Raw genomic sequence first — 237,802 nt, forward strand, 5'->3', positions numbered from 1 at the left:
TGTCCTTATAATCAATATTGAAGTTCATTTTCCCATATTTACATTAAATGTCTGTGCCTTAAAAACATGGAGTAGATTTATTGCAGTTTTTCTGCAAATGAAACTACCAAAAGAATTTGAGAAAAAAGACAAAGAACTGAAGCCGATGCTAAGTGCAATACCAAGTGACAAGTGCCTTAATAAGTGTTAGATTCTTCATACAGAAAGCACATATAATGGTATTATCCACTTTATATTGAAAACAAGAGAGAAAAAATATGAGGAAGTATTTTTTTAAATGTGAAAGCTAGGGCATCAAATAGGATACAGAGTTCAGTAAGTAAGCTCCGAACTGAGCACTATTATTTTACCAAGATGAAATATAAGAGTATATTTGCACTGTATTGCCATTATTATAATATTGACATTTTGTTGTTTGTATTTTTAAAAGAGAAGTAAAGACTGTAATGTAGTCCACAGTTAAATGTGTTATTATGAAATAAAAAACACAGTACTTCCAACAACAATGTCTCTGGTCATGCTATCTTAAATGCTTTATATAGCTAGCTCCTGACAATATCTTGTGTGAATTCCTTGCACTCTCTTGTACTACAAGATATAATAGAATTTGTTCACTTTCCCCCTTGATGGACCAAGCTGCTTACAAGAGTGTGCCTGATTGGTTACCCATTCCAAATACTTTTGTTGGACCAATCAGAGCAGCTTATTAAAGGGTTTGCGAAAGCACATACCAATCTATAGAATTCAATATTAGATTTGTATAGCTGGCATAAAAGTACAAATGTGTATGATATAACCACCACCACCACGATGTTGAACTAGACTATACTATGAAATTGTGCCATTATAGTTTGAAAAGTTCACTCTTCATATGATTTATACAACTCTCTGCTGATCTGTTTAAATCTTTTATAAATGGAGCATTCAAAAACGTGTTTTTTACTGACATTTAGAACCATGCACACATTATCAAAGTACTGGTTAGTTTCCCTAATAAAGTATGAAATGAGTATATCTGAGAGGACCCATTCCAGGATGCCTGCATCATGTATATAGAAACAATGAATACCGGTAGCTCTGTCAAGTTTGACAATAGCAGAGCTAAAACTCCATACAATTTGATAATGATTCATTATCAAAAGATTCAGAATCCATTCTTTATGTGATTTTAAATGTTGAATTGCATTTCATTGCAAAACACAAGTACCAACAACAAAAAATAAGTTTCTTGTTGCCAGGTGCATCAGTCCAAGTTTTTTTTTTTTTAATTTTCATAAAATTTAATGCTACAGTAATTTCAGAATAAAAATAAGTCTTGTCATGACACAGTCTCCATCTTTAATGAAGTTAAATTTGAGTGCATTGTACGCCTTGTGATATGTATATGCAGTCTCTCAAAATGCGTTACATTTTAACAGCTCAGGCAAACCTTTTTGTTATGCAACAGATTTGAACCAAATTCATCAATGAACACATGAAATATGGTTCCACAAAGGCTTAATATTGTTGCATTATTTACTCTGACACTTGTATGACAGGCATGATACCAACTGGAGTCTGTACATGATATTTATGTCTTCATCATTTATCTGACTGCTACAGACAGGATAAAAAAAACTGAAGTCAGTTGCGGCTATGGGTTTTATAAATATGAAAATTCATGACACATTATGCTTATGTATATGCATGACATAATGTCTGATAAAAATGTTGATTTTGATGCATTTTTAGTCTTAAATGGCTGCCATTCGACAATCAAGATATGTCATGTGTACATATTAAGTATAAATGAAATCTGTTCACACATGACTGAGATCAGGTCCTGGAATTATGAAAGTGTGCGATTTTGATGCATTTTTAGCCCTAAGATGGCTGCCATTCGGCCATCTTTAATCGGTTCATGACAAAAATGCTCATGTATATGCATAGCATGATATCTGATCTGCATGTGTGGAGTTTGAACTTTATTGGTCCAGGCATATCATTCTTTAATACAAAATGGTCGCCAGTATCATTTTGAACCCAGTCTGAAAAATTAAATGATGTGAATCAAGGTCAATACATGTTTTCAGACGACTGTATTCAATGGGTTTTAAATTCACTGTTTTATCATTTAGATAATGTGTTCTATGCTCAATTTTACATATTCACTGGGTTTTAAATTAACACATTTTCCAGACAGCAAAATTAAACCCAGTATGTCCGAACATGTCAATTCTTGAAAACAAACTGACCAAGCCATTTTGTTTGGACCTTAAAGTTTACTTTGTTTCTTTCATAGATTGGAAAATTATTAAAACCCAACATTGACCTCTGTATTGTCCAGCAATATATTTGAAAAATGGAAAAAAAAGTTAAAACTGTATAATCAATGACACCAGAATGTTTGGCAAAATTGAGAACTTTCTAAAATGCAACACAATTCTAAAATGAATCCGAACACTTTAAACAATCACTTCAAAAAATAATATATTCAAGATTCATACTTTTATAATATACATACTGCACAGACTGTAGACATCAATGTCATTACAATTCATTACTGGTATAAATTGTCACCCGTGAAACTATGGTAACATCAAAAATTAATTATTCCAATTGTGTCTTTGGAAGCATGCTACTGTATTGTCTCTATTAAAAGTGCATCTAAATAGTTGCATATATTGTATATACTGGGTAATAAAAATATTACTTATTTTGATTAGAGACATGCCTCCTGTCATTTATGTAAACACATGTGTTTCTAACAGAGCAAATACAGTAGTGTAACAAATGTTCTCCAAAGTTGCTAACTGGGTTCTCCACATAAATTGATGTACAGACTGCCACACTTGATAGTTACTCACTGTGTAGTAAACATATGCATCCTGTTTTCACTGGCGTTTAAATTCACTAGTTTAATGCTTTGAGCAATTTCTCTGGGTTTAATAATTATAAATAATTAATGTGTTTACAATATTACCAGTTGATACACAGTTGTTGAAAATTACAATACAGGTAATGAAAGGTGCAACCTTGGTTGTCTTGGCTGTTGTTAGGTCAACTGTTGCATTGTAGGTCAGGGACTTGATGCACCTGTATCACACTGATGTCCACAAGCACTGTGTATTTAGCAATATGCAATGTTAACATGTTTAATATGGAGATTATACAAGCACTTGTTTTATTTCGGAAGTAAATGTGTTTGTTTGTTTTTTGTGCCAATTCAAATTAGTAAAAAGAGTAGTTTAAAGTAATTTATAATACACATTGATATTTGTAATTAACATGCACATGGATATACAATATTATCATATTTCACCTACGGATTTTCTGAAACCAACCTGGACTGTTTTCATAATAATTGTAGGCTTGACCCCCAAAATACAGAAACTTGACAAAATACCTACATAACACAATTCAGCTGTATAGCTCTATAAAATCTGATACAGTTTTGAAATCTTTAATGAACCTTTTATTGAGGAAAAATCATTCAACTCATAAGTGAGCAACACTATCTGGTATATTTATAAATTATAAGCTTCTAACAATTTAGAGACCACCATGTGATCGAGTTGCGTTTATTTTCGTATTTGCTGATCCACATAACACTGAGCCGAAATTACTTTCATGACACCAAATGAATAGCGGGTCAAATAGAGCAATCGTTTTGTTTGTATTCTATGAATTGAGAGAACAAACAAAAAAATGACTGAATGAGAAAGAACATCATGTAAAACATTAATTTAAGATCAAACTACACAAGTATAAGCTTGTAGTTAAAAAAACAAACAAAATAAGTTATTTAAAGCTCTTTTAGCTGCCAAGACGAAAGGCTACTTATAAAGTCACCTCAATGCTCAATAGAATTATGCGTAACACTCTATGACAGTGGTGATAGAAGAGTTTTGCCGGAGGTTATATCGGCTTAGTAATGTGAATGACCTTTATACCTTCGGCCTTTATAACAATTCACTTCTGAGTGGGCAGTGAAATCTACATACAAATACCTATCTCCATAGTAATGCACACATTTTTTCTGTTAATTAGATTTGAATAGACATATAATGATGTTGTGCATAGTTAAATAATAGCCAATGGCTGCACTGGTACTTTGTACTTTAAATGTAGACAGTGTCTAAGTATGTCACTTGGATCACAGCCAACTTAACACCTATAGACTGGGGATCGACAGAAGCAGTTGTTGCTATACCATCACACTGTGGTGGCTTGAAAAACCCGCCCCTTCTAAACAAATTAATAGCATGATAATGAAGCTTTTATTATGTCTGGACAAGCAGAGTTTGTGGTGAAAGAAGTTGAAATGGTTTCAGGGACTCTGATAAATTGCTATCATTCAAGGTTAAAATCGTATTTAAAATGCAGGTACAAACTTCAGTAATAAACCAAGTCAGGGTTAAAGTAATTCAGTGGTTTATTATGAATACGTCAGTCATGTTTGACCCACTGGGGGATAAACAGAGAGCTAATTTAAAGCTGCTCAGTGCATTGATAAAAATCCATCAGTTTGCTCCCCCAATTTTATCATGATCAAACAGGTAAACAAACCATAGTAACCTCAAGTGAGAGTGACAGCCACACGTTTACAAAGTGAAAGAGGCTGGCCATACGCCAATTAACACTTAAGGTTCATGGTCCATATAATATTGCCCAATATGAAGACAACTTACAACAGTTTTATGGTTGAATGCAGGCAGGCCTGGGTTGCATGTATGTACATGCAAGTTGCCTATATCACTTACAAATGAGAGCCAAAGGGTAGGAGTGCTACAGGCCATTACAAAATACAATATACACAATATATTATCTGGAAACAAAATACATTACCAGATAATATAAATTGAAAAGCTTTAATGATCAAACTTTAAAGTAAACAGACCTCAGTAAAACCCTGGACTCCAACCTCTATAAGCCTGTGTGTTATAAAGCCATTTTTTGTTGAAGGTGTGTTTATTTATCATAGCATTCAAACTGAATTGCTCAATTATACAATAATTGAGTCAATGGAAATCATAGAAACATATATCCCCCTAACAAAGCATCATTTGTTACATACAAATGTTTTTTATTATTCTTAAAATGTGTTCCATTTGTTCAAAAATCAATTAAAAAACAAGTTACTTGCAAGTATACATATGTCTAACATACCAGTACTATTGTAGTAGTTATGACCCTTCATTAAAATCCAAATGAGTCTTAATAAGTAGGTTTTCTTCAATCCTTGGTCGATGTATGCAGAAAATATCATATATGAGTAACATGTATGCGCTATGGCATTGTAATTACAACCATCATTCAAAATTTATAAAACATTTTTAAATAAACAATTATCATGCTTTCATGAAATTCACTGTACATGACTTTTCATATCTCACTAAGTAAAATGTTGAGATATGAAGAAATAATGTTACTACTACAGAAACCAGAGTAAAAATGCAAACTTTTACCATTTCCCACGATATTTTTGACTCTTGTTTCTCAGACATCAACTGTCTGGTGGACCGAATATTTTTTTTAAGTTCCAGTATTTTAATAACCCTTAATAACAAAAGCATAATTAAGGAAGATGACATATAATCTGCAATTTGGTTTAACATTCTCAAAGAAATAATAATCAGCTGAAGACACATCAATATCAAAGAAAGCAATTGATTTGCGTTGCATTGATAAATTCAAAAATGAAATGTATTATCTCACCATTTAATAAAAATGAAATTAGCATGGTAATAACAATCGGCTATGAAAAATCAATTCTCTGATTTTAACTCTATTATTGCTACATAAAAAACTTCAGCAATATATATCGACTGAACTGCAAATGTACTGACTTCGTTATCAGTAGTGCAAATGACAAGTGTGTCTATGGTCAAATTAAGTAATATCTTAATGATTTTGGTTTACATTGTGCTTCTAATAGACAAAATACAGTACTTGATTTTATTTAATATCCAGCTTAAATCTGGGTTTGTTAAGGAGGGCGGGCAGCACAATAGAACACACAGAGACGGTGTTTGGGTACAGTAGGGGGTATTATTATATATTGCTATATATAGCCGTATGCTTAATAATAAATGGTAAAATAACCTTATTTTGAACCCTGGTCCAATTAATTTATGCAAAGTCGGACAAACAGGTGTGCAGCTTGAAAAAAACAAAATGGCAGCTCACATTTTATCTGTCACCAGACACTTGATGGATGGCCGTTTATATTATTCTCATGTTGTACTTTAACCTATACAGCAACGTAATTGAGTCACATTATCATTCTACGAGTAAGTATGTGCCCTAAATCATAGAACGTTGTCACAGTGGTTGATACCACGTAAACGATGACGCAACTACTCTCAGCCAACCCACGGCCGATATACATGGGTTAAAGGTCAATGTATGCGAGTGTTACAGAGTGAACAGCCTGGCAAACAAACATGAATCGAACATTAAACCGAATAAAACAACACTGACATATCGGTGAAGATAACAAAGCTGCATGACGATTGTAGATAGTTTGTTATTATATCGCCAAACTGACCTCGAAGGATTCCATCTATTTACATCCCTTGACCTGCAAACATGCTGGTAGTCAAGCAGCCATGACACCCACGAGCTTGGAGAAAAAGAGCATAAAATAAACAGCGCCCCCATAGTTTTAATTTATACATATCCGTGTTCGCTTCTATGCAACGTTCGTCTATTCACTGTGGAAACTATTTTCACATTCAAGATAGTGTGATTGCTTTTCAGAATCCGAAATACATTATAATTGTTTTTATCATACATCTATTATCAGTTGACATCAGTAAGCTGTTAAAATACTATTCACGAATACAGCTTAGTGAAACAAGCATTTCATTTCAAATTTATTGTGAATTTTATATCTGCAAAACATATTGAAAGAAGAAAATCTACAAGAAAAAGATATTTTATCTTCACTAAAGCTGCCAACTGCCATTGAAATTTATAAATATTGATAAATCAACTTGAAGAGAATCGATTGTTGTGTTGATAGTAATATATTATTTTTAAATATTTCGTAGTCCTTTTATTCAACAAAAAACTAGTATGAATGAAATTTTGTATATTTAATGAATTATGTTAATACATTTTTTTCTAATTTCATTAAATACGAATTATGAATGAAAATTCAAATATTAGTTCACCTTACAGGTATGTAGCGAAAGACACAAATGAGTTGGTTACATTATCTCTATATCGCATTTAGTTTTGTAATATGCACAGAAATATGGTTTGAAACACAATCAACAGCTGTTTTATGCACAGTGACTATCTCATGTCTCTTTGTATTTATGAGGTGTCAAATGGAATATAACATCGCCGCGTGCACGGAGAGCGGCGCGCGTATAATCCAAGCACTAATGGCATTGGGACACCGTCACATGTTCATTTCACTTTATATCTATACTTCTGTAGTGCAGAAGCCCCCTAGTTTCAGCTTGAATTGTGAACTTTATAGTTATTCATAGAAATGAACTAAATGAGTTTTGTATGTCGATGGTAATATTGAAATAGCGAACGAAGGTTGACACAAAACACAGTAATCCTAAACACACATTCATTGACATGTGCTTTCAGGAACACTAAGAAATTGAAATAACAAATATATAGAAAGTCTGTAAAAATAACGACAGGATATCACAACAAGTACAGGTTTAAATAAAAACAATCTCCATATTTACACTGTAAACGTGGCAACATTTCATAAATTGGTCGTTATCATACCGTACAGCGACATGGGTAAATCAAACATGGATTAGTTGATTTATAATTCATTTAAAAATAATTTACTATAATATTTATAGAAAATCTGACAAATATATAATTATTTAATATTAAAACACGAAAATAAAATCACATTGATTGAAATATATAGACAATTTGTTTTAAAATGTGGCAAATACGTAATATATTTGACGTGGAGTTTGGGTTGACTATATAATCATCACACATGTATACTAGTTGCCTATACATTAACCTATGTTCTATTAACTACATTTACTACTTGCCATATTCACACTGTTACAATTACTCTGACCTTCTGAATGGACGTACTCAAACATCAATATCTCAATGAAACAATGTCTCTCAATAGTCTCTTCGTGCAATTAAGACTGAGTGGGGGACAACAAATCCTAGAATGTTGAGATGCCGAATTGTTCGAGTTACGGACATCGAGTTACGAATTTTTGTTTTGATTAACTTTGAATATTTCCCGTAATTCGAAGTTCGGTTAACTGACAATTACAGTTCGAGTTAAGTTCAACAAAAACAAAAATAAATGTTGCCCGTAACCTGAAGTTCTGTTGAACATCGAATTATAATTTGGGCGTGGTTTCTGGAATATGGGCGTGGTCATTTTTGTAACTCGACGTTTGTAACTCCCGTAACTCGAACAATTCATCATCTCACAATGTGTTTCTTTCCCGTTCAGGCACAGCTATTGCCGTTAGTTGTTAACAGGTCGACGTTGTGTGATATTTTTTTGAATTTGTTAGATCTTTGTACGTAATGCTGTCCTCAAAGGCAGGTGAAATGAAGCTGCCCTCTATGGCAAAGATGATAATGAACTTTGTTTTTGTCCAAATACTATCGAAAACATAACGTTTACTTCTCCACAAATCTACATGTCTCCCGAATCACGTCAAACTTGATAAGTCTTGACACACCAAAATAGCTACTGGTATACCTATAATGCAACCTGCCCAGCCTTGACCACCTATCTTCCATTGTTTGCCAGTAACAAAGCCTGCTTCCTGGGTGTAAATATTTCCCAAAACTGAAATAATAATAATAATAGAAAAGATTTATATTCTTTAATTTAGTTGTCAAACCAAATGTTAATTGTAAATATTTTATTGACGTGAATATCAAGTTGAAACGCGCTCATTTTTAACAGATACACTTGATGATCTGAAACACGAGTATATTTATTGTGAGCATTTAAAATCTTACCCGGTGGATCGACTCGGTTCCATGTGAAATTCATAATGGTAGACGCCCACAGTGAATACCCGGACCGAACGGCAATCCAGCCATGTGGAAACGCGGTGAGCAGGATAGCCAAGAAATGGACACATACCGTTGTCATGGCGTCATGTGTACGTACTCGTTTACACATTAATATCATGAAAGGTAAGTGGCATAAAGACCATACAACACCACTAATAGAAATACAAAATAAAGAAGATTGTCAGTGGCATTGTAACGGCAGTAGCAGCACTAGTAATGTAATGTAAAATTACATGCATCGGAAACAACGTAATATTTTTATGGTAGTGGGGAAATGAAATGGTGGTTGTCACGTGGCAAAGCAATGGTAGTTATGAAAAACAAGTGGTAGAAGTGGCAACGTAACAGAAATTGTAACAACGTAATTGTAGCAATGGTAATGTAACCCGGCGTGTAACGGAATTTGTAATAATAGTGATAGCAAAGTAATAGCAGTTACAAATATATTATATTAGTAACAGTTTAACAGTAATGATGGCACAGTTATTATTGTACCAGTGGCAATATATCAGTATCGGTGACGAAGCGATAGTATTGGTAACAATGGAACTATATCAATGTAAGTAATAGTATTTGGTAAACATGTAACGACATGTCTGTAATGTAAAATAACCTGACATACCTAATGACAAGTGCTGTAAGAGGTTGATATTGTGACATTAAACACGGTAAGAGAAAACACCTTAATCCAACCTCCTGAGCAGCCACTCGACAGAAACCCATTACAGCACCATCTCGATGACGAACATGATTATTTGTATAAGTATTAGTAGGTATTTTGTAATTTCCTTCTATCTCGCCCCATCCCATAATAATATCCAAGCCAGCACATAAACAAATCTCCAATAGTGCTAATATTGTAGCCAACATGCATGCAGGGACAAGTGGATAATCCTGTAATGAAATATACACCAAATGTTCTTATCCCAGAACGCAACAGCTGTTATAATTGATGAGGGGCACACCCGCTACACAAATGCATCAAATTACTGTGGGGTTTTAACAATTCGGTGTGTATATTGTGCATATATCGTTTCGTTATTTTTTACAAAATAGAAAACAAAACAATTAAATACATAAGAGGCAGGGCGTGGAGGTAAGAAAGTTTTGTTGACCTGTTTTTGGAGTGCTGAACTATATATGAGTACTTTAGCATATATGAGTACTGTAGTATATATGAGTACTGTAGTATATATTAGTACTGTAGCATATATGAGTACTGCATCATAAATGAGTACTGTAGTATATCTGAGTACTGTAGTATATCTGAGTACTGTAGTATATAAGATTACTGTAGCATATGTGAGTACTGTAGCATATCTGAGTACTGTAGTATATATGAGTACTGTAGTATATAAGAGTACTGTAGCATATATGAGTACTGTAGCATATATGAGGACTGTAGTATATATGAGTACTGTAGTATATCTGAGTACTTTAGTATATCTGAGTACTGTAGTATATATGAGTACTGTAGTATATCTGAGTACTGTAGTATATATGAGTACTTTAGCATATATTAGTACTGTAGCATATCTGAGTACTGTAGCATATATGAGTACTTTAGCATATATGAGTACTGTAGTATATATGAATACTTTAGCATATATGAGTACTGTAGTATATCTGAGTACTTTAGCATATATGAGTACTATAGTATATATGAGTACTTTAGCATTTATGAGTACTGTAGTATATCTGAGTACTGTAGTATATAAGAGTACTGTAGCATATGTGTGTACTGTAGCATACCTGAGTACTGTAGTATATCTGAGTACTGTAGTATATAAGAGTACTGTAGCATATATGAGTACTGTAGCATATATGAGTACTGTAGTATATCTGAGTACTTTAGTATATCTGAGTACTGTAGTATATATGAGTACTGTAGTATATCTGAGTACTGTAGTATATATGAGTACTTTAGCATATATTAGTATTGTAGCATATCTGAGTACTGTAGTATATATGAGTACTTTAGCATATATTAGTATTGTAGCATATCTGAGTACTGTAGCATATATGAGTACTTTAGCATATATGAGTACTGTAGTATATATGAATACTTTAGCATATATGAGTACTGTAGTATATATGAGTACTGTAGTATATATTAGTACTGTAGCATATATGAGTACTGTATCATAAATGAGTACTGTAGTATATCTGAGTACTGTAGTATATAAGATTACTGTAGCATATGTGAGTACTGTAGCATTTCTGAGTACTGTAGTATATATGAGTACTGTAGTATATATGAGTACTGTAGTATATCTGAGTACTTTAGTATATCTGAGTACTGTAGTATATATGAGTACTGTAGTATATCTGAGTACTGTAGTATATATGAGTACTTTAGCATATATTAGTACTGTATCATATCTGAGTACTGTAGCATATATGAGTACTTTAGCATATATGAGTACTGTAGTATATATGAATACTTTAGCATATATGAGTACTGTAGTATATCTGAGTACTTTAGCATATATGAGTACTATAGTATATATGAGTACTTTAGCATTTATGAGTACTGTAGTATATCTGAGTACTATAGTATATAAGAGTACTGTAGCATATGTGTGTACTGTAGCATATCTGAGTACATTAGTATATCTGAGTACTGTAGTATATCTGAGTACTGTAGTATATAAGAGTACTGAAGCATATATGAGTACTGTAGTATATCTGAGTACTTAGTATATCTGAGTACTGTAGTATATATTAGTACTGTAGCATATCTGAGTACTGTAGCATATATGAGTACTTTAGCATATATGAGTACTGTAGCATATATGAGTATTGTAGTATATCTGAGTACTGTAGCATATCTGAGTACAGTAGCATATATGAGTACTTTAGCATATATGAGTACTTTAGCATATATGAGTACTGTAGCATATATGAGGACTGTAGTATATATGAGTACTGTAGTATATCTGAGTACTGTAGTATATCTGAGTACTTTAGTATATCTGAGTACTGTAGTATATATGAGTACTGTAGTATATCTGAGTACTGTAGTATATATGAGTACTTTAGCATATATTAGTACTGTAGCATATCTGAGTACTGTAGTATATATGAGTACTGTAGTATATAAGAGTACTGTAGCATATATGAGTACTGTAGCATATATGAGGACTGTAGTATATATGAGTACTGTAGTATATCTGAGTACTTTAGTATATCTGAGTACTGTAGTATATATGAGTACTGTAGTATATCTGAATACTGTAGTATATATGAGTACTTTAGCATATATTAGTACTGTAGCATATCTGAGTACCGTAGCATATATGAGTACTTTAGCATATATGAGTACTGTAGTATATATGAATACTTTAGCATATATGAGTACTGTAGTATATCTGAGTACTTTAGCATATATGAGTACTATAGTATATACGAGTACTTTAGCATTTATGAGTACTGTAGTATATCTGAGTACTGTAGTATATAAGAGTACTGTAGCATATATGAGTACTGTAGTATATCTGAGTACTTAGTATATCTGAGTACTGTAGTATATATGAGTACTGTAGTATATCTGAGTACTGTAGTATATATGAGTACTTTAGCATATATTAGTATTGTAGCATATCTGAGTACTGTAGCATATATGAGTACTTTAGCATATATGAGTACTGTAGTATATATGAATACTTTAGCATATATGAGTACTGTAGTATATCTGAGTACTTTAGCATATATGAGTACTATAGTATATATGAGTACTTTAGCATATATGAGTACTGTAGTATATCTGAGTACTGTAGTATATAAGAGTACTGTAGCATATGTGAGTACTGTAGCATATATGAGTACTGTAGTATATATGAGTACTGTAGTATATCTGAGTACTTTAGTATATCTGAGTACTGTAGTATATATGAGTACTGTAGTATATCTGAGTACTGTAGTATATATGAGTACTTTAGCATATATTAGTACTGTAGCATATCTGAGTACTGTAGCATATATGAGTACTTTAGCATATATGAGTACTGTAGCATATATGAGTATTGTAGTATATCTGAGTACTGTAGCATATCTGAGTACAGTAGCATATATGAGTACTTTAGCATATATGAGTACTTTAGCATATATGAGTACTGTAGCATATATGAGGACTGTAGTATATATGAGTACTGTAGTATATCTGAGTACTTTAGTATATCTGAGTACTGTAGTATATATGAGTACTGTAGTATATCTGAGTACTGTAGTATATATGAGTACTTTAGCATATATTAGTACTGTAGCATATCTGAGTACTGTAGCATATATGAGTACTTTAGCATATATGAGTACTGTAGTATATATGAATACTTTAGCATATATGAGTACTGTAGTATATCTGAGTACTTTAGCATATATGAGTACTATAGTATATATGAGTACTTTAGCATTTATGAGTACTGTAGTATATATGAGTACTGTAGTATATCTGAGTACTGTAGTATATATGAGTACTTTAGCATATATTAGTACTGTAGCATATCTGAGTACCGTAGCATATATGAGTACTTTAGCATATATGAGTACTGTAGTATATATGAATACTTTAGCATATATGAGTACTGTAGTATATCTGAGTACTTTAGCATATATGAGTACTATAGTATATACGAGTACTTTAGCATTTATGAGTACTGTAGTATATCTGAGTACTGTAGTATATAAGAGTACTGTAGCATATATGAGTACTGTAGTATATCTGAGTACTTAGTATATCTGAGTACTGTAGTATATATGAGTACTGTAGTATATCTGAGTACTGTAGTATATATGAGTACTTTAGCATATATTAGTATTGTAGCATATCTGAGTACTGTAGCATATATGAGTACTTTAGCATATATGAGTACTGTAGTATATATGAATACTTTAGCATATATGAGTACTGTAGTATATCTGAGTACTTTAGCATATATGAGTACTATAGTATATATGAGTACTTTAGTATATATGAGTACTGTAGTATATCTGAGTACTGTAGTATATAAGAGTACTGTAGCATATGTGAGTACTGTAGCATATATGAGTACTGTAGTATATATGAGTACTGTAGTATATCTGAGTACTTTAGTATATCTGAGTACTGTAGTATATATGAGTACTGTAGTATATCTGAGTACTGTAGTATATATGAGTACTTTAGCATATATTAGTACTGTAGCATATCTGAGTACTGTAGCATATATGAGTACTTTAGCATATATGAGTACTGTAGCATATATGAGTATTGTAGTATATCTGAGTACTGTAGCATATCTGAGTACAGTAGCATATATGAGTACTTTAGCATATATGAGTACTTTAGCATATATGAGTACTGTAGCATATATGAGGACTGTAGTATATATGAGTACTGTAGTATATCTGAGTACTTTAGTATATCTGAGTACTGTAGTATATATGAGTACTGTAGTATATCTGAGTACTGTAGTATATATGAGTACTTTAGCATATATTAGTACTGTAGCATATCTGAGTACTGTAGCATATATGAGTACTTTAGCATATATGAGTACTGTAGTATATATGAATACTTTAGCATATATGAGTACTGTAGTATATCTGAGTACTTTAGCATATATGAGTACTATAGTATATATGAGTACTTTAGCATTCATGAGTACTGTAGTATATCTGAGTACTGTAGTATATAAGAGTACTGTAGCATATGTGTGTACTGTAGCATATCTGAGTACATTAGTATATCTGAGTACTGTAGTATATGTGAGTACTGTAGTATATAAGAGTACTGAAGCATATATGAGTACTGTAGTATATCTGAGTACTTAGTATATCTGAGTACTGTAGTATATATGAGTACTGTAGTATATCTGAGTACTGTAGTATATATGAGTACTTTAGCATATATTAGTATTGTAGCATATCTGAGTACTGTAGCATATATGAGTACTTTAGCATATATGAGTACTGTAGTATATATGAATACTTTAGCATATATGAGTACTGTAGTATATCTGAGTACTTTAGCATATATGAGTACTATAGTATATATGAGTACTTTAGCATATATGAGTACTGTAGTATATCTGAGTACTGTAGTATATAAGAGTACTGTAGCATATGTGAGTACTGTAGCATATATGAGTACTGTAGTATATCTGAGTACTTTAGTATATCTGAGTACTGTAGTATATATGAGTACTGTAGTATATCTGAGTACTGTAGTATATATGAGTACTTTAGCATATATTAGTACTGTAGCATATCTGAGTACTGTAGCATATATGAGTACTTTAGCATATATGAGTACTGTAGCATATATGAGTACTGTAGCATATGTGAGTACTGTAGTATATATGAGTACTGTAGCATATATATGAGTACTTTAGCATTTATGAGTACTGTAGTATATCTGAGTACTGTAGTATATAAGAGTACTGTAGCATATGTGTGTACTGTAGCATATCTGAGTACTGTAGTATATCTGAGTACTGTAGTATATAAGAGTACTGTAGCATATATGAGTACTGTAGCATATATGAGTACATTAGTATATCTGAGTACTTTAGTATATCTGAGTACTGTAGTATATATGAGTACTGTAGTATATCTGAGTACTGTAGTATATATGAGTACTTTAGCATATATTAGTATTGTAGCATATCTGAGTACTGTAGTATATATGAGTACTTTAGCATATATTAGTATTGTAGCATATCTGAGTACTGTAGCATATATGAGTACTTTAGCATATATGAGTACTGTAGTATATATGAATACTTTAGCATATATGAGTACTGTAGTATATATGAGTACTGTAGTATATATTAGTACTGTAGCATATATGAGTACTGTATCATAAATGAGTACTGTAGTATATCTGAGTACTGTAGTATATAAGATTACTGTAGCATATGTGAGTACTGTAGAATATCTGAGTACTGTAGTATATATGAGTACTGTAGTATATAAGAGTACTGTAGCATATATGAGTACTGTAGCATATATGAGGACTGTAGTATATATGAGTACTGTAGTATATCTGAGTACTTTAGTATATCTGAGTACTGTAGTATATATGGGTACTGTAGTATATCTGAGTACTGTAGTATATATGAGTACTTTAGCATATATTAGTACTGTAGCATATCTGAGTACTGTAGCATATATGAGTACTTTAGCATATATGAGTACTGTAGTATATATGAATACTTTAGCATATATGAGTACTGTAGTATATCTGAGTACTTTAGCATATATGAATACTATAGTATATATGAGTACTTTAGCATTTATGAGTACTGTAGTATATCTGAGTACTGTAGTATATATGAATACTTTAGCATATATGAGTACTGTAGTATATCTGAGTACTTTAGCATATATGAGTACTATAGTATATATGAGTACTTTAGCATATATGAGTACTGTAGTATATCTGAGTACTGTAGTATATAAGAGTACTGTAGCATATGTGAGTACTGTAGCATATATGTGTACTGTAGTATATATGAGTACTGTAGTATATCTGAGTACTTTAGTATATCTGAGTACTGTAGTATATATGAGTACTGTAGTATATCTGAGTACTGTAGTATATCTGAGTACTGTAGCATATCTGAGTACAGTAGCATATATGAGTACTTTAGCATATATGAGTACTTTAGCATATATGAGTACTGTAGCATATATGAGGACTGTAGTATATATGAGTACTGTAGTATATCTGAGTACTTTAGTATATCTGAGTACTGTAGTATATATGAGTACTGTAGTATATCTGAGTACTGTAGTATATATGAGTACTTTAGCATATATTAGTACTGTAGCATATCTGAGTACTGTAGCATATATGAGTACTTTAGCATATATGAGTACTGTAGTATATATGAATACTTTAGCATATATGAGTACTGTAGTATATCTGAGTATTTTAGCATATATGAGTACTATAGTATATATGAGTACTTTAGCATTTATGAGTACTGTAGTATATCTGAGTACTGTAGTATATAAGAGTACTGTAGCATATGTGTGTACTGTAGCATATCTGAGTACTGTAGTATATCTGAGTACTGTAGTATATAAGAGTACTGTAGCATATATGAGTACTGTAGCATATATGAGTACTGTAGTATATCTGAGTACTTTAGTATATCTGAGAACTGTAGTATATATGAGTACTGTAGTATATCTGAGTACTGTAGTATATATGAGTACTTTAGCATATATTAGTATTGTAGCATATCTGAGTACTGTAGCATATATGAGTACTTTAGCATATATGAGTACTGTAGTATATATGAATACTTTAGCATATATGAGTACTGTAGTATATCTGAGTACTTTAGCATATATGAGTACTATAGTATATATGAGTACTGTAGGATATATGAGTATGTAGTATATCTGAGTACTGTAGCATATATGAGTACTGTAGTATATCTGAGTACTGTAGCATATATGAGTACTGTAGAATATATGAGTACTTTAGCATATATTACTACTTTAGTATATCTGAGTACTGTAGTATATATTAGTACTGTAGCATATATGAGTACTGTAGTATATATGAGTACTGTAGTATATATTAGTACTGTAGCATATATGAGTACTGCATCATAAATGAGTACTGTAGTATATCTGAGTACTGTAGTATATATGAGTACTGTAGCATATATATGAGTACTGTAGCATATATGAGTACTGTAGCATATATATGAGTACTGTAGCATATATGAGTACTGTAGCATATATGAGTACTGTAGTATATATGAGTACTGTAGCATATATATGAGTACTTTAGTATATATGAGTACTGTAGCATATATGAGTACTGTAGCATATGTGAGTACTGTAGTATATACGAGTACTGTAGCATATATATGAGTACTGTTGTATATATGAGTACTGTAGCATATATGAGTACTGTAGTATATCTGAGTACTGTAGCATATATGAGTACTGTAGTAAATATGAGTACTGTAGCATATATGAGTACTGTAGTATATATGAGTACTGTAGCATATATATGAGTACTGTAGTATATACGAGTACTGTAGCATATACGAGTACTGTAGCATATATGAGTACTGTAGTATATCTGAGTACTGTAGCATATATGAGTACTGTAGTAAATATGAGTAATGTAGCATATATGAGTACTGTAGTATATATGAGTACTGTAGCATATATATGAGTACTGTAGTATATATGAGTACTGTAGCATATATGAGTACTGTAGCATATGTGAGTACTGTAGCATATATGAGTACTGTAGCATATATGAGTACTGTAGTATATATTAGTACTGTAGCATATATGAGTACTGTAGAATATATGAGTACTGTAGCATATATGAGTACTGTAGTATATCTGAGTACTGTAGCATATATGAGTACTGTAGCATATATGAGTACTGTTAGCATATATGAGTACTGTAGCATATATGAGTACTGTAGGATATATGAGTATGTAGTATATCTGAGTACTGTAGTATATATGAGTTCTGTAGCATATATGAGTACTGTAGTATATATGAGTTCTGTAGCATATATGAGTACTGTTAGCATATATGAGTACTGTAGCATATATGAGTACTGTAGGATATATGAGTATGTAGTATATCTGAGTACTGTAGTATATATGAGTTCTGTAGCATATATGAGTACTGTAGTATATCTGAGTACTGTAGTATATATGAGTACTGTAGCATATATGAGTACTGTAGCATATATGAGTACTGTAGTATATATGAGTACTGTAGTATATCTGAGTACTGTAGTATATATGAGTACTGTAGCATATATGAGTACTGTAGCATATATGAGTACTGTAGTATATCTGAGTACTGTATTATATATGAGTACTGTAGCATATATGAGTACTGTAGTATATATGAGTACTGTAGTATATATTAGTACTGTAGCATATATATGAGTACTTTAGTATATATGAGTACTGTAGCATATATGAGTACTGTAGCATATGTGAGTACTGTAGTATATATGAGTACTGTAGCATATATATGAGTACTGTTGTATATATGAGTACTGTAGCATATATGAGTACTGTAGTATATCTGAGTACTGTAGCATATATGAGTACTGTAGTAAATATGAGTACTGTAGCATATATGAGTACTGTAGTATATATGAGTACTGTAGCATATATATGAGTACTGTAGTATATACGAGTACTGTAGCATATATGAGTACTGTAGCATATATGAGTACTGTAGTATATCTGAGTAATGTAGCATATATGAGTACTGTAGTAAATATGAGTACTGTAGCATATATGAGTACTGTAGTATATATGAGTACTGTAGCATATATATGAGTACTGTAGTATATATGAGTACTGTAGCATATATGAGTACTGTAGCATATGTGAGTACTGTAGCATATATGAGTACTGTAGCATATATGAGTACTGTAGCATATATTAGTATTGTAGCATATCTGAGTACTGTAGCATATATGAGTACTGTAGCATATATGAGTACTGTAGTATATATGAGTACTGTAGTATATCTGAGTACTTTAGTATATCTGAGTACTGTAGTATATATGAGTACTGTAGTATATCTGAGTACTGTAGTATATATGAGTACTTTAGCATATATTAGTACTGTAGCATATCTGAGTACTGTAGCATATATGAGTACTTTAGCATATATGAGTACTGTAGCATATATGAGTATTGTAGTATATCTGAGTACTGTAGCATATCTGAGTACAGTAGCATATATGAGTACTTTAGCATATATGAGTACTTTAGCATATATGAGTACTGTAGCATATATGAGGACTGTAGTATATATGAGTACTGTAGTATATCTGAGTACTGTAGTATATCTGAGTACTTTAGTATATCTGAGTACTGTAGTATATATGAGTACTGTAGTATATCTGAGTACTGTAGTATATATGAGTACTTTAGCATATATTAGTACTGTAGCATATCTGAGTACTGTAGTATATATGAGTACTGTAGTATATAAGAGTACTGTAGCATATATGAGTACTGTAGCATATATGAGGACTGTAGTATATATGAGTACTGTAGTATATCTGAGTACTTTAGTATATCTGAGTACTGTAGTATATATGAGTACTGTAGTATATCTGAATACTGTAGTATATATGAGTACTTTAGCATATATTAGTACTGTAGCATATCTGAGTACCGTAGCATATATGAGTACTTTAGCATATATGAGTACTGTAGTATATATGAATACTTTAGCATATATGAGTACTGTAGTATATCTGAGTACTTTAGCATATATGAGTACTATAGTATATACGAGTACCTTAGCATTTATGAGTACTGTAGTATATCTGAGTACTGTAGTATATAAGAGTACTGTAGCATATATGAGTACTGTAGTATATCTGAGTACTTAGTATATCTGAGTACTGTAGTATATATGAGTACTGTAGTATATCTGAGTACTGTAGTATATATGAGTACTTTAGCATATATTAGTATTGTAGCATATCTGAGTACTGTAGCATATATGAGTACTTTAGCATATATGAGTACTGTAGTATATATGAATACTTTAGCATATATGAGTACTGTAGTATAGCTGAGTACTTTAGCATATATGAGTACTATAGTATATATGAGTACTTTAGCATATATGAGTACTGTAGTATATCTGAGTACTGTAGTATATAAGAGTACTGTAGCATATGTGAGTACTGTAGCATATATGAGTACTGTAGTATATATGAGTACTGTAGTATATCTGAGTACTTTAGTATATCTGAGTACTGTAGTATATATGAGTACTGTAGTATATCTGAGTACTGTAGTATATATGAGTACTTTAGCATATATTAGTACTGTAGCATATCTGAGTACTGTAGCATATATGAGTACTTTAGCATATATGAGTACTGTAGCATATATGAGTATTGTAGTATATCTGAGTACTGTAGCATATCTGAGTACAGTAGCATATATGAGTACTTTAGCATATATGAGTACTTTAGCATATATGAGTACTGTAGCATATATGAGGACTGTAGTATATATGAGTACTGTAGTATATCTGAGTACTTTAGTATATCTGAGTACTGTAGTATATATGAGTACTGTAGTATATCTGAGTACTGTAGTATATATGAGTACTTTAGCATATATTAGTACTGTAGCATATCTGAGTACTGTAGCATATATGAGTACTTTAGCATATATGAGTACTGTAGTATATATGAATACTTTAGCATATATGAGTACTGTAGTATATCTGAGTACTTTAGCATATATGAGTACTATAGTATATATGAGTACTTTAGCATTTATGAGTACTGTAGTATATATGAGTACTGTAGTATATCTGAGTACTGTAGTATATATGAGTACTTTAGCATATATTAGTACTGTAGCATATCTGAGTACCGTAGCATATATGAGTACTTTAGCATATATGAGTACTGTAGTATATATGAATACTTTAGCATATATGAGTACTGTAGTATATCTGAGTACTTTAGCATATATGAGTACTATAGTATATACGAGTACTTTAGCATTTATGAGTACTGTAGTATATCTGAGTACTGTAGTATATAAGAGTACTGTAGCATATATGAGTACTGTAGTATATCTGAGTACTTAGTATATCTGAGTACTGTAGTATATATGAGTACTGTAGTATATCTGAGTACTGTAGTATATATGAGTACTTTAGCATATATTAGTATTGTAGCATATCTGAGTACTGTAGCATATATGAGTACTTTAGCATATATGAGTACTGTAGTATATATGAATACTTTAGCATATATGAGTACTGTAGTATATCTGAGTACTTTAGCATATATGAGTACTATAGTATATATGAGTACTTTAGCATATATGAGTACTGTAGTATATCTGAGTACTGTAGTATATAAGAGTACTGTAGCATATGTGAGTACTGTAGCATATATGAGTACTGTAGTATATATGAGTACTGTAGTATATCTGAGTACTTTAGTATATCTGAGTACTGTAGTATATATGAGTACTGTAGTATATCTGAGTACTGTAGTATATATGAGTACTTTAGCATATATTAGTACTGTAGCATATCTGAGTACTGTAGCATATATGAGTACTTTAGCATATATGAGTACTGTAGCATATATGAGTATTGTAGTATATCTGAGTACTGTAGCATATCTGAGTACAGTAGCATATATGAGTACTTTAGCATATATGAGTACTTTAGCATATATGAGTACTGTAGCATATATGAGGACTGTAGTATATATGAGTACTGTAGTATATCTGAGTACTTTAGTATATCTGAGTACTGTAGTATATATGAGTACTGTAGTATATCTGAGTACTGTAGTATATATGAGTACTTTAGCATATATTAGTACTGTAGCATATCTGAGTACTGTAGCATATATGAGTACTTTAGCATATATGAGTACTGTAGTATATATGAATACTTTAGCATATATGAGTACTGTAGTATATCTGAGTACTTTAGCATATATGAGTACTATAGTATATATGAGTACTTTAGCATTCATGAGTACTGTAGTATATCTGAGTACTGTAGTATATAAGAGTACTGTAGCATATGTGTGTACTGTAGCATATCTGAGTACATTAGTATATCTGAGTACTGTAGTATATGTGAGTACTGTAGTATATAAGAGTACTGAAGCATATATGAGTACTGTAGTATATCTGAGTACTTAGTATATCTGAGTACTGTAGTATATATGAGTACTGTAGTATATCTGAGTACTGTAGTATATATGAGTACTTTAGCATATATTAGTATTGTAGCATATCTGAGTACTGTAGCATATATGAGTACTTTAGCATATATGAGTACTGTAGTATATATGAATACTTTAGCATATATGAGTACTGTAGTATATCTGAGTACTTTAGCATATATGAGTACTATAGTATATATGAGTACTTTAGCATATATGAGTACTGTAGTATATCTGAGTACTGTAGTATATAAGAGTACTGTAGCATATGTGAGTACTGTAGCATATATGAGTACTGTAGTATATCTGAGTACTTTAGTATATCTGAGTACTGTAGTATATATGAGTACTGTAGTATATCTGAGTACTGTAGTATATATGAGTACTTTAGCATATATTAGTACTGTAGCATATCTGAGTACTGTAGCATATATGAGTACTTTAGCATATATGAGTACTGTAGCATATATGAGTACTGTAGCATATGTGAGTACTGTAGTATATATGAGTACTGTAGCATATATATGAGTACTTTAGCATTTATGAGTACTGTAGTATATCTGAGTACTGTAGTATATAAGAGTACTGTAGCATATGTGTGTATGGTAGCATATCTGAGTACTGTAGTATATCTGAGTACTGTAGTATATAAGAGTACTGTAGCATATATGAGTACTGTAGCATATATGAGTACATTAGTATATCTGAGTACTTTAGTATATCTGAGTACTGTAGTATATATGAGTACTGTAGTATATCTGAGTACTGTAGTATATATGAGTACTTTAGCATATATTAGTATTGTAGCATATCTGAGTACTGTAGTATATATGAGTACTTTAGCATATATTAGTATTGTAGCATATCTGAGTACTGTAGCATATATGAGTACTTTAGCATATATGAGTACTGTAGTATATATGAATACTTTAGCATATATGAGTACTGTAGTATATATGAGTACTGTAGTATATATTAGTACTGTAGCATATATGAGTACTGTATCATAAATGAGTACTGTAGTATATCTGAGTACTGTAGTATATAAGATTACTGTAGCATATGTGAGTACTGTAGAATATCTGAGTACTGTAGTATATATGAGTACTGTAGTATATAAGAGTACTGTAGCATATATGAGTACTGTAGCATATATGAGGACTGTAGTATATATGAGTACTGTAGTATATCTGAGTACTTTAGTATATCTGAGTACTGTAGTATATATGGGTACTGTAGTATATCTGAGTACTGTAGTATATATGAGTACTTTAGCATATATTAGTACTGTAGCATATCTGAGTACTGTAGCATATATGAGTACTTTAGCATATATGAGTACTGTAGTATATATGAATACTTTAGCATATATGAGTACTGTAGTATATCTGAGTACTTTAGCATATATGAGTACTATAGTATATATGAGTACTTTAGCATTTATGAGTACTGTAGTATATCTGAGTACTGTAGTATATATGAATACTTTAGCATATATGAGTACTGTAGTATATCTGAGTACTTTAGCATATATGAGTACTATAGTATATATGAGTACTTTAGCATATATGAGTACTGTAGTATATCTGAGTACTGTAGTATATAAGAGTACTGTAGCATATGTGAGTACTGTAGCATATATGAGTACTGTAGTATATATGAGTACTGTAGTATATCTGAGTACTTTAGTATATCTGAGTACTGTAGTATATATGAGTACTGTAGTATATCTGAGTACTGTAGTATATCTGAGTACTGTAGCATATCTGAGTACAGTAGCATATATGAGTACTTTAGCATATATGAGTACTTTAGCATATATGAGTACTGTAGCATATATGAGGACTGTAGTATATATGAGTACTGTAGTATATCTGAGTACTTTAGTATATCTGAGTACTGTAGTATATATGAGTACTGTAGTATATCTGAGTACTGTAGTATATATGAGTACTTTAGCATATATTAGTACTGTAGCATATCTGAGTACTGTAGCATATATGAGTACTTTAGCATATATGAGTACTGTAGTATATATGAATACTTTAGCATATATGAGTACTGTAGTATATCTGAGTATTTTAGCATATATGAGTACTATAGTATATATGAGTACTTTAGCATTTATGAGTACTGTAGTATATCTGAGTACTGTAGTATATAAGAGTACTGTAGCATATGTGTGTACTGTAGCATATCTGAGTACTGTAGTATATCTGAGTACTGTAGTATATAAGAGTACTGTAGCATATATGAGTACTGTAGCATATATGAGTACTGTAGTATATCTGAGTACTTTAGTATATCTGAGAACTGTAGTATATATGAGTACTGTAGTATATCTGAGTACTGTAGTATATATGAGTACTTTAGCATATATTAGTATTGTAGCATATCTGAGTACTGTAGCATATATGAGTACTTTAGCATATATGAGTACTGTAGTATATATGAATACTTTAGCATATATGAGTACTGTAGTATATCTGAGTACTTTAGCATATATGAGTACTATAGTATATATGAGTACTGTAGGATATATGAGTATGTAGTATATCTGAGTACTGTAGCATATATGAGTACTGTAGTATATCTGAGTACTGTAGCATATATGAGTACTGTAGAATATATGAGTACTTTAGCATATATTACTACTGTAGTATATCTGAGTACTGTAGTATATATTAGTACTGTAGCATATATGAGTACTGTAGTATATATGAGTACTGTAGTATATATTAGTACTGTAGCATATATGAGTACTGCATCATAAATGAGTACTGTAGTATATCTGAGTACTGTAGTATATATGAGTACTGTAGCATATATATGAGTACTGTAGCATATATGAGTACTGTAGCATATATATGAGTACTGTAGCATATATGAGTACTGTAGCATATATGAGTACTGTAGTATATATGAGTACTGTAGCATATATATGAGTACTTTAGTATATATGAGTACTGTAGCATATATGAGTACTGTAGCATATGTGAGTACTGTAGTATATACGAGTACTGTAGCATATATATGAGTACTGTTGTATATATGAGTACTGTAGCATATATGAGTACTGTAGTATATCTGAGTACTGTAGCATATATGAGTACTGTAGTAAATATGAGTACTGTAGCATATATGAGTACTGTAGTATATATGAGTACTGTAGCATATATATGAGTACTGTAGTATATACGAGTACTGTAGCATATACGAGTACTGTAGCATATATGAGTACTGTAGTATATCTGAGTACTGTAGCATATATGAGTACTGTAGTAAATATGAGTAATGTAGCATATATGAGTACTGTAGTATATATGAGTACTGTAGCATATATATGAGTACTGTAGTATATATGAGTACTGTAGCATATATGAGTACTGTAGCATATGTGAGTACTGTAGCATATATGAGTACTGTAGCATATATGAGTACTGTAGTATATATTAGTACTGTAGCATATATGAGTACTGTAGAATATATGAGTACTGTAGCATATATGAGTACTGTAGTATATCTGAGTACTGTAGCATATATGAGTACTGTAGCATATATGAGTACTGTTAGCATATATGAGTACTGTAGCATATATGAGTACTGTAGGATATATTAGTATGTAGTATATCTGAGTACTGTAGTATATATGAGTTCTGTAGCATATATGAGTACTGTAGTATATATGAGTTCTGTAGCATATATGAGTACTGTTAGCATATATGAGTACTGTAGCATATATGAGTACTGTAGGATATATGAGTATGTAGTATATCTGAGTACTGTAGTATATATGAGTTCTGTAGCATATATGAGTACTGTAGTATATCTGAGTACTGTAGTATATATGAGTACTGTAGCATATATGAGTACTGTAGCATATATGAGTACTGTAGTATATATGAGTACTGTAGTATATCTGAGTACTGTAGTATATATGAGTACTGTAGCATATATGAGTACTGTAGCATATATGAGTACTGTAGTATATCTGAGTACTGTATTATATATGAGTACTGTAGCATATATGAGTACTGTAGTATATATGAGTACTGTAGTATATATTAGTACTGTAGCATATATATGAGTACTTTAGTATATATGAGTACTGTAGCATATATGAGTACTGTAGCATATGTGAGTACTGTAGTATATATGAGTACTGTAGCATATATATGAGTACTGTTGTATATATGAGTACTGTAGCATATATGAGTACTGTAGTATATCTGAGTACTGTAGCATATATGAGTACTGTAGTAAATATGAGTACTGTAGCATATATGAGTACTGTAGTATATATGAGTACTGTAGCATATATATGAGTACTGTAGTATATACGAGTACTGTAGCATATATGAGTACTGTAGCATATATGAGTACTGTAGTATATCTGAGTAATGTAGCATATATGAGTACTGTAGTAAATATGAGTACTGTAGCATATATGAGTACTGTAGTATATATGAGTACTGTAGCATATATATGAGTACTGTAGTATATATGAGTACTGTAGCATATATGAGTACTGTAGCATATGTGAGTACTGTAGCATATATGAGTACTGTAGCATATATGAGTACTGTAGCATATATTAGTACTGTAGCATATATGAGTACTGTAGAATATATGAGTACTGTAGCATATATGAGTACTGTAGTATATCTGAGTACTGTAGCATATATGAGTACTGTAGCATATATGAGTACTGTAGCATATATGAGTACTGTTAGCATATATGAGTACTGTAGCATATATGAGTACTGTAGGATATATGAGTATGTAGTATATCTGAGTACTGTAGTATATATGAGTTCTGTAGCATATATGAGTACTGTAGTATATATGAGTTCTGTAGCATATATGAGTACTGTTAGCATATATGAGTACTGTAGCATATATGAGTACTGTAGGATATATGAGTATGTAGTATATCTGAGTACTGTAGTATATATGAGTTCTGTAGCATATATGAGTACTGTAGTATATCTGAGTACTGTAGCATATATGAGTACTGTAGCATATATGAGTACTGTAGTATATATGAGTACTGTAGTATATCTGAGTACTGTAGTATATATGAGTACTGTAGCATATATGAGTACTGTAGCATATCTGAGTACTGTAGCATATATATGAGTACTTTAGTATATATGAGTACTGTAGTATATATGAGTACTGTAGTATATCTGAGTACTGTAGTATATATGAGTACTTTAGCATGTATTAGTACTGTAGCATATCTGAGTACTGTAGCATATATGAGTACTTTAGCATATATGAGTACTGTAGTATATCTGAGTACTTTAGCATATATGAGTACTATAGTATATATGAGTACTTTAGCATTTATGAGTACTGTAATATATCTGAGTATTGTAGTATATAAGAGTACTGTAGCATATGTGTGTACTGTAGCATATCTGAGTACTGTAGTATATCTGAGTACTGTAGTATATAAGAGTACTGTAGCATATATGAGTACTGTACCATATATGAGTACTGTAGTATATCTGAGTACTTTAGTATATCTGAGTACTGTAGTATATATGAGTACTGTAGTATATCTGAGTACTGTAGTATATATGAGTACTTTAGCATATATTAGTATTGTAGCATATCTGAGTACTGTTAGCATATATGAGTACTGTAGCATATATGAGTACTGTAGCATATATGAGTATGTAGTATATCTGAGTACTGTAGCATATATGAATACTGTAGTATATCTGAGTACTGTAGCATATATGAGTACTGTAGAATATGTGAGTACTTTAGCATATATTACTACTGTAGTATATCTGAGTACTGTAGTATATATTAGTAATGTAGCATATATGAGTACTGTAGTATATATGAGTACTGTAGCATATATATGAGTACTGTAGCATATATGAGTACTGTAGCATATATGAGTACTGTAGTATATATGAGTACTGTAGCATATATATGAGTACTTTAGTATATATGAGTACTGTAGCATATATGAGTACTGTAGCATATGTGAGTACTGTAGTATATATGAGTACTGTAGCATATATATGAGTACTGTTGTATATATGAGTACTGTAGCATATATGAGTACTGTAGTATATCTGAGTACTGTAGCATATATGAGTACTGTAGTAAATATGAGTACTGTAGCATATATGAGTACTGTAGTATATATGAGTACTGTAGCATATATATGAGTACTGTAGTATATACGAGTACTGTAGCATATATGAGTACTGTAGCATATATGAGTACTGTAGTATATCTGAGTAATGTAGCATATATGAGTACTGTAGTAAATATGAGTACTGTAGCATATATGAGTACTGTAGTATATATGAGTACTGTAGCATATATATGAGTACTGTAGTATATATGAGTACTGTAGTATATATGAGTTCTGTAGCATATATGAGTACTGTTAGCATATATGAGTACTGTAGCATATATGAGTACTGTAGGATATATGAGTATGTAGTATATCTGAGTACTGTAGTATATATGAGTTCTGTAGCATATATGAGTACTGTAGTATATCTGAGTACTGTAGCATATATGAGTACTGTAGCATATATGAGTACTGTAGTATATATGAGTACTGTAGTATATCTGAGTACTGTAGTGTATATGAGTACTGTAGCATATATGAGTACTGTAGCATATCTGAGTACTGTAGCATATATATGAGTACTTTAGTATATATGAGTACTGTAGTATATATGAGTACTGTAGTATATCTGAGTACTGTAGTATATATGAGTACTTTAGCATATATTAGTACTGTAGCATATCTGAGTACTGTAGCATATATGAGTACTTTAGCATATATGAGTACTGTAGTATATCTGAGTACTTTAGCATATATGAGTACTATAGTATATATGAGTACTTTAGCATTTATGAGTACTGTAATATATCTGAGTACTGTAGTATATAAGAGTACTGTAGCATATGTGTGTACTGTAGCATATCTGAGTACTGTAGTATATCTGAGTACTGTAGTATATAAGAGTACTGTAGCATATATGAGTACTGTAGCATATATGAGTACTGTAGTATATCTGAGTACTTTAGTATATCTGAGTACTGTAGTATATATGAGTACTGTAGTATATCTGAGTACTGTAGTATATATGAGTACTTTAGCATATATTAGTATTGTAGCATATCTGAGTACTGTAGCATATATGAGTACTTTAGCATATATGAGTACTGTAGTATATATGAATACTTTAGCATATATGAGTACTGTAGTATATCTGAGTACTTTAGCATATATGAGTACTATAGTATATATGAGTACTGTAGGATATATGAGTATGTAGTATATCTGAGTACTGTAGCATATATGAGTACTGTAGTATATCTGAGTACTGTAGCATATATGAGTACTGTAGAATATATGAGTACTTTAGCATATATTACTACTGTAGTATATATGAGTACTGTAGCATATATATGAGTACTGTAGCATATATGAGTACTGTAGCATATATGAGTACTGTAGTATATATGAGTACTGTAGCATATATATGAGTACTTTAGTATATATGAGTACTGTAGCATATATGAGTACTGTAGCATATGTGAGTACTGTAGTATATATGAGTACTGTAGCATATATATGAGTACTGTTGTATATATGAGTACTGTAGCATATATGAGTAAGGTAGTATATCTGAGTACTGTAGTATATATGAGTACTGTAGCATATATGAGTACTGTAGCATATATGAGTACTGTAGTATATATGAGTACTGTAGCATATATATGAGTACTGTAGTATATACGAGTACTGTAGCATATATGAGTACTGTAGCATATATGAGTACTGTAGTATATCTGAGTACTGTAGCATATATGAGTACTGTAGTAAATATGAGTACTGTAGCATATATGAGTACTGTAGTATATATGAGTACTGTAGCATATATATGAGTACTGTAGTATATATGAGTACTGTAGCATATATGAGTACTGTAGCATATATATGAGTACTGTAGCATATATGAGTACTGTAGCATATATGAGTACTGTAGTATATATTAGTACTGTAGCATATGTGAGTACTGTAGAATATATGAGTACTGTAGCATATATGAGTACTGTAGTATATCTGAGTACTGTAGCATATATGAGTACTGTAGCATATATGAGTACTGTTAGCATATATGAGTACTGTAGCATATATGAGTACTGTAGGATATATGAGTATGTAGTATATCTGAGTACTGTAGTATATATGAGTTCTGTAGCATATATGAGTACTGTAGTATATATGAGTTCTGTAGCATATATGAGTACTGTTAGCATATATGAGTACTGTAGCATATATGAGTACTGTAGGATATATGAGTATGTAGTATATCTGAGTACTGTAGTATATATGAGTTCTGTAGCATATATGAGTACTGTAGTATATCTGAGTACTGTAGTATATATGAGTACTGTAGCATATATGAGTACTGTAGCATATATGAGTACTGTAGTATATATGAGTACTGTAGTATATCTGAGTACTGTAGTATATATGAGTACTGTAGCATATATGAGTACTGTAGCATATATGAGTACTGTAGTATATCTGAGTACTGTATTATATATGAGTACTGTAGCATATATGAGTACTGTAGTATATATGAGTACTGTAGTATATATTAGTACTGTAGCATATATATGAGTACTTTAGTATATATGAGTACTGTAGCATATATGAGTACTGTAGTATATCTGAGTACTGTATTATATATGAGTACTGTAGCATATATGAGTACTGTAGTATATTTGAGTACTTTGGCATATATGAGTACTGTAGTATATCTGAGTACTGTCGTATATCTGAGTACTGTATTATATATGAGTACTGTAGCATATATGAGTACTGTAGTATATCTGAGTACTGTTGTATATATGAGTACTGTAGTATAAGTGAGTATGGTGAGTATTTTACTGCAATCACTTTTGCGCAAAATTGCCATTGCGTAAGATAGTGTCTGTGATAGATAACATACTATACTTGGTTCGTAATTGAATCTCAAGATTGCTTTTTCTGAATACCATCTATACATAATACTGAAATATAATACATAATAATATAACATAACATAATACATAATTTGAAACACATTTACATTGCAATATGACCACAGAGAGCAACTGTAATTGTGGCGTGTATCACCGTTCAAATATACCTCCAGAGGGCGCCGTTGATAACCAAGCGTGTTCATCATAACTCACAACATTGACAACGAATGTTTATAGGACAGATACTAAAAATAAGATTGCTAAAAGACTAAACTACGCGGTAAAAATAGAATTGTATTTCAATTTTACATTGTATCATGTTTATGAATATTTCTAATGATGTAAATATCTAACCTCAATAAAATTAAACCGTTTTATAAATTGCAATCATAAGGCTTTAACAATGTAATAAATGGGCAAATCACAGTGATTGAGAGAAAGCCGAACAGACTCATGGGTAATGGGCGTTACCTAATGGCTTCTATTGCTAACGATTCTTTGAATTCTATTATTTTTTATAAAAACTTTCAGCCTTCATAAAACGGAAAACACACAATTACAACTTGAATATCATAAAGGGCTACTACATAAGTACAACAGAAAATGCAAGTTCAAGATATGTTTCTAGAATAACTGTTTCCAAGTAATTGCATTTCGAACGTATTCTGGAGGTGCGCGCAGCGAATACAACAGCGTCTGGGAATAGCGGATTTCCTGCGTGGTACCACATTACGTACAGCACCGAATAACGACTTAACATGACCTTTGACCAGCAAATGACACATTTCAATAACAACAATCTGCTGAGCTGTCTGCTGTCATACTTTTTATGGTGTATACTTTATAATAAATGTGATATGGCCATAAAATATTGTACCGTGCTATCATATCAATAATTTGGTCCAGAAAGCCATAATACGGCTAAGGTATTTCAGTATTGTCCCCGTAGCAAATCGGCGAGCTCTGTGGGCAATCTAATTATGATCGTAAAAACTATTCAGTCCTTTTTATATAACCTGATTTATAATATTGGTGAATTATTAAAAGTCTGACAAACCAATCAAACATCAACATTTCACGCACAATGCTGTTTATACGTAGTGTTTTTTCCCAACTAAACTAGACATATTCGTGAAGTATTAATAACTAAATTTAGTTTTCAATTGAGAGGGGTAGAACAGAGGCACGAAATGATGAATTTTATACGGACCGGGCGCGTTGTCACAACGCTCGGATACTTATCCCTGACTGAGATGTAGACTTTACGGAGCTGTAACTGATTTGCTGTACTGATATGCTGTACTACGATGGATGTCCACAGCCTCACCCGTAAAATGGCTCCTTCCCCTCACCCGAGTGCTCCGCCTTATTACCTGATCATTTAGGTGAACGGATTGGAATAAAGGTTGTCCCGTTCCACAAATAAGCTTGAAGAATCTTGGCAAATTCCCAACGTTGTATATCACTGCGTAGGCACCAGGAAAGAACATCGCACACGTCAGTTTGTTTATGCTTCTGGACCGTGTGACGATCACCCATAATGTAGTGGTGACGAGAACTAACGCTAAATACGTAAAGCATGTAAGTTCTGTGCCGTCGACCCCCACACCATCCATGTTGTTTGTAAACAGCGCCAAATCGAGGTCGGTCGTATTTGAACCTGTCGGTCGTATTTGAACCAGTCGGTCGTATTTGAACCAGTCCCGTACTACGATAGTATTACTGTGGATTGATATCTACAACGGTTGACCTCGGGAATGCACACCGATTGCTACAGTCAATACAACTAAGTCAACAAACTGAGTATAGTTCGTGCACAGTTCCTAACACGGGCTAGGGTCACAAACGTTAGCTAAGAACGCGTGGGCGAATGTTTAGTGGATCTAAGAAACCATTGGCGGATCTAGGAGGGTCCTGGGGGTCCGGACCCCCCATAAACAAAATCATGTATCCGCCCCTGGAAACGTTAGTACGAGCTAGGTTTGATGCGTATTTAAGACTAGGTCAGGACCCCCGGGTACGAACGAGTGTGCGAACTCATCCACCCATCGTCGATCTAGAAATTTTTGGTCAGAATCCAAGGTGTTGCTGCTCAAAAAATTCCATGAAGGCGCGACATTGTCATATAAATCATTATCGGATAATTATCGTTATTAATGTTGGCATAAGTGTCTAACTAAGACATTTTAAGACATTATTAGACGATAATATCGGAGAAAAATGAACTGTCCCAATAGTTGCCCAGACAGACTTGTCTAACTTAGACATTTTTAGACACTGTTAGACGATAATATCGATAATATTATCAGGGGGAAAATCTTCTTCTCTGGGGTTCTCCACACGTGCCAGGGGGAAATCTCGTCTGGGTTCTATATCTCTTCCCCTTGAGGTATGGGATCGGAAAATTCACTTAAGCTTTTCAGTCAAATAGACGCACGCAATGAAATACGTTTCAACTCTCGTCTTAGTGATCAGTCGAGCTCTCTATAAGACACAGCGCCCTGGGGAAAAGTCCCCAAGACTATCGCAAGGCTGACCCAAGACTAGCCCAAGACTGGACTGCCTCAAGGCTCGCCCCAAGACTAGCCCAAGACTGGACTGCCTCAAGGCTCGCCCCAAGACTCTCCAGGACTGGACTGCGTCTGTCCTCGTGTACTCGCCAAGACCAACTAAAGCAACTTTATTCATTTTCAAAACTCTAACCAATTACAAAACAGTATTAAGACTCTAAGGCGTGGCCTTCACATGTTCAACTAATCACACTAAGTACTGAACACGTCATATATTTTCATTAATCGTTCACTACATTAATAACTACGAATACCAACTGTCAGAAATAGTAGTCCGAATAGCGACGGTTATCTCGTAATTAGTTCCAAATCACTGAGCCAAGTTCCGTCCAAAACTTCACATGGCCTAACCGGTGCCAGACATAACACAGCCATTCAGCTAATTAAGTCGATTAACAGATACGCAAAAACAATTTCATCATAATATGGGAGAAAAACGAACTGTCCCAATAGTTGCCCAGACAGACCACTCTAACTTAGACAGTTTTAGACATTGTTAGACAATATTATCGATAATATGGGAGAAAAACGAACTGTCCCAATAGTTGCCCAGACAGACCTGTCTAACTTAGACATTTTTAGACATTGTTAGACGATAATATCGGAGAAAAACGAACTGTCCCAATAGTTGCCCAGACAAACCTCTCTAACTTAGACATTTCAAGACATTGTTGACGTCTAATAAAGTCTAAGTTAGGCACCCATGTCTAGGCAACTACTGAAAAGATCGTTTTCTCCGATGTTATGGGATAATTATCGTCTAATAAAATCTAATGAAATGTTGGCATCACTAACTCGTGTTATTCACTCGGAAAAATATATCCAGTTAGTAGTGTTTAACTTGTCATCATCATTGTTTCGAGCAATGGATATTTGAATCAGAAATCATAGTTAGGATTTATAGAGTAAAAATTAACGGAAAGCACGTGTGAGCGCGAACACATGTTCACGTACCAGAAACACACATCGAACAGCATATTCCTGGTAAAATCTGCCTAACATGTTTATCATCTTCTTTGGCAACTCAGGTCATACCGCTGATCGATATCTCCAATATCAAGGAACTTGTGCTGCATAGAATCCTTAAGGTAGAGATGCAGGTTCGTGGGCACTTTGGAGTCAAATTTTTTTTTTTTGCTTTTTATTATCCAAAACGTCTTGGCTATAGACTGTTGAAATTTTGTAGAATTGTGAATAGTGGAACATACTCAAAAAACGATTTTAAAATATAGATAACAGGTGCAAAATTATCTCTTTTGAATGCTGTACATAAATAATTAAAAAAAACATGGTAAAAAGAAAGAAATGATTGGATCTCCATATTATGCACTGTATTTAACTTTTTACAAAACGATAATACATTTAAATTTGAAACTGTAACAGCCATTTTAATTATGAGCATTAGCAAACTTCTTACTGAGTGAATTGTTATGCAAATTAGCAATTATCTCAGCTTCTTTTTAGTGCACATTCCAGAACTTTAAAAATAAATAGCTCCTAGACGCTTTGACCTTTTGTTTTGAAATTTTCACAAATGATTGACAATGTGTTTATCTTCAAAACGCCGTCGGGGCATTGTTTTTAGTTGAATAGTGTTACAGCAATCGTTCAGACAACTAGCCTGGGTGTTAATTTATGCATAAACTTGAAGTAGTGAAATTTGAGCTGCTGCCCTACAAAATTGACAACTGGTAGACAGTTTTCAAGACGACACTTTCTTCATAGTAAACAGATGTACCATAAACCAATTTTGACAGGAAACAGAAGCATGGTTTAGAAGCTAACTTTTTTTAAATCACTTTTGACCAAAAAAGCACATTTTTTTGCATATTTCAAACTACAGTGTCCATAAAAATAAAATACTAACAAAACTTTAAAATTCATACAATAAGCTTTCCGAAAATATAGAGTTTTGTGGACAAGGGAGGTCATCTTGGTTTCCTATTAATCAACTAATTGAAATACCTGTCAGGTAAACTGCATCTCTACCTTAAACCGCCGACAGTCCCTCCGGCCTAACTAATGTTTGATTTGTTTCACTGAAATGATTTAATAAAATGACGCAATGCGTTCGCGAATCGCCGAAGGCACTTATGTCAAGACTTTGGAAAGTTCCGGAATTCTCTGATTCTGTAAATGCATGAATTTGCGTTCAATGATTTATGTTACAAGCTACTTGAAAACGCAATGTATAATAGTATTCATTCTAAACCGTCGTTTAGGAAAGGTATCCCACTAACAGATAAAATAAATATTAATGTAGCGAATACATACGAATACAGCGAATACAGCTGTAATGATTTAAGGCTATGACGTTTTATTTAGTTATTTGCATAATGATATTGATACATTGTATGGAACATCTCGTGAGTATTTAGACTCAGTTCCAGGCCTAGCAGTTGAGCAATAAACACATTGGCTACAAGTGCTCCTCTTCAGTATGTTATTCTCCTCCCGGATTTGGTGACCAATACTCACTTGGTTCACTCTACCTTGAGAAGTCTGTTCTCAGTTTACACTAGCGTACAACTCCAAAATCAAAAATCTGCTTTGCACATTTTTACAAATCTTCAAATCGTCTTCTCTTTAATTAAAATTACTGTCCCAACATGTGATAGGAGTACTCCACGTGTGTTTGAATTTCGGCCTTGTCGTTTTAAGTTGTTCTCTTATACCACAAATATTAAGTGGCGCGCTTTTGGCCCTTGCCCTGACACAAAAAATGCAGAATCGTGTTAATAACAAAAACGTGGCAAAGAAGAAAAAAGAAAACATGCATGTAAAGCGATATACTAGTAGTTTTGAATAACACAGACGAATGAATACCTAACAGCAGGTGTTTCGCTTCCAACAGAACGTTGTTGGTATGGCACCGAAGAAATGTTTAACTGCTAGGTCATTCAAAGTTGCCGACCCGGGCCCCACGTTGTTGAGGTAGAGCACTACTGTCGTGTTGTCGCAACATAGTAACACGGATTGTCGTTCGAGTAGGTGACTGTACGTTTACAGTTACAAAATGGCCGCCAGTCGGCCGAAATGTGAAACAAAGTGAACCGCCGAACCGTCGATACATAATTACTATAATTATTATTTATTTTAATTATGTGTTGACGTTACAGTTATTTTGCTGCAAGATTGGTTTTGTTCGTGAAAGCCACTTGCAGCAAAATAATTGTAATGTCAAAAAATAATTAGAATAAATAATAATTATAGTAATTATATAAAAAAAATAAGCTAACAAGGATCTTATTTTAATCAGAATGGGTCACCTGGTAAGATAATCGCTTCTGTTGTATTTCCCCAAGTGTCGTTGGAAGAAACAGGAAACCTGTAATTAGATCTATTCCGATCTCCATTGCTCTGTCATAGAAAAAAAACACTAATATAAAGAATCCATATCCCTGGCATATTATTTGCATATACGTTGTTATTTCGTCACTTGTTTGTTCCTCGATCATTTACTTCACATATCTATGCACCGTCACATCGGATTCGCTGAGCCTCCAAACTGTTTCTCATCATGTACCGTTAGGAAGTAGAATGTCAACTTAGATGTCATATTTTTTACTGTCCCAAATTTCAGACGTGTATGGCACATGCTGGGTTTATGACTGGTCTGTTTGTGTCGGGACAACATTAGATCGCTTAAATATAAATGGCAGTGGGGCATATAGTATGTATAGTAATATTTTGAAGTAAGACTCATGAGATCTTGTCTGAACCAATAGCCTTTTTTTGCGATCATTTTCAAATTCAGGTAAATTGTCAAAACTGAGGCAAAACAATTAATAAATTGACCAGCAATATAATTTGAGGCACACGCTTTCTGGTCAGTGTAATAGCATTCGGAATATAGATGCCCTATCACTGGTTTAGACTATTTTGTATCGTCTCTTCAATATTGATCTCGTATTCCCGATATTTATTTCTATTTTGTAGTATAAAATCACGTCTTGCCACTGGAAAATCTGGATACCGCATAATTTGTACTCCACAAGGAAATGATACACCAAATAAACGCAGTCTCATTTCGCAGTTTTAAACATGTTCAATGACTAATCATATATGTGTAAAGCGACAAGTTAATATATGAGGGATTGTTTCAAGACGATCGCTGTGTATCAACAAAATCCATCTTCTCTTCCTAAAGCTACACTTGTTTTTCTGTATAACTTACTAATACTATCACATATTTCATATAGTTTGTAGACCTGAGGGTTCACCTCTTACAACTTTTCGATTGAAAATGAACTTCACAACTTGTTACCACATTACTTGGAGGGATAGACAACCGAGACTGATAATCTTGTGGGAATAATTATGGTTAGGTAAAGAAAAAGAGTAATAATGTAACTTACATGGGGTTTTACTAAGCGTTAGTAACTAGCTTTGTTTGTTGTATATACAGGGGATTTAGAGTGTTGTAAGAGGTGCAATAACTAATGCTATGCATTCAATTAAAAGTGTCATATTGCATAGTTGGATAGTGTACCAAGAACTAATGCTATACATTCAGTCAATTAAAAGTGTCATATTGCATAGTTGGATAGTGTACTAAGAACTAATGCTATACATTCAATTAAAAGTGTCATATTGCATAGTTGGATAGTGTACCAAGAACTAATGCTATACATTCAGTCAATTAAAAGTGTCATATTGCATAGTTGGACAGTGTACCAAGAACTAACGCTATACATTCATTCAATTAAAAGTGTCATATTGCATAGTTGGATAGTGTACCAAGAACTAATGCTATACATTCAATTAAAAGTGTCATATTGCATAGTTGGACAGTGTACCAAGAACTAACGCTATACATTCAGTCAATTAAAAGTGTTATATTGCATAGTTGGACAGTGTACCAAGAACTAACGCTATACATTCTATCAATTAAAAGTGTCATATTGCATAGTTGGACAGTGTACCAAGAACTAACGCTATACATTCAGTCAATTAAAAGTGTTATATTGCATAGTTGGACAGTGTACCAAGAACTAACGCTATACATTCAGTCAATTAAAAGTGTCATATTGCATAGTTGGACAGTGTACCAAGAACTAATGATATACATTCAGTCAATTAAAAGTGTTATATTGCATAGTTGGACAGTGTACCAAGAACTAATGCTATACATTCAGTCAATTAAAAGTGTCATATTGCATAGTTGGATAGTGTACTAAGAACTAATGCTATACATTAAATCAATTAAAAGTGTTATATTCCATAGTTGGACAGTGTACAAGAACTAACGCTATACATTCAGTCAATTAAAAGTGTCATATTGCATAGCTGGACAGTGTACCAAGAACGAATGCTATACATTCAGTCAATTAAAAGTGTTATATTGCATAGTTGGACAGTGTACAAGAACTAACGCTATACATTCAGTCAATTAAAAGTGTCATATTGCATAGTTGGACAGTGTACTAAGAACTAACGCTATACATTCAATCAATTAAAAGTGTCATATTGCATAGCTGGACAGTGTACCAAGAACTAATGCTATACATTCAGTCAATTAAAAGTGTCATATTGCATAGTTGGACAGTGTACTAAGAACTAACGCTATACATTCAGTCAATTAAAAGTGTCATATTGCATAGTTGGACAGTGTACTAAGAACTAATGCTATACATTCAGTCAATTAAAAGTGTTATATTGCATAGTTGGACAGTGTACTAAGAACTAACGCTATACATTCAATCAATTAAAAGTGTCATATTGCATAGCTGGACAGTGTACCAAGAACTAATGCTATACATTAAATCAATTAAAAGTGTTATATTGCATAGTTGGACAGTGTACCAAGAACGAATGTGTTCGGACAATTGTTCGTGAATTAAATGTATTCAGATTCAGTAGACCACGTCACAATGTGTATATATCATACAAACAAGACTATTCTATTTATAGAGTCGAATTATTTACTAGTATTTTATTCAAAACTGTTCCAACAAACAAAAACAACCGTGACAAAAAAACTACTATACGTGACAAAAACCCATAAAAATGATAAAATATTTGCATTTGAAATTGTAGCATAAATATTTGATTTGTTTAATTTTAAACACTTATTCTGTATGTGTTATAATGCAAGTTAAAATTGTAGATGTTATAGTAGTTGGTTGTACTTTATATTGTTTACTTTTTATATCATGAACCCAATTTTCTGGTTATATTTTGGTTTGTACGGAGAAGGTCCAATGATACAAGAATCGCAACTGGAATACCGATGATAATACCTGTCAAACCCTCACCATTTATTAGCCACTGTTTGCCAACTATAAAGCCTTCTTTTTGGGTGTATATACTACCAAACACTGCAAAAGAATACATGTGTAATGTTTATTAGCCACTGTTTGCATACTAAAATGAGTTCATCTTGGGTGTATATACAAACGAATTCAAAATAATACAGGTATAATACTGCATTTGCTCTATAAAAAGTATTTTTCATTTGAACACCCGCAGCACAATTATTTGATAGTTGCTTACAAAAGTGGAAATACGGTATGTACTTAGGAGCTTACCCATTGGATTTATCACATTCATAGTGAAATGCATAACAGTTGCAGGCCACATGGAGTATCCAGAACGAATTGTTATCCACCCAATAGGAAATGCATACATCGCCACGGCAATACACTGCACAAGCACTGTAACCACATCATCGTCGATTTGCAGTCTTTGAACAAGGAGTATCATGACTGGAACATGGAACAAACCCCAAACAAGACCACTATATTTCCGATGAGATATATAATCATGTATTCAGTTGATACAGGCAAAATAATAAATATATATTAGACAGTTATTATTTTTAACAATCAAAAGTTATCAATTTAGTATTAAGCAATCATATATAAACTTTCTCTACATAAACAAACCGTTTTTTTAAACAAACCAATTTTTACAGTCTTTCCGCAAACTTTTGAGAAAATATTCCGAGATAAAAAAACAACAAAACGACAAATTAAAATTAGTGATGTTGTACTTCAAAACGTAAAATTAAAAAGCTGGTCAGAAAATGATTTTTTATTTGGCGATCTTTATGAAAATATCTACAAATATTACTGTGACATCCCACAAAAGCCATCCTTATTGCGAATAAGTTTTAAATTAAACATGGTTACCTGATACCCAATGCAGTAGTTGGTCTATATGCTGACATCAACAGTGGGAGAAGATAACAGCGCCATCCTATTTCTTCCCCAGCAGCCCGTACAAACCCTATCAGTACACTTTTACTGTGAACATGGATGCTGTCAGAATTCAATAGATTACTTGATGTGGCAATAGATCCCCAGCCAACTAGGAGACTCCACACTGCGCATAGTAACGTTATTAGCATATTGATGACAACTGCCAGTAAAGTTGCCATTATTATAATAGAACTATTCTGTACAGGAAAAGTTATAATTAGAAATATTACATATACTATTATGCAATAGTATGCTAGGTATATTCATATATTTGTGAGGTCTACAAACAATGTCATATTATTTCTATTTCGTTCAGCAATGTGCAGAAAACAATGACGCCACCATTTTGGTTACAAGTTCCGGCGGTTGACATCAGTGGACAAAAGAGTGAGACAACGGTACCGACATCGGTGTGACTGCAGTTGACTTTAGGTGTCGCTATTTCCATTTTCCTATTCGTTTATTTTATTTTATCGAAGAATCACTGAACACATCTCCTGCATTTCACATGTAACTGGAAGGCGCCATCATAATATAGGGGTATGTATCTGCAATCAAGTTGCGAAACTATTCACCAATTGTCGATTTAATTACGAGTGGATTTAAATATTTCAACTTACATGGCATTTAAATCCATGTCAGGCTGTCAGTGATTTTTCTCAAAATAAGTGGATATATCAGTTTTGAATCCCTTTGAATTTAAATCGTCAATATTTAAATCGTCAATGATTTAAATCCAAAACGAAGTCAGAAAGAAGGATCATAATTAAATGGTAAGTAATTTTACGCACGCGGCATAGACACAATTGGAATATTATTATTATTAATTTATGGGAGTTGTCTGATTATTAATTTGCCCACGAGGATTTAAATCGTCAATATTGACGATTTAAATTGGACATGTTTACCTATTTTTAAAAACTGCACGGTCAGACCGACGAAGATTTAAATCGAATATATTCGTATATTAAAAAAAAGGTTACGGCCAGCCAAGCGTGAAATCAAATCATCAATAACAGTTTCCTGGTTGTGGTGAAATGAGAATATATCCAACAAATCCTATATCCCATGTGTTTCTATACAAATATATACGCACGATTTAAAGTGGAATTAAATCGGATATATTTTGTACCATAAAGCGTACCATTAGAATCTCCAAGGTCGCGGATTGAAAACAAAATGCACCGGAAAAATCATGCCTATTTCTCAGGAAAAATATTACACAAAAGAAATGAAAAAATATTACAGCGAATTCAGCATTGACAAAATAGCACAAAACTAAGTGAAGGAACAAAATATTTCTGCAATCGCCCCTAACCCCTAATATTATTGGTATTTTGATATTTTTTAGAGATATAAAAAAAATGATAATCAATTAAAAAAGCATTGTTTAGCAATAAAACTACCGGTATATGCATTAGATAGTTTCATTATTTTGCGAAATAAATACATAACAGACCTTTTTAAAAGACTGTTGCCGTTCAGTTCCAACCAAAAGATTCTCGACAAACGAAACAATGTCAGTTACGTTAAAAATCAATGCAACTGTTGACGGGAGGAACATTGTTAGCGCTAACTTCGTAAAACTACATTCCCGACAACTGTAAACATAAACAGCTGTTAGTGATATTATAATGAATGCGTACGTCCATGCTACGTTGCGAGCCGACATGATGTTTGCCGATTAAAGCTCTGGGTCATTCAAAACGAGACGTTGACCCAAGATATACTTCGCCTAGCTTCATATGCAGCTGTCTTCTTCATCGTTTTGCTATAAATGCAACTGTTAACACTGCATACAACAATCACATGAAGCAAACAATATACCGAACACAGGAATTCGTTTAAACGTGGAGGCGTTTTATTGACCCGGAAGTAGTTCAACCAGGCATGGGCTCTACAGGAGACAACGTGTTTTTTCGTTGCTGAACTTCGCTCTGCTTTTTTACCTGAATGAGTACTACCCATTTGCTATTTTGGGGGTTATGCATATATTTTACTGGAATGCTGAAGTATTATCATGGGTAAGAATAAAAATAAAAAGTTTAAGTCGAAGAAACCTCAACCTACTGGACTTTCCAGCGTGAAAGATGCCGAGGAAGAGGCAGCCGAGTTGACCCCTCCTCCGTCATTTCTACAAACTCAAATATCATCGTTGTTAGACAAGGTAAGCATATATTCACTGTATACGAACATTAGTTTGCATCAACTAGCTTTATTGAAAATGTGTAACTGAAAACGTGAATCATGCTGAGCTGCACGAAAATACTATCATCCAAATCCATGCACATTTCACAATGCGAAAACTGAAATGTGTAACCGTAACTAAAAACCTCATTGTGATAAAAGCGCCCAAATAACCCTTTTGATTTAGATCATATCTCCCATAAACACATGTACGCTAAACAAGACTGGTATAAAACCCGGACATTATACACCCGTCATGTTCACACTGGACATAGACAAGTTAGAAAATGATGCGCCGTATTTTAACTGGGTACCTGGCCACTTTAAACAGTGTTTGAAAAAAAAAAAATCAGCAAACATGACCATGAATCGAGGGACAACTTTTACCTCACCTGTACATCAAATTCAAATATATGAGGCATGGTGTCAGATTGTTGAATCATCTGTTTGCATGATATAAAAGGTAAGGTGATAGTTGTCCCGCTGCAGTTTACATTCCTGATTCACCCCCCACCCCTTGAATTTAATGGAACCTCCATAATTTAATTCATATTGAATTTGGTTTTACTCCTATATAAAGTCAAATGCATGAATAGATATGTTAAGAACTGACCAGTGTTTTCTTTCCCACCTAAATGAAAGTATACTCACACATGAAATTAGAAATTGGCCAAGTTTTATTGTCTCACAACCAAATGAAATCAAGCATTTACTGGATAACTGTTGGCTATGGTATATGGCAAATGAATATATTAAAATGTGCATATTGGGTAACTCTCCCATGTAATGTAATGTCTTCCCATCTACCAAATGATTTCAAAACCCACATGCTAGATATGTCATATGGGAAACTATGTAAACTGACAAGTGTTTGCCTCTTATGTTCCAAATACTAGTTGAATATCGCAATAGCATAAACAAAAATCTATGTTACAGGGTAAGACAATAACAATTGGGGGGGGGGGTGTCTAGAATTTTTGGTCTCAGAGGCAGTAAGAACTAAGTACAATGGATTAGGGGGATATGTCCTATATAAACTACTTCACTAATTTTTTTGTTCTGAAGATACTAAGTTCTGAAGAAGAAGACAGAGCTTGTGGCTGTTCCAGTTTGGCCATTTTGGTATTCAATGTTGATGCCATACCATTATTACTGAAAAATGACATTGTTAAATGTGTGGGACCGTTACTGATTGACAAAAGTCTGGCAGTGAGAGAAGGTGCTGCAGGAGCACTCAGGTTAGTAAGGTTTGATATTTTGTTATGTCCCTTTTATATATGGTGTAGATAATTTGATGAGTAAATGAAGACAATCTTCAACCCATTCATCATTTTCAACCCATTCACCATCTTCATCCCATTCACCATCTTCAACCCATTCACCATCTTCAACCCATTCACCATCTTCAACCCATTCACCATCTTCAACCCATTCACCATCTTCAACCCATTCACCATCTTCAACCCATTCACCATCTTCAACCCATTCACCATCTTCAACCCATTCACCATCTTCAACCCATTCACCATCTTCAACCCATTCACCATCTTCAACCCATTCACAATCTTCAACCCATTCTCTATCAAAAGCCTACTCACCATTGTCAATCCATTCACCATCATAATCGTCAAACCATTCAAACCATTCATCATTGGCAACCTAATTTACCATCATCGTTAACAAACCATGTAATATGTTCAACCAGAGGTACATTACTTGGGGTTTGCAACTACGGTGACATGATACCAAGATCCTGTTTCAATCTCGCTCTCTTGCATAAGCTTTCCAACTCAGAAAAATGTGAATGCGCATGCCTGAGGTAACTAGGATACTGGGATGTCCCAGTGGATCAAAATAGCTGCTCACTATATGACGGATTACGATAACTATATTTTTTGTACATATCTGATGTATTACATTTTTTCACTATGAATGTGGTAATACATGTTTTATTGTTTTATTCCAAACCGCCTATGTCATGTCAGAAGGTCGTAGCATCAGTCTCGCTATCTACGAGATGAGACTTGAATGGGATCTTGACATGTCACTATACGGTACTATGCGCGTTGCAAACCCCAAGTAATGTACCTCTGGTTCAACCCAGTCACCATCAAAAGCTATAAGTCTTAAATCTTACCAAACATTTGATTGAGACAAATATGTAATGCACTTTAACTGCTTAAATTTATCATTCAACTTGTAGAAATGAAAATACATAAAACAAACAAAAATTTTTTTTTTAAGGAATTTAAGTGTAAGTGGAGGTTATGAAGTATGTGACAAAATGATAGAAGATGACGTTCTGACATCACTAGTGGTTTTACTTAAACAGGTTAGTCTGGTTGTAACTCGTGTGAATACTTATCAAGCCTGAAATTATCACCTGAAAAGAGCACTTTGCATTGACAATGACTTGTTGCCTAGGTTACTCATGAATATTTCTAATGTTTTTCATGTTAGTGTCTTGAAGATGTCCAAACAATATCAAATAAAAAAAACAAGAAAGATGATGCTCTTATTGGAATAATGGTTCAAGGAATGCATTTACTTTGGAATCTTTGGTAAGACCCCTGAATATATAGTTTTGTTTCGTTTCCAATTGCACGAGTCTGTCTGGATTTTTTGTGAATTTCTCATCGTTTCTTCCATGCATAAAAATTTGTATGATAAAGGTTTGCAACTAGTGTAATATGCCATTCGAATTGCATAAATTGGTAGACCGTCACAAAAATACAAGAAAAATGTACAATTCTAGAAATATTAATAAAAATGAGTTAGTAAAAGGTTTAATTGTGTTCATGTTTTTTCTAATGTCCTTTCTTATTTGCGGAGGATGTGTTTATGTTCTTGATTATTTTCTTATTATTTATTGCAGTGAAAGCTCCTCTGTAGCTGTGAATATATTCAATAAAGAGAACCTATTGCCTACATTAATGCAGTGCCTTTGTAATCGTGAACTTTATGGCACTGAGCTGACTATCCCGACAGGTATGGACTATCCCATGATTTATTATTGGCGTATGAAGTAGTATGTGTCATACACCCAATGCAACAATTACAGTATTTGCATGATATCTGGGTCAGAAAGTGTTCCCAACAGCCGAACATTGCCAAGCATTTATGTAGATTTGGCTGTGATCAAATTTGTCAGCAGCTTAGAGCATCAATTCCATTGAATTGCGAAAATGATTTCTTTCCAATGTGGCCTACCTAATTATTCGAAGAACCAAGTCAGAGGATTTATTTGATGAACACCCACTTCTCAAGCTGTCCCGTCACTTTTTTCACTGCATCCAAGCAACATGGACAATTTCACACTTCGTAGGCTAGTTGTGTTGGGCATGTTCTAAAGCAGGATTTGATACCCCATTGCATGTTGGGATTTTAGGTATTCCAGATGAAAAAATAAATCACTCAACATGCATAACTCGTGTACACCATAACTGATAATTTCAATTCATGGTTCATTTCACAACACAAGTTCATGAATTATTAAGTTCAACAGATAATTATCTTTAAGTTTGCATTGATATGATATGATATGAAATGATATGATGGTTTATTACTGAAATAGGAAAAAAAATATATATTTACAGGTAAAAGGAATTTGAAATAGCTTTAGGAAGCTAATCTTGTCAAATTCCTTTAAACATAAATAAATATACAATAATTTAAATATTTGGCGCTAAACTGAATGAATAAATAAATAGAAAAAATGCAGCCATAGCCATTGTGATAAAACTCTTCATTTTGTTCTAGTAAGTGGTGGAGTAGTAAAATTATGTACCTAGTATTTTTGTACTGTGAGAATTCACTCGAGTACCAAAAATGAATTAACGGTAGTGTTGAAAAAAGTATTTTTTGGTTATGGGATTCACACCACAAACTCACAAAGACACACTTCAGAATTAGAAACCCTACAAAGGCTATGTTTTTTCAATCTTGCAAGTAGTATCTACCTATCCAGGGGCACTTTGAAACAAATCACGCTGTCATTTTAGGCATTCCTAATATTTAATTTGTTCACAATGACCCAGGAATGATTGGCTGATTTTGAAATCATGTTTTGATTATTTCATCCATTTCAGCTCAGTGTCTTCATGTAGTGACAGAGAATAACATGCCAGCATCCCAGCAACTAACCACTACGGATATGTTGTCTTTATTGGAGTCTACCCTGATGTCACCAGGAATTACTTACCAAAATACCTTATTGAAAACACTTATTGCAGGTAAAGTGTGAAAAACTATGCTAAATATTGGAGTAACCTGTGTGCTATGTTTTGTCCCATTGCGAACCAAATTCCTACAGTTATGCACATTTATTTTCTTTTGTTCATTTGCAGGAACAATATTTAATATAAAAAATAATCTTCCCGCTGGAAGCCAGAGTCAGACAATGCAGGCCATTGTAAAAATATTATCAGACACATTAGATTTGAATAGTATAGAAATAGTTCATACAGTTATTATGAATCTTGGTTCTGCAAATGTAAGTAGTTCATACAGTTGTTATGAAACTTGGTACTGCTAATGTACTGTAAAATATTTTTTTTTGCTCTAAATGGATGATTCAGTAAAAATAAAATCCAGTGAATATACCTTTTTTTCTTATATTTTACATTCAACTTATCAAAAATCAGTAAAAATAAATTCCATACAAAAGGCTAACAATTAACTGATTGTAACTGATGACTTCACCATCGTGGCATCACTTCATTAATCAGTTAACAGTTTTTTTATTTGGTATAGTAGCCAGATGCTAAAAACTCCACTATAACCAAATCTGCTTGATGTTCAGTTATTGGCGAATATCTTGCGAACACCATAGCCATTACATTCATTACAGCACACATAATGCAAAATTTTGAAGACAACTTATAATCCTACCTGACAGTACAATATTTCACTATCGTATACAAATTTACTTGATATCAGCCATGACACCTATTTATGACTCAGAAAATAACATGCATTTCATAGGGAGTAAGTTGCTCTGAATCACAAGGAGAAGAAACGGCACATGCTGCCATGGCAGCTAATGATGAGGATGCTGATATAAAAGTAAGTTTATTATGTTTCTTTCATTCTTTCACACATATTAATGCTTAACTTTTGTGTAGTGTTAGACACCAAAAACAATAGAAATTACCTGTTCGAAAAATACTATACTGTCGTGATCAAAAGTAATATGGACATGTTCGAATGTCTTTCAAATTTGGTAACTGGGTGCCATCTTTATGTCTCATTCAACAAATTTACTTTGTTTACTGAAGAAGCACCATCAGCACATGATGGAAATAGAATCCCGTCACAGATCGCAAAACATTCTTCATTACTATTATGGGCCGTTATCGCTCATCAAATTACTACAAACAGGAATAAGTATAATAATGTTATCATAAGATTACCTCAATGTATGTACGGGAATGCATGAACCTTTGTTTCGATAACCATACTGACTGTGGTATTCTTGTAATAACCTCATAATATCTTGAAATATACTACAGATATTATGGTCTCAGTGAAATGTACATAAATGTTCAATATAGTGTCCTACGTAGTGAACTACAAGAAGAAAATGAGTGTGGTGAGAAAGGAAATACTTGTATTAATTTGTACTTTAGAGAAACAATTGAAACATGTGCACTCAAATTATTTGTGGATTTTAATAATTCAAGTTAAAATTTAGGTAAATTCTTGAATCTCAAGGTAATCTTGTAGTATACTTATTTTTGTAGATTGTAACTAAATCTGTATGACTATACGATTATTTTTATCTCTATATGTGTGAATTCATAAAATTGTATGGAAAAGTGAGCAAAATAAAAAATTTAATGACGATTTTTGTATGAATTAATATAATGCTATTACCAATAACATCAAATATCAACATTCTACCAATCAACAGAATTTACAATACATGTACCGTAATTGTTATTGCTTGTTAATAATATCCATTCTCACTTCTGTGTTCCTATTACATTTCTTCCAAGTGTCACAGCAATGTTTTATGTACCTACAATAGCAATGGAATAGTCTAATTACACCTTCCCATGTGACCACACATCAAAGGTATACCACCTCAAGGAAATAGTTCCCAGGAATGTGTCTTAGGGTGTTGCAATCAGTAGCCGCCTACCAGGCACAGGGGTTGGATGTATGCAATTGTTTTGTGTCAGCTGTAATATTGTCAACAATTGTTAGTGTTGAATTATTTACCTCAGATGTTAATTCAGCAAAATACATTATCAATGACTTTTTTTTTCAGGAAAGCAAGACTGAAGACAGTATTAATGATGTGAAATGTCTACTGACTGCCCAGCAAGTAGCGTTAGAGATCACCTCTAATGTGTGCGTTTCTGATGGTAAGACCTTGCCTTACAATTGTTCCCTAAGTAACAAAACATTCTTTATTGCCATTTTGGGCTGTTCTAAATTAAGAGTACAAGCAGGAAAAAGATGTATAATAATAAGGTCATCATGAGAATACTGCAGAGTATGCATTCAGGCAGTACATGGTCACATCAACCTTTGTTAAGTGACAGTCGATACGCTGTACTGCCTTCATGTATACTTTGTTGTATTCTCGCAATGACCTCATATAATGTTTACATAATGCATTTAGTACCACAGTCAGGTCATTCTTGCTTGAATTCTATAATATCACAGTTCAGGGCCCTTTAAGTTTTTAAATATGAATATGGATATTTCTCTGTAGATGAGGAAGATGAAGAATGGGAGGATATGAATGCAACTAGTAGTAGTAGTAGTAGTAGCGATGATCAAACTGAACATGTGATGGACAATGATAACATTGCTATTGTGGTGAGAATTTACTTTATATGTAAGGGTGTACTTCCAAATAATTATTAGCCGAATGAGGATGTATGGGATTGGTGGAGGGAATCTGTGATATATCCAATCGTTTTTGTGAGCGGTTATTGATGTCAACTACATTATCACATACAGAACAGCTGTCGAATATGCTTTTGTAGTTTTTGACTTCACCTTAACTGCAAGTTAAGATAAACTAAAGACCATCTTCGCTACAATGTGTACTTCAAAAATGAGGTGAAGCTCATTTAAAGCTGATGCAAAGCTATGCGGAAGTAAATGCGATGACTCATAGTAGCGAAGCTACCTTTTGTTTATGCAATGATGTAGCAAAAAAAATCCAAAGCAATATGCCACCACTGTACTTTACATTCAAGAGTTATTTGATTCCTCTCCATGTTTTATAATTTTAAGATTCTTTACCTTCCAGTCACCGTTATGTTTATCTGCTGAAATTCACTCTGCTTTGATAGCACAAAATATACCTAAGAAGGTAGGAGGAATCTTTCATATTGCCCTCAATGATGTGATACGTTGAGTCAATGTATGGAAGTTTTTCCAACAACATTACTATCCTACATTTGTTTGTGGATTATAATTAAAATGTACACATTGCCCCTCAAAATGCATGTATTACTCTGTTAACATAGGTATTAGAGAAGACATCCCCTGGTGATAGGAGTACATTACAAACCATTGCAAGTCATCCAAAAGGACAACTACTAATGAAAGGGTAAGGTGGCAATCACATTTATGAATGGAGTTATATATGGGAATGGACCTTCATGTTAGTGTCATACTGTGTGAGGCTAGTTGACTTGTAATCTATGTCAATGAGATAGACAACTCAATAGTTGACTTGTATTCTATACCTGGTGAGATAGACAACTCAATAGTTGACTTGTATTCTATACCTGGTGAGATAGACAACTCAATAGTTGACTTGTATTCTATACCTGGTGAGATAGACAACTCAATACATGTAGTTGACTTGTATTCTATACTTGATGAGATAGACAACTCAATAGTTGACTTGTATTCTATACCTGGTGAGATAGACAACTCAATAGTTGACTTGTATTCTATACCTGGTGAGATAGACAACTCAATAGTTGACTTGTATTCTATACCTGGTGAGATAGACAACTCAATAGTTGACTTGTATTCTATACCTGGTGAGATAGACAACTCAATAGTTGACTTGTATTCTATACCTGGTGAGATTGACAACTCAATAGTTGACTTGTATTCTATACCTGATGAGATAGACAACTCAATAGTTGACTTGTATTCTATACCTGGTGAGATAGACAACTCAATAGTTGACTTGTATTCTATACCTGGTGAGATAGACAACTCAATAGTTGACTTGTATTCTATACCTGGTGAGATTGACAACTCAATAGTTGACTTGTATTCTATACCTGGTGAGATAGACAACTCAATAGTTGACTTGTATTCTATACCTGGTGAGATAGACAACTCAATAGTTGACTTGTATTTTATACCTGATGAGATAGACAACTCAATAGTTGACTTGTATTCTATACCTGATGAGATAGACAACTCAATAGTTGACTTGTATTCTATACCTGGTGAGATAGACAACTCAATAGTTGACTTGTATTCTATACCTGGTGAGATAGACAACTCAATAGTTGACTTGTATTCTATACCTGATGAGATAGACAACTCAATAGTTGACTTGTATTCTATACCTGATGAGATAGACAACTCAATAGTTGACTTGTATTCTATACCTGATGAGATAGACAACTCAATAGTTGACTTGTATTCTATACCTGGTGAGATAGACAACTCAATAGTTGACTTGTATTCTATACCTGGTGAGATAGACAACTCAATAGTTGACTTGTATTTTATACCTGATGAGATAGACAACTCAATAGTTGACTTGTATTCTATACCTGATGAGATAGACAACTCAATAGTTGACTTGTATTCTATACCTGGTGAGATAGACAACTCAATAGTTGACTTGTATTTTATACCTGATGAGATAGACAACTCAATAGTTGACTTGTATTCTATACCTGGTGAGATAGACAACTCAATAGTTGACTTGTATTCTATACCTGGTGAGATAGACAACTCAATAGTTGACTTGTATTTTATACCTGATGAGATAGACAACTCAATAGTTGACTTGTATTTTATACCTGGTGAGATAGACAACTCAATAGTTGACTTGTATTCTATACCTGGTGAGATGGACTTCTTTATAGTACGCTCAGGATATTGTGTATGATTTGTTATACATTGTTAATCTCTTCACAGACTTCAGACTATACAAAATAGAGCCTTGACATGCCTTCAGAATATGATATCAGTTATGGACACACAAGCATTAGGTGGTGGAGAAGCATTGTCCAAATTATGGACTATGTTATTACCATTAGCATTTGATAAAACAGGTGAGGAGATTACTGAACTGGCTGTATAGAGCAATAGCTTGGGGTTTCCTTGTCTCATAATCAGCATCGTTCTTTAATTTATTTACTCTTGGTTTTACTAATACATCCCTCACATGAGTTGATACCAGTGCTTAAAAATTGTTGTTGCCGCAAAAACTAGCCAATACCTGCCCCCAAATTTAACCATTGTTGTATATTGATTCCTATTTTAGGTCCAACTTCCAATGAATATGTAGAAGCTTTCACTAGTGCTATGAGATCACTTTTACAGAAAATGGCCGCCAATAATCAGCTTCCAGAGGTAAATTTGTTATGTTTTAAATTATTCATTTTCACTACTGAGCTTGGAACTGAACATATATGTAATGAATTATAGGAAATGTCCTCCTACTCTATATAATGGAAAATAATAATAATACATATAATACACGACTAATGATACATGCTTTCATTCCATGTCACAGATCATGAATTTTTGAGATATGAAGAAATAATCTTGGAACCAACAAAAATACTAATTTTCATGAAACTTCAGACTCTTGTATCTTGAAAAATTTTCGGTGTCCTGATCTCATGAACCAATAAAAATAAAAGTATTACAAACATGACATATAATCTCAAATTTGGCTCAAACCTCCTTAAATTGTTCACGAGTTTATTAACTTATTGAATGTCTTGACTATTGATAGGATTTGTGTGACTCGCATCTCATCAGACTTTGTGAGTTATCCCATACATCTACATGTGGTAATGTCAGAGCAAATGTAGTGGGAATGCTGGGAAGTATTGGTAATTTGTTGTCACAGCAACCAGACACTGAAGTTCTACTTACTGTGAGTTCATCTTTGTTATTTTAGATTATTTTATTGGTGTGTTAGAGTTATTTCTGCGTTAATATTCAAATTGATAATAATATGATAAAAACTGAACATGATCCCAAACTGACCTATGAATTTTGGTAATGAACATGATTTTGAACCAAGACCCACCTGTATCAGTAACAGTTTCAATCATTTATACGTTCTAGTATTTTTGTTTTTATAACAAAAACTTTGTTCCCTGTTGAAAGGTGATTGGTAACCATTTATTGGATGTAGCATCTAAAGACGCAGTGTTATGGGTCATTGCCGAGGCATTAGATGCAGTATTTGATACATTTGGTGATGGCAAATCAGCTGACACTGTAGCTGTGCAGATTAGTTTGGTAAACAAATTAAAACAAATGGTTCCATCATTGAAGACAAAGGTAATAATGTTTATCAAAGCACTGATTTGTATACTTCAATATGCAATTTATTTCAATCGTAGGTGGCCTACCCAGCATCCATTTTACTTAGAAAATTACATGTTCAGGATATATTGCAATAATATTTCTATTGTTTAATTTCAGATAAGACAGAGTAAACCACTTCTCGGGGATCGTCTTCCAACCATTTTGAATGCCAGGACTAATCTCATGAGATTCATTAAATATAAAGAATCCCAAGCACTTGTTGAGGCAGCTGACGTTGTCATGGCGGTTTGATGATTACCGTAGATTTTATTTTTAATGCCACAATTGTTCTCTGAACAATCTATTTCTTCCAGCATTAACTATTAAGTATACATATTGAGAAACGTTACTTCAATGTGAAACATTTACTTTATATTTGAGTGATGTCATGATACAAGGTAGAAGTCAGTGTAATTTGTGTCGCTGTTCCCTTTTTCATGAAAAAGATAAGTTTGGGATTTCCTATATCTAGAAAATTACTACTCCTGTGACATGGGGTGTACAAATCGTATAGTGTGTCTTACAGGGTAAATATTTTGTTTTAAATTATTAAAATAATTTCTTGTCATTGTGGTTAGTTTTGCCTCCTAGTACTATTACTCATTTTTCCTAAAAACAAAAAATAATTACATTTGAGGTACACTAAAGCAATTATTTATAAAATGCTTTTGATGATAAGTAGTAATGTTGAGTAACATGCCTCCTTAATGAGTATTTACTACCCTGTTTTATTATTCAAATTTATTATCATTTTTAATCTCATTACAATTTTATTTTTTTTTCCTTTTCATTTTTTTTAAGTGAAATATCATGGAATTTTTTTTTTAATTCATAAAGTATGTTTATAATAACATACATAGGCACATTTTTGCAAATCATTTTGTTGTGCTATTTATCTTGTAAATTATGCTTGTTAGAGCCAGGTTTTGGGAACTGTAAAAACTGCAGAGATTTGGGACCGTAGGAAAACTGGAGAAAAGGAGCAAATAGTATAGTCACTACTGATCATACGACTAATATTAAATTACATAATAAACAAAGGGGTATTTTATCTACAATTATCATGTGACATTTGGTACTTTGATGATTACCTATCTGTATTACAGTTTATCCTGCCAGCCTGGGTTGTTTTTTACCTTGACTTGTCTAGGTAAGGGTTAATACAGTTTGGTGTGACTGGTGGGCAGAGGTATACAATGTTTGTACACCGTAATAGACGTTTCGTGTGAACCAAATTTCTTTTCTCTCTTCTTAATTTTGTTTTTCTCGTAATTTTGTAATGTTTGAAATGTCTAACTGGTCTCATTGATGACAATTCTTGATTTTGTAGAAGAGTTGATAAATACATAATAAAGAAAGATGAAAATCATTATGACATGTTTTCTTTACATATAGATGCATTAGTTAAACTGAGATCTTGTGAATCAGTCACCAAATTTTAGTGAATTTGACCTTGCCTGTTTTACATATGCATATTTAGTCTGAAATCAAGGTATTATAATTTCACATCTGCTAGTCTGTCTGCATCATGTTCAAACGTATCTCATACACTCTCTTCATACATGTCGCATACGTACATATCCACATTTATTTGTCTTGTGATTTAAGATGATCAAGTGGTAGACATTTTAATGTTATAATTGCATCAAATGTTTCTGGCATTCCAGAACTGAATTTAGGCCAATGGCAAATGTATTTCAAACTTGGTACACACCAGACCGAGACGTACATCATTGTCACATTCTAATTCAAAATGACTACTGGAGGCCATTGCATTTTAAAGAATACAGTTTCGCATACGTATACATTCCTTGACTGATTACAATCAAATTGTCTAGTTTCGCGATATTGACATGTATTTATTTCAAGTTGGAATTCAAATTGGAAGCTGGGGACCTAAAGTAAAAAAAAATTAATTGCTCAAATTATATTTCTGATTCTCTGTCAACAAGTAAGCTTTTCCAAATAATTAAATAGATCAATTTTTTCATGCCTGAATCGCCCATAATAAAGGAATGACTCGGAGGTAATGGGCAAAAACTTCAACACAAAGACCTCCAAATGTAAATTATTTATCAGTCGTGTTTTTCTTTTAATGACAAAATACATTTTATAGGTCTAGAAAGTTGGCAAGTACAGGTAGACAAATCTAAACTAAAGATGAGAAATTGAAAACTGTTCATAACCCTCCTTAAATGCAGAAACGTACACTGCACAAATGTGTCTAATTAATGGAAAAAATGTTTGCTCGAAATGCATGTGTAAAAAAAAATGTATGAGATAAATCTAAGTTCAAGTTTCAACTCCTGCATTCAAGAAATTACAATATCTCGAGTCATTAGAAAATTACAAAATGTAATATGTATGTACCGGTAGTTATAACATTTAACCTTTGCACAAGAGGGTGTATGTCGAGCACATGCAAATTTGACAGCGCATTCTGTGATGAAAATATTTTGCTTATACTCACAGCAACCTCAAGTGACATTTGCTTCTGAAATTTTTGAGTAATCTACATCTTCAGAATAAGTTCACGCCATTTTTTTAAAGCTGTGAAGAAGGTGAAATCATAGGGGTGTTCCAGATTACATTACCAATGTAGTCAAAATGAGTACATATCGTCTTGTTTACACCATCTTTCTGCAACAAACTGTTGATTGAAATTATGACCAGGGTTACTTGCAGTACAATTCACCGTTATACTTCATCTTATCGCAAGGTTTCGTGTCTGTTCATCATGTGTTCATCCAGTATGCAGTTAGTGGTCTAAAACGTTATACCTTGCAAATTCAAAATTCTGCAACAGGGAATTACTGTTTGAACTTGTTAAGCTTTCCTCTATCTTTATAATTAGGGGTTGACTATTTGGGAAATCTGGGAAGAGTTACATTTGACAGAATTAGAAAAACTCGCCCCCCCCCCCATATCAAATGAGGCCGCCTAGTACCTCATCAAACAGGGCTCTCGTCAACGATTTTTGAAAACCCCAGAAATAGTTAAATGCAGTGAGAAGGAAGTCATATTTATGTTTTCTGCTTCTGGAAAGATTAAATAATTTTACAGGAAGACTGAAGAAAAACTATATTTTAAACAAAAAATCTTAAGAAAACTAGGTAAAAAGCAAAAAAACACTATAATTTACACATTGTTTCGACCTACCTACTCCAGAGTTTCAACCATCACTTTAAAGCTCGACTATTAGAAACTCTGGGTCAGACAGAATTGGACCCCCCCCCCATATCGAGTGAGGCCCCCCCGAGTTCCTCGTCAAACAGCGCCCTCGTTGATGATTTTTGGAAACCCCGGAAATAGTCAACGCAGTGAGAAGGAAGCCATATTTATGTTTTCTGCTTCTGCGTTTCATGTTGTACTGCTAAAGTCCTACCACTAGACAATGCTGCACAACAACTAACAGAATCAACATCAATATCAGAATGTTTGATAATTTCAAAGAACGTCTACAAAATGTGCAGCATGATTTAACAACAGGGTGAGTGACTGTCCGTTTACACTTTGTGACCGGGACTTTGTCGGACTCTTTGAGTGCTTATAAAGCAACACTCGCTATTACACTCTGACAAACTCAAGATTCGTTTATCCGTGTCAGTTACTTGCCCCATCTAGTTTAGCGGTTTGTCGTGCATGTGTGGTGGAGCATTTCGAAAATATTATTTTGTTTCTAAACGTCTGGTTGCACTGCCCCTTCTACAATATGTTGATATTAACATTACAATTATATTTAAATGTGTTTTCTTAAGTTTGAAGAATCTAACAACAAAAGCTAAAGAAGTTGGCAAGACAGGTAGGCGATCAGAAGTACCAGTTGGCAGGTATGTAATGTAGTAAACAGCCAATTGATGATATAAATAATAAATGGGATTACAACATACCACGTACAGATTCTGTGACAATATACTAGTATGTTAAGTCATGCAATTTTACACTTACAAATGAGAATGACAAAAACATCAACAGCATTCAAACTGTTCCCAGTATACTAGCACTATATAAGTGCACATTTACCTACACAATGTATAAGCACAGTCCCTCGATCATAGAGGGATAGAGGGACTGTGGTATAAGGTAACTATGACAACAAAATGCATCCAACTCAGATTCAGATGACATAAAATTGAAAAAGTCTACGAGTTGTAAAAAATGAGGAATTCTTACATTTTGTTTTTTGCAAGGATTCGCGACAATTCATGACAATTTATATTCTTGGCCAATGGCTTAAGATTATAGGAAACAGGGTAATGCTGTCAGCATTGCCAATAATTGGGTATCTGGTTGGCTGAGGGTCATGCATGAGCATTTTAAATTTTTTGGGAACAAGGGGTATTTTTTTGTAAGGTTTTCTTATTGGTCTGTTTCACGTGAATTTATGGATGTAATACATATAATATTGTATAGTGATTGCATGTTTTTCTTTTCAGTCCTGAATTCATCGCTAAACCTCCACTGGATGCAGGTGCTGAGTTACTTAACAAGTTAGTACATATTGTTTCGTAAACATACCCATGAGATGTTTTTCCCTGCTTGTGTTATATTTTTACATTTCTGTAAAATGTTATACATACACTCATTTTGGAATACTCTTATAATCGAATGAGATGTTGTCATTCGTTAGTGGGACACTCTGTTTTTTCCCCTTTTTGCTTGAGGCTTATATACTGATTGGACAATGCTCAAATCATTTTGAATTAATATACCTATATAAACCCATAATATATATAAACCCATAAACAATTAAAAAGCACTAATGGTATGTCAAATGAGCTGTTGCTGTGTTGGGTTTCTAAATGTTCTTTAAACACATACATGGGTAACCTGAATCGAAGTACAATGTTCTCTTCCATATGATGATTATAGATTTTGGGAAAGTAGATATTAAAAGTTGCACTAACAGAGCTGAGCTTGTCACTTTTATCTTGTAGATATCAACTGGAATGGATAGATTTACATAGAGACATTGAAGACAGTGCAAAGAAAGCAATAGTGAGTAATGATACATTCAAAACCATTCAGCCTTCAACAAGTCAATTCTTACCACAATGGATTTATATTATGACTGATAAAATTGTAGAAGTTAATTTTTACCTGTCGATGAGTGATGGCAGATGATCGCAGTTGTTGATTATTTATACTGAATTTTGTACACAAAACAAAGAACCGGTAGGCACAAACCTGTATTCAATGTTTGAGATTCTGTGACTGGGCTGCATGCCAGTTTATAGATTTGTTAACACATTGGTTACTGAAAGCCTCCACAGTTTGCTGTAATGAATGTATTATGTATTAATGCATCAACCTCAGTCATGCCGTGCCATTCAACCTTTAAATTCATTACATGAAATTGTTTTCCAAAAACCGAGTAATACTACATGTATCAACCAGGTTCTGTTGAACCCAATCACCCCCAACCAATTAAGACAACCTCATGTATTACAATTTACACTCAACTGTTTTTTAGCTCCGCTGTCGACTTTGTCGAGCGGAGCTTATCATATGAGTGATTGTTCGTCGTCGTCGTCGTCCGTCGTCGTCGTCCGTGTCAATGTTTTACTTTTTCGACTTCTTCTTGAAAACTACAAGCCTGAATGCTTTGATACTTGGTGTATATGTACCTTGGGTAGACCTCTCTCAGATTTGTTCATTTCATGATGATATCTTCAATTCTCTAATTTTGGTGAATATTTTTGTCATTTTTAGTAAAAAGTGATATTTTCGACTTCTTGTTGAAAACCGCAAGTGCAATTGCTTTGATATTACATATATAGGTACTACATGTGGACCTCTCTCAGATTTGTTCATTTTCTAATGATATCTTTAATTCTCTAATTTTGGTGAATATTTTTGTCATTTTTGGTAAAAAGTGATATTTTCGACTTCTTGTTGAAAACCGCAAGTCCAATTGCTTTGATATTACATATTTAGGTACTACATGTCGACCTCTCTCAGATTTGTTCATTTTGTAATGATATCTTCAATTCTCTAATTTTGGTGAATATTTTTGTAATTTTTGGTAAAAAGTGATATTTTCGACTTCTTGTTGAAAACCGCAAGTCCAATTGCTTTGATATTACATATATAGGTACTACATGTGGACCTCTCTCAGATTTGTTCATTTTGTAATGATATCTTTAATTCTCTAATTTTGGTGAATATTTTTGTAATTTTTGGTAAAAAGTGATATTTTCGACTTCTTGTTGAAAACCGCAAGTCCAATTGCTTTGATATTACATATATAGGTACTACATGTGGACCTCTCTCAGATTTGTTCATTTTGTAATGATATCTTTAATTCTCTAATTTTGGTGAATATTTTTGTAATTTTTGGTAAAAAGTGATATTTTCGACTTGTTGAAAACCGCAAGTCCAATTGCTTTGATATTACATATATAGGTACTACATGTGGACCTCTCTCAGATTTGTTCATTTCATAATGATATCTTTAATTCTCTAATTTTGATGAATATTTTTGTAATTTTTGGTAAAAAGTGATATTTTCGTTCGACTTCTTGTTGAAAACCGCAAGTCCAATTGCTTTGATATATTATACATATAGGTACTACATGTGGACCTCTCTCAGATTTGTTCATTTCATAATGATATCTTTAATTTTCTAATTTTGATGAATATTTTTGTAATTTTTGGTAAAAAGTGATATTTTCGTTCGACTTCTTGTTGAAAACCGCAAGTCCAATTGCTTTGATATATTATACATATAGGTACTACATGTGGACCTCTCTCAGATTTGTTCGTTTTCTAATGATATCTTCTGTTCTTTAATTGCCATGTGCATTGCTAACAGCGGAGCTATCTCAGCCGACAGGCTGCTTGTTTAGGATTTCTTTTGACAGTAATCTGATTTATTTTAATAGGAGAGGTGGGAAGGTTAATGTACCAAAAATCTAGTTTGTCCCTTTCACCCTCACAATTTGCTTTTTGTGAATTATTTTGGTTTTAAGTGCATGCTAAGACATTTTTTCAAAAATGTTTTTGTGTCAGGCAACAGTTCTGGACATCACTGAACGTCACTGTTGTCTCTCCCGACTTTTTTCTTTTCATGTGAAAATTGCAAGTGATATTGCTGCCACACAGTGCATTTTTACCACAGAAGCCATATTCATGTTTGGGACTACATGACAGGGCTGTATGGCCGTCTCCTTATCAAATGGTTATTCAATGCACTATCCTGGAGTCAACAAACCCAGTTGAACACAAGCACCTGTGGACCTAAACCAAGGTTCCTCCAAAGTCACATTCGTTATTGAATGAATCTCAATCAGTGGAATTGGCCTTCCCATTGAGTCTGTGGCACACTCACCCAGGGTAGGGGTTGACCTCTTTTTTTCTGTTCAGCCTAAGGTAGGATTTGAACTTGGGTCTACTGGTCATGAGTCTGAACCGACTTGAGTCTAAAACATTATGCAGAATCCGTATAATTTTTTTTGTTTTTCTTTTGTTTATCCAACCATAAAAACAACTTCTTTGTTTTTTCGTGTTGAATAAAATTACTATTATTATACGACATCAGAAATGGACAATGGTTTTAATACACACCACAATAACACGTTCCATATAATATATTTCTGTTGATAATATTAATGAAGAATAACACCTTCCATGTTTTCCAGATAGTTGATAATGAAATACTGAAACAACTTTCAAAGTTTGAGAAGCAGGTGGATGCGTTATCACAGTTCAATAACCAGTTAACGAGTTTACCAAAACTATCAGAAGATTTACAGAATGTTGCCATATCCATAGGTGAGATATTGTATTTCAAATGACAAGTATGTCTGTGTAATACAAGTTACATGATACAACTAACACTCATGTCTCGTGTACAGGCTCACTAGAAGGTCAGTTTGAGGAGGTAGAAGGAATGATGACATATTTAGAAGATCTTTGTGATGAGGAAGAGCATATACGAAATGTGCAGGGTCATAAGAATCAAATGTTGGCTTATAAAGAAATTAAAAGGTAGTTAAAGAATCTCAGCTAGAAATAATTTTCACATTTTGTAAAAATTACTATAATTGTTAGTTTTTCTTTCTTAAATAAATGTGCGGCATCACAGTTTAATCATTTTTTTTCTTTATCCTTATAACCATGGTTAGACAAGAAGAAGAAGTTTTAAAAGGTGTGTATAATTAATACCCCGATAATAATTATTTTATTGGTTGCCAATTTCCAATTTTTGTTATCATTGTTACCAGGACTATATTTAAAGTTTAATAGTATTTAGAGTGGAAAAAAAACTCCACATGACTGCTGAAAGGTTAGAAAAGCAACAGTTCGCTCAAATTTTTTAAAAAAATGTTTGTATTGTGTTTATAATACACAGCTCAGCTTCAGTCAGAATATGAACAGAAAGTGAGAGAAATAGAAAGAAATGAGAATGCCAAAATGGAAGAAAGGCAGAAGACATTTCAAGATGTATTTAATCGAGATATGCAGCATTATAAAGAACATGGAGAAATGAACTGTAAGAATTAAACTATTTAGATCTAAATTCAAACACTTTTTTAGCTCCGCTGTCGACAAAGTCAACACAGCGGAGCTGTTCATATTACTGATTGTCCGTCGTCGTCGGTGTTAACTTTACAATTTCAACTTCTTCTTCGAAACCGCAAGTCAGAATGTTTTCAAATTTGATATGCAAGTACCTTGGATGTTTTTTTCTCAGATTTGCTCATTTCATGTCAAAATCTTGAATTCTCTATTTTTGGTGAATATTTTTGTCATTTTTGGTAAAAAGTGATATTTTCGACTTTGTGTTATAACCTCAAGTCCGATTGCTTTGATATCACATATATAGGTACTACATGTGGACCTCTCTCAGATTTGTTCATTTCGTACTGATATCTTTAATTCTCTAATTTTGATGAATATTTTTGACATTTTCGGTAAAAAGTGATATTTACGACTTCTTGTTAAAAACCACAAGTTCGATTACATATATAGGTACAACATGTGGACCTCTTTCAGATTTGTTCATTTCGTGCTGATATCTTTAATTCTCTAATTTTGATGAATATTTTTGACATTTTTGGTAAAAAGTGATATTTTCGACTTCTTGTTAAAAACAGCAAGTCTGATTGCTTCGATACTATACATATTGTTCATTTTCTAATGATATCTTCAGTTTTTAAGGTAGCGGGACTATTATTTGCATACTTGTTTTCATCTTCTAATTGTGACTAAATGACTACAAATAAACCCAGGAAAGTATATATTTTTAGAATCGCCAGACTTCAAGCTATTCACAAGTGTATTTTGCATGCCTGTATCTGCATTCTACGACGCGTTACTCAATCAAAGGTGAAAAATTACTTTTTCTGTAAAAAAAATAATTACGCATTTCTGCTGGCGATAAGAAGTATTTTTTTCACTTTTCCTAGTTGTTCAATAGTCGGGTAAATTGAATGTGTCTGGTCAGTTTTATTTAAGCAACGCGTTTTAAAAAATAGTGTGCTGAATTTCAATTACTGTTTTAGTCGCATTGCCCCCGACTCAAACCACAACTCTTTGGTAAATAATCGATGAAATAGTTTGTCTGGACACATTCAAGTTCCTCTCACTGTCACCTTAAAGCTGTGAAAATTTGGTGTTAATCCGACGAAAATAAGTATACGTTATTTTTTGTTAAAGACCTTGTATTTTGAAAAACATAAACTCCTAGAAAACGTCCATGAAGTAACAGCAAAGATTTTCAAGCTTGTTTATCTGCACAATCAATTTGTTTTCCCATCAAGGTCTGTTTTAACAAGTGTAAGGACATCCAAATGTGTAAGGCTATTGGAAACCAAAAAAATAAAGGAATGGGATAGCTACAATTGGATAAATTCGGCATATGAAAACACCAAAATCAATGATTTTTTTTCAGTGGCTGTGTGACCTTGTGTCTGACACATTCACATGCAAATGACTAATCTGTGAAACAAACAGGGGCAGAGACAAACCACTCAAATGTTTGGAAACACTTATTGTGTGTCAGATAGCTACTGATAACACATCCTAACATTGCTTTGTCTTGAGTTTATCTTTGAAACTTATAGGCACACAGATTAAACCTGTGTTGTTGATTTTGGAAAACACTACTGAGGCTGTTTTGCTTCCCTTCAGAAAATCTACATTTTAACCAACTTGCATGACATTCTATGTTATGTTGACTTTATCACATGAAAGTTTATAGTGCATTTCATCAAATAATAAATAAATGTGAAAATCGTAATTTTCAACACATATAATAGTCTCGCTACCTTAATTGAAATGTGCATTGCTAACAGCGGAGCTATCTCAGCCGATAGGCTGCTTGTTATTTTTCAGCAAGTACTTTAAATAAAACAAAATCATTCAGGCTAATAAATAATTTTAATTTTGTCGAATATTACTCACTTTTATTTCTCGTAGTAGAAATGCAGTATCTTGAGTAAATTGGCAGTTGATACATATCTATACTAAAATGATTAAAGGGTGGTAGTCGTCACGCCACGCATGCGCAAGTTATATGGGTCTCATATAAACAAAGATGGCGACTTTGACTGTTGCGCAGATCAACAAGTACAAACTGAGACATTTCCAAGCTAAAATTAGGTAATTTTTAGGTGATTGGAAGGTATCGAAGGAGTCATCGGCGGTATTCAGTGCAAGTTGTGTCCAGATCAACACTCATACTTCCAAATTATTTCCATTTGAAGAGCGCATTGGATTATTAGAAAATCAATGTTTATCAACACAAATGTCGCACATGCGCAACGAGACAAACCACTGTGCTTCAAATTTAGAATATTTTGTCTTCGGGAAAAACAGAATGTCAACTCTAAAGGTCAGCATTCCACAAAATTTGAGACTAGAAAAGCTAAATCAAAATCCTAAATCATTCTTGGTGATTTTATTTTCAGTTCCAATTCGTAAAAGTGAAAGATCATCTGTGGGGTCAGTGGAGGAGGTTGACCTTGGTGATGTCATGGACTCTGATGAATTAGATGCATTCTTGGGACCTGAGGTATCAGCAAAAAATCAACCAAGATCAGATGATAAGAAAACAAAAGATGGTAAAGTTGATTATTTGTATATGCATGAGCATTATGCGGATAATTGTATGTCGCATATTGAATACAAGTTTTGTGTTTTGCGTACTGATAATTGTTTGTTTTAGGTTTGTACATATCAATTTATTTTTATTTGTTATTGCTTTGATTTTTTTCAATTAAGATGATATTTGTGAAGCCTATCATATTTGTTTCAAGTGAATATATTGTCACTTGTTATATAGGTCTCATGCTGACTCCAGCCACTTGCCATATTTTGTCATTGAAAACAGAATATACATCAGTACATGCTCATCAGCACTCAAGAATGGTCTGGTGAACTGCTATGTAAATACGTAGATGGCACAGAATTCTTTGTCATTTCTGATTGAATGTTTCCATGACTTCAGTACATTATCATGGGTATCTGCATGCTCAGACTGACTCGTATGTAAGGCCCACACTCAAGACCAATTCACTGGTATATTATTCATAGATTTTTCAAAAAATATTATGATCATAGACTACTTCTGGTCTACTATTTAGTGTGAATCCTTAAAATGTGAGATATTTCTCTCTTCTATTTCAGAGGATGATATAACCGGTGCTATTGTTGTACAAGAAGATAATACAGAGCTAGATGATGACTCATTTAAAGAAAGCCCACCACCATCTGTAAATGAGTGTGATGATACTGTAGATGATCAAAAAGACTGCCCTGCAAAAGAGACACCAACCAGTTAAATAGTCCATGTATTACGGAGTACTGAATATGGAGTAGAAATCTCAGATGCTGATGCAACTGAGCACCAGTCATAATCATGTCCATTAAGAATATCTATATAATTCAGATTTGATATAGAAGCAGTCCAATTAAACCCTAGTAAAGTTGTGGTGTCCCCTATAATTTGTTGAGATCCATCAACTTAAAAAGTAGCTGCTGTACAAATAAACAGCAATCTGCGAGAAACTTGAATAACTGTCACAAAGTAGAATTCGGTAGACGACACATAATATGTCAAAGGCATCCAACAATATACTGTAAATGTATTAATTATTCACTTGGTTTTAATTTCGCCGCTAAGTAAAATCCACCAAATTAAATCTATATAAATATGTGAAATAATAATAAAACTCATTGTTTTTTTGACAAATTTGTGGAATTAAAACGCAGTGAATATACACAAACATCAAAATAGTGAAATTGAATGTCAATGAAAATAAATGGTTTTACAGTATGAGACAATACAACTTTAGCAAATAAGTAAAGAGATTCAAAAAGATACTCTGCATAAAGACTGATCCAAGGCTTGGTTTGTTGCTATAGCGATATCCACAATCCCAAATAACTGTACCGGGTATATGTGTGACAAATAACTAAGAATTGCAGCATTATACCGGTACTTTCATAATTTATTATATTTGGGATTTCGTGCATCTGAGATATTACCGTTTCGTCCATGTCTTCGGTACTCTCAGATTATAATTTTAACTAATGTATCAGTAATGTAATACAGTGACCCCTTGCTAAGTGACCGTGACTTAATGTGGTCACGACTTACTCAGGGGTTTATTTATAGTATGTTTCCTTCATTGAAAAACATCACAGCTTCATTGATGTCATTATCCGATAACTTAGCACATTTTCTGTTCAGTTCGCCTCTTGGTCACCTTCGATAAAAAACAAATTTTCTCAGCTTTTCAATCTTTACCACCCACAAATTAGTGGACTCGCCAACTGCTAGATCATGTGCAACCCTTGACTTAGTTTTACCTCTCTTGACACCATACCCAAATACCCACAACTTACCGAGATGTGACGGGTCACTGTACATGCAAGAGACTACTCTGTACCATTGTATTATCCCACCAATTTTAATGATCATCCACGTGTTAGAATGTCAGATGCAATACTCATCACGTGTAATGGCTACTACCTATGAAAAGTATAACGGTAAGCCGAATCTCACAGTTCAATCCTCTCATATAAAGAAAACTGGATTTGGACATTTCTTTTTGCATCCAGTTAAAATACAAAATTTCACATATGCTTGTTTTCTGTTATCAATGGCCAATCAGAAAAATTACAAATTATTCTGAGAAAATGTTTTATTATTGAAGAAAAACAGAACCTGGGTTTCTGAGTGCAGACGGAATGAACAAAGTAACTTGTGCTGATGATGTGTCAATATCAATAGTATGTTGGTGTAAAACAGCTCTACAATATACTGGGACATTTATAGTATTGCTTTTCTGTATAAAAATGTAATATACCGGGTACACTAGAAAGTATTCACAAATATGTAACTGCAATCATCTATTCAATTGTTAGAATATTATGCATATGCTCGTCATTGAATTAGGACTATATTTGGTCATATGGTTCCCCAAGAATGCATTGTGGTTGTCATTAGACATGCATGCTCATTTAATGAGAAAGTGAGAAAAAGAATTTTGCAAATCACATGCCTAGTGGTATTTTGAACTAAAAATTGTAATGTATAGGCCATTGCACTTGTTTCACGTTGTTTGTGTGTGCAGTGACTCGTAAAACAGGTTTTGCAGTTATGCTGCTGCTGTGGAATTTAAATTTGCATACACGTGTTATCAGTGTGCAATATTTGCATGCTGGTTGGTATCAACACGACATTGGTGTTGCTACCTAATGTTCTGATCATTTTAAGAAATAAATTTGGTTAATATGTAGAACATGTTCACTTTACTAATGTGGGAAACTATTTTACCTTTACAGAAGGTAAGATTATACAAACCTGTAGCTCGACAGTAACCAATACTTCGTTGCACGATTCATCAGCATGTGACCAATAAAATCCCTCAAAGCTTTGTTGTAATGACTATTCAAGTTATAGTCTTATTAGTAGGACATTTGTTAATTGCAGAGATTTTTTTGTGTAGGATATTTTACCAAAAATATTCACAGAATTGAAGGTATTGTCACAAAATGAACTAAGACTCATTTGAGGTTTCTAAATATAAAATTGTCGAAGCTGTTTTTAAGAAGTTGAAAATAGAACTTTTTAGCAACTAATATTTAGTCCCTATTCGGACGAAGTCCGAAAACAGGGACTTATAATTCGGTCTCTGTCCGTCCATTCGTTCGTCCGTGCGTGCGTCTGTGCGTCCGTCCGGAGTCATATCTCAGAATCCCTTGGACCGATTCCGTTCATTCTTTGCATGTGCCTAGTACTTTATGTGGGACATATGCACATGCAGTGGTTTAGCGATTTGATTCAAAATGGCCGACTGGCAGCCATCTTGTTTTTTGAAAATGTTGTATTTTGGACATGCTTTGTCAGTTGTCATTCAAACTTGGTACATAGATTATACATGTTAGGATACATGTTCATGACGATTTATTTCGCAATTGGATCAAAGATGGTCGACTGGCAGGCATTTTTATTTTTTTTTTTCATGCAGTATCTTAGACGTGCTCTGTCAGTTTTCATTCAAGTTTGGTACATGCATGTACTTTATACATGTTAGGATGCATGTCCATGACAATTTGTTTCAAAATCTGGTTAAGGATGGCCGATTGACAGCCATCTGACTTTTTGGCCTTACTACTATATTTCCACAATTTATGTACCATTTTCATTTGTATTTGGCACATACATCATATATATCAGTGTGTTTCATAATCAGATCAAAGATGGCCGAATAATGGCTGTTTTTATTTTTGGCCATATTACTACGACACAGAACACGTGTTTTGATGTAAATAAACAATCTGTTGTATACGCCACTTGGAACTTATGTTTCAACTTTAATATGACGAGTATAAAGAGAACTTAATTTAACGGGGACTGTGTCATTTTCAATGACTTGTTGTCTGCTATTTGTAATGCACAACATGAAAACAATGATTTACATTATCAAAATTTATAATACAAAAAGAAAATGCATTTGATTTTTCATCCATGGTTTTTAGTCTATTAAATTAGAGTACCTCTGATGAATTCAATTTAAATCTGATTTTTTTTTAAGAAATCAGGAACAGGCATGTTTATCAACATTAAACTAATCACGTCTGTGGACTACCTCAGTAAACCATTTTACAAATTAAGCAATTATGCATAGATTTAGGTCTGTATATTGTTTCAGGGAGCACATGTACAAAGTTTCATTACAATGTGATGATCAATCCCAACTAAATTATGCAAATTAGGTAATTATTATAGATGTATATAAACCTAAAACTAATTAGATCATGACATGTTACAATATATATGTAGTTGAAAATTGGCTAATTATGCAAATTAGTTAATTAATATGCACCAATTTTAACCCAAAACTAATCAAGTCTGTGCATTGTCCTGTAACATCTATGTACCAGGATTTATTGAAATGGGATAATTAGTACCGGTACTTGCGATATCAGTCTAAGAGCTGCAAATTAGTTGATTAATATGCACACATTTTTACCCAAAATTAATCAGGTCTCTGCATTGTTCTAGAAAATCTATGTACCAAGTTTCATTGAAAATACATGTAATGAAGTGATAGGACTTGAAATATCAAAAGCTGAAAATTGATTAATTAATATTTCACATATGTCTGTTCATTGAAATGTTATCAGTACCTGAGATATCAGTTGAAAAGCCGAAAATTGATAATCCTTATGCAAATTAGGTTTATGATATGATTGAATTTGTGCATTAGTCCAGGGCATCTGTGTACAAATTCTCAAAATCCAATGAATGGCTCTATAGATATCGGAACAACTAGCTAATTAATATGCATGGATTTCAACCAAAACCTAATCAAATCTGCGCAAGTTTCATTAAAAACCAACATGCGGTTTTTGAGATATCAGTGGGACGGACATACACACAGGGTAACTGCAAAGATTCCTCTGTGTGCTTTGTATTGACCATCACGTGCAACTAGGGTTATATCCGATTGCCATTCAGTATTATTATACCTCATGACCATGACAGCCAATCAGATTACCGTATTAGAGGTTAACATTTTTGTATGTGTACTTGTTGAAAGAGAACGGTGTTGACATAAACCTATACTCGAGCAGTATGCAGCTCCGTTTCAGTGTTCTACATGTAATGCAAACTGGAACGCAATGTAGCGTATAGCTACGCACAGGACTGCGCAGGATGTTGTTGCAAAAATCAATTCTTCGTCAGGCGTCCATGATAGAACTTAATAGAATTCAATCACTGCTCTTGAACTCTTTCAACTTGTATATTTGTGTTCATACATGCATTCTACGAGCGTAAACTTAAGTTTGCCACAATTTCGGTATGATAGCTGTAGACATACAGTTTTAGAGACCTTCAGAGCCGATTGTCAACCTTGGCTATTTAATATATACCACAATTCAAGTATACAAACAGTTTTGTTTATTAACGATTGCATACAAGATAACAACTAGGTATGTATTTCAGTTCAATCAGGGAAAAAACACTGTCCAGAGAGTGTGTCAAAAGAAATAAATACTGCTCTGGGAAAAAACAAAAACATTTCAATGATTTCAGTTACATCCTGATCAAAAATTATTTAATAACGTAACAACTGAACACAAACAAAACTGTTCAGTTCTTGTTAGGAAATAAACAAGTCTTGGATAAGATTCTCTTAAAAGTACCACATGGAAAGCATGATTGCTGACGTGCATGCAAGTTTGACAATATCACTATCGCAAGATGTTTACTAGTTGAACAGTTTTCATAACTAGATGTGAAAAACAATTACAAACTAATAATGTACTCCAAGTAGCATTTACATTCATGGTTCTCATGAGGGGAAACAGTGCTTGCTTTTCTCATGGTACCAAAGCATGTGATATCATCTACTTGTATAGGTAGGATTGGAAAGGAGCGTATATCATTGATCTTTTCCTAAACGATCAGCTCTAATATTTCAGATTCTATGAAGGGTGGATCATATAATATGAGAACCTCTTCATTCAGAACATACAATGCCATTTTAGCGAACTTGTCTCCATGCATGAATTAATTGAATCTTAATTTAGCTAAAGTGCCAACAATCACATTGTGAGAATATACCTTCTATTAAATTAGTGACATCTTGAATTAGCTTAATAACATGCTAGCTAACAAGACGGCAGTCTTTCTTTTCCACATACAAAATTGATATGTTCTGTCACAACTTTCTTTAAGCAGTGCACTTAGGAATCAATAAGTTGTTGCTAACAGGCCAAAAAAAGTTTCTGGTCAGTTTGATTTTGCAATGGTAGATTTTTATTTTAAAACTATTAAATTTGTGCATTTATTGTGTTTTTTCATAAACGTTGAATTTTTCTTTCATTTTGTCTAAAATTATCCATTATTATAAAAATCCAAAACAGCTGAGACGTGCATGATCAAACTGACATTTAAGACGACCAGAAAACCTGAATATTTTTGGCCTCTGGTTGCATGCTGTAAATTCCCCAAATCTCATGCACGTGTATCTTATTAAACATAAAGTAGTTGTACATCATGTACTTTCTAGCAAATGATAGCAAACATTGGCTATACAAATGAGCTTAACGTTACTGCCAGTACTGGAAATAATATGGGGCTCGACGAGCCAAAACACTAATTAAGTGTATAATAAAGTAACAAATGTAGTACTAATGAGAACACAAATCCGGACCACTTAACGAACAGCCTCCAATGTAATATAATCAGAAGATGCTGCAGTCTGTACTTCAAAACAAGTGTCTGGGACTGCAGGGGTGGTCACGTTGACATGCATGTTAAATATCTCCACATGTAAATGTGTTATTGATGCATGGTTCCTATAGTTATAGGTAAATCTTGCACTTGTGCAAAAAACAAATCACTGCTAACAAACCATAAAACTGTAAATAACAACAAGCTGATATTTCTGTCTATTTCCAAACTTAACAGAAATATAATGTATTGATACAAGTGTATGGATTTAGTTATCAAGTGTCACAACTGATCTAATTTTAGTATAAATCTTAAAATGGCCAAATTATAATAAGAATCCCCAACAATCATTGTTGTACTAACTCTGCTGGTAAGAGATGTGATGTTAGATGACCACACTGAAACAGGAACTAATAATTTATCAAACTAGGGGCCTGAAATGACTTACATGTATAATGTGTATGGGTTTAAGTAAAAAGGTTTTTCTGAGGGCACAGCAAACTATACAATATGTCAAAGTCTATATATAAACAACAGTTCTCTGAATGTCATCCTGATTATCACCCCCACCAGTCACCAGGAAATTTAAAATATACAAAACCTTTTCCCCCATAGAATAAAACATGAATATACTATACATCTTCTACTAATTTCCCTCATATCAAACAATTTCTATCATATTACAGAAAACATACAAATATTGTTACAAATATACAATAAACAGTTAAAAAAAAACAAAAAACACTCAAGTCATAAAATGAACAAAATCAATACCTGATGGTGATCTTTAAAAAAACAAAAACACAATATAAAAGCGTTGATAATGTCCAATGTCATTGCTATATGTTATTTGTATATATATGATACACATACAAGATATCATTGATTATGAAAGAATATTGCCTCACTGTACTACCGCATTTCAACTAAATCTCTGGTATTCAGATAATATGAAAACTGGTGGGCTCTGATACGAGATGGAAGATGATAGCACCCTTAGTTTACTTTGCATAGTCAAGAATGACTCACCTGATACTGCCAGTGCAGAAACTAGGCACTGTAGGCTGAATAATGTATTAAGTCTTTTGGGGGGGGGGATGGGGGGGGGGGGGGCTGTACATTCAACTAAAACTCCTCAGCTAAGTTAAATATTACCATACTGGGCTATCCGATTAGCACATCTCAATTAGTGACGGTCCCCCTCAATGGAATATCCCTGACATCAATGTGTTTATATTAAACTTTCTGCTTGTTTTTTTATATATATATAAAAATAGTCTGCCAGTATATTGTTTATATAAGCCACCACGGTTGTACAGCAAACAAATGGTTGGTGAAATAGTTCGCTAAATTACCTGAGATAGTTGATGATATGATGGATTGGCTGCATATATTGTGACCCGTAATATGAGTAGAGGAATAGTGGTATGCAAATCAATGTATAGGGGTTCAGCATAAGTCATACTATGAGAATACTCCAAAGTATGAATGAAGGCAGCATGATTGTTTCTTAGTATTAGTTGATATTATACTGCACTGTCCGAGTGCATACTTTTGTGGTATTCTCATGATAACCTTATAATTCATCTTTTCATACATGTAGTCATAACTGAGTGACATACAACAGCCCAAAATTCCAGGAAGAGGCAGAAAATAACTTTCAAGTGTGCCCTGAATATGACACACATTTTTAAAATAAAGAAGATGTCCAAAACACATTCAAATATGTCTGTAAGGGGTTTTTACATCCAAATTTTATTGTTTTCACTGGCAGATGTATTGCCATGATGGGGTCTTCCTACGATGTTAAAAACCAGTATTAATCCACATTTTCACCACAACATGTTTGGTGTTTTGAGACTAACACAGTGAGTGGCACCCATGTTATATTCCATAAAAGTTGCATACCTCTATTTACCTACACTAAGTACACACAATAGGTGGATCAATAACCAAATAGAAGTGGTTGCATAGACATTATAGCATGGTGTTATTTATTGACAATGGTTTGGTTTCACAAAAAAAGGGATTTCTTTTTGGGGTCAGACAAATCATAGCAGTTACCATCAGTATAAATTTAGAACCTGGAATGATTCAGATTTAGAAGTAAAGGCAGTGTCAAATAGACCACAAATCCCAATAATTGTATGGCCATTGACTTATTTTGATCATAGTGCTTCTTCACACAACATGCTGGGGCTTTAAGCCTAACTTGAAAACAAAATATCTATTCCTTGAATGGTACTGAAGTCAATCATAACATACATGTAGGGCTGCATTGTGTTAATTCTACCAATTTACATAGATACAGGTTGGTCTAATCCACTCAGTCTCACAACTACACTAACATGACTTTTCAGTTATGATAATAGTTCCACTACAGACTCTGTACATTTTCTTTTATTGCTGGTTCTTCCTCTTCCTGGTGATATCTTACTCTTGTCATTGAGACAATCTTCAAGTTGCTCCACCAATTTATTAAGCTGCTCCTAAAGTGAAATGAAAGGATTTACAACATCTTTAAACTGAACATATCAATTGTGAATGTTTGATTAAATGCAGTGATGAGATTATATGCCTTGATGTAAGAGTGGAATACCTTTTCATATCTGTACATCAACTTAAGACCATTACACGCTTTACTGCCTCCTTTCTTTATATAATTTAATGCATGCTGTAAACAGTATGTATCCTCTTCTTTATCATTTACAACCTACAAGAACAACAACTATTAGATGACAGATGATAGGATACACCAAGTACTCAGCATAGAACATAATAACATTATGGTTTATAATTCAGTTTTGTCCAGTTCAAATTCTATAGAAGCCAAAGTGTGATGGCCATTGGTCTATTTTATTTTCACTTAGTATGTGTTCAAAACTTTACCTGTGAGAGGTGACACAATTGTTGACATGTATCACATCTTTTATCTTCCGGGTCCACCTGTATCTTCAAAATTTTCTTTCTTCTTAAATCTTGATTCATAACAACATTTGTCACAGCCATCTTAGCCATAGATTTAACACCTGTCAACATTAGTTGCTCACGTAACTGCAATTCAAGATCCCTAAACAGAATACAATATATTTATCACACGACATACATGTATACATGTCTGTTATCAGCAAACTTTGGTTTCAACATTATTATCATTGAATAAGAATACAATGATTTAATACTACAATGATAAATAATAAGTAATAACACAGCACACCCATTCCTCCACCAATGGTTATGATGAGGCCAATTCTTCCACCAATGGTTATGCTGAGACCAGGCCCTGTACCAATGGTTATGCTGAGACCAGGCCCTGTACCAATGGTTATGCTGAGACCAGGCCTTGCACCAATGGTTTGCTGAGGCCAGCCTTTCCACCAATGGTTATGCTGAGGCCAGCCCCTCTACTTATGGTTATGCTGACACCAGTTCCTTGATCAATGGTTATGCTGAGGCCAGTTCTTCCACCAATGGTTAAGCTGAGGCTAGCTCCTACACCAATGGTTATTGCACAAATGGTTATGCTGAGACCAGCCCCTCAGCTAATGAATATGCAAAGGCCTCTCTCCTTTGCCAAGGCCATCTCCCCCACCAATGGTTTGCTGAGGCCAACCTTTCCACCAATGGTTTGCTGGGGCCAGCCACTCTACTAATGATTATGCAGTTCCTTGATCAATGGTTATGCTGAGGCCAGTTTTTCCACCAATGGTTAAGCTGAGGCTAGCCCCTGCACCAATGGTTATGCTGAGACCAGCCCCTCAGCTCACTCCTCACTCCTTCGCCAAGGCCATTTCCCCACCAATGGTCAAGCTGAGGTCAGCTCCTGTACCAATGGTTATGGTGAGACCAGCCCCTCAGCTAATGAATATGCAGAGGCCTCACTCCTTCGCCAAGGCCATCTCCCCACCAATGGTCAAGCTGAGGTCAGCTCCTGTACCAATGGTTATGGTGAGACCAGCTGCTGCACCAATGGTCAAGCTGAGGCTAGCTGTTGCACCAATGGTCAAGCTGAGGCTAGCTCCTGCACCAATGGTCAAGCTGAGGCTAGCTCCTGCACAATGATTATTCTGAGATCAACCCCTCCACCAAAGGTTATGCTGAGGCTAGCCCTTCTACCATGCTTATGCTGAGGCCAGTCCCTGCACCAATGGTTATGCTGGGGCCAGTTCTTCCACCAATGGTCAAGCTGAGGCTAGCCCCTCTACCAATGGTTATGGTGTGATCAGCCACTCCAATGGCTATGCTGAGGCCATTATTGTAGTTAACATCCTAGTACGTTTTTGTTATACAAACATTTGTTGATGCATGTCTCTTCTTATTTCTCACCTGATAAGTTTCAATTCATGTAGCAAACACTCAATTATTTCTGTATTGCCTTTAGTTACTTCTATTGTAGATGCTAGACATATTAATCTCTCAAATGAAAACATAGGAGGAAGACGTAGTTCTTTAGTTACCTGAGAAAAATAATCATTTTGAGAATTGTAGTTTGTCTGTAGGATTGAACTCAATCAGATTGCAGGTCTCAAGCATTGTACTCATACATAAACTATGTGAACAACTGAAGCTATATTTAGACCATGTGTTAATGTGTCTGGCCAAGATTTATAAACAGAAACTGCAAAGTGTTTTTACTGATCTTCAACTTTGTGACCAGGTATTTCAGTGATGGCTCTTAATAATGTAAATCAATTTTTACAGTTTAAAGATATAATATACAACAACATTTCTGACCACTTTTTTTCAAGATTTTGTTTTCATATAAAACCAAATAAAAACCAGACTGTGGTCCATTTCTGCCACTGATTCAGATCAAGGTCGTGATGTCACTTAAAACCCTAGCATTACCATCTAACCTAATTATATATTCTGAGCATGCTCAGATGCTCTGTCAGTGCAATAGGAAGAGGTAATTTTGGATGAATATCTTGGAAAAAAAATTGCCTAGTTTCATTGATATCTGCTGCAGAATTTCTGAAAACATAAAGGAGACATAAAGGGGGATGGACAGAAGGAAACCAGAAATTAGAATTAATAGTCGCCTTTCAGGCTACGTCTGAACGAGGACTAAATACGAGGCAGGTAAGGGTTGGAAATATTCTGGGAGTACTATAATTTCAAGAAGCAAGTGAAAAAGTATTCTTAGAGGATTTTATAGAGATAATCACTATAGACTTACTTTATTGGCTTGTGTTGCAAACTGGACCCATGATGGCAAGGCATAGTATATACACTCAGATACATTGTATCCACAGCATATACTGGATGTATAACAACCAGGGAATGTTACTAAGTATTCTCCATTCTCAATCACTACACGTGTTATTGGCACACCCTCTTTGGCTAAATTGGTTGGAGACACCTGAAAGGAAAGTCAAGTATAGATAATTTCAATAACTAAGAATGTCTGAACATGGCAATAAAGTTAAATAATTATGAGCAACTAAGGAGGTCATTATTATAATCAAAACATCAAGTCGATGCCTGCCATAGTTAATTATAACTGAGATTTTCTCACCATGACAGATGATTTAGCAAGATAATTACGGTTGGAATTATTGATACACATCTCGGGAACAACTGATTTCATGACAGTTTCAAACTTCTCTTTATGACTATGCGGCACACAATACCTGAAATAAATACAGTGACATAACAGGTATAACTAATGAGTAAAACCACAGCATGGTTTAGTCTCGGCCAATATTCCCACAATGCATCTCATCAGATCGGAAGATATAGAATAGTGGAGCAGCCAAATGGACAAATGGACACTCACAATGATGGTAAATATAGAATAACTCAAGATAGAGCAAGGTGAGCTCTTTAATGTCTATGAAAAAAAAAAATCAAGATTACCATATTTTATCAGCACCAGTATGTTGATATTCCACAAATGGCAGAGCATATGGGTCATACTTCCAGAATTCTGTGCTGTATACCATTCCCACTTTCAACCAAGGAATAGTCACATCAGGTTCGCTTCCAAGATGACTTAACAGATTACCTTGGTTACGTGCTAGGTTATTTAAATTCCAATTGTGCCTAGGATTCATAAGATAAGAGTATGCAACTTTCAGAACATTATACAGTGAGTGATAGTTAATGAAAGTCTCACGAGAATCTAACACGTACTAATGTTGAACTTGATTACATTCTATGAATGTCAATCATGTAGCATCACATAATGCAGTGTGTGCTTAGAAAGTTTCAATTGAGCAAAAAATCAGCAAGATATATGCAAAACACACGCATTAAACACTTTTTGTATCATGTTCAAAAATAATCTGAGATGAATACTAATCAGATTTTTCACATACGCAATAATTTACATCAGTATTTTTAGAAATGTAGGTTTGTCTTACAATTTTGTGATCATGATCACATTTCACGCAACTTTTCAAATTCCAGTGAGATCTTCATTGCTTACCACACACTAACATACCCCCAAAATTCTTGATATCATATATAAACAATAAAATTATAATAAATAAAATATTGTATTAATTGTTGAGTAGGATAATACGATGTACCAAGTATGATTTGTTGATGAAGGTTAACATCACAGTTTTGTAAAGCATAAAACAGTAGCAATAGATGACACTGTTGAATACATACAAGGATTTAATAATCATGGTTAAGCATTAGGTGGTTAATGATATCCATGCAATGCACTCAAGCAAAACAAAACAATTTATTAATTATCAGACTTACTTTGCATAGGGATGTGATTTGCCTGTGGGAAACCCACTGCAAAAAGTGAAAAACAATGATCAGTCCCTTGCAAAAAAACACAGCCAGCCACATAGATGGTATGAAACATGAAGTATGTGTCTTTCTATAACTCCTATTAGAAAGCTTAGCATTAAGCTTATTCAACTGAACAATTCTGGCAAACTTTAGAAAGTCAAACATCAAAATGAGTTTACATTTCTAACCAGCATGGCCACAAAATGTGTAAATTGCCAAAACATTATTTTTTTTTTTCATTTCCAGAACACAGATCAATCAATATAAATAATTCATTCTGCATATGGGCAGGACATTCTTGTGCTGTACACATTCGCAGTGTATTTGATTTGAAGTTAATTTTTTATACTTTAAGAAAGGTCAATTGTGTTTGTATACAATCTTCAGTGACAAATATTAAATGTACATTTGAGTGATCAAATTGAAACTAAATGACAGAATATATGAAGTAATCGAAATTAACACAGACAACACTATTAAAGATAAAATTTACAAGAAGTTGGAGGTTCATAACAAAGAGCACATTGCATCATGTATAAAGGCAACTGATGATTATATGGTGCTAGTTGAGGGGTACTGAATCATGCGATGCTATAAAGTGTGATAAATGTGAAATGTTTATACCTGCCAGCTACTGATGTATCCACTCTTGCCCACTGTACTGCAATGTGCTGAGATTTCTCACTCACTAACTTCCAGTATTCTTCCTGCAGGAAAAATTATAATATTAAATTACACGTACAGCACATGTATTGACATCTAAATATTGATTTCAATGAACAAGAACCACCTGTAAAAGAAGGCAGCAGCCTAATGTCATCCAGTGGTAGGGTAATATTAATTTGAACATGTGAAATGTACAAAAAGAAAAACGTAGGCAAACTACACATGCACATGTAATGGTGGGCAGATCATTGCATAGGATGGATATATCATTACATAGGATCAGAGCATAAAATGGGAATATGACTACATAGGGTAGTAAAGATTACTGCATATGGTGGCAAGATCCCTGTATAGGGTGGACAAGGTCATCATATACATGTATATAATTTTGGTAGTTATCATCTAATTAGAATGTTGGAACAAAACTATGACAATTACTCAAACTGACCTTTTAAAGAAACAATTTAAAGGAATTCAAAAGCAGGTAAGTGGCGATTGGCGAAATATTATTGGAGATATCAAGTGCACAAGAAAAGTTCACCACAATGACAACAGAGGACAGACATTTTGCCACCACTTTGACATTCCCTTCACTCATTACGGGCAAGCCAACAAAGAAGAGAACAGTTACAGTCGAGAAATTTGAGGGGAAAAAAAACAACTTTATTGCCATGTTCAGACATTCTTAGTTTATTGAGATTATCTATACCATCTACAGGATTACAGGGATAATGTGTACAAGATTACATTCTTACCTCAACATCTGTCACAGTTGGATCATTTTTGAAACATAAATTCATCATATTCCTTGCTACTCTGAAGAACTGAGTTAAAACAACTGATTTACCCTTCGCCACACAACTATTTCTGTCATTTTCTGCAACAACTGAAGGATGATTAAAAAATCACAGTTGTCATGTGATCAAATTGTGTGTAAACAAACATTGTATTTTCCATCTGCATTCTATACCAATAGCAAATATTGATTTTTTTCAAAGTACAAGAAAAAACAAAAGATATATTTCCAGCTACGAGCAGAACATATGAATAATAGCATTCTAACCTCTTGGCTTACGTTGTCTTTCCAAAATCACTTGTCTCTCAAGCTTCTCTTTTTCATCCTATTGAATAATATGTGAGAAGATTCAGCTGTAGGGTGAGTAAAATGTAATCGAGAAACTCTTAAAAGAGTTTCATATCAAAATTGTCATTAGTAGATTGGGCACAGAGCGAAAAAATAACGCCTCTAAAAAAGTTGCAATTAATGAAGAAGTGAAGAATAAACCAGTATTGAACATCATATGACTAGAAAGGTCTGTTAAGTAGGTAATTAAGTCAGAATGCACAACAAGCCTCAAGTTAACTCCTTAAATCAACCACTTCTGTCTGGTTATCTAAATCAAGTGACTTTTGAACAATTTTCACAATTGACAATTTTGAATTTTCAAACACAAGACTATACAGTGATACTGAAGTAAGTTTGGCACAAGTTCATAGATGGACATTCTAAACTTATGTATTCTCACAGAAAAAACCTAAACTGATATACCTGATCACCACAGGAGAGTATTCCTTCCATCAAAACAGACTTCTGAACAGTTCAAATATGATTTTTAGATCGACTACAATTTTCTTAATGCCATTAGAAAAGTCAGAATTTCAGGATTAATCTTTAGAACTAGTTTGGACTGCGTTTGATGACGCAATACAACACCTCAGATGACCAGTTTCCAGAAATGTGTTGTATTTTCAAATTGGTAATGCACAAAAGTTTTATTCAATATCTTACTATTGATTGATATGAGGTAAGTATGGCTAAACATTTGAAAATTACTTACCTTGCTCAGCATATCATATGATAATAAATATTTACAATAAACATCATCCAACCTGGAAATTTGTGACTGCAGAAAATAGAGAAATTGAGATATCCTTGAAATATACAGCATTACCATGACTACCAGTACAACAGTACACAATTTACAGGTGACTGGTACATTTATTACACCACTAGTGTTGAATGAAGGCATGGAATATAACCAACTTCTTACCATATCAAGCAATGCAGATACTAAAGTCAGCAATCAAGGAGTTCGATTGGCTCAAAGTATCAGTAGCTCAACCTCTCCTGCTTGAAAACACACAGAGAAATGTCTTCTAATAATGGATGCAAAATGACAACTATACAGTTTTGCCATTCTTACTATACTATTAAAGGCATTGTCTGTACCAGCTGTACCACAGCTATCTAGTGTAATGGTCCAAGTCTTGTAGGAGTATTTAGTGATACAATGTTACATGCTGTGACAATGGTCCAAGTCTTGTAGAAGTATTTAGTGATACAATGTTACATACTGTGACAATGGTTTAAGTCTAGTAGAAGTATCTAGTGATACAATGTTACATGCTGTGACAATGGTCCAAGTCTTGTAGGAGTATTTAGTGATACAATGTTACATACTGTGACAATGGTCCAAGTCTTGTAGGAGTATTTAGTGATACAATGTTACATACTGTGACAATGGTTCAAGTCTTGTAGGAGTATTTAGTGATGCAATGTTACATACTGTGACAATGGTTCAAGTCTTGTAGGAGTATTTAGTGATACAATGTTACATACTGTGACAATGGTTCAAGTCTTGTAGGAGTATTTAGTGATACAATGTTACATACTGTGACAATGGTCCAAGTCTTGTGGAAACATTTAGTGATGCAATGTTACATACTGTGACAATGGTTTAAGTCTTGTAGGAGTATTTAGTGATACAATGTTACATACTGTGACAATGGTTCAAGTCTTGTAGGAGTATTTAGTGATGCAATGTTACATACTGTGACAACGGTTCAAGTCTTGTAGGAGTATTTAGTGATACAATGTTACATACTGTGACAATGGTTCAAGTCTTGTAGGAGTATTTAGTGATACAATGTTACATACTGTGACAATGGTCCAAGTCTTGTGGAAACATTTAGTGATGCAATGTTACATACTGTAACAATGGTTCAAGTCTTGTAGAAGTATTTAGTGATACAATGTTACATGCTGTGACAATGGTCCAAGTCTTGTAGAAGTATTTAGTGATGCAATGTTACATACTGTGACAATGGTTTAAGTCCAGTAGAAGTATTTAGTGATACAATGTTACATGCTGTAACAATGGTTCAAGTCTTGTAGAAGTATTTAGTGATACAGTGTTACATACTGTAACAATGATTCAAGTCTTGTAGAAGTATTTAGTGATACAATGTTACATACTGTAACAATGGTTCAAGTCTTGTAGAAGTATTTAGTGATACAATGTTACATACTGTAACAATGGTTCAAGTCTTGTAGAAGTATTTAGTGATACAATGTTACATGCTGTGACAATGGTCCAAGTCTTGAAGAAGTATTTAGTGATACAATGTTACATACTGTGACAATGGTTCAACTCTTGTAGAAGTATTTAGTGATACAATATTACATACTGTGACAATGGTTTAAGTCTAGTAGAAGTATCTAGTGATACAATGTTACATGCTGTGACAATGGTCCAAGTCTTGTAGAAGTATTTAGTGATACAATGTTACATACTGTAACAATGGTTCAAGTCTTGTAGAAGTATTTAGTGATACAATGTTACATAGTGTAACAATGGTTCAAGTCTTGTAGGAGTATTTAGTGATACAATGTTACATACTGTGACAATGGTCCAAGTCTTGTGGAAACATTTAGTGATGCAATGTTACATACTGTAACAATGGTTCAAGTCTTGTAGAAGTATTTAGTGATACAATGTTACATGCTGTGACAATGGTCCAAGTCTTGTAGAAGTATTTAGTGATGCAATGTTACATACTGTGACAATGGTTCAAGTCTTGTAGAAGTATTTAGTGATACAATGTTACATACTGTAACAATGGTTCAAGTCTTGTGGAAGTATTTAGTGATACAATGTTACATACTGTGACAATGGCCCAAGTCTTGTGGAAACATTTAGTGATACAATGTTACATACTGTAACAATGGTTCAACTCTTGTAGAAGTATTTAGTGATACAATGTTACGTGCTGTGACAATGGTCCAAGTCTTGTAGAAGTATTTAGTGATACAATGTAACATACTGTAACAATGGTTAAACTCTTGTAGAAGTATTTAGTGATACAATGTTACATACTGTAACAATGTTTCAAGTCTTGAAGAAGTATTTAGTGATACAATGTTACATACTGTAACAATGGTTCAAGTCTTGTGGAAACATTTAGTGATGCAATGTTACATACTGTAACAATGGTTCAAGTCTTGTAGAAGTATTTAGTGATACAATGTTACATACTGTAACAATGGTTCAAGTCTTGTAGAAGTATTTAGTGATACAATGTTACATACTGTGACAATGGCCCAAGTCTTGTGGAAACATTTAGTGATACAATGTTACATACTGTAAACAATGGTTCAACTCTTGTAGAAGTATTTAGTGATACAATGTTATGTGCTATGACAATGGTCCAAGTCTTGTAGAAGTATTTAGTGATACAATGTAACATACTGTAACAATGGTTCAAGTCTTGTAGAAGTATTTAGTGATACAATGTTACATACTGTAACAATGGTTCAAGTCTTGTAGAAGTATTTAGTGATACAATGTTATGTGCTATGACAATGGTCCAAGTCTTGTAGAAGTATTTAGTGATACAATGTAACATACTGTAACAATGGTTCAAGTCTTGTAGAAGTATTTAGTGATACAATGTTACATACTGTAACAATGGTTCAAGTCTTGTAGAAGTATTTAGTGATACAATGTTACATACTGTGACAATGGTCCAAGTCTTGTGGAATCAATGAGTCATACAATGTTACATGCTGTGACAATGGTTCAAGTCTATGTCTATGTGATAGGAAACAACTGTTTCCATGAATTTTGCAAGCCAGAGTGGCTATTTTACTGGAGTCCAGAAGACGCAGAATCAAAGCAAATGTTGCCCTCACAAATGCCATTAAATCATCAAATTATGAAAATTCCTACCTTATATGGTTTGAAGAAAGCAACAGTTTTGGTTAACTTAGGCTTCTAGTGTAGATGATACTTTTTAGAATTATGTTAACTGCTCAAAGTGACTAAGTGTTCAAAAGGTCGTTAACGGTGCGAATACATTTTTTACTAGATGTTAAACAACTTGACAATTCAAAATATTTACATGCCAAAGTGGCTGACGTGTGGGAAAAAACCCACATCGCATTGCTTTTAGTGATATCCGATTTTCAAATACGAGAAATATACAATATATAGCTACTACCATTAACTGCCAGTCACACAATATTAACGACAGGGTCAAAAACAACATAAGAGGTAGAAAATATGATTGTTTACACGTGCAACATGCATTGATGTGTTTACTAGTAATCCACAAAACACAGCATAACTAATACAACCTAAATTACAGCAATTCCAGGCATTGATTTGACGCCGAAGTAGTGCTAGATGTTGATAACTTACTACAATAGGTTACACACTATGTTTTCCAATTTACAGAAGTTGTTACAAATAAGGCAGACGGCATGTCTCCGATTTGAAGCGCACCAGAAGGAAGCTCGCCCATAAAAGTGGCGGTACATTAGTTTTGAACTTCTCCTTCAATAAACGATCGAGGCTCTCAACTTAGTTTCCTACTTCAATTTGCGTCACATGTTATTTCAGTGAGCGCATAAAGTGGTGGCACTGTAAAGAACGTTAGTTAGAGTTATTTTACAGAACCAGCTGACCGACTGATTATGGCAGAAATGTTGATCAAAGTGCATTATTTCTACTATGGAAATATCCGTATCACGCCAATCTATATAACCACTAAACCGGGATATATTAAACTGAAAGCTGCCTGCAAAAATGTCCTATGAAGACTTTGTCCAGTATATCAATAATGAAATTGAATACATAAGTAGAATGGATGTTATTCGATTATTAGTTCTCGACGATGAGAACCTTTTGGTTGCCACTAAATAATGCTGATGCTGCAGCTGTTTTTACACAAAACTCATTTTTATTCAAAATAACACCTCCATGTTTACTCAGTAATCACCTGACTAATTCGTGGTACATATCGCAGACCTTTTTTTTTCAAAAAGCCAGAAACAAGGGCTTCAAGAAAATATATATTTTGCCATGCTTCAAAACACTTTTCCACTTGAAAAACGCTTTTACTTTTTAGAGCATGATAACTCCACCGTATCCGCAAACAGCTTATCACTAGCAACACACGATCACACGTCCGGGAGGGTTGCCGCCATACATACACCATCTTCGAGTAGTTTTGTTGAATTTACCCTTCGTAAATGCTCGGTCTCAACGTTTTATAATATTCGACATAGTCTATAACGTTGTCAGTTTTTTAGTCGCGGATTGGTCGCTCTTACGCTTTCCTGGCAGAATACTCTCGCCATGGTAACAAACCTTTTGACGATATTATAAGCTGTCTGCTTTGAAACATCACTTCAATTTCCAATCTTCAATTGGTTTTTCGACTCCTTGCTTCTCCATTGTGGTGTTTAAACAACTTGGACAAATTCCGCAATCAACACGATGACTGACCAAAAAGTCTGGGTGCATCAGACTTTGTAGCAAAAATAGAAAACATTGTGGGCAATATCTGTTAATCATTCCTCTGATTTGCAGTCGATGTTTATATTTCTAGTTGCAACTTAGGTAAATGTGAAAACAAAGTGTGTAACCTATTGTAGAATATTATCTATATCTAGCACACTACATCAGAGACAAATCAGTGCCTGGAATTGCTGTAAATAAGACATGAATGTCTATGTTTGAAATAGAAAGCTTAGAACGAACCTAAGTGTATTGAAGAAATAGAGAATATTTAAAATAATTTATAAATAGTTTAAAGACTAATAATTTAAGTCTGCTATTTGAGATGCACAATGTGATCCACAGTATTGAAGTTTATAATAAGCACAGAAAATTTTTATTAAAACAAAAAAACACATCATTGCACATCTCTGGTTTATTCCATACAACAATCTATCACAGCAAATTTGAGTGATACATACTGCAGAATTTATGAGAAAATGTTGCAAATGTACAGACTGACATGTCGAATGACCTTAAATTGTACCTGAACAGGGAGCTATAATGCTTGAAAACTCAGGATACTCACTGCCTGGTATGTTCCAGGTACAACCAAGGTCTCTATATAAAACATCAAAGCAACCCCGACTGACCATTTTCAATAAGATGTTTTTGGACAGTTTGGGCACACTGTCAGTGGTGTCTTTCGTTATGCTATTTTGAATACTTGGTCAATTTGAGCAGTATCACCTGACTTACAGATTTAGGCATCCTCATTGCTTCCGCTATTTTCGTCCAACTCTTTTTGTCATTGATATTCTGTAAGCCACCAAACTGAGCCATCGTCTGTGAAAATTTCACCAAATCCACCTCACACCCAGCGACCTAAATATAGGGATAAATAATAAGTAACAAGAGTTGACAATGCGCAGTTCCTGTTTGGAATTCCCAAAAGTCAATCTCAATTTTCAGTACAAGTCATATGTCTACACCAAGGACTCATCATCAAGGTGCATTATCTGTGTGCCAGATTCAGTTATTGTACTCAAAAGAAACTACCATGGATATCATAAAACACAGCATGATTATTACAACCTTGCCTATTGTGAATCTAGATTAAATAACAAATAAAAATTCAGTATGGATACAAACTAACAATACACTCGCTGCCTGGTACAATCTAGGTCCACTCAAGGTCTCTATGGATAAAATATTGAAGCAATTGAGCTAAACATTTCCGATAAGTCTTCGAAAATAGCATTTTTTACTAAAAATTATACAAATAATTACTAAAATTAGAGAATTGAAGGAGTTGTCACAGAATGAACAAGTCATTGACAATAACATATTTATATTATAGGCATGACTATCCAGGTCATATCCATAATATCGACATACATGTATTAGACACGACTCTGTGGACGTGCAATCATTTAATTTAAAGAAGATGGTCACTAGTCAGCTACATGTATTTTGGATTTTATGGTGGCAAAAATGCACATGCACATGTTTGATATGATTCTTATGTACTGTAGAATACTTTATTTTCGCTTGGAATTTATTTTTGCTATTTTCGCTGAAGGGATGATTCCGTGAAAATAAAATCCAGTGAATATACTTTTTTTCCTATATTTCACATTAAACTCATGAAAAAATCAGTGAAAATAAATTCCAAGCAAAACGCCCAAAAAGCCTTTTCAGCGAAAATTAATTCCAGCGAAAATAAAGTATTCCACAGTATGTGTAGAGTTTGAACTTGATTGGTCCAGGCATGACAAAGGTGCATTATTGGCCGCCAGTTAAGTATTTGGAACTGAATCCTAAAAATGAAATAAAGTGTGTCATGGTTCCATAATGTTCAAAGTTTTAAACAAAATCCATATATGCATGACTGAGATCCGGATCGTGAATGGTGAACATGTGTGATTTTGATACATTTTCAGCTGTAAAATCAGATCACAAAACAATTGCATGGGCATACGTCTGATAGAATGTATGTTTGATGTTTACACTTGATTGGTCTTGGCATGTTGGATATGAAACAGAATGGCATTCTACCAAACAAAATGGCCACCGATCAAGTTTTATAAATGACATTTTCCCCCTTCATTAATAACAATGATATAAGCAGAGGAAAAAACCAAATAGCTGCAAGTCAGCCATTTTTGTTTGATTCTCAAAAAAAATCACCAAGTCCTTCTTCGAGAAATGGTTTTGAAGATGTTTACATGATTTTAGACAAAATGACAGTCAATTTGACAAATTTCATTATTAAAATCACAGAACAACACAACGTATCATCTATGAGTAAAGTTTCTATATCCAAACTTTCAAGTGAATCAGGTGATATATTAGGAAGGAATCAGCATGGGCACAAAAAAAAAAAATAACCACCAGTCGTCAGCCTTTTTTTTGAAAAAAATTGAATAGACAACTCGGAGGAACAGTTCTGAACAATTTGTGTCAAAAATGGCTGGCAGTTGACCATTTTGAGTAACTTGACCTGCATATATACACCCAAACATACTGTCTTTGTCTAAAATTTGTAAAAGATTGACTGACGTGTATTGCCCTGGATGGACGGGACTTGAATTAATAGTTCCCGACTGAGCTTCTTCCAAACAGAAAGTAATTAATATTTGATATCACCAACTGTCCTTGCCACTGTCAAGTGCAATTTATAACATCCAGCATTTTATAAAGTCTGACTCTTATGAATTCAACATTTTAAAGTAAGTACATAACCTATTGCCCAAATAAAAATAACACTGGAGAGTAAAATCCTATACATACCAATGGCGATGTGGATAATTTCACTCCCTGATCGGATAAATGTTTTTTTATACACTGTAACTGCTGAACATTAGGTCCCCATCTGAAATACAATAATGACATCATTATAAAAATAAATGACTGCTTAAAGGCTATGTGGTTCTAGTGGAAAAAAACTTTGTACTTTTTACACAACTATTATGTGTACTTGCCTTTTATTCATCATTTGGACATACTGTATTTGTGTACTGAACCTCATGTCTTCATTAAGTTTACACTCAGGCTGAGAAAGAAACAATTATCAACTTACACAGTTATTTATCAAGAGGTATAAACACAACAGCATTCAGTCAAATCAGTGTTCTCTCAAACCACCAAATGTTTGAATATATTACCCCTTTTTAGTGGTTGAGGCGCCACTGTACTCTTTTAAACGGTTGTAGCACCCCCTATTCCTGAGTTGTGGCATCCCTGTTTCCTTATAAGCACACCTGACAATTCTTTGCTTTGTTCAGGGAAACATTACTATCGTAAAATCTGTATTAGTAGCCACACACATTGAGAACCAACAAATACATCATTTCTCATATGTGTACCATATTGTACCATTTTAATAGAAGCTTCTAATATAGATTTTACAGTACTAGATTAATACTGTAAAGGGTTATTGATTATAGGGTATTTATAGGTTATTATATGGTACACTACCACTTGGTACAAACTAGAAGACTTACCCTCCATCCTTTAGGTGGTATTACTTTACACATGCCATAAGGTTGTGCTGTGGCAGAAATTTGTTTTATATATACCAGTGGATCTTGCCATTCTTCAGCAGTGGGATGAAAAACAGGAGCATCATGAACTTTAGCCTCTAGAGGGCAAGCACTTACTCCAGAAGTTGAGCTGGTTGATGCAACATGAATTAATGCTGGAGGATTACGTAAAATGTTATTGCTACTAATTGAAACAGTACTTGAAACAGAAGTGCTAATAGCATTATTGGTTGTAGTAGTAGTAGCGGTTGCAGCTGCAGTCGTAGTAATAATAGTATTAATGTTTGCCTTACATGAAACAGTAGCAGGAAGAGTTGTTATTATATTATTGTTTGAGAACACAGTAGTTGTACTAGCATGTTTCAGTCTTTTATTTGAGGTAGATACTGTTGATGATGCAGCTTCAGCAATTTGGCGCAATGTACTTTTATTTTTCGATCCTGGAGGTCGTCCTCGTTTACGTTTTACTGGGTTTAGCATATCCTGAATTTCCATTGTTTTTCTCTTACAAGTCACACTTATCTGATTGTTGCAAATTGAATTATTATTGGTTTTATACACTAAGCCAGCCTCACTCTTGTAAACTAAAGTACTTTCACGTTTGTAAGTTTTCTCTTGACTTGCAGAATTTGATTTCTGTGTGTGTGTTTCAGTTCTAGTCCTTTCTTTGGCAGTAGCATTGCGAGTCCCTCTTGATACACTTCTATCCATGTTGGAGTCTGCAATTATTGGACATGCTGTAAGTAGGTGATTTTTGAAAGTCCTTGTAGATTTCCTTTCTTTGAGTCCCTTTTCTTCCTTAACTTTGATAATTTCCACATTCAACTGCTTTTTAAACACACTTTCACCAGTCACTTTTGTTTCTTCTCTTCTCATTTTACTTACTTTGGGTGATATTTCAGCGTTTTTGGAATGATCAATTGAAGTCACTGTATTCTTAGTTTTAGATTTGGAGGGAATATAGAGTAACTTAGGTGGTTTGGATCTTTTTGTTTTGTTGGATTGTCCCTGGTCATGTCTGGCATCAGTCAATTTAACATAACTCACACGTAAATCTTCCATATTGATGTTATTTATACCTTGCTTAGTACACTGTGCATGCTCTGATTCCTTCTCCTTGTCTGTGACATCTTCTCTGACCACTGTACAGTTAGGTTTGGGTTTTGACAAGGTGTGGTTTGTTAGTATTTTTGGTGACATTCCAGTACACATGATAGGTGGTGGGACAGTCAATGAAGCACTTGTGGCAGTAGAATTACGGTGTGAAAACATAGGTATCAATGGTGGTGGAGCTCTCTTAGACACTATACAAAGAAGTGGAGGCACCGGCTTCAGATTTGGTGGTGATCCTTGTTTAAAAACTATTCCAGGTGGTGGTGAATGGCAGGTAATGTGAGTGTTCACAGGTGTTATCACTTTTCCAACCTAACATACAACAAGAGAATATTTCAAACATGATATAGACAAGATTATAAAAAGTTTACAAAACATATTTCATAAAACCAGGGTGTAAAGATTACTGAGGTAACGCAGCATTTCTGTGACTTGGGGCCAAACTTCGATCAATGAACCCTAGATGTCAGCATCGCCAAGCAGTAAGTTTCGCAAAGAAGTACTTGAAATTCAATTGTTGCTGATCACTCAGTTGTCGCAGCGTAAGTTGTACCAAGTCCATGATACAACCTGTTTCGACTTTGGCTTGCTTTCCCTTCTTAGTGCATGTTCCCGTTCACATAAAATTTTACCTCCCGCGAATGTATTAAAACACTTTGAATTTATAGTTCGAGTGATTATATTTGGTCTACACAAAGCATTAATCTTTCTAAACATTTTGACCTACAAATGCCGACCTCCATAGTGCACCTCCGGTTTGATTTCCTAATCACCCCTAACCAGTACAAAAGTCATAAAAGACAAAAACAATTTAATGTTTGAATGTCAAAACAACAAGTCATGTATGGGACAGTCCCAGTTAGTTATCAAATTTAAAATATATAGTTTTGTTTATAGTAATATAGTTGGAACATTAACATGTCAGAGATATGGATCCAGAAGATGATGCTTGATTATGATGATTTTTTAACATTAAAATGATTGACATCTTGTATCTAATTGTCAAACGAGTACTAGTCCATATTGAGAAATATTGCTCTGGAACAGCATTAATTAAAACAAATATAACATGATGTATAACAAATATATAAAATTTGAACAGTCAAAACATATCAGAGATATGGCTCTAGGAGCGTATTCATTAAAACAAAATGGCTGCCAGTCAAATCTGAAAAGTAACATGAAAAGTAATCCATAATCTCATAAACATTATGATCCAGTTCTGGAATGCCAGAAATGCTTGATTTTTGTTGATTTTTTAGCACAAAAATGGCTGCCATTTGGCCATTTTGAATCAGATAGTCAAACTAATACATCTATGTCATGATGTATAATGAATATATAAAATTTGAACATAATCAGTGAAAGCATGGCAGAGATATGGAACTAGAACTGTATTCATTAAAACAAAATGGCCGTCAGTCGGCCATTTTAAATGACATGCATCAAGGTCCCATAATGTACAGTGTTTGAACAAAATCCACTCATGAATGCTTGCTTTTGATGATTTTTTAGCAAAAAATTGGCAGCCATTCGACCATCTTGAATTAGATCATGAAACAAATTGATGTGCATATGTATAATATTATGTATGTGTTAAGTTTGATTGTGATTGGTCCAGGCATGTCTAAGATACAGAGGCAGAAGCACAAACGAACACATACACCAAGGTCAATCCATAAAGTCAATCCATAAGGTCAATCCATAAGGTCAATCCATAAGTTTTCGGACTGCATCCAAGCGGGGACTAAAAAGTCTTAATATATGTTAAAATTAAAGTAGTGGACCAAAATCCTTACCTTTGCATTGGTAGTGGCATTTGCATCTTGTAGACTTTCATTTGTACTTTCATCTGTTATTAATTCTGTGATACTACTAACTGGTGAATTAGCACCATCATGTGATACTGTACTACTTCTATCCATGGAAACTCCTGAGTCTTCATTATCTACTGCAGTGACTGAAGCAGTACTAGTATTGGCAGTAGCACTATCATGACTAATGTGTTTGTGCTCTTTTTCATCACGCAGCTTTTCGGGAGATGGTGGAGCACCAAATATTTCCATAGTTGTCGGAAGCACTGGTGTGCCTGATAGGATAGATGTAGACATTTTATTGATAGACCCCAACTACAACAAGGCCTTTTTAGACTTACGTTAAAACACTAACTTGTCCCACTGTTGTATAGAATAACAGTGTCATTTTAAGATCATCTCTGGGTCTGACTATTTTTCAAGTTTAGAAGAATTTAAACAAGCCATACATGGCACAGTCCCCGTTAGTTATCAAATTTAAGACATAAAGTTTTGTTTATAGTAATATAGCTGGAATATAAACATGTCAGGAATATGATGATTGTTTAACATTTAAATGATTGACATTTGTATCTGATCGTCAAATGAGTATTGAGAGATGTTGCTCTAGAACAGCATTAATTAAAACAAAATCAGCCATTATGAATATATGTATAATGAATATATGAAATTTGAACATAGACAGTCAAAGCATGTCAGAGATATGGCTCTAAAAGCACAAAAATAGCCACCATTAGGCCACTTTGAAAAGAATCGTCAAACCAATATATCCGTATATCTGTGACATGATGTATAATGAATATTAAAAATTTGAACATAATCAGTCAAAACAAGTCAGACATATGGGTCTGGAAACCCATTCATTAAAATAAAATGGCCACTGGACAGCCATTTTGAGCCTGATCTGAAAAATAAAATGACGTGCATCAGGAACCCGTAATGTCTAATGTATGTACCAAGTTTGAACGAAATCCATTCATAAATGCCAGAAATGCTTGATATTTGATGATTTTTTAGCACAAAAATGACAACCATTCGGCCATTTTGAATAGGATCGTCAAACCAGTCAATCTATGACATGATGTATAATGAATATTTAAAATTTGAACATAATCAGTCAAAACAAGTTGGAAATATGGGTCTAGAAGCCCATTCATTAAAACAAAATGGCCGCCAGTCGGCCATTTTGAATGTTATCTGAAAAACAAAATTATTTGCATCAAGGTCGCACAATGTCTAATGTATATATCAAGTTTGAACAAAATCCATCTGTAAACAGCCGAGAAATACTTGATTTTTATGATTTTTTAGCACAAAAATGGCCGCCATTCGGCCATCTTGAATCAGATCGTAAAACAAATGGACATGCATATGTATGATATTATGTATAATGTATGTGTGAAGTTTGATTGTGATTGGTCCAGGCATTTCTAAGATACAGGTCCGGACGCACGCACAGACCCACGCACGGACACACAGAGGTCAAAACATAAGTCCCCGTTTACGGACTTCGTCCGAACGGGGACTAATAAAGCAAGGCTTACCTCTTAAGCAAAGGAATGTTAAGAAGTCTTCAGTTTTAGGACACTTTTTGGTCAGTAAGCTGCTGCTACCTCTTCGGCATTTTACAGGAGTGGTATTAGGTGTACCCGGCAAAGACGACGGAAACTTACGTTGGGCATGCACCCGAGGTCTGTGAAATAGATATACGAGTCAGTGATTGAGCCAGTCAATGAGAAAGGGAGCAATTGAGGGAGAAGTCAGTAAGAAGTAACGAGGCATGTACAAACATTCAGTATCATCAATTGCTTTTATACACAGCGCATTAAGCCAGTTTATTTGTGTATTTGTGTTGAATGAGTATGATCAAGACATGTAAGAGAGACAGCCCTGGAACAGAATTTGCTATAACAAAATTACTACATGTTTGATAATACCATTCAACCATCTAATGGAATGAGCTCATGTGACATAATGCACAGTGTACATGTAAAGTTTGAATGTCATCAGTCAAGGCGTGTCAGATATGAACTAAACATGTTAAAACAAAGTGGCCACCAGTTGGCCATTTTGGAGCTGATCTGCAAATAAAAAAAAATGATATGCATCAAGATTCATTATGCTCAATGAACATAGCAAGTTTGAATGAATTATGTCCATGTATAAATGGTAGCCAGTTCCATAGGGGCATAAATGTTTATTTTGATAATTTTAGCACTAAAACAGCAGCCAATCTGCCATCCTTGATCAATCATAAAGCAAAATTTATGCATTTGCCCAGGCACGTCTGAGATACAGGTGCATATGGATGTAAGGGACTAATAAAATATGTCATTAATGACAAGTATTTATTTAATTTCTGAAAATATGTGGTTAGTTGATACATGATATTAGTGGAACAGTAGCATAATGACATTTAAAAAGAGTGAAAACACCTATCATGCAAATAGTGCAATCAACGGAAAAGAATGGCTTTCAGTTATAACAAAGGCACAATAACAAACCCTATAACATCAAACTACAACTCAATATTTTTTTTTAAAACTAGCATATGGATCAACATATTGCCTACCGAAAGCCTTCACAGACAGCCAAATGAATGGGAAAAAAAGAACTTCAGCAAGCTAAGTGTTAAGTCATTAAACCAAAAATAATAATTTACATAAACTTTGATACATAATTTACATAAACCTTCTAAAGTTGAGTTTTCCTGGCATTTTTTGCATAACTAGAAGAATCATTTTGACACTTTTTTTCAATTTTATGATTGTACAAATAATAAGACACCCAACAGAGTACAGGTGTACATGTAGTATCAAGAGCGTTCAAATAAACTACACAAATTAGTCATGTGTCAATGCAATAAATTATTTACGTATGCAAATAAGTCATCTTCAGTCTGTCATAGTATAATTTTCTAGATTGTACACTGTGGAAAGTATAATCTAACACAGACTTACTTTTTAGGCTTTGGGAGCTCTTCAACTTCAGTTTCAGAGTTAGAATTAACTGAACTGCTGGAAATGCTTTCTTTTCTCTTCTTTCGAATCCTGGTTTTATGCTGAGAATTAAAAGTAGTATCTGAACTGTACCCTTTATCCCTTTCTTCTTCCTTTTTTTCTTTGCACTTCTTTGGGAGACGTCTTTCTTTGTACCGTCTGAAAGTGGGCGGAGTAGAGCATGAGCTTCCTGGTAGGCTGCCGGTAGTCGAATCACCTTTCCTATGAGGTTTCAGGGATTGTAAGGATGCATACAACGCTTTACGTAGCTCCTTTTCTTCTCTCCATAAGATGCCTCCATTGTAATCCTACACGAATAAAATACAATATAGACATGGTAAAAATATGAGCAATTCAGTTCATCAAGACAGATATGCTTAGAGATATTTCAGGGAATAAACAATTATTGACCATCAACAGTTGGCTAGAACAGACAGGACTCGAGACAGGACATGAGATAATGAACAGTCAAAATTAATGAAGTATATTTTAGAAACAATGAATATAATACAGAATTAAGTACAATCCACAAAACTACATTTACTGCTTGTCAATACACATGTCTGCCAACTGACTTTTATGCATATAATATATGTGCTACTATATCTTCTGCTCTACATTCGCATACACATTAAGCCCACCACACCACAATGCCGTGTGACCCAACTGTTGTGTCGTATTAGGTGGTCAGTGTCTGCTCTGATGATTGTTTTTTTCCCTTGTATCATTCTGAGCATGTTCAGTTTTATCGAGTCATACCGTGATGAGTTGCTTAGGGTGATGTGCATGATGCTACATGTGTAGCTGCATCAAGTTTTGACAGTACACCAATCAGAGAGTGAAACATGAAACTGGAAGACGACGAATAACTTCCATGCTACAACATACTAGTATCACGCCAAGTTGTGCATGGTACTACCTGTCTGCAGTACTCACTGCAAGTTCTGGCAATACCTATTATCTTGCCACTTTGTTTCGGTCGTAGAGGGTGGTGTGTGACAGGTTTTACACTGAGGGAGAGTAACAACATAAGGATCTGACGACAGAGCTCAAAATTCATAGAAGTGATTGCCTAGATTTTACACCTGAATGGCTTAATACCCTTCAAAAAATAATTGAATATTTACTTCATAATTTCTATCTGCAGTTTTACCAATATGGGTCCTGAAATTTGGTGACCTTATTTTAAACATTCACACTCTGCAATAGTGCTTTATTCTATTCCATCAAACATGACACAAGAAGATAAACATAACATTCAGGAATGAAACAAACTTAATTATAGTCTCAATTCAGTATGGATATAAATTTTCTACATGACTGCACCTTACATTGTAAAAGTCAATCAACATACATTCTCAGTACATCTATGGGTCTCTGGTCATTGGCATACATTTACCACATACAGAAGTTGACTAAATCTAAATATGCATGTGTTAAGAGGTCTATACGATAATCAAAACTATGGAATAAACTGTGATATGATGCTATTGCTCGTTTTAATGCTAAAAGTTGAAAGTGAAAAAGTCAAAAAAACAATGCCAGCAGTGAATGGATCATTCAATTTGCCATATCAAAATGTTGTGCCTTTTAATTTCAAACAGAGATATTCAAAGTGAATATTGAATTAGACATGAAACTAAAAAGACAAATTAACTTTGTAATCTAACATTTTCTTTAAGATAAGCTTTGACAGCATGCTTGTTAACTGTGTGTCATTTTTAATAACCATAAACTTTAAACTGTTTTTAACAAATACATGCTCATGCCCCCTTACATGTATGTACAATATTTCATGCTAGGTGGGTTGGGGAAAGGGGTAAGGTATAAAAGCAATCATGAAGTAGTAGCTTTTCAAGTACAAAAATTTAGAAATTTTGAGCTACAAAAAAAATAAAAAAATAAATAAATAAATAAATAAATAAATAAATAAATAAATAAATAAATAAATAAATAAATAAATAAATAAATAAATAAATAAATAAATAAATAAATAAAATTAAATGTGTTTCTGGTAATATTGAAAACAAAAGTAGGGTAGGGTAGGAAGGAAGGTAGGAATAACTTTTTATTTTATGAAAATTAATTATTTTCAATATTATTCTGCAGTGCTGCTTGGCCCATACTGTTATATGGGAGTATTTTCCAAAAATACACCACATCTTGCATGTACAGGTTGACATTCTGGTTAAAAAATGAAGAATTACAAGTAGAGCTGGAAGGTGTACCTACGAGTGCTCATTTTCATGTTTGGGCATAAAATGATACAGGGTCGGCCTGAAAAATCTAGGAACGGTTGGGCTATCAGAAATGCATTATCTTTATTTATTTGGTTTAAAATATAACTATCCTGTAAAATTTGCAAACTTAACCATCATCCAATGCTAGTCTTTGTAATCCAAAACAAATTCAACAGAAACAATTTACAGATTATAAAATAGATGAAATATACCTATAATTTATTTTATTTCCTTGTTATCATCTTTTGAAAACACAATATTTTCTGTATTAGTAGTGCATGCACTCATGTGAATGACAGAGGTGTATGTGTCTATGATCATAATTAGTCAAATTTAATGACCTAGCATAAAATGAATGCATTTTTTTTAGCTTATGTACACTGATACTGAAGATGTGATAATAAGGAAATATGATAAATAATAACTAAAGAGGAAAAAAACTTGTTCATAAATTTGGATCTGTATCATCAAAAATGATGATACAATACACATTATAATTTGAGTTGGTATACATAGACAGTATTACTGTAATTCAATATTTCACTTACAGAGGAATTCCCACATCTACTGAGAACAATCTCTGGAGTATATCCCTAACATACATTGATTAATTACAATTGGCAACAACCTTGAAAATTGTCTGTCATTAAAAGCTTGTTGTAAAGGGCTTGAAATAAATACAGACATTCAACTGCAGTACAGTAGCTTTGAAACGAAAACAGCAGTATCTAAAATTAGATGGTACTATATTGATCCTATGTGACAACAGCAGTCTAGTAACTGTCTACAGAATATTGGGAGCGTATCAACCAAATTCTTATCTATTTATAGAAAGTAATTTTTAGAACTAAAAAAAACATACAAATTGTTGAAAATTTTATTCAGCATACAACAGAATAGTTCTTTATTGACATCATAGAGAAATTGTTACATTTCAATATACAAGTTTCAATTATTCTCGAAAAGCCACCACTTCGACCCTGAAAAAGTGGAAAAATTATCAGTACCTTTTGTAAGCAAAACATGCTTCCAGGTTTATATATGGTCAGATAACTATGGATTGTGGTAAAAATATGTTCATGTTGGCAAGCTCCTGTGTATATTTCTTTGTATTATTGTTCAGTCCCTAGCTTAGCTCTGCACACCAACAAAAAAATAGTTTGGGTTTGACTGTTAAGATGTAAACTTAACTTCATCAAACTAATCGTAATATAATTGGCAGTGTATAAGAATAATACGAAAATATAATTTTTTATCAAAAATTACAAAAATATTTGCCAAAAATAGAGAATAAATGATATCCGCACGAAATGTACAAATCTGATAGAGATCCACCCAACATACTTAAATATAACATATCAAAGAAAATTTGCAGGTAGTTTTTCATGAAAAAGTCAAAAATAGCATTTTTACCGAAAATGACAAATATTAGCAAAGGTCTAATCAAGGTACCTACATACCAAGTATCAAAGCAATTGAGCTGTTAGTTTTCAAGAAGAATTGCAAATTGAAGCAAATATCACAAAAACAAGCAGAATTGCCACAGATCAAATGCAACATTATGCAATTTGAAGATTGTGAACAAAAATTCATTTTTGATTATTTAAAAATTTTCTCAATTGATATGCATGTCATCCATGAGATCCAGATACACAAGCAATGCACTCCATTATTACAAGCAATTTAAGATAGAAATGAAACTAACCCAAAGTATTACATGCAGTTAACTAGTACAATAATCAAGTTACATGTACATCATGTATTTGAGAAAAAAGCCTATTTCCAGTATTTCATTACTACTGATACAGTCAGTAGTTCATGAAACCTTAGAGACAAAGAGCCAGTTGTACAGGTAGATAAAGTCAATTTATTACATATTGTACATGATATTACAGAATCTAAAATCTTTCCATTTTTCTGACCATGTAAATTATATGCTGGGTGCACTTCAACATTCCAACCCATCCAAATAAATGAATGACATCTAAGTAGTTAATTAATTTATTGACAAGCCCACATCTGGCCACTCAACCAAATCAATATTGATACTTCCTACCTAATCACTTATATTCAGGGTCATATTAAACAAGTCAATATCAGGACATAAACTCTATTCAACTCAGTTATTAATGCCTAACAATTAGAAAAGAATATACATGCAAGTAAACACACTGACTGCTCTATTAAAAGCTTATCTTCAGTACAGTAAAAATTGGATTTATTACAGAATTATAAACAAACAGCCTCTCAGCTGAAATAGCTCTGCTGTTAGCAATGCACATTTCAATTAAAGGAGAAAAGATATTATTAGAAAAGGAACAAATCTGAGAGAGGTCTATCTGAGGTATCCAAATGTATAGTATCAAAGCAATCGGACTTGCGGTTTTCAACAAGAAGTCGAAAATATCACTTTTTACCAAAAATATATATCAAAATTAGAGAATTGAAGATACCACCACGAAATGAACAAATCTAAGAGAAGTCTGCCCAAGGTACATACCGTATACACCAAGTATCAAAGCAATAAGAATTGTAGTTTTCAAGAAGAAGTCAAAAAAGTAAAAAGTTGACACGGACGTCAAAGTCAACTGCGGAGCTAAATATGACTTTGTACCACAGGCACACATCTATCATTCACACAAGCATATGAGCTTCTTATAGAGCAAATATAGTACATGTTTTCTGATGGATAGATGATATGATGCTTGATTTTTGTGCATGTTTAGCATTAAAATGGATACGGTACTAAAATCAACCATCATGACACATTGCATGTGTAAATCTTGAGCATGGTTGGTCCAGACATGTCTATAGATACTGCAACTACTTTAAAAAAGTGTTTGTCTGCTTAAGAGAAAATATCCAATAACTTAAAACCACACACCATATAGAAAATGTCAGACATTATATTAATTCATATAAACACTATCAACAGTGTAAATGCAAATTTCTTGAATTTGGATAAAGAAAAACAATTTAAACATATCTTACAATCAAAAGATAAAGATACTATTATAGCCCTCTATGTGTACTTGAGTAACAGTAAATGAACAAACAAAAGAATACACTCAGTCACACTTACTTAACTTTTTATTTACTCAACTTTCGCCTACTTACTTTTTTTAGTTATACATTATTAACTTTATTACATTTTAAACACCAAATTAGAAATGTAAAATTGTCTACACGGTTGTAATAAAGCTGTTATCTATCTATCTATAATGAAATACATGTGTACAGATTATCCGAGTAATACATTCATAACACATTATAAGGATTCATACATGTCATACAGATCTGGTCATAACCTACCATAATATGTACACCATGCACAAATTCAATTTAACATTCAAGTGAATAGATAGCTTATACTTGACCTTTTACTACATTCCCAGTAAAGATTTCAGGTGAAAATAATAATGTTTATAAGCTACATGTTTTGGTACTGTTGCAATGAATTTATCAAAATTTCAAGCATAGGCTTATTGAGATGTAAATGATGAAATTGTTATTCAAATTGGTTAATTAATATACTAATTAGGCTTGCACATCATCTCAAATCAACTGTGTACCAAACTTGATTGAGGCAAGACTAGAAGACACGAGCACACATACATGTACATGTACAAACAGCGTAATCAGACTACTGTGCACTTTACTGAATAATAATGCTAACACTTCAGCCACTTTTGTCCATGCTGTTCAAGTGGATTAAAAACCATTTAGAATCTAAGAAGGAATTCAAAGTCAATGACACTCAGGTTGTGAACGGTAAATGTATACTACAAATGCTGCCCACATCATGTTTTAGGAAAGATGTCTGTCATCTGCATAATAATCCAGTAACAGGGCAACATGTTGGTGGAAAGTATGTAAAAACAAACAAAACTCTCAAGAGTATGTCTGAACCAATAAACTGGATTTCAACTGTCCTATTTCTGAAATGAACAATACATACTATAAATTTTAACACATTGGAAAAAACCACTACAACACATAAAAGGTTATGTTCTTTAGTCTGCACAATAAACACTGAATTCTGGCAGGTAAAAGCTACTCCCACTTATTTTATTTCTCGTAAAATTCAAACTAAGCCAGAAGAATTATTATTAATAAGTGTTGTCAAATACAATAATAGAATCATTTGAATATGAACTAAATTACTTATTGGCTTTTAGTCTGTACATACTAAATAGTTAGTTGAACTGCTGGTTGCTCTGCAATTCCATGTTTGTGTACTACATTTTATGCAGCTCAAAAAAATGCATGCTTATAATTCGATAATGCCATAATACGACTAGAGATACATTGCAAATGGTGTGTAGGTTAAAAGAATCATTATCATAATGGCCTTATTATCATACACACCTCTGTCATATCTCCTTTTACAAGTTACATGGATATATTTTTGCATAATTTAATAAATTTTTTTCCTTACCTAAATTATCACATTATTTACGTTAATTTTTCATTAACTTTAATCTAGCTAAATTACTAAGAATATATTGAACTATTCAGTTCAGAAAAGCATGTGCCATTTTATTTTGTAAAAACAATCACAGAAAAATCAAATCCCACCGAAATTGAGAACTTCTTTGAAAAACAGATAAGCAAAGGTGCAGATCAACTATTCCTGGACTAGAACATACCCTGGATGTTCAAATTTTGAAACATGTTACCGGGGTATGCATGAACAAGGTATTCATCATTACACAAGTGAAGCTACATGTATGTTGCTTATTTTAGAGCACTCCATGAATACAATATGGTATACAATTACTTTACATTTAGAATGTAATAATCTATTTACTTCATGTACCGTAATCATAGCTTTCTGTACATAAATTGGCAAATCAAATTGTATCTTCATACCAATTATTAACTACTACATTCCAAATCACTGCTTGCCAGTGTGAATGATAAAAAAGCATGTAATCTTGACTGGTACTCTTATTTCCATGCTCATCCAGTAGTAAAAGTCATGTCATGTCATTCTTTACAAAATAATTCGTAGCAAAATAGAGATATGCAAGATCACATCTGAGGAAATCCCTGAGATAAGTTTTCACATAGTTGATGCCCCCACAAATACATAAACGTACATTGTATACCTGGTAATACCAGTTTAGCCACAAACATTACTGATCTGGTTGTTAAAATTGTCAAAATTCAAACTCTATGTAAAATAATGCCAAGATATTACTCAAAAAATAAATTAAAATAATCCTTATTTATTGCAAGAATTTCCAAGAAAAAATAAGACATGTATAGTTATATACAATTTCCAACCCATTCATACATTCTTAATAGTACTACTACTAGATCAAAGTGAACAATAAATAATGCATGTAGTATTATAGAAGCATACATGTACTTCTAGTATACAAATAGTTGTTGTTCAGTTCTATACTAATCTATGTCTAACGTATTAGAGGATTTCATTTACGTCACATGATAAGCTTTAACAACCAACCTAAGGCTGAAATCTATAAAGTATGACAAAACATATTCATGCCTTATAAAAAGCACAATCGCCAATGTGATTTGCTTTTGACTTGTTCATAATTTGTATTGTTTGCTATGAGTATGTTTTATGGTTGCCAACAACATGCCAATAGTCAAGAAGTCATTCACAATATTGAATATTAAAAATTGAAGTTTAATATACAAATAATAATATAATTGCTAGAGAATTAAATATCACACCTCTCCCACTCAGCTTTACCAGTCTGCATCCTCTAAAACTGAAGACTAATTAATGTATTAGGTTGAAATATGCATTTAAGGTGTGCGGAAATAATGAGAAACATTATTGTCTGAGACACGGTATAAAATGAAGTTAGCCCAGTCAATAACTCAAGAACTGCTATATCTCCTGAGGGGAAATGTGTTTAGGTGAACATATTCCTATATCAGAAAATATACAAGCACTGAGATTATAAATATAGTATCATAGTTTTAATTTTTTTGAATGTCCTTGAACTTAAATATAAAGACAGACGACCTGGTCTGTTTTTAAAAATGGGCCAGGGACATCACTGATATTATAGGATTTATTGGAAGTGATAGACAAGTCAAGGTTCTTCAAAAATACGCTTGGTGTATGAAAGTTATTGCTTTTATTTAACAATTAATTTAACATTTTACAAGGACATGGATAGGGATATATTTACACAGTTACCCCAGGTAACGTCCTTGGAATCTGTCATGTTTTAAAGTAAAGCATACCAAATTGAAAACACACTTAAAATGCAAACTATATATATATATATATATAAATTTCAATTTTGTTCATCTGTATTTTCAAGAACAGGTATACACTAAATAACCTTATATTATGGTAGTGAAAAAAAAAACATTTTTTCTCCCTGTTTTTTTTTTTTTATAAACACATGAAAATGCCTCTTCAAACTTAGATGAATTATTGTAGCTAATTAAAATGATTAAAACAAACTAGCACTGATATGTTTCACCTAATGTTTGTATTTGGGAAGGCTCAGATGAAATGCATATTTAACTGTTTATTGTGTCATATCAGCTGTACTTTAACTGTAAGTCTTTGTAGACAGCCAGTAAATACTGCAGAACAGTAATGTTTGCCAATGGATTATTCCTTGATTGGTATATTTACATAGCAATGGTTTTTAAACAATTTGCATCATTTAGTAGGAAATAATTTCCTTTACAACATATGTTGTACAGTAGCACTGATGAATAAATTATACTATTCATAGGTAGTTTTAATAATACATCGCTGTTAAGAAACCACTACAGTTTCCCTATGTTTTCTTTTCTTGATCTCGCTGGGTACACCCCTGATCTAATACGTGATCTAATCAGTGCCACATGTTAAAAATGTTAATAATCAGGCAATTTACAAGACAATGTGAGAGGTGAATATGTCTGGCTTCTGAAATACAATGCTTTATCATGAAATAATAGCCAATCAAGGAAACACTTTTTTGTAAATGTTTTAAAAACAGATTCTTAAAACAGTCTGCTCTGAACACAGTTGCATGTTTTTGAAAATCGGGGGTTTGACAAGATTAGTATGTTTGATGCAATTATTTATATCCAGGCTTTCTAAAACATATGGAAAATGAAGGTTTTGAAATGAGATAACAGACAGAGAATTATTTATTCAAAAAAATCATCACACCATTCTTGCTACCTTTGGTCACAAAACCATGTGAAGTTTCTAAGAACTTAATAGGAGCCAGTCCTCGTAAAGGCTGCTATTGAATATTCTTTCATTTTGCAAAATATCTGCCAATTCAAATCAAACAAATGAGGTTTAGCAGAGTGTGTGTCAGGAAACAAGGATATAGAGTCTGTGAGCATTTCAAAAAATGTTGTGAAAAAAGTGCCTGATATTCCAACATACATGTATAGGTAGGTTTTCTTTTAAATCTGAATGGGATTTTATAATACATTCAAAGAAGACATAAATGTCACAGTCCACGTCTTTGAAAAAAAATGAATGACCTTAAACATAGGATATTTTATGAATGATCCTACAATATCAGATTTATTTAACGAGTTAAATAAGTCTGATACTGTGTGTAACAAGCTTGGTATCTTATTTATACCATGTATCTATTTCGCAGTATTTAAAGGCTAAAAACTAACCAAGAGATCTTAGTTTGTGAGTATAACTGACAACTGATCACCATGCTTGAACCAATTAGTTTATCCTATTGCGATTAAAAAATAGTCATTTTCAATATAGTTACGGTTTGGGAGATGCATTGATAACATAATTTTATCAATATTATAGTTATTAATAATAACTAATTTTGAAGACAATTCAAACCTTGGCCTTTCACAATCCATGACAAATCACCACTAAACATGGGAGAAGTTGAGGTTGGGTGAATTTGAAGTAAGGTCTCACATATATACGACTTTATATAATCCAAGTTTTGTAAGCCAACATCTGAAACTACCAGAAACAGTCAAATTAATATAACAATAATTCAAACAAGCAGCCTCTCGGCTGAGATAGCTCCGCTGTTAGCAATGCACATTGCAATTAAAGAACAGAAGATATCATTAGAAAATGAACAATATGTATAGTATCAAAGCAATCAGACTTGCGGTTTTCAACAATATTGGAAAATATCACTTTTTACCAAAAATGACAAAAATATTCACCAAAATTAGAGAATTGAAGATATCATCATGAAATGAACAAATCTAAGAGGTCTACCCAAGGTACATATACACCAAGTATCAAAGCATTCAGGCTTTTAGTTTTCAAGAAGAAGTCGAAAAAGTAAAACATTGAAACGGATGACGACGGACAATCACTCATATGATATGCTCCGCTCGACGAAGTCGACAGTGGAGCTAAACATATTGTGCAAAATTGGAATATTCTGTCATACACAGCCATGATGTCAAATGCTCTATCTCCTTTTATTGTATTTCAGATCATTTGAATAATATCATATCAAAGAAAGCTTAGAAAGAACTCCTGTGTGTTAAGAGTAATGGAGGTATAGTTTTCAACATTAAACTAATCATGTTTGTTGATTAACCCAGAGCATGTACCAAATTTCCATGAAATGTGATGATTATGCATATTAGACAATTAGTATGCTTAAATTACAATCCTAAACCAATCTTTAGCATTGTCCCCAGGCACTTACATACCAAGTTTTAATTGCTTATTGATATATATTATGCAAATTAGGTAATTATTATGCATGGTTTCAACCTGAAATTAAGCAGATCTGTGCATTGTCCCACAGGCACATATGTAACAAGTTTCATTAGAATGTAATGATAAAACCAAATAGTAAATTACCGGGTATTATGCAAATTATGTAATTATTATTTATGAATGTATTTAATACCAAGACTAATTAGGTCGTTACATCGTCTTAAAATAAACAAGCCAGCCATTTTGAATAAAAAGATGTGCATCAATCACCTCTCTCATGAGTGATGTTAATACTAAGTATGCCCGAGAAACAGTTGATGTAATGTTGAAGTGCATTTGTGAGAGGTGAATCTCAAGGTATCAGAGTACATTATGCTTGTGGTAGACAATCATGAAAATGTTACCAAAGCAGCTGATGACATGAAATAAACTTATTCAAGGTTGGAACAAGTATCTGAATATCAGTTGCCTCATGTATGTATTTTGTTTCAGCCAATGCTAAATTATTTCATGTAAACAGTCTCAGCTAACCTGACCATTTGCCTGTTTTACTATTTTGCTCCATGACATTATGGTACAACCTATTACACTGATGTTGTTGTGTGTAGCACCAGACAAAGCCTAGGACAACTATTTGGACCAAAAATTATACGGAACAATGGCTACAATGACATTTCACTACAGAATAAGCAAGGAAATCAACAATTATGCTGAACATCTGGATCAGTGATCTAGCATAAATAAAAATTTTAGTTTTTCCAGTTTACATACATGCGTATTTGAATAGGAAAGAATTAGTAAACTGTTGTCAGGAAATTGAATATACCCCTGGTAATTATACATGTAGGGCCATGTGTGTTTAACCCTTCCACCACTATTGACATCTTTTGTCACCTTCCTCAAAATACTCCTGCTTACTTGCCATGGGCCTCTGCAATCAGTGCAATACTAAATTCTGAACGGTTAGGAAAAATAACTTGTAATTTACAGAAAAAATACCAAAAGCGATTAAAATAACTGGGAACAAATTAGATATAACATATTAAATATGTGATGCCACAACACCAGTAACATACAAGTTACTTTACATTACATATGTAAATTATCTTTTAAAGTTTAAGAATACAACAAATTAGACTCAACATGAGGATATGACCTCAACAATGTAGTTATTTTACTTCCCTAATTAGTATTTTGCGACATAAAACATTCAGCCATTAGTAAGGCAACTTAATGAAGTATCCAGCAGATTTAATCACAAGCACGTATCAGTTTTTTCTAAGCAGTAAAGTGAATAACCTTAATTATCCAGTGAATTTGAACTACCCATTTAAATCCGCAAAATTCAAATACGCACAGGAGAACAGATGACACCATTGTGCTCTAGATGAACTAAGGAAATTCTGATCATACCCTGCAGCAATAATCACTACACCATCAGTGATTGGTTTCAACAACAATGATATTACATGTAATTCTCAATCTAATGAAATATTTCATCAGTCTCAGTAATTGCTGGACAGGCTGGTAAAAAAAATGATGAAAAACTGACAGTAAATTGATTCATTATATTCTGTAATTTGTTTTGTAATAAAGCACAAAATATTACACAATATGTTTCAATATTCCTGTTTGTTGAGCATATTTTCATTAAAAATAATGAAGTATCATATTAGCCAGTTACATGTATATTACTCAATAAAATGATTTATAAATTATTTAATAGACCAACACAATTTTAAAGTAATTATACATCTATGAAGCACAAGGTGTGATAAGAGAAGTGGAAAACAATAGTGCAACTTTAAGTTTTGCGAAACAATGCATTTTAGTCGCGCAATCACCATCTTGAAAATAACATTGTTCCTGATATGGAGTTTGCATTTTGTAATAAGGCAGGATACTCTGACAAATATAGTTTTTGATGAGTAATACAATATGCATATACATATATGTGTGCTTAAGAGAACCAAATGTTAAGGTAGAAGCCTACTCACAAATTAAAAAACCCAGAATTTATTCATTTTGCAATAAATTGTACTCCAAGGCAATATAAGGATATTGATGTAAAAAAAGTTGGGAGTCACCAGCCTTTTTTTCGAGAAATTGATGATTGTATTTTAGTGGAAAGTCGCCATTTTGACACTAATATAACACTTTTACGACAGGTTTCTATGGCAGAGATATTATGCAATATCTCAAAATCTAGCCTGGTGACATAGGCTGAAAAAAATCATATATTGTTAATGATGGAGTACTTTCGTTGTTCTGAATTATTTAAAAAATCTAGGTTTTAAAAAGTGTCAAAAAAAGGCAATTTTTTATTTAACATTGTGTTCTATGGAATTGTTCTAAAAATAGCAATTTTCGAGAAATATTAGGACAGGTTTCTCAAAAAGCAAAACTGTAACACACAAAATAATGCTATTTCATTGTACCATGAGACATTAGCTTCATGATTGTACATAATAAACTAATGAACATTGTCATGCGATTTATGACCAATTTTGTCAAAAATTATGACTAGGCTTCTACCTTAAGTGGTTCAATTTATCTTTAAACATCCTATGTATTCCCACTGTACATTTTGGGATGAGAGTATCTGCACAGTAAGTTTTACTTTCTTTATTGTCTAGACACATTACATTTAGATACTGTAAAAACCATATATTTACTGGCATTTAATTTCACTATTAATTAAAAACCAGTGAATAATTAATATAAAATTTGGTGATAATCCAGTCACTTCTTCATCAACTTGTTTACATTAGACCTAACAAAAATACCCATCTGTGTAATGTTTAATGTGAAAACACAATACAAGCCACACCTTTTGGAACACTCATCGTCTTGGCTTTTATATTCAAGTCAAATTTTTTTTGTCCCAAATTCAAAATGAATTCCAGTTTACTCTAGAGAATAATTACCCCATCACTGGTCAAATGTTTTGAAGTGTTTGAACATATTTGCATTGCATCGTTATTGATAACATAATTTTTGTATCTGTATTAAAAATATGCACTTTTACTATCTCACCACAATCAATAAGCATAGTTGACCTGTCAAGTGAATATTGAATCATATTAATAACTTAATAATAATAGAATAAGAATTTCTTAAATAACTTACTCCACTAGGGAAGATTGAAGCATTACCATATAGCTGCTTAATTTAATATTGAAGTACTGTTAAAATCCTATTATAAACCGCATACCTAATAGTAACCGCCCCCCCGATTTCGGCTTCTCAACAAAAATTGAAAACATGAAAAGTACCTATTACTAACCACACCCCTAATTCAACAAAACCGTGACTGACTTTGTTTCAACCAACTGGTACATTGTTCCTAATCCTATTCATTTGTTTCGACAACGTGCCTAAAAATATTCACACCTCTTGATTGTTCAGTTGTGTTAGGATTTTACACACGCAGTGAAACTGCTTTTGTTCTTGCGACAACTTTTGTCAATACTCCTTATGAATACGTCTGTGTGTCGCAAGTTTTTGACAATGAGCTGCTATCACCGAAAAACTGTTAAATGCTTTTTCAATGCTCAGTTTATTTTTCGAAAACAACTAATTTCTTGATTTAAAAAAAAAGTTTTCCCATGGAAATCAAAGCCAAAAGATCGCACTACATTATCAGTAAATCTCTTCGTTCGTGTTTCGTTCACCATGAAGTCAGTGACCTGTCATTAACACATTTAAATAAACTAAGGTAATTTCAACACATGGGCACCATCCATCATTTTGATTGGTTAATTAGCGACTTGACCTATCCGGTCGAGTAACGTCTCATGTGCATTCAAACTACCGAGTACATGGCGGATGTCGTATGGCATCGATCGTTTACATGTGACCGAAATAATTCGCTTACAGTGAAACTAAGTTGAATTTTACTTGCATTTGATAACAATTCAATGAATTTATTTTTCGTGCGTTATTATAATCACTACTGAGTAATAATCAACAATTTCAACACTTCGAAAACAAGTAAGTTATTCATGGCCGGATTGCGTTACCGTACCCACGATACCGTACTTTTTTAGTGCCGTACCATGATCATTTTCTACTAAGCGATGCATTAATGTTTGTTTTTATTTGAAACTCCTGTCAGAATACGAAGAAAATAAAAAAAAAAAATGCATATTACGTTAAATATACTGAGTATTTTTTTTTTCATGTGAACAGTTTTTTTGTGACGTGACGCTTGTCACTCTTCCCTGACATCTTAAATTGGAGTTAAACGCTTATATTCAAAAGATTGTACGGTGTATTGTTTGTTTTGTGCAAGTGATGTGGGATGTACGGAATAGAAACCGCACCCCAAACTTGAGCTGTTGATCCCAATTTTTTATTTGATATATTGTAATATAAACCGCGGTTTATAATAGGATTTTAACGGTAAATATCACATCTCATCTCATCTCGTATGAAGTCATAATTTAAAAATAATATATCTGAGTCAGGGTGCATCTTTCAATTATTAAGTAATGAATTTTAAATAGGAGTAGCATTTCACATACAAACATTATACCATATTTGCTTTATTTGTAGTGCATACATTTTTTCTATCGTCAAAATAAGTAATATTTTAAATCTTTAAGTAAAATTGAAAAAAAAATTCCAAGTTGTAGCACTGCCAACTTTCTGGCATTCTGTTGACTATTTCTAGCATTTAAACTTCTCTAGAAGTAAAATTACACTTACGTCAAACGTCAGACAAAGAGGAAGCCATACAAGGGCTATGCACTGAATAACATAAAACTTGTAGTTGTAAAACTATTACGTTTACAAGTGTGTGAATTACTATTATGTTAATGAATTCATGATTTTGTTGTTCGAGAGACATAGAATATTTGAAGATCGATTGAATAAAACAAATGTCTGTCGATTTTTTTACCGAAGCTTGCGATCTTACCAGTAGTATCGAATATGATACAGGGTCAAGATCAATGAAAAACTTGGATTCACGTATCAGGTCAATGACTGCATCCAAATATATGGGGCAGATGACCTGAAGTTTCACTTTTCAAAATGGCGACTGTGTTCGCTGAAGTTCTATCAATCTTGCACATTTTCTCGTATTAACAGATACAAGGTTACGATCAAAGCATTGCCACAAAGCAACTTCAAAAATTATTATTACTGCCACACATTTGTAGCTGCTGTGGGTAAATTGATTTAAATTAACATTTTGGTGGAATCGTTATGAGTCAATTGCATGCATGTGTTAGTACCTGAATGGTGGTACATGTACCTGTGTGATCTTGGAGTGAGTGTAACTAGAAAATTCATACACAGAATGAGATAGAAGATGAACTGCACTTTGTTATGATATGCTCTCAATATAAAGTAATACGCCAACAAATCATACAAGAAATTAAATTTCTTGATGACTTCAAAAGATGATGTAATAATAAAAAAGATTGGCAACTATATTCACAATGCATTTCAATCAAGAAATGAAAATGCCATTTGATATGTAACACAGGCTTTATCCCATTAACAACTTTCTTTATTTTTATTTTATAGTAGTAGTTATCACAACTAATCTTTATTGCTATTAACTGATAGAAACATTGAATTTCAAAAGATGCAATAAAGTTATTAATACTATTATCGAACATGAATCAAACACTTAATTGCACAACATATTTTCTTCTTTTATTTTGCTTGATACAGATTTATATGTACAAAACAGCAAAATCAAAATATACCATGGTAAGCGACGATGACAGGTCATGAAATTGATTTACAAAAAATTAATCAAATTGTTAGTGTTCTAATAATGCAGCATAATATTTATCATTTAGGATTTGTAAAACAATTATTTAGAAGTTTATTTTACAGTCACAGTTCCACTACCATGTCTACATTGCGCAGAAAAGTCTCCTGGTGATGTCTATAGCCAATATAATTTTTGGTTCATTTGTGTGTCTAATAGAGCAAATACAGTAAACAAATAAACACAACTTTAATTAAACATGAACCTTTGTTGTGTATGATTTCAGACATTACTATCTCAACATCTGATGTATACCAAAGTGAACTACTTTTTGAGTAAGACAACTCAAGTCCAGAATGCAATAAATAAATCACATGTACATGTACCATAGAGATTAGAAGACTGATAATACTCTGAAGTTGGCCATTCAACTGATACACTGTTACTACGGTAATACGCTTAAGAGACAGTACACATGAGTACAAAACATTTTACTCTCAAGTGTTCCTATGAGTATGCCTTGATGTATGCATCAATCCCAGTGAACACCACATATGGACATGACAATAGATGGGCTATATTCTCAAGTTGGAGACGTATAGTGAAATTTAATGAATGTGAATTTCGTTTAATTGATTAATATGCCACTACATCTAATTCAACACAGTGCAAATTAGTAAATTGTTTTAACATTCCCTCTAACTTTTAAGGATAATGCATAATAAAAACAGATACAAAATGTGTTAACTACTGAGCTAGACACATCTGTTTACCTTTTATAGTACTATATCAGTAGTGTAAAACTAACCTGTCTCACGACGGTCTAAACCCAGCACACACATATACATTGTGTATACCAATATGAAGATATACATTTATTAATCTATTACTATCGTTTTAGTCATTCTTTGAATGATTATGTTTAAGTAAATATTGCTACACTACAGCAAGTTATTATCAACATTGTTGGTAAATGTACAGTAAAAGCTTCCAATGTTGTTGAAGTTGTTTTACAACAATAAAATTTGTTTTGATACATTTGCAACGCACCCAGACTTCTAGTCGCCGTCATTGGACCCACAACGCATTTCAACTCGGACCTGATCGGACAGACAGTCATGGCAGAATACTTATTCAAAGTAGAGTTTATTTATTATCTGGATACAAGAATTATACCAATATATATATATCACAAGCTGAGTTTCATAGTAATGACTTACATTACAACAGTTTTATCGACTGCCTAACTAGCGAGACACCTTTTTTTACAGCGAATGAACGCACTTTGCGTTCAAATTATGAACGAAGAAAATCAGAAATTGGATTTACCGACAAACCATCGATTCAAACAGTTGGTCATCGACAATCTTCAGTTCGTTCAACTACACCAGGAGGCATAATAAAGGCAAAACTATTCATTCTGGATGGGTCATCACCTATGATGAAACAGAATAAAAACCAACCATGTGACGGACTGCCGGCTTATCTACTGAAGCCACGAGCGGATTTAGGGAGCCAAGGAGGCCGCCGCCCCTATTTTTAACAACCAACAGGGCTTCACGCCATCGGCGCTCGTGAACTTTGCCTTCGGCCAACTTATCGGCCCCCTTATTCCAGAATCCTAGATCCACCCCTGGAAGCCGGTAAAATATCAAAGTGAATAAAACTAGACTTTCACTTGGACACACACGCGGTTGCTAGATCCTCTATGGACTCGCACAATTTTTTGCATATATTATACACAGTAGATTTCGTCACACCAACCCTTTTCGCTATGTCAGCAAAAGATATTCTTCTAAATACAGCTCAACTATCTTTTCGCGAATCGCAGGTGGAATCGGGAATCCCTGTTTACTGCTCTGTGAATGTGACAGTCACAGTCAACGAGTGCGTGATTGGACAGTGGAGCGGCGACTTGAAGTCGGGGTGCGTCGCGAATGTATCAAAACAAACTTGATTGTAGCAAAACAACTTCAACAACATTGAAAGCAATTGCTGTACATTTATCGACAATGTTGATAATAACTTGCTGTAGTGTAGCAATATTTAGTTAAACTTAATCGTTCAAAGAATGACTGAAACGATAGTAATGATTGAATACTCTTCAGTTAATTACTACCTTATACTAAAATATGTTTGGATATTTAGAGTAGTAATAAAATACACCACGAATATTCACTTTTGAGATATAATTTTTGGTATGTGTTGGTTCTTGAATATTTCAGCTTTGTCGTTCTGTACTTCGTCTAGCAATTCGAACTTCCTAGATTGCGTAAAAATGGATAGTTTCGCGAGTTTGTCACGGAAAATGCCTTGCTGAGGGACGGCCGCTTAGCTATGTGCTCTGTAACTTGCAGCACATGAACCTAAAAGCGTTAGGTAATCAAACAAAAATGACGTTGTACTAAAGTACAAAAAGTACGTCTTCACTTTTTCATAGCATAAAAACTATTTGCTCCCTCACTTATTATGATACCCTCAAATCGACTGATTTCCATTCCCCTCAAAAGTCAACAATGGTTGAGCCCCCTATTTTACGCTACCACTCGAAACAGTCTTTTTTACTTCACATGTTTATTTGCCTTCAATTATGTTTCGATGGTTGTAACTGCCGTCTTCTGTGTCTTGCCGATAACGTATTGGTTCTAATTCACGTAGCTATCGCCAAGAAAATTTGGAAAATCTTTCAACTAACATACCAGAAGTCAAATTAACATAACAATGCTTTTGGCCTTTGTCGCCATATTGAAGACAACTACCATATATAAACCTTAGTAGGGGAATTCACTTGCCTTAAATTACCATGCCAGGCAATAAAAAAATGTATTTGCACTAAAGAACGTTCAAGATCTGCACTTTCTCATAGCATAAACACTGTTTTTACCCTTGCTTACTAAAATTGAAATATGATTGGGGTCGCAAATAATGCTGTAGCTATCGCCGCAGTAAGTAGTCTCTCACCTCTTGGTTATTATTGTCGTCCAAGTAATCCAAGTCTCAAATTTTGGTTCCTGAGCGCCTCTTATAAATAGGGTATATTACTGCTGCGCTGAATCAATGATATATCGCCCCAAAAATTGATGATTGGGCTAAATTTTTTATTTTTTTACCTCTACCTTTTTTGCTTGGAAAGGCATTCACGCTAAATTTTGAATCCCTGGGCGTCTATAATAAATAGGCATTCACGCTAAATCTAAGCGCTGGGCTGAATGATTCATATCACAAAATAAACATGGAAGATTGGTCACGATATTGCATTACATTGTGTTTTATTGCTGAGGCAAATAGTCTCTAACCCTAATGTTATCACACAGAGACGGTGGTTATTACAGGTATCACTGATATTTCATCGCCGGAGTGATTCACGTCACAAATTTGGGTTCCCAAGGCACCTCTAATAAATAACCTATCCCATTTTTGGCATCATACTTTTTTTGCTTGAAAGGCAAAGGCAATAAGACTCGTTATTTAAAAAAATATGTTAGCAAATGATTCACAAGCAAAGTAACATAATTATTATATTAATATTATTTCTATTGTAGGAATAAGTGCCTTCTGACTAGTATCATCACAAAATAACTCTCAGGAAACAGTACTTTGGGCTAGTTGTTGAGACTCTCCTGAACAGTGTAACAAGAATCCTTCTATGTGCAACATGTACAAATATGGTTGTTCAGGATTACCTCAAAGTTGAGGTTGTGCTTGACTTGAGCTATTTTCACCGGCTGCTCAACCGGCGTTCCACAGCACCTCACACCCAGCCCATAGAAATACATGGTACAGTGGTGCATATCGAAGCTAAATAAAAATGTTCTGTGACATACATTTGTAGCTCTGTGTCTGAGAATAATACTAACCTCTAATTGTGTGCATCCAATGCTAACTACAAAAGTGCTCACACTGGGGGGTACTGTGCTCACACCGGAGTACTGAAATACCAAAAGCATATTATAAAACATGTATTTTTAGCTGGCATGTTATTTTAGCTAACTCAACAACCCTGTAATTTCACCAATTCTATAAAGCTATTTCAGGAAAAATTACACCTTACTGCAATACAAACTTTTACTGCATGAAGTCATCTTTTAGATTAATTTAAAATGCAGATATTCTAATGATAAAATAAAATACAGAACATGCATGAGTGAATTAATAATATTCTATGTAATTAGAATTTTATGAATTTATAAGATGATTTTCACAAAATGGTAAAAATGATTGCTCACACTATTGGGGGTAATTATAAATACCAACTCACCCAGGGAACAGCTATAAATGTCCCATACAATACCAGCTCAATGTCACAGTAAGGACTATAATGCATGGAACATAACAATTCAGTAGAAATGTAATGTCTACAAGTACCGTAGTACAGCAGCAGTAGAAACTATAATATTTCACAAAACACCATATGCATACACTCATGGTAGGCATTCAATACCTGTATCATTTATGTAATTACACAGTACAATAGTACTGTTAACAAATGTACAGAAAATATACCTGTTCTATAGTTATGATACATGGGTTACAAGAAAGAAGAACTGAAAGGCATGGCTTAAATTATGATCATTTTTAACCTTTTTACGCCATATTTTTTTGACTGCACATTTTAACATACTTTTTCACAATTTTTTTTTTGGATACTGTTGGACCAAATGGTTGTAATTTGCTATTGCATAAAATTCTTAATCAAAATTTTGGGAAAAATATGAAAACAAGCAGCCAGTCGGCTGAGATAGCTTCGCTGTTAGCAATGCACATTTCAATAAAAGAACGGAAGATATCATTAGAAAATGAACAATATGTATAGTATCAAAGCAATCGGACTTGCGGTTTTCAACAAGAAGTCGAAAATATTAATTTTACCAAAAATGACAAAAATATTAAGCAAAAATAGAAAATTGAAGATATCATCATGAAATGAACAAATCTGTAAGTGGTCCACATGTAGTACCTATATATGTAATATCAAAGCAATTGGACTTGCGGTTTTTAATAAGAAGTCGAAAATATCACTTTTTACCAAAAATGACAGAAATATTCACTAAAATTAGAGAATTAAAGATATCATTACAAAATGAACAAATCTGAGAGAGGTCCACATGTAGTACCTATATATGTAATATCAAAGCAATTGGACTTGCGGTTTTTAACAAGAAGTCGAAAATATCACTTTTTACCAAAAATGACAAAAATATTCACCAAAATTAGAGAATTAAAGATATCATTACAAAATGAACAAATCTGAGAGAGGTCCACATGTAGTACCTATATATGTAATATGAAAGCAATTGGACTTGCGGTTTTTAACAAGAAGTCGAAAATATCACTTTTCACCAAAATTGACAAAAATATATTCACCAAAATTAGAGAATTGAAGATATCATCATGAAATGAACAAATCTGAGAGAGGTCTACCCAAGGTAAATATACACCAAGTATCAAAGCATTCAGGCTTGTAGTTTTCAAGAAGAAGTCGAAAAAGTAAAACATTGACACGGACGACGGAGACGGACAATCACTCATATGATAAGCTCCGCTCGACAAAGTCAACAGCGGAGCTAAAAATATGATGTGAATGGTAACAAAAGTTGGCTTAGGTACCCATAGGGTTAACATAATGTCCTGTACTTCACAGGTGAATAAAATATTTCATAAACAGAGCTTCTTAGAAATCTGTTACATCGATAAATAGATTCATCCCCTACATAACTTATATTCTTTTTTATCAATAACACGAAAAACATATGGATCAACCAACATCAGCATGTAGACAAAATACATAGACAAGTACACATTGTAGGTATTTTTCAAAGTGTGCAATACAAAAAAAAAGATGTCATGGGATGTAAAGAAATGAATGGAATAAATAAATTGACTTAAAACTCAATTGATGGACAATAAAGATATGACCAATGCTGTTCCAAAATACATGTAAAAATCATCATTTTAAAACTATCAACGAATGCTTACAAAGACTTATCAGCATACATGTATTATACATACATGTACCATGTTGCCAGTTCACTAAAGAGATGTCTTATGTGTGGTTTTCCACATGAAAAATGCCATTAAAATGAAAGCATAATCTAAGGATGACCTAAATTGGTTGTTAGTTTAAGGAAATACAAGGTTTAAAATTGGTTGCTCGGGGCACGGTTACGCCTATCTCAATAATGGTTGCAGATGTACTGACATTGTGAAGAAATATTTTGGCCCACTCAATCAATGAATCAATACCTCTACTGGTACACAAATATAGTTGGTATATTCCCACAATGCAACAGTATCTTTTTCCATGAGTAGTCAGAAAACAAAATAATTTTAATTAAATAAGACACTACACTTACATGGATGGATTAAAAGCAAAATTTGATCAAATCGAACATACATCATGATCAATCTGTCTACAGAACTTCATATGAATTTTATAAGAATTAGCATGAAAGCTTTAGGGACGAGTGAAACAAATTTTAGGCACAAACAGGATAACCTCAAAAATTTTCATTTTTGCTTTGAACATTATAGGCATAAACGGCAAACTTGCAATAATAACAGAACATAATGACTTTAAGTACATCTTTGAGTGTAATAGTGTTAATGCAAGTACTATTTATTTACAAGAGAAGATCAACATTGGCAAAAAAAGATATCAATAATATCATAACAGACAACTCTGCCAATGATTATGGAAATACACAATGTTGAACAATTGATAGGAGGGCAGTGTTGTGCCGAGGCCGCGCCCTTGCGTCATTCCCGCAAAAAAATAACAAATGACGCAACTTTATTTGGCTGGAAGGGCCTTTGGGCGCACTCATTTTGCCAGTACAAATCTGTAATGAATAATAACTTTCAAAGAAATCACGCCATTTTGACGACTCGTTTTTTTTTAATGACGAGTAAAAAAAAGAAATCGCCTTTACCTAGGCCCCTATCCACGTGTATTTATTTATATGCTATTGTACAGTGTTGGTAATATTGTGTCTACTAAATACTACCTAATCGCCGATGTGAACTCAATTTTCATTGGCTAAAATCACGACTAGAATAACGCTATCAGTCACAGTTGACATAGTGACTACTCAATTAGTGCACGCCCCGACTGTGAAATTGATTTTGATTCACTCAGTTCGCATACTAAAATTTACGCTTGCTGTCACATCGATGTCCAGCGCAGTCAGCCTACCCTCAACTGTGAAATTGATTTTCATTGGCGAAGCCTACGCCCTCAACCAATCCCCCCTCCGTTTTATTGTGTCGGTAACTGAAAGCAAGATGTCTGCACACGATGGGTTTAAAACGAAAGGGTAGAACAATATTGAGCTTTTTCGGACCATCAGCTCAAAAAAAAAGCAAATCGAATGACGAGATTGGGTTAGATGAGTCGGAAAAATCCACTCCTGTGGAAGATGCGTCTTTATCTCCACCGGAAACATCACAGTCTTCAAAAACTACGGTACATGATTCTACTAGTACATCACAAGAGCGGGAAGATGACATGGGGGGTGAACCGTTTTTTCGCGGGAATGCAAACTTCTAGGCAGGTCCGACATTTTCAAGAAAAGTGGCTAGGAGATTTTAAATGGCTACAATATGAAGCTTCCAAGAATGCAATGACCTGCAAAGTGTGTATCAAGCATAATAAACAGAACACTATGACCAAAGAGAATGCTAATTTCCGAACAAGCACACTTACTCGCCATGCAGAATGTAACGATCACAAAGCAGCAATGATGTCAGATTAATTTCCGACTTTCTGAAGGCGGTAAAAAATGTTCACACTGAAAAAGAAAATAGCCTGTTGGTTGCTATACGTGTAGTGTTTTGGCTAGCAATTAACTAATATGATAGCCTCCTTAACCTGCTTGAGCAACTTGAATGTCCACATGTGACAGGACTCAGAACAGGAAAAAATGTTACTTATGCTTCCAACAAAGCAGCATGTGAAATGCTAGAGTCTTTTGCCACTGTTATCCGAAAAGGACTTGATAATAGACTGTTAAAGTCGCCATTTGTTAGTGTCTTATGTGATGAGACCACAGATATTGGTATTAAAAAAAAAACTGGTTGTCTATAGTAGAATTTTAAAGCCAGACTCCTTCAAACCATCAATACATTTTCTATGTAATTTGGAAGTAAAAAGTGGAACAGGTAAAGCCATTCACGAAGAATTGTCTGGTGTTATACAAGAAAAACAGCTTCCACCAACCAAGATAATGGGCCTTGGTACAGACGGGGCCACCGTGATGACAGCGAAAAGACAGAGTGTAACTGGCTACATGTTAAGAGAAAACCCAATGATGTTAAATTACCACTGTATTGTTATTGGTAACATCTCAGGCAGCTGATGAGGTTCCCTACTTGGTTGAATACCAGCGAATAATGACTGGGATTTTCTACTTTTTAAAGGCGTCATCAAATCGTACAACAAGATTAACAGATATTCAAAATTTGCTTAAGAACCCAATTTAAAAAATAAAGAGGTTCATGAAGTGATATAGTTGTCTGTCTATCTTGCTGTAAAAACTGTGTATAGGTGTTTAGACTCACTCATTACATTTTTTACCACTGACAAAGATGCTAAATCTAAAGGTTATGGCAGTAAGATGTCCAAGTCCGATTTTGTAGCTACAACTTACCTGCTCATGGACATATTACCAATAGTCTCAGAATTGTGCCTTGTTTTTTCAAAAATCTGACCTTGATGTTAGATTAGTGCAAGTGTCAGTAGATCACTGCAAAACAGCTCTAAATAGGATGAAATCTTCTGAAGTAGAACATGACACTTACCTTATCAGCTACAGAGTGAGCATCTGAAATCTGAAAAGGGGAGACTTACTTTCAAAGGTAACCATATCATACAGGGTAAACAGAACATTGATTCAATCAGGGGAAAATTTGTTAATGCAATGCTTTTGGTGTGCTTGGACTGTGGCCAATATCATTCTGTTCTCGAAAAGACCTTGAAACATGGGGTAATGAACATTTAGAAACACTTGTCTGCCAGTATGGAATGCCGAAGGTGTCCAAACCTCTGAATGGCCAGACTCCTGTGACAGTTGAACCAATAATTGATGCAGAAACTACAAGAAAAGAGTGGTCCTTGTGAAGCCATTAGTAGTCAAAGCTGGTTATCCAAGAGACAAAATGGCTGATTTGTGGGGAATGATCAACAAGTATCATAAAGATGATTTTCCAAATTTGGTAACTCTGGCCTCATTGGCTTTAACTGCCCAATCCATACTACTGATTGTGAAAGTGGTTTCAGTGCCCAGAACCAGATTAAAACAGCTGCTAGAAATAGGCTGTCTTCTGCAAGAGTTGATGACTTGCTAATAGTCAAACTTGAAGGTGACCCAATTGAAACATTTGACTCTAATGCAGCATTACAACATTGGAGAAAATCTAAAGACAGAAAGATATTCCACACAAGTTGAATAAATGTTTTTGTTTCACATGAACATCTTTGAACATGTTATTACTAAGTAACAAACGTTAACGACCACTACCGGTACTGTCAGTTGTAACCACTTTAACCATCTTCTTTTAGTTTGCCAGTTAACTGTAATGTTGTTATTGTAACGAAAAACTGGAAATAAAACTACATGTTATGATGTAATATAATCAGTTCTATGTTTGACTTGTGTTGACCCAATTCTTGACAAACTGGCCCCATTTTTGGGAGGTCATGGGGACATTGGTCCCCACTTTTTTCAAACCTTGGCACAACACTGGGAGGGTATTGATTTGCCTTCTTGACTGCCCTTTTTACTACTATTTTTTTTTACTCCATTTAGCAAATAGAGTGGAGACTTGCACAATAAATGTCAAACAGTGTGGGATAATGGAGATTCAGTATTTTAAGAGATTATACAGAAACAATGATATGAAGTATATTACTTCATAAATGTGAGTTTACTAAGTTCCTTCCCAGACTAAACAAGAAATTGCATTACAGATATGGCTCTGGAAGAACAGCATTAATCAAAACAAAATGGCCCCCAGTTGGCCATGGTGAAACTGGTCTAAAAAACAAAATGGCATACATCAAAGTCCACAATGTCCATTTTTAATTACCAAGTTTGAATCCACACACAACAAAGATCCAGATCTGGAGTGAAAGAAATGCTTGATTTTGATTAGTTTTTAATATTTTTGGAGGGTTTTTGTAATCTAGTTTTACTCATTTTCAACAAAAATGTGCACAGTTCCATATAAATTCAATATGGCTATCAGGGAGTGTTATGTGTGGAAACAAAACCTCACTGATATGGCAGGATGTTGAATTTGTTTTATTTCAAATGTTTCATGAGTATGTATGTTCTTGCAATTTATTGAACCACGAGGGTTTGGGATTGCATCATGTTAACATATGCCATGTTACTAGGCTATCATTGATGCAGGGATTGGGTCGCCACCATTAAGTCTGGACAGAAACAGTTGTTTCTGACGGGAGATATACCATAATCATTATCAGGGGTTATTTGTTAGGTCAGCAAGGTGAAAATACCTCATTATTATGTGAAAACAAGAATGGGTAATGTCTGGTTAATCATCACATTATCGGATGGTGCAAAATCGAGTTGATCATGGTTACTAATCAGTGGGCTGATTCAGCTTTTATTTAAGATCCAGTGACACATTAGTACAGTAATCAATGGGTCACCAGCTGCCTGGTAGAACCCTTCCTGAAAATGCCTGGAAGTTTAATTACCATTAATAGTTTGAAAATTGTCACGATTACAAACACCCAAAACATGTTATATTTGTTAAGGTTTATTATCAGTTGTTAGTGGCAACAGTTTTCAAGGATTTAGCAGCCAGACGTACGTGTATTGTTGAGTTTACATGGTCTGGAAATCAACACAATTTTCAAAGACTTGGCATGAATAGGGTTGAATTTAATGGAAAACAAAAGACAAGTACACAAACAATGAAGATTATGCTGCCCCGGTACAATTTACAGTCTTTTAACCATAGACTCTAGAAGTCTATGCTTTAACTGTATGTGAGCTGTAAAAATGTTGCAAGGCATGGCATTCAAAGACTAGTGACAATAGCAGCAATTACTATTTCTATTCATATTAACCTACACAGAAAGCAATTTGGATTTCAATATAAAGTCACATCCAATCATAAAACATTATATTAATTCAGGTTTATCAAACTGATCAATTCAATGCCCAGAATAATACATGTATACATTTATATTCAATTCAAATACTGCTAACTAAATTATATATATAACTAATAATGTGACAATTTGGAGATATTGTTGTGCTATCTACCTTTATATCGAGGGACTTTTTCAATAAAATACTAATGTAGACTAAGTGCAGAATGGCAATTTGTTTCTATTCCATTTGATCCAACAAATGTTCCGTTTTTAATGTACTTGTCTGAATTATTCCACTATCTGCATCTTACCTCTTAAACATTATCAATAATAATTATGGAAATTAGTCAGTGTGATGAAAAGGGATTTGAAGAATTCATATGATTTTGTTTTTCATTTTTATACATTGAAATTAACAAATTTCAAGAACATTAGCTAAAATAATATATCAGTTAAATTTACAACTAAACATTTTGATAACAAAAAGTCATTATTGAGTCAAGATAACTCATGCCTTCAAGATATGAGTTACTGATACAGTTTTATTGTGTCAGGAAAGATATATTTTGAAAAGAACACATGCTATCAATTGTTTTGTTAGACATGATGGTAAGTAATATAAAATAGTCTTGATAAAATTGGACGACACAAATAAACATCTATTTGTGTTTGTTTTTTCTGATCTGTATCCTTACCATACAGCACCCACTGATGGTGCAGTTGTGTAATAAAGTTATTATTATTATTATTATTATTGGTTGTGTCAATATACAGTCAAAACTAAGTTAATGGCCACCTTGAAAGAGCGACTGCCTGCCTATAGCAGCCACAATCAACCAGTCCTGATCGGATTTACATGTAAAATACACTGTATATAGAGCAACCACCTGTCTAACACAGCCAGTTATGGACATTATAATTGTTATGATTGCTTTTTAAAAAAACTGGATGAGCCTGCAACGATCATACAAAGACTCCTCAAAAGACTTGTGTATTGAAATGTATTCACATCTTCCTTGACCTTTTTATTTTATTGACAGTGAAACTTTGGAGAAAATAATTTTAACAAAAATGAGTGCTGTTCCAGTAAAATTCTCACAATATCTTAGATAATTTAGAACTAAACATTCTATGGGTTCCCTTTTCGGAAATACGTTAATTGGAATGATAAAGTGCAACATACTGAATTTGTTGGTATGCTGATGTCTATGTCCGGTACAAAGCATGGGACACAAACAGCATTATCACGCATTTATTCATTAATTATGGGTATTTATTTACCTCAAAGTCTGCAAAATGGTGAGATAAACATGATCAACTTTTATAGATAGTGTGATCAATCGATCAAAATCAGCCACTATAGTTTTTTAGGAAAACCATGGCTAAAACATCCTCCCTTTGGTTGGGTGATTTGCTGCAGGCAGTGCTAAGCCACTTTATCTGCAAACAAAGACCTCACAATCTATATTAGACAAAATATACCAGTAGTCAACCAAAGCTAGAATCATACTCTAAAACAGAATCAAAATCACACAAAAAAACATTTGTGATGCATAAATTCTATAACCTCATACGAAAGATACAGTAAAAGATAGAAACAGAGAAAATTGTCTGTGTGAATCTTCCAAATCAGTCTTTGAGGGGTTATCTTAACATATTGGCAATAAAAAATGAGTTTCCATTTAGTTAGTGGGTAGGTTTCAAAAACAATAAGTCATTGAAGCAGATTATCAGCACTGCTCATACTGTTTATAAATCATCCATGACAGTAGCTCAGGGAAATTTACCAGACACAATTTCATGGTAGTGAGCATAGTACAGTATTTAGATTATATTTACTCTATTAGAAATCACATCTCTAACAGCACATATAAACTTAAAATCATATTTATTGTATGCTGGATCAATAAAGCTTATTTTGATATATACTATATAGCTATACCTTTATTATTTATGTAATTACTATTATCATACATGGAACGTGTGGTCTTTGTTCCTTCAGTAAAATCTTATTATTCAACCACAGACAACCAAGAATGAGTAAACAAGTAGAAATCAAGACAGTTTGTGGAAGTTGAAAATTGAACAACAAAAACACATTTTCTAACTTTGTATCACCCAAACCTTCATTTCAGTACCGGTATACACAGTCGCACTCTGATGACATTTGTTTACATTTTTGCTGTGACAACATTGCTCCTAAGTTGTTTTATTAATAGATATACATACATGTATATTTAATAACAGCAGCTAACAAAATTGCTATTTTATCTCCAACAACTGGATCTTGCCAACCAGTTCACTACGCACATGTATACGCGCAAAATGTAAACAAGTGTGACAACTTATATTCAGACCACAGACAGTTATTTTTTTCAGCGAAAACACTTCCCAAAATTGTTTTAAATAAAACTTACTAAACAACAAAAGAAGGCATTATCAACAAAATTGCATGGCGAGATTTAAATTTAGCATATGATATGCAATATCACAATTATCCCACCAACTATGAGGTGTTCTACAAACTTAGTCGAAATATAAGATCACTTGTAAATACAACATGGTATCACATGGATTAACATGGATAGATCAATTATAATATTGATTTTTCAGTGGAGCAGACAATTTTTAAAATCTTTAGGGTACATTGCACGTTGCCACTCAACATAATCTCTTCAGTGTCTGTTGTTTAACACAGTGACACCAATTGTGATGTTTGCTGCTCATAACATATGGGGCATGTGTGGCCTTCAATGAGGTAATTGAAAGGAATGGTCATTGAGATTACACCACTAAATCATGGAGGTACCACTCACTGTTCATTTTTTACAGGATTTTTTTTACCCTCTACATACAATATAGATTACGCCAAATTGTTTTTATATAGTTAAGTCTAGTGATTCATTTTATTCCAATTTTTTCAATTTAAGGGACCCATAAGACCAATACCAGAAATAATATAAGATTATGATATTTAGACAATCATAATTTGCACATTATTTATGAAGTGTCATCTTCACACCTTAATAGTACAAAATATTTTTGGGACAAGATTAGGAACTGTTTTGGAGACGTAACTCTTTAATCTGACTTAGTAAAAAATGTGAATTAAATTGATATTCAAATCAAACTGATATAGATGATTTCAATGATACAATTAAAATTAAAAAAATATATTAGAGTTATACAAATGCAAGCAATTTTGAGGAGACAAGTAAGATTGAAGCTATTCATAATTCAGATAACAGTCTGTCAGGATAGTATGTGTAATATATGATGGTATTATTCTGTTCTTGTTTAATAGTTGGTTGAGCCTAAATTAGTCCAATGTACTAGTCTTTCATTACAATGGAACCTGCACTAATCTTCAATAAAGGCCGAGGATTAAGTGACTAACTTTGTAGAATTGAACACATCATCATTAAATAAAAAAATAAATAAAAATAACTGTGTGAAGAAAAATAATCTACAAGTGACATATCGGGTATAACTTGAAAGAAAACAACAGAGCTTTATAATTATTAATTAAATTATAGTGTAGCTAATAAATAATAGACTGGCTCATATTCTGCAATATATTTTCTGACATTATTCTAGGTGCTGATATTTTTTAAAATAGCTGCATTTTTTGTCCTTTAGCAGGGCAAACCAAATTTGTGTTTTTTTTTCAGATTTTTATACATTAAAAAACTAGTATTAGTTGACTAAAATAATAAACAAATTTTAAATTAATTAATTTATTTATGAAGCAAATATTTATCACAATAATAAAAGTTGCCAGAAGCAGTTTGAATATTGACAAAGTTATTTCTCAGAGCTGTGAATAGAATGTGTATTTAGTGAGTTAATACAAAAACAAACAATACACATAAAAACAAACAGTTTTGCAGTATGTCAAATCAGGCTGATTAATTAAAAAAACAAATAATATGAGGTCACAAGCTGTGTATGTTACATTCAATAAATCCATTTTAAATGCACATAGAACTTATTGTAATTAGCAAGTTTTATGGAAAGAAACAAATTTACATTGAATTGAATAACATTCTTGACAGACTCTGTTTCTAATTTAACACCTGAACAAAACAGTATTTCAGATATTTTTATAACTCGACCTTGAACTGCACTGAACTTGCAGACATGTCATGAGCCAGAAATAGAGACTAATCTGTAGGTCTGGAACTGTGATGCATCACATCGCAGCTCGCATCAAACGAATAATCACGGAAAAAGAAATGTTTAATCAACAGCAAACCTAATACATATAACGGGCGAGATGAAACTATAAAAACGTCCTTCATGAAATGATCGATCTGCGCGCCTCGTTAACGTTAATGTGTAAAGAAATTTCGCGCTGTCAATAGAAGCCATCAAACTTGAACCGACGCTGTCTCTCAAAGAAAACGAAAGCTTGAATGCTTACCAAAGTCTTTTGGACAATTTGTCTCTTCGGCCTATCAGCACTCATACTGTACACATTGGATCCATATAGACCTGGTCAATATTTAGTGGCATACAATCACTAACAATTTTCACACTTTCGGTGGCTCGGTTCTTCAATGCGTCGTCAGTCGACAGCAAAAACGATGACTGCAGTATCGAGCCAATGGGTTCAAACAACATCAATACAACTGCAACTGGCCGAGGACAATCAACTGAAATGTGTGGGTTTTCACTCTCTTGATACCGTCTTCCAATAACTCCCTCAGTGGAATTTCAACGATATGTGGTGCAGGGATCAGACTTGAAGTCGAATCAGCTGCCACTCCATCACCGCTTTTGTTTATGAACCGTTCATTGCTCCATTCTCCTTCCTTCCTATATAAATGGGCAGATTTAAAAATGGCTGCGGAAAGCTTTGCCGTTAAAACAGTTTCTCAGAGAAATTAAATACTAGCTAACACCGAATAACCGTAGCCCACATATAATTCTTCTGCTATACGTTAAAAGAAACGGCGAACAGTAGGACCGTCAGTGGCGGAGAGTGGCATAAAAAAAGAACCAGATGATCACAATAACAGAGTCACCGCCGCCATCTTTGTACATGTGCCAACTTAATCACTGCGCATGTCAAAAACCGGCAAATTTGAATAAAATGATGAAAAATTGATAAAAATGTCTTTTATACTAAATACATGAAGATTGTAATTGTTCTCCAAGAAATGTTCCAGAACTGGACAAGCAAAAATAAATAAATCGAAACAGACTTCAAGAAAGGAAGTAAAACAAAGTGCAGTGCATTGTGGGAGTTTAGATACCTCAAAATGGCTGAACAGGTGAACGTGAGAGTGTGTCTTGTGATAATCTGTCTAGTTCTCATGGCACCCGAAGGGCTTTCAAATCCAGACAAGTTTGATGAAGAATTGTTTATACGACCATTACCGTCTGGTCATGTTTATTCACACTTCCAGTTTACAACAACTTGGGACGTTGACGTTCATGATCCAAGCACGTGTAAGTAAACATTATCCATTATATATGTAATAACGAAAATTAGATTTAATAAAAAACAATATTTTGAAATACATCTTGTCTATTTAATCTGTACTACTGCAGATATAATATAATATGAGAATTCTTGTTAATTATTTAATTAAGTACCATTAATGTCATAGCAAGAATGATCTACTGGGCAATGTTGTCATTTACATTGCTGTTTTGCTAACAATATTCGTTGTGTCGTCACAGGAAGCCCTGTCTCAGCACAGACCTGTGTCATATGACGTCTTACTAGCCGTTTTTTGCTAAAATAGCGCTCCTTCTCTTTACACTAGTGTTTATACACGGAACTTGATAATATTTGTTCCAATTTAAGTTAGCTTTTAAGTGAAATATTGTTTAGTGAGTGAAATATTAATGTCATAAATAATTCAATCTTAGAAACAACAGAAAACAACACATAATAGTGATAATCAAATTTGTGAGTAATTTCCGGTTTCAACTAGTTTGAAAATAGACTGTCCTTGAACACAATAAAATCATGCGTGAAGCGCCTTCCGATCCAGACACTAGCAGCGTAAACAATATTTGTGCAATTTTGGGGCCAGTTTGTTCTCACAATATTTCTAAGTTTCATTTATCATTATTTAGTAAACAGGCCCCTGAAAAGATTTAATATATCAGTAAAATACGTGATAATTGACGATCAACTTCGACACAGTCAAAGTTTTGAACAAACTCCCAGCACACCTTGCGCGATTTGCGTCAGATCGGTGTAAATAGGACGCCGACCTGCAGCGTCAATGAACAATATTGCTATACATCGAACAATATTGCTTATCAATTAATCAAGCTGAAACAAAATATTGCAAATCACTAGTAGACTTTTTGAACTGCAGAAGCACAATACAGATTACACATTGGAGTAAAAGCAAGAAATTGTTTGCCAGAAACATGTAATTGATAAAAGTAATAAAGGCACATAGACTTTTCCAGAGTTGTTCGCATCCTGTTTTTTAATATTCAACCATAAGGTATTGAGCACATACATATGTTACAGCAAGTATATTTAGTCTGTATGTGATAATTTAGCTGGGTGTACATTCACAACAGTTTGTGAAAAAATCCATGTGATCTGCAATTTGCAATTTAATCTGCCATGGTACCATTTCAGGTCAAAATGTTTATTTTGCAAACACATTGCATTCAACCAGTTAGCTGTCCATGAAATGATAATGGAACGTACCAGGGTTTAGTCTTGGGATATAGATACGTTGTTATTAGTCTCCGTTTCAGGCGCAACCTGAAAAGGGGAGTATAGTTTCTTATTTCTGGTTTCCGTCTGTGACTTCTCTAACATTTTCTCAGAAATTCTGCAGCAGATATCGATGGAACTTGGCATGATGATGAATAAGTCTCTGCCGAATATGCACGTAATTTTTTTTCCAGATCTGAAAATCCTAAGTGGGTCTTTTTCATGATTTTCATCCAAAATTATCTCTTCCAACACCACTGAGAGAATAACTGAGCATGCTCACAATAAACAATTAGCTTAGATTGTAATGCTAGGGTTTTTAGTGATGTCATGACCTGGTCATGACCTTGATCTGAATGGTGACAGATGGGTCATTACCAATCTCTGTGGAAACAGAGAGTGGTAAATTTCTTGTTATATTTTGTTTTAGCTTGATTTATTGAGAAGCAATACTGCTGATGTATATAGCAATGTTGTTGTGCTGATGTATATAAAACGGCAATGACAGTAAATTACTCCCTAACTCTGTGTACAGGTCTATGAATGCTTGTTTTCATTGACCTTATTACAGTGTCCATGTACACAGGACCAATTATTTTCCTGCACACAGTTTATGTAGTTTAATAGGATTAAATACAAGAATATTTTAATGTTGTTGTTGGCTTTATTCCTACAGTTTTAAAAGTTATAACCTTTACTTTAAGATAATATTTAATGTTTTCAACAGAACTTGGAATAAAAATGCTATTCCAACTATTTTACCGGTAATTGGTTAATTTGCTCGACTGTATCAAGTCATTGTAGACAAACTGTAGACTTAGTTTATTTGAAATGTACCAACACATTAAAAATATTAGTTCTCAAGAACATTGTGGAAGTGCCACATTTGAGACAACTATTTTATGTAAGTATCTGTTGAAATAGCAATAATATATTTACAATATTTTGAATGAATGTTGATTGGTCCTCTGTCATTTTGTAGCTCAAACATACACCCTCTAGGCTCTGTATTAACTCTTACTTCTTTTTATTTTCTATTTCCAGTTGCGCACTACAATTTCTTTCCAAAGTCTCTGGGGCAAATTATCAACAAATATTCTGTACAAGAGCTTCACTTATCACTGACTCAAGGATACTGGAGACATGAAAAATGGGGTTATCCAGTGTCATCTGCTCCACCAGGTGCACAATTATGGGTATGGTTTCAAGAGAGTACTGTAGAGTAAGTAAGGTGTTAGTAAGAAATATGCAAGCTTTAAACAAGTCTGCATTTCGTTTTATGTTGCTTGTGTTATCATAGATGAAGGTTAGGGTATATAAATGGAAAATGTCTGTCCTCGTTGTTGTGTTGTGTTGTCATTGGGACCTTGAGATTAAAGTAGCATATGTACTGTTATTAAAGGTACAAAATGTTAATATACACATTTATATATTAAGCATTCATTTAATTTCTATTCTCATGTCAGATAATCACCAGTGTGATTAAACACTTATTTGTTATATAATATTTAGATTCTTATTGGGCAAGGTTGTAAATGTTTTACTTGTTTGCGTCATATTTGTGTGTGTTGTTATAGCATGAGAACTGTTTATTCCACTTAGTTTTTTATAAACATGGAAACAAGTTTTTAGAATCTATCAATATAGCATATTTGTTCAGACTTTAGTGCTATCGCAGTCATTTTTGCTATCTGATCATATCATTTTTGTGGGATTGTTGCAAGATAGTAAACTATGCCCAAAGGCCTGCAACAACCTAGACTATCTACTGTCTTTTTAGCAAATGTTTTTTGACTGTCTTTTGTCTAAGTGTAGTAACTTTGTAAATTATGAGAATATTAATTGTGGGGATTAAAATAAAGCCACACTTTAGCCATGTTGTTCAAAGTCTGTGGCACATCCTATAAACCAGCATGGATATTACTAACCATTCAAAATGGAAATGACCCCACTCCTTATTTGGTAACTCAATGTAGCATGTATTAGAGTATGAGATAAAGAATAATGTCAGTTATCATTATAAATTATATGTGCAAAGTATGCACAAAGGGAGGAAATATTGTCATCTTTCGATAAGTGGAATGCCACACTGATTCCACACTATGTGCTGTAATTATTTATTTACAGGTCTGAAACTAAATGTTTCAAATTGAATCAACTGATGATGATAACTGGAATTATGCTAATAAATAAGGACACTAGCAAAAAAACATGAGACTAACCAGTGTTCTCCATATAGTATTGGCCAATTTGCATAACAATGACTTTTTTTGTATTCATTGTTATACTAAATTTGTTCTATTGTTTATCTTAAATTTAATGGTTTGCAACCCCAAGTCTATAATGCCCTGAGGAGAACTCTGCTGACATTATCCATTTCTTTCACAGGCTTATTTGCATTAATAATTTCAAAAATATACCAATTTTGGGTTAGGGTATTCACACTAGCTAAAATCAATATCTTAAATACATTGAACAAGTTACATACCCGTATCTCATAAATCCATAGTATACCTTATTTATGTATACTGTAATAGATGTTGTTCTTATTCATCACCAGTATTGAGCAAACTTGGAAGGAATTGGTCAATGTCCTATCTGGATTATTTTGTGCATCTTTAAACTTTATAGATGGCACTGTCACTGTCAAACCACAACTCTCATTCAGACCACAGGGTATTGCTACAGGTAAATGCTTAACTTTATTATCTGGTTAAAGGTTGGATTTGTTATCACAGTATAACTGGAAATGTATGAATAATATGAATACATTTTTTTTTTGTTATAGATAAATATTCTATCAATTCAACTTATCTAAGATATGCTACTTTACCAAGAGAAAATGTGTGTACTGAAAACTTGACACCATGGAAGAAACTGTTACCTTGTGATTCAAAAGTAAGAGCAGGTTGTGGTTTCTTTCTTTTTTTTCTAAATATCCATTTACCATGAATTCATGTGGTATTTTGTACAATGACATTGCATGATGTGTCACATAGCGGGATAGCAGGAATGAATGGGGAAAAAACAGCGCCAACAGTTAATGTTTTTTCTTTCAGACCTAATGATGCTGCAATTGCACCTCAGTGGCCCTATTGTATCATTTACCTAGTTCACATAATAAAATTATATTTTGTTACATTTTTGTCAATATATTTTTCAACTAATGTAAATAATACTACATGTAAAAATTAAATTCATTTTATTTGCTTATGATTGTTTTTTTTTAGGCTGGCCTCTCAACATTATTGAATGCCATGCAGCTTTACAATGCAAACTATCACTCACTGGAGGTACATGTTAGACCTGTATGTGCCAACCCATCATGCACCATTCCAGCTTTAGAACTAAGTCAGTCACTGTCTGTGGTGTTTGATCAGCCAATTCGAGAGTATGGAAAACAAGACTGGTCTCTGAAGAAGCTATTTGGTAGAGGTGCAAGAGGGGCATGTCCCATGGCCTCAACAAGTAATATTTATGTGGATATTAGTTCTAACAAAGTAAGAATATTATTATGAGGTTATCAAGAGAATATCGCTCAAGTATGCACAATGGCAGTATGGTGATCAAATCGACTGACACATAGCAGAGGTTGATGTGACCCAGTACTGCCCGAGTGCATACTTTGCAGTATTCTCGTGTCAACCCTATTATCATACATCTTTTTTCTGCTTGTAGTAATAATTTGAGAGATTATAGCCTGAATTGACATTGAAAGACATTTTGCTCCATGCAAACGTTTCAATGACAGGATTCTATTTCCGTCACATCCAACATAAACAAAAGAAAGTGTTTGAACGTGGGTTGGCATCATTAACCTTGAACACGTCGATTGAACGTTAGAACAAGTGCTGATGTGTTTTGGAATGAGTGCTGATCGGCTTTTCCATTGGCACACAATGGAATTTCCCATGGAGCATTCAGCCTTGACACTAATATTCATTTATGGCGCCCTCTGTGGCTATTGTTTGTGAATCACTATGCATGTGTGCATTGTCTCGCTTTTTCAAGTATGGCAGCATGTTAACCTCAAATACATCATTACTGTAGATCAAGATTATTAGCCCCCATCTGACTTGGTTCGAAATGGGGACTTATGTTTTGTCTTCCGTTCATTCGTGTGTCCGTCGTCATTTCTCAGATCTGCCTGGACAAATTTTCTTCAAAGCTTGTACAAAGACGAGTCATAATGTGAGACCTGTGCACATCGATTTTTTATTTGGTTGACCTTTGACTGACTGTTGGCTATTTTAGTTCCAAAAAAACACCAAAAATCAACATTTGGACATGTCATCAACTGTTTCTCAAACATGCCTAGACCAATTTCATTTAAACTTGGAATTGACATCAGTCATGGTGGGTTACTGATGCATGATGATGGCCATTTTTTTTTTTTATGAGTCTTCTGCCCATTTTACAAAGGTGATTTTTACAGATGTGGTTTAAATTTTGTACAAAAGCAAGATATAATGCGTTAAATGTTGTTTTTAATTTTTTGGGATTTCCATGAAATTTTGTGAAATGGTGTCCATTTTTATGATAAACGAATAGAATTGCAAAATTCAAACATGTCATCAACTGTTTTTTAGGCACGCCTGATGGCAAAACATTGTGCATGTTGATGGTTGATCAAGCATCAGTGTTCTATGAAACATAATTTAACAGTCAGTGAAAGTAATGTGAACTTGATGGCACCACATTGTGCATGATCAGTGAAAGTAATGTGAACTTGATGGTACCAGTGTGCATGATCAGTGAAAGTAATGTGAACTTGATGGTACCAGTGTGCATGATCAGTGAAAGTAATGTAAACTTGATGGTACCAGTGTGCATGATCAGTGAAAGTAATGTAAACTTGATGGCACCACATTGTGCATGATCAGTGAAAGTAATGTGAACTTGATGGTACCAGTGTGCATGATCAGTGAAAGTAATGTAAACTTGATGGCACCACATTGTGCATGATCAGTGAAAGTAATGTGAACTTGATGGTACCAGTGTGCATGATCAGTGAAAGTAATGTAAACTTGATGGCACCACATTGTGCATGATCAGTGAAAGTAATGTGAACTTGATGGTACCAGTGTGCATGATCAGTGAAAGTAATGTAAACTTGATGGCACCACATTGTGCATGATCAGTGAAAGTAATGTGAACTTGATGGTACCAGTGTGCATGATCAGTGAAAGTAATGTAAACTTGATGGCACCACATTGTGCATGATCAGTGAAAGTAATGTGAACTTGATGGTACCAGTGTGCATGATCAGTGAAAGTAATGTAAACTTGATGGCACCACATTGTGCATGATCAGTGAAAGTAATGTGAACTTGATGGTACCAGTGTGCATGATCAGTGAAAGTAATGTAAACTTGATGGCACCACATTGTGCATGATCAGTGAAAGTAATGTGAACTTGATGGTACCAGTGTGCATGATCAGTGAAAGTAATGTAAACTTGATGGCACCACATTGTGCATGATCAGTGAAAGTAATGTGAACTTGATGGTACCAGTGTGCATGATCAGTGAAAGTAATGTAAACTTGATGGCACCACATTGTGCATGATCAGTGAAAGTAATGTGAACTTGATGGCTCCACAGTGTGCATGATCAGTGAAAGTAATGTAAACTTGATGGCACCACATTGTGCATGTTCAGTGAAAGTAATGTAAACTTGATGGCACCACATTGTGCATGATCAGTGAAAGTAATGTAAACTTGATGGCACCACATTGTGCATGATCAGTGAAAGTAATGTAAACTTGATGGCACCACATTGTGCATGATCAGTGAAAGTAATGTGAACTTGATGGCTCCACAGTGTGCATGATCAGTGAAAGTAATGTGAACTTGATGGCACCACATTGTGCATGATCAGTGAAAGTAATGTGAACTTGATGGCACCACATTGTGCATGATCAGTGAAAGTAATGTGAACTTGATGGCACCAGTGTGCATGTTGATTATTGATCAAGCATCGTGGTAATAAGCTAAATACTATCCCAATATTTAAACATATATCTGACTATGCTTTTCATTGTTTGACAAAGTCACTAAAAACATGACAGGGACTATGTCAATGACGATGACTTGTGTTAAATATGTCAGTCATATTGTTGTTGTAGACTTCCAATTTGGTCCAGCTGACTCCTGAGCCAACTGATACGAGGGTTGTGACTAGAGGTGGTGGAACAAGTACGTATGGTGTGTATGATCTGAATAATTGGGATAGCTCAAATCAACTCATGTTAGCAATGAAATGGAAGAATAAACACTGCTATGGTAAGTAACCTTTAGCTGCCCCAGAGATTGATAAAGGCTAACTAATATAGTCAAACCTGTCTATAAAGGACAGTCAGTGGACTGAGCCGAACTGTCCTTTATAGACAGGTGGTCTTTATATGGAGGTGGCCTAATTTATTCATTTAATCATGAATATTAATTAGGGCGGGAATTTTAAGGGAGATCATAAGCAAAACATAAAAACAAACCTACAATGAATAGGTCTTTTTTAATAAGTCACTCATTTTCATCTGGATAATTACACAGCTTTACTTTTTTACTACAAATTATATCATGTAAATTCACTGGAACCAAGTGATTCTGCCCATGGACTCATTGGTGTATTTAATGCATAAGAACGATTGTCAACGATCGGCCACATTGGCGTTTTAGCTCTGTCTTTCACACTCTCGCCATGCAGTCTTATTCCCCAGTCATATTCCATCACAGGCGGTAATCAGTCGCATCGTTAGTATTGTCGATGGTACACTGTGATAAAATGCACAGGCAAAGTTGCCGTGTTTGAAAAAACAAACAAACAAGCATTAAAAATGAAGAAGCATTGGTAATAAACAAAATTTACCAAACTCGTAACGATTGCTCCAACTCTCGGTGTTGAATCAGAAAGTCAAACGAACCGGAAATGAAACACGATGATCGTACTCGCAATTTTACAGTAATTTGTTGTAAGCATCGACGTGTCAAAACTGCCCAAACGAAACGAATTTCCTCGATTGCGAATTATTGATATTACCGTTTATAAAAAAAGAGGATCAACATAGAAAACATTTTTCGTTGAGAATAACCCCGAGATGACCCCTCAGTAACAATACGTTTTGCCCATGCGCTAGCTGTGGCTTCATTAGCATAATTTATAACGATCAACAACAAACAACATGGCGGTCAAAATAGGTCGGATTTTGCAATTCCGCGATGAGAACGAAATAAACGAATGTTTTATTATTTTGTTCGGGTATTTCATGTCGACAAGCTAAATAAAACATCTCTCATTTAATTAAACTGGTTCATTTTTCTTGTTTTCGAGACGGGAGGAATTTGCTCTTCATGTGCGAGACAGTCCACAGAAGTGCCGCTGGCCGGCTGGGGATCGATAGTATACCGGGGGTAGTACCGATCGGAAACAAGCTAGTTTTTCATTTTCAACTTTGAATAAAACTGTTTTAATTTGTTGTTAAAATCTTTCCAGTCTTTAGACGTTACATTCAGATGATATTCAACTTTTTCGCAACTTCACAATTCAAGTTGCAATTGTCACCCCTGTCTATTAGCCCTAAAGATTGCGTACTCGGTAATCTGAACGTAACTTATGGCCACTTTTCTGTTAGCAATTCACAAGTAGCTATTGTCTTTTTGCTGAGACCGTCTGATGGACATGTTGGTGGTCGTTATACAAAGGTTAAAGTGTGAATAGGTCTACAATAGGGTGGTCGCTATATCCAGTGTCTTTAACGTGTACTAAGGTGGTCGCTATTAGCAGGTGGCCGCTCTGCACAGGTGGTCGTTAACACAGGTTTGACTGTAATAGTAGGTTTATCAAGACTATTTTAGATGGATTCAATAACATTACACTGTCAATTCATAGAAATGTGACTTTCACTTGCTGCAAATGAATGTACATTTGTTCTCCTGATACAGTATAGTTGAATTAACTTTATATATCTTTCCATCCCAATAGGAATTCTTTGTGGAACATTGATATTATAGTGTAAGTGTGTTGACAACTGTAGAAAGTATTGCTGTTTTTATCTGAATAATAAAATGTTTTATTTATCTTTTTTTTTTTCAGATGTTAATCATCCACCACAAATTCATGTACATCGTTTTATTACTGGTTACGGACAAGATAAAGGCGGTATAACATGCTTACTATTTAATCATGACACTGAGAAGTCACAGTCTGTTATATATTTAGATACAGTACCATGGTATATTAGATTATATTTGCATACACTCAAGATAACTACAAACAACAAACCAATAAAACCAGGTAAAAGAAAAACCTACTACCGAGTTATCCTAGGTTCTGTGACTACACAGCTGTCCTATATACATTCATGTTTCAAAATGGCCAGGAGATAAATTAAATTGTTCTTACCAATCACTATGTATAATTTTATTAAAAACTACAAATAATTAGTTTGTGATGATTTTACCGTATTTGTCTTCAATTAGGCGCCACTTTGTTACACTTTCATGTCATGGTGGCGCTTATTTGTGGTTAAATTTGAGCAACTTTCTTTCAAATGGCGCTTATTTCAAGCACTTCAAGTTCTAGTACCGGTAATTGTGTTACAAGCCATTGTTTTTGCTCCATTCTGGTGATAGATTATTGACAATATTTTACATTACAGTCTGACGCTTAGTCACTGTAGCCTTTATTTTAAATACTGAGTAAATGACCCGTTTTCAGACAGTTTAGAAAGTTATACAAAAAATATTCTTTAGAAAACATTCACAGTTTGCCGTACAATCAACAGAAAAATAAAACAAACACAAATTCAACGCTTAGTAGTCAATGATCACGGTAGCAAAATCCGGTCATGCTGCATTCCACGGTTACGATTATTACTCAGTAGTAGTTATAATAACGTACAAAAAATAAAATGCAAGTAAAATTCAACTTAATTTCATCGTAAGCGAATGATTCTGGTCGCATGTAAACGCTCGGCGCGATTCGATGTCTGCCATGCTTCCTGTCTAGGACTTGACCTGGAACGCGTTTTTTGACCTGATAGGTCAAGTCGTTAATTAACCAATCAAAATGCTGGATGATGCCAACGTGATCAAATTACCATAGCTCATTTAAATAATGTATGAACGCAATGCGGAAGTGATTTGCCGATGTTTGCGATATTTTGGCTTTGATTTTGGTGGGAAAAACGGCATGATTTTTTTTTCAAATCAAGAAATTAGTTATTTTTGGAAAGTAAACTGAGCATTTAAAGAATAATTTAACACTGTTTACTGTGACAACAGCGCATTTGAAACAGAACATTTTCGCGTTGTTTTAATTTCGTTTTTATGGACTTACTGCGAAATTAAAAACCACGCTGATATTTTCTACAGTAGACTAAAAAGACATGTTTCAAGAGATTATAGATCGATTTCTTAAAAATTGTTAGAAACAAAACCAATTTTTTTTACATAAAAGCCATTCGTACAGTAACAGCGAGGGACTTCCGCGATCGCGTCCATCGCTACGAACCGGTAACCGGTAGTCGATCCGCCGGCGCCCAATTCACGATCATTACGTGCCAAAATTTCAACTTTGTCTGGCGCTTAATTGAGGTGTAAAATACGAAGTTTTTGTGGCACTGGCGCCTAATTGAAGGTGGCGCTTAACTGAAGACAAATACGGTAGTATTTTTGACTCCCATGTGCGAAGCACAAAATGGGAGTCTTTGCAGTTAGTGTGTCTGTATGTGTGTGTGTATGTGTGTATGTGTGTATGTGTGTATGTGTGTGTGTGTGTATGTGTGTCCGACTGTTCCACTGCTATCTCAAGAACCATACATCGGTTTTTGATGAAACTTGGTGCATAGATGCTCTGGGCCAATGCGCAGATTTGATTAGGTTTTGGTAAAAATCCATGCTCGTTAATTACCTAATTTGCATGATAATTAGCTAATTTTTAGCTGTTCTATGACTGTTCCACTGATATCTAAAGAACCACTCATTGGATTTTGATGAAACTTGGTACATAGATGCTCTGAACATATGCGCAGATTTGATTAATTTTTGGTAAAAATCCGTGCATATTAATTACCTAATTTGCATGATAATTAGCTATTTTTTAGTGGTTCCATGACTGTTCCACTGATATCTAAACAACCACTCATTGGATTTTGATGAAACTTGGTACATAGATGCTCTGAACTAATGCTAGGTTTTGATTAGTTTTTGGTAATAATCCGTGGATACTAATTACCTAATTTGCATAATGATTAGTCAATTTTCGGTTTTTCCACTGATATCTCAAGTACTAATCATCACATTTCAATGAAACTTGGTACATAGATGTCATACGACACTGCACAGACCTGATAGTTTTTAAGGTAATATCAGTACATATTAATTACCTAATTTGCATAATTAATTAATTTTCAGCATTTGATATAAGTAGTTAGCATTACATTTCAATGAAACTTGGTACTTACATACTCAAGGACTATGCAGAGATTGATTGTTTTCGATAAATATTTGTGCATATTAATCACCTAATTTGCATAATTAGTTAATTTTCAGCTTTTCCACAGGTATCTCAAGTACTAATCATCGCATTTCAATGAAACTTGGTACATAGATCCTTTAGGACTATGCAGAGACCTGATTAGTTTTAGGGTAAATAATTGTGCATATTAATTACCTAATTTGCATAATTAATTTTCAGCTTTTCTACTGATATCTAAAGTACTAATCATCACATTTCAATGAATCTAGAATTATGCAGACCCAATTAGTTTCCGGTAAATATTTGTGCATATTAATCACCTAATTTGCATAATTAACCAACTTTCACACTATCTCAGGTACTATACATCACATATCAATGAATGTACATGGATGCTGTAGGACAATAGACAGACCTGAATAATTGTGGGTTAAAATCTGTACATATTAATTGCCTAATTTGCATAATTAACCAATTTTAAGCTTTCACACTGATATCTAAAGTACCGTAAAAACTCCAAAATTTTGACCGGTTTTAAATAATTGGTGTTCGATATGTGACGTGTTTTTATAGTCAAAATTAAGGTGCATTTTCGGACGGTCGAATTTTTCAGAATAGAAATCAGCAAATGAAAAAATGGGGATGATAGACAGTGTGCTTCATTAGTTTTTAAAAAATGCAATGTCCGTCAATTGACGTAAACTTCCTCATGTTTCACGGTAAAAGCAAAGGTCGTGGCCGAGTTGTAACTCAAAATCTAAACAAAGTCATCAATCAGTGAGTATTATGACAAGCAAAACAAAACATCAAGACGCGGAGAAGAGGTCAGCACAAAACTAATAGGTCAAAAGACAAAGCTGTCTCGCACTACCTAGAAAAACTTGCGAATGTTCGAAGTACAGGTACCCATTGGACAAAAGATGCATGGAAGTTTAGCAAACTATCTCCCCGACCCAGTGCAATGTATCCGGTTAGAATCAAAGCTCACGTGTCCCTTATTTGAGGGACCAAATTCTGCCGTAAATTCGCCCTTGGATTAAAAAATAAAATGGGATTTAAGAAAATAAAATGGGACTTTTAAGGTGTATTTTGGCGTCATTTTTCGGACATTTCAATCAATCCTGCCGGCTAAAATAGAGTCTAAGTTTTACCGTAGTCATTGACGTTTGTCTATTCAAGAGTACACGTGTATGATTTTTATCGTGACTAGCGTGAGCGGGTAAGCTTCCTTTCGAGAATGAGCTGTTATCACTGTGAACAATGTTAAATTATTCTTCAGATGACCAGTTTATTTTTTAAAAACAACTAATTTTTTTATTTAAAAAAATCATGCCGTTTTCGCATCAAAATCCAAGCCAAAATATCGTACTACAACACCAATTTCTTCCGCATTGCGTTCAATAACATTAACATATTTAAATAAGCTATGGTAATTTGAACACGTTGGCATCATCCAGCTTTTTGATTGGTTAATTAGCGATTTGACCTATTTGACCTAAGAGAACATGGCGGATATCCTACAGCATCAAACGTTTATACGAGACCGGAATCATTCGCTTACGATGAAACTAAGTTGACTTTTATTTCTATTTCATAACCATTCAACAAATTTATTTTGTGTACATTATTATAATCACTACTGAGTACAGTAATAATCAACAATTCAGAAACGCAGCATGCCAAGATTTTTGTGTTCGTTTTTATTTGAAACTTCGTTTATTTAGAATATATTTTCGTTACCAATAAAATAAAAATCTCTCAGTCAATCAGAAACCCGGATTCATGCCTTCGAGGAAGGTCCCGTTTGAACGCTCACATCGGTTTTTTTTTCGTTTGGGGGAAAACTAAAACTGGTCGCAATTTTCGAATAAGAATGAGTCGGCAATTTTTAGTGGAGTCGAAAATTTGTAGGTAAATAAAACACAGAAATCGGCAAATAAATAGGCGGTCGAATTTTTAGAGGGGTCGAAATTTTGGAGTTTTCACGGTACTAATTATTCCATTTCAATGAAACTTAGTATAAAGATGCTCTAGGACAATGTACAAACCTAATTAGTTTTGGGTAAAAATCTGTTCATATTAATTCCCTAATAAGCATAATAATTCATAATTTTTTGGTTCTAATCACATTTCAATTAAACTTGGAGACATAGATTTTCTGTTACATTGCGCAGAACTCATTAGTTTTACACTCAAATCTGGTCATATTAATTTTCTGATTTGCATAATTAGTTTTCAGCTAAGTAATTTCGAATTATATTTAATGTGTCTCCAATACTCTCAGCACATGGGAGTTCTTTCTAAGCTTTCTTTGATTTTTAGTGGAGGTAGGAATAATCTTTTTAATCATCACAGTTCACACCACGTTAGTTGTTTGATATGGGTCCCATGAGACGAATAAAGTGTCTGTAAAATATGTTTTTAGAATGTGAAATATATGAAAAAGTTAGTTGAAACTTGCAAATTAAAGAGTTTGTGAGTTGTATTGATTGAAAGCTGATGCATTGTACCATGATTATTTGTGTTCACTGCAATATATCCTAATATGCATTGCTGTTTGAATTCTTCTTTGGGCCGGAGCATGCAATTAACCAAGGAATTATGTCATGTTCGATGTTTGCTTGGACAGACGCAGACGTAACATTTGTAAAATACACATCCTATAAATTCGAAAGGAAGGAACCTAATGGAGATACACACAAAAACTTGTATGGTGTGCATATCAAACTAATCCTAATGGCGATACACACAAAAACTTGTATGGTGTGCATATCAAACTAATCCTAATGGAAAATGCTTCACATTAATTATTAATTTTATAGTATAATTTGTATAATTGTCGAACAAAGTATTCGGCATGCAATTTGGTGATGTGATGACCAAATCTTAAGATGCTGAAAACTCGATCACAACCAAATTTACAGCACTGCTTGATAATGTTACTGGCAAGGCGGATATATTGCAAATATCATCACTCTTGCATTTATTACAGTACACTTATTACTCAAAATATCAAAAGTTGTATAAATCACTATTAATGAAATATATTCCATGTTACAGACTGGATGAAGTATATACCAGGGCAAGATCGTACCCGGGGTTACATGCTGGAGATGGTATTGACATTACCACCAGATTCAGTCACAACTATTGGTATTGATTTTGATAGAGCATTTTTGAAATGGACAGAACATCCACCTGATGCTAATATTGGATTTCATATCAGGTATTACATGTTGAAAACTCTGGACCATCATGATATAAACAAATACATTGCAGATTATGTAACTCAAGTCAAATTTGGTGATACATTCAAAATGTAATTGTAAATTCTGCTTATCTTCAGTTCTGCAGTTGTAAGTACTATTCTGCAGCATGGAAATAACACATTTTCAGGACAAACAGATTCCAGATTATTCCCAAGGTAAGACTTGAAAGAGAGATAGTGAGTCAAGTCCAGTAAAGAACAGAACAGGACATCCCCTGACTTGTTTCATTGAGTAGAAAGACGTCAGTTTCCTGTGTGTGTTACAATGGACTTGATTATACCTTAATCTATCTTAATGCTAAGCTGTGTACTACCGATAACACTTTCTGACCAAGATATCTTGTGAATACCATAGTTGTTGTATTTGCTAAACAGCACTTATCTCAATATGACTACAATTTGAGTACTGCAAAGTCAGAGAAGAACTTTTAAAATGACAATGATGTTATATATTTATAAAATAACATGCATGTAATGTTGCATGATATGAACCTTTCCGCGTGTTCAGCTGTAATCAAAGAACATTCTTCTTGCAACACAGTAGCACATAATAATTTTATTATCATTCTCATTTATTACATGTATAATGATATCTATCCACACTCTTTTTCCCTCTATAGCTTATTTGGTTCATCAAACCAGAAAGACTTCTTCATTAGATTATACTCTGAGATTCTACTAATCCAGCTACCAACCCCTGATTTCAGCATGCCGTACAACGTGATATGTTTGGCATGTACCGTGGTAGCTATAGCATTTGGATCACTTCACAATTTAACTACAAGGAGTTTTGCACCTGTTGATCCTAACAAAAAACCCACTGGTATCAAAGCAAAAATAATCTCTGTCATAAAAAAAATTAAAGGACATAAACCTGATGAAACAGATAAAAGTAAAAATACTGATGAGAAAGTTGATAACAAATGTGAAACCACAGAGGAAGTCAAAAAAGACAGGTGATGTGTTTAATATGTCGTGTCAATCAAATGTATAATTACTAAGACTATGCAATCATGTATTGTTATTCACTGTTCTGTATTGTAAAAAATGGGATGCAGATGTTACTGTTTATATATTTTTGTAAGATTATCAATGTCTTTTACAAGATTAATAAAACTTGAGATAAAATGATGGACCACTGATTATGGAAGTGTTTCAACTTTTACTTTGGAAAACTTTTAATCTAACTGAAATGTTTTAAGATCAAGTCTTGGGCCACACTGATTCAATTATATGGATGACATCCTCTGGAGACCTCAAAACTAATGTGAGAGGGCGAAAAAAACAAACAAGAAGTTTTTATTAGTCCCCGTTTTCGGACTACTTATGTTTTGCTCTGTGTGCGTCCGTGATCACCTGTATCTCGAACATGCATGGACCGATTAAGTTCAAACTTCACTCATACATCACACATTATATGGGACATATGCACATGCATTTTTTTCATGATCCGATTAACAATAGCCGAATAGCAGCCATTTTAAGGCCGAAAATGCATCAAAATCACATTTTTCACCATTCCGGACCCGGATCTCAGTTATGCATGGACGGATTTTGTTCAAATTTGGTACATACATTAAACATAATAGGGTTTGAAATGGCCGACTGGCGGCCATTTTGTTTTAAAGAATTCAGTTCTGGATCCTTGTCTGAGACATGCCTGGATTGATCGAGTTCAAACTTCACACACACACAAGGTACATCATGTCACAAATATGTATGTGCATTTGTTTCATGATCTCATTAACGATAGCCAAATGGCGGCCGCTTTAAGGCCGAAAATGCATTGAAATCGCACATTTTAACCATTCCTGACCTGGATCTCAGTTATGCATGGACGGATTTTGTTCAAATTTGGTACATACATTAAACATAATAGGACCTTGATGCACGTCATTTTTTTTTTCGGATCAAGTTCGAAATGGCCGACTGGCGGCCATTTTATTTTAAAGAATTCAGTTCTGGATTCGTATCCGAGACATGTCTGGATTGATCAAGTTCAAACTTCACACACACATGGTACATTGTACATCATGTCACAAATATGTATGTGCATTTGTTTCATGATCTCATTAACGATAGCCAAATGGCGGCCACTTTAAGGGCGAAAATGCATTGAAATCGCACATTTGCGTATTTTCACAATTCCGGAACAGGATCTCAGTCATGCATGGATGGATTTTGTTCAGATTTAGTACAATGTGTTGTACATATACAGGTGCATTTCGGTCATGATCTGCTTTGACTGTATATGTCACTCAAATATGAACGGAACGGGGACGTGTCATTGACAATGACTTGTTTGTAGGAGGCACATGTTGATGTACACATCTTGTACTGTATTACTGTCACAAGTATTACCACCTTTGATTTTGAAAAGACAAGAGAATATAAAGGCAGATGTTAGCTTTGCCAAAGGCATACACATCAACTCAATAATAAAGAAAAACTTACAGTGTTGAATTAAAAATGAACAGTAAGTCTGTCAACAGCAACCTGGAAATTAACTTCTTTGACATTCAAACTACAGCTTTTAAAGTTTTTAGCTTCTGGGCTTTTGTAAATTTTGTTTAAAGGTGCAGTGTTGTTGGTAATATGGTAACGTTTATAACATTATTCCATGAGTCTTGTGTAAATGGTAATGAATTAATAATGACACTTAACTCTCACTTTTCTATTTATGTACATTAACTATGTGAGCTCATGCAAGTATGCAATCTGTTTTAGCATTTTATTTTCCAGTTTGTAGTGGTACAAGTCATAATTTGTTGTTGCAAGTCATTACAGTATGGTTGGTTGGCAACAATGTTAATATTGCCTAACTATTTTGTCATTGCTGGAATGGATGCGCAGGGATTGTGTTTACAGAGTATGTTGATCATTGGCATCACTATATCATAAGAAACTCAAATTGTTTAAAACAATCCATGCATGGCACAGTCCCTATTAGTTATCAAATCTAAGTTATATAGTTTTGTTTATAATAATATATATAGCACAAGTACTTGTTCATATAGATTTATTGCCCTGGAACACCATTAATCAAAACAAAATGGCTGCCTGTCGGCCATTTTTAATCTGCTCGTCAAACCAATACATCTGTATATCTATGACATGATGTATAATGACTATATAAAATATGGACAGAGCAGGATCTTGATCTTGATCGTGTAAACTTTATAGGTTATTTGTTGATCAGATTCAAGATGGCTGAATGGTGGCCATTTTATGTTAAAATTCATCAAGCATTTCGGTCCCAGATCTTGGTAATACAAATGCAGCTTTTATCCATCTTCGTACATACAATGATTATGTAGATATGATCACCATTTTTGTTGTCAGATTGGATTCAAAATGTCCGAATACAAATGCCGTTCTTGAGTCCGTGTCTCTGACGGGAGCTCTTTCGTGTCATACCAGACTTGTTATTCTAAAAACTCTTACATGATCAAAGTTACAAATATTTTGTATGTTGTTAAAAATAGATATAATCAAAGAAAGTACTCTCTTGTGCTTGAGGGTATTCAAAGGCATATATTGTATTTGCTCTATTAGAAGTTCAGCTCCAATTGAAGCACATTTAAACCAATAATTGTATCTTGATCATTCTAATATTACTTCTTTTTGCTAATAAAGCAAATATGGCATAGAGTATTTAGGATTAGCCTATTCAACAAGAAGCTTGGCAAATGAAATAGACCAGAACTTTGATCTATCTGATCCATTGAAGCTTATAATACTAACAAACTAAAACTCTAGTAGAGCAAAAGGAATAAATTTATTTTATTATACATCTGCAGTTTGTACTTTGTGATTTATCTCAGAGCATCTATGAATCAAGTTTAATTTAAATTTATAAATGGTTATGGTGATATTGGAATATTTTGGCAATTAGGTAATTAATATGCATGAATTTTAACCCTAAGCCAATCGTGTCAGAGTTATTAGAATCTGATAAATGGTTTTTGCAAATATCTAATTGGGCCAATGGGTTATCTCGGAGTTTCTATGCATATATGTTTGGTAGTATTTGAGATACAGGAGATACAGGAGAAAAAGGTTAAAATTTGGCTAATTAGTATGCATAGTTTAAATCCTGAGTAAATGTTAAAATCAATTGTAGAAATAAATTTTGTATTGTCTTTATCAATGATCTTTCAGAGTAAAATCTTGATACCACTGACTACAACCCATTAGAGGGGTGCCTTTATCTCTATCTCTTTTGTGTCTAATTAATAACAAGATTAAATGACATAATGGGCAATTTTAGAACTATTTCATACCAAAAAAAAGTATTCCCATCCAACTACTTTTTTACAGCATATATTACAAAACAAAGTGTTGAGAGTTGAGGCCTGTTTAACATAGAAACCAATAGAAAATGATTTTACTAGTGAAAATCAACACTACCTTTAGGATGGTTATGGGTTATTAATAAAATTGCATTAATATAAATGACATAGGTGTGTGTATGTTCTATTAATATGCTTATATTATATACACTTCTAATCATTTCAAATGCTAAGCATTACGTCGTGTGAATAATCGAAGTAAACAAACGAGTAAACAAAACCTAAAGTAGTGACAGATGAATTAATAACTTATGGCATTGAAATAATTTCTCTAGGGCTTTGTTCAGGCTATAAACTCACTTCGGATTTACAACTAATCACTAAAAATCACAGCAAATTTATGTACTTTGGCTTGAAAACTTCTGTATCATCTGTTTATGTTCTCATTTGATCTGTTTCACACCCTGTAGTGATCATGTCAGTTCTATTTTTAAGTTTAAAGATTTTGAAATTGTGAAAAACTAATTGTATGCAAATGCTCACATCTTGCAGATTCATTTGATAGTAGATGACATACAACTGAATTTCAAAGTTTAGTGAGATATAATGCCACTGAACTACTTTTTTACAACCTTACCATTACCATAACTACATCTGAAAAAATTAATAAGCGAGTTAAATACCGACAGCTCTGCTTTGACATTAAAAGGTGTAGTTGGACAATGCTCTGGTGGATAATCAGACCATGAATACAAAGTAAAAATATGACTGAGTGACAGTGATTTACGGGTTGATTGGTGCACACGCAAGTATCTGAGCTTCAACACAAGGCTGCAGATGTTGACAGACCAATTACTTGCTCGATAGGCAGTCTGTAAGGCAAGAACAATTAAGGGTAATTATTTATCAAAAACATAGACTGGTTCCAAGGTTTTTCTCTTAATTAATTGTACATAATTTGTGATTAAATCCAAGGTTTTGACCGTTGTGAGAAAATGGTTCACCAAACTTGTATCTTGAAATAATAAACCATGAGAGAATATTACTGAATGAATCGGACTCTTGATTTGGCTGTAAGTGAATGAGATAATGTCCGGGGAGATTTACAAACAAAATCATCTGAAGGGTATGTTGCTGCAAGCACGGGTGCTCGGGCTGCAAAGTAATAGTAGTAAATTGTCTAAGAACAAAAATGGAATCCATTCAGTGTTCTCTGGTGTTACGTACACTCTGCATGTTGTCGTCTGCTGCAGTTTTCGCGCCAAACTGTTCCAAAAAATGCATATCTACTCACCACCTATACTATACATTTAGATGCAAGACCTAAAAATTACATCGAGAAATGATGTACACTGATCAGTGTTTCGCACGACCAACAGATGTGTGTTAAAAACTGCCATTTTTCTAAAAAACGAAAAGTATTTTTCGTGCAAACGATGATGGCGGTATAACAGAATAAACGTATATAGAACAAAAACGAAAACATTTAATTTATGGACGTTGGTGGCATCGTACAATCATGTCGCTTAGAACAAAACAAAAGCAGTTAATTATATGGTCGTTGGTGGGGCTAGCTCGGAGAAAATAAAAAAACAAAAGTATTTCGACTAGTAACGCTATTGGCGGTTTCGAGAAACGAATACATTTTACACAATGGGCGTTGGTGGCGTATTTAAAAATGAATACAAAGATATCACGCATATTTGACATTGGCGGTGTCACAGATATAAAAACGATCGCAGTTACATATTTTCACCGTAGATAGCGCTATACACATTTTATTCGCATCACAAATTTACATGTAACGTCCGGCAACCTACCATCGACAGGTACGAAGTTCAGTGGTGTTGCTACTCACAATACAGTGACTGACAAACTAGAAAATAGAACTTTGATATTCAGATGTTTTCAAGTTTTCGGTATCTAGTTTCTTGGCTTTGACTTGTGGTTTAAGTTTAGAGCACCGTTGACCGGGACCGTTGCATCATTGTCCGCTTTCGTTTCCGTTCATCCACATCGTCTGCCTGCATCTCCCCACGATTATGTGGGACAGTAAGCTGAAACATTATACTGTGAACATTTGTTTTTGACCAGAGCAGTGCCGGTGTTCTGGTTTATCTTTTGCAAAGTTTATATTGTTCAGTGAAGGACCAAGTGGCAAATACGCAATCTGCCGATTCACGACTGCCTGTCGTTGAAATCATCATGAAATGGTAGGTTTCTTGTGTTTGTTTTTCTCGTATTTGGCAATTTTGGGTATGAATGACTTTATTTCAGGACAATATTGGCAATTTTTGTTAAAGTGGCGTCAAAATTGGGCCCAAAAAACCTACTGACGAATTCTAGGGAATTTGTTGAGAAAAGTAACCCATTCGTTTGGCACATCACAGATACCTATGCACTGTCTGTTATTAAATGTAGTGAATTGAAATTTGTTTTTAAAAATTCCCTAAATACCCAAGATACATAGTGATGTTTGAAATGTTTGCTATCCAAAGCACCCATTGGATGATATCAGTGCCAAAATGATTTGTTTTCTAGTAGCATTTTCAGTTATTCATTATACGATTGTTTTAGGGGCATTTTTTGATTTTGGATTTTTTACATTTTGGATTTTTTCGACGTTTTTTTATTATATTTAGTTTTTGTACAGTGCGGAGTGATACAGGTCTGTCAAAAGGTTGTCTGTCTGTCTACTTTTTTTCATATATTGAGTGTTCTAGTGTGTGGTGTGGTGACCTCATCATATTCTTTACAAACAAGTCATTGAAAATGACACAGTCCCCGTTAAATTAAGTTCCCTTTGTGCTCGTCATATTAAAGCGAAGGGGTTGTCGCGAGCGTGGCCTTGAAACTTGAGTTCCAAGTGGGGTATACAACAGATTGTTTATTTACATCAAAACATGTGTTCCGTGTAGTAGTAATATGGCCAAAAATAAAAACAGCCATTATTCAGCCATCTTTGATCTGATTATGAAACACACTGATGTATGATGTATGTGCCAAATACGAATGAAAATGGTACATAAATTGTGGAAATATAGTAGTAAGGCCAAAAAGTCAGATGGCTGTCAATCGGCCATCCTTGACCAGATTTTGAAACAAATTGTCATGGACATGCATCCTAACATGTATAAAGTACATGTATGTGCCAAATTTGAATGAAAACTAACAGAACACGTCCAAGATACCGCATACAAAAAAAAAAATGCCTGCCAGTTGACCATCTTTGATCCAATTGCGAAATAAATCGTCATGAACATGTATCCTAACATGTTTAATCTATGTACCAAGTTTGAATGACAACTGACAAAGCATGTCCAAAATACAACATTTTCAAAAAACAAGATGACTGCCAGTCGGCCATTTTGAATCAAATTGCTAAACCACTGCATGTGCATATGTCCCACATAAGGTACTAGGCACATGCAAAGAATGAACGGAATTGGTTCACAGGATTCTGAAATATGACTCTGGACAGACTGAGGGATGGACGGACACACGAACGGACGGACAGACTCAGGAACTAACGGACAGTCGAGGACATGTATCCTAACATGTATGACCTATGTACTAAATTTGAATGAAAACTGACAAAGCATGTTCAAAATACAACATTTTCAAAAAACAAGATGGCTGCCAGTCGGCCATCTTTGATACAATTGTGAAATTAATCGTCATGGACATGTATCCTAACATGTTACGTATAATCTATGTACCAAGTTTGAAAGAAAACTGACAAGGCATGTCCAAAATACAACATTATCAAAAAACAAGATGGCTGCCAATCGGCCATTTTGAATGGAATCGCTAAACCACTGCATGTGCATATGTCCCACATAAAGTACTAGGCACATGAAAAGAATGAACGGAATCGGTCCAAGGGATTCTGAGATATGACAAACCGGCCACCAGTGAGATTCGAAAGCCAACAGTGTGGGGGAAGGGTGAGGTTCGGGTCTTCTCAGTCACGGAAGTGAACACTGAAACGGACACGTCATGTAACTGGAACTCAATCTCGTTTATTCTTCAACAACAACGTAATACAGATGTTAACTCGTAAACAACTGGAAAGCAACTGCTCAAAACGAGCGCAAAAACATACAATATTGCCAATTGCCAATATCGCGTCAAGTAACAATTTGTAGGGCGGGAGGCGTTCTCATTGCCCAATACGAATACGGTGTTTACTCCGACGTTCGGAACACATATTGGCCAAATTACAACTGGGTGTGCTAGTTTCTCATAGCATTACATGCAAAAAATGAAATACGAAGAAAACATGGTTATGAATAAAAGATCAATAATTGAAATGAATCTCCCCACATACTGGGGGCGGGCACAAGAAATATTCTGATTCACAGATCAAATATTTTCCTGAGAGAAATCAATAACACAATACACGTTTAAAAAACTCAAGGTATATATAAATTGTTCAAAATTGTAACAAGTGTTCAAACATATTTTACAAGTCCTTTATAATGTCACGGACAAACTTTCGTGCTGCTATTGCAGCTTTCCTCGGCGGTCTTGAGGGCGGAGATTTAACAGTACTGTCCGGTTGATCAATTTCACTTTCCTTGTCGGTAAGAGGTTGAAACTCCTGCTGGCTATCATCGGTGGATATCTCCATCGGGTATAATTTCTGAATCGGGCGGTTTGTTGTGCCTGTAGCGGTACGTAATTCTGCTGCTCGTACTAATCCATCTGGACCGTTAAATAATTTGGTGACTTCAGCAATGTTCCATTTGAATCGACGCTTGACGTCATCATGAACTATTACTACGTCACCAACCTTTATGGCGTTGTGTTTACTTCCGTCAGCTGTGAAAGCGTGTCTTTCTCGCAATGCCGAGAGATATTCTGTCGACCAGCGCTTCCAAAATTCATTTTGGAGGGCTGTTAACAATTGATATCGACTATTCATTGTGTGGTGATTTCCACGGATTGATTTGTCGAGTTCATCATCATCGACCGGTGAGTTCGGAAGTGGGGTTAATAGGCGTCCCGAAATCAAATGTGAAGGAGTCAGCGCTGTAAGGTCGTTGTTTGACGGCGATACATAAGTCAAAGGTCGGTCATTGAGAGTTGCTTCAATCTCGGTTAGAATTGTGCGGAGCTGATCGAAAGTGGCTTGAGTTTTACCAAGGGTTTTCTTAAGTGCCGTTTTTGTCATGCCGATCAGGCGTTCCCAAAACCCCCCTTGCCAGGGAGCTCGTTTGGGGATGAATGTCCACGTTACCTTATTTTCGGCGAGAAGTCCTTGAACTTCGGGTGATGACAATAGTTCATGCAATTCGTGCGATGCCGCCAAGTAAGTCGTTGCGTTATCGGAAAGAATTTTGGATGGTAGCGATCGTCTCGCTGCGAACCGTCGAAAGGCTAAGATGAAGGAGTGCGTGGATAGATCGGGTACAAGTTCGAGGTGCACACCGCGGGTTACCGCACATGTGAACAAACACACATATGCTTTAGCTGATCGGTGATCGGCGGTACGTACGTACAAGGCACCGGTGAAGTCAACTCCGGTGACAGTGAACGGGGGCGTGACGGTCACACGGTACTTCGGAAGCGGTGCAGTAAGTGGCGCATTGTAGGGTTTACCGTCGACTCGCTTACAGGTGACACAGCGTCGAATAATGTAATTAACAGTCTGTCTGATGTTCGTAATCCAATATTGTTGACGAATAGCAGTCACGACAGCCTGTGTCCCACTGTGGTGTAGACGTTCATGTTCTCGGCGGACAAGTAGCGTAGTAAAGTAATGTTTGCTTGGTAACAATGCAGGAAATTTAGTAGTAAAGTTCACATCTGCGTTGTGAAGTCTGCTGCCACAGCGCAAAACTCCGTCGTCATCGATGAATAAACGTAGTTGTCTAACAAGTACACCAAAGCGTTTATTGTTGTGACGGATGGTGGTGAATGAATCAGCGAAGTGTCGTTGCTGAAGATCAGAAACCCATGTCTTTTCAGCTTTAGCGATTTCTTCAGCGGAAATTGATGAATTCGCGGTAGAAATACGTCGGCGAAGTTTATCGACGAAACGACGAATTAATACAGTAACTCGAAGTAATCGTTGCAAAGTGCTGAAGCGAGTTGGGTCGATTATATTCTCGAGATTGATGTTGGGTTCATTTGGTTCGTCGTCAGCATCATTCATCAACAAATCGGTATCGTGACGCGGTAACGTATCTGAAATCGCCTTGATTGACAGCGGAGGAATCAGCTCACCTAGTGGTTGATTGGCTGAATGTAGTATGTTGACACTGACGTCATCATTTATTGATGATAATTGCAGTTCTGTGACTGGCCAGGTATCATTTCTGGCCAGCCATGGAGGACCCTTTTTCCAAAGGTCATTGTTCACAAGGTCAATAAAGTTAATACCTCTGGTTAGTAAATCAGCTGGGTTTGACTTGGTAGGAACGTATCGATATGTTCCCTCTGCAGCATTTATTTCATGTATTCGATTAGAAATAAATGGTTGCAATTTCTTGTCAGACTTTAACCAGTACAGCACAATCTGAGAATCAGACCAAAATGTTATATTGTCAATAATATACTTATCACGGAGTGCGGCTTTCACAAATTTACTTAGTCGGGTAGCGGTAACTAAGGCCATCAGTTCTAATCTTGGTATAGTCATAGTAGTTTGATTTGTGGGCGCAATTCGGTTCTTCGCCATGATGAGAGATGTGACATTGTCCTTTTTGATATAGGCAGTTGCACCATATGCACGCGAGCTCGCGTCTGCAAAAAGATGCAATTCACAATGTTTATTCAAGTTATTCGTAGTTTCAAAATACTTCCGGTTGTATATCATCCCAGTTGCAGCTTGCAAATCATCGCGGATTTCGTACCATCTATTCGTCATTTCGGGGGAAATAACGTCATCCCATTCAAGTTTTTGTTTCCATAGTTCTTGCACGAACAGTTTTGCTTTAACAGTTATCGGCGACAGGAGTCCTAATGGGTCATACAACTGAGAAGTTTCGCTGACTACTCGTCGCTTAGTAACGGGGTCACGTGATGTACTATTTATAGTTGCAGTTTCTGCTGAGTCTTTCTGGTCAAAAATAGGTTTGTATGTTAACGTGTCAGCCTCAGTGTCCCATAACATACCCAGTACGCCAGTTGTTTGTGTAGGTTGTATCTTGTTGTCGCTCCGCGCAACATCACCCAGTTCTCGGCAATTTGTCGACCAAGAACGTAGGTTGAAGTTACCGGTAGACAAAAGTTTATTTGCGTTATTGTAAAAACAGAATGCTTCATCGGCGGTGGTTGATCCGGAGACGACGTCGTCAACGTATAGGTCGTTTCGTAGTTGATTCACAGTGACATCATCGTCGCTTTCATCAAGTAGGTGGCGTACAGTTGCGTTGAGTATGAATGGACTGCTTCGCGCTCCGAAGAGATTTGTTTTGAATTGTAGTGTGATGAACTCGGAGTTAACGTTGTTTGCGTCCGACAACCACAGGAATTTTATGAATTTCCTGTCATCAGGGTCGATTTGTATTTGAAGGAAAGCCTTCTCAATGTCACTTGTATACGCGATGGGGTTTGCACGAAAACGCAGTAAAATACTAGTCAAATCATTAAGTAGTGGTGGACCTGCCATCAAGCAGTCATTCAAACTTGGGTTGCCATTAGCTTTGGAACTACAGTCATATACTATACGTATCGGCGTTGTTTCAGAGTTCTTTTTCACTGGATGATGGGGTAAATAATGACCTGATTCGGTATCATCGTCGGTGACAATTTCTATGAAGTCGGCATGTAATTGTTCTTTAATTATGCGATCGTATATTTGAATAAGTTCAGGCGTTAATCTCTTAATCATGGTGCGTGTTCTGTTGCAAGACACTAAGTAATTAGTAGGTAGTGGAGCATGATCACTCTTCCAAGGTAACTTGGCAATAAATGTGTTACCTTCTCTGCGTAGATGAGTAGCACAATATTGTTTATATTGTTCATGGTTGTCAGTAGTAATATCATAACACACTGGGTCATCTCGTATGCCTATTGACTCAAGGTCCCAGAAACGTAAAAGTGTCTCGTCTAGCTGCGTGTTGTTAATATTTACTGTGTCAGTAGGGGTTTTCTCATTGGTGATGACGTCATCGCTTAGACTGGGGGAGTGTTCAGAGGTTTCACATACATTGTAGACATGCAGTTCAGAGTTAGTAATGCGACTTGCAGAGTTTGCGTTATTGTTCTCGGTTTCGTGATCGGAGGGACCGTTATCAAGTTGCGACGATCGGCGTTCATAGTGCGTAGATGCGGCTGGTGGCGCGGCGTTCGATGACCCCTCGTTGACCGGTCGTAACGATTCGCGTGTGTATAATGTAGGGGCGGTGTTCATTTCAACTTTTCGCGGTATAGCTATAGAGTGTTCATCTACAATTTCCTTTATTGGCGAAGGCATGTTTATCAGTACATGTAGCATGTTGGTTGTAGACGAGGTATTTCCGCAAGGCTTAGGTCCTGAAAGAAGGTAACCAAATGGTGACATGACAGCAGTCGGTCCGTCTCCTCGAACGACCCTGTCAGTTACGTATTGCCAGTAATAGTCGGCACCAATAAGTATGTCAATGTCAAAGTTAGGTTCTTTGTCATTAATGGGGTGGGCGAGTACTAGGTCCCTTAAATGTGGTAATTCTAGTAAATCACTAGTGACATAGTTTTCCATATTAGCAGAAATTTCAGGTATCAGCAAAGTGTTCATTTGTGATACAGTACCGTCTAATGCGTGTAAATTCAATGTCCCACTTTGTAGTATACGTCGTTCAGCTTGTTTACTTCCAAAAGCTGAAAGGGCAATTATTTCTGGATTAGTCGTGTTCATTGCAATTTTGCTAGCAAGGTTTTCAGTTATAAAACTTCTATTGGCACCCTCGTCAAATAGTACAGTAGCAGTAGTCATGTTATTGTCATAAGAAACGTTAATTTTGGCAGTCTTGAGTAGTACAGGTCTCTGTGAATAGCCAACATTACCGGAATTTGAATGAAATACAGCCGAATTGTTACTGACTTTCGGGTCAGTAGGATTCTCGTTAACCAGTGTCGATGAGCAATCGGTGTGATTGCAAGTGTGAGCCAGTGTACCTCTCCCTGGCACCGAGGTGTAAGTAGTTTTAACGTGAGTGTTTTTATTTGAAGAATGTGATGTATTGGAATGTGAACGGTTTGTTATTTCCTTGTCTTTACTTTTGTCATGCAAGGAGGTGTGATGTTTTTTTTGACAGTGGCGACACGAATACTTCGACCTGCAGTTATTGACGACATGATTTCCCAAACAGTTAAAACATAACTTGTTGCGTTTGACTATGTCAAGTCGTGAATCAAAATCAGAGACAACTACACAGTCGTTTGGGGTATGACCCCCTTTACAATAGGTACATGGAGGAGAGGAGTAAGTCTGTCGTGTAGTCGATCTTCGGCCACCTCTGGTATTAAATGGCGGAGCAGTTCTCTCGCCTCCTCTCATTGATGTATGGAAGGTGGCTATGGTAGGAGTCTGTCGAGTATGATTGTCAAAATCACCAATATGATTTACCTTAATTTCAGTTAGTATAGCCTTACGTAAATCGGGAAGTGTCCACGGTGTATCTCCCCGGATGCGGTATAGCGTACGATGAAAGTCAGTGGGTAATTTCTCCAAAATTAACGGTATAAGTAATTCTCCATATGCGCTTTCATCTTTGCCGTGCGAATTAAGTCCACGAACATGCGTTTCAATCGTGTCGTAGAAATGTCTAAGACTCGCTGTGTTGTTGGCCGGTGTAGGTAGTTCCCATAATGCTTTGATGTGTGCATTGATGATGGCTTGTTTCACGCCGTATCGTTCTTCTAGTAAAGTCCGAGCATCGATGTAATTATCGTTAGTGAGTTCGAGTCCTTCAATGGATCTAGCGGCTTCATCTTGTAGTAGGCTGCGCAAATAAGTAAACTTTTGCACATTAGACAGGCTTTCATCGCTGTGGATGGCGGCATTAAATGTATCGTAGAAACTCGTCCAGCACAGAGTATCTCCGGAGAAAGTTTGCAGTTCAAGTTTGGGTAGATTTACTGTTCTTCTTGGCGATGCGTTTGCTTGGAGTTCGTTGGCGCGAAATGAGGGGTTAACGGGCGGTGCGACGGTACTACTTTGAACTCGCGGTTTCGCTATCGAGATAGTGTATTCAACTTGGTCCTTCTTGATGACGAGATCGTCAATGTAGTCACACGATTCTGTGCATTCATTCTCGTAGTCTTCGTCGCTGACTTGCTCCAACTGCATTTGTTGCTGAATTTGTTTGTCGAGATTACGTAGATCAACAAACCGATCGTTCAAAACTTGAGAAAGAGAGTTGATTTCTCGGTAGAGGCTTTCTTTTAATTCGTTCTCGACTTCGTTAGACAGTTGTTGTAGTTTAGGAGTGATTTTGTTAAATGTTCTTGTCATCAAACTGCGTTGAATACGACGAGTGAGCTTGAGTCCCTTGACAGAGAGAGGGTTGGGTTGTGCTGTTGCGGCATCAGTCCCCGATGACGTTCCTGGATCAGACATCGTTGTAGAGTACTTGCTTCTCCGTAGAAATGAGAAATCCTGGTATCTGGCACCAAAAATGTGGGGGAAGGGTGAGGTTCGGGTCTTCTCAGTCACGGAAGTGAACACTGAAACGGACACGTCATGTAACTGGAACTCAATCTCGTTTATTCTTCAACAACAACGTAATACAGATGTTAACTCGTAAACAACTGGAAAGCAACTGCTCAAAACGAGCGCAAAAACATACAATATTGCCAATTGCCAATATCGCGTCAAGTAACAATTTGTAGGGCGGGAGGCGTTCTCATTGCCCAATACGAATACGGTGTTTACTCCGACGTTCGGAACACATATTGGCCAAATTACAACTGGGTGTGCTAGTTTCTCATAGCATTACATGCAAAAAATGAAATACGAAGAAAACATGGTTATGAATAAAAGATCAATAATTGAAATGAATCTCCCCACATACTGGGGGCGGGCACAAGAAATATTCTGATTCACAGATCAAATATTTTCCTGAGAGAAATCAATAACACAATACACGTTTAAAAAACTCAAGGTATATATAAATTGTTCAAAATTGTAACAAGTGTTCAAACATATTTTACAAGTCCTTTATAATGTCACGGACAAACTTTCGTGCTGCTATTGCAGCTTTCCTCGGCGGTCTTGAGGGCGGAGATTTAACAGTACTGTCCGGTTGATCAATTTCACTTTCCTTGTCGGTAAGAGGTTGAAACTCCTGCTGGCTATCATCGGTGGATATCTCCATCGGGTATAATTTCTGAATCGGGCGGTTTGTTGTGCCTGTAGCGGTACGTAATTCTGCTGCTCGTACTAATCCATCTGGACCGTTAAATAATTTGGTGACTTCAGCAATGTTCCATTTGAATCGACGCTTGACGTCATCATGAACTATTACTACGTCACCAACCTTTATGGCGTTGTGTTTACTTCCGTCAGCTGTGAAAGCGTGTCTTTCTCGCAATGCCGAGAGATATTCTGTCGACCAGCGCTTCCAAAATTCATTTTGGAGGGCTGTTAACAATTGATATCGACTATTCATTGTGTGGTGATTTCCACGGATTGATTTGTCGAGTTCATCATCATCGACCGGTGAGTTCGGAAGTGGGGTTAATAGGCGTCCCGAAATCAAATGTGAAGGAGTCAGCGCTGTAAGGTCGTTGTTTGACGGCGATACATAAGTCAAAGGTCGGTCATTGAGAGTTGCTTCAATCTCGGTTAGAATTGTGCGGAGCTGATCGAAAGTGGCTTGAGTTTTACCAAGGGTTTTCTTAAGTGCCGTTTTTGTCATGCCGATCAGGCGTTCCCAAAACCCCCCTTGCCAGGGAGCTCGTTTGGGGATGAATGTCCACGTTACCTTATTTTCGGCGAGAAGTCCTTGAACTTCGGGTGATGACAATAGTTCATGCAATTCGTGCGATGCCGCCAAGTAAGTCGTTGCGTTATCGGAAAGAATTTTGGATGGTAGCGATCGTCTCGCTGCGAACCGTCGAAAGGCTAAGATGAAGGAGTGCGTGGATAGATCGGGTACAAGTTCGAGGTGCACACCGCGGGTTACCGCACATGTGAACAAACACACATATGCTTTAGCTGATCGGTGATCGGCGGTACGTACGTACAAGGCACCGGTGAAGTCAACTCCGGTGACAGTGAACGGGGGCGTGACGGTCACACGGTACTTCGGAAGCGGTGCAGTAAGTGGCGCATTGTAGGGTTTACCGTCGACTCGCTTACAGGTGACACAGCGTCGAATAATGTAATTAACAGTCTGTCTGATGTTCGTAATCCAATATTGTTGACGAATAGCAGTCACGACAGCCTGTGTCCCACTGTGGTGTAGACGTTCATGTTCTCGGCGGACAAGTAGCGTAGTAAAGTAATGTTTGCTTGGTAACAATGCAGGAAATTTAGTAGTAAAGTTCACATCTGCGTTGTGAAGTCTGCTGCCACAGCGCAAAACTCCGTCGTCATCGATGAATAAACGTAGTTGTCTAACAAGTACACCAAAGCGTTTATTGTTGTGACGGATGGTGGTGAATGAATCAGCGAAGTGTCGTTGCTGAAGATCAGAAACCCATGTCTTTTCAGCTTTAGCGATTTCTTCAGCGGAAATTGATGAATTCGCGGTAGAAATACGTCGGCGAAGTTTATCGACGAAACGACGAATTAATACAGTAACTCGAAGTAATCGTTGCAAAGTGCTGAAGCGAGTTGGGTCGATTATATTCTCGAGATTGATGTTGGGTTCATTTGGTTCGTCGTCAGCATCATTCATCAACAAATCGGTATCGTGACGCGGTAACGTATCTGAAATCGCCTTGATTGACAGCGGAGGAATCAGCTCACCTAGTGGTTGATTGGCTGAATGTAGTATGTTGACACTGACGTCATCATTTATTGATGATAATTGCAGTTCTGTGACTGGCCAGGTATCATTTCTGGCCAGCCATGGAGGACCCTTTTTCCAAAGGTCATTGTTCACAAGGTCAATAAAGTTAATACCTCTGGTTAGTAAATCAGCTGGGTTTGACTTGGTAGGAACGTATCGATATGTTCCCTCTGCAGCATTTATTTCATGTATTCGATTAGAAATAAATGGTTGCAATTTCTTGTCAGACTTTAACCAGTACAGCACAATCTGAGAATCAGACCAAAATGTTATATTGTCAATAATATACTTATCACGGAGTGCGGCTTTCACAAATTTACTTAGTCGGGTAGCGGTAACTAAGGCCATCAGTTCTAATCTTGGTATAGTCATAGTAGTTTGATTTGTGGGCGCAATTCGGTTCTTCGCCATGATGAGAGATGTGACATTGTCCTTTTTGATATAGGCAGTTGCACCATATGCACGCGAGCTCGCGTCTGCAAAAAGATGCAATTCACAATGTTTATTCAAGTTATTCGTAGTTTCAAAATACTTCCGGTTGTATATCATCCCAGTTGCAGCTTGCAAATCATCGCGGATTTCGTACCATCTATTCGTCATTTCGGGGGAAATAACGTCATCCCATTCAAGTTTTTGTTTCCATAGTTCTTGCACGAACAGTTTTGCTTTAACAGTTATCGGCGACAGGAGTCCTAATGGGTCATACAACTGAGAAGTTTCGCTGACTACTCGTCGCTTAGTAACGGGGTCACGTGATGTACTATTTATAGTTGCAGTTTCTGCTGAGTCTTTCTGGTCAAAAATAGGTTTGTATGTTAACGTGTCAGCCTCAGTGTCCCATAACATACCCAGTACGCCAGTTGTTTGTGTAGGTTGTATCTTGTTGTCGCTCCGCGCAACATCACCCAGTTCTCGGCAATTTGTCGACCAAGAACGTAGGTTGAAGTTACCGGTAGACAAAAGTTTATTTGCGTTATTGTAAAAACAGAATGCTTCATCGGCGGTGGTTGATCCGGAGACGACGTCGTCAACGTATAGGTCGTTTCGTAGTTGATTCACAGTGACATCATCGTCGCTTTCATCAAGTAGGTGGCGTACAGTTGCGTTGAGTATGAATGGACTGCTTCGCGCTCCGAAGAGATTTGTTTTGAATTGTAGTGTGATGAACTCGGAGTTAACGTTGTTTGCGTCCGACAACCACAGGAATTTTATGAATTTCCTGTCATCAGGGTCGATTTGTATTTGAAGGAAAGCCTTCTCAATGTCACTTGTATACGCGATGGGGTTTGCACGAAAACGCAGTAAAATACTAGTCAAATCATTAAGTAGTGGTGGACCTGCCATCAAGCAGTCATTCAAACTTGGGTTGCCATTAGCTTTGGAACTACAGTCATATACTATACGTATCGGCGTTGTTTCAGAGTTCTTTTTCACTGGATGATGGGGTAAATAATGACCTGATTCGGTATCATCGTCGGTGACAATTTCTATGAAGTCGGCATGTAATTGTTCTTTAATTATGCGATCGTATATTTGAATAAGTTCAGGCGTTAATCTCTTAATCATGGTGCGTGTTCTGTTGCAAGACACTAAGTAATTAGTAGGTAGTGGAGCATGATCACTCTTCCAAGGTAACTTGGCAATAAATGTGTTACCTTCTCTGCGTAGATGAGTAGCACAATATTGTTTATATTGTTCATGGTTGTCAGTAGTAATATCATAACACACTGGGTCATCTCGTATGCCTATTGACTCAAGGTCCCAGAAACGTAAAAGTGTCTCGTCTAGCTGCGTGTTGTTAATATTTACTGTGTCAGTAGGGGTTTTCTCATTGGTGATGACGTCATCGCTTAGACTGGGGGAGTGTTCAGAGGTTTCACATACATTGTAGACATGCAGTTCAGAGTTAGTAATGCGACTTGCAGAGTTTGCGTTATTGTTCTCGGTTTCGTGATCGGAGGGACCGTTATCAAGTTGCGACGATCGGCGTTCATAGTGCGTAGATGCGGCTGGTGGCGCGGCGTTCGATGACCCCTCGTTGACCGGTCGTAACGATTCGCGTGTGTATAATGTAGGGGCGGTGTTCATTTCAACTTTTCGCGGTATAGCTATAGAGTGTTCATCTACAATTTCCTTTATTGGCGAAGGCATGTTTATCAGTACATGTAGCATGTTGGTTGTAGACGAGGTATTTCCGCAAGGCTTAGGTCCTGAAAGAAGGTAACCAAATGGTGACATGACAGCAGTCGGTCCGTCTCCTCGAACGACCCTGTCAGTTACGTATTGCCAGTAATAGTCGGCACCAATAAGTATGTCAATGTCAAAGTTAGGTTCTTTGTCATTAATGGGGTGGGCGAGTACTAGGTCCCTTAAATGTGGTAATTCTAGTAAATCACTAGTGACATAGTTTTCCATATTAGCAGAAATTTCAGGTATCAGCAAAGTGTTCATTTGTGATACAGTACCGTCTAATGCGTGTAAATTCAATGTCCCACTTTGTAGTATACGTCGTTCAGCTTGTTTACTTCCAAAAGCTGAAAGGGCAATTATTTCTGGATTAGTCGTGTTCATTGCAATTTTGCTAGCAAGGTTTTCAGTTATAAAACTTCTATTGGCACCCTCGTCAAATAGTACAGTAGCAGTAGTCATGTTATTGTCATAAGAAACGTTAATTTTGGCAGTCTTGAGTAGTACAGGTCTCTGTGAATAGCCAACATTACCGGAATTTGAATGAAATACAGCCGAATTGTTACTGACTTTCGGGTCAGTAGGATTCTCGTTAACCAGTGTCGATGAGCAATCGGTGTGATTGCAAGTGTGAGCCAGTGTACCTCTCCCTGGCACCGAGGTGTAAGTAGTTTTAACGTGAGTGTTTTTATTTGAAGAATGTGATGTATTGGAATGTGAACGGTTTGTTATTTCCTTGTCTTTACTTTTGTCATGCAAGGAGGTGTGATGTTTTTTTTGACAGTGGCGACACGAATACTTCGACCTGCAGTTATTGACGACATGATTTCCCAAACAGTTAAAACATAACTTGTTGCGTTTGACTATGTCAAGTCGTGAATCAAAATCAGAGACAACTACACAGTCGTTTGGGGTATGACCCCCTTTACAATAGGTACATGGAGGAGAGGAGTAAGTCTGTCGTGTAGTCGATCTTCGGCCACCTCTGGTATTAAATGGCGGAGCAGTTCTCTCGCCTCCTCTCATTGATGTATGGAAGGTGGCTATGGTAGGAGTCTGTCGAGTATGATTGTCAAAATCACCAATATGATTTACCTTAATTTCAGTTAGTATAGCCTTACGTAAATCGGGAAGTGTCCACGGTGTATCTCCCCGGATGCGGTATAGCGTACGATGAAAGTCAGTGGGTAATTTCTCCAAAATTAACGGTATAAGTAATTCTCCATATGCGCTTTCATCTTTGCCGTGCGAATTAAGTCCACGAACATGCGTTTCAATCGTGTCGTAGAAATGTCTAAGACTCGCTGTGTTGTTGGCCGGTGTAGGTAGTTCCCATAATGCTTTGATGTGTGCATTGATGATGGCTTGTTTCACGCCGTATCGTTCTTCTAGTAAAGTCCGAGCATCGATGTAATTATCGTTAGTGAGTTCGAGTCCTTCAATGGATCTAGCGGCTTCATCTTGTAGTAGGCTGCGCAAATAAGTAAACTTTTGCACATTAGACAGGCTTTCATCGCTGTGGATGGCGGCATTAAATGTATCGTAGAAACTCGTCCAGCACAGAGTATCTCCGGAGAAAGTTTGCAGTTCAAGTTTGGGTAGATTTACTGTTCTTCTTGGCGATGCGTTTGCTTGGAGTTCGTTGGCGCGAAATGAGGGGTTAACGGGCGGTGCGACGGTACTACTTTGAACTCGCGGTTTCGCTATCGAGATAGTGTATTCAACTTGGTCCTTCTTGATGACGAGATCGTCAATGTAGTCACACGATTCTGTGCATTCATTCTCGTAGTCTTCGTCGCTGACTTGCTCCAACTGCATTTGTTGCTGAATTTGTTTGTCGAGATTACGTAGATCAACAAACCGATCGTTCAAAACTTGAGAAAGAGAGTTGATTTCTCGGTAGAGGCTTTCTTTTAATTCGTTCTCGACTTCGTTAGACAGTTGTTGTAGTTTAGGAGTGATTTTGTTAAATGTTCTTGTCATCAAACTGCGTTGAATACGACGAGTGAGCTTGAGTCCCTTGACAGAGAGAGGGTTGGGTTGTGCTGTTGCGGCATCAGTCCCCGATGACGTTCCTGGATCAGACATCGTTGTAGAGTACTTGCTTCTCCGTAGAAATGAGAAATCCTGGTATCTGGCACCAAAAATGTGGGGGAAGGGTGAGGTTCGGGTCTTCTCAGTCACGGAAGTGAACACTGAAACGGACACGTCATGTAACTGGAACTCAATCTCGTTTATTCTTCAACAACAACGTAATACAGATGTTAACTCGTAAACAACTGGAAAGCAACTGCTCAAAACGAGCGCAAAAACATACAATATTGCCAATTGCCAATATCGCGTCAAGTAACAATTTGTAGGGCGGGAGGCGTTCTCATTGCCCAATACGAATACGGTGTTTACTCCGACGTTCGGAACACATATTGGCCAAATTACAACTGGGTGTGCTAGTTTCTCATAGCATTACATGCAAAAAATGAAATACGAAGAAAACATGGTTATGAATAAAAGATCAATAATTGAAATGAATCTCCCCACAAACAGTTTAGTCAAAACCCAAGCAGTTAGCCAATTCGCTAGCGAGTTTGCAAATTGGCTGCCCCAATACTTCTGAGACTTGCTGTAAGACTCTCAAACACAACTTTTATTTATTGATCTGATGCAGAGCTTCAATTTTCACTCACTGAATAGGAGTATTTCAAATAATGTCAGGTACTCACAACATCTGAGGCTGATAATATTTCTTTCAGGCCAGGGCTATCATAAGAATTCTGACTAGCCTCGGTGTGAATTCTTTTGAGCTACATTTGCTATTTGAAAATATTATTTTAGAAACAAGATACCATGTATTCCATAGTTTTGGATCAATTTGGACCCCATATGCGCAAAGTGTAGGTAAATCTGCCAACACCGTTTTATTGAATGGGAGGCTTTGTGGTTAGTGCAATCAGGTCTGAGCATTATCCCAAAACATACATGTACAATTTTAATTTCATTAAAATCTGATTATTGGTTCTTGAGATATCAGTGGAGTGTGCACTACCCTCAAAGACTTCTAATGTGTTCTTCGCACACAGGAGTAAAAAATACACTAGTTAATCAGTCTGTTGTGGACGAGCCTTACGTACAAGTCAGTCTGCGCATACATGTTCCCATGGTAATGTACTGAAGTCCTGGAAACAACCAATCAGTGATAACACAGAATTTCACAGGCCAAGATCCTATTAAAATACACACTTGATTTATATAGCATTTATTGTGGAGAAAAAACACAAAGATTTTAAAAAAGCAAGTAATAAAGTAAGACTGCAATGAATTTGGATATTTGCAGTGGAAGTAGTATATAGGATGAAAACATAAAATCCAATAGAATCAAGCATTTAAAACACAATAAAAATAGAAATCTTTCACACACATGATTGTAGTAAAACAACAAATTTTGAAAATGCTAAGTAAAATAGAGTTTGCGGTTGAATTAAAGACTGAATACAATGAGAAGTAGTGGGAAAACTTGATTATTATATAAGATGTTCCTAAAACATGATTATATCATAGCTTAGTGGAAACTTGGCAGTCATTATAACTATACAAAAGTTTTTGGGGGTTCGGAAATGTAGACAGTTCAAATCAGGAAAAATACAAAAATCAGAATCTTGTCATTATAGATCATAGTAAGTAACATGCATGACAGCAACAATAAAATATAATTATTCAAGAATATCGCGAAATATTCACTCAGGCAGTTTGGGATCGCATGGACCTCCACTATTAGTCAGTCAATACGATTGCTACACCATACAGTATGCTCATGATAACAGGATTTCAAATTTCCTTAGATAAAGTCATGAATTTGACAAATATGATATCCTTAGAATATAAACCTTTCATCTTTTTTTTCAATTAAATTGTATTACTAACATAATCGTATATAAAATCTGTAAACTTGATTTGTATATTAAACAGTTAAATTTTTCAAATAATCAAAATTGAGTTTTCCATGATAGCACCTTTTAGAGAACAAATCATTATTTATAAAAAAGAACAAATCTGACAATGTTTAAATATAATGTTACGCAAAAAATGAACTATTGAAAATAATGATACTGAAGTGTTAACTGCAAAGGATGGTTGCCTAACAATATTGCAGATGGAAACGTGACCATACACATGGTGATGTCATGAGACCATGCATACATGTTTATACCCCTATGTACTAATTGGTCTATATAACACTATCAACTAATAAACACATCTCAACAAAAACATTATATTAGCTATTATAAATATATTTGGCACGCTTCACTAAGTATTGCATCTTTCCACTTTAATAATACATGAAAGGTGGGAAAATTAGGAAAGGATATCTTTGAAAATTTGTTTATAAATGTCAAAAAATAACTAGCAGTTTGAGGAGATAATTAAGAATGAAGGCCCGGAAGACAGTAGTAACAAATGAACTTAGCTTCTTCATTCCAATCATAAAAAATATTTCAGTATTATTTGATTCATATTGCAGCCAGCTGGTGATGATTGATGAGTGACAAGGAATATAATCTAAATTTAAAATAAATTGCAATTTTGGAGATTACTTGATCATGTTGAATACAAAACAAAGAATTTCAGAACAAGTAATTACAATTTAGCCTTTGAAAAAATGAAAAAACACTCAACCAATAACTTTGTTAAAAAAAAAAAAATTTGTAGTAATTTTCAATTGACAGAGAAAATGAAATATATCTTCTATTTGCAATGTCCAAAATAAACAAACTGACTCTCTAATATTAATTTCTCAAAAGAAACTCATCTACAGAAATTCATTTATTTAATGAAAAGTAGTGTTCTTTAACTCTTCTATTTTTTTATATACACATTGCTGTTATCCAATGGAAAAATTAGATTTCTAACAATACAATAAAGATATTATTATTATTTTAACCGCATCTACGACAAATCTTAATCAGAATCTGAACCACCACCATACATGTCAGCAAGTTTTTGGAATTGTGGTCCAAGATCTTTCAGGTAACCGTAATCTTGTTCTGGTTCAGAACTGCCACTTGTATTCAATGAGCTAAGACTCCCAGCTATTGATCCTTCTCCTTCCATATCATACAGATGTAAAGTATCATATGGTGGTGCATTGGGATCATCATCAGCATCGCCAAGCCTATCGTTAATGAAATCACCAACATCAGGGTTCTCACCTGTATAACAAACAGATAAATGTATATAAAAGTATAAATGAGATGTTGAATAAAAAAACTAATTGCATTACATAGTGTCTGTGATTTATCAAGTTTAAGAAATATATAAAGTTTGAACACGAACAATCGGGGCAGATCAGAAATATGTTAAGGTAACAAAAGAGCTATGTGTTGTTTTAATCTTTCTATCACATACAAGTTTAAATCATGACCTGTATATTAATCTGTTAATAAGTCATTTTAATAATCCAGCATAAAAATAAATGCAATTTATTTATGCTTCTATTGAAGATGCGTACCTAATAGAGCAAATACAGTAACACCTGATAAGGTTGCATGAAAAACATAAGCTACTGATTTATTTCAGCAAAATTAAACTATAAAATATAAAGTGCGAAAAAAATATGTCTGATCATGATTATCTTTTCAGTCACAGGAATAAGTAAAAATAAGTTGAACCAATCACAGTCATGTGACTATAAAATATCACAGCATGGCTACCAAGTCATGTGACTATAAAATATCACAGCATGGCTACAAAGTCATGTGACTATAAAATATCACAGGCAGTTTAACCTATCACAGCATGGTAACCACTAGCAAAGATAACCTACCTTGAGGTGGTGCTCTCTTTCTTGGCACTTCTTGCTGTGGTGGTGGAACTGCCATGGTTGTGACAGGTACTTCTTCTTTTGTTATAAGCGGTGCCTTATCAGTGGTAACAGGACTATCACTAGCTACTGGTTTACTTAAAGTACTAATGTCATACACATTTCCATCTCCCTCACCACCACCTTCTTCATCATAAACTATCATATTTTCCCGGATATCGTCTTCTGGATATTCCATATATCCCAGTACATCTTTCTCTCGTCTACGCTTATAAACAATGCAAAGAAGCACCAATACTATGGAACACAAAATAGACAAATGTTATTAGGTATAGTTCAAAACATCTAACAACGATGAATGTCAAGACTTTTTTTATTGTAATTCAGTAATTGGATACACATTTGTTGATAACTTGAAAGCATGATGAATTTATCGTTTAATGGCTTGCTGTCAAACTGTTACTCATATTCTTAGCCAATGAGAACAGACTCTTCCGATGGGCATTTTATTTGGGACTGAAACATGCCTGTCATGCTTATTATGACCTTGGTTGCATGTGACACGTATTCTGTCGTTTTCTGGGATCCTTTTATGTCCGCTTACTTTGATGTTGAGGCATAGTCGTGCAGCTCAAGTGTGACAAGGTAAGTTTTTCACATGGATACATTTAAAGAGCCTGTGAAACACTTGCTAACCTAAAGTCACAAATCACTTAGCTCCACTTTTTTAGATGCATAATCATAAATGAATATCATACTGCATTTTTTTTGCATTGTTCTCATTAATAACATAATTTTTTGTAATATTTTTGTGCCAGGCGAGTGTCGAATATTTATTTTAAATGCGATGTTAAATTTCCTGCATATTTCCATGCTTGTTAAGGTGAAAATTCATGTCAAATCATTTGAGTTTGGTAAATAGTTTTCAATTTCACCCATCAACACTGATTCATAGGTAGCAATTTTATTTTAGCAATTGCATGCTGGGATAGTGACTGTACATGTGTGTGCAGTATAATGTTGTCAGCTGACCACATGTTTGATAATCTTGTGCACCACAGAAATTATATCAAATGACAGAAATTTATTCCTTAATAATCAAAAGCACGATTTTCATTAGTTTTCTAGTACTTCATGCACTCATAAAATTAATACCGCTAGTTTTACAATTTGTGTGTTCAGTGTATGACACTTGCATGGCTTCCTAATTTTTTTTACTGCAGGAAAAGTTAGAAGGCCAGAAAGGATCACATTTCATAATATTTAAAATTTCTATGTTCTAAGTTTCTCTAGGATGGAAAAGAGCGATTTTTATTGTTAATTTGTTTCATCGTTTTATTTTTGAAGGGTTTATTTGATTTATTAAAAGTATATAAATCCATTACCGGTAATAGTGAATTAATAAGACACTTACTAATCAAGAAGAGAAGGCAGACAAGAATTGATATGCCAGCACCCGTACTTAGTGTAGCTCTAGTCCCTGTATATGCTAAAGGTACTCTTTGCTCACAGTGTATACCACTATACCCATCAGGACAGATACATATATATCCATTGATACCATCTATACATTCACCACCATTCAAACAAGGATCACTTAAACATTCATCTATTAAAACACAAGTGCCATTAATGAACGCTTCTCCAATTGGACATCTGAAATTAAAAAAGACAAGAATTTTCAATCAGGTGTAAATCACAATAGTGGGTTGTATAAGTTTGTGCAGTTATGTTTATCTTTGGATTCAAGTGTTATACATGTACGTAGAACACAAACTATTGATTAAAAAACAAAAAATTAGAACTCTTATGCACTGGGGTCATTAGGAGGCATGAAATTGGAACAGGGCAAATATAGTTCTGCTTGTTAAAGAAATTCAATCTAGAGAATTTAAATTTATACAGAAATTCTAGAAAATATGGCAAACAGACTAAATTTGATTATACATCTGTGGTTTGTGGCGTGTAGATTATCCCAAAGTACCTATGCACCAAGTTTAATTTAAATCTGTTCCAGTCTTTACAATAGAACTTCAACTGAAAATGCTGTCTCAGATGTTTCCAACTTCACTAGTGTAGCATGGCTGTCCCTGAATGAAAATAAAAGAACTGATTGGCCAAACACCTCCTGACTGCCATGAGTAATGTCAATGCAAAGTTTGATGCTAAAATGCGAAACAAAAAACAAATTGACGAGCACATGTATATCATTATGACTGGTCTTTGTACCAACTTCGAACAAAATTAGCCAAGGCATGTCAGAGAAATGACATTTATTATTAATTTGGATGATTACAAACAATCATTCATTTATTTTTAGACCTTTCCAAGCCTGTGCTTGGGCTGGGACTGGTATATTATAATTGCAGTTTGTTTGTTTTTAGAAAGATGTTGTTTAGGATTCATACTTACTTACATAGATGTGGTTCTGGAATTTATTGCTTCAGCTTAGATTGTTTATTAAGCTTAGATAAACAAGTCATGCATGGCACAGTCCCCGTTAGTTATCAAATTTAAGATATGTAGTTTTGTTTATAGTAATATAGCTGGAATATAGCCATGTCAGGAATATGATTTTTTTAACATTAAAATGATTGACATTTGTATCTGATCGTCAAACAAGTACTTGTCCATATTGAGAGATATTGCTCTGGAACAGCATTCAAAATCAGCCATTTTGAATACATGTATATATATATAACATGATGTATAACGAATATATAAAATTTAAATATAATAAGTCAAAACATTTAAGAGATATAGCTCTAGAAGCCCAATCATTAAAACAAAATGGCCGCCAGTCAGCCATTTTGAATCCAATCTGAAAAATAAAATGACGAGCATCAGGAACCCATAATGTCTAATGTATGTACCATGTTTGAACGAAATCCACCCCTCAAATGCTTGATATTTAATGATTTGTTAGCACAAAAATGACCACCATTCGGCCATTTTGAATAGGATAGTCAAACCAATATATCTGTTTATCTATGACATGATGTATAATAAATATTTAAAATTTGAAAATATTATCAGTCAAAACAAGTCAAAGATATGGGTCTAGAAGCCCATTCATTAAAACAAAATGGCCGCCAGACAGCCATTTTGAATCCGATCTGAAAAATAAATGATGTGCATCAGGAACCTGTAATGTCTAATATATGTACCAAGTTTGAACGAAATCCATCCATAAATGCCAGAAATGCTTGATATTTGATGATTGTTTAGCACAAAAAAAGCTACCATTTGGCCATTTTGAATAGGATCGTCAAACTAATATATCTGTCTATCTATGACATGATGTATAATGAATATTTAAAATTTGAACATAATCAGTGAAAGCAAGTCAGAGATATGGCACGAGAACCACATTCATTAATACAAAATGCCCGCCAGTCGGTCATTTTGAATCTTATCTGAAAAACAAAATTATTTGCATCAAGGTCCCATAATGTCTAATGTATATACCAAGTTTGAACAAAATCCATCTGTAAACAGCCGAGAAATGGTTGATTTTTAGGATTTTTCAGCACAAAAATGGTCGCTATTTGGCCATCTTGAATCAGATCGTAAAACAAAATGATGTGCATCAAGGTCCTATAATGTCTAATGTATATACCAAGTTTGAACAAAATCCATCTGTTAACACCCGAGAAATGCTTGATTTTGATGATTTTTAGCACAAAAATGGCTGCCATTCGGCCATCTTGAATCAGATCATGAAACAAATTGACGTGCATATGTATAATATCATGTATGATGTATGTGTGAAGTTTGATTGTGATTGGTCCAGGCATTTCTAAGATACAGGTCCGGACGCACGCACGCACGCACACACGGACACACAGAGGTCAAAACATAAGTCCCCGTTTTCGGACTGCGTTCGAACGAGGATTAATAATGTTTCTATACAATTATCTCAACCAGAACGATATTCATATTTATTTATTTATCTTGAGCTGGTTTCAGTGTCATGACGGATTTCTTTCAGTATTATAGGATATGCAATAGTCTAATTTACCTGCAGATGTAATCTCTCCAAAGATCAAAACATATCAGTGGCTCAGGACAAGTGATATTGTCACATGCATTAGAATAGCAGCCCTCTGAGACACCTTCAGAAGGTGTTGCTATGGTACCATCTGTATCTCCTTCCATACCTAAATACTCATTACTTATTCTCGGATCTTGCATACAGCCTACAAAAAAAAATTATGATTACAGATTATCATAGTAATCAGCATTCAAAATCTGTGTTTAGTGTAAAAAAAAGACAAATAATGATGATGAAGACAAAGTTTGAAGGCAATACTGTTACTGCCATATTGTTATATACAACACTGAGTTGTGTTGACTCACCTACAAAGTCCATAGTGACTTGTTGCACATCAACTTGTGCTCCGAGAACCAGACTAGTCCTATCAACTACCAATTCATAAAATGAACCCATTCGAGATTCCATTTCACGAACACCGCCACCACCGTCAACTTTGACAGTGAAGTGATTACCATTTCGTTCCAAATTTATAGAATGCCAGAATCCATCATCTATTTCATAACCTGATAATATCATTATATATCCTTCCCCAGTGTCACCTAGATTGAAATGGGTCACTAAGTAACCTCCTTGCAACTGCAATGATAGAATAATAAAAGTTAAAATTTTCTCAGCTATATACTTCATGTGGTACAATGGCTATGACTTTGTTATTGTGATGAGAGTTCAGTTCTATGTTGATGTGCTTCTCTCCATCCAAGAGTAAATGGGTTCCTGGTAAGGTTGTGATTGCTATGTGTGTGTCTAGCTCTGACGTGCCTTGAGCATCACAAGGTGTATGCTCAAGAAAGTTTACAGATTGATTCATATGACCCAGTCACCAGAGGTAATAATATAAAGTTTTGTTGAGTAGTTTCATTGATGTTTAAAAATTGTCTACGCATTGCACATTATACAAGATCTACTATATTTACCATAGTGCAGTACAAAAATAGATTCTTGAAGCAACAGAATCATATTTTTCCTGTTTTACCTGAATACCACACCTTCTCCCTAGCTAACTCATGCTCATCTCCTCCAGTATTCCAGTCCCTCGTCACCCAACCAAATCACTCACTGTATCCATAGACTTACCAGCAATCTTATATACTCCCATCCATTTGTGTCAGATATATGCCATATCAGTCCGGTTTCTTGCCTCGTTCGTACCATGATATGATAGTATGATGTGAAATCATCTAGTGGTATTGTTTCTGATAGTTCGTATGTAATATAACTTTCATGTGAAAAGTCATACTCAGGCGTTTCTGTAAACAAATTTGAAGCAAAGTCAACCAAGCTTCTATAACTTTTATGATCAATTTAATATTTCAAAAATAAGATGTATACTATACAAAAGAGTTTATGAAATCATCATAATATTGGGTAAAATATCTTAAAGGACATGATTTATTGTAGTCAAATCTAAATGAAATTCACCAACGGTGACTGGTGAAGGGATAGCGGAAGCTCAAAGACAAAACATATTGGCATTCGCATACAAATCCAGAAATGGCACCTTCTAGCAGTGACACACAAAACCTCTTAGTGAGCCAACTAACTTTTGTTGATTCTTCAAAAAACATTAGTTTGAATTGTTACTATTTGTCACAAACATGACAATCAAAGTTCATCCACAATTAAGTGACTATTTAATGGAACTAAACGCCATCCCCACCTCACCCCACTTCAAGTTTCAACCAATACCAATATTTAAAATTGTTACAGGTATGAGTCTAGTTTGTTTGAAATTTGTTCTTATAAAAGATAATTTCATACACGAACATCTCCACTTACCCATATTGCAACTGTCCCCATAGTAACCAGGAAAGCAAATACAAAAATAGTCATCCCAACTGCCAATACATGTACCATTACCACATAGATATACTCCTCCATTACCATAGCAATGCTGGTCTGTTTGTTTACATCCTTGGTCACTATTCTGAGATTTTGATGGAGATCCAAGATCATAAAGTTTGCTATCCTGGTCTACATTTTTGAGACATCCATCAAAATCATTTGTTGTATGTAAATAATCGGCTGGGTACACATAGTCAGATTCTAATATTATTCCACCAAGTTGAAGAGGTGTGTTTGTATTCAGAAATCTGCAATGAGGAATTATCAACAGTTTATTCAAAGTACAGAAAATCTTGGATTGAAACTGAACATAACACAACAGCTAAATTGTTTTATCTTTCAAGTAATCATGAATAATTTCACATCTACATGATAAATCATGATAATAATTTTAAATTTAATTCAATTAAGGAATTATTGGTATTGAAATCAATAATCTTGTAATCATAGAATCAAAATCTTCCAGTCAACTGATCAAAAACATCAAACTAGCTGCACAAATCTTGTAATCTGCTGATCAAAAATTAAAAGGAGAAAGAGATAGGGGAGTGCAGACAGAATGAAAAAACTAATGCTGAAGATATCATTTAATATGTGCACTGACTAGTAAGTTAAACAGCTCCACAAATTATAATATGCAGACACATGTACTAGTTGTGAAATGAAATTTTCAATTTTTATTATTATAACTTAATATTGTTATTTTGTAACGCCCACATATGTATCACATTAAACCCAATATACACTAATACCGGTATTGCTATTCAATTGTGAGAATTTAGGATATTTTTTTGGTTACATGATGCCCTCTGATTTCCAAACTAGAATACATATGTGCCATAACAAGGGAAGAAAAAAATGAAAAAAAACAATGAAACAAAAAATTGCTAATTCCAGATCTCTTTGGAACGGATAACACATCTTTGAGATTTTAGGGCAATTTTACAAATATGAATAAATAAAAGATTATTTTGTGAGTAGATATGTTTAATACATACTTGTTTGTACCCGGTGTAGTGCCTTCTTTTTTACAAGTAGATGTATCTATTGTGCTGGAATTTTCAGTTTCTGCCACGACTGCTGTTTTACATTTATCAATTATAAATTCAACATTCTACAGAATAAAAACATAGTAAAACAATTAGAACCTTGCTCATGTAGAATCTAATGATATTAATTAAAAATCAAAAAAAGCTTAGAAAAAAATACCTGTGTGCTGAGGGTAATGGAGGCATGATAAATAAGGAATACTGTATTTACTATATTAGAAGCACATCTCCAAAAATTGCATTTATTACATGCAAAATCATTGAAATGTGCCTTTAATGCCCTAGACTTGCCATTGTCATTTACAAGCAGTGATCAGGGTGGTTCCAAATGGCTATGGTATAACAATTATACATATTTAATGAAATTATGACCATATATGTTGATATATCATGTTGATATACCATACATATCTTGTCTGACATCACATTTATAGTTATGTACTAATTACATGTCTCCAATCTGCAAAAGTACTTATTTAAGATATTACAGATATGCATGGTATTGAGGTCACATGACCATATCTACATTAGCCATATCTCTTGTCCGACTATCTGCAGGCATGCTTAAATATATTGCAGTTAAATGCATAATAACTAGGTCACATGACCATATATGGTGATCTGATGATAGCTAAATCTCTAATTCAATGCATTCAATATTGCACTATATACATGTCCCACACTGAAACAGTGCCTGAGATATTAGTTATGCATATTAATGAGCTCACATGATCGTGTATGAACAACCCTGAAGTAACCAGAACTGTGGATTATCCAAAGGTACCTAAGCACCTAGCTTATGTGATAATGACGGAAAAGCTGAAAATCAATTGAATTTACACCCAAACTAATCATGTGTGTGCATTGTCCTTGGGCATCTAGATAACAAGTTTGAAATGCAATGATTAATTTTAGAGATATCGATGGAAAAGCTGAACATGCAGCCTGTAAGCTGATATAGCTCAGCTATATAGTTGAAAATATCATTTTATACCAAAAATATTCATTAAAATTAGAAAATTAAACTTATCGTCACAAAGTGAACAAATCTGTCAGAAGTCTACTCAAGATGTATACATGCAAAATATCAAAGCAATTGGGCTAGCTATTTTAAAGAATAAGTTTAAAATAACATTTTTTACCAAAAATGACAAAAATATTCACTAAAGTTAGAGAATTGAGGGTATCGTCACAAAATGAATAAAGCTTACTAAGGTCCATCCAAGGTGTCTATATATAAATTACTGAAAATATGGACTTTGCCCTTTTCAATAACAATTTGAAAATAGTCATCAAGATTATACTGTATCACTACAAAACAAAAAAATATGAGAGAGGTGCGCATATCCAAGGTACATATACCAAGTATCAATGCAAAGTTTATGCCAATAGATGACGACTAACAATCAGTAATATAAACAGCTCCACTTTGCTGACAGCGGCTTATGATTATTCAAATTAGCTAATTAATATTCAAGCAAGTACTAATCAGGCGTGTGCTTTGTCCCAGAGCATATTCTAGTATGTATCAAGTTTCTTTGAAAGATGTAAGTGGAACAGAAACACACTCACACACACAGTAAGGATGGATACAAACTAGAACAGGCTGTTGTATGTTTATGACACTAATGAATAGTGGCTAAACTACCAAGCATGATAATTACCGTTGCATTTCTGAACACATCAACTTGATGCCATTCTCCATCATCCAATCGTGGTGATTCATCGATTTGTAATACTAATGTGCCAGATCCTAAATTCAGATATAACACTGGAATACCATTGACCAATTCCAATGCAATGTAGTCATCTGGTTCATAATCTCTCACTTCTGTCATCGGACCATTATAAAGTAAGATACCATTTGGTGACTCAGTGATGAATTCCAGGCTGGTACGTGTTACTTCACATTGTTGTAATGTTTCATACCATGCATACCCATTGCCACTAAAGCTACGTTTTACATCCTCACAGTTTGGCCCTTCAAATTCTGTAGAACACTCACACCTATAACAAGAATTCAATGTCAGTCCTAAATATAGGATATAGCACAATTATACATATATATGTCTAATAATCGCATCAAAACAGACCTTTAGGATGTTTATTTGACAAAGAATATACTACATCCTGACGTGGTTCATTATAAAAAAGAACGTATCAGCAAGGAAATTAACTGGCTATATAGCAAATAAATCACCAACTTTGTTAACCCACTAAGTCCTATCATACTTACACATATCCAGATGGTGTATTTGTACATGTTCCACCATTATAACAAGGATTCGAATCACATGGACCATGGACCGTGATTCTAGCACCACATACACATCTGCCTTCCTGGATAGTAGTTACACTTACAAAGGTGGAAGCTCCAGCATCTACCAGTGTTGGATCGACAATCGCAATAAAGTAATTTGTACATGATGATTCACATACAGCTTCACGTAAACACTCGTCAACAGGCACCATCGCTATAGTGACACCAACCTCTGCTTCGATCTGAAATCACAATTTAATCAACAAAAGCTTAGGAAGGCAACAATTGAATATCAGAAATAGCTACATAAAATTTCACTCTATGTGCTCAAATGCACATAAATGTTGCTTAGACGTATCTAATTATACTTTGTTCACAAATCATGTCCCCCACTGACCTGCACTTGCAGGCCAAAATTTGGATAAATTTGACTTAAAGTAAATCAAAGATATTAAGGGGGCAATCCTCCATGGGCTCATGAAATTTTAAGCCTTGGAAATTTGCAAGAAAGAATAAAGCAACAATTTATATGCACAGTATGATGCAAACTACCGTGGTTGTATTTCTTACCTCTTTCTGATTAAGCTTAACTTGCATATTCATAGCTTCTGAGGGATAATAAGGAGAGCCATGTGCAGACCATCGTACATCCACTAACGGTGGATCAGTATCCGGTTCATTGATAATACTAAACACATCAATATTCTCATACTTAGCAGGCAGGTACTTAGACAAGGCTTGATGAAACAATTCTAACTTGCTTTCCCCACCGTCCGGTACAGAAATAAATTCTTCAGCAGTCATATCAAAAAGACGAACAGATCCTGAACTCATAACAGCTTCTTCGGGTATTTCCTCAACAGTAACAATGACAGTACAATTCTGATTTGGCCAAATTCCATCAACGACTAACACAGTAAATTCATATACTCCATCAGGGCAGCCTTCCTCAATGTAAATCTCACCAGTGTCTTCATCAACCTGTATTTTAAAGTTTATTTCAAATATGTCTTTTAATATCTCATTTTCATTTGTAAATAGCTAGTACATTTTGTTTTGTTATTATTATAAGTAGTAGGATAGAAAGGAAAGAGTTAAAAAGCTGAAAAACAAAACTTACATAGGAAAATACATATACTGTCACAACAGTAAACCAATTTGAGAAAGTAGTTATTGAATTTTATGAGACAAACAATATATTGTATTTTTGAACCAACACTAAATGAGAATCATACCCAAAAATATTCTGGATCTTCTCCTACAACATAATACGATTTATCATCCTTATCATCAGGATCAGGGGCATATACTTCACCTATTACACTCTCTGGCATCTCACCTGCAATGTACAATAAAACTTATATAGATATTTGGCTTTTATGGTAACTTAAAAACAGGGGAACAGCTTTGTTGAATAATTAGGTCACTTCCCATTCTGCCTAAGAGCGCACCAATTTAACAATATAGAAGTTTAATCACTGCTCATCGAAAAAAAAAAGAAAATTTTGATTTTGTTTTTGCTTTCAATTTCGTAAAATTCAGAAATGTTGGAAACCCTGTTACAAAACTTCCCTGTTACTTGAGTGCACAGCTGTACACATGGTAGCTGACTTTGGGTATAAGGCTACACTGTGAGGATATCTGTGGGTACATCCAGCTGCTACCTTGATATAGATTAGAAGGTGGATAGCAGGATAAGGAGGAGGTGATGACGCTACCACCAATATAGAGTAGAAAATGGCATATGGTAAGTAAGATGGGGAGGAGGAAGATGCTCACCTTTATAGTTGTACACAAATATTTCCTTAGTTCCAGATAAGTGAGGATTATCATTCATGTCATCAATTTCGATAGTCAATGTTTCAGTTGCAGATAAACCATGTACATCTGCCATCACTACTGACATGTAATGATATACCTGTTCTTCCCTGTCAAATGCTAACTTAGTGTAAATTTCAGCTTCATCTGCGAACAATAAATCAGGGTTAGTGTGGTGGTGACATGACACACGAACAGCTACTACTTACAGAGCTAAACTTTTGTAGCAGGACAATATATAATGCTTACCACCAATCTGTTCAAATGTGAAGTTATCCAATATATTGTTCCAGTTGTCCACCCAGTATGTGTATGGTCCTTGATTGCCAGGTGCATCAGGATCAACTGCACTGATAGTCTCAACATACTCTGGTGGTGGAGTATTCTCCATCACCAATGGTTTATAATCCTCAGCAAACGTTGGTGGATTATCATTTATGTCCAAAACTGTTACTTGGAATGTGGCATTACCAGTAAGGCTAGGGGGACCTAAAATAGTAAACACAATTCATCAGACATTTATCTATATTCATTACTGTGACTATTATTATTCTGTAAAGCCTCAACAATTGTATCACACAGTAAACACTAGGTTTTCACAAAAACTATAATGACATCATGGTAGAAGCTACTGTAAAACATGTTGAAATAGCAACATGCAATTTTAGCGAATTTGACTCATGGCTGAATCATAATTTAGCTGAAGTGACAGCAATCTCATTGCAAAAATATTTTATTTTAAATTGGCTAAATTAGCCAGAATAACAAGTCAGCTAAAAAGACATGTTTGACAGTATTAAATTACTGGAAAGTTATTAAATTGGGACAATATTTGGTTGTATGGTGTCTCTGATTTTCTCACCACAGTACAAGTACAATACAATGTGCAATACAAAATTGTTGAAATTGAAGGAACTGTTTTGGCCAGTTCCATTGTTTAATCTCTGCCACTTTCTTACACTACTGCACTGGACATTACTACACTGAATATTCCAGAGCACCTCAGACAGAAATTTGTCTTGTAGTTCTACTCACCTACATCTATAGCTTGTATTAATAAATTGTGATATTCCAAAGTTTCTCTGTCAAGTTCATCAAAGACAGTTACAATACCATCTTTAGGTCCAACATGGAACTGATTTTCTGGATCCGTCCATTCAGCAATGGAGTAACTAGAGTAACAAACAGACATTATAATAAGTTAATAAGAACTTATCAATGTTTGTACCTCTGATAATTAAATCATCAACTACATTATTGGGATCATTAAAAAAAAGACTTATTTTGCCCACAGACACATCACTGTCTTTTACACTACTCATAAAGTATATACTGTAATACCAGTATGCATAAGCCTGTAGAAATATATAGGATGTATATAACATTAAATATTAAATTAAAGCTGTAAACAGCATGACAGGGGTCCAAGTAATGCAATGTTGTGTCTGACAAATCATGTGATTAATGTCCATTATTTTATATCATTCAAGATTTTCAATATTTAATACACTTGATATATAAAAGCTACAAACCAAACTTCAGATCAATATGCAAATGATACAACAACAACAATTTCAGACAGCTGAGACTTTTGAAAGTATGTTATATAAAGTAGAAGAGAAAAAAAAGAAAATGAGAATGATAACAATCGGGCCCCAAGCCCCTGTAGGCCTGAACCCCTAATGTATAAATAACAGCAACACTTACGTAAAATTTGAATTATCAGTGTCAGGTTCATCAGCATCAGTGGCATATACTATACCCAGTGTAGTACCCATTGATGCATTTTCATAAACACTTGCTCGGTACATGTTTGGATCAAACACAGGGGGATTATCGTTGAAATCATCAACACGAATCAGACATTCTGATGTATTACAGTAATGTGGATCACATACTTTCAATGTTAATGTAAACTCACGTTTAGTTGGATCTTCATAATCCAACATCTGCAGAATAAAAAGTGAGATTTTTAATATTATGCCAATGATTTAAATCAAAGAAAGCTTAGAAAGAACTCCCATGTGTTGAGAATATTAGAGACAGAGTAAAAATTAATTCAAAATTACTTATACTTGAGATATTGATGGAAAAGCTGAAAACTAATTATGCAAATAAGAAAATTAAAATGAACAGATTTGAATGTAAAACTAATAAGGTCTGCGCAATGTAACAGACCATCGATGTACCAAGTTTCATTGAAATGTGATCAGAACCAAAAAAATATGAATTATTATGGGAATCAATATGAACAGATTTTAGCCCAAAACTGATCATATATGCACATTGTCCTAGAGCATCTATGTACAAAGTTTCATTGAAATGTGAAAATTAGTACCTGATATATCAGTGTGAAAGTTGAAAATTTATTTATTATTCAAATTAGGTGATTAATATATACCAACAACTAATTGGCTCTCTGTATAGTTTAGATTCATTTAAAGGTGATGATTAGTACTCAGCAAATCAGTGAAAAAGCTGAAAATTAAATAATTATGCAAATTAGGTAATAAGTATGCACAATTATTTACCCCCAAACTAATCAGGTCTCTGCATAGTCCTAGAGAACCTGTGTACAAAGTTTAATTATTAGAAAATTAGTACTTGAGAAATATGTGAAAATAACTAATTATGCAAATTAGGTGATTAATATGCACAAATATTTATCCCAAAACAATCGATCTCTGCATAGTCCTTGAGTATCTATGTACCATATTTCATTGAAATGTAATACTTACTACTTGAAATATCAAAAGCTGAAAATTAATTTATTATGTAAATTAGATAATTAATATGTACTGATATTGCCCTAAAAACTACCAGGTCTGTGCAGTGTCCTGTGACATCTAAGTACCAAGTTTCATTGAAATGTGACGATTAGTAGTTCAGTGGAAAAGCCAAAATTTACTAATCATTATGCAAATTTGGTAATTAATATGCACAAATTTTCACCCAAAACTAATCAAAACCTGGCACTAGTTCAGAGCATCTATGAACCAAGTTTCATCAAAATCCAATGAGTGGTTCTTTAGATATCAGTGGAACAGTCATGGAACAGCTAAAAATGAGCTAATTATCATGCAAATTAAGTAATTAATATGCATGGATTTCTACCAAAACCTAATCAAATCTGCGCATTGGCCCAGAGCATCTATGCACCAAGTTTCATCAAAAACCGATGTATTGTTCTTGGGATATCAGTAAAACAGACGACACACACACACACACACACTCACATACAGACACACTAACTGCAAAGACTCCCATTGTGTGCTTCGCACACGGGAGTCAACAAGTGAATCCATCAATACTGTAAGTTGTATTTGTATATCAACATTCCACACTGGTATACCAGTAGTCTGATGTATTTACTTACCTCTTGGATTTGAATAATTCCTACATTTTCGGCAACATCATTATACATGTAGAAATGGTTGTCCTCATTGCCTTCAGTGATTCTGTAATCAAGTTGTGCATTGACACCAATATCCATGTCTAGAGCTGTGACTGTGAGAACTGATGCCCCAACTGGTAAGGCTTCAGATACAGTTGTAAAGTACCTATCCTCAGTAAATTCTGGTGCATTGTCATTAATATCGTCCAATTCAATTGTGGCTGTGGCAGAACCTAGTCAAGAAAAATGTCAAAATTATTAGTTATGTTTTGTGTTCTGTTCATTTGTGTTCGTTGAACATCGAATGTTATTTCTCCAACATAATAACATAAACTGATTTTGTTCACACTTGGTACGAAGATAAGTCACAATGATATATACATGTAATAATAATAATAATAATAATATTAATAATAATAACTTTATTGGCAGGTTATGCCTATTGGGATTTTCATCAAGTACAATATAGTAAGATGAAGAAGATAAACAAAGAAAGGAAAGAAAATAAAATCTAAATTAAGTGAAATAAATAAATGTAACTAAATACATTGGGCATAGGTTAGCTGATGTTCAAAACAAATCAAAGAAATTACATGTATGTAGATTTGATTTTTATTTTGCAGACTTTGACTGACTGACGGTAATTTTTCCCAAAAAAACAACATTTGAACATATCATTCTATTGGCATGCCTTGGTCAATTTTATGTTGATTTTATTTTCATGTGCCCTTAAACATTTCTCAGATTATGCTCAAAGTAGGTAATAAAACATACCGGTATACATACCGGTATGCATATTTTTTTGTTCAATGAACTGTTATCAACACACGCCATATAGAAAAAAAAATCAGTTAGGTTTTAGGCATCACTTATGCTTTTTTATGTTTTCAATTCAATCATCCAAATTTAAAATATACCTCAATTAATTATTTGGGTCCTTGAATCAACACGATTGAACTTTTTTGCCCTTTGGGTTAATAACAATATTCTGTCGGGTGAATTAGGACATGTAATGGCATGAAATTTGACAAAAAAAACATCACAGCTGTCACCATGTCATGAGTTGACTCCTTACCTGTAAGTCCTCCTCCATCAGTAGCTTCCACGACTATATTATAAACTGGTACTTTTTCTCTATCTAACCAGTCAACAAGAGTTGTTATCACTGCTGTATCAGCATCAATAGCAAATATAATCTCACCATCCTTTTCTGCATTCTCTATAATTTCATAGGTGCAATGTGCGTTATCTCCTTCATTGGGGTCATCCAAATCTACTGCAGACATTGTCATCACAGTTGTTCCTAAAATCAATAAAAGATACTGGTAACATGAATGAACATCTGCATATACAGTGAAACTGAACACTAAAGAGACTGATACAGTGAAACCAGTCTAAAGTGAACACCAGAGACTGATACAGTGAAACCCGTCTAAACTGAACACCAGTGCCTGATACAGTGAACCTGTCTAAACTGAACACCAGAGACTGATACAGTGAAACCTGTCTAAACTGAACACCAGTGCCTTATACAGTGAACCTGTCTAAACTGAACACCAGTGCCTGATACAGTGAAACCTGTCTAAACTGAACACCAGTGCCTGATACAGTGAAACCTGTATAAACTGAACACCAGTGCCTGATACAGTGAAACCTGTCTAAACTGAACATCAAAGTGACTGATAAATTTAAAACTAAACTGAACACCAGTGCCTGATACAGTGAAACCTGTCTAAACTGAACACCAGTGCCTGATACAGTGAAACCTGTATAAACTGAACACCAGTGCCTGATACAGTGAAACCTGTCTAAACTGAACATCAAAGTGACTGATACAGTGAAACCTGTCTAAACTGAACATCAGTGCCTGATACAGTGAAACCTGTCTAAACTGAACATCAAAGTGACTGATACAGTGAAACCAGTCTAAACTGAACATCAAAGTGACTGATACATTGAAACCTGTCTAAACTAAACACCCAGGTTATATATCAAATTTAAGATATATAGTTTAGTTTATAGTAATATGGTTAAAACATAAACATGTCAGAAGTATGGATCCAGAAGATTATGCTTGATTATGATAATTTTTTAACATTAAAATGATTGACATCTTGTATCTGATCAAAGAGTACTTGTCCATATTGAAAAATATTGCTCTGGAATAGCATTAAAAACAAGTCATTGAAAATGACACAGTCCTCGTTAAATTAAGTTCTCTTTGTGCTCGTCATATTAAAGCGGAGGGGTTGTCACGAGCGTGTCCTTGAAACTTGAGTTCCACGTGGCGTATACAACAGATTGTTTATTTACATCAAAACACGTGTTCCATGTAGTAGTAATATGGCCAAAAATAAAAACAGCTGTTATTCGGCCATCTTTTTTTGATCTGATTATGAAACACACTGATATGTATGATGTATGTGCCAAATACTAATGAAAATGGTACATAAATTGTGGAAATATACATGTAGTAGTAAGGCCAAAAAGTCAGATGGCTGTCAATCGGCCATCCTTGACCAGATTTTGAAATAAATTGTCATGGACGTGCATCCTAACATGTATAAAGTACATGTATGTGCCAAATTTGAATGAAACCTGACAGAGCATGTCCAAGATACCGCATAAAAAAAAAAAAAAAAATGCCTGCCACTCGTCCATCTTTGATCCAATTGCAAAATAAATCATCATGGACATGTATCCTACATGTATAATCTATGTACCAAGTTTGAATGACAACTGACAAACCATGTCCAAAATACAACATTTTCAAAAAACAAGATGGCTGAATCGAATTGTTAAACCACTGCATGTGCATATGTCCCACATAAGGTACTAGGCACATGCAAAGAATGAACGAAATCGGTCTACAGGATTCTGAAATATGACTCTGGACAAACTGAGGGACGGGCGGACACATGGACGGATGGACAGACTCAGGAACTCACGGACGGTCGGGGAAATGTATCCTAACATGTATGATCTATGTACTAAATTTGAATGAAAACTGACAAAGCATGTTCAAAATACGACATTTTCAAAAAAAAAAATGGCTGCCAGTCGGCCATCTTTGATCCAATTGTGAAATAAATCGTCATGAACATGTATCCTAACATGTTTAATCTATGTACCTAGTTTGAATGAAAACTGATGAAGCATGTCCAAAATACAACATTTTCAAAAACTAAGATGGCTGCCAGTCGGCCATTTTGAATCGAATCGCTAAACCACTACATGTGCATATGTCCCACATAAAGTACTAGGCACATGCAAAGAATGAACGGAATCGGTCCAAGGGATTCTGAGATATGACTCAGGAAGGACGCACGGACACACAGACGCACAGACGAATGGAGACTAACAAAATGGGCACCAGTCAGCCATTTTGAATACATCTATATATCTATAACATGATGTAAAACGAACATATAAAATTTGAACATAATCAGTAAGGGCATATCAGAGATATGGCTCTAGAAGTGCATTCATTAAAACAAAATGGCCGCCAGTCAGCCATTTTAAATTGGATCTGAAAAATAAAATGATGTGCATGAAGGTCCCATAATGTCCAACGTATGTACAAAATTTGAACATTTATCCATAAACACCAAGATCCAGTTCTGGAATGCCAGAAATGCTTGATTTTGATGAGTTTTTAGCACAAAAATGGCCACCATTCGACCATCTTGAATCAGATCGTGAAACAAATCGACATGCGTATGCATAATTAGCCCCTATAATTAGGGGGCATATAAATTGAGTCGTGTCCATGCATCCGTGTTCGCATATATGCGTTACCAGCTCGTGTGATCCAATTCAGTTCAGTGCTGGTATAGAAACGGGAATTGATAGTGTACAGGTGCACATCATGTTATTTTTTTGATTTGCCAAAGTTTCACTGTGTTTTTATTTGATTTTTAACATTTTAACGACTTTTTCCGACATCATGCCAAAATTACCCAAGTTTAATCCGAGTTTTTATGACACATGTGCAGTTCTCGATTGGGTGGAAATCACTATCATTTTCGTGTGAGGATATTGTATCCCGGAATTGTATCTTTCTTTGCGCAACTCTTATATGAACAAAATTCTGTCTTGTCAATTTCAACTCTGCTTGTTATGGTATTTATACACTTTGTATTATCGTTTGTGTCTCGGGTTTGGTGATCGTGAGAAACTCTTGCTAACCTGGTGAGAGCTTTGCCAGAAAAACTGCCTTTCTATTATTGTTGTAAGAACTGAGTATGTATTGTGTAAATTGTAAAAGTTTAATTGTCATTTAAGGGGCTTGCAGTGTTCTCTCCGGGATTCAAACATTGTGGCAGTGCCACAATGCTGCTCTGAGACACGGCCACGCTTGCCAGACTACATCACGCTCAAAATCATTATCACCATGCTTGATTTCTACACATTTACATTTGTCTAATAATAATAATAATAATAATAATAATAATAACTTTATTGCATCCTTAGAATTACAAATGTTCTATTGGTTTACAGCAATAAATATATAAGTGATTAAAAAAAAATCAAAGTACGATAACGTAAAAAATAGAAAAAAAGAGTCAAGGTATTATATCCAAAAAAAGCTCATTTCTTAAAATAAATGATTTATGTAAAAATTCCCCTAAAAGTTTTATTATATTTCTGTCATTACTTTTCATTAAATATGTGAATTTTTGCAGGTTGGTAATGATTTCTTTGGGGAATAAAATATTGGAAATAAAATCATTTCTATCTGTTCGATATCGTGGGCAAACTAAAAGAAAGTGTAATTCGTCTTTGATCTCCTGTAATGGGCATTGTTTACAAATTCTATTTTCTAATGGGGTTTTTGGATTGGTATGTCTGCCTTTTTCAATGGCTAGATTGTGACTACTTGTCCTGAATCTAGCCATTGATATTCTTTGATTATTATCCAAAACATTAATGTAATTTTCCAGATTGTAATTAATTTTAAATTTAATGTATGTTCTCAGTTTTGTTTTTTCTTTTGTCATATTCTCTCTCCAGTATGTTATATATTGTTGTTTAATAGTGCTGCTAATTTCCTTAATATTTTGATGTGATAGCTGTGATGTTTTAGAGAGGTCTGCATCTTTCAAGATATTTTTGACTGATGTTTCCCATTGTGCTTTTGACAAAGTCTGATCGCTTAACGCTATCTTTGTATAATTATTTTGTGACTTGTCTGTGACACGGGACCAGAACTTAATCATATTGATTTTCACTTCAGTTATCAATGGAAATGCTCCAATTTCACCCCGACATGCACTATTCGTTGTGTATTTATTAAGCCCAAGTAGTTGTTTAATGAATTTTAGATGCACTTTTTCTGTTTTAGTTTTGTCCCAGTTATTGTTACTCATATTTTCCATTTCCCAAATTTCAGATCCATACAGTAAAATTGGTTTGATACATATATTAAACAGATGGATGTACGTTTTACAGTCTGTTTCTTTTGGTAAAGACTGCTTTAGTGCATACATGGCTTTGATTGCTTTATCTGCTAAGTTGTCTCTAGCTTCTGTAAATTTACCATTTGACTGAAAGATTATTCCAAGATAATTATATGAGTTGACACAGCAAAGTTTTTCATTTTGATAATAGAATTGTTCATTTCTTTGTAGTGTTCCCCTTCTGAATACAAGAATTTTAGTTTTCGCAAGATTTACTTTGATTTTCCATTTTTGGCAATAATCTTGCAGTTTATTTAATGCATTTTGTAGGCCATTTTCTGTTATTGAAATTAGCACCAGATCATCGGCGTAAAGTAGCGAGTTAATTTTTGTGTTATGTAGTGTGACCTGATCAAGGGATCTGTCTTCCAAGTATTTACTCATATCATTAACATATAAATTAAATAGTGTGGGGCTTATAACACAGCCTTGTCTCATACCTTTTGTTGTATATATCCGTGATTGTGTTTTCTAAACGAATGCATGCTTTTGTATTACAATACATATTTTTAATAATATTATAGATTTTGCCATTTATTTCATTTTTGAGTAATTTATAAAACAATCCATTACGCCAGACACTATCGAAGGCTTTTTGGAAGTCTATAAAGCATGCATATAATTTTCCATTTAGCTGGAGATATTTTTTAACAATTGTTTTCAGTACAAAAATGTGGTCTGTTGTGCGGTGACCTTTACGGAACCCTGCTTGATTATTGTTAATTATGTTATTTGTTTCAAGGTATTGGGTAATTCTATTATTTATTATAGTACAGAATGTTTTTCCCATACAACTTGATACAGCTATTCCCCGGTAGTTTCCTGGGTCGTGTGAATCACCCTTTTTATAGATGTGTGAAATAATACTAATATTCCACGACTTTGGATAAATTCCGGACTCTAAAATAAGGTTAAAAAGTTTTTTTAATGGTTTTATCAACGAATCTGAGCTGCATTTCAAAAGCTCAGAGCAGAAGCCATCATAACCAGGTGCTTTTTTATTTTTAAGTTTTTTAATAGCATTTTTTATCTCTTTTTCTGTTATTTTATTGTTAATAAGTTTATTAGATTCATTTCTGTTTTCCATTTCTGACATATCAGAAATGATATTATTTTGCAAATTGTTGTTCTGATCAGCTTTGTTTAATATTTTATAGTATTCTTCCCACTGTTCTACAGAAATAGGATTAGATTGATTTTTATGAGAATTTTTCAATTCATTAATGATTTTCCAAAATTGATTGGGATTTGTATTTCTCAAATGTGTTAATTTATTTACAATTAACAGCTCTCCCTTTTTTTGTTTAGTTTTGATCTATGATTTCCACAGCTATTGTCCTATGATATGCATCCTCGCTGTTCATAATGATCAACATATAATGCACTGTGCACTTGTAAACAATTATTACCTGTCCCTGTACCAACTTTTAACAAAACTGAATGACACATATCTGAGAAAAAGCTGGTAACAGTTAGAAAAAGCTTGTTTTTTTTTAGATTTGACACAAACCCAGTTCAATATCAGTTTTAAAATGTTTTCTGAGCGGGGGCTATGACATGACATGTCATGTCTTGTATTATGTATAATGTATGTGTGAAGTTTGATTGTGATTGGTCCAGGCATGTCTAAGACCGGATGCACGCACGGATCTAAAAACATAAGTCCACGTTTACAGGCTGCGTCCAAACCGGGACTAATAATTATTATGCAAAGTTGTTTTGAGCAATTTAAAAATTACACAGTCATATTTATTAGAATAGGAAAAAATTAATGACTAATACAACAAGTAATTTTAGTGATAATTAATGATTAGTCAATATTAGGGGGTGTTCTCAAACTGCTGAAGTTTACCAAAACACAAAATCTCTTGTTTGGAGGTCAGGAGGCCATTTCACTAGGTTGGGAACATTAATTTTTAATTGATGATTTTTTGCCTTTTTAATTTGTGTGCTTTCATGCTGATACTATATGGGTATAGCGCCACAAATGATGCAGTTAAAATGTACATCTGATAAAATTTCTCAGTAGAATTACAATGAATGAAGCAGTTCTTTTGTGTCATCGTCATTGCTAATGTTTGGTTATTTTCAATAATATCATACTTTCATGTAGAGGGAGAGGGGTATGATTCTGTATGCAATACATTTCATCTTCAGTGAGCTTTAACAGTTCAAGAACATTCCCAACAGAACAGTATTATTGTAACACAGTTATGGTACCATGAATTATGATACAATTGAATCATACATGCCAGTAGGACCTTGAATAGAAGGAATATGTTAGTATAATTAGTATACCATGCAGATAGGTTGTATTCAAACTTACCAGGCCCTGTACCTGCATGGGACTGAAAATGAAATGGTATTATTATCTGAAAGTGAATATTATTTTAACACATCACCAGCTAATGCCTCAACAGATTGCCAAAATTAATTGGGAAAAAACAGCATCAGCTGGGGATGTAGTGATGACAATTTGCCACAACTGAGTCTTGATTTCAATAGCTGAGACGTCATGTGGTGAAAGATACTATTTTGATGATTAATCAAATGCTAGATTTTTCAAAAAACTATTTTTGTCTGAACTCACCAAAATAAATACACTCATATAATGCTTGATGTATCATTTACACTAAAGTAAGACATGTTTTTACCTGCAGGTGAGTGTTCAAGAACTGATCCTGTGTAAGGTCCATTAGGGAACATTGGTGCATTGTCATTGATATCTATTAAGGAGACAATGACATCTGCAAAACCATCAAGTCCAGCACCACCCTCATCTGTAGCAACAGCTTGGAAAAACCAGTATGCTTGATCTTCACGGTCAAGTGCTGTGGTTGCATAAATTTCACCAGAAACTGAATCAATCATAAACTCTTTATTAGCACCTTGTCCTTGTAAACTATATACAATATTTTGATCTTCTTCGCTGTCCAAGTCAGGATCATACGCAGTTACCTAGAATCATAAAAACATAATAAAATTATTACTTTTATATTTATGATGCGAGTTGTTTTAACATCTGTGAATTAAAAATAGCTCATGCTTAACTGTGTTTAAAAAACAAATGTTTTTTGAGCAAAATCAATGATCACAAGGCACTGTACTTACTGTACAGTCAAATGGATTTTGAAAATGCTGCTATAGGTGCTATTGCTATAAATGGATATAGTTCTGGTGGCAAAGAACATGGCTGATTATTACTGTCATTACCATATTGTTCTGAACACCGAAACATCAACATTGCCAGCAAGTTAGTGACTGGTTTGCTATGTGTATATTGATTAGAACAAGTTTTGTCAACCCAACCTCAACAGCAGACATCAAAATGATAGTAGGGAATTTAACACAATTGAATATAAATAGAAGATCGTGATGTAATTACTTTTCAATTATTTTATCTTTTTATTCATTTTTTATTTTAATTTGTTTTATTATAATTATAGATTTTTATTTTTAGTTTATATAGTTTTGTTGTTGTAAGACGCTTGTTCCTAAGGATTTTATGCGTCTAATAAATATTATTATTCAATAATTGCTATATGAAAAAGTTATCTACACATATATAAGACATATGTCACCCTGAAAATTTTTCACATCTTTGGTATTTCAATAAGGTAGCCAATCTATGTCACCAATTCCTACAATTTTTCAATCGTTTTTTTTGAATTTGATTTTTAGAAAAGATTTGATGTCAAACTTTGTGATATGCATTTTCCGATCGATAGATTAACCTGTATTACATCACACTGTGGAAATATTATGCAAATGATAATAACAATATATTCAAGTTTGAGTTATTGTATCCAGAAGAAAAAAGTTTATGCAAGCCTCAACAAAGACAGACATTTCCCTTTCATATATCTTTCTATAATTTATATGGGCATGGTAACAAAGGAATAAATGGTACTTAGTTTAATATGATAAAAAGTTATTACCAGAAAATTACCTAATTTATGCAAATTACATATTAATACATAAAGTTTCTGAACGCATCTGAGAATTACACTCATAGTGCCCATGTACTCGAGAAACCTTGAAAAATGATTAATTTATGTAAATTAGGTAATTAAAGTGTATGGATATTAATTCTAAACTAATCATCTATGTGGAATATTCTATATGGGTAAATGGGATTAGTACTCACAGTGATAACATAGACTGGAACGTTTTCATCTTCCTCTGTTATGAATGGTTCATATTGATCTTCTTCAAATACAGGTGGGTTATCATTGACATTGAGAACATTTACATTAACACTAGCTGTATTTTCATTTAACCCATCTGAAGCAACAAAAGTCAATGCATAGGACCGTGTTTGTTCATAATCCAAGGGTGCCGCAATCTCAATCCGGCCCACTTCTGGTACAACTCTGAAAACACCACCCAGGTTACCAGAAGTGATCTGATAACGTATCTGAGAATTTGCACCTGTTAAATAAAACCAAAAAAGATTGCGGAACTCTGTCAAAGTCCTTTTTACACAATGGACACATAAATATAAACATGAATACATTGTAAATGACAAATACCATAGACATTACAAAGCAACCTATAGAATATGTCATGAATATTGTAATGACATACCTTCATCTTCATCAGTTGCTGTTACTGTGGTGATGGCAAAACCTGTCTCTCTGTCTTCTTCAACTGTGGCATAAAATTCTGTACTGTCAAAAGCTGGAGCATTATCATTGACATCACTAACCACTATACGCACAGCAGCAGTATCTACAATATAATTACCGGTAACAATAAGTTAAGGTAGAAGCCATTTTAAAACACAGATTGTCTAATGGTTGCAGAGTACATGTTTGCATAATGATACACATAACATTGACTTACCACTATTGGGAGCATCAGGATTGTCAGGGTCGAATGTTCGATCGGATGGCGCACCATCTTGAGACCTGACTTCAATCAAATACGATCCCTTTGTCTCTCGATCAAAGCTTTCTGTTGTGTAAATCTGACCAGTTGTAGAATTTATTGTGAATGAATTCCAATCATCTGTGTAGGGATCTTCTATTATTGAATAAGTTATCTGAAAGTGATTGTAACAGGTTAGGTCAGGTTTTTATGTTAAAAAGAAAAGTTATGTAGTGTTGTCTTCTGATGTAACACAAACATTTTATTATTTTTTACAGAATTAAAACGCGAATAACGAAGTGTGAGAGAATATGAGAATTTCTAACTACAATAAGTGGCAGAGTTACATTTAATGGATATGTCTAACAGTAATAAGTCTGATTTGTACACAACACAGTAATGATCTCCATCAACGCAAAGGTGCAATCCCAGGTATTGACAGCTTTCCCATTAATGGATATTTCTGAAAGTGATAAATCTGATTTGTACACAACAATTCTTGTCACTTCGCATTTATTATAGCAAAGTGTTGTCAATCCATCTTTCAATCATTTTAAAAGAGATTTGAGAATTACATTCCACCTGAATTCCAATTTTAGTCATCCTAAAACAAGCAGCCTGTCGGCTGAGATAGCTCCGCTGTTAGCAATGCACATGGCAATTAAAGAACAGAAGATATCATTAGAAAATGAACAAATCTGAGAGAGGTCCACATGTAGTACCTATATGTATAATATATCAAAGCAATTGGACTTGCGGTTTTCAACAAGAAGTCGAAAATATCACTTTTTACCAAAAATTACAAAAATATTCATCAAAATTAGAGAATTAAAGATATCATTATGAAATGAACAAATCTGAGAGAGGTCCACATGTAGTACCTATATATGTAATATCAAAGCAATTGGACTTGCGGTTTTCAACAAGAAGTCGAAAATATCACTTTTTACCAAAAATTACAAAAATATTCACCGAAATTAGAGAATTAAAGATATCATTACAAAATGAACAAATCTGAGAGAGGTCCACATGTAGTACCTATATATGTAATATCAAAGCAATTGGACTTGCGGTTTTCAACAAGAAGTCGAAAATATCACTTTTTACCAAAAATTACAAAAATATTCACCAAAATTAGAGAATTAAAGATATCATTACAAAATGAACAAATCTGAGAGAGGTCCACATGTAGTACCTATATATGTAATATCAAAGCAATTGGACTTGCGGTTTTCAACAAGAAGTCGAAAATATCACTTTTTACCAAAAATTACAAAAATATTCATCAAAATTAGAGAGTTAAAGATATCATTATGAAATGAACAAATCTGAGAGAGGTCCACATGTAGTACCTATATATGTAATATCAAAGCAATTGGACTTGCGGTTTTCAACAAGAAGTCGAAAATATCACTTTTTACCAAAAATTACAAAAATATTCACCAAAATTAGAGAATTAAAGATATCATTACAAAATGAACAAATCTGAGAGAGGTCCACATGTAGTACCTATATATGTAATATCAAAGCAATTGGACTTGCGGTTTTCAACAAGAAGTCGAAAATATCACTTTTTACCAAAAATTACAAAAATATTCATCAAAATTAGAGAATTAAAGATATCATTATGAAATGAACAAATCTGAGAGAAGTCCACATGTAGTACCTATATATGTAATATCAAAGCAATTGGACTTGCGGTTTTCAACAAGAAGTCGAAAATATCACTTTTTACCAAAAATTACAAAAATATTCACCAAAATTAGAGAATTAAAGATATCATTACAAAATGAACAAATCTGAGAGAGGTCCACATGTAGTACCTATATATGTAATATCAAAGCAATTGGACTTGCGGTTTTCAACAAGAAGTCGAAAATATCACTTTTTACCAAAAATTACAAAAATATTCACCAAAATTAGAGAATTGAAGATATCATTACAAAATGAACAAATCTGAGAGAGGTCCACATGTAGTACCTATATATGTAATATCAAAGCAATTGGACTTGCGGTTTTCAACAAGAAGTCGAAAATATCACTTTTTACCAAAAATTACAAAAATATTCACCAAAATTAGAGAATTGAAGATATCATTACAAAATGAACAAATCTGAGAGAGGTCCACATGTAGTACTTATATATGTAATATCAAAGCAATTGGACTTGCGGTTTTCAACAAGAAGTCGAAAATACGACTTTTTACCAAAAATGACAAAAATATTCACCAAAATTAGAGAATTAAAGATATCATTACAAAATGAACAAATCTGAGAGAGGTCCACATGTTGTACCTATATATGTAATATCAAAGCAATTGCACTTGCGGTTTTCAACAAGAAGTCGAAAATATCACTTTTTACTAAAAATGACAAAAATATTCACCAAAATTAGAGAATTGAAGATATCATCATGAAATGAACAAATCTGAGAGAGGTCTACCCAAGGTACATATACACCAAGTATCAAAGCATTCAGACTTGTAGTTTTCAAGAAGAAGTCGAAAAAGTAAAACATTGACACGGACGACGACGACAGACGACGACGGACAATCACTCATATGATAAGCTCCGCTCGACAAAGTCGACAGCGGAGCTAAAAACATATCACTTACATCTGCATTAGTTCCCGTATCAGCATCTTCTGCAGTAACTTGAAAAACAAGTGTTTCATGTTCCATGTTCTCAGGTACGCTGGCCCCGTAGTTTGGCAATGAAAACAATGGCACATTATCATTCACATCTATCAAGTTGATCTCAACTGTAGTATAGGATGGTAAAGGCACTTCAGCTGCATTCAAGGAACGAATACGCAGCTCAAATCTGAAAGAAACCACATAACATCATCATCACTCTGCATAAACTCAAAATTGAAGCTTCCAAGAACATTCAGGTAACATAGAGATAAATACCTAGGTGTAGTTTCGTAATCCAACCGATGGAATACTTTGAGTTCTCCTGATTTATCTTCTCGATCAGTAGTTATATAAAACCTCATGGGATTATTACTCTCTGGCCGTTGTCCTTGAACTAAACTGTACGTAACACGTTCATCGTCTAATATAGACGTAGCTTTAACTTTATCCACTATCGTTTCTGGTTCTGCATCCTCACGTAGATAGATAGGAGCATATGTATTAACTTCCCAAACCGGTGGTTCGTTATTGATGTCTGATATTGTGATTGAAAGTGGAACAGTATCCTGAAGACCAGTTCCTTTTTGATCAGTAGCCATCACATTTAGATAGATCTTATTCTATTATAGAATAAAAAAATTATAATAGTAGTAGTTGGGTAGTGTATAACAATTTTAATAGGCATTTGATGACAATACATGTGCTAGCTATCAACTAAATTACGAACATGGTTTTTGACTCCCATGTGCGAAGCACAAAATGGGAGTCTTTGCAGTTAGTGTGTCTGTATGTGTGCGTGTGTGTGTGTATGTGTGTGTGTGTGTATGTGTGTATGTATGTGTGTATGTGTGTATGTGTGTCCGACTGTTCCACTGCTATCTCAAGAACCATACATCGGTTTTTGATGAAACTTGGTGCATAGATGCTCTGGGCCAATGCGCAGATTTGATTAGGTTTTGGTAAAAATCCATGCTCGTTAATTACCTAATTTGCATGATAATTAGCTAATTTTTAGCTGTTCTATGACTGTTCCACTGATATCTAAAGAACCACTCATTGGATTTTGATGAAACTTGGTACATAGATGCTCTGAACTAATGCTAGGTTTTGATTAGGTTTTTGTTAAAATCCATGCTCGTTAATTACCTAATTTGCATGATAATTAGCTAATTTTTAGCTGTTCTATGACTGTTCCACTGATATCTAAAGAACCACTCATTGGATTTTGATGAAACTTGGTACATAGATGCTCTGAACATATGCGCAGATTTGATTAGTTTTTGGTAAAAATCCGTGCATATTAATTACCTAATTTGCATGATAATTAGCTATTTTTTAGTGGTTCCATGACTGTTCCACTGATATCTAAACAACCACTCATTGGATTTTGATGAAACTTGGTACATAGATTTTCTGAACTAATGCTAGGTTTTGATTAGTTTTTGGTAATAATCCGTGGATACTAATTACCTAATTTGCATAATGATTAGTCAATTTTCGGTTTTTCCACTGATATCTCAAGTACTAATCATCACATTTCAATGAAACTTGGTACATAGATGTCATATGACACTGCACAGACCTGATAGTTTTTATGGTAATATCAGTACATGTAATTATCTAATTTGCATAATTAATTAATTTTCAGCTTTTGATATAAGTAGTGAGCATTACATTTCAATGAAACTTGGTACTTACATACTCAAGGACTATGCAGAGATTGATTGTTTCGGATAAATATTTGTGCATATTAATCACCTAATTTGCATAATTAGTTAATTTTCAGCTTTTCCACGGGTATCTCAAGTACTAATCATCGCATTTCAATGAAACTTGGTACATAGATCCTTTAGGACTATGCAGAGACCTGATTAGTTTCAGGGTAAATAATTGTGCATATTAATTACCTAATTTGCATAATTAATTTTCAGCTTTTCTACTGATATCTAAAGTACTAATCATCACATTTCAATGAATCTAAAATTATGCAGAGACAATTAGTTTTTGGTAAATATTTGTGCATATTAATCACCTAATTTGCATAATTAACCAATTTCCAACTTTCACACTGATATCTCAGGTACTACAGTAATCATCACATATCAATGAATGTTTATACATGGATGCTGTAGGACAATAGACAGACCTGGATAATTGTGGGTTAAAATCTGTACATATTAATTACCCAATTTGCATAATTAACCAATTTTAAGCTTTCACACTGATATCTAAAGTACTAATTTCCATTTTAATGAAACTTAGTACAAAGATGCTCTAGGACAATGTACAAACCTAATCAGTTTGGGGTAAAACTCTGTTCATATTATTTCCTCAATTAGCATAATAATTCATAATTTTTTGGTTCTAATCACATTTCAATTAAACTTGGTACATAGAGTTTTTGTTACATTGCGCAGACCTTATTAGTTTTACAATCAAATCTGTTCATGTTAATTTTCTGATTTGCATAATTAGTTTTCAGCTAAGTAATTTCAAATTATATTTAATGTGTCTCCAATACTCTCAGCACATGGGAGTTCTTTCTAAGCTTTCTTTGATTATTGTTAAGGCTATAGACCATGATACACGAGTCAACTTCTGTTGAAAATGTTTGTTATCAACAAACGCTGCTCAGTGCATCATACCATGTTGTATTATTGACAGACTGCCATCAACATGTTCTATTCTTGCAACAGGTCAACTTGCAACATTGCATGATGTATGAATCAACATTTGTAGCAACAAAAGTTGCAACTTTTATTGACAACAAATGTTGCATGCATGATGCATATTGATTACCATCAACAACCTGCAACTTGTTGTGGCAAGGAATAGACCATTTTTCCATTTCAATCAACAACTTGCAGCATTGCATGACACACGGGTCAAAAAATGTTGTCAACAAAAGTTGTATATGTGTATCATGGCCTCTACAAAAGCAGACCATATACACCGACAGTCAAGAAAGGCAGCTGTTGAATATAATAAAAAAGATAATGTAAAACAATTTGATATTAAACTGCACTGTAAGCTACTCTGTATACGATTCAAAATAGACAATTTGCAACTAGTTTTGTTGAAGACAGCTCTCACTCAGTACTGTACTTGTCCAACTTGGTGCCCAGCCATGCACCCACTTTTGGGAAATTTCCAAAACAGTAGAATGTGCGAGTCTCACCTGAGATAGATATATAGCATTCTTGACATAAACCCAGCCTGTAGCATTGTTTACACTAAAGTATTCCTCATCAGACAAGGAATATGAAATTTCAGCATTGTAACCAGTATCAGCATCCTGAGCCGCAACACGGAGAAAACTAGTCCCAACTGGTGTGTCCTCGCGTAGTTGATCTGCAATAATAAAGACATACCAAATTTACTAATTTTAGACGAACAAGGTGAACAATGTAAATTTTAGGATTTTGGTACTAAAACTTAAATAGAAAAATAAAGTTTATTAAAAAATCATTAACCTGCCAAGATATTTGTAGCAAAATCCATTCAAATCAATGCTGAATGCTGTCCCCAGAACTCTAGTAATAAATCAAAAACTGCCCTCTTATGGTCAGAATACCAATGCTTTTGTTTTTAATTTTACAAAATCAACTTTCCAGTAAAGTAGCTAAAATAGAGAAGCAACCTTACTCCTGCCATTATATTTACTTAGCACTCACACAGTGCAGTGTTTTCCACAAGGGGTTCCAGATGAGTGACTTGCCGATCAAGTTTTAGTGGCAACTATGCACTCACATACATCAACCAGCTGAACAATTGTCATTGTTTATAAAATATACATAACAATGACCCTGGGAAGTAAGCAAGTAGTTACCCCATTACAAAATAGCACAAAGACCAAACAGAAAGACAGTTGCTAGATATTTTGACCATCCATTTTTATTTGTCGCAACTGTGATAGTTGGCACTGTAACCTTAGTACATTATGTTGCATATAGAAATAGTGCATTCTGACTGTGGTAATGAACATAAACATGGCCACCGACTCTTTGATTATCTGCCTGATAAAAGTATACAAGGACTATAATTATACCAAATAACAATTACAACTTGCGTGAATTACTGTAGCCTAGATTGACATACAGTATTACATATGCAAATCAACCAGTTCAACAGCTAGTATTGCCATTTTATTCAGAGTTGGGAATATTACTTCATTATTGTCAAGTTACCTTGAGTTGGAGATGCTAGTCTTGCCAATTTACATTCAGTTTGGCATGCTCCTTTACTATTGCCAATTTAACTTAATATTGGCAAATTATCGTGAGTTGGGGATGATACTTTACTATTGCCAATTTACCTTGAGTTGGTGATGCTAGTATTGCCAACTTACTTTGAGTTGGTGATGCTAGTATTACCAATTTATTCAGAGTTGGGAATGTTACTTCATTATTGCCAATTTACCTTAATATTGGCCAATTATCGTGAGTTGGGGATGCTACTTTATTATTGCCAATTTACCTTGAGCTGTGATGCTAGTATTGCCAATTTACTTTGAGTTGGTGATGCTAGTATTGCCAATTCACTTTGAGTTGGTGATGCTGGTATTGCCAATTCACTTTGAGTTGATGATGCTAGTATTGCCAATTCACTTTGAGTTGGTGATGCTGGTACTGCCAATTTACTATGAGTTGGTGATGCTAGTATTGCCAATTTACCTTGAGTTGGTGATGCTAGTATTGCCAATTTACCTAGAGTTGTTGATGCTAGTATTGCCAATTCACTTTGAGTTGGTGATGCTAGTATTGCCAATTTACCTTGAGTTGTTGATGCTAGTATTGCCAATTTACCTAGAGTTGGTGATGCTAGTATTGCCAATTCACTTTGAGTTGATGATGCTAGTATTGCCAATTCACTTTGAGTTGTTGATGCTAGTATTGCCAATTTACCTAGAGTTGGTGATGCTAGTATTGCCAATTTACCTTGAGTTGGTGATGCTAGTATTGCCAATTTACCTAGAGTTGATGATGCTAGTATTGCCAATTCACTTTGAGTTGGTGATGCTAGTACTGCCAATTTACCTTGAGTTGGTGATGCTGGTACTGCCAATTTACCTTGAGTTGGTGATGCTGGTATTGCCAATTTACCTTGAGTTGGTGATGCTAGTATTGCCAATTTACCTAGAGTTGATGATGCTAGTATTGCCAATTCACTTTGAGTTGGTGATGCTGGTACTGCCAATTTACTATGAGTTGGTGATGCTAGTATTGCCAATTTACCTTGAGTTGGTGATGCTAGTATTGCCAATTTACCTTGAGTTGTTGATGCTAGTATTGCCAATTTACCTAGAGTTGGTGATGCTAGTATTGCCAATTTACCTTGAGTTGGTGATGCTAGTATTGCCAATTTACCTAGAGTTGATGATGCTAGTATTGCCAATTCACTTTGAGTTGGTGATGCTGGTACTGCCAATTTACCTTGAGTTGGTGATGCTGGTACTGCCAATTCACTTTGAGTTGGTGATGCTAGTACTGCCAATTTACCTTGAGTTGGTGATGCTGGTACTGCCAATTTACCTTGAGTTGGTGATGCTGGTACTGCCAATTTACTATGAGTTGGTGATGCTAGTATTGCCAATTTACCTTGAGTTGGTGATGCTAGTATTGCCAATTTACCTTGAGTTGTTGATGCTAGTATTGCCAATTTACCTAGAGTTGGTGATGCTAGTATTGCCAATTTACCTTGAGTTGGTGATGCTAGTATTGCCAATTTACCTAGAGTTGATGATGCTAGTATTGCCAATTCACTTTGAGTTGGTGATGCTGGTACTGCCAATTTACCTTGAGTTGGTGATGCTAGTATTGCCAATTTACCTAGAGTTGGTGATGCTAGTATTGCCAATTTACCTAGAGTTGTTGATGCTAGTATTGCCAATTCACTTTGAGTTGGTGATGCTAGTATTGCCAATTTACCTTGAGTTGGTGATGCTAGTATTGCCAATTTACCTAGAGTTGATGATGCTAGTATTGCCAATTCACTTTGAGTTGGTGATGCTGGTACTGCCAATTTACTATGAGTTGGTGATGCTAGTATTGCCAATTTACCTTGAGTTGGTGATGCTAGTATTGCCAATTTACCTAGAGTTGTTGATGCTAGTATTGCCAATTCACTTTGAGTTGGTGATGCTAGTATTGCCAATTTACCTTGAGTTGTTGATGCTAGTATTGCCAATTTACCTAGAGTTGGTGATGCTAGTATTGCCAATTTACCTTGAGTTGGTGATGCTAGTATTGCCAATTTACCTAGAGTTGATGATGCTAGTATTGCCAATTCACTTTGAGTTGGTGATGCTGGTACTGCCAATTTACCTTGAGTTGATGATGCTAGTATTGCCAATTTACCTTGAGTTGGTGATGCTAGTATTGCCAATTTACTATGAGTTGGTGATGCTAGTACTGCCAATTTACCTTGAGTTGGTGATGCTAGTATTGCCAATTTACCTAGAGTTGGTGATGCTGGTATTGCCAATTTACCTAGAGTTGATGATGCTAGTATTGCCAATTTACCTTGAGTTTGGGATGCTAGTATTGCCAATTTACCTTGAGTTGGTGATGCTAGTATTGCCAATTTACCTCAAGTTTGTGATGCAAGTATTGCCAATTTACCTTGAGTTGTTGATGCTAGTATTGCCAATTTACCTTGAGTTGGTGATGCTAGTATTGCCAATTTACCTAGAGTTGATGATGCTAGTATTGCCAATTCACTTTGAGTTGGTGATGCTGGTACTGCCAATTTACCTTGAGTTGGTGATGTTAGTATTGCCAATTTACCTTGAGTTGGTGATGCTGGTACTGCCAATTCACTTTGAGTTGGTGATGCTAGTACTGCCAATTTACTATGAGTTGGTGATGCTGGTACTGCCAATTTACCTAGAGTTGGTGATGCTAGTATTGCCAATTTACCTAGAGTTGGTGATGCTAATATTGCCAATTCACTTTGAGTTGGTGATGCTGGTACTGCCAATTTACCTTGAGTTTGGGATGCTAATATTGCCAATTCACTTTGAGTTGGTGATGCTGGTACTGCCAATTTACCTTGAGTTGGTGATGTTAGTATTGCCAATTTACCTTGAGTTTGTGATGCTAATATTGCCAATTCACTATGAGTTGGTGATGCTGGTACTGCCAATTTACCTTGAGTTTGTGATGCTAGTATTGCCAATTTACCTAGAGTTGTTGATGCTAGTATTGCCAATTCACTTTGAGTTGGTGATGCTAGTATTGCCAATTTACCTTGAGTTGTTGATGCTAGTATTGCCAATTTACCTAGAGTTGGTGATGCTAGTATTGCCAATTTACCTTGAGTTGGTGATGCTAGTATTGCCAATTTACCTAGAGTTGATGATGCTAGTATTGCCAATTCACTTTGAGTTGGTGATGCTGGTACTGCCAATTTACCTTGAGTTGATGATGCTAGTATTGCCAATTTACCTTGAGTTGGTGATGCTAGTATTGCCAATTTACTATGAGTTGGTGATGCTAGTACTGCCAATTTACCTTGAGTTGGTGATGCTAGTATTGCCAATTTACCTAGAGTTGGTGATGCTGGTATTGCCAATTTACCTAGAGTTGATGATGCTAGTATTGCCAATTTACCTTGAGTTTGGGATGCTAGTATTGCCAATTTACCTTGAGTTGGTGATGCTAGTATTGCCAATTTACCTCAAGTTTGTGATGCAAGTATTGCCAATTTACCTTGAGTTGTTGATGCTAGTATTGCCAATTTACCTTGAGTTGGTGATGCTAGTATTGCCAATTTACCTAGAGTTGATGATGCTAGTATTGCCAATTCACTTTGAGTTGGTGATGCTGGTACTGCCAATTTACCTTGAGTTGGTGATGTTAGTATTGCCAATTTACCTTGAGTTGGTGATGCTGGTACTGCCAATTCACTTTGAGTTGGTGATGCTAGTACTGCCAATTTACTATGAGTTGGTGATGCTGGTACTGCCAATTTACCTAGAGTTGGTGATGCTAGTATTGCCAATTTACCTAGAGTTGGTGATGCTAATATTGCCAATTCACTTTGAGTTGGTGATGCTGGTACTGCCAATTTACCTTGAGTTTGGGATGCTAATATTGCCAATTCACTTTGAGTTGGTGATGCTGGTACTGCCAATTTACCTTGAGTTGGTGATGTTAGTATTGCCAATTTACCTTGAGTTTGTGATGCTAATATTGCCAATTCACTATGAGTTGGTGATGCTGGTACTGCCAATTTACCTTGAGTTTGTGATGCTAGTATTGCCAATTCACTTTGAGTTGGTGATGCTAGTATTGCCAATTTATTCAGAGTTGGTAATGTTACTTCATTATTGCCAATTTACCTTAATATTGGCCAATTATCGTGAGTTGGGGATGCTACTTTATTATTGCCAATTTACTTTGAGTTGGTGATGCTAGTATTGCCAATTTACCTTGAGTTGGTGATGCTAGTATTGCCAATTTACCTTGAGTTTGGGATGCTAATATTGCCAATTCACTTTGAGTTGGTGATGCTACTATTGCCAATTCACTTTGAGTTGGTGATGCTAGTATTGCCAATTTATTCAGAGTTGGTAATGTTACTTCATTATTGCCAATTTACCTTAATATTATCGTGAGTTGGGGATGCTACTTTATTATTGCCAATTTACCTTGAGTTGGTGATGCTAGTATTGCCAATTCACTTTGAGTTGGTGATGCTGGTACTGCCAATTTACTATGAGTTGGTGATGCTAGTACTGCCAATTTATCTAGAGTTGGTGATACTAGTACTTCCAATTTACCTTGAGTTGTTGATGCTAGTATTGCCAATTCACTTTGAGTTGGTGATGCTAGTATTGCCAATTTACCTTGAGTTGTTGATGCTAGTATTGCCAATTTACCTTGAGTTTGTGATGCTAGTATTGCCAATTTACCTTGAGTTGGTGATGCTAGTATTGCCAATTTACCTTGAGTTTGTGATGCTAGTATTGCCAATTTACCTTGAGTTGGTGATGCTAGTATTGCCAATTTACCTTGAGTTGTTGGTGCTAATATTGCCAATTCACTTTGAGTTGGTGATGCTAGTACTGCCAATTTACTATGAGTTGGTGATGCTAGTATTGCCAATTTACCTAGAGTTGGTGATGCTAGTATTGCCAATTCACTTTGATTTGGTGATGCTGGTACTGCCAATTTACCTTGAGTTGTTGATGCTAGTATTGCCAATTCACTTTGAGTTGGTGATGTTAGTATTACCAATTTACCTTGAGTTGGTGATGCTAGTATTGCCAATTTACCTTGAGTTGGTGATGCTAGTATTGCCAATTTACCTCAAGTTGGTGATGCTAGTATTGCCAATTCACTTTGAGTTGGTGATGCTAGTATTGCCAATTTACTATGAGTTGGTGATGCTAGTATTGCCAATTTACTATGAGTTGGTGATGCTGGTACTGCCAATTTACTATGAGTTGGTGATGCTAGTATTGCCAATTTACCTTGAGTTGGTGATGCTAGTATCGCCAATTCACTTTGATTTGGTGATGCTGGTACTGCCAATTTACCTTGAGTTTGGGATGCTAGTATTGCCAATTTACCTTGAGTTGTTGATGCTAGTATTGCCAATTCACTTTGAGTTGGTGATGCTAGTATTGCAATTTACCTTGAGTTGGTGATGCTAGTATTGCCAATTTACCTTGAGTTTGGGATGCTAGTATTGCCAATTTACCTTGAGTTGTTGATGCTAGTATTGCCAATTCACTTTGAGTTGGTGATGCTAGTATTGCAATTTACCTTGAGTTGTTGATGCTAGTATTGCCAATTTACCTAGAGTTGGTGATACTAGTACTTCCAATTTACCTCAAGTTTGTGATGCAAGTATTGCCAATTTACCTTGAGTTGATGATGCTAGTATTGCCAATTCACTTTGAGTTGGTGATGCTAGTATTGCCAATTTACCTTGAGTTGTTGATGCTAGTATTGCCAATTTACCTTGAGTTGTTGATGCTAGTATTGCCAATTTACCTAGAGTTGGTGATACTAGTACTTCCAATTTACCTCAAGTTTGTGATGCAAGTATTGCCAATTTACCTTGAGTTGTTGATGCTAGTATTGCCAATTCACTTTGAGTTGGTGATGCTAGTATTGCCAATTTACCTTGAGTTGGTGATGCTAGTATTGCCAATTTACCTAGAGTTGGTGATACTAGTACTTCCAATTTACCTCAAGTTTGTGATGCAAGTATTGCCAATTTACCTTGAGTTGATGATGCTAGTATTTCCAATTTACCTCAAGTTGATGATGCTAGTATCGCCAATTCACTATGAGTTGGTGATGCTAGTATTGCCAATTTACCTCAAGTTGGTGATGCTAGTATTGCCAATTTACCTTGAGTTGGTGATGCTAGTATTGCCAATTTACCTAGAGTTGGTGATACTAGTATTGCCAATTTACCTCAAGTTGGTGATGCTAGTATTGCCAATTTACCTTGAGTTAGTGATGCTAGTACTGCCAATTTACTATGAGTTGGTGATGCTGGTACTTCCAATTTACCTCAAGTTTGTGATGCAAGTATTGCCAATTTACCTTGAGTTGATGATACTAGTATTTCCAATTTACCTCAAGTTTGTGATGCAAGTATTGCCAATTTACCTTGAGTTAGTGATGCAAGTATTGCCAATTTACCTCAAGTTTGTGATGCTAGTATTGCCAATTCACTTTGAGTTGGTGATGCTGGTACTGCCAATTCACTTTGAGTTTGTGATGCTAGTATTGCCAATTTACCTTGAGTTGGTGATGCTAGTATTGCCAATTTACCTTGAGTTTGGGATGCAAGTATTGCCAATTTACCTTGAGTTGGTGATGCTGGTACTGCCAATTTACTTTGAGTTGGTGATGCTAGTACTGCCAATTTACCTAGAGTTGGTGATGCTAGTATTGCCAATTCACTTTGAGTTGGTGATGCTGGTACTGCCAATTTACCTTGAGTTGGTGATGCTAATATTGCCAATTCACTTTGAGTTTGTGATGCTAGTATTGCCAATTTACCTTGAGTTGGTGATGCTAGTATTGCCAATTTACCTCAAGTTTGTGATGCAAGTATTGCCAATTTACCTTGAGTTGTTGATGCTAGTATTGCCAATTTACCTTGAGTTGGTGATGCTAGTATTGCCAATTTACCTTGAGTTGGTGATGCTAGTATTGCCAATTCACTTTGAGTTGGTGATGCTGGTACTGCCAATTCACTTTGAGTTTGTGATGCTAGTATTGCCAATTTACCTAGAGTTGGTGATACTAGTATTGCCAATTTACCTTGAGTTGGTGATACTAGTATTGCCAATTTACCTTGAGTTGGTGATGCTAGTATTGCCAATTTACCTAGAGTTGATGATGCTAGTATTGCCAATTCACTTTGAGTTGGTGATGCTGGTACTGCCAATTTACTTTGAGTTGGTGATGCTAGTACTGCCAATTTACCTCAAGTTTGTGATGCTAGTATTGCCAATTTACCTAGAGTTGGTGATGCTAGTATTGCCAATTTACCTTGAGTTTGTGATGCTAATATTGCCAATTTACCTTGAGTTGGTGATGCTGGTACTGCCAATTTACTATGAGTTGGTGATGCTAGTATTGCCAATTCACTTTGAGTTGATGATGCTAGTACTGCCAATTTACCTCAAGTTTGTGATGCTAGTACTGCCAATTTACCTTGAGTTGGTGATGCTAGTATTGCCAATTTACCTTGAGTTGGTGATGCTGGTACTGCCAATTTACTATGAGTTGGTGATGCTAGTATTGCCAATTTACCTTGAGTTAGTGATGCTAGTATTGCCAATTTACCTTGAGTTCGGGATGCTAGTATTGTATATTAATCTTCATCTACTTACTATGACAGCAGTCTAGAAATGTGAGATAATCTATTTTGGTTTACAATTTATGCTAGATATACTAATCTTTTTTTAATGTGTGATGCATAAAACCAACTCACATTCATAACTTCTTTGCTCAAAGTGTGGCATGTTATCATTGACATCAGTGATTTCAATATTCATTTGACAGATACCAATAAGAGGATCTGGTGCAAGATCTGTAGCTGCAACTGAAATACCGTAGATACGCTTCACTTCACGATCAAAACGTCTAGCTGTAGTGATAATGCCAAGATTAGGATCAATTCTGAAATTGAGATCAGCAGTCTCTCTACGAACTATACTATATTCTACTTGTCCATTAGTACCAACATCTGCATCTGTTGCTAAAACCTGAAAGTTAAAAAATAACAAATCATAACAGAGTAGAGCAACAACAGACTGGAGGGTGTACAAGTACTTTTCATAGTTTTGTCCTAATTTTCTTTTCATGTTTATCATAAATCAAATCTTAGCCACTCTTTTGATTAAGACTCACACATTAATGTTATAGTACTTTGAACTGCATTTACACAAGACAGATCAAGACAATAATTTTTAATCTGTTTTTCATATAATTATAAGAGTTGCAAACAAGCAATGTTTTCCCAGAAAATTGTCTCTGGGTTGTGACTACCGTAAAAGTCCTAATATAAATCACGGTTTATATTACAATACATGTATATCAATTTAAAAATTGGGGTCATTTTTAACCACAACACTTGCAAAGAACAAACAAAACAGTATAATATTTTGAATAGGCGTCACTGATTTGGTTTGTGATAAAAAAAAACATAAAATTATATTTTAATGTAATATGCATTTATTTTTTTTGATTATGTTGGTAACAGAAGGTATATTCTAAAAGAAGGTTCATATAAAAACTAACAGGAATGCATTGTTTAGTAGTAAATGAGGTGGCAGCTTTAAAGCGAGTAGAGCGCGAAGTACGTTTCACACGATGTTACGTTATTTTTTTTCATTAGCAAGTATAATTTGTTATGACTATATTCATCACTTTGAATTCCCAAATAAAGCGTGTAGCGGGTCAAACTGTTTCTTGGCAATAAATATCGTTTTATTAAGAATATTAAGAGAGAAAAAACGTAAAGCTCTGTGAATGGATTGAAACTACTGCAGAAGATAGAAAACTAAAACGGCAGTGTCAACGGATGGGTGCACGCTCTCTGCATAAACGTAAACGATGGCTTTGTTTATTTGGCCAATGTCGACGAGCAACAGATTTCCTGTAATCCCTTCCTCGTCTGATCACCGGCCCTCAACGGTCTCACTTATCATTGATGCGAATATTCCAGCCTAATCGTCCCTTTCGAACCACTCGTGAGGTTGGTCATAATATGACCTAGACGTGCTTGCAATCTGTTGCGATTCCGATGAAAAATTCTTGAAAAATAAATATAAATTGCGTAAACGAGGGGTGAACGCGAAAGTCCTGTAATTTTTCATCGGAGTCACAACAGGCTGCAGGCAAGTCTAAATTAGTAAATTTGACCCCGAGTTGCAGATTTGTCTTTGCCTCGTCTGTCATTGGCGTCTTTGCTTTCTTTCTTTTCATCGTCATTGCGTTAGTAAGATGGTGTTATTAAAATAGAATATAGACTTAGAAAGAAAATGAAACGATTTCTCAGACGAAGTCTTGACTGATAATAATGCTGACAATGGACGTTAGATTAATATGCATTCAAGTTGTTTGCGACAGGAAGCTTGTCACCCGTTCTATCAGAATCGTCAACAACAGAATATTACTGGTAGTATACATTAGCGTTTGAGCACTGGTCTTTCCGAAATTTCGGAAAGCTGGGATGATGAATCAAGGTACAAAGTAACCGTTTTATCAATTATTGAAAAATCAAGGAAAAAAAAAGAAAATTTCCCTTCCCTCTACATTAAGGTCAATATGGACCACCGAAATTTGGCGTTCATTTAAAAAAATAAACCATAATTTTCAGTAATACTGACTTTGAAAATTATGATACAAAAATAATTCCATTCATACCACAAACCAACGTCGTTTTTGTTTACTTTTCATAGCTGTTTCATAAATATCTCTACAGTGGTAAGTCAGAGTGCGCCAATAAACAAAATAACACAAATATTAAAAAATCAAAAAAATTATATGCCTGCTTTATTGACCTTAGAAAGGCCTTTGACAGTGTCTGGCATGATGGTCTATTCAAAAAATTAATCAAATATGGTATAACTGGAAAAATGTATAAAACTATCAAAAACATGTACAGTAAAGTAAAATATAAAGTTAAATGTAAAGAAGGCTTAACAAAACAATTTCAGTCCAATATTGGTGTTAAACAGGGATGTAATCTTAGTCCAACTCTCTTCAATCTTTTTTTAAATGACCTGCCCACTATTTTCAATCCTAATACCTGTGATCCTCCTTATTTAGAAAACTCGCATGTCAGCTGTCTACTCTATGCCGATGATATTGTGATACTTTCTAAAACTAAACAGGGATTACAGACATGTCTTGATAGTTTGGCATTGTATGCTAAAACGTGGAAGCTCTCTGTCAACACTGACAAAACCAAAATTTTAATTTTCAATAAATCAAACAGACGTTTGAATAATGATACATTTTTTCTTGGAGGTATCGAACTTGATACAGTTAAATCTTATAACTATCTGGGACTAGTCATTAGTGCCAATGGTAAATTTAAGGATGGCCTAAAAAACCTTAAACGTAAGGCTCAAAAAGCTCTGTTTTCAATGAAAGCAAAGCTTGGCTCAATACAAAACATAAGTATAAAAGTTTCAATTTCCCTTTTTGACAAACTCATCAGACCTATCCTCATTTATGGTTGTGATGTTTGGGGTGATGAGTTCTCCACTAAATCACCTATTGAAGACGTTCAATTAAGTTATTGTCGGTATCTACTGGGGGTGTCACAACACACACCAATTATGGCCATGTATAGCGAGTTAGGCAGATACCCCCTAGACGTATTTATAAAAAAACAAATAATTAAATATTACAGTCGGGCCATGAATTCTAATAATGCGTTACTCAAGGAAGCTTTTGTGGTTAACCAAAGCATTAAAAGTAAATGGTATCTAGAAGTGACATCATTATTAAACAATATCCAACTATATCATTCAGTTAACAACGGTGATAAACTAACCTCGGCACAAATGAAACAAATTGATTTAGGCATCAAGGATTTATTTCTAACAAGATGGAAAGGTGAGGTCTATAATGATAACCGCACCAAAGCAAATGAGAAAAACAAACTAAGAACATATCGGCTAATCAAATCAGATTTAAAACTTGAGCCATATTTAGTCAAGCTAAAAAACTTTGAACTGCGTAGTGTGCTTACCAAATTCCGTCTTAGTGACCATAGTCTCAAAATTGAAATGGGTCGTCATAAAAAAATCCCACTAAACAACAGGGTTTGTGACATGTGTAACAAAGGTCTAATTGAGGATGAAATGCATTTTCTGCTGGAATGCAACAAATATAATGAGTTGCGTGCCAAACTGTTCAATAAAGCTAAGGATATGATCCCAGCATTTGAAAATAAACCTGCAGAGAAAAAATTCATGGAATTGTTACAGAATGAAAACATTATTATACCAGTAGCACAGTTCATAAGTAAAAGCTTTGAAGTCAGGAAGCAGGGTCTTACTTGACATCTTAATGCCTGCTGTCAATTTTGTAATTTTATATTAGATTGTATTTTAGAGATTTTGTTTTATTTAGTAATTTAGTGATTGTATTTGTTATTTGTTTTTTAGTATATTGTGTTTTTGTTTTGTTTTTTATATATATATATTTCTCCTTGTACTTTGTGACCATTTTCTTTCCCTCCGGGGATTGTGTAAGAGTCAATAAGTAAATAATACAAGTTACAAAGTATTTCAATTCTGGTGGTTAAAATACCAGCTAATCGATCGTAGACCACAAATTTGGAGTCCGTTTATGATATAAACGAAGGCAGACGATTGCAAACAACTGCTGTCATGGCAAAACGTTGCACATCATGAATGATTTTTTTCGCTGCATGCAAATTATTTTCCTTGATGCATTCAACAAAGTTAAAGCTGACGTACAACATTCGTTGCAGAACGCGTGACTGAAAAGTACTTCGCGTTCCACTCGCGTTGAAGCTGCCGCCTATGCTAATGAGCATAATCGTCAGGACGAAACCTTACAACTCCAAGATGGCGATAACGATACACCGTAAATAGGCAGTCAAAACCAATGTGCACGTTACACTATTTAATTTTTCTAGCCAGCGGTGTGATGTGTCTAATCACTGTAAACCATGTGTCATTTGTTTGGTCCACAATTTGTCTTCCATGTGCTTGCCGATCACCGAACAGTGCGGCATGTCGCCGGTACATAGTGTTTACACACTTTTTTTACCGTACCATTTTTACCATTTAAAACTTAATTTTTTATAAGGCATGCCGTGAACATCGACCATTGGGATTTGCGCTGTTTGACCCACCAACCAATAGGAATCATGCTCTTCGCAGAGTGACACTGCGATCCTGTCGCAGAGTGCAATAATCGACATTCGGCGAGTCGCACAATCGCGTCGCAGAGTTAGTTTTTAGACCCCCATACATACATACAAGCAGTGCGATAGCGCAATCCAGTCATGCTGCGTTTCACAACTGCATAGCTTACTTGTTGAAATTGTTGATTATTACTCATCAGTACTGATTATAATAACGTACGAAAAAAAATTTGTTGAATTGTTATAAAATGCAAGTAAAATTCAACTTAGTTTCACTGTAAGCAAATGATTTTGGTCACATGAAAACGCTGGATGCGATTGATATCCGCCATAGGTCGGATAGGTCAAGTCGCTAATTAACCAATCAAAATACTGGATGGTGCCGATGTGTTCGAATTACCATAGTTCATCAAATGTGTAGTTGACAGTTCAGCGACTTCACGGTGAACACAAAACAGAAAAGATTTACTGATGTTTTAGTGCGATCTTTTGCTTTGATTTCTATAGGAAAAGATCATGATTTTTTTTAAATCAAGAAATTAGTTGTTTTTGACAGAAAAACTGAGCATTGAAGAAGAATTTAACACTTTTACTGTGATAACAGCTCATTGTCGAAAACTTAGGTTGCCACCAGAACAAAAGCAGTTTCACTGCGTGTCTTTAATAATACATCTTATCATCGCTGAACAATAAATAGATGTGAATATTTTTTAGACATGTGGTCGGAACAAATGAATATGATTAGGAAAAACTCCCTTTTGGACCAGCTGCATGATTGAAACAATGAAGTCAGTCACGGCCTTGTTGAATTAGGGGTGCAGTTAGTAATAGGTAATTTTTATGTTTACAATTTTTGTCAAGAACTCTTTAAACGTGAAGCCAAATTTGGGGGTGCGGTTACTATTACGTATGTGGTTTATATTATGACTTTTCTGGTAATTTGCATATTAATTTGCATATTAATAAACATAATGTACAGTTATATTTTTTGATAGAAATTTTATGTATACAGTGTTAATCAAAATGAAGTACAACCAATAAAAACTTTATCTTTGTAAACAAAAGTCAAGCCTCTTTTATGTGTCACTAAAAACAACCACATTTTAGTTACTGTCACCGCCATATTGTTCTGAACACCAAAACAGCAACATTGCCAGCTAAGTTGCTGACTGCTTTGGTGTACGCGTCTGATTGTTATCTTATTTGACCCCTTTGGATCAAACTAACACCAAAAGGAGACGTCACACTGATTACGAGAAACACACATAAGTCAAGTATTCTGGAAATCAATTCAAGGATTACACCCCCAATTTCAATGTATTTAAATATTCCGTGTACGTTGCCATATATTATAATGTATGTGATATAAAAATATAAGACACACTGCTATCGGTAAAATGTACGTAATTTTTTTTTTTCACGACTATTTTAATAATTTCACAATGCAAAATTCCAGGTTCGTTGATCCTACAACCCGGTCATATATAGTATGTCAGTGACTGAATGGATTTTCGCTGCGATATTTAGCCAATGTCGAAAAACTCGGGGAAACAGGATCAACTTGTGCCTCTAAGTCGACTGGTCGTTCACGTACAAAGGCGATCACCGAAGTAGTGAAATTTACTGAGTTTTGAAGGCCTACAAAGCTAGATGTCTGCTAGCGAAGTGAAAGGAAAGCTGTTGGATGAGGGTGTTTGTACGCCCAACACACTGCCATCCACAAGAACCATATACCACACATTCAAGCAAGATTTAGACTACTCATATAAAAAAATTTACTTCTATTCCAAAAGAACAGCTAATGGAACATAACATGGACAGAATCATGAATTATATCGACATGATTTCTCAACTTGACCCTCTCTGTGTTCATTTTTTTGATGAGGTGGGAGTGAAACGCACGACGTGCAATCGTGTCTATGGACATGCTCCAGACGGTCAGCCGGCAGTGAAAGTGCAAAGATACGCATCCAATATAAATTTTACCGTGAATTTATTGCATAGCCCACTTGATGTGACCCATTTCAATATTCTCTGCGGTCCTTCAAATGGGATGGAGCTGTTAAAATTATTTGAGAGGGCACTGAATGAAGAAGTAGTAAATGGTCAGCCATTTATTGGAGAAGGCCATACTGTTGTGATGGACAATTGTGGTTTTCATCATGGTAATTTCACCAAACGCATTCTCCGCGAGATGCTCGATGCCAGACAAGTCACTCTCTTGTTTCAGCCTCCATATAGCCCACAATTTAATACCTGTGAGCTTTGTTTTCGGCATCTAAAACGAGTATTGCAAAGAAATGACGTATTTGCTAATCGGTTCACTGAACTCGCTATTCTGGATGCTCTGGACATGAGCACGCCAGAACTTTCTAGAAGTTACTTCCGACATTGCGGATTTTTAATATAGTCTGCTATATACTAAGAAAACCTAAACAAAGTGGCCCTTTTCAGGGCCACTACATCCTCCAAGAGAGATATACCGTTCTATAGTATAATATTTATATTTAAGACAATTCGCGATGGGCTTCTTTCGCGATCAGTAATATTTACGAAAATTTGTGTTCATTATTTTATACACTGGCTTGACAATTGCCAATTCCCATCACCAATTAGACAATGTCACAGCATTTCGGCTATTTTTTCAACAAATCCAAAATCACTCTTGATAATTTTGTTTACTTTACACATGTACTATGACTACAGGGAAACCTCTTATACATTACAACGAGTCGGCATCAGCGAGATTCGAAAGCTAAGCAGTTAGCCAATTCGTTAACGAGTTTGCAAATTGGCTGCCCCAATACTTCTGAGACTCGCTGTAATAATAAACAAAACAAGCACACTGAGAGAAATGTGCTAACTTGAGCTTACTTACACTGCCCACATTGAGTCGAGTGGCACCCCCTCTTAAAAATGAGTTGATCCAAAGGGGTCAAGTAAGATAACAATCTTCAGACACATACACCAAAGCAGTCGGCAACTTAGCTGGCAATGTTGCTGTTTTTGTGTTTGGAACAATATGGCGATGACAGTAAGCTGCCAAATCTTGCTTTCTGAAGCACATGTTAAATATCACTTAATAGCTCATTTAAAAAATGTGCATCTTATCTTTAAACATAAAGCATATACAATGTACTAGATTCTAGCCACCATTTTCCAATCACTTCTCCATAAATTTGATTGCAGTGCAGAGCAGCCAGAACTTTTTGTTATGATTACATTTTGTTTTGAGTTAATATATCCAATACAAAGCAAAAGATAGCATATACCAGTAGCTGTGATTATATGAACAGCATGAGCATATTTTTCAATTAGGTAGTATTTAAAATGCACTTAAAAGACAGAGTTGTGTATATAATCCAGCATATTATAAATTTGTGCTTGTTATAGTGATGCAATTCCAATTGAGAAAATATGGCATAAACTAAACACTGTTTATGACACACTTCATAAAGTGGTACAAAAAATGTACTTGGCAACAAGTGGGTAGGGGGACATGCCAATGGAACCAATCTGTCTGAATAAAACTGAAAAACATTATTAGAAGGAATGTACATAGCTCTTCCATTATTTGCTTTATCATTTCACTATTAAATCATGTCTAAGATTTCTACTACACCACCTTTCTCTATATGCAAAACCAAAGTATATGACATGATCAGTGAGAGTGATAATCAGTTTGTTACCTGGGTAACGGTAGTTCCTACAGGTGAGTTTTCAGCAACAGTAGGATTATAGTTAGCACAGTTATGAAAAATTGGTCTGTTATTGTTGACATCATTCACTTCAATTATTACCAAAGCTTGACTTGTGTGTATGGTACCAAGGCCATCGCAACAAGAGCTGTCGTCTGTGGCAGTCACATTGATTAGATAAGATGCTTGCGTCAAATCTTGTGTTGCCCTGAGTGATATCACACCTAGAAAATAAAACATAGCATAGCAATTCTAACTATGCCCTAGATACTGCACATACTGCCTGGTATGTAATATATATCTGAAAACAATGTTGCGAGAAAATACTCAAATTTTAGTAGGAATAATTCATACTAAATGACAAGTTATTGCATTACATAGTCCCTACAAGTTCTCAAGTTTGAGAAATATATAAAGTTTAAACATGAATGTTCATTGCATGTCAGAAATATGGCTCGAGAGCCTTGTTGAACGAAATAATGTGCATCAAGATCCTATAACATTCAATGTCACATCTGAGAAAGTGAGAAAAGTAGTTTTTGATAAATTAACATTAAATGGCCACCATTCAGCCATGTTAAATCTGATCACCAAACAAATAAATGTACACATGTGAAACATGGTGTATTTGTCTATATGAAATTTAAACATTGTCAGTCAGGGAATGTCACCAATTTTGATCAGAAAAACAAAATGATATGCACTAAAGTTCCATAATGTCTAATGTCTGTACTAATTATGAACAAAAAGTTGCTCGTATACAACTGAGATCTGGTTTCGAAATGGCAGAAAGGCTTGATTTTGATGAATTTTTAGCACTAAAATACCCGGTCATTTCGACCATGCAATTATTTGGCAGATTTTCATGATTTAATTGCCTTTAAAATTCTGCCCAATCGTAGAATTGTGATTTTTTGATTCTTCAATATTTTATCTTACAATTAGGCACAAGTTTAACTGATGAGATATGAATTAATGCAACAAACTAATTAGAATACCGCATGGTTTTGTCGTCTGTTTCACAAACAACAATTTCTGATGGGAATATTATTATTATTGGAGTACAGTCATTTGGTGTTGATGTTTTTATTAATGAACGATTTTCAATTTTTGTAAGGTAAAGCAAATATTGAAAGAGTTTCAACAACTTTCATGATGATAATAGTTGAAATGAATTTCATTTTTTCATGGAATAAACTGTGAGTGTTTTCTTGTCAGCATTATAAACATAAAATGAAGCAAATAAAATACATTTCAATTATTCTAAAAACATACAGTACGGTATTTCTAAAAAGTATGGAAAATGAATATTACATGCTGGGAACCAACCTGTATGTTTATTGATTTCAAAATTTCCGTCTTCGTTACCAGCAGAGATACCATATATCACTACATCACCATCAGGATCAGTAGCAATTACCGTGGCAACCTGAAATCCATCTGGTGCATTTTCTGCTACAAAATACTTGTATGTGTTTTGCGAAAAATGAGGCGGCTCATCATTATAATTCTTGATACGAACATTAATAGTAGCTGTACCAGTTTTACTTGGTGATCCATGGTCTTTTGCTGTTGCTATTATGGTGTACAAGCTATTGGTACTCTCATAATCCAACTTTACACTTGGCCTGATTTCTCCGAGGTTGTTTATTTGAAAAGCACTGTTATCAATAGAATAACTAAGTTGTGCGTTAGTGCCACTGTCACAGTCGGTTGCCAATACTAAGAATAAAAAAAACAAAGTTATTACACATATTATAAGTGTGACCACAAAAGTACATGTACTCGAAAGCACTTATGCTCATTTGATACATTACTTGAGTCAGTGTGCCACTAAAAAAATTAATGCATTAAAATGGCATACAAATATCCAACAGTAATATTGAAAATGCCCCTTCACCGTAGCAAACACAATGCATTGTGCATGTATTCATACCTGTTACTACTTTGACATAAGTACTGGCATCTTCAGGAAAATCTTTAACAGTGTACAAACTTTGTTCAAACCTGGGTGTGCAGTCATTTGTATCAATCACAGTTACTACCACCTACAGAGAAACAGTTGATGACATGGTCAAAGTGTTTTCTTCTTCACTTTTTCAGAAGTGACATCAAATGTATGTAACAAGGATGAACGGAACCCAAAACAAAATTTCTACCAAATTGTTGTTAAATTCTAGTGAGGGATTTTTGTAAGGGAAGTCATGGCAAATGTTCTATTATCTGTATTTATCGAAAAGTGTTTTTACAATTTGCGCACAAAAAAAGAATAATTTCCATGTGTATGCTATAAATTCGCACAATTGATAACAAGCAGCCTCTCGGCTGAGATAGCTATGCTGTTATTCATCAAAATTAGAGAATATTGCGATATCATCACGAAATGAACAAATCTGAGAGAGGTCTACCTGTAGTACCTATATGTATAACATAAAAGCAATCAGACTTGCGGTCGAAGTCGAAAATATCACTTTTTACCAAAAATGACAAAAATATTCATCAAAATTAGAGAATTAAAGATATCACCATGAAATGAACAACTTTGAAAGTGGTCGACATGTAGTACCTATATATATGTAATATCTAGGAAATTGGACTTGCAGTTTTTAACAAGGAGTCGAAAATATAACTTTTTACCAAAAATGACAAAAATATTTATCAAAATTAGAGAATTGAAGATATCATCATGAAATGAACAAATCTGAAAGAGGTCTTCATGCAGTACCTAGATATGTATTATCAAAGCAATTGGACTTGCGGCTTTTAACAAGAAGTCGAAAATATCACTTTTTACCAAAAATGACAAAAATATTCATCAAAATTAGAGAATTGAAGATAGCATCATGAAATGAACAAATCTACGAAAGGTTCACCCAAGGTACATATACACCAAATATCAAAGCATTCAGGCTTGTAGTTTTCAAGAAGAAGTCAAAAAAGTAAAACATTGACACGGACGACAGACGATGACGAACAATCACTCATATGATAAGCTCCACTCGACAAAGTTGACAGCAGACCTAAAAACTTATCCTACCAGCCACAATGTCAGTTACCGCGGCCGCGGTAATAACCCAAGCCAGAAACCCGGACAGGAAAAGGCAGAGCCGCTACATTGACATGGTCAACAGACAATCACTCATATGATAAGCTCCACGCGACAAAGTCGACAGCAGAGCTAAAAATATTATTATTGCCATAAATTTTCACAGTATGTCTGACAAAGACCAACAAGCAAAAAATTGGTACAACTTTTAAAGCTGTCCATTAAAACCTATTTGATGTGGCTCAACATACCGTACAACAGCTACAGCTATAGTTATACTTACATCAACAGAGCTGGATAGGCCATCATAACCTTCTTCTGTAGCTTCTACTTTCAGGTTATACCGTCTTGGACCTTGTTCGTAATCTAAAGCTTTATTGACTGTTATCTGACCACTTTTAGTTCCAATAGTGAAAACCATCTGATCTGATCCTAGTGATATGAATTTATAGGTGACTGCGGTGCCACGGGTGAAGGAAAATGCCTCAACACGAACCACACTGAAAAGATTTGTATATTGAAAGTCAAAAATGAGTGGAGAAGCTAAGACAAAAATGACACAGAATCTTGCTTTATCCATAGCAAAAAGAAAATTGTTCTTATGGAGATTTTCATTCTAGCATTTGAGGCTTGATATACTCATGACTGCATTGTAACACACTCAATGCTCCAGAAGTTGGGTTAAACAAGATAATACTTTTGAAACACAAAATCAAACTATGTTTTTTAGTTTACATGTGCTCTGTTGCATGGGTACTATTGCATAAAATATAGTGACACGAAGGACAGACAATATTAATGTTGAGGTGTGACATCTATACTTACACATAACCAGGTTTTGTATTTTCAGGAACGTCAACATCATATCTTTCTTTGACAAACTGTGGTGGACGTCTCCCACCAATAACAGAGACATATGCTAAAGGACTGTAGTTGACACCATCATTGGCTCTAACCCTCAGGATATACTCAAATCCCTCCTGGTATCTCTGTCCTCTTTGTAACTTGGTACGAATGGTGCCTGTGGTTTGATCCACTTCAAACAAACCTTGGTCATCTGGAGAAAAGAATGAGGTCATCAAAATGTCTTTAGATTTGTCATAGTGAGGTTAACATACCAGAACAATACAGGAAATACAGCATGAAATTATTGAAACTCAAGTAGCTATCCCACACAGAGACACCATACAGCAGCATCAACAATTTGTCTCAAAGATCCTTTTTTAGATAGGACATTTTTTTTACTTTAAATACAGAACAGAAGAGGAGCATATAATCATAAAGCATGTCTTTTGACACCTTTTCTAGACCAGTTACAGGAGATTAATATAAGAAAGAATTCAATTAAACTGGAAAGAACAGAAATAGGTAGTTTTCGGGCATTAAGCCCCCTAGATTTTGACTATTTTGGTCATTTTCATAATGAATCATAATTGAAAAAATATCAGTTGGTAACCTACAAAAAATCTCAATTTCTGTAACATGAAACAGACTTGTCAACTTTTGATGGAGCACTTTTATCCAAAATTCAACACTTTGCCCATGCACATTTCGTTATTTGCCATATTTGTTTTTTGTTACGAAACAGTATTTGATCACGGCATATTTTAAGTCTGAGCGATAAACCATACAGTTTAAAGCATAATCATGTGACTGAAAGCGAACCACATCCTGTTAGTGTCAAGCAATAATGATACAGAGTACAAATCGCATCTGATGTCAAAATTAACTGGAGCCTGTAAATTGGAGTTGCCATCTTTGAGTCAATTAAGGCGGTCATGATGTGGCGATCAAGTTAGTAGTGGGAGAAAATTTAAAATAGTACCAGAGGTACATTACTTGGGGTTTGTAACTACGGTGACATGATACCAAGATCCCGTCACAATCTCGCTCTTGTATAAACGTTCCAACTCAGAAAAAATGCGAATGCGCATGCCCGAGGTAACTAGGATACTGGGATGTCCAGGTGGATCAAAATAGCTGCCCACGATATGACGGATTACGAGAACTATATTTTCTGTACATTTTCGATGTATTACATTTTTCACTATGATAGTGACAAGAAAAGTTTATTTTTTTCATTACAAACCTTGAACATTGATATGCGTCATGTCAGAAGGTCGTAGCCTCAGTCTCGCTATCTACGAGAAGAGACTTGAATGGGATCTTGACATGATATCACCATACAGTACTATGCGAGTTGCAAACCCCAAGTAATGTACCTCTGATAGTACATTGATAAGACGTTTCCTCGAACGAATTGTGAGAGATTTATAAGATGTTCATGACATTTGATATGCTTGAATATATATGTATATAACAATTTTACCATAATTTATGTTTCTGTGTAGTTTATTATGTATTTGTAAAACAAAATAAATTCTGGTGACCAACAATCTTGTACTTGCATGGCCACCAACAATTTGAACTTAGCTGCAAATAGCAAATGGGGTTGGTCAAATTTACAATAACAACAACACAAATATTGTATCACAATGTATCAAAATTATGCAAATTAATGTAGTGTTATTGTAGTGTAGCTACAGTATATTGTACATTGATTTACTGTGAAAAAAAAAAACGCCTACATGATTCTGTAGCATTGAAATCCCCCCAAATATGGGCATGTAATTTATTAATTATTGAAGTATGGTGACCTTTGATACTAACATCATGTCTTACATGATCGGGTGTTTTTCAAACATTAAATTTTGAGATATGCAAATTTATAGTAGTAAGTAACAGGAATTGTATAGCAAATGTACTGTAGTCTATTTTTGGTAACGAAGCAGAGAAACAGACAGAGGAAGCCTGGGTAGAGACATTACAAACCACTGGAACAACAGTAGTTAGCTACAGTAAATATTTTAATCTAGGCATAACTTTTGAAACATTTTACATTTTTGGTAGTCGTTAATGCTATTCAAGAATACCATGTTTTATTGTGACCAGCGAGAATGGGTAAACTCAGTTTTGAGGTCAAGCTGATGTCACCATAAAAAGTGGTAAATACATGTTCAATGCTCGGTTTACATTTAAAAAATTACAATTTTTTTTAAAAATACAAATGTATGCTTATCGGCGATAATCGGAAATTCACAAAAACGTTTGGCTGGCTCAATCCAGGTTTTTGATTGGATAATAACCAACTTGACCTAGCAATGTGTTTGTTTTTATTGCTCTATACTTGTAATTACTAGCAAAAAAAAGCCAATGCACATTGCACAAAAAGAATTTTTAGTAGTTTTTGTTATCACAGGTAAAGTGTTTGCGACACCTATGTTAGAATCAAATCAAGTCCTTTCTCTCTCGCCTAAAGCCTAAATTACAGTGATTCCTAAATTAGAACTATTGTTATCCCCTACAGTGAAAACAAATTACTCTACAGTAAGTGAATGATGTGTTTGCTGCTCACCTGATGTAGAATCCAAGTTATAATTCAGAGAATTACTGTCAGCATCACTTGCTTGTAACTGATATATGGACACACCAGTTGGAGCATTGGTAGGTACAACTGCATTATACGGGTACACAGGCATAGACCATTGAGGAGACTCATCATTCACATCTTCAACAGTAATTACAATATGTACTTCGTTTGATACATCTGAAATAAATAACATCTTAGTAAGCAGCAATTCAATCATTTTAGAATTGGTTATAAAAGTTGGTTCAACCAATGCTAGAATTTTTACTGGATGTTTTCTTAAATTGCAGGAATTAATTTAATTAAACTCAAATTGCGATTACAGTTTTTGTGGTAACCATAAAATGTTAAATTCTATGAAATAAATCCAATTAAATATGAAAAATAATATTCATGACTTGAAGATTTAATATGAAATGAATGGTACTATTCTTTGGGTTGAAAATGACCTATGTGTCACTACAGAAGGTATTTGATTCAAGTTTTCTATTGTTACATATTTGTCCCACTGATCATCACTATGAAACACAGATACAGCATATTGACAAAAGGTCACATCACTTAGTGTTTCCCCTGCAAGATCAAGAAGCCACATATCTGAAATTTACTTCAAATTTCTCGCTTGTCAATGTAATAATTTTCAGTAAATTTTCACAGCAAATGAAGCAATTATGTTGCATACACAGTCATGATAACAGCAGAAATTGCTCCCGTGTGTCAATTAATTGCAAAATAGACGAATTAATACATGTTTTATGTATCATACAGTATTTATGTACAAAATTATTTGCATAATTTTGCCAAGTTGTGTCCAGCCACTTTTCTATGGGTAAAGAGATGGTAAACATATGCATAAAAAACTGACTGCATACAAGAAACTCATATTAGATTTGTATACAAAAACAGCCAAGCATGTACAAAGTTTCAATCCACTTGAGCAAACTGCTGCAAAGACATACAATGAGCTTGCTAAAACTAATAAATTATGCAAATTAGCTAATAATTATGCACATATTATTTACGAGCTTTTTCATACAATGATCTATACAAACATCAACCATAAACAAAGTTGTAATCAATTTAATTTGTAAAGATATACATGTACAAAGTACAATTTAAAACATTAATTATGCTGATTGCACAGATTTATTCAGTCATTTAACTACAAAAACAGTACATGTACTAATATACCAAATTTCAATCCATCTGAACAAAACATGCTGAAAGTAGTTGTCTAGATTACGGTAATTTCAAAGTAGGGTTAGACACACTGTATGCAAGTACTAAAGCATTTCAATGAACAATTAGTATGACACAGATTAAACATGCTGAAACAATCTATTATTGTGCTGCGAGGGGGGCTAATCAATATTCACAGATATCTACATGCTCAGTATACACCAAATCTCAAACATTGTAGCAAACTAATTAGTATGCAATATATGCAATATATAAATTTGCATACACAGGAACCAAAAATTATTTCAACACTAAAGTCTGTTGCCTCTGCTAAGCTTAATCTTGCTTTTGTCAGAAATTGAGCAACAAATCAAATTAAACAAATTAAAATTGTGTAGTTTTGAAAAGTATCAAAAACCTATCCCAAAGTAAAAACAATGAAAAACCCTGCAGGTTTACTAATCAATATGATTATAACATAATGCACTTCCAGATTTCTGTCTGATTAATGAGAATCAAGTCAAAAGTAATGCTAATTTAGTCTGTACATGGTTCAGAATTGTCAGCGATGGAGATTACAAGATGGTCAAAACTTTCAAAAAATCTAACTAAAAATAGAATATGCATGTGCATTTACCGGTATGTAAATTACTACACTCATCGTTTCTTATTTGTTTTACTGTATTTGCTCCATCATTAGCTTATGCACTTATGTAAATGACAGAGGTATGTCTGATTGAAATAAGTCAAATTATGATCTAGCAAATAATAAATGGAATATCTCTGGTACATGAAATAGTTTTGGACAATAAATCACCATTTTAAAGCTTTACTGGGAAACACTTGAATGTGTTGGAAAAGTTGACTGAGGATACAGTATTACGGTACCAAAAACAATAAATTGCATAAATAATTTGAGAATTTGTTAGCATTCATACTGGTATCAAAATATACAACACAGGTCATGTTTGGATTACTCAATGATGATTACCCATTATTCCACCTTGTGTTTAACTGAAAATACAGAGTTAATAATTAGCTCCAGACTTACACAAAAGAGCTAAATGATTTGTTAGCGTGGTACGAATGTCTCCCGTCGACATGTTAATCCTACCATTATAAATACCATAAATATCAGAGTTGTTTATGGTCAAAGTAAGTAATATTTCAAAGATCCAGCATACAATAAATGCAATTCTTGGCTTATGTGCTCTTCTATTGGAGAAGAGATTCCAATAAAGCAAATACAGTAAATGTACTTTTTAATGCAATACCTGATTAAAATAATTTAATTTTGATTATGTCGTATATAATTGCATACTTTAATTGAAGAAGACAAGAGAAATTTAAACATCTGAGGGCCAGACATGGTTTATGATTATATATTGGGTCAACAAATAAAGTTATTGAAAAATCATTAATTATTAACGCATGCCAGTTAAAAATATGGACACCAAGTGTTGATTTAAGTTTGGTGAACAAGAATTCAGTTTTCTTGAAAAATCACAAATTTAATGACAATTACTAAATAAATATAAAAAAAGCTGCATGTCGATTTTAGAAAACAAATTATTATTACCTGTCCAGAAACATTTTTTTTTTTTGCCTGAAGTACTTATTTACATTTGTGTATTATGCATAAAATACAATAACTATTTGCTTTAGTTGTGGATCAGCTAACTAGAAATACTTGATGATAGAAGCCATCAGCAAAAATAATAACTGGTCAGTTGTTGTGACTACCGGTAATATATTACTACATCAGCTACATCTCGGTTACTAGAGGTCTTCTAGTAACTGCAGCTGCATGTATATGTGTATTAGTACAAGTGGGACTAAGTTACAACACTGCATCTTATGTTGTACGTGTTTCACTTCACATAGCCTGCTGAAGCTGTTTCTTCCCATTCATTTTGGCTATTCTTGGAGGCTTTCAGCAGAAGATGTGTTACAGCAAGTCTGAGAAGTATTGGGGCAGAAGTACGAGAGGATGGAGCAGCCTCCACAATGCAGTGACTCTTCTCTTTTATTTTATTTACAGATTGTCTCAGAAGTATTGGGGCAGCAAGTGCGCAAACTTTCTCACTAATTTGCTGACAACTATGGTTTATTTATTTATTTAATTTGGATAAAGCCAATATCAGATCATAGACATACAGCGGATATCGGATATCGAAACAAAACATTTTATATTGATGAGTTCACATATAGCCCCTCCCACATACACCATCCTGTTCCCCATATCAGTGCACTTTATGACTCAGCTCATAGTTATTACACCATGTAACTGTTTATGTTACATCAGAATACCAACACAGCTGGCCAGGTTGGAGGTGACTGATATATCTTTCAGCAAGGCTTTTTCAAAAGGCACCAATGCAAGCTCCTCAAGAATCATTGTTTATTGCTTTGGAAGATCTCTGTCTAATTCAAGTCCTGTCCAAGAGAACATTTTGTCAAAATCTTTTTTTTTTTCAAAGATTTGCCATTTGTAAAATGTAGAATGGTGTTTCATGCAATTGTGTCTTACAACTGGCACACTGATAGCGGGATTGTGGTTGAATGTAGTGATTAAAGTTACTCAAGTGCTATTAAAAACAAGTCATTGAAAATGACACAGTCCCCGTTAAGTTCTCTTTGTGCTTGTCATATTAAAGCGGAAGGGTTGTTGCGAGTGTGTCCTTGAAACTTGAGTTCCAAGTGGCATATATAACAGATTGTTTATTTACATCAAAACACGTGTTTTGTGTCGTAGAAATATGGCCAAAATAAAAACAGTAGTTATTTGGCCATCTTTGATCCGATTATGAAACACACTGATATGTATGATGTATGTGCCAAATACAAATAAAAATGATACATAAATTGTGGAAATATAGTAGTAAGGCCAAAAAGTCAGATGGCTGTCAATCGGCCATCCTTGACCAGATTTTGAAACAAATTGTCATGGACATGCATCCTAACATGTATGTGTCAAATTTGAATGAAAAGTGACAAAGCACGTCCAAGATACCGCATAAAAAAAAAAAAAAAATGCCTGCCAGTTTACCATCTTTGATCCAATTGCGAAATAAATCGTCTTGGACATGTATCCTAACATGTATAATCTATGTACCAAGTTTGAATGACAACTGACAAAGCATGTCCAAAATACAACATTTTCAAAAAACAAGATGGCTGCCAGTCGGCTATTTTGAATCGAATTGCTAAACCACTGCATGTGCATATGTCCCACATAAAGTACTAGGCACATGCAAAGAATGAACGGAATCGGTCCACAGGATTCTGAAACATGACGTTGGACAGACTGACAGACGGACTCACGAACAGACAGACTCAGGAACTCACGGACGGTCGGGACATGTATCCTAACATGTATGATCTATGTACTAAATTTGAATGAAAACTGACAAAGCATGTCCAAAATATGACATTTTCAAAAAACAAGATGGCTGCCAGTCGGCCATTTTGAATCGAATCGCTAAACCACTGCATGTGCATATGTCCCACATAAAGTACTAGGCACATGCAAAGAATGAACAAAATCGGTCCAAGGGATTCTGAGATATTACTCCGGACGGACGCACAGACGGACGGACGGACGGACGGAGACCGAATTATAAGTCCCCGTTTTCGGACTTCGTCCGAACGGGGACTAATAAGGATAGCACTTATGGTCATAGCTAGAAGAAACCAACAGCAGAAGACAGGCAGTAAAATTTGGTGGGACATTCACAGAGAAAATAAGTGTTGTAATATTGAGTATAGGCCCTCTTGAAGTAATACCAATGTGAATACAAAAAGTTGTTGATATTCAGTGAGTGGGATAATCGCGTAAGCAGTGGGCTGCCGGCTGTCTCATGAAAAAGATAAACACTCACCTGAATCACCTTCCTTAGTGATTTCCACTGTGAATTCCTCCTCTGGGTTGGTTTCATGATCCAATGACTGGAGGACAGTGACCTGACCAGTACCATAATCAACATAAAAATGTGGATTCAGTGGTTCAATCATTGTGAATCGGTCTCTAGTTGGATCGCTTGGAATATTATTGATGTCAAGTACTAGGGTACCAACGTCAACATCCTCTCTCACTGACGCTCTCACTTCAGGCAGGGTATCTCTTCTCTTCCTCGGAAGTCTACCTCCCCCATTTGAGGCTGCAAAACTCATCACATCTTGAATAATCTCTTCGTATCGTAAACTGTCATCAACAGGGATAACTGTGATTTTCAATAATACTGGAATGCCATACTGCACTGGTTCACCCTGATCTCGCACCAAACATGTTAGTTCGTAGTCTTTCGCTTCCAGAAATGAAGTTACGATTATTTCACCAGTTTTGGGCACAACAACAAAATCTGGGTTGTGAGAAGATAGACTATACACCAATGCCGCGTTTTTTCCACTGTCTAAATCGGTAGCATGAACTTGCAAAACGCTTGTTCTTCTGGCAGTAGTTTCCGGAATGCTAACGGAGTAAAAATCCTGATCGAATACTGGCTCATTGTCATTTTCATCGATAACACTGATGGTTAAATCGACTGTCACAAAGTCTGACACCTCGCTAATTGTTGTGGCTTTCACTTTAAAATTGTATTCACTGACATCCTCGTGATCTAACACTTCTTTGGTTATAATCTGTACATGGTTCACACCTTTTTTGTGTAAAAGTTTTAACCGGAATCGATCCGTGTGCTCGCCTATAAGAGAATAATCTAATTTTGTATCGTTCGTTTGCCAAGGCGGCAAAACGGCAAAAAAATCGTCAATGCGAACGACGGCTCCGACTGCACTATTTTCTTTAAGTGCGCCAACATATTTTTCGTTTTTGAAGTTAATAATATTCTTACTGTCTATGATGTAAACGTTAAATATTTCCTGCCATGAGTTTGTATCTGTCGTTTGGTCGATACCAAGAACGACTACAGTGTTGGCACGATTTGTTAACTTTCTTCGCGTTGTTACGACGCCGTCCGACGACACTTGAAAAATGTTCGCGGCATCACCGAGCGCATTGATTGAATAATTCTGCCCAACGTGCCGCAACCTGGCTATTTCATAGCCTGAATGTACATTATTGGGCACTGTTAGCCTCGGTAAAGTCGCACTATGGATTACATGTAAAGTAGCCGTAAACGCTACAGCGAGATATAGCAGAACTGGAGCCCGAATCGCCCGAACGGCCATGTTGAAAAGAATATCCACGTCGAACACCGAAAATCGCAGCCACACAGAAAAGTTCAGCGAGTAACGCAGCAGTAGTACTTACGATATATAACTGAGTCTCTGTATTACAATCACTTTAAATTTATCAAAGCAACTTGTTGGCTCTCAACAAATCCATAAAACAATGGTGTCAGCTAGATCCCGCGAAGTACTACACCGCTTTAAAACTGTTGGTTGTCCACTGTTGACAATCTAACGGAAGGTTAATACTAAAACTAACAACTGGCAGCTAGGTCGTTAAACACTAATACGTAGAAAATACACGAATCGTAACTATAACCCACTAGTACTGCAATCAGATCAACTTTACCGTAAAGCGATCTCAAGGAGAGTGGCAAAAGTTACTCATCCCCGTTCACACTGCGTACAAAACGAGTGGGCCTTTTGAAAATACCGTTTTTTATTAATATTCAGATACTTTATTCGGCTCCGCCCCTCCGGGAAACGCAAATTAACCGGGCGACCAGAATACCGAATTAATACCGTCTCACTTTCTTGCTGCTTTTAATTGGTATTCCTATATTCTGCAATTTCTCAATTATTTACATCCTATTTTGCCGAAAAACTATGAAATTATAGTCACTCGAGCGAATGTTTAAAGAGGTCGAATAATGGATGGAAGAGCTATGGCAAAGGTGTGCCTTATCGATTAGTCCGGACGACGATGATGTCATGTTTATACTATGACAAAGTACTAATATATTAAATTGAATAAAATATTTGCGATTATATTACAATAAAACAATTTAAAGACATTGGAGACAATACAACTGTGTTAATTCTACACATATAGGGGGAGTGGATACAAATATGTGGAAAATAATCTGAACTTTGCAAGACTCCGCCATCATGATATCCAAACGATGCTGTTCCATATATGGAATGTGTTTGCAAATGATTTCAATCATTAATTTTCAGCGTGAAACAAGTAGCGTGGTTTAAACATTAACTTTTCTTCTTTATTGAACTCGGACTGTAGACTAATAGAACAAATCTTGTGGACGTACTGCGTCAGCTGTAAGAATGTAACAAATACTAAGATAGGAAAACACAAATACCAATTTATCTGTGATTTCTGACAGTCACAATCAAATTGAGAAGATCGTATAGTCGGAAAAGCTTCCTACATCGAGAATGATTTAGCAATGCTTGGTGCTAAAAACCTCACTTGTCCGAAATATATGACAGCTTTATATTTACGTTTCCTGTACTTGGTAAATGCTGGAAATTAATAACGAAACAATTATTTGCAGTGTAAATATTTACAAACTGTAAAGTTTATTATGTTGACCTTATTGCAATATACCCTCTTACGCGAAACACTTGTCAGGGCGTGTTATTGAAATAGACGACTCGGAATCGGAAAATACGACCACAGTCCAAAATTTCAGACAAAAATGTAACGCGCTTGGCCCGCAAATATACAGCACGCCACATATATATTGACAAACACCATCAATAAGTTTAGTTCTACCCTTTTAAAAAATGTCACTTGCAATGACCCGATAATTTTGGACCTTTTCCATTCGTTCTTAGCTTAGCTTGAATGCCAATTTTATTGGGACAACATGTCTTATAAAAGGATGTAATTGAGTCACTATTTACTATGTTTTCGTTTTAATGTTTATGTAGCTTCTGATACCATTATGTTAATTGCGAAGCACAACATGTCATCTCTACCCTAACACACTAGTAGTCACACATATATAGAAGAATTTTTGACCAAATATCAAGTTTATTACTGTAAACAATATATTTTGAGTGCAGGTCAAACAGGTCTGCCGGACAGTCTCTTTAGTTCCCAACCAAACCGACAAGAGCGAGCTTGGGGAGAAAATAACTAAAAACCTGTCAGCAGTCAAAGTTCTGTGCTTACAATAACGAATGTGTGATCAGGTCACATAAAATAACGATGAAGAAAAGCAGGGTGATTGAAGAAAGAACAAAAATAATATACGTCAATGCACAAACTAATGTCTATTCACCTCCAGTCTAAATACTGCTAGGGTATAATCATATACCGGTATATATAAAGGAGAAACTTGGACTAAATTCGAATGGACTTTGGGTAATTGTATAAATTGATTACCTCCTAAGTATACAGTATACGACATAATTTTGAAACAGGTACCATGGATCCTTATAAACCATAAAATGCATTTTGCGTCATAAATTGATGATTACGAGTATATATATATCTTAAGACGTCATTTTGCCCAACATTTGGAGTACAAGTGTAATATTTGTAGTGCAGCATAATATGGAAAAAGAAATTGACAATACAAATGTAATTGGCTTCATATCTTTGTTCTCGAACTCTCAATACAGATGTATTTAAATAAAAAAAACACAATTTTTTAATTTGGTTTTAGAAGATACATGAAATGTAATATCAACGGCGAAGTTGTTCATATTCAAAAATATATACTCAATTACTAATGACCCTACAAATTTACTCACTCCAAAATAGATGAATAAAATAAAGCCGTGTATTCACACTTACACTACACTAACGCCGCTAAATTATTAAATATATAGCAAAATTTAATTTTAACTTGATGCCGTAAGATTTAGAAAAATCTACGAATAATTGTGAACACGGAATGACTGGATTTTAGGCTAAAAACATTCCTGAGATTTAGTGAGTATGAGTGAGAGTCAATTGTGTACAAATCAAGGTTCGATTGTTCGAATGTAACCTTACGCATAAAGATTACAACTATACTACACGAACTTAAGCTTACAAATAATAAGAAACCACGCAATTGTACCATACACGGGCTAACTCATGAGGCAACAGTTCGTGAACTTGAAGCGAGATCTGCACGTTGCCGCGTTCAATCATCAATCAATTATTTTGTTCATGAACGTACTACATGTAACAGTACGCCGATGCTTTGTTTAACGTCGGTAACACACAGAGTGACAATACAGTCGAACAAAACAAAACAATACTGATCAAACTATATACATGTGCATCCGTGTTGTAGTACCGTATGTAAGGTAATAATAAAAACAGCTTAGGGAACATACAAAAAAACACAAAAAAACATTATACACATTGTGCGTTGGTGTCGCAGATACAAAGTGCAGAAAATGAAAAACGAATACTAAGATATTACACGTAGTGAACGTCGGTGGTGTCGCAAGATAGATATAAAAACGATCGCAGTTAGGTATTTTACCGTAGATGGCGCTAAGTACATTTTATTAGAACGATTTGCACTTCATGTCTAATATTACTTTTCACCGTGATCTGACTAGCCATTATTAAGATTTATGCATTTATGTATTATATATCGTTAGTTTCAAAGTTCAGAAGTAATCATCCTAATTACACTACCAGTGTATAATGACCGAGAGGCTCAAGTGACTGAGATCCAGATGTTGTGATGTCGTCTATAGTTGCTTGACAAAGTCATTAGATTAGAGTGAACCCAGCTTTATTTTGTGAACAAGAATCAGTTCGGGTAGAATACTAGTTTATGTTTTGCAACTTACAGGGCATATCTTGATCGTTGTCATTGGAGGAAACACTATTGCCTTTGTGTGTGTGGTTTTTGGTTGACCGGTGATATACATTGACATATATATACATTTTATCATGACTATTTAGTCAGGTCAGTAGTACATACAATGGGGAAACTGGACCAGTTTTTTGTAGTGGTTCTTTTATGAATGAAAATGTCTCAATCTCATTTGGCTGGATAGTTCTCATTTTATAGGAGCACTTCCCTCAGGGTCTGTCTCACCTCTTTGGACAGGATCCAACTCCATCTCAGCACAGACATAATCATTTTTAAAACATATTTTTCAATGGGGAAACTGGACCAGTCTTTTGTAGGGGTGTTTTTTTATGAGTGGAAACAGCTCAAACTCATTTGGCTGGATAGTTCTCATCTCATTTGAGCACTTCCCCGGGGCCTGTATCACCTTCTCGACAGGACCCAACTCCATCTCAACACAGACATAATCAAATTTAAAACATATTTTCCCAGTGCCCCTCAAAAAAATATGAAAGGCCCTTCAGAGATAATGGAATTTCCACAACGATATAGTATAATTACTAATTGATAATTTAAAAACATCTATATTTAGAGAGTTGAAATATATAAACATATCCACAATGTGGATGGGCATGTTGTGGGGTCCACAATGCTTCTCTGAAGAAGGAGGTCTACTCCCCTGCACGGTATTAGGATAGGGCATGAAAGGGTGCATGATATGCTTGGTTGGCTAAATGGCCACAAACGTTTCAACATCTGAGAGCGACAGTTATTTCCTACTAGAGAAAATTCAGTATGTTGACTATGAATGAATGCATCGATCAGCTGTGAGCTGAACTCATATCACCAGAGTCAGTCCAGAGTGTCATTCACCATATCTTGAATGAACCAATCCCAGAATCAACGAAGAAGCTCTTGCTAAAGCCTTTACAGCATGGATGATATCACCCTCCCTCTTGCCTCATTGCGAGAAGCGAAAACGGAAGGTCGGAGCCCGACTCCAATCCAAAAACACTTTTTGAGCAATTCAGGACTACCAGAAGGACATAATTTAATGATAACAATAAAGGTGAGCTTATTGTGTCGTGCATCAAAATTCACTATATACTCGCAGAAGAGCTTTTGGCTCTTAGAGGATTTAAATTTCAACACGCTCTTAAGATTTAACTTCAGAAAGTCAATACTGCTGGCAGTGAGAAGTACACAGATCCGGCACTTTATCACAAACAGGAGGCAGTCCTACAAGTTCATGAGATCATTAAGTCACTAAATAGAGCTTTCCTCACTATTAGGACATTCTCCTGCAAATGAACTCAATCTACAGTTGTATAACCAGTCAAAAAACAATGAGCGCAAACATGACTGCTTACATGGTTACTCCAGGGAAGACTTTTGGTAGGCCCACAAGCCAGAATACCATTGTATAGGTCAAACGAAAGTGGGGATAGTGAAGTGGGTGATAATCCAGAATCATCATAAACAGCTACCAGCCCCATTCATCATCTATACCGACTTCCTGGCTGCCCCCAGTTAGCCAGGCTGGTGGAGGTATTACCTGAGGGTAGCCTTTTATGGCCAGGGTCTTCCTTGCTGTAACCCCAGCTTTTCCTGAAGCCACCTTTCAGGGATCTCATGCAGTTGAAGGAGAGCGAATGTGCTGAGATGGGGTTGAGGTATCACAAAGCTGTCTGGCAGTATGGGGGGGGGGGTCACCAATCGTTGAGCACAACCACGACCATCACTTCATAATATTAGGTGATAGGATCGCCTGTTTAATTAGCATATCTAAGGAGGAAGATCTGAAGAAAGTTGAGGCTCAACTCGCTTCATAGTCACTAGAGTTGCAAGACCTCTGGGCACTCTCACATACGTTAGGCATGATGTCCTTCCTGGATTTGATGCTCCACTAAACCTACATGAGCTCCAGGTGTTGGACAAAGCTACGCAGACCATCCATGGTAAACTTACCAACAATCAAGTGAAAGTGTGCAAATTGAATGAATGACATGATTGCTGAAGGAGCAGAATAAGCTTGACAACACTGTAGATGAGGATTCAAGGTGCAAACTGAAAGGGGTTTAATGAACCTTAACGATGAGCAGGTCGCTACACTGCACACGTTTCCAGGAGCAAGGCATTACAAACTTAATTATATTCACAGCGATTGGTCTGGCCATCCTGGATAGGTAGTACACATGGAAATGAAAAACCAACCTCATTGGAGGTTATGTTGATGAAGTGTGATGTGACAAACCAAACAGAGAAGTTCAGCTGATTTTTTCAGAACTGCATATGGCTTTTATTCCATGCCATTACCATTTTCGGGAGTTGACTTTTGTAGGATGTTTTCTGAAATATGTTTTGCTTGGATTGAGCCATATCAGTATCACTCCTTGAAACATGTCAAATTTGTTGTGGGGTCTTATCATCTCAACAAGCATTGGGTCCATAGGCTGATAAGATCAATGCAAAAGTAAGCTTATTGTATCCTTATTGTAAGCTTGTATGAATGAGACCATCTTACTTGCCTAGTAAGTCCTCTATAACTTGTTCTGGATCTACTGTCAAGTCTACCTCAGGAATTGCAAAAGGGTTGGTGATATTGTAGATGACCTCCTCGTCCATAGGGTCCTTCACAGGCAGGATGTAATCAAAGAAAGCTTAGAAAGAACTCCCATATGCTGAGAGTATTTGAGACACATTAAATATAATTCAAAATTACTTGTCAGAGATAGTGATAGTGATGGAAAACTAATAATGCAAATCAGAAAATTAATATGAACAGATTTTAATGGAAAACTAATAAGGTTTGCGCAATGTAACAGACCATCTATGTACCAAGTTTTATTGAAATTGATTGGAACCAAAAAAATTTATAAATTATTATGCTAATTAGGGAATTAATATAAACAGATTCTAACCCCAAACTAATCAGGTTTGTACATTGTCCTAGAGTATCTTTGCACTAAGTTTCATTGAAATGGAATAATTAATACTTTAGATATCAGTGTGATAGCTTAAAAGTGGTTAATTATGTAAATTAGTAATTAATATGTACAGATTTTAACCCACAATTATCCAGGTCTGTCTATTGTCCTACAGCATCCATGTATAAAGTTTCATTGAAATGTGATGATTAGTACTTGAGAAATCAGTGTGAAAGCTGAAAATTAATTAATTATTCAAATTAGGTAATTAATATACACAATTATTTACCCTAAAACTAATCAGGTCTCTGGATAGTCCTAAAGGATCTATGTACGAAGTTTCATTGCAATGTGATAATTAGTACTTGAGATATCTGTGGAAAAGCTGAAAATTAACTAATTATGCAAATTTGGTAATTAATATGCACAAATATTTATCCCCAAACAATCAATCTCTGCATAGTCCTTGAGTATCTATGTACCAAGTTTTATTGAAATGTAATGCTTACTACTTGAAACATCAAAAGCTGAAAATTAATTAATTATGCAAATTAGGTAATTAACATGCACTGACATTACCCTAAAACTATCAGGTCTGTGCAGTGTCCTATGACATCTATGTACCAAGTTTCATTGAAATGTGATGATTAGTACTTGAGATATCAGTGGAAAAAACGAAAATTGACTAATCTTTATGCAAATTAGGTAATTAGTAATTAGATAATTTTTACCAAAAACTAATCAAAACCAAGCATTAGTTCAGAGCATCCATGTACCAAGTTTCATCAAAATCAAATAAGTGGTTCTTCAGATATCAATGGAACAATCATGGAACAGCTAAAAATCAGCTTATTATCATGCAAATTAAGTAATTAATATGCATGAAATTTTACCAAAACCTAATCAAATCTGCGCATTAGCCCAGAGCATCTATGCACCAAGTTTCATCAAAAACTGATGTATGGTTCTTGAGATATCAGTGGAACAGACGGACACACATACACATGCAGACACATGAGTAACCGCAAAGACTCCCATTTTGTGCTTCGCATATAGGAGTCAAAAATAGTTCTTAGGCTATCCATTCGCAAGACACCAGGCATCAACTTAGATGAAATAAGCTTTTTAGGGGAGACCACACTCTCCGTGATCCTTAATTCAACTCCAAGCATACCTTGCAAATTGATTGGTCACTATGAAAGGCCTACAGCAACAGTTAAAGTGTCTATATTGTAGTTTATAGGCTTATTAAGACCACTTCTTTGCTACTATGATAGTAGAACTTATTGTTGGCAACATTCTACCATGAGTTATACAATGTGCAATGAACCAATTTAATGTTTGTGTTTGATGATATATCGATACTGCGTTGAAATTCAATGACCTCCATATTGAAAACCAAGAGAATCATCTTATCAAGCTACAGTTAGTATTTTTACAAATGGCAAGTGATTATAGTCTTGGAGCAATGTCTCTTGGCTATGAATTGAATGACATACGAGCGATGTTATCACCCATGATGCAAAAATTAAAAGGTTATAACCAAATGGTATTTATGCTAGAATATATTGGAAAAACATTCACAGTACCCGACGTCTGTGCCCCTCTGGGAACAAAAATTGCAGAGAATGACCAGAGGCCTGTGCGCTAAATTACGTTCAAGCTAACCAGTCATACAAATGGAGCCATCTGACTGCACTCAATGACTTGTCCCTTTTTATAGCCGAAATGGGTCAACAGAATCACTTGGACTAATAATCAGTGGGGATCTTGTTGAGTTTAAGTGACTCTAGAGGAAGACGCTCTTATGCTCCCACCTCCAATTATTGTATTATTCTACATGTGTAATTTCTACTATATCTTATTACCGTCAATCCATACGTCAAACATAAATAGATATGTAATTAATTAGCAGTAGAGTGAAAAAAGATTAGAAGTAACTCTGGTAAGCTGGAAGAATATATTTTTCATAACTATTGAATACCTTGCCCATGATTTGTGAACTATACTTTGACTTGATGATGACACTTGTGTCATAAATTACAAACTCATTGAAATTCAGAGGTATGTGAAGATTCACATTACTAATATCATACCCCAATTTAAAGTCATTATTTAGTATAGTACCCCCCCCCCCCCCCGCGATAAACCAGATCATGCTCTTTATTAAACCTTGGAACTCTGG

At 34.6% G+C, this 237,802-nt stretch overlaps 9 protein-coding genes across 10 annotated transcripts; 3 read left to right on the forward strand and 6 right to left on the reverse strand.

Annotated features, from left to right (window-relative positions):
• Positions 1 to 7,650: 7,650 nt before the first annotated feature.
• On the reverse strand, positions 7,651 to 33,376 carry LOC146742216 (uncharacterized). Its single transcript, XM_085500651.1, has 4 exons — positions 33,134 to 33,376; positions 9,647 to 9,918; positions 8,968 to 9,176; positions 7,651 to 8,791 (listed from the first exon to the last, which is right to left on the reverse strand). Exons 1-4 carry the CDS (start codon positions 33,374 to 33,376, stop codon positions 8,652 to 8,654), a joined length of 864 nt encoding a protein of 287 aa, XP_085356777.1. The 3' UTR covers positions 7,651 to 8,651.
• Positions 33,377 to 40,231: 6,855 nt separating this feature from the next.
• On the reverse strand, positions 40,232 to 43,204 carry LOC144355064 (uncharacterized). Its single transcript, XM_078010460.2, has 4 exons — positions 42,992 to 43,204; positions 41,464 to 41,729; positions 40,861 to 41,069; positions 40,232 to 40,650 (listed from the first exon to the last, which is right to left on the reverse strand). The coding sequence occupies exons 1-4, from the start codon at positions 43,202 to 43,204 to the stop codon at positions 40,484 to 40,486; spliced, it is 855 nt and encodes a 284-aa protein (XP_077866586.2). The 3' UTR covers positions 40,232 to 40,483.
• Positions 43,187 to 55,633, forward strand: LOC100373968 (HEAT repeat-containing protein 3-like). The gene is made up of 17 exons (XM_085500330.1): positions 43,187 to 43,699; positions 44,785 to 44,957; positions 45,964 to 46,051; positions 46,180 to 46,280; positions 46,595 to 46,707; positions 47,808 to 47,951; positions 48,066 to 48,211; positions 48,703 to 48,783; positions 49,991 to 50,087; positions 50,441 to 50,547; positions 50,987 to 51,049; positions 51,207 to 51,289; positions 52,855 to 52,991; positions 53,204 to 53,292; positions 53,681 to 53,824; positions 54,061 to 54,237; positions 54,382 to 55,633. Exons 1-17 carry the CDS (start codon positions 43,553 to 43,555, stop codon positions 54,514 to 54,516), a joined length of 2,025 nt encoding a protein of 674 aa, XP_085356456.1. The 5' UTR covers positions 43,187 to 43,552; the 3' UTR covers positions 54,517 to 55,633.
• Positions 55,634 to 57,586: 1,953 nt separating this feature from the next.
• On the forward strand, positions 57,587 to 66,460 carry LOC100374124 (dysbindin-A-like). Its single transcript, XM_085500331.1, has 10 exons — positions 57,587 to 57,754; positions 58,023 to 58,094; positions 58,701 to 58,754; positions 59,202 to 59,262; positions 61,905 to 62,037; positions 62,121 to 62,253; positions 62,391 to 62,413; positions 62,618 to 62,758; positions 65,178 to 65,330; positions 65,896 to 66,460. Exons 1-10 carry the CDS (start codon positions 57,699 to 57,701, stop codon positions 66,048 to 66,050), a joined length of 981 nt encoding a protein of 326 aa, XP_085356457.1. The 5' UTR covers positions 57,587 to 57,698; the 3' UTR covers positions 66,051 to 66,460.
• Positions 66,461 to 70,658: 4,198 nt separating this feature from the next.
• LOC102803404 (protein Jumonji-like) lies at positions 70,659 to 128,215 on the reverse strand. 2 transcript variants are annotated; one of them, XM_085500332.1, is made up of 20 exons: positions 127,585 to 128,215; positions 95,368 to 95,714; positions 93,952 to 94,100; positions 92,393 to 92,682; positions 89,442 to 90,905; positions 88,920 to 88,990; positions 88,729 to 88,810; positions 86,695 to 86,820; positions 81,214 to 81,279; positions 80,439 to 80,496; positions 80,131 to 80,261; positions 79,334 to 79,416; positions 78,674 to 78,709; positions 77,819 to 78,004; positions 77,478 to 77,592; positions 77,139 to 77,321; positions 76,286 to 76,416; positions 74,849 to 75,029; positions 74,559 to 74,672; positions 70,659 to 74,448 (listed from the first exon to the last, which is right to left on the reverse strand). In XM_085500332.1, exons 1-20 carry the CDS (start codon positions 127,627 to 127,629, stop codon positions 74,320 to 74,322), a joined length of 3,987 nt encoding a protein of 1,328 aa, XP_085356458.1. In that variant the 5' UTR covers positions 127,630 to 128,215; the 3' UTR covers positions 70,659 to 74,319. The 2 variants fall into 2 exon arrangements, with proteins under 2 accessions (XP_085356458.1, XP_085356459.1); XM_085500333.1 differs by lacking the exon at positions 78,674 to 78,709.
• Positions 128,216 to 128,419: 204 nt separating this feature from the next.
• LOC100374276 (GPI-anchor transamidase component PIGT-like) lies at positions 128,420 to 144,740 on the forward strand. Its single transcript, XM_002736103.3, has 10 exons — positions 128,420 to 128,615; positions 130,900 to 131,077; positions 132,416 to 132,543; positions 132,644 to 132,753; positions 133,086 to 133,355; positions 135,982 to 136,138; positions 137,946 to 138,146; positions 143,391 to 143,556; positions 143,677 to 143,754; positions 144,219 to 144,740. The coding sequence occupies exons 1-10, from the start codon at positions 128,426 to 128,428 to the stop codon at positions 144,556 to 144,558; spliced, it is 1,818 nt and encodes a 605-aa protein (XP_002736149.2). The 5' UTR covers positions 128,420 to 128,425; the 3' UTR covers positions 144,559 to 144,740.
• A 7,615-nt stretch (positions 144,741 to 152,355) lies between these two features.
• Positions 152,356 to 158,439, reverse strand: LOC146742217 (uncharacterized). The gene has a single exon (XM_085500652.1). It carries the CDS (start codon positions 158,437 to 158,439, stop codon positions 152,356 to 152,358), a length of 6,084 nt encoding a protein of 2,027 aa, XP_085356778.1.
• Positions 158,440 to 159,028: 589 nt separating this feature from the next.
• Positions 159,029 to 165,112, reverse strand: LOC146742218 (uncharacterized). Its single transcript, XM_085500653.1, has one exon. The coding sequence runs from the start codon at positions 165,110 to 165,112 to the stop codon at positions 159,029 to 159,031; it is 6,084 nt and encodes a 2,027-aa protein (XP_085356779.1).
• A 2,761-nt stretch (positions 165,113 to 167,873) lies between these two features.
• Positions 167,874 to 229,184, reverse strand: LOC100377633 (neural-cadherin-like). The gene is made up of 33 exons (XM_085500654.1): positions 227,831 to 229,184; positions 222,765 to 222,956; positions 220,175 to 220,406; positions 219,633 to 219,849; positions 218,240 to 218,351; positions 217,633 to 218,025; positions 216,295 to 216,527; positions 208,187 to 208,460; positions 199,401 to 199,573; positions 196,499 to 196,842; positions 196,202 to 196,409; positions 193,564 to 193,762; positions 193,306 to 193,449; positions 192,866 to 193,149; positions 191,373 to 191,676; positions 184,335 to 184,562; positions 183,242 to 183,492; positions 181,573 to 181,814; positions 180,901 to 181,037; positions 180,115 to 180,354; positions 179,792 to 180,012; positions 179,283 to 179,393; positions 178,618 to 179,028; positions 178,024 to 178,289; positions 177,452 to 177,794; positions 175,737 to 175,852; positions 174,673 to 174,986; positions 173,971 to 174,143; positions 173,199 to 173,472; positions 172,861 to 173,038; positions 170,254 to 170,495; positions 168,843 to 169,136; positions 167,874 to 168,228 (listed from the first exon to the last, which is right to left on the reverse strand). The coding sequence occupies exons 1-33, from the start codon at positions 229,143 to 229,145 to the stop codon at positions 167,978 to 167,980; spliced, it is 8,916 nt and encodes a 2,971-aa protein (XP_085356780.1). The 5' UTR covers positions 229,146 to 229,184; the 3' UTR covers positions 167,874 to 167,977.
• Positions 229,185 to 237,802: the final 8,618 nt, after the last annotated feature.

Source organism: Saccoglossus kowalevskii, chromosome 6, assembly GCF_978046115.1.
Source record: "Saccoglossus kowalevskii chromosome 6, keSacKowa6.1, whole genome shotgun sequence".
In the NCBI taxonomy this organism is placed as follows: Eukaryota; Metazoa; Hemichordata; class Enteropneusta; family Harrimaniidae; genus Saccoglossus; species Saccoglossus kowalevskii.

Coding starts and splice junctions, on each gene's coding strand:
- LOC146742216 (XM_085500651.1), bottom strand. CDS start 33,376: ATGGATGGTGTGGGGGTCGACGGCACAGAACTTACATGCTTTACGTAT. Junction 9,177..9,646: donor CTTACAGCACTTGTCATTAG/GTATGTCAGGTT, acceptor TATTTCTATTAG/TGGTGTTGTATGGTCTTTAT. Junction 8,792..8,967: donor GAACCGAGTCGATCCACCGG/GTAAGATTTTAA, acceptor TTATTATTTCAG/TTTTGGGAAATATTTACACC.
- LOC144355064 (XM_078010460.2), bottom strand. CDS start 43,204: ATGTCGGCTCGCAACGTAGCATGGACGTACGCATTCATTATAATATCA. Junction 41,730..42,991: donor GGCAACAGTCTTTTAAAAAG/GTCTGTTATGTA, acceptor TTTCCTGTACAG/AATAGTTCTATTATAATAAT. Junction 41,070..41,463: donor ACTACTGCATTGGGTATCAG/GTAACCATGTTT, acceptor TCGGAAATATAG/TGGTCTTGTTTGGGGTTTGT.
- LOC100373968 (XM_085500330.1), top strand. CDS start 43,553: ATGGGTAAGAATAAAAATAAAAAGTTTAAGTCGAAGAAACCTCAACCT. Junction 48,784..49,990: donor ATGAGGATGCTGATATAAAA/GTAAGTTTATTA, acceptor TTTTTTTTTCAG/GAAAGCAAGACTGAAGACAG. Junction 53,293..53,680: donor CCAATAATCAGCTTCCAGAG/GTAAATTTGTTA, acceptor GACTATTGATAG/GATTTGTGTGACTCGCATCT.
- LOC100374124 (XM_085500331.1), top strand. CDS start 57,699: ATGTTTGATAATTTCAAAGAACGTCTACAAAATGTGCAGCATGATTTA. Junction 58,755..59,201: donor GGTGCTGAGTTACTTAACAA/GTTAGTACATAT, acceptor TTTATCTTGTAG/ATATCAACTGGAATGGATAG. Junction 59,263..61,904: donor ACAGTGCAAAGAAAGCAATA/GTGAGTAATGAT, acceptor CATGTTTTCCAG/ATAGTTGATAATGAAATACT.
- LOC102803404 (XM_085500332.1), bottom strand. CDS start 127,629: ATGAGTGCTGATAGGCCGAAGAGACAAATTGTCCAAAAGACTTTG. Junction 80,497..81,213: donor CATATGATATGCTGAGCAAG/GTAAGTAATTTT, acceptor ATTATTCAATAG/GATGAAAAAGAGAAGCTTGA. Junction 78,710..79,333: donor GATACATCAGTAGCTGGCAG/GTATAAACATTT, acceptor CACTTTTTGCAG/TGGGTTTCCCACAGGCAAAT.
- LOC100374276 (XM_002736103.3), top strand. CDS start 128,426: ATGGCTGAACAGGTGAACGTGAGAGTGTGTCTTGTGATAATCTGTCTA. Junction 133,356..135,981: donor TGGATATTAGTTCTAACAAA/GTAAGAATATTA, acceptor TTGTTGTTGTAG/ACTTCCAATTTGGTCCAGCT. Junction 143,755..144,218: donor GATTCCAGATTATTCCCAAG/GTAAGACTTGAA, acceptor TTCCCTCTATAG/CTTATTTGGTTCATCAAACC.
- LOC146742217 (XM_085500652.1), bottom strand. CDS start 158,439: ATGTCTGATCCAGGAACGTCATCGGGGACTGATGCCGCAACAGCACAA.
- LOC146742218 (XM_085500653.1), bottom strand. CDS start 165,112: ATGTCTGATCCAGGAACGTCATCGGGGACTGATGCCGCAACAGCACAA.
- LOC100377633 (XM_085500654.1), bottom strand. CDS start 229,145: ATGGCCGTTCGGGCGATTCGGGCTCCAGTTCTGCTATATCTCGCTGTA. Junction 179,029..179,282: donor AAGATCCAGAATATTTTTGG/GTATGATTCTCA, acceptor TTTAAAATACAG/GTTGATGAAGACACTGGTGA. Junction 173,473..173,970: donor GGGAGTATATAAGATTGCTG/GTAAGTCTATGG, acceptor CTATCATTGCAG/TTGCAAGGAGGTTACTTAGT.